Here is a 248,798-nt window from a genome sequence, read left to right on the forward strand (position 1 = left end):
TTAGTATTTTCTCTTCCTTGCTTTTTCTTCTCACCCCCACCTCTGAAACAAAATTTTCCTTGAAGAGCTTTAAGTAGGAGAGTGACACACATGATCTGATATAAACTGTTCAGAGCAGCAAGAGACATAAAAAAATAAAAGTTCATAGCAGCACTGTCAAGTTCAACACTGGAAATTAATAAAATATTCATCAGCAGTGGCACAGATAAATATGTTGTGGTACACTCATATAATGAAATACTACATAGCAGTGAAGCCAGACAAACCATGGCTATACACAACAAGGATGGATCTCAGAAATATAAAAGTACAGCAAAAGAAAAAAGGTATAACAGAATACATATTACATGGTTCTAGTCATTCAAAGTCCACAAATAACTAAATTTAAACTGTGTTGCTTAGAAAGGCATACACTGATGGTAAAACTAGAAAAATAAGGAAATGATTGTCACAAAAGGGAGGACAGCAGTGACCTCTGGGAAAATGGGGATTGTCTTCATCGGAGAGGAGCCCAGAGAAGGCTTAAGAGCTGGCAATGTTCTATTTCTTGATTCAGTGCTGGTTATACCCATATTTCCTTTACCTATTTACACACCATGTTTAGAAGGGAGGGGAATGAGATTAGGAAGGTATGTGCAGATGCAATTGTATTTGTAATAATGTGTTTCATAAGCTGGGAGGTGAGAACATGGGTTTTTATTATTATCTATAATTGTCTAAAATATTTAAAATCAAAATTAAAAGAAGCCATGTGGAAAAGAAGATGGGTGCTTTTGTTCCTGTGTTCACTTCTGTTATTATTGTTAAAATATTTATTCAATAAATGAAAATGGAGAGAGAAAATTCAGCATCTGAATCAGCACTTTGGAAATCTGTCAGCATTCAAAAATCCTTCCTTTGGGGAGGCATGGCAGAAAGCTATATAATCCAGTTGATGGATCTCAGAGCTTGATGCCTGTAGGTCTACTTGTTTGGTTGACTCTTGGAGAAGTAAATCCCAGTGCTGTAAATGCTTGTGTTCTCAGAGTAGTCCCCACCTCTACATGGGCCTGTATTGCAGATCTCTCCTTCAAAGGCTCACTACTCCTTCCCTGCAGCCCTCATATGAGCCGGCCTGGAATTCATTCCACTGGGGGATGGAGGTGGCTGCTGCCAGCAATTTGCTCTGCTCTCCCAGAAAGCCTGTTCCAACCCCTTCCTACTCACTCAGCAAGCACTCATTCCAGGCTGTTGACCTTGGATTTCCCCCCAGTGTGTAAATAAAACCAACTGGGAAATTCCATTCCTAAAGGAAATTCTATTGGAATAACTGTCTCCCTCATTGCCCCTTAGTTCAGTGGTTGGTTTCCTCTTATAGATTCCTGGGGAAGGAGAAGCTATCTGGCAAAGTGGGTGAATGGAAGGAAGCTGGTAAATGATGACCTTGTCAAGTTACTTAATGAGCCAACCCTGGATCTGCTCAGAATTATTTAAGATAATAAAATTCCCTTATTAAATGAAATACTTTTATTGCTGTTTCTGTTGCAGCTGAAACATCCTAATTGTCATAAGGATGGAAAGGAAGTTTTGTCATAGGTATTTTTGAGAAAGGCATGCGATCGTTTTTTTTAGATAAGGCCTTCAAGTGGCATTCTTTAGGGCAGCTAAAGTGTGGTTTAAGGACCTGCAGCATCAGATTCACCTGGGAGTTTGTTAGGAATGCAAATTCAAGGGCTTCACCCCAGACTTACTGAATCAGATTCTGTGGGGGCTGAGACTGGGAATCTGTGTTTTAACAAGCCCTCCCTTGGGTGATTTTGATGCACACTAAAGTTAGAGAAAGCACTGGCCTGGCAGACTCTTACAACTAGGAGTGTGAGTGGTCCAGCAGAGGAAATGCTATGCAACTAGCTCATTGCTGACCTCCCTGAAGCTGTCGAATCCTCTGGGCATCAGTTTCCTTTCCTATCAAATAATGTAAGAATCAGAAGAGGAACTGGGTGTGAAGATGGTTTGAAAGCTAATAACCTTGATGAGTTAATTCCCTAGGAGAGTCCTTGAGCTGACCCAGTCCAAGACACCTCTCTCCTACCAAAGGACAGAGCACCCAGAGGCTAGAGAAAGATGTGTTGGGTCAGGCTGGGCTCCGCTTCCACCAGTCTGTGAGCTGCTCAGGGCCTGCCTTCATCTGTGTCCATACGCCCGGTGGAGAGAGTGAACCCAACTGCTCCTATTGTGAGTTTTCTTTTCTGTTTCCCGTCCGAGTTCAAGCCTGACAACCGAGTAGGACTAGAAAACTTAGGTTTTGCCCTTGGAGCCTTAGGAGGGCCAGTTCCTCTCACAGTACTGTTCCTCCTGTCTTACAACCTCAGTGACCTCAGCCCTCCTCTCCACCACATCCTCCAAGAAAGGGTGTACAGGCCTTTCATTTAGGAAATCTGGCTCCCCCCAAATGTTCGTGTCCTTCGCCGCCCAAGAAGACACAGGACCGTCCAACGAGAAAGTCGTGAGCCCTTCTCTCAAGTTACAAGGTATCTATTCATCCCAATTGGGGAACCATCCCCAGAATCCACAAGGAGGCCCGCCTTAAAGGCGATGGCAGCGAGCACTCCACCCCAAAACCCCAGCGCCACCTGGCTGTTCAGAGGTGATTGTGCTAGTGGCCGACGGGGCTCGCCTGCTGGTAAGACGGCCAATCAGAGCAGGGCAGACAAGCAGGCCCGGCTCCCAGTGGCCACTCAGCTACAGGCTGACGCGCTGCCTGCTCTGGGACTGGGCAGGCTTCCTGCCAATCAGGGGGCGGAGCAAGCGAGGGCTCGGCCAATCAGGGTAGGTGGCCCGGTGGTTCGTGCACTCTACGAGCTGGTCCGCGCTGAGGAGAGGGGCCGCGGTCCGCCCCGCGCCCGCCGCGCTCTGCGCCCCGCGCGTCCCGCCCTTGCCGGTCGGCCCGCGCTGCGTCATGCCGAGTACTGCTCGGCGCTAGTGCCCGGGGCCGCCGCCAGCCCTGCCGTCCGCAGCCGCGCCCACCGCCCAGAGCCAGAGGGATGGTGGTAGTCACAGGGCGGGAGCCAGACAACCGTCCCTCAGACGGTGCCATGTCCAGCCCCGACGCGGAAGACGACTTTCTGGAGCCAGCCACCCCGACGGCCACGCAGGCAGGGCACGCGCTGCCCCTGCTGCCCCAGGAGGTATCTGGACCCGGAGGGCGGGGGGAGGGGAAGCAGGTGCCGGGCTGAGGGTGGAGCTAGGCTTCCCCGCCTCCGCCCCCGAGTGAAAGGCAACCAGGTCTGTGTTCCCTGGCCCCCCAAACCCCTCCTTCCAGAACTTATTGTTTGCGAGGTTGGTTTACTCCCATCCCTATGCCTTGCCCTTACCGAGAGGAGGAAGGGGGTACGCCTTGGAAAGGAGACCTTGGAGCCCCAAGAGATGATAATGTCTTCAGGAGAATCCAAGAGGAGGCCTTGGTGATGGCCCAAATCCAGCCTCCAGCTGCCCAGAGAGTGGGGCAAGAAGCTCCCTGCAGATAAGACGCAGGCCACTGAGTAGATGAGATGTGTCCACACTCGCCTGCTCACTTGACAACCCCTTTTCCTACATTGCCCTTGCTTACAGCTGGGCTGTGATACTCTATGGCTTCCATGGGTCTTAAAGTGTGTGATTCTATCGCATTAGTGCCTGAAATGACCCTCGAGAAAAGAGGAGGGAAGCTGGGCCGTTGCTGGGCACCAAAGATGGAGGTCAAGAAGTAGAGGCTAAGGTAGTGCTGGATGTGGGAGCATGTGAGGTGTGGAGTCCTGGGAGGAGGTTCGGGGCCCCAAAGAGGTTGGCTGGGCTGGGTGAGGCCTTTGGAGCTGATTATGTGGTCTTGGGGCTGGAAGCCCTGGGGACCCTGTGAAAATGAGCAACCTATAGAGGTACTCTAAGCAATTGCAAGAAAAGGCCCCTGGAGACACAGTGGTGCTATTCTTAACAAGGGCATGGGTGTGGTGGTGGGGGTGGTTAAGGGTCTTTTTGTGCATTGTCACTGGGGAAATGATATATATAGTTCAGGGGAAAGAAGACAGGACCCAGAGTCCATAGGCCAAGACTCTGGGGCCAGTCCCCATTATTACACTGTTCCATGTGCACTCTAAATCTCTGTATTGCTTTCTCTTCTCTGCCTCCATCTTCACTTATATGGGGCAAACACATGGATTGTGATGAGATATCTTTGGAGAAGGTTTAAAGGTCTCCCCAAATGTAAAATATTACTATGCCAAAACAATATTTGAGTTCTTGGTATGCACATAGAATGGTTTTAGGGGAACCATAGAATAGGCAGAAGGCATTTCCGTGTCCTCTGGGAGCAGAAGAGTGACAGCACTTCCATACGCACACAGAACTGAACATGTCTACTTCATTCACTAATTCAGTGAATATTTGGGTCTTTACTGTAAACCAAATACTTTCTGCAGCCCTGGGTAAGTTTTTGTATCTTACTTTATTTCACAAAGGACCAGGGAAAAGGGACTGTTCAGACTTTCACTGGAGCCAGAGAGATGTTGTAATATTGAAAGTATGCACTGGGATAAAGTTCGAGTTAATCTGGAAGAGGTTGGGGGAAAATTAGAGAACTGGCCTTATTTCTTTCAGATGCTGTTTGGTAGAAACTGCAGGTGGTAAAAGCCATCCAAAATTTTTTAAAGGCCTGAGTGTTTTAGGGGAAACCTCGAGTTTCCCAGGACAAATTTCTGCCATCATTTCCTTGTTCCTCACCCAGCTCTTGCCTCCAATGCTTAACTGGGCTGGGGACTAATCTTTTCACTCTGGAGATGAAGGAGAAAGGAGTGGTGAGGTATAGAAAATGAGTGGATGCCTGGAAGCACTCAGCAAATGTCTGCTGAGCCTTGCTGGGGTGGCCTGAGAATTGGTGCTGCACCTGCCCTCTGGCAGCTTGGGGTCTATTAGGGTGGATTAGCAGAAGAAAATAATTGCCAGTGTATTTCACTAGGTTCTGTAATAGAAGAGAGTATGGCATAGAGTGAAAGCAAAATGGAGGGAGTGTTTAGTTAACTTCTATCTTGTGGAAAGGTGAGGGAGGGTAGAGCAGAAATGTTCATAGAGGAGGAGAACTTGAATAATGAGTGGATGCTGCTAACTTGTGTGGTGCCTTGGTGTAGATTAGTAAAAGAGCACATAGCTGGGCTAGCAGCCCAGAGATGGTACATTCAGAAAGTGGAAAGAGGACAGTGAGAGCTTGAACTCTAGAGTGGAGGTAGTGGAATTGGGTAGAAAGACCTGATTTAAGAGCCATTAGGGGTAGAATGGGTAGGACTTGTCAATTAATATGTATGGAGAAGAGGAAGGAGGGAGAAGAAAGTGTTCAGAACGACCACTGGGTTTTGAGCTTTGGCATCTGAGTCAATGGAGTGGTTGTAGCCAGGCCTGAGAAGATGGAAGTTGAAGCAGCCCCGGCTCTCATTCTTGCTGTCTGAAAGAACCTGGTGTTTCCTTTCAGTTTCCTGAGGTTGTCCCCCTCAACATTGGAGGGGCCCACTTCACCACCCGCCTGTCCACCCTGCGGCGCTACGAAGACACCATGCTGGCAGCCATGTTCAGCGGGCGGCACTACATCCCCACCGACGCCGAGGGCCGATACTTCATCGACCGTGATGGCACACACTTCGGGTATGTCTCTCCTCTACAAGCAGCTCATAGTCCCAACGCATGAGTGGCCTGGGCTTGGATATGGGGCTTGGGCATCTTCCATGGTGTCTAGAAGAGGAGTTAACGTATCGGTCAAATTTATTAATTGTGCTTATTGAATTGGATCACAATTCTTAGTTTCTTTTTCGAAGATGAGAATGACAGCCGGAGAAATCCTAGGTAACACATACTGGCTATGTGCGCTGAAACTTTTTTTATTCTCTACAATTGAAGACCAGGAAATTGTCATCTGTGTGGAAAGGAATAGATGTGATGGCACCTTGAGGCAGCAGAGGTACAAAACAGCTTTTCAGAGAACACCCTGAGACCCAGGTTCCAGGGCTCGCCATTGCCATTAGGGAGGAGCACATGGTGTGAGGTGGTGGTCCTAGACTTTTTCAGCAATTTAAAACAAACAAAAATTGAGGGGAGGGCTGACCTATGGTTGTCATCCTTTACTTTTTTTTTTTTTTTTACTGCATTTGCAGCATTATTTGGAATTACAATGTATTGAAGCCACTCGAAAATGCCCAAATATAGGAAATCAGTTCAACAACTATGGTACAATCACCAGTCGCACAATGAAATATTATACAACTGCAAAAAAAGAGAGAAATATTTATATATGAGCTTGAAGTTTTTTCCGGGATATATATATATATAGAAATATATATATATATATATTTAAGCAAATTACCTTTTTGGTAAGAAAGAAGGGGTAATAAGAACACATAGTCAAGCTACTTATTTTTGCAAAAACAAACCCAGGAAGGATAAATAAAAAATGAGTTATTTTAGTTTCCAGGGGCTGCTATAGGAAAGTAACACACACTGGGTGGCTTAAAACAATAGAGATTTATTGTCTCACATTTCTGGAGGCTAGAAATCTGAATCAAAATGTCAGTGGGGCTGTCCTTCCCCTGAAGCCTGTAGGGTTCTGGTGGTAGCTCACCAGCAATCCATGGCCGAACTCAGTCTCTCCCTCTATCACAGAGCCTATTTCTTTCTGTCTCCTACTGACTGTGTTCAAATTTTCTCTCCTTACAAGGATACCAGCCATATTGGATTAGGACATGCCATAATCCAGTTAGACCTCATTTAACTAAAAGCAGTTTCAAAGATCCTCTCTTCCAAATAGGATCACATTCACAGAACCAGGAGTTAGGACTTGAACATGTCTTTTTGGAGGACACAATTCAATCCATAACACAATTCAATCCAGAAATTGGTTACCTACAAGAGGTGGATAAGAAGAGAGTGAAAGAGATAGATGAATGGAGTGTGACTTCTCTGAGCACACCATTTTGTCTAGTTTTTACTTTGGAATCATGCTAATGTTTTGCACATTAAAAACAAACCAACTAGGAAAAGTATGAATAACACAGGAGTGTTTGCTCAAGAGACTCTCATAACAGTACAAAGCTGGGGATTTGTGCTGGTTTGAATCTATAATGTACCCCACAAAAGCCATGTTCTTTTAATCCAATCTTGTGGCTTTATAAGAGCCCATCCATTTCTGGTATTTTGCATTCCAGCAGCTTTAGCAAACCAGAATGGGGTTGATGATATTTTAGCTATGATAAAAATCAAAATAGCACTAAAGAGACAAATCGTACATAGTTGGCATGGCAAAGTCTCTAAAGTCAGCTATATACCTTTTTGGGAGAAGGTACAGGAACTATTGGATATGCCAGCTGGAGAATCAAACCTAAGGCCCGCTAGTTGATTGACTAAAGGAAAAAGTCTCTGGAAGCAGTAAACTAGAAAGTAAGCAGGCTTAGAAAGAGGCTAGAAGCCTAAGAAATCCATGGGAAATAACATGACAGGGCAGAAGGATTACTGAAGTGAGCTTAAAGCAAATCACAGAAATATTAGGGGGCAGCAAGACACTGACTCAGGTGAATTTATGAGGCCGTGTCCTAAAGCTAGTTTGTGGACTCCATAAAGCCTGGCACTTCTGGGCAATGCTCCCTCAGTGGCCTGGAACAAGTGTGTGGAAGGGTGGGTAGTGAGAGTGATTCATGTGCCCAAATCAGAACTTGCACCAACAAGATGCTGTCCGTAGGAGATAGGGATCGGAGGGAGGCTCAGTGGGAAGCAGTACGCTTAGGAAATAATGTCATCCTTTACTTTTGTCAAGAAAAGTTTTAATTAAAAACCTTCGATTGTTACTGTCATTTTGACACTAAAACATGGAAAATCATAATCTCAAAAAAAAATAAAGCTCTTTCCAAGACATCTGACAAACTTATACATAAACAATTTAAAGACTTTAAATCTCAGTTTCCCTGTTCATGAAATGAGAATTAATTCTAGTTGCTTTGCAGGTTTGTCTGAGGGTTGAATAAAGAGCCCTGATATGACTCCTAGCCATGTCCCTTTTAAGGCATGTGGCTAAAATTTTTTGCCCTTTCATTCTGACTTTGGAGATGGCAAGTGAATTGACGTGGTCCTTGACCTTGAACCAAATGACCAGAGAGGCACAAACTCTCCAACCACTGTATCTCTGTGCTGGCCTCCAGGCAGGATTGTCCATTTGGGGAGAAGGGTCGTTTTTATCCTCAGAAAGGAGCCTTTGGCCAAATAATTTGCTCTGAAGCATCTGGGTTTCCCCAGTGGGCTGTCAGCTGCCTCCAATGCTGAGAAAACAAAAGTGTCACATCACTCTGCAGAGCTATAAAAAGATTTTTGTTTGCAGGCTGTTTGGGGGAGGAAAGTGCTGGCCCCAGCTGGCAGCTCCCACAGCACTCTTTGCTGCGTCTTCCCCCAGGGTTCTGTTTTTCAGAGCTCATGAAGGTTTGCTGAGGGTCCTACCAGACTAGTTTTGGAACGGTGTATAGGGAGGGGGAACAGGATTTGGCTCTAGGCTGATGTACCCATGCCCAGGTAGCCATAGCTGGAATGATGGAGGCAGCAAGGGCAAAGCAAGAAGCACATTATTGTGGCATTCCTGCTCAGGCTGCTAGACTCTCGGGTGCAGATGACGTTTTCGGAGACCCAGATTTATCCAACATGTTAGGTGTAACAGTAGATAAAATAGGGGTTCGGGGCATATGGGACATATGGGGGTGCATTTCTTTGCTGGTGCGGCTCAATACCCCAGTGCCCACCATGGAAACCTCCTGGGCCTCTGCCCAGGCAGTGTCACACTGGGATGCACTTTGGACCACTGTGGATGTGAACTTGGGATCAACCACATCTGGATCTGAGCCTCTGAGCAAGGGTGTTCCTTAACCTGTCTGAGCCCCAGTGTCCTCATTTATAAAATGAAGATAAGATAGCACCTACCACATCATGTTGTTGAAAGAATTAAATGGAATACATGTGAATAGTGGCTGGCACAGATTAATACTTAGTGAATGTTGGCTGGTGATGTGTTATGATCATAGACTAGTTATTGAGGTGACAGCTTAATCTTGTGTTTTACTCACATATCCTTCCAGAAAAATCCTTCCCATACCTACCAGTGATGGATCTGAATACTCATAGCATTCAAGAATCTGTGAAGAGTATTGGCAGAACTTGGTTTTAATTTTTTTAAAAAAGTAGTATGTGACTTCATTTAGCCCTAGAACCAGTTTGTTGAGACATTAGGGTTAGGCATTTTCACTTCTCCGTATATCCATAGAATAACAACTAATGGCAAGGACATGGAGCATATAGAGCTCTCCTACATTGCCGGTCAGGGTTGGGGATACAAAATGCTGTAACCACTTCATTAAACATACACTCACCCTATGACTGAGCAATTCTACTCCTAATATTCACCCAAGAGCAACTGGTGCATGTATCCACAAAAAGTCTTGTAAATGAATGTTTATTGCAGCTTTACTCATAATAGCCCAAAACTGAAAACAAGCTAAATGTCCAACCACAGGAGAATGGATAAATAAATAAATTATAGTAAATCCATGCATTGGTTTACTTCTTAGCAGTAAAAAGAAACAATCTACTGTTACACCTAACATGTTGGATAAATCTCAAAAACGTTGTATTGTGGGAAAGAAGCCAGGCACAAAAGCAAACATACTGTATGATTTATATGACTTTCAAGAAGAAGCAAAACTAATATTATGGTATAAGTAGAAGTCAAAATAGTGCTTCCCTCTGTAGAGATTGATTGGTAAGGGGCATGAAGGACCTTTAAGGAGATGGAAATGTTCTATATCTTGATTCTAGGTGATGGTTGTCTGGGCATATTCACATGTAAAATAAATATTGAACTTTATACCTAAGATTTGTGCATTTAGCATATGTAAATTGTGCCTCAAAAAATAATATTAAGGGACTAGATGCCATATCTTTCCATTATACCTGTTCCTAATAATGGTAATTGCAATGGTAATAATAATGATGCTGATAACAACAACTACTAACTTACTGAGGGCTTGCTCAGCCCCGGGTTATTTCCTAAGCACTTTTCATATATTAACTCATTTAATCCCCTCATAACATTATGAGGTTGGTCCATTATTTCCCCCCATTTTACAGATGAGGAAACTGAGGCACAGAGAAGTTAAGTTCACTTACCCAAGATTGCACAGCTGACAGTCTGGTTCCATGTTCTGTGCTCTAACCACTATGTGGCACCACCCAGCCCCATTAGCTTCTTCTCATCCGCCCTTTCTCTCTCCTGCTCTCAGAGACGTGCTGAATTTCCTGCGCTCAGGGGACCTGCCACCCCAGGAGCGTGTGCGGGCTGTGTACAGAGAAGCCCAGTATTATGCCATCGGGCCCCTCCTGGAGCAGCTGGAGAACATGCAGCCACTGAAGGGGGAGAAGGTGCGCCAGGCATTTCTGGGACTCATGCCTTATTACAAAGGTGAGGGGTCACCTGCTCAGGGCAGTTGGGGTGTGGGGGAGGAGGGCTGCAAAGCTTCTGTCAGCATCTAGGTCCCTTGCAGAACAGTGGGTCCAGGGGTCATCCAAATTACTGAAGATGAGATGGACTCCTGCTTCCTTCCCTGCCCTCCCCTCCTAGTCACTGGGAAAATTCAGGTTTAGGTGACAGTCATCAAATTGCATTCTGAAAGGACAACCCTCAACCCTTCAGCTTTATTTTTGCTGTAGAGAATCATGTGAGTTTGTGCCCCTCAAGGCCCAGAGTCTCTTCCTTAGGAATCTGTCTTTCCCCCTTTATCCTGCCATCCCTGGGACTTATTCCCTGCCTCCTCCCCTAGCCTGGCTCCCTCCTCTGCCCCATTGATGGGGGCTGTGTTCACCCCCTTAGACCATTTGGAGCGGATTGTGGAGATCGCCCGTCTGCGCGCGGTACAGCGGAAGGCCCCCTTTGCCAAGCTCAAGGTCTGTATCTTCAAGGAGGAGATGCCCATCACCCCCTACGAGTGTCCGCTCCTCAACTCTCTGCGCTTCGAGCGGAGTGAGAGTGACGGGCAGCTCTTTGAGCACCACTGTGAAGTAGATGTGTCTTTTGGTCCTTGGGAGGCCGTGGCCGATGTTTACGACCTGCTGCACTGCCTGGTCACGGACCTCTCGGCCCAGGGCCTCACTGTGGACCACCAGTGCATCGGGGTGTGTGACAAGCACCTCATCAACCACTACTACTGCAAGCGCCCCATCTATGAGTTCAAGATCACGTGGTGGTGAGTAGCCCTGGTAGGGAACAGAGTCCCATCAGGGAGGGTGCTCGTTCCCCTTGGTGGCTCTGGGAATAAGATCCCTGGAAGGGCTGCTGACATCGGCTCCAGAACCCGCCAAGGTGAGGACTGAGCCCTGAGGTGCAGCCCCAAGGGACAGAGGTGCAGCTTCTGTCTTCCTGGCCACACTTCAGAGTCAGGCTCAGGGCTTGTGGCCCGCGGAGACTCTGGGCCTGGCCCACCTGGCCCTTCCTCGCGGTGGCATCGTTGCCTGTGGCTGATGGGGTCTAGCTAGGGCTTGACCGGGAAGACCATAGAGGTTTGTCACCTTCTTGATTTTGCAGGAGATTTTCTACCCTTTTTAGAGCTGTGTTACCAGGGTAATGTAGACATAATCACTTCCTCAATCTGTTCAAGTGTCGCTTCCTTGTGCTCCGTATGTAGGTATGAGCATAGAATATGATGGGAGGTTTGCCCAAGCAGCCCCCCATAGCCCCTGGCTGAAGAAGAAAGACCTTCTGTCTTCCAGTGCAACCTCTCCCCCAAGAATAGTCCTGTGCATTGTCTTAAGACATGGAAAGAGTCCTTTTCCTGCTGCAGCATGTTCTTCACCACCTTTTGGAGATGTAACCATAGTTGCCAAAGCTGTGTACCAGGTTAGCCTTAGAACACCACAATGTTTACAGCCCTGTCCTGGGGCCTTGGCTTCTCCTACCTTCCACCAACCTTCCTTGCTTGCAGGGTTATTTTCTCACAAGGCTGGAATACAAATTTCAAAGGCTGCTGTCGAAGGTTCCCTAAGTCAGAGCAGGCAGTCTTCCTAGATCTTCTGTTTTCTTTCATATGTAATATTCTTCTTAGAGGCTCAGAATATTTCCTTGGCTTCTATTTCATTTGTTAGATTTGTGGTGAACCTCCTTGGATGGTATACTCCCTTTTAAACTGTGTTGTTTTATCCTGTTAACCATCTCCCTCTAGAAGGATGTCTATTCTGGGCAAGAAAAGGAAGAGCTGGATAGGAGGCCCAGCCATCCTAGGAACTGTAGGAAAAAAGCAGCAAACTTCAAGTTTGTTTTACTTCCCACATTCAGAGAGAGAGAAAAAATCCACTGGGATTGCCTCCCACTGCATTTTCTCCTTGCTCTGTCTGTAGCCTAGCCAGTCAGCGTACAGGCATGCATCTCCTAAAGAAGGAGCTCTGCAGCACCACTAGTCCGAGTGTAGCATCAAGGGCTTCTCTCTGTGATCATGACTGTACTTCCTCAGTGTTCTCTTACGGGCATTTTTCTATATGTAAATAATTGGTGAGGACACCCTCATTGGTCTCTGCAGGGCTGGACTGGTGAGGTGGGGAAGAAGGAGGTGAAGATGTCTGAGTTCTTCTGAGGGATTGAAGGCAAGACCTGGGGCCCAGATGAGTTCCCTCCTGGGACTGGAGAGCAATGGCCTCTGGGCCCCCATAAGGGCATGGGTTTGCTCTGCAGAGGAGGAGTCTGAGATCTAAGAGGAAAGATAGTAGTTCACATTCTCTGTTGTTCTTATCGTTCAATAGTTGGTCTCTCTTTTAGAGCTGATTTCTCTGCTTGGAGCTTAACCCAACAGCATGACTCTTGCCTTGTTCTCACAGAGAAGTCTTTCGTTTAAATTGCTCTGATTGGTGTTCCTGCCCAATATATGTTCATTTTATGACAGACACTGAGGTGCACTATTGAGGAGGAAATCAGTGTGGGTAGAGCTGATAAGTAAGCCCCATGCGTTCAATAATCCAGCCTTAGCCTCTTCTCCTTCTCACTCCCTTCACAGAACATCACAGGGCTTGGTCATTTAGAGGCACTACCTGTGAGACATGGAGCACCTGGTTGGCTCAGATGCAGGTTTGCTAAAAAACAGGCTGTGGAGACTTGCTTAGAGTTGCAGGCCCCTGTGGCTCTCAGGGTGTCCCTCTGTTTCTCTGTCCCCCTGTTCTTGGGTTGATGTGTTCCGTGCCAGCCTGGGGAGACATTCCCTGCCTCCTCCCCAGAGGAGAGCAGAGCAACAAAAAAGACCGAAACAAAGCCACAGTAAAACATATCATACCATCCCGGTAGAGGAACTCCTTTGTTAATGCTCTAAATAGAAGAAAAGAGTCATCCCAATCCTTATTCTACCTCTGGATGGTTCTCCAGGCTGCACAGGGCTTAACCATACAGACAGCAGCCAACCATACTCTGAAAAGTTTCTTTTCCTTTGTTCCTGGGACCTAGGATATTCTGAGAGTTGGCTAAGATATATCTGATCTGCCTTAGACTGAACAGATGATTTAATCTTCTTGTTTTGAGTTGCTCGCTGGAGGACTGGGAAACAGACATTTGCAGGACATGAAGTGTGGGGGTGAGCATCAGTGTATAATTTTGGTCTAAGCTGGATCCTAAAGAGGTTAAGAGAAATGACAACAAAACAGAAACTACTCATACTGAGCATTTGATCCCAGTAAAAATTTCAGATATTGTGCTTCCTTCTGCATACCTTCTGTCCATGTTTGATCCTGACATAAGTGATTCCCAGGCTTTCTTGGGCCCCATTTTGCTGGGGGTGTTGCATGAAGGTGGTGCCTGCCTCATGGTCCTTAAACAAAGAGGCTTTCCTCATTAGAAGCTGGAGTGTTGGGAACCAGGGTAGGAGAGGAACTTTTTGGAATTCTGGGGGAGAAAAAAAAAACATGTCTGTATATATGTGTTAAGTGGGGAAGGGGGGGTTGGCAGGGGATTGGGGGAGGTGGGTGTAGTAACAGGTGAACAGGCAAGCTCTCTGGAGTGTAGGAGGTCACCTGGGTCCATTGTCTTCCTTCTGTATGGTGTTGGGTTTGTGTCCATGCTTCCTTGTTCATTCATTCATGTACCTGTCGGTGAGCACTTTGGGGCATGGAGTCTCAGTCCCCTCAGATGGCATTAAAGTCAAGAATTAGAACCTGGTTGATGTGCCTTTCTTTTTTAAGGACTTGCTGTCATGCCTCCTCTGCCCCTTTTTTTGCCAGCAAATACATCTTGACTCCTGCTTAAAATGTAGTTATGTTTTGGGATGCCACACTAAGTAAAGCAGGCTGTTCCCTGAGATTAGCAGCCGAACCTGAAGTTAAAGGGAAATTGAACCCATTAAGGCCCTTCTGGAGTTATTCCAGCTTTGGCTCTGTTTCAGGTAGGAGTATACTTATCCCAGCCTGGGTAAATAGCTCTGTCCTCACTGTTGAGAGTTCTCAAGGGAAAGAAAATCCCACAACTGTGCAGTCACTTGAGTGGCTCACAGCCACGTCAGATAGTTTTGAAAGAAATCCTTCCTGTCATGTCACCCACTTCTTCCCAAGGGGCAGATAAGGGACTGCAAGCTTATGTGAGCCTCAGTGGTTCAGACTCTTCCTTCCTTCCTTTTAAAGCTGGGTTTGGCACCTTCCTGGCTAATGAGTGGCCCCATCAGAAGATGCCCCTTGGAGGCACTTCATAGAGTAACTCAGAAAATGCGAGTTCTAAAGTACTGGGTGGCTACACTACCGGCCATCTACTCCCTTAAGTCTCTGATTATTCTGACTTTTAAATGAAAGCACTGTATCATCTGTGCCAAATGTATTCCCTGACCTAATTACTGTGCACATAACCACATAGTAATAATATATTAATAATACCTTACAAGTTGGAAACTGAAGCTCGTAGAGGTGTAATTTCCCCAAGGGCACATAGCTAGTAATTGGCAGAGCCAGAATTCAAACCCAGGGCCTCTTTCCCAAATTCTCAGGGGGTGTTCAACAGCAAAGTACTCCCTTCCTCTTTGCAGTTCAGTATCCCACCTCTGAGGCTCACAGCTTTACTCTGCCTAACTTGTGAAGATATAAAAAGCAGATACACTGGGAAAGAAAATTAGAAAGGCCCCCTGAGACCTCTAGGCCTTAAGTAGCCCCTGAACATGAAGGAAATGGCCGGGGTCCCCAGTTTACTGCCCTTCCTCGAGAGCCACACATGTCCGTTAGATGGAGAAGTGCCCTGCCCATGGACAGTGGGTGGAGGTTGACCGAGAGGTGAGTAATGGCTTCTGGGCCGGACACTGGCTCTGACAAGGTGATCTGGGACAGGCCAAGTTCATCAGACTCCTGTAGCCCTACAGGTCTAACTGCACAGATGTTCTCTGGAGCCTGACCACATGGGAGGTGTGCCCAGGGCCGCAGTCCTCCTTGAGGGATCCCTGGCATCGAGAGAAGAACAGTTAAATGGGCAGCTGTTTGTTTTGGCTCAGAGGATGCTATGTGCCTGGCTTGGATCTCATGGCCCTTGGATTCTGGTTCTCTACACTGCCCAGGTATCCCGTCTCCTTCCTTTTGAAATTAACCTTTTAGTTGGCCTTTCTTTTAGTTTCAATTTGTTTAACTTATCTGTAGAGCATGTTTCTTGAGCTTTTTTTCCTTTATTAGAGAAGTTGTGGGTTTACAGAATAATCATGCATAAAATACAGAATTCCCATAGACCACCCAATTATTAACTCCTTGCGTTGATAGGGAATATTTGCTACAATTGATGGTAGCACAATTTTTAAAATAAATTGTAATATTAACTGTAGTCCATGGTTTAATTTGTGGTTCACTGTGTAGGATAGTTCCATGGATTTTTTTTTTAATTTTTATTCTGTTACCATATACACAATATAATGTTTCCCCTTTTAATCACATTCAGATATCTATTTCAGTGCTGTTAGTTATGTTCACAATGTTGTGGTATCATCACTACCATCCATTACCAAACATTTCCATCATTCCAAATAGGAACCCTGTACATTATAAGCCTGAGCTTCCCATTTCCTATCCCCACCCTGTCCCCTGGTAACTTATATTCTAGATTCTGACTGTTGAGTTTACTTGTTATAATTATTTCAAATCAGTGTGATCATACGATATTTGTCATTTTGTGTCTGGCTTATTTCATTCAACATCATGTCTTCATGGTTCATTCATGTTTCTTTAGCTTTCACCTTCAACTTTCTATCCTTTTTCCCTTACTGTTTTGTTTTTCCTATGACATACTTTAGCTTATTTTCTCTATTTTTTAACATAATTTTAAACCTCATTTCTAGCAAAACTTCTAAATAAATCACATATATGAAGAGGATGAGGGTTGTCCTTGTTCTGACCAAGTCAATTAAGTGCTTTTTCCTTCTCCATTCATTTCTCTGGTATTCATATTGGTTATGGACATTAGGTACATCCTTTCTTCCTTAGATGAATATCTGCTTCTAAAATCTAAATACAAGGGGAAATTGACTGTGTTATTATAAAATTCATAGATCTGGATTATTTGATAGAGCCAATGGCCAAAATTTCACCTCCCCCTCCAAAACATTATACACACACACAAACAGTAACAGTAGGTATAGCCTTAGGAACAGGGCAGTTGGATTCCTGAATTGCTAAGGATTCCTTCACTCACATACTTGCTTATTCTGAGGAATGACATGAACTAGAGATCTAGAATTCCACCTTCTCCAATCACCTGACACCAAGCAGAGACAGGACTGTTGTGCACTATGAGAAAATCCGAACAACTGTGGGAAAGACTTTGACTTGAACCATCCTGAACCACCAAGAAGCACTGCAACAGGGACCTGTAATCTGGTTATGATGCACTTTTCCTTCAGCCTTCTCTGACCTCAGTGTCAACCTGATTCATTCTTCAGCAAACCATGGCTTCTATAGGATTCTCCTAATGTATTACAGACTCTGACTTTCCTGTATCATGAGATCTTAGCAGATGGCCAGGACTGGAATTGGTAGCCATGCTTCTCTCAGTTATTACTGAAACCAAGTAAAAGAACCCCAAAGCCCCACCAAACTAGGAGCTTGATTCCCATTAAAATAAACTTGCAAGTTCAGAGGCCAGTTGAAGGAATCTACTTTATACCTTTGTTTTTTTTTCTTAAAGGGGTCAGGATAGTATTGTGAGTAGACTTAATTCTCTGGAATGTATTTTGACCTCTACAGATGCCGTTAGCATTGAATTTCTCAGTATCACATCACAAAGGCCAACTGCACACCAGCTGACTGCCCCAAGGGCTCCTCATCATGTGCACGAGGTGGGTGCTTACTGTCGCTGCTCTCACTGTATCATCCCCACCTCTCCCCTCTGCTCATGACTGTCTCCGTCTTGGGCATATTAAAGCTGGTTGGCCACTGGTGGCCAGCCATGGCAGTGATGCTGTGCCCTGGGTTGTCCCCATGTGCTCCTTGCACTGAAGTCCCTGACTTTCAATTTGGCTTTCACCTCTGGCCTGCTAGGATTTGGAGGGCATTGTCAGCCTCCCTCTCTAAGCTCTGTGTCACCTCTGTGGCAGGAGTAGAGGACACCTTCAGGACCCCTCACTCCACCCTCCAATCAGACAAGGTAGCTCCACCCTCTTCTTACCCAAGAAGGGAAAATCAAATATTTTGCCTGGAAACCAAGTTAACCAAGAGCTTCGTAACAAAAATATGGACGTATCTGGTGAGCTGACAACATCACTATTAGCTGAAATGAGGGTGACTGTATTCACTTCACACTTCCAGAAGTCCCCTATTGCCTAACTTTATTCTGCAGTGTGCAGTGTGAGATGGAAACTCATGTTGGTCTAGAGAGGTAGAGCAATGAGAAATCTTCTCAGCAGTTCCCTGCAGGAATATTCTACCATTACCATAGAAGGCCAGCCTTCAGCCCAGAGATTCTGCTGGGAAGGGGCTTATGACCTGACTTTGAACCCTTGTCAGCACCGTTCCTGCTGGGATGACAATCCTGACCTTTTTGTTGGCAGGATTGCCCCTGAGACAGCACTAAATTTGGGTATTGAGATCCAGAGATAAAAGACAATCCAAACAAAGTATTTGCATGAGGATGAGAACACAAGAGTAAGTTATGTTCCTCGAGTGGAAGGCTTTCCAGATACTCAGCAGGAATTCTGGAGTTTTCAGGCACTACTGGCCATTTGTTCATGACCCTCAGTTTCCTCCCTTGACCATTCTATCTTTTTAGGAAACTAGCCCATACTTAAGGACCCAGCATTCCAATAGCTGAAAACCTATGCGTATTTTCTCCTATCTTGGCCTTACATCTCCAGGATACACTTCAGTACCTTAGTAGGAGTCACAAAGAGGTGCATGCTTGGGCAGCCCCTCTCCCTCATTTCTCTGTCTCCATGATGCTGGTATTGGCTGAGGCTAGCAGCCCTTGCAATACATGTGAGAGTTGCAATATAATCAACAGGTTCAAGGTCTAAAGGCAACATTTGAAAGATCCCCTTTAGTGATGTCTGTCCACAGAAGCATGGAGTAGCATGGTGAACCTCAGAACGTGGACCACAACAGTCAGAGTGGGCCATGTTTTTTCAAACATTTTGGCTTTAGAAGACACCCCATTATGTATGCAAGACCTCAAGAGACCAGCAGAGAAATTCCAGCTCTGTTGTAGCTGACTGAGAGAAACCACTGCAAACTGTAAGTAAGTACCTGTGTATAGCAGAGACTGGTGAAAACTCAGAGCCTCCCAAACTGGACACCAGAAGGGACTGAGTTCTCTTAGGATGGATAACTGGGTGTTCCAGGAGAGGAAGACTGAACTCAGGTGCTGCTGCCCACCCCAATGCCATCCCATGTGACTTCACATCTCAGTCATCCAAAATGGAAAATGACATAAAGACTTCTTGGGACCTTACATCTGACCTCAGTCTACACTGTCTCCTTGGGTGATGTTGCCTGAATTGCATTTAGTATCATTTGTATCTGTCATGGTCTGATCAGGAGAGAGAAGCCACACAGTAATTTAAACATGGAAGGTTTACTACAAGTAACTGTTAGGGGATTTGAGTGATGAAAGATTGGATAATAAAGAGTAAAAAGGACGTAAGAATAGTAGATATAAGGAGCAGCCACTGTTTGCTCTAAGGTTGAGATAGAGGGCCCAAGGAAGAACTGCCCCCCATCCCAGGGATGAGATCCAGACCTTGTTGGACAGGGCATGACCGTGGCTCACTGACTGGCCCACAAGTCAGTGGAGTGCTGTGCTGGTAGAACTTGCTAGAGATCTACCCTCCAAAGTGTTGGGGGAAACTGTCCTTGGGCAAGTATTGCTGGAGGCATCCCACTACAGAACTTCCCAAGGCGGGTGCTGGGGAAAGCTGCTGGCCTGTTTGCTGCTGACACTATACAAGCCTGGTGCTGGAGAAACTATATGTACTGTGAGAAAGCACACGGGCCAGAAAGGAAAACACATTTTCACCTGTTCACATCACCATCATCTCTCACCCTGCATTATACAAAGACATCTTGGTTTAATTAGGCCCCTGATTACTCCCCCTTTAACCTATTTTCCAGAATGATCTCTCCTGCAATGTCTCACCAGAGCCCTCTACTGATAAAGCTTAACATCATGTCAGCTCGCAAAGGGAAAAATAATCAAAGGTTGCAGCTCCGTTTTTGCAGAGCAGGCAATGAGAGTGAATTTGGAGCTGAGAGGCAATAAATTGATATCTGGCATATCATTTATATGCCTATGACTCCCAAATTTATACTCTTTCCCCAGGACTCTTCCCTCAGCCTGGAGTTATACACCAAACCACATGCGAAGTATTGTTATTTAAATATCTATTGGCCATATCAAACTTAATATATCCAAAATGAAACTCTTGATTTCTCCTCCTCACCCTAAACATCTTCATTCCATTTTCCCTATCTTGGGAAATGGCACCACTATCCACCTAGTCAGCAAAAACCTGGGAATCATCTTTGACTCCTCTCCTCACCTCATCTTCCACAAACAATCCATTGTTAAGTGCTATTGATTCCATCTTCAAGATATATCTCAAATCCAGTCACATTTTTACCTGTTCAGATCACCATCATCTCTCACCCTGCATTATACAAAGACATCCTGGTTTAATTAGGCCCCTGATTACTCCCCCTTTAACCTATTTTCCCAAATGAGCTCTTAAAAGGGTTGATTAGTTCTTGGAATATCACTACTTTAAAGCCTTTGCTTTTAGAATAAAGTTGAAAAAAAAAATTGAATACACTTACCATGTTTGATCTGGTTTCTGCTCAGCTCTCTCCAGTCTCACTCCACCCAGCTCCTCACTTTCCATCCTCCAGTCACCCTGGGCTCTGTTTGGTCCTTTCCCTGAGTCTGTGATTGGCATTCCGTCTGATTGGAATGCCCTTTCCCCAGCCCTTTATAGCTGGCTCATTTTCATATTTTAGGTCAGAAAGGATCAGCTCAAATGTCACATCCTCAGTGATAAGTCACATCTATCATATCACCCTGTTTATTTCCTTTATAGCATTTATTACGAATTGGAATTATCTAATTTCTTTTGTCTCATTCCCTTTCAATTAATCCCCTTGTGGTCAGGGACTCTGCTTCTGTAGTTCACAGCCCTATCCTCAAAGCTTAGAACAGTGCCTGGCACAACAATATGATCAGTCAAGATCTGTTGCATGAATAAATACCTGTGATATGTGGGTCAATGGCAGGCCTAAAAAGTTCACATCAGCAGTATCCATTCTTCACTCGGGATGACTGCAGGGATAACCGTTTGACAGCTCTGATTACACATGTCATCAGCATACATCACTGCACTAGTCCCTGGTCTGTATCTGTCCCCACCAGAGACTGAAGAATGTAGACTCGTAAGTATTGACCTTTGCAAGGTCTTGGTGCATGGGGATGCCAACTGGAGGAGAGTTCATGGGAACTACCAGCATCTGAAGAGTGTAGGTGAACGCAGAGGGGCTTTCCATGGACTGGGCGTGGGAAATCCCAGTCATACTTCCTGGGGCCTAAGGTAGGGTCTGGGTGAGACTCTGGCCTGGCCACAGAGAAAGTTAAGGGCTTGCTGTGAGCTTATCTCTGGTAAGTAGGGTTTGCTGTCTCCTCTCAGGGTGTCCAGCTTTGACCTCTTTGCATTCTTGGTGATCAGTTCACTCTTCTCTGGCTCTCACTGGTTTGCTCTATGCTCTGTCCTCTGCCCTGAGCTCAGTGTTTTCAGCCACATTGGGTAAGGGATATCTTTGGTCACTCTTAGCCCATTATTCCTGAATCTTAGCCAGGATTCTCTCCCATCTTAAGTTTCATTCTCTGTGTATGTGTGTACATATATAAACACATATATTTATATATACATATGCATGTATACATACATACATGTTTATATGTATATACTGTTGGTATAAGCAGATACTGTCTTCAGAAATGGTCACAGTTGTTGGTTCTGGGAGTGAAACAATGTCTGAAAGACAAGCGTGGAAAGGAGACTTTCTGACCTGAACCATGTGAATGCATTAGCTTTTAAAAATTTTTTAGAATGGTACCCTCACCACCACCACCAATCCTGCTATTGAATCACTCTTTGTTTATGCAACATATATTTAGGTGTCTACCTTGGACTAAGCATTATGCAGCGTGATCCCAAGAAATTCTGAACCATTATGTATATTTTGACATATTATGTCCAGGCTTGTGTGTGTGTTAATGTGATTATACATACCACTTGGTAAACTGCCCTTTTCACTTAATACATTGTGATGCAAAACAAAACACATTTTTCCCAAATAATTTTGAAAATATTTATTTCACTAAATGATACAGGCATATATTTGTAAGAATCAAACAGTTCAAAACGGTAGATGGTGAAATGTAACTCTCTCTCCTATCCCTGTCTCCCAAGCCTTGGTTATCCTTTCCAGAAGCAATCACTATTACAGTTTCTTATAAATTCTCTTAGAGAGGCTGCTGCCCCCCTTCTCTTTTTAACAATTTGATAGTTTTCCATTGAAAGTATGTTTCAACAAAGAACTTTTTGTAAGATAAGAAAATAAGTTCCTCTTTTGGAGTCTAGTGTAAAAAAAAAGAGGAGGGGGACCATTTTAACCCCTTTTCTAATTTATATTATAATGGTTTGATATTAGGTTTTATGTGGGTCAGGAATTCAGGAAGGACTCAACTAGGGGGCTGGCTTGACTGGCTCAGGCTGGAAGGATCTTCTTGCTAGATGGCTTCTTCATGCACCTGTCTGTTGCCTTGGGGCTCCTTGGCCTCTCTCTTTCCACATGGCTTCTCATCCACCAGGGCCTTGCCACATATTGGGTTCTCCCAGTATGTTGGTGTCAGGGTAGTCACACTGATCCTAGTTTTTGATGAACTGAAACATATAGCAAGTAGAAAAGTAATTGTCCTGCTCCATGATACTGATATGATTTTATCACAAACCAGATAAATCTTGTCAAGAAAGATTTATTATTTTTATCTAATTGCTGCTAGAAATAATGGATCAATATTATGTAAAGTTAAAATTCCTGTCTCAGACACACATTATTAAAATTTAAGCGATGGCATAATTTGAGCATCAAAACAAATAACTATAGTAATGGGCTATAATTCATTACAAGAATTCATGAATTCATGCTGACACAAATAGTTACATAAAAGAGGGAGAAAGGAAGCTGTTAGAGTAAAATGCTAGTCAATAAAAGAAGGGATGATGAAGTTAGAAAATCACCATTTATAACCAATACAGACAGGACTCATCAGTGGATGCTAAAACTGATGAATGAAACTTTGAAGACAAGTAGGATATTTACATAGTCTCAAAGTATTTCCCCACAAATTACTTAATTACAAAGGAAGACATAGTAACTTCACAGTGGAGACACCTGGAAGGCCCCACTTGAATCATGTAACCAACTTTAACATCTGTCAAAATAGGACAGACTGACATCACGTGTGCCTCCTGTCACACTGCACAGAGGACACAACAATACTTATGTGATTTTTCTGCAAAAAAAACAACTTGCGTCTAATCACTAGGAAACATGAGACAAACCCAAATTGAGGCACAGTCTTCAAAAGGACTATCCTATGCTTTTTAAAAAAGTCAAGGTCATAAAAGACAAAGAAAGATGGAAGAATTGTTCTAGATTAAAGAAGAATAGAGACATGACAATTTAAGAGATCCTGGATTGGATTTGGGACCAGGAAAAAAAAGCTATAAAGGACATTATTGGGACAATTGATGAAATTCGAATAAGGACTATGGATTAAATAATAGCATTGAATCAATGTTAATTGTTCTCATTTTGATAATTACAATTTGTTTTGTAAGAGAATAACATCCTTATTCTTAGGAAATACACACTGAAATATATAGGAGTTGAGGAGCAGAATGTCTGCAACAGAGAGTGCGATTGAGTACATGATAAAATGGACAAAATTTAAACAATTTTTGAATCTGGGTAAAGGGTATATGGGAATTCTTTGTGTTATTCTTGCAACTTTTCTAGACGTTTGAAATTATATTGAAAGAAGTTACAAAAAATATAAACCATGAGTACTAAATAACTCCATTTAGTAGTTTTACTTGTGACAAATGATGGGAGGCTATGTAATATAGAATCATAGGGGCATGACAAATTTTTCTGTGTCCGAGGGGGGCAAATGAGACCAACAGTCTCTCCATGTCCAATATCGTGAGAGTCTGAAATCTCTGTTGAGGGACCAATCCAAAGATAGTGGTGAGATTATAATAATATCATACAGGAAAATACAAGGAAGAACATAACCATTATTAACTCTGGAGAGTGCTGTTCCAGATCTCTCTCCACTTAGGTAAACGCACAGATAGATAAATGGATAGACAAAGTGATTTGCTGACCAACAGCTCTTCCCGTTTTCCCTCTTCAGATCAGGTTTGAACTTTATGCTTCAGGGCATAGTGGGAGCTTGCCACTTCCCTGGGGAGAATCTTGATTACGTTTAGGCAAATAAGATGATAATTGCAGTGATAGGATTAGAAATGGCCATGCACACCTTTTGTTTAAAAAAAAAGGAAAAGGGAGAGGGATAAGATATGCTTGTATTTCCATAAAGAACCTCTGGAGAATACCCAAGAAAATAATATGATTATCTGTCTGGGGAAGTGGGAAACAGGGCAGATGATTGGGGAATGGGGAAGGGCAGAGGTAGGAGAGAGCCTTTTCATTATATACTTTAAATTAAAAAAAAAAAATCCCTCTTAAATGAAAGAATTGGGCATGTTATATAACGTGAGGGGGAAGTCTGTTGGAGAAGTCTGGAAACATTTTTCCTGTTTTTAAAAAGGTCACAGGATCCAGAATAGATAAGAACTCTTGTTATTCAGTAAGAAGACAGAAAACCCAATAAAAAGTGGGCAAAAGTTTTGAAAAGACACTTCAAATGACCAATAAGCACAGGAAAAGATGCTCAACATTATTAGTCATCTATGAACTAAAATATTAAAACCAAAATAAGAAACCAGTATACATCCATGAGAATGGCTAAAATTTTAAAAAGATGGACAATACCACTTGTTAGCAAGGCTGTGGAGCAACTGGAACTCTCAAACACTGATGGTAGAAATGCAAAATAGTACAACCACGTTGCAAAATTATTTGACAGGTTTTTATAAACATACACTACCTTACAACCAGCTATTCCACTCCTGTGTATTTACCTGAAAGAAATAGAAACATGTCAAACAAAGGCTAGTGTATAGAAGCAATTCAAAGAGATTATTCATGAATTCTAAAAATGGGGTGGGCCTTTCCTTCCTCTTGAATTACCTGACCAGTAACCTTTTGATATAATTCTTTCAGAAAGCTCCGTATCTTTTTCTCCCAAATGTTGTTTTAGAGTTTACTTCCCATAAAACTGATGTACAATAAATGGAACCCAATTTACAGTGCATAGTTTTGTTGGTCAATTTGATGAGCTTTTACATGTGTATATCCTGTTAAACCACGAAGATAATGAACATATCCATTATTCTCAGACTTTTTCTTCTGCAACAAAGGACATCAAGAAAGTGAAAAGACAATCTAGAGAATGGAAAAAAAAATAGGAAATCATGTATCTGATAAAGGTTTAATATCTAAAAAATATAAAGAAACCCTACAACTCAACAACAAAAAAAACAACAAAACAATTAGAAAATGGGCAAAGGACTTAAAAGGATATTTTCCCAAAGATATACAAATGGCTAATAAGAATATGAAAAGATGCTTAACATCACTGGCCATTAGGAAAATGCAACTCATGCTTCGCACCTACTAGGATGGCTGTTATTAAAACAATAGATAATAAACTGTTAGCAAGGATGTGGAAAAATTGGGACTCTTGTGCCTTACTGGTGGGAAAGCAAAATGTTGTGGCTGCTGTGGAAAACAGTTTGGCAGTTCCTCAAATAGAATTACCATAAGACCCAGCAGTTCTACTCCTAGGTATATATCCCAAATAACTGAAGGCAGGGACTGAAATAGATACTTAAACACCAATGTTCATAAGAACATTATTCACAATTGCCAAAAGGTGAATACAACCCAAGTGTTCATCAACAGATGAATGGATTAACAAAATGTATAACTATGCAATGGAATACTAACCACCCATAAAAGGAAATGTACTACTCCTAAACAATCAGTGGGTTAAAGAAGAAATAGCAAGAGAAATTGCTAAATATGTAGAGACAAATGAAAATGAGAACACAACATACCAAAACGTATGGGATGCAGCAAAAGCAGTGCTGAGGGGGAAGTTTATAGCACTAAATGCATATATTAAAAAGGAAGAAAGAGCCAAAATCAAAGAACTAATGGATCAACTGAAGAAGTTAGAAAATGAACAGCAAACCAATCCTAAACCAAGTACAAGAAAAGAAATAACAAGGATTAAAGCAGAAATAAATGACATAGAGAACAAAAAAACAATAGAGAGGATAACTATCACCAAAAGTTGGTTCTTTGAGAAGATCAACAAGATTGACAAGCCCCTAGCTAGACTGACAAAATCAAAAAGAGAGAAGACCCATATAAACAAAATAATGAATGAAAAAGGTGACATAACTGCAGATCCTGAAGAAATTAAAAAACTTATAAGAGGATACTATGAACAACTGTATGGCAACAAACTGGATAATGGAGAGGAAATGGACAATTTCCTGGAAACATATGAACAACCTAGACTGACCAGAGAAGAAATAGAAGACCTCAATCAACCCATCACAAGCAAAGAGATCCAATGAGTCATCAAAAATCTTCCCACAAATAAATGCCCAGGGCCAGATGGCTTCACAGGGGAATTCTACCAAACTTTCCAGAAAGAACTGATACCAATCTTACTCAAACTCTTTCAAAACATTGAAGAAAATGGAACACTACCTAACTCATTTTATGAAGCTAACATCAATCTAATACCAAAACCAGGCAAAGATGCTACAAAAAAGGAGAACTACCGGCCAATCTCCCTAATGAATATAGATGCAAAAATCCTCAGCAAAATACTTGCAAATCGAATCCAAAGACACATTAAAAAAATCATACACCATGACCAAGTGGGGTTCATTCCAGGCATGCAAGGATGGTTCAACATAAGAAAATCAATCAATGTATTACAACACATTAAAAATTCGAAAGGGAAAAATCAAATGATCATCTCAATAGATGCTGAAAAAGCATTTGACAAAATCCAACATCCGTTTTTGATAAAAACACTTCAAAAGGTAGGAATTGAAGGAAACTTCCTCAATATGATAAAGAGCATATATGAAAAACCCACAGCCAGCATAGTACTCAATGGTGAGAGACTGAAAGCCTTCCTTCTAAGATCAGGAACAAGACAAGGATGCCCACTGTCACCACTGTTATTCAACATTGTGCTGGAAGTGCTAGCCAGGGCAATCCGGCAAGACAAAGAAATAAAAGGCATCCAAATTGGAAAAGAAGAAGTAAAACTGTCATTTTTTGCAGATGATATGATCTTATATCTGGAAAACCCTGAGAAATCGATGATACAGCTACTAGAGCTAATAAACAAATTTAGCAAAGTAGCGGGATACAAGATTAAAGCACATAAGTCAGTAATGTTTGTATATGCTAGAAATGAACAAACTGAAGAGACACTCAAGAAAAAGATACCGTTTTCAATAGCAACTAAAAAAATCAAGTACCTAGGAATAAACTTAACCAAAGATGTAAAAGACCTATACAAAGAAAACTACGTAACTCTACTAAAAGAAATAGAAGGGGACCTTAAAAGATGGAAAAATATTCCATGTTCATGGATAGGAAGGCTAAATGTCATTAAGATGTCAATTCTACCCAAACTCATCTACAGATTCAATGCAATCCCAATCAAAATTCCAACAACCTACTTTGCAGACTTGGAAAAGCTTGTTATCAAATTTATTTTGAAAGGGAAGATGCCTCGAATTGCTAAAGACACTCTAAAAAAGAAAAACGAAGTGGGAGGACTTACACTCCCTGACTTTGAAGCTTATTATAAAGCCACAGTTGCCAAAACAGCATGGTACTGGCACAAAGATAGACATATAGATCAATGGAATCGAATTGAGAATTCAGAGATAGACCCTCAGATCTATGGCCGACTGATCTTTGATAAGGCCCCCAAAGTCACTGAACTGAGTCATAATGGTCTTTTCAACAAATGGGGCTGGGAGAGTTGGATATCCATATCCAAAAGAATGAAAGAGGACCCCTACCTCACCCCCTACACAAAAATTAACTCAAAATGGACCAAAGATCTCAATATAAAAGAAAGTACCATAAAACTCCTAGAAGATAATGTAGGAAAACATCTTCAAGACCTTGTATTAGGTGGCCACTTCCTAGACTTTACACCCAAAGCACAAGCAACAAAAGAGAAAACAGATAAATGGGAACTCCTCAAGCTTAGAAGTTTCTGCACCTCAAAGGAATTTCTCAAAAAGGTAAAGAGGCAGCCAACTCAATGGAAAAAAATTTTTGGAAACCATGTATCTGACAAAAGACTGATATCTTGCATATAGAAAGAAATCCTACAACTCAATGACAATAGTACAGACAGCCCAATTATAAAATGGGCAAAGGATATGAAAAGACAGTTCTCTGAAGAGGAAATACAAATGGCCAAGAAACACATGAAAAAAATGTTCAGCTTCACTAGCTATTAGAGAGATGCAAATTAAGACCACAATGAGATACCATCTAACACTGATTAGAGTGGCTGCCATTAAACAAACAGGAAACTACAAATGCTGGAGGGGATGTGGAGAAATTGGAACTCTTATTCATTGTTGGTGGGACTGTATAATGGTTCAGCCACTCTGGAAGTCGGTCTGGCAGTTCCTTAGAAAACAAGATATAGAGCTACCATTCAATCCAGCGATTGCACTTCTCGGTATATACCCGGAAGATCGGAAAGCAGTGACACGAACAGATATCTGCACGCCAATGTTCATAGCAGCATTATTCACAATTGCCAAGAGATGGAAACAACCCAAATGTCCTTCAACAGATGAGTGGATAAATAAAATGTGGTATATACACACGATGGAATATTACACGGCAGTAAGAAGGAACGATCTCGTGAAACATATGACAACATGGATGAACCTTGAAGACATAATGCTGAGCGAAATAAGCCAGGCACAGAAAGAGAAATATTATATGCTACCACTAATGTGAACTTTGAAAAATGTAAAACAAATGGTTTATAATGTCGAATGTAGGGGAACTAGCAATAGAGAGCAATTGAGGAAGGGGGAACAGTAATCCAAGAAGAACAGATATGCTATTTAACGTTCTGGGGATGCCCAGGAATGACTATGGTCTGTTAATTTCTGATGGATATGGTAGGAGCAAGTTCACAGAAATGTTGCTATATTATGTAACTTTCTTGGGGTAAAGTAGGAACAGGTTGGAAGTAAAGCAGTTATCTTAGGGTAGTTGTCTTTTTCTTACTCCCTGGTTACGGTCTCTTTGAAATGTTCTTTTATTGTATGTTTTTTTTTTTTTTTTTTTAAATTTTTTTTCCATACAGTTGATTTAAAAAGGAAAAAAAGATTTAAAAGAAAAGGAAAAAACAAGGAAAAAAATATGTAGTGCCCCCTTGAGGAGCCTGTGGAGAATGCAGGGGTATTGGCCTACTCCACCTCAATGGTTGCTAACATGACCACAGACATAGGGAACTGGTGGTTTGATGGGTTGAGCCCTCTACCGTAGGTTCTACCCTTGGGAAGAGGGTTGCTGCAAAGGAGAGGCTAGGCCTCCCTATAATTGTGCCTAAGAGCTTCCTCCCGAATGCCTCTTTGTTGCTCAGATGTGGCCCTCTCTCTCTAGCCACGGTGAAATCACTGCCCTCCCCCCTACATGGGATCAGACGCCCAGGGGAGTGAATCTCCCTGGCAACGTGGTATATGATTCCTGGGGAGGAATGTAGAGCTGGCATCGTGGGACGGAGAACATCTTCTTGACCAAAAGGGGGATGTGAAAGGAAATGAAATAAGCTTCAGTGGCAGAGAGATTCCAAAAGGAGCCGAGAGGTCACTCTGGTGGGCACTCTTACGCACAATTTAGACAACCGTCTTTAGGTTCTAAAGAATTGGGGTAGCTGGTGGATACCTGAAACTATCAAACTACAACCCAGAGCCCATGAATCTTGAAGACAATTGTATAAAAATGTAGCTTATGAGGGGTGACAATGGGATTGGGAAAACCATAAGGACCACACTCCCCTTTGTCTAGTTTATGGATGGATGAGTAGAAAAATAGGGGAAGGAAACAAACAAACAAACATACAAAGGTACCCAGTGTTCTTTTTTACTTCAATTGCTCTTTTTCACTTTAATTATTATTCTTATTATTTTTGTGTGTGTGCTAATGAAGGTGTCAGGGATTGATTTAGGTGATGAATGTACAACTATGTAATGGTACTGTGAACAATCAAATGTACGATTTGTTTTGTATGACTGCGTGGTATGTGAATATATCTCAATAAAATGAAGATTAAAAAAAAAAAAAAGGAAATGTACTGATACATGGTACAACATGCATGAACCTGGAAACATTATGCTAAGAAGCCAGAAACAAAAGGACATATGATTCCACTTATATGAAATAGCTATAATATTCAAATTCATAGAGACAGAAAGTAGATAGAGGTTACCAGGGGCTGGGAATAGAGGGGATAGAAAGTTAATTGCTTAGTGGGTTAAGAGTTTCTATTTTGGCTGATGTAAAAGTTTGGGTAATGGAAGGTAGTGATGGTAGCACAAGCACTCTAAAAAATTACTTATAAAAGTAATTTGTGCTACTGTATACTTAAAAGTAGTTAAAATGAAAATTTTATTATATGTATGTCAAAATAACTTTTAAAAACTTTTTTTGCCTCTTGATAATCCCTCTCCTTTCCCTCCCCACACCTTCCCTCAAGCATCCCCATGGAAAACCTGATCTGATTTCTATCACCATAGATTATTTTATATTTACTAGAATTTTACATAACTGAAAACATACAGCATACGCTTTTCTCATTTGGCATAATTATATTGACTTGTAAATGTTATTGCATGTATCAAGAATGTGATCATTTTTATTTGACAAATAGTATGTTATTGTATGAATGTATCACTACTTGTTTATTCTTTCATTCGTTGATGGCCATGTGGGTTGTTCCATTTGGGGCCATTATAAATAAAGCTGCTGTGAGCATTTGTGTAACTTTGTATGGACATTATGGTTTCATTATCTATCTCTTGGGTAAATACCTAGGAGTGGAATGTCTGGGTTGTATGGTAGGTCTATTGTTAACATTTTAAGACACTGCCAAAATATCCTCCAGAGTGCTGCATTTTCACCAGCAGCCTATGCGAGTTCCACTTGCTCCACATCTTTGCCAACACTTTGAATAGTCATTTTTAATTTTAGCCATTCTCATCTGTACATAGTGGCATCTCATTTTAATTTTAATTGCATTTTCCTCATGACTGTTGATGTTGAGCATCTTTTCATGTGCTTATTTACTACCTGTATACCTTTTTGCAGAGAAGCATCTGTTCAAATATTTTACCCCTTTAAAAAAAAAACAAATTTTTTCTTATCACTGATTTTTGAGAGGTCTTCATATATTCTAGATATATTTATTGGATATACTTTGTGCAAACATTTTCATTTTTGTGCATTTTTTTTCAAAGCAACTTTATTGGGGCATTATTTACATACCATAAAATTCATCCATTTTAAGTTTATATTTCAATCGTGTTTAGTAAGAGCTGTGCAACCATCACCATGTTCCCATTTTATAACATTTCCATCATCCCCAACAGATCCCTCATGTCCATTTGCAGTCATTCTCTGTTCTCACCCCCAGGCAACCACTAATCTACTCTGTCTCTGTAGATTTGTTTATCCCTGCTGAGTGACATTTTGGTTGATGGTTTCTGACTACTATGAACAATACTACTATGAACATTCAGATACAAGTATTTGTATGGGCATATGTTTTTATTTTTCTTGAGTAGACTCATCTAACCTTTCTGCAGATTTCACTCTGCTATTCAATCCTACCACTTCTCTCTATTCACAGCTTCCACATTTCTCCTCTTTTCTAATTTTCTTCTTGCTTCCCCCCTTTCCCCCTTCTTGTTGGCTCATTTTCTTTTGACTCACTCCAGGATCCATTCTCTTCTCTCTTTTGTATTCACTTTTCCCTAATGGAAGTGATTTTTACAAATTAATAGGCAAAAATAACACATAAATTGAAATAAAGAAAAATATAGTGAATACCTTACACCTATCATCCAGCTCAAGAATTAAAACATTGCCTCCTCAGTTAAATATACTTTGGGTACCCTGTTCCAGTTGCCCCTACCTTCCTTCCCCCAGAGGGAATGGGAATCATAAATTTAGTGATTATCATTCATATATAAATACACAAACATATTTTTACCTTTAGGTGATTTTATCCACTCATTGACCACTCATGAATACTAATGGTTCCCAAATCTATACCTTGAATCCAGTTATTTCCCCAGGGCTCAGACCCATAAATCAAGCTCCACTTGGGTGTCCCATAACCACCTCAATATATTCCAAACTAAACATATCTTTTCCTTAAAATTGTTTCCTATCTTAGTAAAAGTCAGGACCCTCCAACCAGGAGTAATCCTTGATTTTTTCCTTATCCCCCTATAGGCTTAGTCCTCAACCCTGCAAGCAGTTAAATCAGATCATGTCCCTTACTCAAAACTCTTTGATGGAGTCCTAACTCAGATTAAATGCCCAAGTCCTTACCTACAAGATCCTGTAAGATCTGGTGACCTTTTGTCCTCATCTCCTACTCTCTGCCCCTCATTCACTCTGCTAGTTAGTGTCTTAAGGGCCTTTGCACTTGCCCTGTGCCTAGAACATTCTTTTCCTATTTATTTAGCTGGCTCCCTCACCACCTTGTTCAAATGCCACTTCAGTGAGGCCCTCCCTGTCCACAAAACTACAGACTTCCTGCTGCAAATCCTACCCATGCTGCATTTTCTCAATACCAATTCTCACCATCTTACTGTAAGCAATATATTGTTTATTGGCTCCTCCACCTCTCCCTAGAATATAAAATCCTCAGCACGAGTACTGAGAATAAACATAAAGAAATTTGTCCTGCCCAAGATCACATGGGCTGCAATTAGCAACGCTGGAATTCCAACCCAAGTCTGTTTTCAAGAACACAGCATAGTATTCTTCTACTTCGGTTTTTTCTCCAGGGACTGCACTTTGTATCACACATGGAATCCAAGATACAGAGGCTGCCGGTATTTAGCTGCTGTTTCCCACGTTCCCGAAATGAGAATCACGAGAACCTGGTTCCACTTGTGACTCGACTATTAATGGTGTGACACCTCTAACCTACTTAACTTTTCTTGGTTTCAGTAATGCTCAGCTGTAAACAAGGCTTTGGGATCGACCGATCTCTTTAAAATTCTGTAGCTCGGAACACCTGTAAAATCCTAAGATCCGAGAAGAAATGGATTCATTCGTTTTTTAGACGGCCTCTTTATCTCCGAGCTAGGATCCGTTTCTTGTCCCAATGACTCCTCTCTCGCGCAGCGTTTCCAGCCACAATCCCACTTCCCACGCTTTTACAGGCGGCCCCGAGGGGTCGAGTCGCCCTCAGACTACCGCGAGTAGGGACCCGGAAGCAGAGACCGAAGACAAGACAGGAAATCACCGCCTTCTCCGCCTGCTCCCGAACGCCACGGGTCGGAGCCCCAGCGCTTGCCTCGAGACCGTCCCCTTCCCTTTGCCCCCCGGGGGTTGTCTGTGGGCTCCAGCACGCCAACCTCCCGGCCTCGCCCCACCCAGCACAGACCCTCGAAGCCGGCAGCGGCGCCCGCCACCAAATTCGCGGGACTTCGGAAGTGACGTACGTGCGCGTGCGTGCGTCACGTGCGTGCGTGCGCTCGCGGTCTAGGGGCGGGGCGTGAGAGCGGGTGGGGGGCGTGCGTGAGGGAGGGGAGTGGACTGGCCGAGTCGGAGCCCACTCGAGGGAGCTGCGCGGACAGAGCTGCGGTCCCGACGCCGGTGGCGCGGTGGAACAGGTACGGAGCGGACGGGCTGGGGCCGGGCGCGGTGCCGCTTTTCAGCTCCCGGCAGAGGGGCGGCGGCCTGGGCGGGTGGCTGCTGGGTCACCCGTCCGTGCCATCCCCCCGGCCCGGGCCGGTTCGCTTGGTTGCCTCCTGCCGCCCCTTGTCCCATCTCCGGGCCCCGGCTGCGCGGCCCTGCCAGACGCTTGGCCGTCGCCGGTTCCCTTAACCTTCTTAAGTGCTCAGCCTCCCCGTTTCGGGCAGTCGTCACCAAGTTCTTCCCGGCCCGGCCCGAGCCCCGACGGACGCTTATCATTTCCTGGCCGTTTCCGACGCCGGCCCACGCCTCCCGGGATGGCTTTCCTCTGCCCAGCTCCCTCCTCACCGTCCTGTCCGCCGAGTCCAGAGGGACACCTGTGGTAGCGGCCGGTCAGGTCGTGCCCCGGGCCCCTCCGGGACCCCTCCAGAACCCGTCTGGATTCGAGGCCCGGACCCGGATCGCAGCCTGGTCTTGGCAAGGGCGCGGGGGCTTCACGAACCCGCGTCGGTCTTGGGGAACCGAAACGTCCCGGAGCTGGCCGGGTACTGTCCTGCGTGGCGAGAAAATCCGAAGACTGTGGCCCTAACTTTATCCCGGTGGTTTGAGGGGAAAGTGGTGGGCCTGGGGTTAGGAGCAGAAGTTCCTGCTTCCGAACCGTCTTGGAGGAGAGCAGAGGTGATGCCCATCGCGGAAGTTTAATCGAGGGGAAGGGAAGGACTCAGCCGCCGTAGGGGCTGGGTCACAGACAGCTGGCGGTGTCTCAGCGCCGGTGACCAATCTCTGTGGTTGGGAAATGTGTCAGTGACGCTCGTGAGCTCATTTCGCCTTTGAGATCACTTGTGAAAAATTGACAGGACGAGTTTACAGGATCACCTAGGGAGTAGCTGTGTTTTTGGGGGGCGGGGGTCTGAAGAGATTTTTGAAGTTATAAAAAAAGTTGTACCAAGAAAGCTTGTCAGTGGTGCAAGAAGATTTGATTATTTTGCTAAATCCATTTAATGATAACAACTTTTAAAAGTTACTGGTTCTTAGATGGAAGATTAATAAGTGTTTGGGGATTTTAGTTTATACTGACCTTCTAAGCAATCATGTTTTGTACTCTAAAAGTTTGCCAGTTTAGGAGAGAGGGGCCTTAAAGATAATTTCAATACAGTGTAGGTGTATGTGCTAAGATAGTACGATAGAGCACTGGCGTGGGACACTTACGCTATCCTGTAGGATGTGAAGGATGGAAGGTGGGATCAGGGAATACTTTTCTTGAAGCTTCTTACATTCACACTGACAAGGTGGGGCTGGAATTGGAGTGGGGCAACCAAAGGCGGTGAGGCCAGTAACTACAAGCAGGTGGGAGTTGTTGAAGTGTGAAGTGCAGGGTTCAAGGTAGGGGGGATTGGGGCAGAGGTGCAGCGATAAATCCCAGGAACTTTGGCTTTTATCTGATGGTAACAGAACCAAGGAAGGATTTTAAGCAAGATCACTGTGTGGTTAAAATGGAATTTTATGTAGCTCTACAAACAGGCTGCTATGTGTGGATGAGGATTGTACCCAAATAGAGATTGTTTATGTGCTATCTTGCATTTTAATCTTTTCTGCTCATTATAGGCTTGAATTGAATGGTATATTCACTAATTGTTTTCTTTGTGTAACAGTGTCTTGGCAGCTAATTTTAAGATAAACAGGAATTTTGTTTTTATCTCTGCAGTCTCTATCAAATTTAGGCATTCATAAGTGTTGGGTGTGTACCTGGCTTAATAAGAATAATTTATTTCTTTGATTTCTGATGTTGGTTTTCAATGAAAAAAATTGATCAGTACTTACTCATTTTAATATCTACATATAGAACTAAGATCCTGTTTCATTTATTTGTGGCCTTCTTCGGTGAGAGACATGGAATCTCAGTCTTGACAGCGGGAGTTTGTTTTCTGGCACATATGTTTTTTATTAGTTGCAGAGTAACTATCTCTAGCCAAGATGACCCATCCTAAAATGTAGGATATACCTGTGTAACATGCTAGAAATAGAAATGCTACTAAATGGCTTCTTAACCCATCAATAAAGTTATCAGACTACAAATAGGTGTTTAACAGTAGAGGATGAGCATTTTGTAAGTCTTGCTAAAAGTTCACCTCTATTACCATACTGTAGAGATACATGTTTCACATGGCTAAAATGCCTTGAAATAACCTACAGCATTGTTAAATAAACACTTAGAGGAAACAACAGTTGATTGACATATCTCAATCTCACATAATACTATTTCACTCATATTTTATCTGTCTGATGTTTGAATAAAGCTCCTGAAATACTTCAAGAAAAGGTTGTATTTGTATGGTGCTGTTTTCAGGTTCCCTATGAAATTCCTGTTTTTGATGAAGTTACTGTCATTAGGGTAGAAAGTTTAATTTTTATTGTATAGTAAAACATTTTTACATGTCTCTGGTGGCATAGCTCACTTGTTTATGGTCACTCAAAGGGCCAAGAAACATAATTATGATTAATTAATTGGATAGATATGTAGTTAAAAGTCTGCAGTTATGATCAGAATGATAAGCATGTGTTTGTGAATGGGTAAAATATTACAAACTGAGGGAGTCTTAAGCTTTTTATTTTCCCTAAATGACAACAAGGAGATTGCTGAAATCCATGAAGCAGGAAGGTAACGGGCTTTTGTAACTCTAAATTCTGTATTGTCTCACCTTAAGGAATAGCATAGAGGTAGCATCCTCTATGCTAGCCACAGGGCTACTCAAAAAGGTGTTAGTTGTACAAAAAGCTTATAAACTCCTTCTATAGCTAGTCTGTTCAGTTCCTATTCAGAACAAATATTCAGTTGTAATTGCATTTTTGGTTACTTAGTCTATATTTAAAAATTTTTTAAATACCTTTTGGGGGATTTTTGCATAGGGATCTATTTATAATTTTCTGTGTGCTCCAGAGTTAAAGATACATAATGAAAGTATTTTATTTTTGTAGTTCCTCTGCTGTTAGACTTTTCTAATTTTAGACATAATGTTTGCTATAAAACACTTTCTTTTTTCTTTTAGGAGGCACTTTGAAGCATATAAAAGCAATAAAAGTGTTTATTGATGGAAGAAAATGTCTTCTTAATGTGCTATAAATGGTTTTGAAGTAGAGCGTATCTTTTCCTTATACCACATCTTTTTCCAGAAAGTATTCATAAGGGCTAACAAAGGTACATACAACATACCGTTGGTAACATGCAGTTAGAAATAGGGAGTGACAAATTCAGGGCTGAGGGAGGAAAATTAAATGGAAACAGGAATGAGATCTGTACACAAAGTACTTGGCCTAAAGTCTTAAGTATTTATTTGTTAGAGGGCCGCAGATTTGGCTTTGCTTTTAATAGTAGCTAGTTCAGAGAGAGATATAATCAGTTACATGGTTCGCTGACGGGTCATAAGAGAAAACACCAGTTTCTCAGGAGAAGAGCTGTTTCTGGTTCTTAGACCAGAGGGAAATTTTTCCGTTGGATTCCCAAGGGCCATTCCTCAACAACATCCTTAAGTAAATACAGTATGCATTTTAAAAGGCTGCTTATTTCGCCTTTTTTTCGTTCAGTAAAATACCTCATTGTCTCCTTGTGACAGCATCAAAATACAATTCGGTAAAAGCAGTTTTGGGGTGGGCAAAATAATGTGATCCAAGTACTCAGATCTCTAGATTGATTTAATTTAGGTATCTGTTTTAGATTATCTAAATAAGTCAATGGATTGCACATTCCTCAGGCACCTTCACCTTACATAAATATTTTGTTTCTCGGTGGAGCTTTTGTTATGAATTTATCAGCAGTAGGATTTGTGTTGTTGCTTCCTGACAAGTTCCTGGAGGACATCTGTTTTATGTTGTTGGTTAATTGCAGAGCCGTATGTTTTATTAGGCATGCTTTATCATGGAGGATATGAAAATAGAGGGGTCTGACAAGGACACTTATTTGAATGAAAGCCACCTCACCTCCACACACAGATAGGCAGAGAGAATACCAAACAGCAGACCTATGATTCGTTTCCAGAAGTAGATTTTGTGGTGTTAGCTCCAGCACAGAGAACAGTAGTTTGAAAAGCCCAGACATATAAGTTACTTTTAAGAAGAGAACAGATCCACCCATCTTCAATGGAAATGTCCAGTAAGTTGATATATCTGTATTTTGCTCAAACTAAAGAGTTGGCCTTTTAAATAATAATAGTTAAATTTATTGAATGTTAGCACGGGCCAGGCACTGTGCTAATAATAAGCTGTTTACTCAATGTTGCCTCCCCCATTTCATATATTTGTATAAAGAAATGTGGTTCAGAGCGGTAACTTGTTCCAGGTCACACGGCGGTGGTGGAGATTTTTTTTTTTAATTCAATTTTATTGAGATATATTCACACATCATGCAGTCATACAAAGCGTACACTCAGCTGTTCATAGTACCACCATACAGCTGTGTGCCCATCACCAAAATTAATGGTGGTGGAGATTCAAACTCAGATGGTCTGACTCAGTGATCTGCACCTATTACTTTATACTGCCTGAGAGTGGACCAGACTGTGGGCCCACCAGATGCAGCTGGACCTGAACAGTTCATAGAGGTAAAAACATTGGCAAGACTCAGAATCCACCATTACTAAAGGGTCTTGAACAATTCTGGATCTCCCTGGCCAGAAAATGAGCTGGGAGCTACAATTTCAGGGCATTTGGTCATAATTTGCAAAGCTAAGGGAGAAAAAAAAATCTCCTAGACATCCATCAGGAATAGAGAAATGGGAATATTTTATGTTTTTGTTTGCATCTGTTGATTCATGAATTTTTCCTTTCAGTTTATTATAAATTTATCTCCTATAAGAATTAGGAAAGCTGCAATGATATTTCTAGAATAATGTGCCATTCTAGAAAAAGAGGTTTGTATTTTAGAGTAAAATGTTAGCTGCTGATCTCACTAGTATGATTTGGGATGTAGTTAGGTTATACATTTGTAGTAGCATTGCTAGGTATATTTGTTCTTAAATCTCGTTTTATTAGGAATTGTACTGTGTTAAGAGTTGTACGGATAAGTAAGCCATTGTTTATTGTGAGTTTTCATACGACAGTATTCCAGGTAATTCCAGATCATTTTATTTTGAAGTACTATGATATAGTTCCTACAGTATATTTTAAATTGTGATCTAGCCTATGAAACTAGAGGATACAGAACACCCTTACTCATCTTTTTTCAGTAAACAGTGGGTGGAACTGTCCTTGCCTAAATATAGTTATGTAATGCTGTGGTTCCTTAATTGCATTTCCATAGAGCTTTTGACATTGTTCTTTAACTGTGTTCCTGAAAAATGTGTTGGGCTAGTAACCAAGGTTTTGAAAAGATATTACTGTATAAGAAGAATGCAAATAAAAAGTGTAAAAACAAAACAAAACCCCACAAAACTGTAGGCTAATGAAATAAATGTTGAAAATCCATCATAATTAGTGTTTCAGGAGGTAGTATGCTTGGTTCATACCTGGAAAATTGGATTACATTTTTATTTGTATGAATTTATTAGGCACTGCAGCTGGGGTTGTAGGGTGATGTGCTTAGATTTTATTTGTCTAGGATTTCAAATGTCATATAGTCACAAATGAACACATCTTAATACTTTTATGAGAAATAACGTGGTAGCAAAGTGTTTTCATACCCATATGCTAACTGCCAGTGCTTTCACAAAACATTATTATGTTGTCTTCCTCAGGAAATAGGATGTCTTATGACAGAGACAATATTGAAATTCGATATTTAAGTCCTTTAAATGTCAGCTATATTAAGTAGATACCACTTTCTCCCCAAAGCCTACTTTTGTTGGACATATTTGGGAACAAATTGCGGACATTTTTTGTTACCTATAAGAGCACTTGTAGGATTGTAGGCTGTTTCCTTAAAGAAGCATTTTTGACTTTTCAGTTCTTAGCGCTAGTAACTGAAAGGATTTTAAAAAATTATATGAGAAATAAATTGGGATTCTTTTAAAGTTAAGGTTCTTAGATTCTAACGGAGAAACTGATCAGGAAGTTGGATTCTAGGTCCAATTGACCCCAAGCCCAAATCCAACCAATAATGGTTATGATGGTGAGTCTGCCTTTTATGTCAGTTAAAAACAAAGATTTGAGTTCCATTCTGCAGTGATTGCTTTAGCAATATTTTGAGAAAATGAATCTGAATACTAGAAAATACTTTCAAAAGCTGCTGCTTTTCTTTTTCAAAGGTTTAATTTCAGGAAGTCTTCTTTTTATAGAAATGAATTTTGGTGACTACCAGGTCTGGTAAACACCATATCACTCCAGAATGTCTTCTGATCATTATTAATGTATGCTTTTGTTGTTTAAAAGTCTGTACTTTTATTCTGTTATTTGAAAAAAATTAATATTTTATATACACATTTCAGAACTCACCATAAGGTATATATGTGAGTTTCATACTATTTTAAAGAACTCCAATATTTATACTCCATGATACTGTGCAGTTTTATCTTTCTCTGATCTACCATGAGTTTTCTAAGCAGAATTGGTCGTAGTCAGTGTTTTATATTGAACTTCAAAGCCATTTGTAAGAAATACTCTTCTTAGCTACCAGCGATGGCTAATTTCTAACCACTTGGCTACCATTAGAATTTTTGTATCTTCCTGGTGGTGGATTGTTGCTGTTACTACTTAACAAACCCCTTTTTATCTGTAGTAGTGCTTTTTGCCTTAGAGTCTACTTTGTATAATATTAATATAGCTTTACTACTTTTTTTTTGTAATATTACATGCTATGCCTTTTCCCATCCTTATGCGTTCAAACTTGCTTTGTCCTAGAAAGCATCAAAAAGTTGGATTTAGTTTCTTTTTCTTTAGTCTGACAATGTTTCAGTCTTTAAATTGGAATTTTTAGTCCATTTCTAGTTAATGTAATTATTGATATATTTGGTATTTTATCTGCCATCTTATTAAAAGTTTTCTTTTGACTCACCTACTTCTTTGTTCCTTTTACTTTTTTTTGTCTGCCTTTTTCTGGGGAATTAATCAAATATTTTATTATTCCATGATTCCACTTTTTTCCCCTCAAGTAACTTCTTAGTTATACATTCTTTTACTATTCTTTTAGTGGTTATATTAGAGATTACATCATAACCTTGACTTACTACATTCTGATACAAATTATAACTTTTGCCACTTTCCTGATAATCCTAGAACATTAGATATTAACTCAATTTGGTTTTCATTCCCTTTTGTGTTACTGTTTCACTCATTTTAATTCTACCTATATTTTTAAACACATAAAAAGTTGTTTCTTTACAATCAATATTCATTTATATTTCTACATATTTACAACTTTGATTGCTCTTCTTTCCTTCCTTCACTTCTGTGTTTCTGTTTGGGAGAGGATAATTTTTCTTGTGCCTGAACAGCACCTGGTATTTCTTCCAGTGCATATCTGTTCATAAGGAATGTTTTTTGTTTGTCTGAAAATGTCTTTATTTTGCCTTCCTTTTTTTTTTTTTTTAAGGAAATAGTCACTGGTAACATTCTTGATGGTCATTTATTTTCTTTCAGCACTTTAGAGGTGTCATTCCATTGTTTTTCAGGCTTTTATTATTTCTGTTGAGAATTTGGCTGTCAGTCTTGTTGTTCCTTCTTAGAAAGGTGTCTTTTTTCCTCTGGTAACTTTTAAAAGAGTTTTTCTTTGTTTTTGATTAGCAGTAGTTTGATTATGGTGCACATATTGTGGATTGAATCATGTCCTCTACAAAGCCATGTTCAAGTCCTAATCCCCTGGTCCCATGGATGTGAACCCATTTGTAAATATGATCTTTGAAGTTGTTATTAGTTTAGGTGAGGCCAAATGGAATGTCCAGTCATGTCAATCCAATATGACTAGAGTCCTTATAAGCAGAGGAAATTTGGAGAGGAGGAAGAGGCAGATGGAGATAGATGAGACAGGAGGAGATAAATGGCTACAAGATGGGAGGTGGAGATTGAGTTATGCCAGCAAAACACCTCCAGAACACTACAGACTTCAGAGAAAGCATGATCCTGCCAACACCTTAATTTTAGACTTCTAGCCTCCAAAACCGAGAAAATAAATTCCTGTTGTTTAAACCACCTTAGTCTACAATACTTTGTTACAGAAGCCCTGGCAAACAAGACAATACCTTTGAGTGGTTATCTTTGCATTTATTCTGCTTGGGGTTCACAGAGCTTTTTGAATTTATGGGTTAATGTCTTTCATCAGTTCTGGAAAATTTATTCTTTCCTCTAAATATTGCTTCAACTGCATTCACTCTCTTCTCCTTTAGGGACTCCAGTTACACATCTGATAGACATTTCCACAGTGTCCCACATTCCCTTTACACTCTTTTCTGTATTTTCTGATAGCTTTCCTCTCAGTACTTCAGTTTGGTTATATTTTATTGACCTGTGTTCTGTGTCTGATGTCTTCTGGTAAAGCCATTATGGTGGCTTAGAATTATGTACCCCAGAAAAACATGTTCTTAATTTTAATTCTTTCCTGTGGGTGTGAACACTTTGTAAATAAGACCTTTTGATGAGGCTATTTTTAGATAAGCTGTGGCCAACTGAATCAAAATGGGTCTTAATTCTATTGCTAAAAGGCTAATAGAGAAGGCCACAGAGAAACAAGCCTTTGGGAGTAGCCAGAAGTCAGCGGAACCTAGAAGAGAAAGGAGATGTTGCCATGTGTATTGCCATGTGTATTGCCATGTGAGGGAAAAGCCAGAGAACCCGGTGATTGCCGGCCAGCCAGAAGCTACCAATTGTAAGAGGAAGCAAGCCTTCTAGCCTCTGAAGCCAAGAGCCAATAAATTCCTGTTATTAAGCCAACCCCTATTATATGGTATTTGTTTTAGCAGCTAGGAAGCTGAACCATCCACTCTTTGAGTTCCTAACTCTAGTTCTTATATTTTTCAGGTCTAGGATTTCAGTTTGATTGTTGTAGATTCTAATTATCTGGTGAAATTTCTCATCCTTCTGTATGTTCGCTCCCATTTTTCCCCCTCCTTTTTTTTTTTTATCTTCATTTTATTGAGATATATTCACATACCACTCAGTCATACAAAACAAATCATACATTCAGTTGTTCACAGTACCATTACATAGTTGTACATTCATCACCTAAATCAATCCCTGACACCTTCATTAGCACACACAAAAATAACAAGAATAATAATTAAAGTGAAAAAGAGCAATTGAAGTAAAAAAGAACACTGGGTACCTTTGTCTGTTTGTTTCCTTCCCCTATTTTTCTACTCATCCATCCATAAACTAGACAAAGTGGAGTGTGGTCCTTATGGCTTTCCCAATCCCATTGTCACCCCTCATAAGCTACATTTTTATACAATTGTCTTCGAGATTCATGGGTTCTGGGTTGTAGTTTGATAGTTTCAGGTATCCACCACCAGCTACCCCAATTCTTTAGAACCTAAAAAGGGTTGTCTAAAGTGTGCGTAAGAGTGCCCACCAGAGTGACCTCTCGGCTCCTTTTGGAATCTCTCTGCCACTGAAGCTTATTTCATTTCCTTTCACATCCCCCTTTTGGTCAAGAAGATGTTCTCCGTCCCACGATGCCAGGTCTACATTCCTCCCCGGGAGTCATATTCCACGTTGCCAGGGAGATTCACTCCCCTGGGTGTCTGATCCCACGTAGGGGGGAGGGCAGTGATTTCACCTTTCAAGTTGGCTTAGCTAGAGAGACAGGGCCACATCTGAGCAACAAAGAGGCATTCGGGAGGAGGCTCTTAGGCACAACCATAGGGAGGCCTAGCCTCTCCTTTGCAGCAACCGTCTTCCCAAGGGTAAAACCTATGGTAGAGGGCTCAACCCATCAAACCACCAGTCCCCTATGTCTGTGGTCATGTTAGCAACCATCGAAGTGGGGTAGGCAAATACCCCTGCATTCTCCACAGGCTCCTCAAGGGGGCACTACATCTTTTTTTCCTTGTTTTTCTTTTTCTTTTTTTTTTTTTTTAACTTTCCCTTCTTTTTTAAATCAACTGTATGAAAAAAAAATAAAAAAAAAAAACATACAATAAAAAAACATTTCAAAGAGACCATAACAAGGGAGTAAGAAAAAGACAACTAACCTAAGATAACTGCTTAACTTCCAACCTGTTCCTACTTTACCCCAAGAAAGTTACCTAATATAGCAACATTTCTGTGAACTTGTTCCTACTACATCCATCAGAAATTAACAGACCATAGTCATTCCTGGGCATCCCCAGAACATTAAATAGCTTATCTGATCTTCTTGGATTATTGTTCCCCCTTCCTTAATTGCTCTCTATTGCTAGTTCCCCTACATTCTACATTATAAACCATTTGTTTTACATTTTTGAAAGTTCACATTAGTGGTAGCATATAATATTTCTCTTTTTGTGCCTGGCTTATTTCGCTCAGCATTATGTCTTCAAGGTCCATCCATGTTGTCATATGTTTCACGACATCGTTCCTTCTTACTGCCGTGTAGTATTCCATTGTGTGTATATGCCACATTTTATTTATCCACTCATCTGTTGAAGGACATTTGAGTTGTTTCCATCTCTTAGCAATTGGGAATAATGCTGCTGTGAACATTGGCTTGCAGATATCTGTTCGTGTCACTGCTTTCCGATCTTCCGGGTATATACCGAGAAGTGCAATCGCTGGATCGAATGGTAACTATATTTCTAGTTTTCTAAGGAACTGCCAGACTGACTTCCAGAGTGGCTGAACCATTATACAGTCCCACCAACAATGAATAAGCGTTCCAATTTCTCCACATCCCCTCCAGCATTTGTAGTTTCCTGTTTGTTTAATGGCAGCCATTCTAACCGGTGTTAGATGGTATCTCATTGTGGTCTTAATTTGCATCTCTCTAATAGCTAGTGAAGCTGAACATTTTTTCATGTGTTTCTTGGCCATTTGTATTTCCTCTTCAGAGAACTGTCTTTTCATATCTTTTGCCCATTTTATAATTGGGCTGTCTGTACTATTGTCATTGAGTTGTAGGATTTCTTTCTATATGCAAGATATCAGTCTTTTGTCAGATATGTGGTTTCCAAAAATTTTTTTCCATTGAGTTGGCTGCCTCTTTACCTTTTTGAGAAATTCCTTTGAGGTGCAGAAACTTCTAAGCTTGAGGAGTTCCCATTTATCTGTTTTCTCTTTTGTTGCTTGTGCTTTGGGTGTAAAGTCTAGGAAGTGGCCACCTAATACAAGGTCTTGAAGATGTTTTCCTACATTATCTTCTAGGAGTTTTATGGTACTTTCTTTTATATTGAGATCTTTCGTCCATTTTGAGTTAATTTTTGTGTAGGGTGAGAGGTAGGGGTCCTCTTTCATTCTTTTGGATATGGATATCCAACTCTCCCAGCCCCATTTGTTGAAAAGACCATTATGACTCAGTTCAGTGACTTTGGGGGCCTTATCAAAGATCAGTCGGCCATAGATCTGAGGGTCTATCCCCGAATTCTCAATTCGATTCCATTGATCTATATGTCTATCTTTGTGCCAGTACCATGCTGTTTTGGCAACTGTGGCTTTATAATAAGCTTCAAAGTCAGGGAGTGTAAGTCCTCCCACTTCGTTTTTCTTTTTTAGAGTGTCTTTAGCAATTCGAGGCATCATCCCTTTCCAAATAAATTTGATAACTAGCTTTTCCAAGTCTGCAAAGTAGGCTGTTGGAATTTTGATTGGGATTGCATTGAATCTGTAGATGAGTTTGGGTAGAATTGACATCTTAATGACATTTAGCCTTCCTATCCATGAACACGGAATGTTTTTCCATCTTTTAAGGTCCCCTTCTATTTCTTTTAGTAGAGTTATGTAGTTTTCTTTGTACAGGTCTTTTACATCTTTGGTTAAGTTTATTCCTAGGTACTTGATTTTTTTAGTTGCTATTGAAAACGGTATCTTTTTCTTGAGTGTCTCTTCAGTTTGTTCATTTCTAGCATATAGAAACATTACTGACTTATGTGCATTAATCTTGTATCCCGCTACTTTGCTAAATTTGTTTATTAGCTCTAGTAGCTGTATCGTCGATTTCTCAGGGTTTTCTAGATATAAGATCATATCATCTGCAAACAATGACAGTTTTACTTCTTCTTTTCCAATTTGGATGCTTTTTATTTCTTTGTCTTGCCGGATTGCCCTGGCTAGCACTTCCAGCACAATGTTGAATAACAGTGGTGACAGCGGGCATCCTTGTCTTGTTCCTGGTCTTAGAAGGAAGGCTTTCAGTCTCTCACCATTGAGTACTATGCTGGCTGTGGGTTTTTCATATATGTTCTTTATCATATTGAGGAAGTTTCCTTCAATTTCTACCTTTTGAAGTGTTTTTATCAAAAACGGATGTTGGATTTTGTCAAATGCTTTTTCAGCATCTATTGAGATGATCATTTGATTTTTGCCTTTTGACTTGTTAATGTGTTGTAATACATTGATTGATTTTCTTATGTTGAACCATCCTTGCATGCCTGGAATGAACCCCACTTGGTCATGGTGTATGATTTTTTTAATGTGTCTTTGGATTCGATTTGCAAGTATTTTCTTGAGGATTTTTGCATCTATATTCATTAGGGAGATTGGCCGGTAGTTTTCCTTTTTTGTAGCATCCTTGCCTGGTTTTGGTATTAGATTGATGTTAGCTTCATAAAATGAGTTAGGTAGTGTTCCATTTTCTTCAATGTTTTGAAAGAGTTTGAGTAAGAGTGGTGTCAGTTCTTTCTGGAAAGTTTGGTAGAATTCCCCTGTGAAGCCATCTGGCCCTGGGCATTTATTTGTGGGAAGATTTTTGATGACTGATTGGATCTCTTTGCTTGTGATGGGTTGATTGAGGTCTTCTATTTCTTCTCTGGTCAGTCTAGGTTGTTCATATGTTTCCAGGAAATTGTCCATTTCCTCTACATTATCCAGTTTGTTGCCATACAGTTGTTCATAGTATCCTCTTATAATTTTTTTAATTTCTTCAGGATCTGCAGTTATGTCACCTTTTTCATTCATTATTTTGTTTATATGGGTCTTCTCTCTTTTTGATTTTGTCAGTCTAGCTAGGGGCTTGTCAATCTTGTTGATCTTCTCAAAGAACCAACTTTGGGTGATATTTATCCTCTCTGTTGTTTTTTTGTTCTCTGTGTCATTTATTTCTGCTTTAATCCTTGTTATTTCTTTTCTTGTACTTGGTTTAGGATTGGTTTGCTGTTCATTTTCTAACTTCTTCAGTTGATCCATTAGTTCTTTGATTTTGGCTCTTTCTTCCTTTTTAATATATGCATTTAGTGCTATAAATTTCCCCCTTAGCACTGCTTTTGCTGCATCCCATAGGTTTTGGTATGTTGTGTTCTCATTTTTATTCGCCTCTATATATTTAGCAATTTCTCTTGCTATTTCTTCTTTAACCCACTGATTGTTTAGGAGTGTGTTGTTTAACCTCCAGGTATTTGTGAATTTTCTAAGTCTCTGATGGTTATTGACTTCTAATTGTATTCCATTGTGGTCAGAGAATGTGCTTTGAATAATTTCAGTCTTTTTAAATTTATTGAGCCTTGTTTTATGTCCCAGCATATGACCTATTCTGGAGAATGTTCTGTGAGCACTAGAAAAGTATGTGTATCCTGGTGATTTGGGATGTAATGTCCTGTATATGTCTGTTAAATCTAATTCATTTATCAGATTGTTTAGGTTTTCAATTTCCTTATTGGTCTTCTGTCTGGTTGATCTATCTATAGGAGAGAGTGATGTGTCGAAGTCTCCCACAATTATTGTGGAAACATCAATTGCTTCCTTTAGTTTTGCCAGTGTTTCTCTCATGTATTTTGTGGCACCTTGATTGGGTGCATAGACATTTGCGATTGTTATTTCTTCTTGTTGAATTGCCCCTTTCACTAGTATGTAGTGGCCTTCTTTGTCTCTCAAAACATCCCTGCATTTAAAGTCTATTTTATCTGAGATTAATATTGCTACACCTGCTTTCTTTTGGCTGTAGCTTGCATGAAATATTTTTTTCCATCCTTTCACTTTCAATTTCTTTGTGTCCCTGTGTCTAAGATGAGTCTCTTGTATGCAACATATTGATGGTTCATTATTTTTTATCCATTCTGTGAATCTATATCTTTTAATTGGGGAGTTTAATCCATTTACATTCAACGTTATAACCGTGATGGCATTTCTTGAATCAGCCATCTTATCCTTTGGTTTATGTTTGTCATATTTTTCCCCTCTCTCTATTAATATCCTTTATTGTACCCATACGGAATCTCTTTAGTACTGAACCTTTCTCCAAGTCTCTCTGTCCTTTCTTTGTTTCTCTGTCTGTAGGGCTCCCTTGAGTATCTCCAGTAGGGCAGGTCTCTTGTTAGCAAATTCTCTCAGCATTTGTTTGTCTGTGAAAAATTTAAGATCTCCCTCAAATTTGAAGGAGAGCTTTGCTGGATAAAGTATTCTTGGTTGGAAATTTTTCTTTCTCAGAATTTTAAATATATCGTGCCAGTGCCGCCTTGCCTCCATGGTGGCTGCTGAGTAGTCACTACTTAGTCTTATGCTGTTTCCTTTGTATGTGGTGAATTGCTTTTCTATTGCTGCTTTCAGAACTTCCTCCTTCTCTTCCGTGTTTGACAGTGTGATCAGAATATGTCTCGGAGTGGGTTTATTTGGATTTATTCTATTTGGAGTTCGCTGAGCATTTATGATTTGTGTATTTATGTTGTTTAGAAGATTTGGGAAGTTTTCCCCAACAATTTCTTTGAATACTCTTCCTAGACCTTTACCCTTTTCTTCCCCTTCTGGAACACCGATGAGTCTTATGTTTGGACGTTTTATATTATCTATCATATCCCTGAGGTCCGTTTCGATTTTTTCAATTTTTTTCCCCATTCTTTCTTTTATGCTTTCATTTTCCATTCTGTCATCTTCCAGGTCACTGATTTGTTGTTCAGCTTCCTCTAGTCTTGTACTATGAGTGTCCAGAATCTTTTTAATTTGGTCAACAGTTTCTTTAATTTCCATAAGATCATCTTTTTTTTTTTATTTAGTCTTACAATGTCTTCTTTATGCTCTTCTAGGGTCTTCTTGATATCCTTTGTATCCCGTACTATGGTCTCATTGTTCATCTTTAGTTCTTTGAGTAGCTGCTCTAGGTGCTGTGTCTCTTCTGGTCTTTTGATTTGGGTGCTTGGGCTTGGGTTGTCCATATCGTCTGGTTTTTTCATATGCTTTATAATTTTCTGTTGTTTTTGGCCTCATGGCATTTGCTGAACTTGATAGGGTTCTTTTAGGATTTGTAGACCAATTGAAGTCCTTATCTCTAATTTATCAGATCTACAGCTTCGTGGAGTACACTTTCTCTAACTAACCAGCAGGTGGCGTCCACCAGCCATTTCTTCTCCACAAGCCAGTTCTCCCCTGCTTAGCCTTTTTGGTGAGTGGGGGAGTGAGTCTTGTGGGGTCCAATTGGTGTACCAAGCTTGCGTGTGTAGTTGGTGTTGCCCGCCCTGTATATGGGGCGTGTTTCTGGGCAGTCAGGGAGGAGGGGTGGCTCTAACAATCAAATCTCCCTGGTGATCTTAGAGTTTTAAAGCTGCTGCAATAGTCTAATCCTTCAGTTCAGTCCTGCCACAGTTTGTCTCTGCCAGTGACCCACAAGTCCTTGGTATTGGCGTATGGCTCCTGAGACTTGCAAGTCTGCCCCTCTTCCACGCCGTGCACCCCCTGGTCCTCTGTTGAGGGATGAGTGTGCTATGTCACAGGTGAGTGCCGTCCCCTCCAGGGTGGTTCTGGGCTGCTGGGCTGTGTAGGGAGGCTCCCAGTCTGCTCAAATGATGGCTGAATGGGGCTTTGTTAATTCACACTGCTCCACCTTCCCAACTCTGGGACAATCAGCTGAGGTTGCAGGGAAGGCTAATGTCCATGCCCAGTTTTGTGGTGTGTGCCTGTTATTTGAAGCACTTCCGTCACACTGGGTTGTCTGAGGCAGCTCTGGGCTATGGGGCTGGCGATGGGCAGGAGTGTTTCCTGTCCACCAGGATGATGGCTGTGAGCGGACACCCCCCTTTTCTTGGGAAGTTGTGGTGTTTAGTGAATTTTCTCAGCCACTGGATTATTGCCTTTTGTCTCAGAGCTCTCTTAGTTCTGCTCTTGTCTTGACCTGCCCAAATTGCAAGTCTTTGAAGCTTTCTGTATTGGGCTTAGATTTCCCTGATCTCAGCAGTTCCACGTTTTCATGAGTGTTGTATGAAGTATGCCCAAAGTCAGATTGCTCTGTGGTGTCCAGTCCACGCAGTTCCTGGCTTTCTACCTACTTTCCTGGAGGAGTAACTAAAACATACGGCTCACCAGTCCGCCATCTTGCCGGATAAAGCTCCCCCTACTTTTAAAAACATACTAATTATTATTTAAAAGTTTGTTAACTTTAATGCCTGGATCATCTGAGCATCTGTGTCTGTTGTTTTTCCCTTTCAGTTTTGTGTTATATGGGTCTTGGGCATTGTGAATAAAGTGGGGCTCCACATGATGCTTTCCTCTTTCAGAGAGGAAGCTGCCCTCCTTTTTGCAAGGCAGGTAGAGTGGAAGCTGATCACCCAATCTTAGGGACTGAGCTGAGGGTTGAGGTTGTGTTGTAGGTTTGATAAGGTTCTGTTCCCTTCTGGTTTGCTTTTACTCCTGGCTATCCAGGGCTTCCAACCGATAGACTGGTGAATTCACAGGGGTGGTTCCTTCTGGCGGGTTCTGTACTATAATACTTGTCTCCTGACAACAGCGAGATTGCTGAAAATTCCCCTCTGATTTCCAGAGGCTTTGGGTTTTTGTTTTGAAGCCCTCCTTGTGCAGCTGCAGAATTTGGCAGATGCCTTCAGGAAAGAACAATCTTGTGTCAGGCTTAGTTCTTTGGCTTTTTTTTCTCACCAGGATCTTGGTTCCTTTCAGTCTTCATCTTCATCTCTTCCAATAGCTGATTCCTCTGTCTGAACAAAAAGTCTGGATTCTCAGCTTTTTGCCCCAGAATCAGCAAATGCACTTGGGGGAAAAAATGGCTGCAGAATGTCGTCTCATTTCTCCACAGTTCTCTTTTTCTGAATCTAGGCCTTTCAAGTCCTGGTGCTTCAGCAGCTCTCTGATGCCTTTTAAACGTGGATTTTAAAAATGTATCCTGCTTTCCTAGTTGTTCTCCGCAGGAGTTTTGGTCTGCTACAAGTTACTCCCATCATATTCAGAAAAGGGAGTCTCCCGATAGAAGTGAAGTCATAAGAAAGGAATCTTTTCGTAGTTTTTGGCGTTTTCCTTATAGTAGTAGTTCTCAAAGTGTGATTCTCAGCAGCATTTCCTGGGATCTTACTAGAAAAGCAAATTCTCAGGCCCCACCCTAGGCCTGCTGAACCAGAAACTCTTGTGTGGTTTGACAAGTCCCCCAGGTGATTCTGATACATTCTCAAGTTTGAGAACCATTGCTTAAAAGTTACTTGTTGGCTATTTAATTTTTTATCCCTACCTCTTTCCTTGGGTTCTGGAGATTGTGTAAGGACAAAAGTGAAAAAGATACTTTTGGCTCAGCAGATCCTTTGTCAGTCTTCTTATTAAATCATTTAGTACTTTTATTTAGAAAGTATTTATTGAGTACCCACTCTGTGCCTGGCACTGTGCTGTTTACCTACGAACATGGAGTGGGCGTGTAAACAAGTAATTAATAGAATGCATCTTATAATAGCTGTATTTATAAAAGTCTACAGGAGTTGGAGAGACAGAATTATTACTTCTGTCAATGGGGGGAAGGAGAATCAAATGTTGGTATTATTTGAACAGGGTGTGATTTGAGGGTGAACAAACAGAAGGGTATTCTAGGCTTGCTCATAAATAGAATGACCAAGTAATTTATCATCCAAAGCAGGTACTTCGTACCGGGACAACAGACATAAGCCGGAACTGTTCCTCACTAACTGGGATATATGATTTCCTTCTTTGTAAAGAAGTGATGTTGTGAACTCACGGTTGTATGTCAAATTGTGGAAAACTTGTTTTTAAAAATTATTTATAGAATTTACAACAATTCTTATTGGAGGCGATGGTTTTAACAGCTTTTGAAAAATTTCTGCAGATTGAACAAGTTTTCTTTATTTTCTTTATAGCATTTAAGGAAAGTTCATTGTGTTGAAACTTAAGGTTCATATTCTGGTTTATCTCATCTTATGATCAGATGTAATATTCAGAAAAATATGTTTCTTTATTAAAACCAAAATTTCCATATGTTGTGAGGATTTTTTTTTTTTTTTTTAATTTTAGCTTTTACTGGTTTTGTTTGTATCATTTTTGTTTTGGCAACCTTCTAGCATTTTCAGATTTCACCTTCTCAAACCGTAGTTTTTTATGTGTAACAATTAGTAGCCGGAAATTGATGTGATGTAGTTAATATAGATTTTAAATTTGTTTTGGTATTGTGGCAGGCTTTTTTCAGTATGGTTAACAGTCCAACTCAGTTGAACATCATTTACCTATGTGTTTTATGTTTTAGACACAAGGCACTGCTCAAAAGCTTGAAACATAATAAAAAAATGTTTATTTGCTTGAGCCATTTTCCAAATTTGAATAAATACACTTTCAATCTAGGCAATTACCTTTTGTATTTCCCTTAACCCATAGGTAGGGGTGTGTGTGTGTGTGTGTGTGGCTTGTGTGTGTGTGTGTGTGGCTTGTGTGTGTGGGGGGGGGGGGCTTTGCCCAGCCATAGCAAAATGGGTGATGATGAAGTGGCTACAGCAAAGATTAAACTTTGAAAAAAATAGGTTGAAGCCATTGTATGTATTGCAATTTGTTGTTACTGTAGGTAGCTTTAAGAGAAATAATTTGCAGTCAGTTACATATTGAATAAGTTGACCATTTGGTAATCAGCTGTATCGTTGGAAGAGAGCATAGAGAATGGTAGGAAATAGACTGCAAAGGCCAGGGAATGGCATGCTCAGATCGGACTCCTAATTTCACTTAAATGAAGAGGGTGTGATTTAGTACAATAGAAGATTGTTGTCTAGAGCTCATTCCTTAAGAATGCTGCTCTGCTGGCTCTGCTCATTCCAGCAGTAATAAACTCTGCATTATGTTCTCTGGGTTTAAATACTTGGAGTTATTTGGGAGGCTAGTGTTTGGATACTTTGTGCTATTATGTTTAACATTGAAACTCTGCCTTTGATTCTCTGTGTGACATTCACATTCGTTTTGGAAGAAATATATTTTATGATAGGATAGTCGGTCAAACTTGGATACAGATTTGAAGTCCTAAGTCTTCAAATAAAACTGTGGTGTCTTCATAACATACAAAGTCAAGGACTAAAAAGATAATATAAAAAGAACACCTGTAAGTCAAAAGAAAAAAGACAAGTAACTTATAGAAAAATGAGAAAAGACCATGAACGGTTAATTTTCTCAAAGAAAATATACTGATGGCCAATAAATATGTATAAAGATGGTCAACCTTCCTAATCACGGAAGTGCTTATTAAAACACAAAAAAATATTTTTTTGCCCACCAGATTGGACAAAAATTAAAGATTAATATGCTGTGTCCATGAGGTTGTGGGAAAGTATATTCTCTCATACACTGTAGGTGTGGAAGTACATAGGGACAACCTTTCTGTGAGGCCAGTCTGGTGGTATATATCAAAATTTGATGTGCACATACCCTTTGGCATGGCATTTCTGTATATAGCAAGCTATTCCCCTTTGGCAAATGGTCCTTGTCCTCCAGAGCTATCTGAAATTTACAAATTGTTTTTATTATAATTTCTAAAAATGGTAAAATACTGCATTGTCCTATTTACATTAGGTATCTTTTTCTAGTCCTTATTTGCCTATTTTGACTATAGGTGGGGCTTTTTAAAAACTACCTGAAAGTTTCAATTTATGTATTCAAATCTCTTCATTTCCCTTATGATTTCACCTTTAGCCTGTAAGCTTAGATAACTGACACTTCTCTAGAAGTTTCATAAGTACTTAATTTTAGTTCCTTCTATTTTTTTCTGTTTGTCTTTTAAAAAAAATAACTCTTTAATATGCATGTCATTAATCTTGGGGTTATCAGATTGCTGAGCAATTATTACAACAATATCAGTTGAAAATTCTTCCCGTTCCTCCTTCCTCTAATATTAAATTATTTCATATATTAGGATTCAGTTTTGGAACTGTCTATTCTGTAGTGATTTTCCAGTTCTGTTGCTACATTCACAGTGTTTTAACTAGTTTGTTTGCATCCTTGCTGCTAATTTTTTTTCCAGAAACTTTAAAAAATATTCTTGCCTATTTATTATTGTTGATGGAATCATTTAGTCAAGTTCTAAAAAGTCTGGTGAGATTTTTCATCTAACTTTTTATTTTGAAATAATTTCAAACTTACAAGACAGTTGCAAAAATAATACAGTCCCCATGCAGAGAACTCTGTAACCTCCTACTCCCACCTCCAGATACCTGTATCTACCAGTTTTTAAATGTTGCCACATTTGCTGCATCATTCAGTCAGTCTATCCATCTATCCATCCATCCATCCATCCGTCCGTCTATCTATAATCAGTCAATTTTCTGAACACATGAGTTATAGGTTATATATGTCATGCTTCTTGAACTCTTAATACTCCAATGTTCATTTCCTAAAAACAAGGATATTCACTTATATCACTATCTTAAGTTCATTTATCAAGTCCAAGAAATTTAACATTGATATAAAGCTTATATTCCATTATTTTTTATATGTCTCAATGATGTCCCTGTGAGCCTTTTCTCCTGTCTGCTAGATTCCATCCAGGATCATGTATTGGCTTTAATTGCCATTATCTCTTTAGTTTTTCTTTCTTTTTTAGTGATGGTAACATATATACAACACAAATTTTCACATCTTAACCACTCCTAAGCATTACATTTATTGGGATTAATCACAGTCACAATATTGGGGTACTCTTACCACTTTCCATTACTAAAACCTTCCCTTCTCCCCAAACAGAAACCCTCCAACCATTATGCATTAACTCCCCATATTCCCTGTCCCATGTCCCTGGCAACATGTACTCTAAATTTCTATCTCTGTTAGCTTACATATTCTCCAATATTTTCTTTGTAGTTACCATGGAACTTAAACTTACCCTAAATCTGTAACAAGTTCATTTGCTTTGATACCACTGTAACTTCAATAGTATATGCAAACTATGTTCTTGTACCCTACTTTTATGTAGTTATTGTCAAAAGTTGCATGTTTATATATTATGAGTCCCAAACCACTGATTTCTCATTACATTTTATGCTTTGGCCTTTTAGATCCTATAGGAAGTAAAAAGTGAAGTTACAAATAAATGTAATAGTGCAGGCATTTTAATTTACCCATGCTGTTACCCTCACCAGAGAGCTGTATTTCTTTATGAGTTTCAATCTATTGTCTATTGTCCATTCCTTTTAACCTGCAGAACTCTGTGCCATTTTGGATGTATTGTGTCCCCCAAAACATGTTCTTTAATGCAGTCTTGTGGGGGCAGATGTATTTAGTGTTGATTAGGTTGGAATCCTTTGATGAGTGATTCCATGGGGATGTGACTCAATCAACAGTGAGCGAAATGTTTGATTGGATAATTTCCATGGAGGTATTACCCCACCCATTCAGGGTGGGTGTTAATTAAATCACTGAAGTCATATAAAAGAGATCACAAACAGAAGGACCTCAGAGCAGCTAAGAGTGACATTTTGGAGAGCAACTGAGAGTGACATTTTGGAGCTGCAGTCAAGAGAGACATTTTGAAGACAGCCATTGAAAGTAGACTTTTGCTACTCCAGAGTTTGCCTGAGAGAAACTAAGAGAATACCCCCAGATGCCTTGAGAGAAATGTCCTGGAGAAAGCCATTTTGAATTGCAACCTAGGAGCAAGCAGACGCCAGCCATGTGCCTTTCCAGCTGACAGGGGTTTTCCAGACGCCGTCAGTGTTCTTCATTGAAGGTGCCGTTGATGCCTTTGTTTGGACATTCTCATGGCTATAAGACTGTAACTTTGTAACCAAATAAACCCCCTTTGTAAAAGCCAATCTATTTCTGCATTTTGCATAAGGGCAGCATTAGCAAACCAGAACACTCTTTCTCATCTCTTGTAGGGCCAGTCTGGTGGTGATGAACTCCCTTTTGTTTTCCTGGGGATGTTTAAAAATCTCCCTCATTTTTGAAAGACAGTTTTGCTGGTTATAGAATTCTTGGTAGGCAATTTTTTGCTTTCAGTGCTTTTAAATATGTCATCCCACTTTTTTGCCTCCAGGGTTTCCAAAGAGAAATCAGCACTTAATTTTATTGAGGCTCCCTTGTATGTGGTATATTGCTTCTCTCTTGCAGCTTTCAGAACTCCCTCTTTATCTTTGGTATTTGGCAGTTCAATTAAAATATTCTGTGGTTTGGGTCTGTTTGGGTTTATCCTGTTTGGAATTCATCAAATGTTCATTCATGTCTTTTGTTAAATATGGGGAGTTTTCAGCCATTGTTTCTTTTAATAATCTCTCTGTCCCTTTTTCTTCTCTTTCTGAGACTCCCACAATGTGTATATTGGTACGCTTGATAGTGTCTCACAGGTTCCTCTTGCTCTGCTTGCTTTTCTTCATTCTTCTTTCTGCTTTCAGACTAAGTGATTTCAACTGTATTATCTTCAAGTTCTTTCTGATTCTTCTATCAGCTCCAATCTACTGTTGACCCCCTCTAGGGAATTTTTTTTTATTTCTGTTACTGTGGTCCTCAGCTCATTTGATCCCTTTTCATAATTTCCATCTCTAATGATATTCTCTGTGTTCATCTGCCGTCTTTCTGACTTCCTTTAGCTCTTTAAGCATATTTAGGACAATTTTTTAACAAGTCTTTGTCTAATATGTTCCAGGTGTGGTCATTGATGGTTTCTGATGCTTTAAAGTTCTCCTTTGCCTGGGCCATCATTTCTTGTTTCTTTGTATGAGTTTTGTAATCTTTTGTTGGTACCTGGTCATTTTGATATTTTAATGTGATCCCTAGAATTTAGACTCTGAGGCTTCTGTTCCTTAAGCTTGTTTCCAGCTAGTGTTATGACAGAGCTTTCCTTGATTACCAAGAGCAAACCAAAATGAATGAATGAATGAATGAATGAATAAAAAAACATCTTCCAGTCTTTACAGATTGACCTGTGTGAGTGCTCTCCCTCAGGGCTTATCTATCCAATGGTTTGGAGAATAGCATGAAGCCAAAGCCTTGGGGTCTCCCTGCCCCTTTCTCCACATGCATCTTGTCTTGACATACACATATGATCCCAGGAATTCCTCCTGTTGACATTGGTTCCAAATGTCCCATCTTTCCTAGGAAATTGTTTAGTCACAGTCCCAGATACTGCACTGTATGTCCTGCAATCAGCAATCCCTTGTCCCGGACAGCAGGACTTCACTACTCTCCCACAGTGTTTGTAGGAGAGCTTGGTGAGCCGCTTTCTACATACAGGGCAAGTTCTGAACATTGAGTTCCTCAGGCCATCACCAGACAGATTGGGCCTGACCCTGATATACATGCTCCCAGTATGTACACAAAGGTTCTCCCTAAAACTGGGACCAGGGATCAGCCCACTGGGATACTCCCATACTGTATTAGGTATATCTTACTGTTTCTTCAAGCCTTCTTTATATCTCAGTATTTTTATGTAGATCACATAATTTCCTCTTTAAAATATTTCCTAGATGTTTTTATTTTTTGATACTATTGTGAATGAGCTCTCTTTTACTTTTTCTCTAACTTGTTATTATTGGGCTATTGTGAGATCCATAGATATCATGTACATCTAGCTTGTTTCACATAAACATGAATTCTTATATGAAATGTAACATTTTTAAAATTAATTCCTCTGTATTAATGGTGTTTTAATGTCTTCTATCAAGCTCCCTAGATAAATAGTCATATATGCCATACTAGATAGTAATCTGCATGAGGACTTCTTTGTTGAATGAATGATTGATAGAGAAAAGACCACAAGAATATTTGCCAACATATCAACAATGGCTGTCTCTGATATATTTTCTTTATTTATTTATTTTCATTAGAGAAGATGTGGGTTTACAGAACAATCATGCATAAAATACGGGATTCCCAAATACCACCCCACCACCAACACTTGTATTATGGAACGTTTGTTACAGTTGATGATGGCACTTTATTGTAATTCTATTTTTTTTTAACAGTGGTTACATTTGTTGAAATTGATAAAAGATTATTAAAGTAGTACTATTAACTATTGTCCATAATTTACATAGGGGCATTTTCCCCCATATTCCCAACCTATTGTTTATTTTTTTTTGTGCTTATATTTATTTTATTACTCATCTGTCTACCCATTCACTGGATAAAGGGGTGTCAGTCACAAAGTTTTTACAATCACATAGTCAGTAGATAAAAGCTGTATAGTTATACAGTCATTATCAAAGTTCAAGGCTACTGGATTACAGTTCAGCAATTTCAGGTATTTCCTTCTGGCTAGTCCAATACATTAAAAACTAAAAAGAAATATGTATATAATAAGTCAGCAATCATACTTATTGTTAAATCTTAACTTCTCCATTACAACTCCTCCCTCTCCTTTGATCGTTCTCTCAATCTTCAGGGATATTTAGGCAATGACCATTTGACTTCTTTGTGCTGGAAAGGGGGTGTCGATGTTATGGGGTAGAGGAGTGAAATTGGTTGATGTTCTTGGACAGTTTTGCCAGATACAGGATTCTCAATTGGCAGTTTTTCTCTTTCAGTATCTTGAATATATCATACCACTGCCTTCTCGCCTCCATGTTTTCTACTGAGAAATCTGAATTAAGTCTTATCAAGCTTCCTTTGTATGTGATGGATTGGTTTTCTCTTGCTGCTTTCAGAATCTCTTTGTCTTTGACATTGGACAGTCTTATTAGTATGCGTTTTGGAGTCAGACTACTCAGATCAGTTCTGTGTGGGGTATGCTGCACTTCTTGGACCTGTCATTTTGTTTCATGAGAGTTAGGAAATTTTCATTACTTCCTCTATTATTCTTTCTGCCCCTTTTCCCTTCTCTTCTCCTTCTGGGACACCTATAACACGTATATTTGTGTGCTTCATGTTGTCCATCATTTCCCTGAGACCCTGCTCATGTTTTCCCATTGTTTACCCTATCCTTTTGTGTGTAGGATTTCAGATGTTCTGTCCTCTAGTTCAGAAATGCTTTCTTCTGCCTCTCCAAGTCTGCTGTTGCATGTCTCCAGTGTGTTTTCCATTGCTTCTATTGTGCCTTTCATTCCCATAAATTCTGCCATTTGTTTTTTCAAGCTTACAAATTCTTCTTTATATCCTTCATCTCTTTATCACATTTTCTTTCAACTTGTTGATTTGCTTTAGAAGATTTGTTTGAACATCTTTAATTAGTTGTTTCACTTCTTGAATCTCAGTTGAGATGTTAGTTTGTATCTTCATGTTTCCTGATGTGGTTTAAGATTTTTTGCTGTCTGGGCATCTGATTTTCTTGATTAGTTTATTCTGGAGGTTGTTTACTCTCTTTTGCCTTGGGTTTTCTTGTTGTTGTTGTTTTATCTCTTTATTTCTTTGTTTTTCTCACTGGCCAGTTGTCAAATTGTCTCTGCGCCTGAGTTTTCCCCCCAAATCAGGCACCCACTGTGGCCTGCCACAGGGATGGGAACTAGGCACTGAGCACCCCAGAAAATTCACTGTGTATGGTAATATACATTTGCTGGCTTCCATTGGTGCTCTGTTTCCCTTGCACTTTCTGGACTGTCCAGCAGATGGCATTGTTTGATAACTTAATTGTCCTCAGAGGCTGCTTTGCCTTTGAGCACAAGGTGCGTACAGGTTAGTTGAAACTAGGGGATTCCTATGCTCTCACTTTGCTGGCCACAGTCTGGCTGGATGTGGGGCTACACCTGTGTCTACTTCCTCAGATGACCCAGTACTCCAGTCATCCCCAAGGCACGGAAAATGGCTGTCGGTTGCTGCTTCCCTCAAGGGTGGAGGAAGGGTTTTCAGACCCAGGGCTGGAAGCACAGTCTCTGTCCACATTTTCTCAGTCTCTTTGGCCCTCACTAACGTGGGCCTTGAAATATCCTCCCCTGTCCCCTGGGTCTTCAAACAGTGGGGGTATGTCTCACTGCTGTGAGAGATTTTAATATCTGTGTCCCTGGTGGGAGAGTTTTCCCATCTGCTGCTTCTTTGCCTTTCCCACATGGAGACAAGTGAGGGGGAACGGAGAGGACCGGCTGCTCTGGGACAAAAGATTCCTACCTGATATTTGTTCTCTTTCTTCAGTTTGGCATCTGCAGGGTCCTTCTCCAGTCTATATCCTTCTCCAGAGTTTCAAACAATTCAGAATTGTCCGTTTGTTGTTGTTGTTGAATCTCTGGAGAGGAGTTTCAGTAGCTGTTGACATCACCATGTTGATGCCGTCACTCCAGTCCTAGTACAACAGTGAAATTTAGAAGCTGAAATTTGTACTATGTGTGTGTATAGTTCTGTGCCATTTTATCACACATGTGGATTCCTGAAACCACTACCACAGTTAAGGTACAGAATTATTCCACTATCACAAAGGTAATTTGCTAGAAAAAACTCAACACATACACTCCCAGCTATGGTTTATTACAGTGAAATGACACAAAGCAGCATGAAACAAGGAAAACAGCACATCAAGCAGAGTCTGGGGGAGAAGAAATGGACCACAGGATGATAATGGTGAGGTTAGCTCAGAGTGTCAAAATAGTTTGGAATACTAACCCAGGATTTAGTAGGTGTTGACTCTAGTGATGTCTCTGTCACTTACTAGCTTTTTGATTGAACAAATCATAACGTCTCAGTCTCCATGTCTTCATTTGTATTATAATAGGAAAAAGTAGATGGTCTTTAATGTTTCTTTTGTTTAATATTCTAGGACTGTCCTGGCCAGATTCAGTTATTTTTATTGTTGTTCACACCTCAACTCATATTTATAAATGGCAGGTGTGTTAGATCTAAATTCAGTCCTTGCAAAGTTTTACCCTGGTAGACACAGTAAAGGGTATTTGTATTTGCAAACTTAAGTTCTTCTTAATTAGATTTTCCCCTCCCTTCCATGTCTCTTTAGTTCTTAACTCTTACAGAGCCTCCCTCAAAGAGGGTCATCGTCCTTGCCCATTCATTCCCTCCATATTACCTCTATTATGATAACCTCTCAATGTAGTTGTCTCTTAATCAGTAGCCTTGTCTCCTGTTCTGCATTTCTCCCCAGACCAACCTACAAATTGCCTCTCAAGGATTTTTTTTACTCATATGATGAAATTTATGGGGGGTGTGTGTGTGTGTGTGTGTATAGATCTATGAATTTTAAAACATTTATAGATTTGTGAAACCTCCACAGTCAGGATATGGAACAGTTCCATTGCTCCAAAAAACTATCCCTGTATAGTCACACCTTCCCCCATCCCAATTCCTAACAAACATAGATCTTTTCTCCATCTCTTTAGTTTTCTTTTCAATGAGGCCATATAAATGGCATCATACCATATATAATTTTTTAAAACTGGCTTCTTTAACTCAGCATAAAGGCTTTGAGGTTAATCCAAGTCATTGCATGTATTAATAGTTCCTTTATCTTGCCAGGTAACATCCCATTGCATGGATGTACCACAGTTTGTTTATCCATTCACCCATAGAAGGATATTTGGATTGCTTCTAGTTTTTGGTGATGATGAATAATGCTGCTAAAAACATTGTGTACATGTTTTTGTGTGAAAATTAGTTTTTATTTCTCTAAAGGAAATAACCAGGAATGGGATTGCTGGATCATATGGTAAATGTATGTTAAATTTTTAAAGAAATTATCAAACTTTTCCAGAGTGGCTGTACCGTTTTATTTCACTAGGAATGTATGAGAGTTCTCGTTGCTCTGCATCCATGTCACCACTTGGTATTGTCAGTATCTTTGTTTTAGCCATTCTAATAGGTGAATAGTGATATTTCATGGTGGTTTTACTTTGCAAATCTCTCATAATTAATGATGTTGAACAAGTTTTCACATGCTTATTTGCCATCTGTGCTGTCAAGAACTGTGAAGGACCTGAGTTTTTACCCTACTTAACACTTAACAAGATAGCCTGCACAGTTTCATAGATGTTGGCAGAAAACACAAGACTCCTGGCTCAGAGACAATGGTCTCTATTACTTAGAGGACAGCAGCAGAACAAGTTTCATGTTCACATGGGCTACCCTTGCTCCCCAAGTCCCACGAGGGTGATACTATAGCCAAGAAATCTGAAAAATTCCTTTTTTGGGGAATCCAAGTCTTATATAATGAGCAGCAAGCAAACTTGCCTGACCTTTGACCCAGTGGGATACATTTTTAAAGGAAAGGCTTCTCATACAGAAATGCAAAAGACTCTTGCAGGAATTCTCTCCCAGCACATATATCTTATTAGGTGAAGTGCCTGTTTGAGTCTTTAGCTCATTTTTAAATTGAGTTGTTTGTTTTCTTACTATAGAGTTTTGAGAGGTTTTTATGTATTCTTGAAACAGTTCCTTTGTTAAATATGTGATTTGCAAATATTTTCCCCTAGGCTATATTCTTGTCTTTTAATTTTCTTAACAGTGTTATAAGGAGGGAAATTTTTTTTTTTTTATTTTGCCGCCAGGTTCAGGCTGCAAATTGTAGCCAACCTTCTATCAGCTGTGGTATCAATGTTAGTTCAGTTTTCAAAGCCTTTGCAGTGCTTTTTGATGTCTCTCACATGTGTGCCAGCCTGGGCCCTCTATGTTGTCTTTATTAGTTCAGTTTTCAGAGTCTAAATACATCAGAACCATGCCAGAGCTCCTAGGAGTGACCACAGGAGTTCACAAACAGTACTTGGAGGTTGCTTTCTTGAGTTCTTCTTAGCAGTTTCTCCAGTATTTTGTTGTTGTGCGTCATATTTTTGTTGTTGCTCATTGTTTATTTCCTCTGCCCAGGAAACTGTGGAGTTATTTACCCTACTCTGCCATGTACTTCTATGACTGACCCCACATCTGGGGCCAAGAGTTGGATAGGCAGAGAATGGGAAAAATCAACAGTTTTCCTTCCTTGGAGTTTGGCTCCTAGCAGTCTACTATTCCAGCCACTGCTGTGGACACCACATGATCATTTGGGCCATGTGGTGCAAGAGAATGGGAAAAACACAGTAAAATGGAGGGATTTCCGTATTTTGAGTGTTCCGTTTTTCATTCCTCAAACAAGAACTAGGTGATTTCTCTTGGAGCTATCTTTGTGTCCCGGTGCCTACTTCTGGGTTCCTTACTATGGGTTTGGTGATACTTTGAATTATGGTTTCCTTTCCCATTCTCCTACTTTTTACTTTTGAGAATCCTCAAATAGCTCAATGCACACTGTGTAGGTTTTATAGCTGGATTACATCTGTGAAATCTCTCCCCAACAGTGTGTGGCTGCTGGTGTTTGTGCTCAATTTTTTTTTTTTTTAAACCTGACTTCATTCCATGGGTCATCCTTGTGTATGTATACCTTAATGTTCAGGTGAACATTGTTTAGAAATTGTGCTCAAACACCTTTGTCAAGTAAGGCTTCCCCTCTTTGCTGAGTTGGCCAAGGAATGCATTCAAACTTGAGGCCCTCAGCTCTTACTTCCTGCTGGACACTCTTACGTCTTCTCTGTGTAGGCACAGGCTCTGCTGGCCAGGTATATGTTCGTATTTGTGTCTGCACAGCCTTTAGTCAACCCAGAATATATGTATCTCACTTTTCTGAATATCTCTGTCAAAGCCCTGGGTAGTTTGCTGGTCCAGTGCTTGCCCCACACAGGCTCTTAACCTCAGGCTACTAGGGCTGCTGGCCAACCTTCTTCACTTGCCAGAGAAATTGACACCAACTGACAAATCTTCAAACCAAGAAAGCCACCTCTGACAGCAACAGTGAAGCTCACTTGTCTCTGCCTGCCCTGCCCTGGTTGAACTTAATACTGAGCAAGGAGCGGGAATAATAGGAGCAGCCCCTGGCTAACATCTTACCTGATGTTCAGGCGTTTTCATGAACAGCTGCTTCTCAGTTTCTTATGTGCCTCTGGTTGATGTCCAGAATGCCTGAATGGCTGTTTTTGAAAGTTTTGTCCATCTTTATAGTTGCTTTTTGGGGAGAAGATTTACTGTTCTCCTTACTCTGTCATGCTGGAAGATGGAATTCTACCTCTCAAGTTTTATATCTTAAAGTAGCGCTCTTACCACATTTCACCCTTTTCAGGAGCTTTTGGTGATGCTTCAGTCCAGGTCTGTAGCCTGGAATTATAGAGAAACCATCATAATTTGATTTCACCCCTAACTTCAGTTCACTTCCTATTTATATCATACCAATTATGTTCTACATTTGCTCTCCCGTCTCGGATCTTTTTGTGAAAGAAGTTCTTCCTGTCCAGGATGTCCTCCCTCTTATGTTATCTTTCCAAAACCCTTTAAGGTTCAAATAAAGGCTCTGTAAGGTTTACACTCCCTGCCCAAGTGGTCTCTCCATCTCCCTAAGTCAGCATGACCTCGCTTTCTGTTCTTCACAGTTCCGCAGCACTTTCTCTTTTTCAGCATTTTTCACAGTCTGCCTTGTGTCATTGGTTATGAGGTTCCTAAGAACAAGGACGTATCCTATTAATCTTTGTGTTACCCATGCCATCTAGTTCAATTCTGTGAACATAGTAGGCACTTAGTAAATGTTTGAGTTGAATTAATGGTGGAATCCCCAAGGTATAGGGCTTAGTTTTGTCTAGACATTTGAGTTTCTCAAATTGACACTGTGGACTGCCACTTCTCTCTGTGTTAGTTTGGCAGTTTGTTTAGGTGAAAAAGAATGAGAACCATGTGATTTGAATTTTTTTTTTACTGTGTTCCTCACCTCATTTATTTTTTTTTAAATTCAGTTTTATTGAGATATATTCACATACCGTACAGACATCCATGGTGTACAATCAACTTCACAGTACCATCATGTAGTTGTGCATTCATCACCCCAATCTATTTTTGTAAATTCAGTTTTATTGAGATAGATTCACATACCATACGGTCATCCATGGTGTACAATCAGCTGTTCACAGTACCGTCATATGGCATATGATTTGAATTTGAATGGGAATTGTTGAGTAGCAATTTACCATGCAATCCTGAAACAATGAACAAATAATATATGATAGGGAAGAAAATAGACTTTGGAACTAGTTAGGAGTTGATTGCAAATTTTAGCTCTAACATATGTCTTCAAGCTTGGTTTCCTCAACTGTAAAATGGGAATACTAATTCCTTAGTTTTGATGAGTGGATAATTTTATGTTTTCTAAGTATTTGGCATAAGTTTTCTACAACTTGTTTTCTACAACTGTTTATCCCTCTTGGTTCAAACTGGTTTTATCTATTCCTGTATATCCTAGCAGAGGGAAAGAGCCCCTTTTTAGGAGCCCTTGAATGATTCTTCCTCATTCCCCTAACACCTAAAACATGGTAGCAGAAAAAAGAAAATAGGGATTGGCAAAATGAAGCCACCTAACAAGACTGACAGAATATACTTGATTGCTAAAGATGAAAATTGCTTTGACACATTTAGCTAGCCAAGTAAAGAATCCAGTTAGGGGATAGCTTTGCAGAAAATCCAAATTGTTTTGCTAAAGTCTGAAAAGGAAAGTCGTAGCTAAAAGTTTCTCTTGGTTTCATAATCATCCCAAGACCCACATGTTGATGGTTTTCTCCTTATCCAAACAACTTTTTATCTTTATGCCTTGCATTAGTCCTGAGCTTTGTAGCGCATCTTAAAGGCAAGCTTATTCACTGTTCAGATGAAGGCTCAATACAAAATACCCCAACAATCCAAAAACATATCTTAGTTCCATACTAAGTTATGTGGGGAGTATGAAGCAGCACCTCAAGATGCTTCTAGTCTAGGTAGGGGAAGACAGACACAGAACCAATTCTTCTGAACGAAGTGGAGTGAAGTAAGTGGTTCTGATATAAGCAGTGTTTTGAGAATGGAGGCTAAAAAGTAATTCTGGGCGGGAGGGAGCTCATGGAAAACTTCTCTGTAGATATGGCCCTTAGAATGAACCTTGGAGAGTGAATCATCTTTGAAAAAGTGGAAGAAAAGTATAGAGGGAAATTTTAGGCAGAGGCATGAAAAAATGTATGACTTGTCTGGGAAATGGTTATGTGGTTGAAATTTATTGTACCCAAGTTCATGAGTTTGGGCAGGTAAATTGGAGGCAACAAATGAGGTGCAAGGATTTTGGGATCTCACCTAGTTTTTAATCCTTTGCTGCTTGTTTATTAGTAGCGTTTCTACTCTTAAACATTTCTTTGAACCTCAGCTTTCCAACTAATGATGGTTTTGTGAGAATTAAACAATTATATTAAGTGTCTGTCACAATATTGGGCATGTAGTGACAGCTGGAAAATAGTAGATTCATATTAAGTTGTCCTAAGTTGCCGAAGACCTTGGTTGCCTTGCCAAGGAGTTTCAACTCTGTTCTGATGCGTTATGACACTCACTATCTTGGTTAATGTTAAAGTATTTCTGTCGATACAAAGTATTCATTTTGAAAATATTGAAATGTTGTCCTTTTGTGCCAAATAAGTATACCATACTAAGAAACAGTAGAGTATTAAAAGGGTATTATACTTTGTCCCTCAGATTAAAAATGTAAAGCTTTTTGTTTGCCACTAAGAAGGATCTATTGGTCCTTTCTTAAAATGTTCTTTATTATCAGGCAGAGAACAAGAAGTCATTTCTTAAGAATGACTATGTCAGGAATTAGCTGTATTTAACCTTTCTTTTTTCTTTTCTTCCTCTTTCTCCCTTCCTTTCTTTCTCTCTTTCTCACTCCCTTTTGTTTATTCATTCAGTCTTTCTCTCTCTCTCTTACTTATAGCTTGAAGATTATGGATGCACTCATTTTTTGGTTCTTAATTGTTATGTTGTAAGTTAGTAGAATGACAATAAATTCATTCCAACAGGACTTCCTTGTTTGTTCCTTGGTTAGCAGGAAGAAGATGAGCCTTAAGTCTGAACGCCGAGGAATTCATGTGGATCAGTCAGAGCTCCTGTGCAAGAAAGGATGCGGTTACTACGGCAACGTTGCTTGGCAGGGTTTCTGCTCCAAGTGCTGGAGGGAAGAGTACCACAAAGCCAGGCAGAAGCAGATTCAGGAGGATTGGGAACTGGCAGAGCGGTAAAAGGACTTAACTAGGAGTGGTTTAACAGTGGTATAACTGGGTACATAGTCCTGTCGTTGTCAAAATATATTTGTCTCTTCTGTTCTGAACTAACAGCAAGTCAAGTTAATATAATTGTCATTGTCAAAATACATTTTTCTCTTCTGAACTAACAGCAAGTCAGGTTAATATAACTGTTTTTTTTTTTCAATTTTATTGAGATTTATTCACATACCATGCAGTGGTTAATATTTAAAGAAAGAGAAGCTCTCTTTTTTTCCTCTTCTTCTCAATCAATATTTAATGAATGGTTCTCAGTGATCTCTTCATTTTGTTTTTATGTTAACTAATTATTTTGAGTTTGGGGTATATTAGTATTCTCTAATTTAGACAGTAAAGTCTTTGGAATAGAAGAATGGAGATAAGCATACTTCATGGTGAAGATTAAATGAGATAATATATATGATATACCTAGCATAGGGCTGGCATATGGCTCTCATCAAGCATTATTTCCTTCATTCTTTTAACATATCCAGCATGGCTTCTGGCAAAGTGATAAACACACCATAGATGCTTAGGAGATACCTAAGCATTATTGTCCCTGTCTTTAGTCTCTCTCCCTCATGTTGTTCACATAAAGCGCCAATCTGATAATGGTAACTTCTTGGATATAAAATCTTTCTTGGTTCCCACTACTGTAGGATAAATGCAGAGTAATAGTGGACTTGACAGTCAAGGTTCCTAACCACTCAGAGCCTTTCTGTGTATGGGGTATCATAGTTCACCACACCATCAATAGTCTGGCTTCCTTGAAGTGGTTCTGCAGCAAGCTACGTGCCTTCACACTTGTAGTTCCTTGTTCCTGGAATGCCCTTTCATGGTGGTGGAACCTTATTCATCCTTTAAGATCCAGTGCAAATGTCTCCACTGTAAAACCTCAGAGTCCTCCAGCAGATTTAGTTGCTCTCTCCTGTATTCTCAGAGCACTTGGTTTTACCCTCTACTATAGTAACTGTCACATTGTGTCTTACTCTTTTACTTATCTTTCTCTTCCTTCCATCTTTGAGCATGTTAGGGGAAAGGAGTGGGCCTTGTTTCATTCATGTTAACCATAGTTCAATTGCTGAATGAACATCATCCATGGAGAAGGTCCCTTTTGAAGTCTGTAGTAGCATGTAGGACAGTTTCTTGGTATACTGTCTGACAGTCTCTCTGACAGAGGCTGCAGACCTATTTGGCATATTTAGCCTCTAAATTCTAAAATTTTTAAGTCTTTCTCAGTTTGTTAAGTAATAACCTTTAGATACAAGGAAACTTGGAGAATAGCTAGGTCATTCTTAATCCTCTCTTGAATTACAGACTGCAGCGGGAAGAGGAGGAGGCCTTTGCCAGCAGTCAGAGCAGCCAAGGGGCCCAATCCCTCACATTTTCCAAGTTTGAAGAAAAGAAAACCAATGAGAAGACCCGCAAGGTTACCACTGTGAAGAAATTCTTCAGTGCTTCATCCAGGGTTGGCTCAAAGAAGGGTAATTTTCTGATACTTTTTTAAAATTGTGTATCTGAATGTGATATAGAATAGACCCATGAGGCATGTCAACTTAGCTTTCTTATTTCTGTAAGCCTTCAGAGAACACTGGGCCCAGATTTCAGACAGAAATTGGGTTTGAGCATCAGATGATATGTGAAACCCAAAATCTTTTTGGTTGGACGACACTGTGTTTTAGGGAAGCTTGTTTACTCTTTTTATAGGAGAGTAAAGAGAATTGAAATATGTAGTTTTGTTTATAAAATTCATTCCCATCCAGATGACTGTTTTTTGGGGCATTTTTGGATTTTTTTTTTTTTTTTGTGCACTTGTTTGTTAGATTCTGGTTTATTCTCTCCTGTGTCTGTAGTTTATCAGAAATGGCTGTTTCTAGACTTGGAGCATCTGAGAGAGGTTTTCTCTGTAAGAGCTTACTTGAGAGACAGCTTGTGTCTTGAGGAAGTGTACAGAGAATGTATAGCTAACGTCTCACTCGGGGCTCTTGGGAGGAAGGGATGAAAGTAATCCATGGTAGGTACTGCTAACATGGATTTGTATGTATATGACCTTACTCATCCTGTCTCTTTATATGCCGTGCCGTATAACCACTAAGAGAATTGTCACTTAAGTTACAAGTGTTCCATTGTATAATCCCACTGGTGAGCAGACAAGCTAGTTGAAAGAGCTTGGCATGAAGCAAGAAAAAGGTTCTCTGTTGTCAGGACTCAATCTCTGAACCTTTAGGTTCGCACTTCTCAGGGTTATGTCGTCAGTGTGAAATGGTGAGCCAACGGGGCGCAGTGCCCCTGCTCTCAGAAGAGCTGTTCCCTTGGAACTCTCCCTCCCACCCACCCTAGGGTATTGTGATGAGGTTTATCCTCTGCTTAAAAGGAACAAGAATGAATAATAATATCATCCCTTAAGATCCTTGCTGAGATGTTAATCATGGGGATGGTATAATAATATGAGAACTCTACGTGATTTTTTTGTAAACCTACAACTTCTCTAATTAAAAAAAAAACAGAACAGATCCTTGCTCATCTTTCCTTGCTTTTTTCATTTTTGTTTTATTCAAAGGGAAACTACTTATAAACAAAACACAGCACTTCTCTTTAAGAAATGCACACCGTTAAACAGTCTTTTCTTTGTTCACGTGATCAATTTGGAGTTGTTTCTTGGTTGGCTGCAAGTTGTAGTTATTTTCTCTGTGCTGTAATAAGGAGGAAATTAGGATGTAGTGTATGTAGCAGGGTTGTTGAAAGCATAGGCCTTGGTGTCACTCCTGGATTGAGTCCCACTTCTGCCTGTTACTGATTGTGTGACCTTGGACTAGCTGATCTCTCTAAGCCCCGTCTATACCGAGGGACAGCAATACCTATCATAGGCATGTGGTGATGCTTAAATGAATTGACAAGGCTAAAGAGCTCAGCACTGTGCCTGACATATTTAGTAAGTCTCCAGTCAGTGTTAGCTGTTTTTAAATACTGGTTGTTTTTATGATAGAATAATCTCTACTGGTAAGGAGCTCAAGGATATCGATCGAAGCCATTCATTCTTTTTGTTGCTGCTGCTGCTGTTTTTCATTTGCTTTTTTGTTCTTTTTTGTTCTTTTTTTTTTTTTTTGATGATTTTATTTGCACACCATACATTCCCTCCTAAGTAAACAATCAATGGTTACTGGTACAGTCACATAGTTATGCATTCACCACCAGGATCTATATGAGAACATTTCCATTTCTTCCACAAAGAAGGAGGAAAAGGAGAAAAAAGAAAACAAGTGAAGGCTAAAAATATTAAAATCAAATAAAATATAGTAAAAAGGTCAGACAGCTCCTCCAACACCAAGAATCCCATCTCCCACCCTTATATCCCACTTTTACAGACATTTAGCTTTGGTATATTGCCTTTGTTACGATTAGTGGAAGCATATTACAATGTTATGAACTAGACTCTAGTTTGCATTGATTGTATTTTTCCCCCAATACCATCCCACTTTCAACACCTTGCAAAGCTGACATTAATTTGTTCTCCCTCATATAGAAACATTCTTATATTGGTATGTTTAATCACAATCATTGACCACTCTAGGTTTCACTAAGTTATTCAGTCCCAGTCGTTATCTTCTATCTTTCCTTCTGGTGTCATACACACCCCTGATCTTCCTCTTTCAATTGTATTCACAGTCATCTTTGTTCAGTGTACATAAATTATTGTGCTACCATCACATAGTATTGTGCTATCCATTTCTGGATCTATACAATCAGTCCTCTTGAACATTCTGTACTCCTTCAGCATCAGATGCCCAATCTCTACCCTCTTTCTATCTCCTGGTATGTTCATTTCTACACTCTTCTCCAAACCTCTCTCTCATGTCTTTTCCTATCTTGTCTGTAGCATGGTTTCTGCTGAGAGATCCACACTTACTTAGTCTTATCGAGCATGCCTTGTATGTAATAGATTGCTTTGCTCTTGCTACTTTCAGAATTCTCTCCTTGTCTTTGACATTTGAAAATCTGATTAGTAAGTGTCTTGGAGTAGGTCTGTTTGGATCAGTTCTGTTTGGGGTACGCTATGCTTCTTGGGCCTGTAATTTTATGTCTTTCATAAGACTTGGGAAACTTTCATTGATTATTTCCTCTATTATTCTTTCTGCCCCTTTTCCCATCTCTTCTCGTTCTGGGACACCCCTAACAGGTATATTTGTGCGCTTCATGTTGTCATTCAGTTCCCTAAGACTCTGCTCATATTTTTCCGTTCTTTTCCTTATCTGTTCTTTTGTGTGTAGGTTTCAGGATTTCAGATGTCCTGTCCTCTAGTTTACTAATCCTTCCTTTTGCCTCTTCAAGTCTGCTGTTGTATGTCTCCACTGTATTTTTCATCTCTTCTATTGTGTCTTTTATTCCCATAAGTTCTGCCATTTGTTTTTTCAAGCTTGAAGATGTCTTCCTTATGGTCATCCAGTGTCTTCTTTATATACTTCATCTCTTTTGTCACATTTTCTTTCAACTCATTGATGTGATTTTAGAAGATTTGTTTGAACATCTTTAATTAGTTGTTTCTACTCCTGAATCCCAGTCCTTTGACTGGGCAATATCTTCATGTTTCCTGGTGTGGCTCGTGATTTTTTGCTGTCTAGGCATCTGATTTTCTTGATTAGTTTATTCTGGAGGTTGTTTTCTCTCTTTTGCCTTGGGTTTTCTTGTTGGTTATCTTTGAATTCTATCTTTTCTTTGTTTCTCTCACTGGCCAGTTATCAGATTAACTCTGCCCCCCAGTCTCCCTGCAAAAATCAGGTGCCCACCATGGCCTGCCACAGGGATGCTAGGTAGGCACTGGGCACCATAGCAGTTTCACTGTGTGTGGTAATATAGATCTGCTGGCTTCCAGTAGTGCTCTGTTTTCCACCAGCAAGCAAGACCTGGGTTTGTTTTAGAGCCCTGCTTTAACAGTTGCATCTTCCATATTTCTCAGCCAAAACAGGACCAGGTTTCCATACAGGGTATGTAGACCAGCTCCTGTGGTCCTAAGAAAGGGTCTGCAGCTTCTTTTTTTTTTTCCTTAAATGCAATTTTATTGAGATATATTGACATAACATACAATCCTTCAAAGTGTACAATCAGTTGCTCACAGTAGCATCATATAGTTGTGCATTCATCGCCACAATCTTTGAACGTTTTTGTTACTCCAAAAGGTAAAATAAAAGGTAAAATAAAAAAGAATATCCGAAACATTCCATTCCCCTCCTCCGCCATTGTTGATTTACCATTTTTTTAAATTAAATTCAGTTTTAATGAGATATATTCATATACCATACAATCATCTATGGTGTACAATCAACCATTCACAGTACCATCATATAGTTATGCCTTCATCACCCCAGTCTATTTTTGACCACTTTCCTTACACCAGAAAGAATCAGAATAAGAAATAAAAGTAAAAAAGAGCACCCAAATCATCCCCCCCATCCCACCCTATTTTTCATTCAGTCTTTGTCCCCATTCTTCTACTCATCTGCCATACACTGGATAAAGGGAGTACGATCCACAAGATTTTCACAATCACACTGTCACCCCTTGTAAGCTACACTGTTATACAATCATCTTCAAGAGTCAGGGTTCCTGGGTTGGAGTTTGATAATTTCAGGTATTTACTTCTAGCTATTCCAACACATTAAAACCTGAAAAGTGTTGTCTATATAGTGTGTAAGAGTGTCCACCAGAGTGACCTCTCGACTCCATTTGAAATCTCTCAGCCACTGAAGCTTTATTTTGTTTCATTTCACATCCCCTTTTTGGTCAAGAAGATGGAGCTTCTTTTTTAAAGTGTTTCAATTCGCTTGTACCTTATGGACTGTCCAGCAGATGGCAACTTAATCATCCTCAGAAGCTGCTTTGCCTCTGAGCTGAAACTGGGATTCCTATTCCCTCAAGTTGCTGGCCAAAATCTGTCTCTATATGGGGCTACTCCTGTGGCAAATACTCCCTCAGCTGACCCAGTACTCCAGCAGTCCCCAAGGCAAGGAAACAGCTGCTGGCTGCTGCTTCCCTCAAGGGTGGGGGAAGGGCTTTTAGACCCAGGGCCGGAAACACAGTGTCCACGTTTTCTCAGTCTCTTTGTCTCTCACTGATCTGGGCCTTGAAATATCCTCCCCTGTTCCCCAGATCTTCAAACAGTGGGGGTATGTCTCACTGCTGTGAGAGATTTTATAGACTGGTTTCCTGGTGGGAGGGTTCCCATCTGCTGAGTCTGTGCCTTTCCCTCACTGAAACCAAGTGAGGGGGAGGGGAGAGGACCGGCTGGTCTGGGATGAACATTCCTACCTGATATTTCTCCTCTTTTCTTCAGTTCGGCATCTGCAGGGTCCTTCTTCAGTCTGTATCCTCCTCCAGTGTTTCAAACAATTCAGAATTGCCCTTTTTTTCGTTTGATCTCTGGAGAGCAGTTTTCCATAGCTCTTTACATTGCCATGTTGATGACGTTACCCATTCATTCTTATTTAGCTTCAGCTCTGTTTCCTGCTATGGGAAAGTCTCATTAACCTTAGGAATTTATGATCTATGTAATGAAATGGTATATGTTGATGGCAGTGGATGAAATATTCAAGAAATTATTAGAGCTACCTGCTCTAACTGCCTCAGTTTTTTCTCATTATTTCTCTTTACCTCAAATATGTAATTAACTCAGAAATACAGTTTACACACATACATGTACATATACCCATTTAAATAGTAATAACAATTATATGTATATTAAATGATATTTGTATTACTTAAGTACATAATAGTTATGTGTGTTCTCTGACTTTCCTTGGTGGTTTTAAAAAATCATGTCCTAAGAGCTTCTGGAGGATATGTGAATTATATCATGGAAAGATTTATAATTCATCACAGAGCCTCTACTTTAAAGGAAACAACTCCAACTAATTTTTATTTTAAAAACTTTTCCATGGACTAGTTCATGGACTAGTTTTTACCTTTTTCTTTTCTTTTCTTTTTTTAAGGTAATGACAGGTTTGTGCTTGAGATTTTTTGTTCTTTGTTTTTTTTTTTTGTCTGTAGAAATCTTCTGGTGGTAAAGAGCTCAAAGTATTTGAAAAATTGATGTGTGTGTATTAGAAAAGAAGATGCTATTGGATCTTTGTTTCACAGATTGCTTATGTAACTTTGCCATATGAACTTTGCATTTTAACCTGGATTATTTGTTTGGCCATTGTATGTGGATAAGTTTAGCCTGTACTAAATGCAAATTTAATTTATTGGGTCGATTATAGAATAGATATTTTGTATTCTCTATTGTTTATTTTACTTATTTACACATAATCCTCTTGCTCTTCATATTTTGGTTGCTTCTATTAGTAGCACTAAAGAAAACTCCTGAGCTAGGGAAGCTTGGGAACAAACAAAATGCAGGTAACCCAAGGTTATCTAACATCCTATTAGAGTTGGGTACCCCATCAGAGAAGCTAAATAGAATAGCTTGGCTGTTTGTAAAGGCTCAGAAAGTTTACATGTAGATTTTTAAATTTCCAAAGGTTGAGTCAACTGTAGCTTATAGAGTCAATTACAGTGGGTTTGCAAATTGAAATAATTGCTCATACATTCCAAAATACCTTTTTCCTTTAGAGTTCAAATGTGCTTTAACCCTGAGTAGAACTTTTGTGTGCCTCTTTTAAAAACTGATCTGAATATAATGCTCCCAGGAGGAATCTCTTTTCTTCTTTTAGGATTAAAATACCTTTCTGTCTCAAAGACCTTAGATTCTAGACACTGTTCCTCTCCAAAATGAATTAGGAGAAATGACTGATTCTGGGGCTGGAGCAGGGAAGGAAGGGCCCCCTAAAAATGTTGGAGGCAGGTCAAAAAGACCCAGAAGCCAGTTTGAAGGGGTTCCCACTGGCCAAATCTGGGACAATTTGAGTATCAAAAGAAATAAGGACAGTAAATGGATTATAGCATTGAATAAAATTATAATTCATGAGTCCGTTCCACTAATAGAATAGATAAATAATTAGAGAAGGGAAAGCTCTTCTTTACCACAGAATACTGATTAGTAAATACAAAAGAAATGATGGAGTTAGAAGGTCACCATTTTTCAATCATCATAGTAAAAATTTATTCATGCACGTTTTATCAGTGGATGCTAAATCTGGGGTGAGGGGAGAAAGTTTCCTGAGAACAAATTATTAACAGGATCTCAAATTATTTCCCCACCATAATGTATTAAATACATGTAGAGAAATGAAAACTATAAAATGGTGGTGGGGATGGGAGCAGACATATGTGCCTCCAGATACGATACACCTAGAAGAACAAACATCACCTATGTAGTATTTGAGCTGAAAATTCATAACCTGAATCCAGTCTTAAAGAAATAGCAGAGAAACCCAAATGGAGGGGCATTCAAAATAACTGACACGTGTTCTTCAGAAAACAGAAAATCTGAGGAGTGTTTCTAGGTTAAAGAAGACTATAGATACATAAGCGCTACATGCAGTGTATGGCCCTGGGTTGGATTCTCTATCAGGAGAAATATTTATATTTATATATATGTATATATAAAGAACATTTGGAACAATTGACAAAATTGGAATATGGACTGTAAATTAGATAAAAATATTATATCATTGTAAATTTTCCTGAATTTGATAACTGTACTGTAGTTATATGAAAGCATATCCTTGTTATTAGGAAACGCTCATATTAAAGAGTAAAGAGCATGATACATGCAATCTACTCTGAAAAGGTTTAGAAAAAAAGGTGGCAAAATTAAAATTTTGTGAATCTGGGTAAAGAGTACAAAGGACTTCTTTGTAACAATCTTGCAATGTGTAAATTTGAAGTTATTTTAAAAGGAAATTTTAAAAAATCAAAATATAATCTTCTAGTATTCAGTGCTATTCTAAGACCTAAATTTCAGAAGTATAGTGTTAATTACATTGTTAGCAGGATCACTGATGAATCGCTGCTTTAATCACTGAGGGCCTCTTTGGCACTTAGATGAAACTGAAGTAACTGTTCCCAAGCTGAATTTGGAACCCGTGTTATAATCATGCCTGTTTTTTTTGACCTTTTTTTTTTTTTTAATTCAATTTTATTGAAATACATTCACACACCATACAATCATCCATGATATACAATTCACTGTCCACAGTATGATAACATAGTTATGCGTTCATCACCACAGTCTATCTCTGAACATCTTCCTTACATCAGAAAGAACCAGAACAAGAATAAAAAATAAAAGTGAAAAAAGAACACCCAAATCATCCCTCCATCCCACTCCATTTGTCCTTTAGTTTTTATCCCCATTCCGCCACTCATCCATACACTAGCTAAAGGGGGTGTGATCCACAAGGTCTTCACAATCACACTGTCACCCCTTGTAATCTACATTATTATATAATTGTCTTCAGGAGTCCAGACTGCTGGGTTGGAGTTTGGTAGTTTCAGGTATTTACTTCTAGCTATTCCAATACATTAAAGCCTAAGAGGTGTTATCTATATACTGCATAAGAATGTCCACCAGAGTGACCTCTCGACTCCATTTGGAATCTCTCAGCCACTGAAACTATTTCGTCTCATTTTGCATCCCCCTTTTGGTCAAGAAGATACTCTCAGTCCCACAATGCCGGGTCCACATTCATCCCCGGGAGTCATACTCTGCGTTGTCAGGGAGATTTACACCCCTGGGAGTCGGGTCCCACGTAGGGGGGAGGGCAGCGAATTCACCTGTCGAGATGGCTCAGTTAGAGAGAGGGCCACATCTGAGCAACAAAGAGGTACTCGGGGAGACTCTTAGGCACCGTTACATACAACTTTAGACTCTCCTTTGTGGTAATGAGCTTCATAAGGGCAAGTCCCGTGCTCGAGACATGCCTGTTTTTACAGTCATTTCTGAAGTACACCCTACTTGGTTACATTTTCTTGTGTAATCTAAAGACTTTTTCATGTAAAATCACCTTTTATAATGTATCAAAGAGAATGTATTTGAACATGGTCAATTTCTGACTGTCATTGTAAGGGCTAGCTGCTTTTTTTAGTCAATATTTTGTAACTATAGTTAAAACAACTGGTAAAGTCAGAAGAACCATAATATTCAACTAAGCTTCCCTCCTTTTCTTTAGATGATCTGAGAATTGTGTGTGGATTGTTTTGTAAATGTCTTAAATGTCTTGAAATATAAAATGTGTTTTTACTAGATTAGAAATGGTATTACTCATCTTTACTAATGATCATATTATTTTTGATATTGATATTTTCAGGTTGTCTTTCCTCTTTCACAACTATTCACATAAACTTGGTGAAGGTTTTGCTTTCATGGGCTTACTTTGTGTAGTAAAGGTTTATCTTGACTTGATCTGCCTTGCAGATAGCCTTAAGTAGGTGTTCAATTGATACTCGTTGATTGGTTTAAATAGGAATAAATAGATGCTGTAATAACAGGAGGACTTTGTGGTGTGGTTGTGAAGAACTTGGACACTGGGAATCAATCAGATCTAGGTTCACATTCCAGCTCTTCCTCTTACTAGCTTTGTGACTTGGGACACATAAGTGACTTAACCTCTCTAACCTCAGTTCATTCATTTGTAGAATGGAATTACTGCCACCTACCTAACAAAATTGATAAGGATTAATGAGATTGTTTAGTAAAGCACAGTATCTGAAATTTAGAAGTTTCTTACTGAATGATAGCAGTAAGTATTATTGTCACCATTATAGTTCAAGAGCATATGTTGTTCTGAGAGGAAAACATTGAACTGTTTAAGAAAGCTTAAGCATCACTGATTGGCTATTCTGGAAATACAGGCTTTGTTTCTTTATTAAGAATACAAGATGATTTTAAGTTGAAAAGCAAACATTTGCCATCTGGGCTATTGTAACTGTAAAGTAGGTGAAGTTGTTCCTCTCCATTTCTCATCTCACACACCTGAACTGTGTCTCCTTCACTTTCAGCCCTCTAATCCAAACTATATTCTCTTAGTAGGGTTGACTTTTTTTTTGTAAGATTGGTGTAAAACAGCTGAGTGCTGATTTTAATCAAAGAATCTGTCTTTGGAGAAAAGTTTTGGTGGGGTGAGGAACATGTGCAAATAAAGCAATACAGGGGATGGTTAGTATTTCCCTGCCCTCACGGGCTTGCAGACGTCAAGTCACAAGGTTGATGTTCCTTTGAACAATTTTCAGTCCTCTCTTTGGCACGTGGTGGCGTTAGAGCCTAGTGAAGAAGAGCTCAGGCATTGGAGTTAAGGTACCCAGCGCTGCGTTCAAATTATAGCCTTCGCTGGGCTGTCTAACATTGTTATTTCCTGCATTTTACTTCTACTTATGGAATAAAGCCTGCAATATATTATTGTTATTTTAGCTCTAAGCAGTTATCTTTTGAAGAAATTTTTTAAATGGGAAAAAAATTGTATTTGTATTTGCCATTTCTGATGCTCTTCATTCCTTGGTGAGGAACCATATTTCCATCTGTTATCATTTTCCTTCTGCCTGAAGGACTTCCTTTAACATTTCTTGTGGGGTTGGTCTGCTGGTGGTGAATTCTTTCAGCTTTTGCATATCTAGAAAAGTATTTTGCCTTCTGTTTAGAAAGAATCTTTTGCTAGATATAATTAATTCCAGTTTGACAGCTTTTTTTTTTTTTTCCTTTCAACACTTTAAAGTACTGTCTTCTGACGTGCATGGTTTCTGACAAAAAGTTTACTTTATTCTGTGTGTAACATGACTTCCTCTGGCTGCGTTCAGGATCTTCTCTTTATCACTTGTTTTCAGCAGTTTGTTTATGATGTATCTTGGTATTGTTTTCTCTGTATTTCCTCTGCTTAGAGTTTGTTGGAATTTTTGTATATGTGGATTTATACTTTTTCATCAAATTTGGAAATTTTTTCAGCCTTTGTTTCTTGTAATATTTTTTCTAGTTTGCCTCCCCTTCAGGGACTCCAGTTTTACCCATGTTAGACTGGTTATTATTGTTCCCACAAGTCACTGATGCTCTGTTCATTTTGTTTCTGTCTTTTTTCTCAATATACTTCATTTTGGATAGTTTCTTTTGCTATATCTGAAGTTCACTGATTTTTTTTTCTTGTGTTATTAATGTGTTATTAATCCCATGCAGTGTGTTTTTCATTTCAGATACTGTATTTTTTCATCTCTAGAAGTTTAATTTGGGTCTTTTTTTAAAAAAATCTTTTATTTCTCTTATCATGTTCTCTTTTCTCACCTTATGAACATATGAAGTGTATTTATAACAGCTGTTTTAACATTCTTGTCTGCTAATTCTATCATCTGTGCTATCTCTGGGTCTGTTTATATTGATCGATATATAAAATATGCAAATATATATGAAAATATATTTTCCACTAATTTGCATACTTGGTAATTTTTTATTAGATGCCACATGTTTTGAGTTTTTAAGTTTTGGGGCATTATTCTGCAACACAGTTAAGTTACTTGAAGTCAATTTTATTCCTCTGAGGCTTGCCCAGAGCTTTGTTGGAAAGGATCAGGGTGGCCTTTAGTGTAGGGCTAACATGACTCTACTACTAAGGCAGTATTCTGAGAACTCTACTTAATGTCTTGTATTAGGAGGTCTTTCCACTTTCACTGGTGGGAGAATGAACTATTCCTAGCCATGTGTGAGTTCTGGGGATTGTTCTGCCTGCTCCTTTTCCCAGTCTTGGGTAGATCTTTCCCCTGACTCGGGTGGTTTCCTCACATGCATGTGCAGCTCAGTATTTAACCAAAGATTCAGGCGGACCCCTCTGAGATATCTGGAGCTTTTCCTGTTCAGCCCCCTGCTCTTTGGGTATTTCATCCTACACATTCTAGCCTCCTTGGCTTTCCTGAACTCTGCATTCTGTTTCCTTATTCATCAAGTCTTCCACGCTCTGTTTGAGTTCTCTCTCCCTGTGCTACAGCCTGAAAACTCTCTCCAGACAGTGAGTTGGACACTCAGAGGACTCAACCAAGTTTGTTTCTCTTCTGTCAGGGGTCAGTCTCCTGGCTGCCTATTGTCCAACCATTATTTCATACATTTTGCCTAATTTTATAGTTGTAAGGCAGTAGGTAAATCTGATCCCTGTTATTCCATCATGACTAGAAATGAAATGATCAGATTGAGTGAAGGATTAACTTCCAAGTATCAAAGAATTTTTTTCTAATTGTACAGGATATGAAATACAATTTTTGGTTTTCTATTATGGTAAAAAAATATTTCAAAAACGATGTTCCTGTTTTCATTTGGAGTTAACTTATATTTTATTTAAAAAATAGTAGTGTATTCAAATGACTCAAAAATAAAAGTTGTACAAATGGTACCCCCTGTTTAACATACAATGATAGCACACTGTACTCACTGAGCGTTTTATACTTAGCAGTACATTTAAAAGTTCTTTCCTTATAAAGACACAAACAGCATACTTTTTTTCTTTTTTTACAGTGCCATAATATTGTATTTTATGAATTAAGCCGTAATTTATTTAGTCATCTAGTGGTCAATTTGTGTTGTTTCCAGTCTTTTGCTATTACAAATAGTGCTGCTTATGTTTCATTTTGTTCATGTGCAATTATATCAGTAGAAAATTTCTGAGAAATAGAGGTGTTTGGCAATAGGATAAATGCGTTTTTAATTTTGATTATTATTGCCAGATTGCCCTCCATTGAAGTTCGATCATTTTACATCGCTGCCTCTTTTGTATGAGAGTACCTACTTCCCCATAGCCTCAGTAACATCAAACATCAGATTTTTATTTGTCAATTTTTAAAATGGTATCTCATAGTAGTTTTAATTTGCATATTTTTATCATGCGTGAGGTTGAACATCTTTTCCTATGTTTAAGACCCACCTGTGTTTCCTCTCTTGTGCAGTGTCAGTATTCTTTACTCATTTTTCTATTTGACTGTTGGGTGTTTTTTCCTTCTCTATTTATAGGAGTCCCTGTGTCTTAGGGAGATAAGCTCTTTGTGATACAGCCTGCTGATATTTTTTCCGTTTGTTGTCTTGACTTTTGACTTTCAGTGTTTTTTGCCAAACATTTAATGTTTTTTGGTTGCTAGTTCCCTTTTCTTTCCTTCTTTTTTTTTTTTTCTTGTAACGTGATTGAATTTACCATTCTTTTCTTTTAAAAATGATTTTTAATCACTGTTAGGAAGATCCTAATAATTTGAAAGATTAGCAAATACTTGATTTGGAAGGATGCCCGTAAAATGAATTATACTCCTGCTAACTACTTACTATTAGTAGAATGTTTTGCTTTAATTTGTACATAAGTCAAACAACAAAATACAAAGTTAAGTTAATGACCAGTTATGTAACAATAAGCAAAAGGTAGAATTCTTAGTTTTCCAATTATTATATTCTTTTAGATAACCTACATATTTTGCTTACTTGATTAACCTCATAACTCTAATAGAAATATTGCTTTTATTATCTTAAAGCTTTAATGCAACTTCATCATTAAAAGGGATCTCTTGAATAAAATCAAGAAGTTGAGTTCTGAAGTTCAAAAAAATAAGATTTTAAGAAATTACTTAGATTGATTTTAATATCTTAAAAAGATATGTTATCTTCTTAATTGTCTTTTGAGTGTAAAAGGAAATTATAGGTCTTCCTTTTTGGCAAGTAAAATGGGATTTTCTAACTTATTTAGCGTTTTTGTGCTTCTTACTGATTGTTGTTTTACTTGACTGTTTTTGTAAACTCATGCGATCATTGAGAAAGTTGTTCAAGATAGTGGTACCATTTCAGTATTAATGATTACATATATAGATCGAAATGTGATGTATTTTAGCTAAGGAAATACTAATAGAGCAAGTTTTATTGAATAGCAATATCTTTTAGATCATTTAGCTTATCTTAGAAAAGTTGTCCAGCATCATAAAAATGACTTAAATCTAAGTTTAACTTTGATAAAGCATATTTAAGTAACATGAAGTTAGATATTTAAAGTAATTCCATGAATGGATCTCCTCTGTAATGAAATTTAATTATGTTTAATTTTCCCAGCAGAAATTCATGAAACAAAAGCTCCCAGTCCTTCCATAAACCGGCAAACCAGCATTGAAACGGATAGAGTATCTAAGGAGTTCCTAGAATTTCTCAAGACCTTCCACAAGACAGGCCAAGAAATCTATAAACAGACCAAGCTGTTTTTGGAGGCAATGCCTTACAAAAGGGTAGGTTGAGAATAATCACTTAGAAACATAGTACTGTGGTCTTAGGAAGGGTGTTAGAGATAAGCTAGTGCAACCTTGTCATTTTATATCTGAGAAACTAAAGACCCAGAAAAGGTTAAGTTACTTATCTACAAGTCTGATTAAAGTCATCGAGCCTGGTCAAAACCTGACTCCCAAGGTAATACTTTTCCACTGCAACTTAAAGGTGTCTGGATCATTTTTGCATGAAAAGTCTGACATCGAAGCCACTTGGATTATCTGCTTTAGTAATAGGCCTTCCTAACTTATAACCTTATAAGTAGTATAAACTGCCAAGAAAGCCATGGTGGATCTTTAAATAAGAAGTATAGGCCAGTAGCAATAATTTCAGGCTTTTTTTTTTTTCCTGCTGCCTACTCAGAGAAGGGAAAGATAGAATTTAGAAGTTGAAAGAGACCCTAGTAATTATCTGGCTTCAGTCCCTTTAATTTATAGATGGGGAAGTTGAGAGTCAGAGAGGATAAGTAACTTGTCCAAGGTTACACAGCTAGACTTTGCCAATGTTAGAACTAGAACTTGTAGCTTCCACACCTTTGTCTTTTTTAACACATAATTTCAATTTCAATAATTTGTAAGACACTATAATGGGACTCATTTTATAAATAGTGATCAATTCTGTTATAACAAACTATAGCCTTTAACTCAGAATTATCCCCCAAAGTCCCTTCCGTGATGTGAGGCAGTCTTAGGAAGGAAAAGGGAATTAGGAAAACAGCACGGTGATTAGTTCTTTAGCTATATTCCAGCTGTGGTCAGAGATCATTAGGCTAATAAGCAACAGGCTTCTGCCTAAACATTTTTCAATATTGAATTCAGTTAGTAAGACAGAAAAGAAGCTTCTTTCTTGCTCCTCTAGGAGTGTAATTCTACCAAGCATAATTAAGTAGCCTTTTTTTCTTCTAGGTATTTGTGAGCAAATGGTGACATTTAGAGTTAAAGCAAGCAAGCTATCATTGATTTTTTTAGTTGGAAGCAATGATAGACTATTCCTTGTTATGGAAAAATTCAGAGTTCATGTGACATACAAATGCAATCTCAAATTGAGGTTTTGTGGTTATTTATTCTTCAACCCATATGAAATATTCATAAGGTATGCTATATTATGTTAGCATTATACTATAGTACATATAGCATATATAGTATAAAATAATATATTTTAGAAAACTGCTTAGCTTGGATTTGTTTTTCTTTTGCTTAGAAGTATAAGTGCCCTTGTTCTATAATATTTTAGTTGACATTTAAATTAATATACTGAAGTAAAAAGATGATTAAGTGGTACAGTTACCACTCTACTGCTTTCAAGGCATCACTGATTGATATCAGATACCTAGATGTGACCTCAGATTCCTTCTAAGAGCCACTATGAAACCTGCTTTCCATTTCTACACTATAAAGTGTTTCATAGTCAAGTGGCCAAGTCTTATGCATGTACCTAATATACCTTCATCTTCTAACACAATGCCTAGCACACACCTGATTTTCAGCTGATGTTTGTTATGCTGAATATTCCCTAGGGAAGTCCTGGTTGCCTTGGACTGCAAGTTAATGTCCTTTCAACTAAATAAAATACTTTTTATACCTAAACTAACTTAATCCTAGTCTCAGGTTATGTAATCATATAAATTTCTTGAGACAGTGGATTGAGTACAACTTGTGGAAGTTTCCATGAAGTAGTAAAGTGTGTAATAGTATCCCCTCTGTATTCAGTCTACCAGAACTGCACAAACACAATATTATACTCACCAGCTATACTTTTGAGTCATTTTACTCAAAGGGCCCACCCAATATGAAAATTCATGCTTATTTGTTAAAACTGCCCTCTTGGCACTGCCATTAACTTATAGTTCTTTCCACAGACATTCTTCCACACATTTCCTTTGTGCTGAGGTCTGCTATAATGAACCACTCTTGCACACTTCTGTGCCCATTTCATTCCTATTTTCTCCAATCCTAGTACATGTATGCCTTGGTGGGCAACCTTTTCTGCTTATGGGCCAAGTCTATAAAAATAAATATTTTCAGAACTGTATTAAAAATGTATTTTAGCCATTATATCTTTATTTATCCAACTTAGAGGTTTTTCCCTCACCCCAAAAGGGTATCTCTTTTCGCTTAAATTTCAGCACCTGTGTAATTCACATCCACTGCAATATTGTACTATAATGCTTCACTGCTCAACAAATATTCTTTTGTCCCCGTCTTCCTTTTTTTTTATTAATCTTATTAGATATTAATGTTAAAATAGGTACTGATGAACAATAAATTGTTTTTTACTGATCTTATTAGATAGTTAATGTTAAAATATGTACTGCCTTATTGTAGAGTACTGCTTAGTATTCTTTAAGCAAAGGATATTACCGTTGCAAATGAGACAGGTAGCTACATCATTAATACAAAATGCATGTTATATTTAACATACAGTATTTGTTCCTACTTTTCTCTTCTTAGAAGTCACCATACAAGAATTTAAATTTTATTTAGGAAATGGAGGGGAGATGCAGAATAAGCAAAGCAGAATATACAAGGTTTAGTATATTTGTTAACTTCTTATCTTTACAAAATAACTCAAATTTAAGATAAGTGTGACCATGGATTCAGGAATATATATGGTCACCCATTAAATGAAAGATATATAGATTGCCTTTGTCATCTGGACAAAGCTTTATGTGCCCAGTAATTTTAAAGCATTATATAGACCCAACTAGATATAACACTTACCCATTATAACCAGAAAACATGAGGTCAATGGTTTGGCAAAAAAAACCAACGTTTTTTCATCGAATTTATTTGTGTGAAAACATTTTACAAAGCACAGTAATTAGACTGTACCTAAATCAAAGTAAATAAGGACAAAATATTTTGTTGTGAGAACTATTTGATTCCTGCCCTTGCTAAATGTTAAGAAATCCATCAGATACATTTTCCCTATCCTGAAAGTGTAGTCTGCCCTATTTTTAAAAGCAGTAACTCTCTACTTCTCCAAAGTACAGACCCTTTAATCTGTTGAATATTGCATTAAAACTTTTTAAAAAATCAATTTTCTGGGTTTCTCAATTCAGTTTTTGAAGCACAATCCCTTTGTTAGCAGTCATCTGATCAGCTCATTTTCCTTATTAAGAAAGAAGTAATCAAATCAAGCATCGTATAAGAGTGTTTGCTACTTTCATTGATCTTTTCCTGGCCATTCATCTCACAAAAATCTAGTATTTAATTATATTATATAAATGTAAAATTTTCTCTGGTATTAATGCTCCTAAAAAACCTGTTTTTCCATGCCTGATTGAAGAGAAAAACATTATGTCATTTAAGAAATGACTGTATCTTCACTCACCTTCTCTTCCTTAATTTTTACCTAAATTATTAGATTTAACATTTAGGTAAACTGAATATAGGTTCTCTTCCAGAGTAAATAGAAGGGCAAATGCCCTCCTAGCAAGGAGCATTTTCCCCTGGTATCTAATTACTGCCAGAAAAAACAGAAGCATCAAAAACAAAGAAAGTTTAAATCAACAAAATAGGCTTTAATTATGGTGAGAAAATCAGGAGGGTGGGAGTAACCCAGACCCAATTTTAAAATTAGAAGCAGCAAAGATGAAAAGTAAGGCAACAAGAACAGTGGAAACCTGAGCTGATGCAGTCTATGTCTTAAGGAAAAATAACAGATAGAAGATTGACTTGATAACTATATTGACAGGAATGGATGAATGAAAATAATCAAGAACATGTCATAGAAGAACGTGGTGATTTGTGAGTGAAAAACTTAAAACACTATTGAAGGCAGGAGAAATTAGCAATACAAAAAATATGGACATCAAAGCCAAAACCTAAATAGATAAAAAAGTTAACAACAATTCAAAAGAAACTTAACCCAGAAAATAGGTCATGGAGATCCAAATTCCTAATTGTGGAAGTTCCAGATGAAATACAAAGGAAGTATAATTAAGGAAATAATCAAATAGAGGTTTTCAAAACGTTGGAAGAGTGTGGATGAATTTAATCAATTAAGAAAGTATAGAGTACCTCTCAGTATTAATATTTAGAGGAAAACACCCATTTGTCAAATTTTTATACTACAAAGAAAAATTTTCTAGGGAAAAAAAAATGAAATGACTTTGGACTTGACTCAGACATTACAGAAAATGTACCCGTTTCTCTTGAAGGAGACACCGTCCCTGTCTTCCAAGGTTGTTTGCTATCCAAGTATCTTTGAAAAGATCGTGCAGAGCAAAGACATCAGTGCCTCTGCTCACAAGATGTGTAGACATGAGACACCTACAGAGAGTTGTCTGCTGACGTCTACAGTGCTGTCAAGGGAGGAATGTTATAAATGGCCATGTTTCTTCCTTCTTACATTCAACTACGTTGAGCACTAACCGTATGCCGGACTCTATAGACATCTATGGTATCTGGTGGTGAACAGTGCGAACAGACATTTTATTAGGGGAAATAGACAGACAGATCTCTAACATAACATAGTGGTTAAGTCCTACAAAAAATCTAAAGAAGGATAAGAGGACAGAGTGGCAAAGGACTTATTTTACATTATAAAGTAAGCACTATAATGAAAAATAAAGTGTGTATCTATGCAACATAAATAAAAACATAAAAAGGAGTTTTCTGGATTGTAACAAAATTACATTGATCGTGTAGAGCCTGGGGGAAAGAAGGTGATTGATTGCCACCAGTAAATCAGGCCATGTAGGGTGTTAGAAGAAGGTCACAAGTGTTCCTAGTTAGAAGGGAGTACTGGTAATTGTAAAAATGAATAGTTTGTTCTAAGTTAAGTGTTAAAATAGGGTTCAAATGAAAGGTAACAGTGTCTACCTACCTAAGTAGATAAGAAGAATATAGAGTCTATAGGGGAAAGTACATAAGCAAAAGGAATAACAAGTAAAATTATAACATCATAAAAGACAACTCAGAGATCATAGTTGAAATGTTAAGAAAGGTCCCCATATTGAAAAAAAAAAGATTCATAGGTCAAAGTAAAAAATGTCATCTCAGTATACCCCATGGTGGTAGTCTTTCTTTTGTTTACTTAAACCTATTCTGCTTATTAAAAGGACTTGAGTTTTACAAAAATGTTTAAAATAAGAATAGGAGAACAAGGTGATAACAATGATAAGTTTTATAAACATGTTCTTGTGAATGCGTTCTTGTGAACATGTTTTTCGTGTGCTGCTGCTTGTGATTACCCACATAAAAGTCCAGACATAAGAAATATTTCTAGTGGACCCAAAATTGTTTAGTCTGTGAATATATTTCTCTGGAGAAATAGTTTAGTATACAGGTAAAGCTTAGAAAATGTATAATATCAGTTTCTTTTATCAATTGACAAGAGCTAGAGGAGGCAAAGATTGAAGTCTTATGGGAAAATTGAAAATACAGGTATTAGGTTGTGGTAGTTGAGAGGAAAGCCATGTAGTTGACATATCAGGCCTGCTGAGGTAGAGACCCATCCCACCTCCACACAGAGGCAGCAGCAGGAGGACTGTGGGTAGGAGCAGGACTTTTCTCAAAGTAGTTGTAGATCTTCTTGGGCTCACACCTTTGAGCACAAAGGAGACAACGTTTCTCAAGAGCATCACTAAAAATATCTTATCACCACCGTCTCACACAGGATACTTACTGTCACTATCACCATACCTATTTAGAGATGATTGTTGAAGATGGATGGAATAAGAAAAAGAAATGAAAGATTTACTGTATTCCCCTGTAGCACTTTGTCCTCCTTGCTTATAAATACCATAGTCCTCCAAATTATGCTGAAAGCCCTCTGAACATTTTAGTAAATTTCATTGTCTAGTACAGTGGCTGACAATTCTACAATCATGTAATATGTGTTTTTAAAATGGATAAAAATATAATTTTCATGTGCAGCGAAGGAAATTATCCCAAAAGTGAAAAGACAACCTGCAGAATGGGAGAAAATAGTTTAAAACCATGTATCAGATGAGGGCTTAATATCCAGAAGATATAAAGAACTTTTACATTATAGCAACAAAAAGACAGACAATGCAGTTTCAAAATGGGCAAGCAACATGGATAGACATTTCTCAAAAAAAGATAAAACATCATGAAGAGATGTTCAACATCATTAGCCATTAGGAACATTCGAGTCAGAACCACAATGAGATACCACTTCATACCCACAAGGATGTCTGTTATTTTAAAAATGGATGACAAATGTTGGAGAGGATGCAGAGAAATTAGAGCCCTAGTCCATTGTTGGTGGGAATGTAAGATAGCTCAGCCACTGTGGAAAGCAGTAGGGCAGCTACACGAAAAGTCAAATACAGAATTACCGTGTGATCCAGCAATTCCACCTCTAGGTATATACTCATACACCAGTTTTATAGCAGCTTTATTTACAATAGCCAAAAGCTGAAAACCAATGCAAGTGTCTAAAATGAATGGATAAAGAAAAGATGGTACCTACTCAATGGAATATTATTTGGCCATAAGAAAGAATGAAGTTAGGAGACTCGATGCCATCACATGGAAGCACCTTGAAACATCGTGCTCAGTGAAATAAGCAAAGCACATGAGGACAAAAATTGTACGGTAAAATTTACAAGGAATGATTAGAAATAGCAAAGTTGCAGAGAGAGAAAGCAGATCAGAGATTGCCGAGGAGTGGGGTAGGGGGTAGGAGAAAAAAGCATTCATGAATTGAGTTAAATCTTGAAGAGGAGGCAATAAACCTAACATTCCATGCACTATGAGTAATTTCAAGTTCAGTTTTTTGACTGAAAATTTTCCTTCTGATTTGTAGCATCTGGTTACATAGATTTATTACTGTTTCTGATAGTTAGCTTTGGAACTAAAACAATATTACATTTAAGCCTTCTTTATGAAAGGACACAATGGAACAGCCAATCCTAATAAAATATACTATTATAGGGGAAAAAAGAAATATAATTTTCAGGTATCATTATCTTATCAGGAAAACTCAAGGGAAAATAAAATGCTAGTAGAAGTATAAATTTAGCTACATGACATATGCAAGATAAATCCACAAAATTCAGTTGCATTATAATATGCCAGTGATAAGCTCAAGAGCCTAGCACATTAAAAAAAGGCAATAAAGAATATTAAATATTAAGAACATTATCTTACATGGTAATTAAAAGTTCATTTAAAGAATTAAAGTTGGAGAAGTGTATCTTGAATCTAGCTGAGATAAAAAGGTAAATTTAACAATACTTTGCAGGTCAGTATATGAACACTTAAAATATCATTTTCATCATCAAGTTAACATTGCTTGTTCTAGAAAAACAAGAAGCAAATGTACCATATAAATTTTAAGTTTTTTGTGAGAGGGAATAAAAGCAGGAATTTGGGGAGGGGAGGTTTCTAAATCTAGCAAACTTCAAAATATATTCTAAAATGAAAGTCGGCACAACTGGATGAGATTTTGGTAAAACAAACATATATAATAATAAATATATATATATTATTTATATAATGTATATAAATATAATAAAACAAGCCAGAGAGTCCAGAAATAGATTAAGTTTCTCAGTAGCAAATTTTATGACAGCTGGGGAAATAAGAAGGAACTGAGTCTCTTTTTACTAATAGCTGCTGAAAAAGATAAATTTGCATACAGATTATTTTAGATCTGTGTTTTATACCATGCACCCTATATTCCAGCCAAAGAGTTAAAGATGAAAAACCTAGAAGAAAGTAGATTAGAATATTTATTTCAGCTGTGAAGAGGAGCTAAAACTGAACCACTGAAGAATTGTTTTTAATGTCCAGGTAAAGGCTTTACTGGGATTAACTTTTTAAAAATCCATGCAATGAAAAACCTGAGATAAAGGGGAAAGCAACAGTGTGAAATTATGGTGAATAAAAATAAGAGCTTAATATGACAAAATGTATAAAATTTGTTAAGGTTAGTTCCCAGGCCTTATTAGGGATCAGTTTGTTTTGTTTTGTTTTTTTAAATCTTCATTTTATTGAGATATATTCACATACCACGCAGTCATACAAAACAAATCGTACATTCAATTGTTCACAGTACCATTACATAGTTGTACATTCATCACCTAAATCAATCCCTGACACCTTCATTAGCACCCACACAAAAATAACAAGAATAATAATTAAAGTGAAAAAGAGCAATTAAAGTAAAAAAGAACACTGGGTACCTTTGTCTGTTTGTTTGTTTGTTTGTTTCCTCCCCCTATTTTTCTACTCATCCAACCATAAACTAGACAAAGGGGAGTGTGGTCCTTCTGGCTTCCCCAATCCCATTGTCACCCCTCATAAGCTACATTTTTATACAATTGTCTTCGAGATTCATGGGTTCTGGGTCGTAGTTTGATAGTTTCAGGTATCTACCACCAGCTACCCCAATTCTTTAGAACCTAAAAAGGGTTGTCTAAATTGTGCATAAGAGTGCCCACCAGAGTGACCTCTCAGCTCCTTTTGGAATCTCTCTGCCACTGAAGCTTATTTCATTTCCTTTCACATCCCCCTTTTGGTCAAGAAGATGTTCTCCATCCCACGATACCGGGTCTACATTCCTCCCCGGGAGTCATATTCCACGTTGCCAGGGAGATTCACTCCCCTGGGTGTCTGATCCCACGTAGGGGGGAGGGCAGTGATTTCACCTTTCAAGTTGGCTTAGCTAGAGAGAGAGGGCCACATCTGAGCAACAAAGACGCATTCAGGAGGAGGCTCTTAGGCGCAGTTATAGGGAGGCCTAGCCTCTCCTTTGCAGCAACAGTCTTCCCAAGGGTAAATCCTGTGGTAGAGGGCTCAACCCATCAAACCACCATCTGGGGATCAGTTTTAATGCAGTCAAATGTCATGTATATAAAGAACTAATTCAGTTAAGAGGGCTACAGTCAAGGTGGTCACAAAGTGCTGTAAGTGCTGTGACACCTACAGGGTAAATTTGGCTAAGGGAATGATGGAAAACTTCTTAGAGGAGCTAAGCTGTGAACTGAGCCTTTAAAGTGCATACTGTAGGGACTTCCTTGGAGAAATGTTGGAGGTATGGAGAGGAGTAAGTAATTTGGACAAAGATAATTTTATCAATGTCATAGAAGTGGGAAAACTAGAAGCGTATTCTCAGACCAACAGGTAAATATAAGTGGGGAGTCAAGTGGAGTAGATTGGACTGTTTGGACTGAGTGCCCTTAAGCATACATCTAATGGAAGACCCTGGAGGTTTGAAGCAGAGTGTGACCTGATCATAATCTAACATCAGCTTGAATGTACTACATGAAATGGATTGACTGTGAGAGAGATTAACTGGGCGGGGAGTAGCTGGACTCCAGGTGAGAGGTAATGAGAACCCAGACAAGGAAGGGATGAATGGGAGACACTGAAGGGTGATATGGCATGGTTGGGAGTCTGCCCTGACGCAAGAGCTCTGTCACCCATTCTGAAGTAAGCCCACAAGTCCAGCTGCCACATGCCTCAACGGGGCTTTATTGGCCCTTGGAGTGTGATGTCATTGGCCTGTGTAGAGGTCTGTGGGAAACAGCCCTGTGGAATTTGTCCTGGGCCTTTTTCATACCCTTTTACAGTGGCATCTTTATGAGAACAGTTGAGAGAAATTTCTGGTCTGGGTGTCAGAAATGGTTTTATTTCACCAGAACAATTAGTTCACTTTTATTTTTGGATGCTGAATTATGTAACTATTTTCATTTTAGCTTTGATGGCTAGAAAGTTTAGTTAGAAACAAATTTACAGGCTGACTCTTGACTAACTTATAGATCTCTTAAGGAATACATTTTTGTGTACTTATTCCTGGCTCTATTTTCTGTCTCATGAAGATGTTTTACTTTTCGTTTTTTATCAGCTTCTAATTTATTGTGTTAAAGTCTGTTCATCCTTTATATAGACCTTAAATCCTCTTTGGAAGTAAGTGGGAAATAAATACATATATTACACCTATAAAATCAGTAAAACCAAATAAAAATTATAAGGTCCAGTATCTTAGGGGCCAAGGAGAAATAAGTACCTATATATGGCTAATCACAGTGTATATTGGAGTTTCTGAGGATTGTGTCTAGCAATAGATACCTAGAGATAAAATAGATAAAGTTGTTCATGCTCATTGAACTGTTAATGCCACTTTTGGAGCTGTATCATGAAAATAACCCAAAAGTAAAGTCTTCACAAAATTGTTTCAAGCTGCAGTATATACTAGAGAAAAAAAGGGAAGCAACCCAAATACACATGGTAGAAGAATTGTTATAATAAGTCAGTTAATATAAGGGAATATTATGAAGACATCAAAAAAATGAATAAGTAAACTAGATAAATAGAATTGTACTTAAAATGTGTATTTTCTTAAAATATGCATTGTCTAATAAGGAACTTTTTAAAACATACATTATATCCATGTAAGAAGATGTATGTATATACAGTGAAAAGAATTAAAAGAGGACATAGGATGTGTTAAATAATATTAAAGTATAGGTTTTTCTCCCCATGCAAAGTTATTTATAATATTTAAGTACTCTTGGAATTAGCACTGGTATAAAGAGTCGGTTTTGGAAACTTCTTAAAATTTAGACCTGAACTCATGATCTTTCTCCAGCCACCAAGCAAGCCTCTTTGTCCCTTTATTTCAGGAATTAAGCATTGAAGAACAGTCAGAGTATACTCAGGATTTTTACCAGAATGTGGCTGAAAGAATGCAGACTCGTGGAAAAGGTAATACTTTGTTGGCCAGCCATTGACAGATTGCTAATAGTTGCCGAGGCTCGGTCTACTCAGTCTCTTAGCGATTTCTCTCTTTTCTCTGTTGGCCTGGTTGGCTTGCCCACTCCATCCTGTGAACTACTCCAATGGTATTCTGGTAGCTGGTATTAGCATTGCCTTTGAGTACCACCGTGTCTGTCTTTCCAAGATATTCAGAGCAATTGGATACTTTATCAAGCAATGTTTAATACACAGGGTAGGGGTGGAGGGGCTTAAAATCCCTTAGGAATCTTTTCTAAATGAATCTTCCATCTTGGAATCACCATCTGAGTAAGTCATTGTTTGTGACTCATGGAGTCACAGAAATCCTCATAGAGTTTGGGGCAGAAAAAAAATGAGAATCACTGGCCTAAAAGTTTTAGGTTTTTAGGGAATCTTCTTGAATTCTACCTCCACTAATGATGGACTTCAGAATGTACTCAGCACATGTGTATATCAGAGAGCTGCCCCCATATGTATACCGCAAGGAGATCTCTAAGGGTTTATGGTAAACCTCAGAGAAATGGAAATATGAGTCTTGTCAGTTTATATCAGTCTTGTACATTTCAAATGTTTTTCTAATGTAGCAAGAGGGAGGGACCCAGGCTGAGATCTGCCTGCTTGGCAGGCTTACATCTCTTAGGTCCTGCCAAAACTGTTTAAGCTAGAAGTGAGGATCCTGTAAAAGGCAATCCCAGAAGTTGAGGTAATTTTTTAAATGGTGTTTTTTAATGAACATCTTATATTTTTGTTTCTAGGTGTGTTTCATGTATTTCTAGTAAATTAGTTTTCTGCTGTTTAGAAAGTACTATGGAAACATATTCTTAATTTAAAATGTCCATCTGTCTCTTGAGCTTTTATATTCATTTGGGTATTTCAGTGCCTCCTGAAAGAGTTGAGAAGATAATGGATCAGATTGAAAAGTACATCATGACTCGTCTCTATAAATATGTGTTCTGTCCAGAAACTACTGATGATGAGAAGAAAGATCTTGCTATTCAAAAGAGGATCAGGTAGTTGTTCTGTTTTGTCATGTCTTGTTTAATTTACTACCTACTAATGGAAGAACACAGTGTGGAAAAACAAGGCCCTTGAGTTCAAATTTTGAGAGAAAGTAGCAGCTAAGGTGCCAACCATCCTTATCATATAAGCGTCTCTTTGGTGATGGAAAGAAAAGGAACATGATAAATAGATAGGAGTGAAAGGGCTCTTGAGTCACCATCTTATTTATACATCTGACTCCAGGCTGCCTTAGATGAGAACCATGATTCATGTTTGAGATTGTTTCAAATCTCCAAAATTTCCAAGGAACAGGAGGACTTTTTCTGGTTTCCTTGTACTGACTTGTCATGCAGGAAGCTGTGAATATCCATATCAAGACAATGGATGTTATCTTTCCCCATCCTTACCAGGGGTGCCCATTATTCAGCCATTGCTCCAGTCACATCTCTTCGTTAGCACTAGATTGTCTACATTTCCTAGAGCATCTGATCTTCCTTGACCAGTACAGTGATCCTCAGAGCTCTGTGTTGCAGTGACAGTGAAACACTTGGAAATAGACCAACTCTGTGTGGGGATGGGTCCAAGGCTGGGCATGAAGTGGTGTTTTCTGGAGGAGAAGGGCAAAGGAACCCCAGAAGGGGTTCCCAGGCAAGGGGGCTGGTTGAAGTTGTCACATCAGAAGTGAGTTGTTATTAGGAAGAGAGAAGACAGAGCCAAAGGTGAGGAGCTAGAAGGAACTAGATGGGCATCAGACAAGAAAAAGAAGTGAAGCAAGTGGTGAGCATCAGAATCTTTGGAGTAAAGTTAGGGTATGAACAGGAAACACAGTGATTCAGGCTGAGGTAACACTTAATTGTTACCCTCTTACACAGTTTCCAGGGTGCCCTAGGAAATGAGGGCAGAGTTTCAGAGGACATCAACGGTGTTGGACAATGAAGACAGGGAACAGTAGATTCTTTTCAAATCTTCATTCCTAAATATTGAGTGCTTTTTGGTCTTGATAGTATAATTTCATTTCAACCAGTAAATTTGTCTTTTGCTCTTCCTGTGATAAGTGCAGAAGAGAAGTCTCAGGTTAGGATTCTAGCTGCTTTGGCATGTCAGTTGAGCTCCTGACATGCAGGAGCAATGAACTCGGGCCTAGGAGGGCTGCTGATAAAATAAATGACTAAATCCATTCTTGGAACTCTTTTTTACTGCTTGTCTCTTTTTAAAGAGCCCTGCACTGGGTTACACCACAGATGCTCTGTGTCCCTGTTAATGAAGAAATTCCAGAAGTGTCTGACATGGTGGTGAAAGCAATTACAGGTCAGTGAAACTGTGAGCTTTTACATTTGGATGTTTTCCCCTTGAGGTTAACATTTTCCTGTGATATTAGGCCATATTTATTACAATGAACAAAAAGTCAGTAAAATATTTCTGAAGTGCAGACTGCCAAGAAGTGATTTGGAGTGTTAGTTTAATGAACTTCATGCATTCAGAATAGCAGGTAAACTCCCTTTCCTCTTCTCTCTGAGTGACTACGTGTCTTAATTCTTGGGCATTGAACTAAATTTGGTTCAGATTCAGCTAGGGTAAATTTCCAGTCTCAATTGCATTTATATGTATCAAAATAATTTTGGAAGGTGGAAGGGCATTGGTGTGGCAAGTTTAATCCCCAAGCTAGAGTAACTAGATCAAAATTTCCTTTGATTGTTAATCAGAGATGTGCTTTGAATTATTTTTCTGAACAAGTTTTTCTGACTTGTTCAGGAAGTAAATGTAATGCCCAAAATTGATGTGAGGTCTGCCATTTTGGACAAGCCCAGCCTCCTAATAAGGTTTTTGTTTCTTGTTTTTAATAACCAGCAGAAGTGCAAAAGAAAAGTTAAAAAAACTCCTACTAGAGGAGGCTTCCAACCTTGGCCAGCTTGTCCTTAATTAGGGAGAGGAGTTGGAAAGACCTGCTCATTTAGAGGTTTGAATGTAATTCTGCTGGGAAGGAAAGTGGGTCAGCTGATGTTAGCAGTGTTGAGGGCAGGCCATTAAGTAGTGAGCTCTTTGGTTATAAGAACCGGAGACTGACTCACACTACAGGAAGAAATGGGAGTTTGCTTAAAATATTCTTAGGGTTGTAAGGGAAGCAGGATGCTCACAGGAACTTAGAGCCAAGGCTCTTTTAGGGACTGGGCTATCTTCTTGCCCCTGCACCAGTGAGAGTGTCTTTTCTGCAAGCCTTCTACTGTTGATGTGCTTATTTTACTTTCCCAGTTCTGCTTCTCTTTGGATATCTTTGCATTTCAACTCCTATTATTAAGTGAATTATTCTCTGTAATTTCCAGAGCAAGTTCTGGTGGTAGAGTCTAATTGGCAAAAACTGTCATCTTTTATTGCGCAAAACTTTTCTGCTAGGCAATGTCATGGGTCCCACGAATTGACTCCTTTAGGTCAAGCCCCCCCCCATGCACACACATACACACACACCTTTTGCTCAGGGAACGTGGTAAGAGGTTGTGGTTGGGGTAGTTATCTTAGGTAGTAGTGGGCACAGTAAGGATTCCAAAAGCCTGGATATGGGCCTTCTACTTGCATTTTCCCAGAGACTCGTTACTAGAAAGTTCAGTGCCAGCTGGTTGATGTTTAGAGTAATCCACAGGAGTTTATGATGAGAGGACCCTTCTCCAAGCCAGAAACCAGACCTTGTGAACTGAGAAATTACAAGCACCAGACCACTGTTTACTTAGAAATAAGAAAATGATCTATGTTTGTTAATAGAATTTGTTCAGTTTGTTAATAGAATTTGAGAGGTGAAACTTTTCTCCCAAAGTATCTGAGATGGAATTCCAGAGCATCTTGTAGTAGAGAGGCAAACCCAGCCTTCTTGCCCTTTCTCATCTGAGCCCCCGCATCTTGCCTGCCCAAGTGTAGATGCATCCAGGCTGCTTTCTTCCAGAGGACACCATAATGCTGGTGTTAAACATGGGAGGTATCAGTCACATTTCTCCAAATCATCCTTGTGCTACTAATTAGCACTGTCAGTTTTTGTTTATAAATATACTGGATGAGGCATTTTCCATTTCAGTTGGCATTGCTCTGTAGAGAAATCCATGGGAAAAGTACTCCTCTTCACTTGTGGTTCCAAGAAGGGCCCCAATCCTAGAATTTGAGGTTTTCAAAGATGATCATATCTATTGTGGAAGACACACAATAGATTAAGATTTTGGGACATTTAACCTCACACAGAATGTGCTAGAGGCTTTGACTATATGGGATTATAGCAGATCACTTCTACAACTGCAGGGATGGAATCAGAGCCTGAAGAAATAAATTCCCATTGGAGGAGCCTAGGGGGCTTGATGAAGGGGGTCCCCTTAAGTTACAGAGAGTATTGGCCAGTTTTAGTTTCCTAAAGCTGCTGAAATGCGAATACCATAAAATGGGTTGACTTTTACAATGGGGATTTATTAACTTAAAAGGGAACAGTTCTGAGGCCATGAAAATGTCCGGTCAAGCCATGAACAGGCAGTGCTTTCTCCCCAAGGACTGGCTACTGACGATCTTGGACTCCTCTGTCACATGGCAAGACGCATGGTGGCATCTGCTGGTCTCTCCCTTCTCTACCAGATTTCTTTGCTTAAAGCTTCTGGCTGTTGTCCTTGCCTTTCTTTCTTAGCTTCTTTGTCTTTTTTTTTTTTTTCCTTCTCTCCTCTGTGTGTTTCTCTCTGTTTTTCATACTCTTATACAGGACTCCAGTAAGAGGATTAAGACCCACATGGGGCACACCTCAACTGAAATAACCTGATTAAAAGGTCCCACCCACAATAGGTCTACACCCACAGGAATGGATTAACTTTAAGATTTATGATTTTCTGGGGTGCATACAGCTTGAAACCATAGCACCAATGTACCCTTATACTTTTTCTCTGATGACCAAAGGAAAGAAAGTCTAAAACCTTGAGCGTAGGAAAATGTTTTTAAAATCTTAGCTCTGCAAACATGGTCTTGAAAACCCTGGAGAGATACTAGCACAACAAGGTTTGCCTTTTAGTCATATTCAATGAGGAAAATCTTATTCATTGAAAGATCCTTTCCAAGAAAGCTACCATATCTAAAAACCAACAAACTTGAGTCTGAGAAACCAGTTTCTTCCCAGCCAAGCTGGCCTTTTAGGCCAATTCTTGGTTGCAGGAGAGTCTTCAGACTTTCTGGACTCTCACTTGGTGGTGGCTCTGGGTGAGGTGGCTGCGTTCAGTGAAGTGAGAATGGAGAGGACATACATCCTCTCTAGTTGTGCAGTGCAGGTCAGGTACTTCTAGGGCAGGTTTTCTGGGCTGACAAGTAACAAATGTGAGGTCTTTTGAAAGAGAAGTGCATCAAGTTGGGAGAATCATCAAGGTCTCTGCCCTGAGGTTTAATTAGGACAGCCTTCAGTACCTCTCAGAATGACGAGTGTGTCAACCCTGGGAAGACAGAGAGGATCGGAGGAACCCATCAGCAGCTTCTCAACATCCAGTCTGGATGTGCAAGGAGAGTGTCAAGGCCCTGGTCAGTGGTGAAACTTTCCCCTTCTCATTTGGCTGTGCCTCTACAGCTTCTGTCTGGCTGTGGGAACCATCCACCCAGAGCAGTGCTTCTCACCTGAGGGCTAGTCGGCTTTTGGCATTTAACATTTAACATTTTTTAACGTTATACCTATGAGAAGGCCACCAGCACCTACTGGGTCAAGGCCAGGGGTACAGCTAAACATCCTACAATATACAGGACAGCCGTCTGCAACAGAGAATTATCCAGCCCAAACATTAATAGTGCCGAGGCGGAGAAACCGTGACCTAGAGAAATAGCGTGTTTTGTTTTCAAAATCCCAGTAAAGCTAAGGCTAGACATCTGGATCCAGCTAAACTAGAGTACACACACTCCACCCCATCTTTCCAGTGGATCACAAGTGAAAACCCTGGACAGAAGACGTAAAACAATTATCTGAGGACTCTGAAAAGTAAATTTTAGCAGCCGGATTGGAGAAGGAAATCATTATTCAAACAACTAATACAGCATTGAGTTTCCTTAGTGTTTTGTTTTGTTGTTTTTCCTTCCAAATTGCCTAGATTAGATCTTAGGGCAGTGCAATTGTGGGAGTGGGGTGGAGGGTGGGGGGTGATGTCTAAAAGGGTTGCAAAAGCACCCCTCTTTTAGGCCAGAAAACCAGGAAGGGGGCTGCTGCAGGATGAAGAGTGTGGAGAGAAATACCCAGCAAGTTTTTCTTCCTTTCTGCTCCTTCCTTTTCTTTTCCTCCTCTCCCTTTTTACACTCCCAGCCTAGCCCTGCCCTGAGGGGCAGTGGCAGCCAAGCAGGCATCCAGATAAAAAGTAATTTACTTTTAAATTCACTTTTAAAATGTAAAGAACAAAGATTAATAAGAAAGTGGTTAAAATTTTTAAAGAGAAGTAAAGTCAATAATAAAAGGCAGGAGGCTAAATGGGTAAATAAAAGTAGTGGAATATTTTTTGTAATGAGTTTTGTTTAAATAGAAAAAGGAATAGATTGAGACATAAAAACAATAATTTTAACCCAGAATTAAAAGCTCAAAGGAGCCAAACAATAAAATAATCAAAAATCTTGTAATTCACATAATAGACTTGTTAGTAGGGGGAATGAGAGTGCTAGTGAGTTAGAATAAGGCTGTGGCTCTCAGTCCTACAAGGGTTCCCCAGTAGCCAACCTCGGGGACAGGAGCTAAGAGCAGAACCCTTTGGCACACACCACCCTCCAGTCTGAGTCTGAAACTTTTATTCCTGCTGGGGGCAAGAATTTGCTGTCAAGTTAAGCTGCTTCAGCTCTTTTCTTTCACAGTGTTCCAGATTGCAGAAAGATAAGTATGTTCGAGGGCACACTCCCTTCCTCCTCTGGCGTTATTCTGGCAGTACTGACAGTTTATGCTTACCCATTCCTCACTCTCTCCTAGTCTTTTTGACCAAGGTTGTGCATTTATAAGAGCCCAGTGGTTGGACCTAGTAGTATCAAGGACAGTGAAATAATTTTTCTCTGAGAGAAATAAAATGTTATTGATGAGATTAAACTTGTGCCCTCGCTTCCTGCCCTCTGCCATCCAGCAGGTTATAAGTGTCATAAAGTTCTGTAAATGTTCATGGCAAGTGGCGATTTACATGCCCTGGGGCTTGGTCCCTGTAGAGGTAAGTGTGTTGGGTGTCAGCGGCTATATTCTTATACCCAATATAAAGATGCTTTTTATAGTAGTTGCTTTTCTAAAGAGAGTATGCAATTGATTCTTTCTAAACTGAGTTTTAAAATGTGTTAGAGAAACAGAAGTAGGAAAAAGACTTTTTTTAAAGCAACTTCTTACTTCTCCGTCGAGCTCAGAGGAGTTTAGCATTGTGGCTTTAGAACTGGACAGACTTGGCTTCAAATCCCGCTCTGACACTTGCCATTTGTATGATCTTGGACAAGTCATTAACCCTCTCTGAACCTCAATTCCTTCATCAATAAAATGGATAACAGTAGTATCCATTGCATGAGGTTTTCTGAGAATTACAAGAAATATACCTGCTAGAGCACACTGTGTAGTTCCTGGCTTGTGGTTGTGTGCCCTGAAAGTATGAGCTAGTATTTACTATTTTTCAGAGTCTCAGTTTTTCATACACTAAGTTTACTGGTAGGGAAGGGGTAGTGAGGGCACTTCTGTCACTTAGTAGGGAAAAACTGGTTATACTATTGTTTCATTTATGCAATTGTTTTCTCATCAAAAGCAGTGTCTTTTCTGCTTTATAGATATTATTGAAATGGATTCGAAGCGCGTGCCTCGAGATAAGTTGGCTTGCATCACCAAGTGCAGCAAGCACATCTTCAATGCCATTAAGATCACCAAGAACGAACCAGCTTCCGCAGATGACTTCTTACCCACTCTCATCTACATTGTTTTGAAGGGCAACCCCCCACGCCTTCAGTCCAATATCCAGTATATCACCCGCTTCTGTAACCCGAGCCGACTAATGACTGGAGAGGATGGTTACTATTTCACCAATCTGGTAAGTACTTGATTCCTTGGTGTTATGGAGAAGAACCACAAAGGTATTTATTTTAGGGGTGTGACAGGTCACACACAGGCCTGAGTGAGGAGTCAGCATGGCTGAGAGAGGGTGCTGGCTTCATGTCACGGAGTTCATGTGACCAGGCCGTGAAAACACACCACCACCCAATACCTGACCAGAGATTGTGTTATCTTCTGGAAAATGGATGACAGCCACACTGACACGTTTCTGCTACTGTTGGGCATCACTTCCCAGGGGTCTGGGTGTAGGAGCCATTCTTTTAGTTGGGCTATTTCAACCATGAATGAGTCAAATCTTGGCCTTTGATTCATTTTTTAAAGAGTTAAGATTAATTTTGTGTATTATTTATATAGGTTACCTCAAACTGAGTGCTGAGCTGTTTCAAGCAAGGGTCAGAATAGAGGATGTGAAATGATTTTCAGCTATCATTTTGTTATGGTGGTAATTGATTCTAGGCAAGATGGTATTAAATTATGTATATCCAAGTTATAAAGCCAAACACTTCCTTTTACTGACTGCTAAACTTCTGCTTATCTGCTTCAGACTAGATTTACTGTGACACTAATGAATTCAAGCCTCTTGGATTCCTTATTTGCTCGCTTTTCTGTGCTAAGCATTGTAGAGGGTGGTAGGTGGGGAGGAGAAGGCAGGCTGCAGTGAAGTAGTATTTCTAGTAAATTGCCTAAAAAGATCTCAAGATGGGTACTTGAATCTCCTAGGCCCCAGAAGTTGTGATTTCTTTTTACAATCTAAGTTTGTATTCTCTTTTGTACCTATTTGTGTATTTGTCATTTTTTTCTCTTTCTTAAACTGGGTTCCCCAAATTGTATAAGCTTCAGGTCCCTCAAAACCTGGACCTGCCCTGCCCATTATTGTGTTCAGCTGCTTGCTCCCCTTGTGCCTACATCTTGGGAGGATGGTTGCAGGGGAAGGGATTTCAGAGTCATCTTTTTTTTTTTTTTTTTTTTAAATTAAATTCAGTTTTATTGAAATACATTCACACACCATACAATCATCCATGATATACAATCCACTGTCCACAGTATGATAACATAGTTATGCGTTCATCACCACAGTCTATCTCTGAACATTTTCCTTACATCAGAAAGAACCAGAACAAGAATAAAAAATAAAAGTGAAAAAAGGACACCCAAATCATCCCCCCATCCCACCCCATTTGTCCTTTAGTTTTTATCCCCATTCCTCCACTCATCCATACATTAGATAAAGGTGGTGTGATCCACAAGGTCTTCACAATCACACTGTCACCCCTTGTAATCTACATTATTATGTAATTGTCTTCAGGATTCCAGACTGCTGGGTTGGAGTTTGGTAGTCTCAGGTATTTACTTCTAGCTATTCCAATACATTAAAGCCTAAGAGGTGTTATCTATATAGTGCATAAGAATGTCCACCAGAGTGACCTCTCGACTCCATTTGGAATCTCTCAGCCACTGAAACTATTTCATCTCATTTTGCATCCCCCTTTTGGTCAAGAAGATACTCTCAGTCCCACAATGCCGGGTCCACATTCATCCCCGGGAGTCATACTCTGCGTTGCCAGGGAGATTTACACCCCTGGGAGTTGGGTCCCACGTAGTGGGGAGGGCAGCGAGTTCACCTGTCGAGATGGCTCAGTTAGAGAGAGAGGGGGCCACATCTGAGCAACAAAGAGGTTCTCAGGGGGAGACTCTTAGGCACCATTACATACAACTTTAGACTCTCCTTTGTGGTAGTGAGCTTCATAAGGGCAAGTCCCATGCTCGAGGGCTCAGTACATCAAACTGCCAGTCCCAATGTTTGTGACAACATCAACACCAGTCCAGGTGAGGATGTCCAACACATCCGCACCTTCCCCCAGATCCTCGGGGCTGGGGAGGGGGAGGCTGTAAATATATTTTTTATTATCTGCCCAAATTACAGAGTTGTCTTTTTCAAAATGATGCTTGCTCTGTTATTTATAGAGTTTTTCATCCCTTCCAGGTACATGGTTGTTTTAACTGTGTTCCTCAGAAAAGTATAAGTAACCTGAATGGGATGAGACTAGACATACTCATATTTTGTAGCATAAATAGAACATGTACTTTTGACTGCTAGAGAAGAGCCTTTTGGTTTCAATTCTTTATCCAGAAAGTATCAGGAGATGTGGAAATCCCTGAGAAGGGTGGAGGTGGAGGCATGACCTGCAGCAGGAGAATTGAAGCAGGACCAGGAGGTGCTGGGGGCAGCCATAATTGTCGACAGTAGAGGCTGCTGGTTCACCCCCACTTAGCAGCTTACCAGCTCAACATACAGCCTTAACTGCATTTGTACCTTCTTTCTTCATCCTCTTCTTGCCTGAGTCAGAGTCTGGCTTCCACTCCCACTGCTCCAGTGAAACTACTCTAGCAAAAGGAAAAGATCTGCCAGTTACCAAATCCGATGGGAACTTGTCAGTCTTCATCTTACTTTACTTCTCTAACATTCTCGAATACACCTTTGTTTTGTAACTTTTGACCCTTGGCTTCCACAATCCCACTCCTTCTTCCTTGTCCCTTTGTAGGCTTTGTGAGCTCCACCTCCCCTGAATTGTGTTGTTCCCTGGGATTCTTTCCTCCATGATCTCTCTTCCTGGGCTGTCTCTGCTCACAGAGCTCTGCCTCCTTCCAGGACACAGGACTGTCACCTGTCCTGACTTCAGGCTGAGCTCCAGCCCCAGACATTCACTACACCTCAAATTCAGTTTGCTCAAAACTGGAACTGCTTCCCCATCAAATGTTTTTTTCTTTTCCTACATTCCCTGTTCCCATGCAATGCCACGTATCCATTCACCTGAGCCAGGAACTTTAGCTCAGTCTCTCCAGGTAACAGATGGGCTGCAGCAATTCCACACACACTGTGTGAGCTGGTGTGGAAGGATCAGGTGGGCATGTTCTTGAGTTACTTTCATCAGACTGATCACTTATAATAGATTTGTTAAATGTTCCTTATAGAGATGATTTGCCTTTTTGAGAATAATAACGAAGGATCCTGTTAATGGGTTTCTCAGAAGAAATCCTGACAGCTGACTGGTTTCCCCTGTTTATCTTGAGTGTCTTCTTATAAAAATACCCTTTTTTTAAAGTATGATAATGGCACATGCTCACTGTAGAAAAATTTGGTCAGTGTCTGAAAGTCGAACTATCAGATGTCTATTTAATTGGGCATTTGCCCTAGCAGTTCTGTACTAATAACTGTTGCATTTATTCATTGCTTACCACAGACCAGGCTCTGTGAGCTCAGCATGTTACATGTGTTGTGTTGTTTTATTCTCACCATAAATCCAGGCAGTATTTCCCCCATATTACAGATGTGGAAACCTCAGAAAGCTTAAGTAACTTCCCCATGGTCACACGTCTGTTGCTGTTAGTGACATGACATTAACTCAGGTCATCTGATTTCGAAGCTTTTTCTTTTAACCAGTATGTTAAAAGAATATGTTTGAATATTTGTAGCTTTCCTGCTACCACTGTAATAAATAACATTCTCTTCTTTTTGTAGTGCTGTGCTGTGGCTTTCATTGAGAAATTAGATGCTCAGTCTTTGAATTTAAGTCAGGAGGATTTTGATCGCTACATGTCTGGCCAAACCTCTCCCAGGAAGCAAGAATCTGAGAACTGGTCTCCAGATGCTTGCTTAGGTGTTAAGCAAATGTATAAGAACTTGGATCTCCTGTCTCAATTGAATGAACGACAGGAAAGGATCATGACTGAAGCCAAGAAACTTGAAAAAGACCTAATAGATTGGACAGATGGAATTGCAAAAGAGGTTCAAGACATTGTTGAGAAATATCCACTTGAAATTAAGCCCCCAAATCAATCTTTAGCAGCTATTGACTCTGAAAATGTTGAAAATGATAAACTTCCTCCACCATTGCAACCTCAAGTTTATGCAGGATGATGAAAATTTACATTGATAGTATTTATTTGAACCTAAATTGGAGCTAGCCCTTTACTACAGTCCACTGATTGGATCTAGGATATAACTTAATTGCTTATAAATACCAGAACATTTTTAAAGGTACAAGTTTGGGGGGCAGTTGTTTTGTTTGTTTGTTTTGTTTTGTTTTTCCAGCAGGGAAAGGTTAGTAAATAATAAAATACTATTTATTTGAGTTACTGAAATAGATTGATTTAAGTTTGAGTGAAAATTTTATCTAAATATGCTTTTTCTCCATGATTTCCTATGTGCTTCCTCCATGGCATGTACTGTGGTTTGGTTTTAGGTAAATAATTGCCTTTTAAAGGATAAAATGAATGCTACAAAGTATATGTTTAAGGGAATTCAATGGTACCACTGTTCCACAGTTTGAAATAATTTTGTAATTGTAAAGATAGAAGATATATTGATAAGTAAATATGTAAAATTGTAAATATGTTAAAAAAAAGAATAGTGTTTGTTGTGCATGGCTTTTCATGTATTTATTTTGTTGGTTTAAAATGGAATGAGAATACTGACTATTTGCCTTTCACACCATTTTATTTGGTTTGCCCCACTAAAATGAATCTAGAAGTGTTTAGAAAATACGCTCCTTAAAATGTTGGCTCCATTTTGAATAATATGTTAGCCCTAACTTTGGGATCGTGTGTAGTTAGAAACTATGACACCCTTGAGGTTCAGAGTAATTTTTACAATTCACTGTTGTCGTTGAAGATTTTGAGCCATGCTTCTTGCATCCTACCTCCCACCCCCCACCCCGCCCCATTCATTCAGCAAATATTTAATGAACTCTTTAACAGAGGAGCTGGCCCTGGGTCTGAAATGGAAGATGAAGGAGTGAATGGGACTCTGATGGTAAGAGCTGTTGGGGGATCCCTCCAAGTTGTAAAGAACAGGAGGTGCCTTTCGGCCTCCATAGTGTACTTTTGACTGTGGACAGCCCAGACACATGTCATGTAAACCTAGTTCAGGGTTCCTCAACCTCAGTACTGTTGACATTTGGGGCCTGAGAATTTTTTGTTGTGGGGTGTGTCCTGGGCATCATAAGATGTTTAGCTGCATCCCTGTCCTCTACCCACTAGATGCCCGTAGCATTGTCCTCCACCCCCAGTTGTGGATAATTGTCTTCAGACAGTGCCAGATGTCCCCTGGGGTGCAAAATTGCCCCCAGTTGAGAACCACTGATCTATATTATAAGCACAGAAGGGAGTTTTCCTCTTGGTGGTTAATTTGAAGTAACCAAAGAATATTGCATGAAATGCACACTATAATGTTAATTGATACCTAATTCAGTGAGGCTCTGTAGCCACCTGCTCTGTGGAATTTTTTCTATCCTCCTGGAACTTTTTTTATGCCATTTATGATTCTTCCGATCAGTGGTTTCTACAGATTATCAGTGGACCTGTGAAATTGTGAGTGATTCCCCAAGGCACCATTCTTGAACAATATCACCTCACACAAGCAGTTCAGAAAAGTTCTCTTGCTTTCTCAATACTTTCCTACCACAAATTTGTAGTGCAGTAAATTTGGAATAAAACTAGGATAAGTATAAAACTTTTTATCCTTTACCTAAATTTACTTGTAAAATCTACCAAGCTTGGCACATCTGTTGTCATAAAGCACTGAAGACACAGAGTAGTTAACCTGGTCAGCTGATTGCCAAGCTCACGTGGAGGGTCATGAGGAACTATCAGATGCCAGTGAGAACCTGCTGTTAGAATATCCTGGGCCCAAAAGGCTTTTGGTAGGAAGCTTCCCTTTCTTTTTTCCTGTGTTTTCTATGTACTTTCTAGGTGCTAATCCAGGTATACATAGTCTTAATTCTCTTGGAAATACACAGTTCTTTTAGTTGTACCTTGTATTTGTTAAATATCAGCCTCCCACAAAAACTGACTTCATTTGGTTCCTTGCGTATCTTGAAAGTAAGTTGTTGAATTTGTTTTTTTGTATTTATCTCATGTCAGTCAAATTGTTCATATACGGACTCTTGCCTTATGCAGAAGCTTTTATTTCTCTTAAGTCAGCATCAATTTTATGGCCAGAGATTCCGTTTTCCAAACACAACACTGTTGATATTTTGTGCGCCATTACATGTGATTGGAACAAACCTTTGGAACAGAAGTCCTTATCAATAAAGTTTCACGATTCATCCCTTTTTTCCAAATAGAATGATTTTTGGCTCTTTATCTTGGGAGAATATGCATTCTTAATATTCTCATATTACAAAGGTTTCCTTTTTAAGCTGCAGCTGTCATTTTCGTACTTAATAATGAAACACCAGAGACATTCCATTAAAATTAAGAACAAGACAAGAATAGCTATCACCACAATTACATTGTTCTTGAAGTTGTGCCCAAGGTACTGAGTCTTCAAAGAGAAGTAGAGGTAGAGAGAAAAGAGTTAATCTAATCAGTATAGAGATAAGCACATGAACTCTGGAGCTGGAAGGCTAAGATTTGAATTTGAATTTTGACTCTGCTACTTACCTGTTAGCTCTTTGGCCTTCGGCAAGTCTGTCATGTTTCAGACACCTAGGCTGTGAACTGGAGGTAATAATAGTGCCTCGTTCATGGGGTTGTTGTGAGGGTGAACTGATTTAGAACAGTGCCTACCTAGCAATGGTAAGTGGTCATGTTAGCTGTTATTTGTAGATGATTTGTACAATTGATATTAAACTAATGTTAAATTTCACAAAAATCGCAAGATATAAAATGATGCAAGAGATGAGGAGAGAGGCGGGGCAAGATGGCAGACTGGTGAGCTGTATGTTTTAGTTACTCCTCCAGGAAAGTAGGTAAAAAGCCAGGAACTGCGTGGACTGGACACCACAGAGCAATCTGTCTTTGGGCATACTTCATACAACACTCATGAAAACGTGGAACTGCTGAGATCAGCGAAATCTGTAAGTTTTTGCGGCCAGGGGACCCGCGCCCCTCCCTGCCAGGCTCAGTCCCGGGGGAGGAGGGGCTGTCAGCTCCAGGAAGGAGAAGGGAGAATTGCAGTGGCTGCTCTTACCGGAAACTCATTCTACTGATTCAAACTCCAACCATAGATAGACTGAGGCCAGACACCAGAGACTCTGAGAGCAGCCAGCCCAGCAGAGAGGAGACAGGCATAGAAAAAAAACAACACGAAAAACTCCAAAATAAAAGCAGAGGATTTTTGGAGTTCTGGTGAACACAGAAAGGGGAAGGGCGGAGATCAGGCCTTGAGGCGCATATGCAAATCCCGAAGCAAGGCTGATCTCTCTGCCCTGGGCACTTTTCCTTAATGGCCCTGGTTGCTTTGTCTATTAGCATTTCAATAACCCATTAGATCTCTGAGGAGGGCCGTTTTTTTTTTTGTTTTTTTTTGTTTTTTTTTTTAAATCCTTTTTGCTTTTTCTAAAACAATTACTCTAAGAAGCTCAATACAGAAAGCTTCAAAGAATTGAAATTTGGGCACGTCAAGTCAAGAGCAGAACTAAGAGAGCTCTGAGACAAAAGGCAATAATCCAGTGGCTGAGAAAATTCACTAAACAACACAACTTCCCAAGAAAAGGGGGGTGTCCGCTCACAGCCACCATCCTGGTGGACAGGAAACACTCCTGCCCATAGCCAGCCCCATAGCCCAGAGCTGCCCCAGACAACCCAGTGTGACGGAAGTGCTTCAAATAACAGGCACACACCACAAAACTGGGCGTGGACATTAGCCTTCCCTGCAACCTCAGCTGAATGTCCCAGAGCTGGGAAGGGGGAGCAGTGTGAATTAACAGAGCCCCATTCAGCCATCATTTGAGCAGACTGGGAGCCTCCCAACACAGCCCAGCAGCCCAGAACTGCCCTGGGGGGACGGCACTCACCTGCGACATAGCACAGTCATCCCTCAACAGAGGACCCGGGGTGCACAGCCTGGAAGAGGGGCCCACTTGCAGGTCTCAGGAGCCATACGCCAATACCAAAGACTTGTGGGTCAGTGGCAGAGCCAAACTGTGGCAGGACTGAACTGAAGGATTAGACTATTGCAGTAGCTTTAAAACTCTAGGATCATCAGGGAGATTTGATTGTTAGGGCCACCCCCCCTCCCCGACTGCCCAGAAACACGCCCCACATACAGGGCAGGCAACACCAACTACACACGCAAGCTTGGGACACCAATTGGGCCCCACAAGACTCACTCCCCCACTCACCAAAAAGGCTAAGCAGGGGAGAACTGGCTTGTGGAGAACAGGTGGCTCGTGGACGCCACCTGCTGGTTAGTTAGAGAAAGTGTACTCCACGAAGCTGTAGATCTGATAAATTAGAGATAAGGACTTCAACTGGTCTACAAACCCTAAAAGAACCCTATCAAGGTCAGCAAATGCCACGAGGCCAAAAACAACAGAAAATTATAAAGCATATGAAAAAACCAGACGATATGGATAACCCAAGCCCAAGCACCCAAATCAAAAGACCAGAAGAGACACACCTAGAGCAGCTACTCAAAGAACTAAAGATGAACAATGAGACCCTAGTACGGGATATGAAGGAAATCAAGAAGACCCTAGAAGAGCATAAAGAAGACATTGCAAGACTAAATAAAAAAATGGATGATCTTATGGAAATTAAAGAAACTGTTGACCAAATTAAAAAGATTCTGGACACTCATAGTACAAGACTAGAGGAAGTTGAACAACGAATCAGTGACCTGGAAGATGACAGAATGGAAAATGAAAACATAAAAGAAAGAATGGGGAAAAAAATTGAAAAACTCGAAATGGACCTCAGGGATATGATAGATAATATGAAACGTCCGAATATAAGACTCATTGGTGTCCCAGAAGGGGAAGAAAAGGGTAAAGGTCTAGGAAGAGTATTCAAAGAAATTGTTGGGGAAAACTTCCCAAATCTTCTAAACAACATAAATACACAAATCATAAATGCTCAGCGAACTCCAAATAGAATAAATCCAAAAAAACCCACTCCGAGACATATACTGATCACACTGTCAAACATAGAAGAGAAGGAGCAAGTTCTGAAAGCAGCAATAGAAAAGCAATTCACCACATACAAAGGAAACAGCATAAGACTAAGTAGTGACTACTCAGCAGCCACCATGGAGGCGAGAAGGCAGTGGCACGATATATTTAAAATTCTGAGTGAGAGGAATTTCCAGCCAAGAATACTTTATCCAGCAAAGCTCTCCTTCAAATTTGAGGGAGAGCTTAAATTTTTCACAGACAAAGAAATGCTGAGAGAATTTGCTAACAAGAGACCTGCCCTACTGGAGATACTAAAGGGAGCCCTACAGACAGAGAAACAAAGACAGGACAGAGAGACTTGGAGAAAGGTTCAGTACTAAAGAGATTCGGTATGGGTACAATAAAGGATATTAATAGAGAGAGGGAAAAATATGGCAAACATAATCCAAAGGATAAGAGGGCCGATTCAAGAAATGCCTTCACGGTTTTAACGTTGAATGTAAATGGATTAAACTCCCCAATTAAAAGATATAGATTCGCAGAATGGATCAAAAAAAATGAACCATCAATATGTTGCATACAAGAGACTCATCTTAGACACAGGGACACAAAGAAACTGAAAGTGAAAGGATGGAAAAAAATATTTCATGCAAGCTACAGCCAAAAGAAAGCAGGTGTAGCAATATTAATCTCAGATAAAATAGACTTCAAATGCAGGGATGTTTTGAGAGACAAAGAAGGCCACTACATACTAATAAAAGGGGCAATTCAGCAAGAAGAAATAACAATCGTAAATGTCTATGCACCCAATCAAGGTGCCACAAAATACATGAGAGAAACATTGGCAAAACTAAAGGAAGCAATTGATGTTTCCACAATAATTGTGGGAGACTTCAACACATCACTCTCTCCTATAGATAGATCAACCAGACAGAAGACCAATAAGGAAATTGAAAACCTAAACAATCCGATAAATGAATTAGATTTAACAGACATCTACAGGACATTACATCCCAAATCAACAGGATACACATACTTTTCTAGTGCTCACGGAACTTTCTCCAGAATAGATTATATGCTGGGACATAAAACAAGCCTCAATAAATTTAAAAAGATTGAAATTATTCAAAGCACATTCTCTGACCACAATGGAATACAATTAGAAGTCAATAACCATCAGAGACTTAGAAAATTCACAAATACCTGGAGGTTAAACAACACACTCCTAAACAATCAGTGGGTTAAAGAAGAAATAGCAAGAGAAATTGCTAAATATATAGAGACGAATGAAAATGAGAACACAACATACCAAAACCTATGGGATGCAGCAAAAGCAGTGCTAAGGGGAAAATTTATAGCACTAAACGCATATATTAAAAAGGAAGAAAGAGCCAAAATCAAAGAACTAATGGATCAACTGAAGAAGCTAGAAAATGAACAGCAAACCAATCCTAAACCAAGTACAAGAAAAGAAATAACAAGGATTAAAGCAGAAATAAATGACATAGAGAACAAAAAAACAATAGAAAGGATAAATATCACCAAAAGTTGGTTCTTTGAGAAGATCAACAAGATTGACAAGCCCCTAGCTAGACTGACAAAATCAAAAAGAGAGAAGACCCATATAAACAAAATAATGAATGAAAAAGGTGACATAACTGCAGATCCTGAAGAAATTAAAAAAATTATAAGAGGATATTATGAACAACTGTATGGCAACAAACTGGATAATGTAGAAGAAATGGACAATTTCCTGGAAACATATGAACAACCTAGACTGACCAGAGAAGAAATAGAAGACCTCAACCAACCCATCACAAGCAAAGAGATCCAATCAGTCATCAAAAATCTTCCCACAAATAAATGCCCAGGGCCAGATGGCTTCACAGGGGAATTCTACCAAACTTTCCAGAAAGAACTGACACCAATCTTACTCAAACTCTTTCAAAACATTGAAAAAAATGGAACACTACCTAATTCATTTTATGAAGCTAACATCAATCTAATACCAAAACCAGGCAAAGATGCTACAAAAAAGGAAAACTACCGGCCAATCTCCCTAATGAATATAGATGCAAAAATCCTCAACAAAATACTTGCAAATCGAATCCAAAGACACATTAAAAAAATCATACACCATGACCAAGTGGGGTTCATTCCAGGCATGCAAGGATGGTTCAACATAAGAAAAACAATCAATGTATTACAACACATTAAAAACTCGAAAGGGAAAAATCAATTGATCATCTCAATAGATGCTGAAAAAGCATTTGACAAAATCCAACATCCGTTTTTGATAAAAACACTTCAAAAGGTAGGAATTGAAGGAAACTTCCTCAACATGATAAAGAGCATATATGAAAAACCCACAGCCAGCATAGTACTCAATGGTGAGAGACTGAAAGCCTTCCCTCTAAGATCAGGAACAAGACAAGGATGCCCGCTGTCACCACTGTTATTCAACATTGTGCTGGAAGTGCTAGCCAGGGCAATCCGGCAAGACAAAGAAATAAAAGGCATCCAAATTGGAAAAGAAGAAGTAAAACTGTCATTGTTTGCAGATGATATGATCTTATATCTAGAAAACCCTGAGAAATCAACGATACACCTACTAGAGCTAATAAACAAATTTAGCAAAGTAGCGGGATACAAGATTAATGCACATAAGTCAGTAATGTTTCTATATGCTAGAAATGAACAAACTGAAGAGACACTCAAGAAAAAGATACCATTTTCAATAGCAACTAAAAAAATCAAGTACCTAGGAATAAACTTAACCAAAGATGTAAAAGACCTATACAAAGAAAACTACATAACTCTACTAAAAGAAATAGAAGGGGACCTTAAAAGATGGAAAAATATTCCATGTTCATGGATAGGAAGGCTAAATGTCATTAAGATGTCAATTCTACCCAAACTCATCTACAGATTCAATGCAATCCCAATCAAAATTCCAACAACCTACTTTGCAGACTTGGAAAAGCTAGTTATCAAATTTATTTGGAAAGGGAAGATGCCTCGAATTGCTAAAGACACTCTAAAAAAGAAAAACGAAATGGGAGGACTTACACTCCCTGACTTTGAAGCTTATTATAAAGCCACAGTTGCCAAAACAGCATGGTACTGGCACAAAGATAGACATATAGATCAATGGAATCGAATTGAGAATTCAGAGATAGACCCTCAGATCTATGGCCGACTGATCTTTGATAAGGCCCCCAAAGTCACCGAACTGAGCCATAATGGTCTTTTCAACAAATGGGGCTGGGAGAGTTGGATATCCATATCCAAAAGAATGAAAGAGGACCCCTACCTCACCCCCTACACAAAAATTAACTCAAAATGGACCAAAGATCTCAATATAAAAGAAAGTACCATTAAACTCCTAGAAGATAATGTAGGAAAACATCTTCAAGACCTTGTATTAGGAGGCCACTTCCTAGACTTTACACCCAAAGCACAAGCAACAAAAGAGAAAATAGATAAATGGGAACTCCTCAAGCTTAGAAGTTTCTGCACCTCAAAGGAATTTCTCAAAAAGGTAAAGAGGCAGCCAACTCAATGGGAAAAAATTTTTGGAAACCATGTATCTGACAAAAGACTGATATCTTGCATATATAAAGAAATCCTACAACTCAATGACAATAGTACAGACAGCCCAATTATAAAATGGGCAAAAGATATGAAAAGACAGTTCTCTGAAGAGGAAATACAAATGGCCAAGAAACACATGAAAAAATGTTCAGCTTCACTAGCTATTAGAGAGATGCAAATTAAGACCACAATGAGATACCATCTAACACCGGTTAGAATGGCTGCCATTAAACAAACAGGAAACTACAAATGCTGGAGGGGATGTGGAGAAATTGGAACGCTTATTCATTGTTGGTGGGACTGTATAATGGTTCAGCCACTCTGGAAGTCAGTCTGGCAGTTCCTTAGAAAACTAGAGATAGAGCTACCATTCGATCCAGCGATTGCACTTCTCGGTATATACCCGGAAGATCGGAAAGCAGTGACACGAACAGATATCTGCACGCCAATGTTCATAGCAGCATTATTCACAATTGCCAAGAGATGGAAACAACCCAAATGTCCATCAACAGATGAGTGGATAAATAAAATGTGGTATATACACACGATGGAATACTACGCGGCAGTAAGAAGGAACGATCTGGTGAAACATATGATAACATGGATGAACCTTGAAGACATAATGCTGAGCGAAATAAGCCAGGCACAAAAAGAGAAATATTATATGCTACCACTAATGTGAACTTTGAAAAATGTAAAACAAATGGTTTATAATGTAGAATGTAGGGGAACTAGCAGTAGAGAGCAATTAAGGAAGGGGGAACAATAATCCAAGAAGAACAGATAAGCTATTTAACGTTCTGGGGATGCCCAGAAATGACTATGGTCTGTTAATTTCTGATGGATGTAGTAGGAACAAGTTCACTGAAATGTTGCTATAGTATGTAACTTTCTTGGGGTAAAGTAGGAACATGTTGGAAGTTAAGCAGTTATCTTAGGTTAGTTGTCTTTTTCTTACTCCCTTGCTATGGTCTCTTTGAAATGTTCTTTTATTGTATGTTTGTTTTCTTTTTAACTTTTTTTTTCATACAGTTGATTTGAAAAAAGAAGGGAAAGTTAAAAAAAAAAAAAAAAAAAAGAAAAAAGACAAACAAGGAAAAAAAAAAAAAACGATGTAGTGCCCCCTTGAGGAGCCTGTGGAGAATGCAGGGGTATTCGCCTACCCCACCTCCATGGTTGCTAACATGACCACAGACATAGGGGACTGGTGGTTTGATGGGTTGAGCCCTCTACCATAAGTTTTACCCTTGGGAAGACGGTTGCGGCAAAGGAGAGGCTAGGCCTCCCTGTATTTGTGCCTAAGAGTCTCCTCCTGAATGCCTCTTTGTTGCTCAGATGTGGCCCTCTCTCTCTGGCTAAGCCAACTTGAAAGGTGAAATCACTGCCCTCCCCCCTACGTGGGATCAGACACCCAGGGAAGTGAATCTCCCTGGCAACGTGGAATATGACTCCCGGGGAGGAATGTAGACCCGGCATCGTGGGATGGAGAACATCTTCTTGACCAAAAGGGGGATGTGAAAGGAAATGAAATAAGCTTCAGTGGCAGAGAGATTCCAAAACGAGCCGAGAGATCACTCTGGTGGGCACTCTTACGCACACTTTAGACAACCTTTTTTAGGTTCTAAAGAATTGGGGTAGCTGGTGGTGGATACCTGAAACTATTAAACTACAACCCAGAACCCATGAATCTCGAAGACAGTTGTATAAAAATGTAGCTTATGAGGGGTGACAGTGGGATTGGGAATGCCATAAGGACCAAACTCCACTTTGTCTAGTTTATGGATCGATGTGTAGAAAAGTAGGGGAAGCAAACAAACAGACAAAGGTACCTAGTGTTCTTTTTTACTTCAATTGTTCTTTTTCACTCTAATTATTATTCTTGTTATTTTTGTGTGTGTGTTAATGAAGGTGTCAGGGATTGATTTAGGTGATGAATGTACAACTATGTAATGGTACTGTAAACAATCGAAAGTACAATTTGTTTTGTATGACTGCGTGGTATGTGAATATATCTCAATAAAATGATGATTAAAAAAAAATAATAATAATAAAAAAAAATAAAATGATGCAAGAGCCATGAAGAATAACTGTATCCAGAGCAAAGCTCTGCTTTCTTGAACCTTCTCTAAAAGCACCTAACTCAAGCCCAAATCCTATAAATCCTTTCTGATACCCTCATGCTGACATGCCTTACAGTTCCCCAAAGTGTGTATGTTCTCCTTTGTTGCAGTGGGTCAATATATACTCTTTGTTCAACTAAAAAAAATGACTGTACAAAATGACTTTCCTGTATCCCATTACTATTTATTAAATATAATGGGAAAGTTTGTTCACAATGAAAGCAAATACAAATCACCTAGAAATAAGAGCTTTGGGGACCTCTATGAAAAAATGAAAAAATCGAGGAACACAAAAGAAGAAAAGGAGAGATACACAGGCCTGTGCAGTTGCATAGGGCCCTGTGGCTCATAGGAGCCCTGGGCTTGGGGTTTAATGCTCTGTGGTTGCCATCTTGATGTTCTCAATAATTTTATCTTGGAATTTGTGTTTTGTAAGTGAAGTCTGATGGGACAATGAAGCAGGCACCACTGGGGCTTTGGAGCCTCAGCTCACACACAGTCCTGCTGCCTGCCACCTCACCAGGACAGGTTCTCAGCCTCCCTGCTCCTGCTTCATAGTCACTCAGGTAGGGGCCCGTGTGCTCAGAACAGTTAGAGTCAGGTGCACGTGCCCTGGCCTCCTCCCTGGGCTGGCAGCACTGTGGCCCGTCTGGTGGCAGCTGACAGAGCTTCGTCTTAGCTGGAGAGGTGAGCCTCTCACACACCCCCACCCCAATCCCAATTTGATATATATGATTAGGAATTGGATATTCGATGATATTAGGACATTATTGTCAATGTTTGTAGGTGTAATAATGGTCTTACGTTTTTTTATAGAAATGCTTTTATTTTTAGGACATATATGCTAAAGTATTTTGATGTCTGCAATTCAGCTTCAAATGATTCATAAAACACACACACACACACACACACACACACACACATCTATAGACACACAAACCAGTTATACCAAAATGTTAAGAATTGTTGATTCTAGATGCTTGGTATGAACATCATCATTGAACTATTCTTTCAGTTTTTCAGTATGTTTGGAAATTTTCTTTATTAGACATTGGAAGGAAAATTCCAACACTCACCCAGGCTTAGGGCTTTAAGCATAATATGTATCCTGATCACTTCTAAATTTATATTTCTAGTTCACGCCTCCCTCTGGATCTTATTTCTACTGCCCTCTCAACAGCTGCACTTGGATGTCTCCTGTACATCTCAAATTTCACATATCCAAAACTGAACTCCAGATCTCTGCCCCCCACCCCCAAAAAAGCTGCTGTTATTGCAACCTTCTCTCAGGCTAAAACCTTGGAGTCATCCCAGCTCCTATCTTTCTCTAGCACCCCACATTCCATTTATCTGGGAATCCTGCTGGCTCTGCCTGCAGAATATATCCAGAATCTGATGACTTCTCACCACCCCACTACCACCGCTCTGCTGCCACCACCATCCTCTCACGCCTGGGCCACTGCAGTCACCTCCCACTCTTCTGCCTTTTTCCTCTCTTGTCCCCCTGCTGTTTATCTCAACACAGGAGTCAGAGTAGTCTTTTAAAAGGAAAGCCAGAGCACATCATTTCTTTGCTTTAAACCCTACCATGGCTCCCCATTTCACTGTGAAAATAAAATGACCTAAAGACCTTAGGGCAAAATAAAAATTAAAATAAAAGTAACTAAAATAAGACCCTAGGGCATTTGGTCCTTGTGTTCTCCCTGTGGCCTCATCTTCTAGTACTCTCTGCTTCCCCACACTGGTCTTCTTGCTATTCTTCAAATTCCATGCACACCCCCACCTTAGGGCATTAATGCTAATGCTTAATAGCATTCGCTGTTCCCTCTGCCTGGAATTTTCTTCCCCCAGCTATCCACCTGTTTACCCCTTCACCTCCCTGAAGCCTTAGCTCAAATGGCACCTTCTCAATGAGGCGTACCCCAACCACTCCATCTAAAATTGTAACCCCCAAGCCTGGTGTCCTTCTCCTTTAATCTGTCCCACTTTCTTCTTCCTTCAAAATAATCACCACCTATTACATACTTACCACGTCACTTTTTGTTGTCCTTGTTTCCTCCACCTAGAGTATCAATCAGCCTCAGAGACAGAGGAATCGTTCTCTCCTTTGTTCACTGTTCTGTTTCAAGTGCCTCTGACACGCCTGGCAAGAGTTAGGCATTCAGTAAATATTTGTTGAATTTGAATGAAGTATATAAAGTAAAAAGTGAAATGCTCCACTGTTCACCTCCTGCACCCCTCAACTCCACTGCTCTCCCTAAAAGGTAGCCACTATCAACTTTGCATCTTTTGGACCTTTTCCCAAGGATATATACATATATACAAATACAGATCTTAAAAATTACATGTCATATCCTGATCTGCAAATTACAGATTTTTTTCCCCTCATTAATGTCTTGGACAGGTTTCCATGTCCGTAATATGGATGTATATCCTCCTTTATAATTGCCACATGCTATTCTATAGGAAGGATGCATTATCACACAGTGAAGCATTCTTCTATTGGTAGGCATTTGTTCTTTTTTCCCCTTCTAATTTATCACTGTTACAAACATTGGCACTATCAGCATGGGCAAACACTTCACTGCAATAGTTATATAGAAGACAGAGCCAAATGTGTGCTTCACATCTGACATATTGCCAAACTGTCGTCTAATGGCATATTTATGCTTCTGATGACAGTGGATGAGGGTAATAGTTATCTTTGGATCTTTATTGCACCTGAAGAGATGCCCCTTTATCATATGCTAAATTCTCACATATATGTTGGTCTGTTTTTGTTCTCTATTCTGTTACTCTAATTTATTTCTCTATTTATGCACACGGAGATGCAGCACTACCACTCTGTTTTAAAAACTATGCCACCATACTGTATTGTGATATGTGAAAACATAAGTCCTCTCATTTTTTCCCTCAAAATTTTCTTGCCTATTCTGTCTGCTCCTATTGAACATATAGAAAAGAGACAATAAACCAATAAATAAACATGAACTTAGCAGATAGTAAAAGTTTTAGAAGGAAAATAAAACAGCCATACCCATTCTATCATTCAGACTCTCTCTTGAATGTTTCATTTTGACAATCCTGTTTTTAATTTCCATGGTTGACTGAGGGTACTGCTCTTTTTCGTCTAGCACTATTATGGCTCTAATCTCGTGTGTTTGTGTGTGTTGTATTTCCTGTCATTTTAAGGAGGCAGGAAGGGAAGACCTTTACGCTGTTGGTAATCATCTTGGTCCATCCCTTTCAGTTATTTGTTAATTTTTTAAATCAGAAAATATATTTTAAAAAAGGGTTGACTCTTCTAGTTCCAAACAAAATAGAATAGACTCATTTCCCCTATTCCACCAAGTTGAGTACAGCTAAAAGCCTGGAACGTAACATATAAACCAAACATAAGAAAACTGAAAGGTGGAGAGAAGAAGGTGGACTAGCTAGGGGCCTCAACATCGTGGTGAATTCCCTGGGTTTTCATTTTGCCTCTTCTATATCCAAGACTGGGCATGAAAGAAGCCCAAACCCAGAAATGCCAATAGGAACAGAGAACAAAACAAAACGAACCCTAGAGAAAAGCCTGCTCTCTATCCAAAGGAAAGGGAAAGGGGCAGCCTAGCAAATCAGAAAGCTTTTGACAAAACTCTCCATACTCCAGCCGAATACCATGGGGAAAAAACCACTACAGCTCCATCAACAGAGGTCCACAACGTCCTGGTGGCAATGAGGCACTTCTCCCCACCCCGTGGTGTTAGGAAGCCAGAAGGGGGAGCCTGGAGCTCCACCTCTTTCTCAGTGGAAATGAGGGGCCCTTCTGTCTCCCTGTAGTGTCATCGGAGGCTGAGTGGGGAGTGTGAATTTCCATCCTGCTCAGCAGCAGCGAGGTTCTCCCCACCCCCCACCCCCGGGGGAGTATCAGTGGAGACCGAGTAGGGAGCCTAAGCTTATACCCCCACCTGCTGGTAATGGGGTAGCACCTCCCTTTACCCCACCATTGTGGTGTCAACAGAATTCTGCTAAATATCAAGAGTCTCATAACATCCAAAATGACCAGGATACAATTAAAAAAAAAAAAAAAATCCTTGTCATACCAGAACCAGGAGAAATACCAATTTGAATATCAACCAGGAGAGTTATCAACAGATGGCAACACCAAGATGACACGTATACTGGAATTATCTAACAAGGATTTTAAAGCCATCATAATAAGCAAAGATAAATATGTTTGAAACAAATGAAAAAATAGAGAGTCTCAGCCAAAGCAATCAAAGATGTAAAGAGGAACCAAATGGATATTTTAGAACTCAAAATATAAGTGAAATAAAAAAACAAAATCTGAATCTGAACAACAGAAAATAGACCAAAAACAAAACAAAACAAAATGAACCAGTGGGACAATAACAAGAGCTAACATTCATATCCATGGAGTTCCAAAAGAAGAGGAGAGAAAGCAAATGGCTAAAAATATATTCAAAGAAATAGTGGCTGAAAATTTCCCAAAGTTGGCCAGAGGTATACGCCTACAGATTCAAGAAGCTGAGCAAACTCCAAAAAGGATAAACCCAAAGAAATCCATGCAAAGACATGTCACAATCACACTTCTCAAAATTAAAGACAGCTGGGAGGCAAGATGGCGGCATAGAGAGGAGTGGAAGCTAAGCAGTCCCCCTGGAACAACTACAAAAAACCAGAAACAACTAGTAAATAATCCAGAATAACTGCGGGGGGACAAACGAGACCATCCACTCATCATACACCAACCTGAATTGGGAGGAATGCCCGAGAACACAGCATAAAATCTGTAAGTAAAACCTGTGGAACCAGGTCGTGAGACCCCCTCCCCCATAGCCCGAGCTGCGGAGCCTCGTGGTGCCACAGAGAAGCTCTCTCCCAGCAAGCGAATACAGCTCAGCTGAGCTCCAACTGGGGTTTTAAGTAGCGAGTGTGAACTGCTCACTACAGGTACCAATCCCCAAAAAACAGACAGAGGCTTTGGGTGACGACTGACCTGGGAGAGCCGGAGGGTCGCCTTGACTGGGTCTGAAGGGGACTATCTGTTTCTTTTTCGGCTCAGTGGAGAAAGCCCCAGTCATATTCAGTTTCCAGGGCTGTGACTCGGGGAAGGGCAGAGACAGCACAAGCAGAGAGCAAGACCACTGAAATGCTAATGACCTCCACCTGGGGGCTCTGTCTTCTCTAGGAGGAAAGGGGTGGGGCCCTTTCCATTCAGAACCAGACCCCAGAGCCTGGGGGAACACGGCCACACCTCCTCACACCAGTCAAGAATTATAGGCTAACAGGCGTCACCTGCTGGGCAGAAAAGCACAGTGACCCGAGGCATCAAAGGGTGGAGCAATTTTCTAAGACACACCCGCAGGGAAACCAGATACTGAATATTTCTTCCCTCTGTTCTGGTCTGGGAAAACCTGATTTGGATAAACAAGGAAACCATGACTAGACAACAGAAAATTACAACCTACACTAAGAAAAACAAAGTTATGGCCCAGTCAAAGGAACAAACGTACACCTCAACTGAGATACAGGAATTTAAACAACTAATGCTAAATCAATTCAAAAAGTTTAGAGAAGATATTGCAAAAGAGATAGAGGCTGTAAAGGAAGCACTGGACCTGTATACGGCAGAAATCAAAAGTTCAAAAAACCTACTGGTAGAATCTATGGAAATGAAAGGCACAACACAAGAGATGAAAGACACAATGGAAACATACAACAACAGATCTCAAGAGGCAGAAGAAAACACTCAGGAACTGGAGAACAAAACACCTGAAAGCCTACACACAAAGGAGCAGATGGAGAAAAGAATGAAAAAATATGAGCAACGTCTCCGGGAACTCAAAGATGAAACAAAGTACAATAATGTACGTATCATTGGTGTCCCAGAAGGAGAAGAGAGGGGAAAGGGGGCAGAAGCAATAATAGAGGAAATAATTCATGAAAATTTCCCATCTCTTAAGAAAGACATAAAATTACAGATCCAAGAAGCGCAGCGTACTCCAAACAGAAGAGATATGAATAGGCCTACGCCAAGACACTTAATAATCAGATTATCAAATGTCAAAGACAGAGAATCCTGAAAGCAGCAAGAGAAAAGCAATCCATTACATACAAAGGAAGCTTAATAAGACTATGTGCGGATCTCTCAGTAGAAACCATGGAGGCAAGAAGGAAGTGGTGTGATATGTTTAAGATACTGAAAGAGAAAAACCACCAACCAAGAATCCTGTATCCAGCAAAGCTGTCCTTCAAATATGAGGGAGAGCTCAAAATATTTTCTGACAAACAGACAATGAGAGACTTTGTGAACAAGATACCTGCCCTACAGGAAATACTAAAGGGGGCACTACAGGGTGATAGAAGACAGGAGTGTGTGGTTTGGAACACAATTTTGGGAGATGGTAGCACAACAATGTAAGTACACTGAACAAACGTAACTATGAATACGGTTGAGAGAGGAAGATGGGGAGCACGTGAGACACCACAAGAAAGGAGGAAAGATAATGACTGGGACTGTGTAACTTGGTGAAATCTACAGTATTCAACAATTATGATAAAATGTACAAATATGTTCTTTTACGAGGGAGAACAAGCAAATGTCAACCTTGCAAGGTGTTATAAATGGGGAGGCATTGGGGGAGGGATGCAATCAGCATAAACTAGAGACTGTAACTAATAGATTCATTGTATTATGCTTCCTTTAATGTAACAAAGGTGATATACTAAGGTAAATGCAGATAAGAGGGGGGGATAGGAGAGGCATGTTAGACACTTGACATTGGTGGTATTGTCTGATTTTTTATGGTGGGTAATGTCCATGATCAACTGTACAAATATTAGAAATCACTTCATGAACCAGAACAAATGTATGACAATACAATTAAAAGTTAATAATAGAGGGGCATATAGGAAAGAACTATATACCTATTACAAACTATATACTACAGTTAGTAGTATTTCAACATTTTTTCATAAACAGTAACAAACGTACTATATCAATACTAGGAGTCAACAATTGAGGGGGGTTGGTTAGGGATAGGGGAGGATTAGAGTTTCCTTTTCTTTTTTTCTTTTTTCATCTTTCACTTTATTTCTTGTCTGGAGTAATGAAAAGTTTCTAAAAATTGAACAAAAATTAAGTGTGATGGATGCACAGCTGTATGAGGGTACCCAGGGGCAAGTGATTGTACACTTTGGTTCTTTGGATAATTGTATGGTATCTGAACAATCTCAATAAAAATGAAAAAAAAAAAAAATTAAAGACAAAGAAAAAATCTTGAAAGCAACTAGACAAAAACAACACATTACCTACAAGGGAACAGTGATTTGAATGTCAGTGGATATCTCATCAGAAACCATGGAGGCCAGGAGGTGGAATACCATTTTTTTTTTTGCAGGAACTGGGAGAAAAAAAGAATTATCAGCAAAAGTGGCCTTTAAGAATAAATGTGAAATAGAGACATTCTCAGATGAAGGAAATACTGAGGGAACGTGTCACCAGCAGACCTATTCTAGAAGAATGTCTAAAGGAAATTCTTCTAACAGAAAGATAACAATTAGAGAAGGAAACTTGGACATTCAGAATGAAGAAAGAATAAGGCAAAGGATACAAATATGGTAAATATAATAGATTAACCTTCTCTCCAGTTTTTAGTTATGACAGATGAAGCAAAAATTACAGTGTTGATTGGCATGGCTCTCTAATAGGTAGAGCAGGATTTCTCAACCTCAACATTATTGACTATTGATATTGGGCCAGATAATCATTTGTTGGGGGGGATGGGGACTGTCCTGTGAATTGTAGGGTACTTCACAGCATCCCTGACTTCTACCAACTAGATGCCAGAAGCATCTCCTTCCCCCAATACTGAGAATATCTCTAGAAAAATGCTGTCAAGGATGTAGAGAAAGTGGATCACTCATGTAATTTGGGTGGGAATGTAAAGTGACACAGCCACTCTGGAAAATAGTTGGAGGTGTTTCTTATAAAACTAAACGTGCAACTACCATATGAATCAGCAGTTGTGTTCATGGGCATTTATCCCAGGGAAATGAAAACTTATGTCTGCATAAAAATATGTACACAAATGTTCATAGCACATTTATTCATAACGGTGAAAAACTGGAAGCAACCCAGATGTCTTCAGTGGGTGAGTGATTAAACAAACTATGGTTCAGTCATACAATTAAATAAAAAGGAATGAACTATTGATACCCACTCACAGCTTGAATGGATCTCAAAAAATCCAATCCCCAAAGGTATACACTGTATGATTCCATTTATATAATTTTCTTGAAATGACAAAATTAAAGAGATAGAGAACAGATTAGTGGTTTACGGGGTTAAAGATGGGGTGGGGGAGGGAGCTGGCTGTGATTATAAAAGGTCAGCACAATGGATCCTTCTGGGATGATAATATTGCATAGAGCTAAATAAACACAAATGATCACATGTAAAGAAAGTGAAGTCTGTATAAGATCAGTGTACTGTATCAATGTAAATTTCCTGGTTGTAATATTATACTGTCGTTGGGGGGAACTGGGTGAAGGAAACACAGGATCTCTGTGTATTGTTTCTTACTCCTGCATCTAAATCTACAGTTATCTCAGAATAAAAAGTTTAATTTACAAATATATTAAATCATGTGGAAACAACTCAAATGTCCATAAAGTGATGAATGGATAAACAAAATGTGGTATATCCATACAATGGAATATTATTCAGCCATAACAAGGAATGAAGTTCTGATATAGGATGTCCAGAATTGGTAAATCCAGAGAGAAAGTAGATTAACAGTTGCCAGGTGGTGGTGGGAGGAGGGAGATGGGAAGTGACTACTAATGAATAAGAGGTATCTTTTTTGGGGTGATGAAAATGTTCTGGAATTAGATAATGATGGTTGCATAACTTTTGTGATATGTGAATTATATCAATAAAACAGTTTTCTTTAAATCAGCATGGCAGCTTTGGACCTCATTTTTAGCTTCTAAAATTTTTCAGGCAAATCCTACAGAATGAACTGTGGCATTTACTTTTAAGCTTTTGTATTTTTTTTTTTTTCTTCAGTATACTATTATTTAAAGTTGATTTGCTTTAAGGACAATGCACTGTGCCTGATTTTAGCAGCTTTTGTTTTCTTAAAGCTATCTCTGGTGATTTTGCTATGATGAAATATAAGTATTTGGGGAAAAAAATGCACAGCAAAGAATGCAAAATTAATGAAAAGTAAATAGGCACTTTGTAATGAAGGATGCTAAACATTTGCTCCTGTTTTGTTTAAATCGAAATAAAGTTATGTAGGTAGAAAAAAAATCTATTGTATTTCTACAAACTAGCAGTGAACAAGTGAAAACCAAATATAAAACACATTATCATTGACAGATGCTCAAAAATGATCCAGCAATACATGTACAGGACTTTTATGTTAAAATCTTCAAAATGATGATATCAAATAAGATCTAAATATTTGGAATGAAAGACTCAATATGGCAAAGATGTCGATTCTCCCCAAACCAATCTGTAGGGTTACTGCAATTCTACTCAAAATTCCAGCAAGATTATTTATAGATGTAGATGAGCTTACCATAAAATTTTATAGAAAGGCAAAGGATAGAACAGCTAAAAATTTTTTTGAAAGAATAATATGAGAGGAATCACTATACCCTAAAACTATGAGATTTCCTGTATGGTTACAGTAATTAAGGCAGTGTGGTATTAGCAGAAGGATGTCCATGGAGAATAGAGAACCCAGAAAGAGACCCAGACCCATCCAAGTACAACCAACTGATTTTTGGGTTTTGTACAACTGATTTATTTTTATTTTTATTTTTTTAGAAAAGCTGAACTTTAATTATTCGGATTGTTTACAATGAAGGTAGGTACTCGAAGATGGTTTTAAATGTTCACGACTATAAAAAAGACAAATACAAAACCCCCAGTTGGGGGCTCACTCTTTGGAATTGTCAGATCCCCACCCGTCCCCAGAAGCGTGGGCGCCACTTTTGGTCCCCTGCACTTTAGGGGCCAGGGAGGGCGTCCCACTGGCAAGGACAAGCCCTCGGTCATGGACAGTGGAATTTCTTTAAAAAGAAAAATTTTAAAGGCTAACAGAGCTGTCACTAAAACTTACTTTTTTGCTTAACGTTAATTTTCAAAACTGTAGTATTGAATCCAAAAAAAAAAAGTGTCTTGAATCGCACAAAAATTACCCATACAACAATTTTTTAAATGAGTCCAAAACACCCCAGAGAAATGAATCTAAACCCTTCACTAGGCTGAGGCTCCGCCGCACATTGAGGAAGCCGGGGAGGCCGGGCAGGGGAGACTCGGCCCTGCCGGTTGTCCGTCTGTCCATTTGAATGGCTCAGCTAAGCTGGCACAGCTGCCATTCCCTGGGGCCCCTGGAGGAAAGCCGGGCAGCGAGGCGCAGCGCTGCGAAGGCTCTAGGAGCCAGTGGCCATGGACTTGGACTTCTAGAGGTGCGCATCGAAGTCCATGTCTATGAGAAACAAGCACTATTCCTAAAAAGGAATAAACGCTCACCCTATTGTGGAGAAGAAAAGAATTTATTTACAGTCTTGCAAGAACCACACCCAACCAAAATGAGGGGGTTGGAGCCCTGAACAATAGACTCAGCAGTATTTATTCTCTACCCCTAAACGCAAGTCCCTCCCCTGTTTCTCCATTGGCTGGATACTTTAGAGGTTACATTCTATTGGACAAGCCTAACTAGCCCCTGCAAATTTGAAACATGCAGCCCGCCCAAATTGGAAACATTTGAAATAGGTTTCCCGCTCAACAGTATTTATTCTCTACCCCTAAACGCAAGTCCCTCCCCTGTTTCTCCATTGGCTGGATACTTTAGAGGTTACATTCTATTGGACAAGCCTAACTAGCCCCTGCAAATTTGAAACATGCAGCCCGCCCAAATTGGAAACATTTGAAATAGGTTTCCCGCTCAAATTTGCAACATTAGGAAAGGTTGGAACAAATCTCCACCCCTGACTATAATGGTTATGCCCAGGCCTCTTTAGAGCCAGTCTGCGCTAGTTTGGTAACAGGTTATGAGGCTATTTGGGGAACTTCTATTCTAAGTTTCCACCTTGCAAGGATAGTAGTAGATAGTGGGCAGGGGAACTGACTGTGGATAGTGGGCGGATAAGCAGGAGAACTGATTATGGATTACAGTTTGTCTTTTTAACCTTCTGCCAATTCCTTAACTGCCCCACCCTCCAAGGCACACCTGTCCTGTGTGAAAGCTAAACTTAACCTCATTCTCACAGTGTCCAACCAGCAGGAGGCGCTGCCGGGGCCTCGGTGCGCTCGCTCGGCTCCACCTGGATCACTACGCGCTGCTGCCGGCCGGGTTCTCCACGAGCGCTGCAGCCCGGGAGCAGGGCCGTAGGCGCACCCAGAGTCTGCTCTTGCGTGCGGGGCAGGTTCTTCCCCGGCCGCTGCGGACGCAGGAGCCACGCAGCTACAGTTGAACGCTGGCGCTCTGGGCTGGGGGTGGCGGGCAGGTAGTGGGGCCTGCTGGCGTTCTGGGGCGACGGCGAAGCGGGATCTCGGAGCTGCGGGTGTAGGGGATGCGGGAACCCCGCGGTGCGTGGGTCGCTGGCCAGAGCTCTGCGCGTCTTAGCGAACCCCAGCCCGCCGCGTCCTCCGACGTGGCGCAGTCATGACCGTTTCCTCCCTGGCTTCTGCATCTAACCTGCATCTTTTTCTCTCTGCCTCTCGGCCAGCACCCACCAAGCGGCTCGCGATGCCTCTGGACTGGCTGGTGGCATCTTCCCGAGCAGTCCCCGGCCCTTGGCGTGGAAGGGCTCCCCGCGCCGAGCACTGGGGTTCTGCTCTTCAAGATCGAGTTTGAGCGACCCCTCATCGGGAAAGGACCGTGAAATATGGGCCACCACGAGGACCCGGGGGGCTGAGTCCAAGGTGGCGAGCCCGACAATCTGGATCAGGGCGCTTTTCATCTTGCCCCCGTACGGCGCGGGATGTGCAGCGCCCCCCGCAGCAGCTGGAGCTTCTACGCGGACCTGGAAGCCAAGGTGGTTGTTGCCGATGACCGTGGTCGTGAGCAGGGACGCGATGCTGGGCGGCGCCCACCGCTCGTCGGTATCCCCCAGGCTTGTTGTCCCAACTGATTTCTGACAACTGCAAAGGATAGACTTTCAATCAATGGTTCTGTAACGACTGGACATCCATAAACAGAAAATTGAACCTCCACCTAACTTTATAATTTCTATAACACTTTTAGAAGAAAACAGAGAAAAAAATATTGGGAACTGAGGGCATCACTCTGAAAGCATCATTCATGCAAGAAAAACTGATAAATTGGGCTCAATCAAAATTAAAACTTTGCTCCGTGAGAAACTCTGTAAATAAACAAGTCAGAGACTGTGGAAAAATAGTTGCGAATCACATATTAACAAAGGACTAGTAAGTATCTAGGATATATAAAGAACTCTCTGAATATAAAGAAAATCATATAGAAAAGGGACAAAAGACTTGAGAAAAATTCACCAAAGAGGATGTATGGAAGGCAAACAAAGCACATGAAAAAATGTTCAACCTCATTAGCCATGAGGGAACTGTAAATTAAAACCACTGATGAGCTACCACTCCACACCTATGAGAATGGCTGAAAATTTAAAATGCCAACAATATCAAGTGCTGCTGGTGATGCAAAGAAACTGGATCTGTCTTATTTTGCTGCTGAAAATGCAAAATGATCCTGCCATTCTGGAAAATAGTAAATAAAAAACATGTAAAACTGCACAAAGGACATGAACAAATAATCCACAAAATAAGATATACAAATGATTCACAGCAGATGAAAAATATTCAAATTCATCAGTAATGAAAGAAGTGGAAAATAATTCAATAACAAGATGCATTTTTCTCTTGTCAAACTGGCAAACATGAAAACATATGCTAGTATTTTATGGCTATAAATGTATGGAGAAATGTACATCATTGATAGAAGCACAATGTAGCTTTCCAGAGAGCAATTCAGTACAGTGTGTCCAGAGGTTTAAAAAAAAAAATCTTTTTACTTTTTGGAATAGTAATCCCATTTCTAGAAATCTAGCCAAAAAAAAAGGAATCAGAAACACAATAAAACACAATAAAAAAATTTATTGACTACCAAAGTAAAAAAAAAAAAGTCCAGTGTTTACATTTATAGGAGAATGTTTAAATCATACTACACCCATGAACATCATTCATATTTTAAAGTTTTCAAACAAACAGTGTGTCTTTAGCATTAAACATTTAATGACTACTGAACAAAAGCTTTCAATAATTATATAATAATGTTCAGCATGGTTCCAAATTTGTTCTAAAATTCCATACAATGCACAGAAAAAAAAAATACTGGAAGGAAATGCAACAAAATATTAACAGTAGTTACCAGTGGTTTGGGAGATTACACGAGCTTTCCATTTTCTTTTTTAATCTTTTCTAAAATTTCCCAACTTTATGCAGTACCATGGTTGTTTTATAATCAGAAGGTGGAAAACAATTATTCTAAGATCTTAAAAACAACGGCTATCCCAACGACGGCCCCACACAAGCTTAATAGCACACGTTAGCTCTTAAAGGGAGAGGTTTGTTTTAAAAGCAGCACAGCTGCCTTGGAACAGGGTTCCCCAGGCAACGTCTCCGTGGTTGCCAAGACAGAATGCTACTTATCGGAGTAGAATCGCCCTCTCTGAAGGTTCTGAGGTCTGCTCCTCTTTAAAAGAATGAGTCGTCCTCAGGGGTAGGTGTCAGGTTTAAATTCCCTGTACAGAACCACACAGCTGAATGGGGTCACTGTCAGGAGAAAGTTGCTCACTCCTCTGATGAAAAAGGCAATGAAGCTGAAAGAAATCTAGTTTCTTGGACCTGGGCTGCCCACTAGACGACTGGTAAGCCTTCTTCAATACAGACGAAACTCACCCAAGGGAGGGCTCGAGTGTCAGAAATGAACTTGAAATTCTGATGGCACCTGCTATGGGGGTGATAGATGGGGTCTGGTGACTCTCTCCTGATTTGGAAAGTCAGAGAGGGGTGGATGGACATGGGCGCTATTTAAGGTAGAAACATTCCCCTATTACTTAGTAAATAATGGTGACTTACTCTGCAAGTCCTGTCTTCTAGGATCTGATAACCTCATCAGCAGGGTGGGAGGTGGGCTGGACCAGGCCGATTTCCTTTCAAAACATATTAATTCTATGCCCTACATATATATTGAACCCAAACTACACATAAAACCCGGGCAGAATGGCTCCAGAGACCCCGTCTTAAGCACCATTTTATGTCCCCCTTCCCAAGCTCTCTGAGATGGGAGTGAGGAAAGAATGGTAGGCTTTGGAGCTGTAGACCTTGGGCTTCGGGGGAATAATGAAATTTTCAGAGTTATTATTAGAAGTTGAAAAGGGGGAGAGATATTTGAAGTGGGGTGCAGCTCTTGCATCCTCAGTTATTAGGAGATTAGGATGATAGCATTTCAAACCACAATGTTTGATTAATGTTTTAACAGAATTTATCAATTCCAAGCAGCCACGAATTTCCAGTCGACCACAGGAGGCAGCAGGATCTCCCTGGGTTTCCCATCACTTACAGGAGGGGTTGGGAAACCATGGCTTGCAGGCCAAATCTGGCCCAACCCTGCTTTTGTAAATAAAGTTTTATGGGAACACATCCACTCCCATTCATTATATAACATCTGTGGCTGCTTTCACTGATGTGGCAGAGTCCGATAGTTGCAACAGAGTCCATTCTGGCCCACAAAACCTAAAACATTTTTTGCAGAAAAGTTTGCTGGCCTAATGTATTATAGCAATTATTTTTTTCTCTTAAATTTCTATTTTGAAAAATGTCAAATCTACAGAAAAGTTGCAACAATAATACAATGAACACCCATTGAGCCTTCTGCTCGATTCAACACTTAACATTTTGTCACATTTTGCTTTCTCTCTCTTTCTCTTTTTTTCCCTCTTTCTCCACACACACACATAACACACACACAACACTTTTCTGGTTGCGGTATTTGACAGTTAAGTGCAAACATTATGACTCAATACCTCTAAATACGTCAGAATATGTCTGTGTCTTAAGAAAAAAGACATTTTTTATGTAGCCACAGGAATTTAACATTTGATAGAAAAACAGACCACATCCAGATTTTCCGAATTTTCCCAATAATTTTTGTTATGGATTTTTTTGCTTTTAATCCAGATTCCCAGGTAGGACTGCTCCTGGCATTTAGTGGCCACGTCTTTTTAGTCTCCTTAATCTAGAACAGGGGCCTAGCCTTATTGGCCTGTTTGTTTCTTGTTTGTCATTGTTATTTTTGAAGGGTGGGCTTGATGTTTTGCAGAATGTCCCTCATCCTGGATTTGTCTGATTGTTGCCTGATGACTAGATTCAGGTTTTAAGCATTTGGGGCAGGAATACCAAAGAAATGATGTGTTTTTCTTAATGAAACCCATCAGGAGACTCAGTGATAGTTTGTTAATAATAACTGTGCTGACAGTGATGGCTAAACAGGTTTCAATTGGTAAAAGACTCAAAATGGCAGGACTGAAAGTGACAGTGCTTATTGCAGGAAAAAGGTGTTCTGGTTTGCTAATGCTGCCTTATGCAAAATGGAAATGGACTGGCTTTTATAAAGGAGGTTTATTTGGTTATAAAGTTACAGTCTTAAGGCCATAAAATGTCCAAGGTAAGGCATCAGCAAAGGGTACTGTTCTAGTTTGCTAATGCTGCCAGAATGCAAAACACCAGAGATGGATTGGCTTTTATAATGGGGGTTTATCTGGTTACACAGTTACAGTTTTAAAGCCATAAAGTGTCCAAGGTAACACATCAACAATCGGGTACCTTCAGTGGAGGATGGCCAATGGTGTCCGGAAAACCTCTGTTAGCTGGAAAGGCATGTCTGGAGCTGGTGTCTGCTCCAAGTTCTGGTTTCAAAATGGCTTTCTCCCAGGACTCCTCTCTAGGCTGAAGCTCCTCTTCAAAATGTCACTCTCAGTTGCTCTTGGGATGTTTGTCCTCTCTTAGCTTCTCTGGATCAAGAGTCTGCTTTCATGGCTGTCTTCAAACTGTCTCTCATCTGCAGCCATTCTCTCAGCTTCTGTGCCTTCTTCAAAGTGTCCCTCTTGGCTGTAGCAAGCTCGCTCCTTCTGTCTGAGCTTATGTAGTGCTCTAGTGAACTAATCAAGGCCATGCTCAATGGTGGGGCCACACCTCCATGGAAACTATCCAATCAGAGTCATCACCCACAGCTGGGTGGGGCGCATCTCCATGGAAACACTTAAAGAATTATGATCTAATCAACACTGATATGTCTGCCCACACAAGATTACATCAAAGATAATGGTTTTGGGGAACATAGTACATTCAAACCAGCACAGGTACCTTCACTGGAGAAAGGCCATTGGTGTTCGGAAAACCTCTGTTTGCTGGGAAGGCACGTGGCTGGCATCTGCTTGCTCCCAGGTTGTGTTTCTAAATGGCATTCTCCAAAATGTCAGTGTCAGCTTCCAACGGCCGTCTTCAAAATGTGTCTCTCAGCTGCAGCTAGCTGTGAGCTCCTTCTGTCTGAGCTTTTATAGGCCTCCAGTGAACTAATCAAGGCCCACGCTGAATGGGCGGGGCCACACCTCCATGGAAATGATCTAATCAGAATAATCACCTACAGTTAGATGGGTCACATCTGCATGGACACAACCTAATCCAAAGGTTCCAACTTAATCAACACTAATACATCTGCCCACACAAGAATGCACTAAAGAATATGGCTTTTTTTCTGGGACATAATATATACAAGCCAACACAAAAGGTAAAAGAAGCAAGAGCATTAAAGGAAGGAAATTCATCACAGTCAAAGCTGTGTCACGGCCAGGGGCCTGGAAAAGCCAGTGGAAGCCCCCCTACAAGAGCCAATGCAGGATCAGGAACCACCCGCATGTGCTCAAAACACCACCGAAGAGGGAGCCCAAAATGGAGTCTCCATTGGGGTTTCTTAAAAATATATTTCTGGTCAGATGGGCATATTCCTGCTATTCAACCAGCCTCAATTGCCGTGTCTTCCAGAGGGTCTCAAGACCAAGTATAAGTCAATGTATTGGTTAGAGTTCTCCAGGGAAACAGAATCAACAAGAGCTATCTGTAAATATAAGATTTTATAAAAGTGTCTCATGCAACTGTGGAGAAGCACAAGTCCAAATTCTGTAGGGCAGGCAGCGAACTGGCAACTCCGACGAAAGTGTCTGATGAACTCTCCAGGAGATGCTGGTTAGCCGAAGAAGTGAGGGTTCTCTCTTTTTTCCTTAAAAGTCTTCAACTGATTGGATTAAATCCAGCTGATTGAATTCTCTCATTGGGAAGACAGGCCCTTCACTGATGTAATCAGCCACAGATGCAGTCAATTGACTGATGATTTAATAAACCAGCCTTCTGGTTTATTAACCATCCACAAATGTCCTTGCAGTAAGGGTTAGGCCAGTGCTTGTTTGACCAGACACCTGGACACCACCACCTGGCCAAGTTGATACGTGAACTTAACCATCACAGTCAATAAACAATACAGAGAAGTTAATACAAACTGTCTGGAAATTCCTTGAAACTGTGGCTACAAAGCAACACTATTGATCAGCATGTGCCATGCCTTGCCAGGGTCATTGCTGCGTGGAGACTTGAGCAAAACAGCTCAGGCCAATTCGGGGCTAACCCTGACAGTGCAGTATACCCTCGAGACCCACGGTGGAAGCCCTTTTACCAAAACACGATCACTCTTTGAGAGCAATTCCTTGTTTAACAACATCCTATATTAATTTAGAAAATCAAAATGCAGCCACAGATCTCCAACATTGGCACTAACCAGCGAGGGAGGGGGTGGTATGCATTTAAACAGAGAGCTGAACCATCCAAAAATAGCAGCACAAACCTATCCCTATTTCTGAACTAACTTTACAACTCTTTTGCCTCCCTGATCAAGGGTCAGCTGCACTTTACAGTATTCTTCTGCCAAGCAATTAAAAACCATATGAAATCTATCAATGATTATTTTGTCCCTCCCCCAACATTCTATCTTTTCTCATATACCATATATTTCATCTCATAGGAGAAGAGGTTGGAAACCTTGTCTTTGTTATCTCCAGATTCAGAAAGTCTTGGAGACATAGCCAAACTCCTTTTCTCAGGTTATATGGTTTGACAGATACCAGTTCCCAGAGAGAAGGAACAGGCCCTTCTATTCCCCCATAAGAAGCACTCTAGTCTTGTTTAAAATCTGTCCAATATCTGCGAGATGCACCTTAAGGGAAAGAATACTTAACACTTAGCCATGGTACCAAAGCTGCTAAAGAACATTTAAATAGGTTGCATCTTCCAGTAAAAAATTCCATGAAGTCAGTGGCCGGTAAGTCTCCCCTAAGTGACCCTGGGCTTCTGCTGAGAGGATCCCTGGCCACTGTGTCTGGGATGCCCCGGGCTCCATCTGAATTAAGGTTTCTCCTAATCCAGCTGTGTTGACATGTAAGCTCCTTCCCATGGCCGGGCGCCCCATGTTGTCTTAGTCCTGCTCGAATTGCAAGGCCCCTTTCTCAGTGCTGTTTTAGCTTGCCCTCCTTGTCTCTCAAGTACCCTGTGCGCTCCTTCCACTTCCCATCCCCTTATAAATGAAGTCTGTGCATCTTTTTCTCAGGCTTTTTGTCATAGTTCTACCAATTATGTATGTACCTCTAAACAATATGTTGATCAGATTTGCATGTTTTGGATCTTTATATAATGGAATTATGCCGCAACATATCGTTTTGTGATTTGGTTGTCCCCTAATAGTGTATCCTGAGATTGATTCCTTTTGTTGTGTGAGCTATAGTCAATCGTTTTCACTGCTGCTTTGTCTTTGATTATATATGAATATATCAAAATCTATTTTTACATTTGATTCTCTATGGGCATTTCCCGCCCCCCTCATTTTTAATGACTACAAAAAGTTTTGTTATAAACATCTTTTATTATGTCTACTTGTGTCCATGTGCAAGCGTTTCTACAGGGTATGCCTTGGAGTAAGGCTATTGGAATACATATTCTCAAGAGAGGATATCTATCTTCAAATTTTCTGGATATTATGCCCAGTTATTTCACTAAGTAGTGTATCAAATTATACTGTCATTAGCAGTGATTAAGATACGGGCACATAAACACAGCAGACACTCTTCGTATACACAAAGAGCATACATGTGCGCGCGCACCCGTACGCACACGATACACACATTTGCCTGCACACTCCATACACTCATCACAGGCACCACACAAACGCAGAAAACCCAAACAGGTCCACGTATACGCACCACGCACACACACTCACCACAGCCCCACTCTCACAACACCACACTCACACTCAGATATACAAACATACATCACTCACTCCACGCGCAAACGCACACGTCCCACATACACGCGTCGTACACGTCGACACGGACGTAAAAGCCAGGAGGCGTGGTTCTCGCCGGCAGTGGCTGAGGAATCTTGTCCCCGCCGGGCCTCCGTCGGACGCCAAAGGTCAGAGGTCACGGCAGCGTTGACGGTGGCGTTTTCTCACCCGGAAACCCCGGCTGCCGGAGCCTAAGCGGATCTTGAATTGCTGCGGCTCGAGCCGGGCTGGCCTCTGGTCCTCGCGTCGGCCCCTGGAACGCGAAGCTGCCCCCGCCGCGGCGTGGAGGATGGTGCCAAGCGGCCCCGGGCCCGCCGCGCGCCACCGCGAGTGAGCCCAGCGCGGCCGCGGGCGGCCGCCGAGTAGCTGGCCCGGCCGGGCCCGGGGCGCGCCGCTGCCCGCCGGGGCGGGGTGAGTCGGGGTCGGAGCCCAGTGGGGAGGGGGAGTCGCTGTGGTCGGGAGCGGCCTTTCCGCCCGGGTTTTTTCCTGGCCTCTCGGGTTGCAGCCCCCGGCCCCCAGTTGTTGGTTGGGGCGAGGGTTCCTGTCGTGTCAGTCGGGGTCCGGCCTGCAGTTGGCGGCCTCGGCCTGGTCACCTGCCACTGGGATTTGTCCATCCTCATCTTCGCGAGCAAGGGGCCCTTCCCGCCTTCCACATGGTCTCCATAGTTTAGACTTGGCACGGGGAGCATTTTGGTAGCTTGCCGTTTTTGACTCTGGATAGTGTTTGTGTTACTTTTGCATTTACAAATTAGTATATTCTAGAAAGAAGGTGGGAGATACTCAACGTAAGTGCGGAAACGTAAAACCGAGTACCTATGTTCTATGTGTCCAGCTTGGGAAACAGCTGGAGATGGCGTGGATTAGTGTCTTCACTCAGATTTTAATAAAATAAATTAAGGAGTAGTCTCAAGGTACTCTGGAGGCTTGTAGTTCCGGTTCCCTTATAGGCACCATTAGGAGTAAAACTAGGCCTGTTGTGCTGTTTTGAATTGCTTTCAAAATTGTGTACCAAGACCGTTAGACAGCTGGTGAGGAGGACTTGTTGAAGACTCAGATGTCTGTAGTTTAGTTCTTAACTAACAGACTATAGCTCTCATAGGGTGATGATTGGTGAGTTTCTTTGCAGCCTGCTTTGGCAGTGAGGATAGTGGCTCCCCCTCAATTGCTACTTTCTTGCCTCAAAGGTGAGCTGTGTTGATGTGCCTGCTGTGGTAGGTAGGGGGAGGAGAAACGCCAAGGCTGGGGATGAATATTTAATAAATTGGTTTGTGTCTATTGCACCCTTCTTAGTCCGCTTGGGATCTGAGCTTCTGTACCCCAGCTGCAGAGGTACATTCCATTAGTGCTTGAATGGTAAGTGTTTTTCTCCTTCATTTCATCTAACGATTTTGAAAGGAAATAGACCTGTTGTGGATCTAAGATATACTTCGTGACTCCAAGCATGTTTATTCTCTAGGAGTAAGGAGGTGGTATGTTGATTTCATGGAAAAAGGGCTGGAGGATCTATTGTGGCCTGCTTAGGTGGACTGGAATCAGGGCTGGCCCCCGAGATCTGGGTCCTGAGATCCCCAAACGCCAGTTGAGTGCACCATCTCTATTTAGGTTCTAGCTGCAGCTGCTGCAGGGAGGAGAGTGAGAGTTAAGTGCAGATATAGTTTCTGCTCACAAGGAACTTAGAGAAAATAGAGGCTATAAAACAGTAGGATTTCATTGCCGTGGGGAGATACATTATGATTAAGATCAGAAAAGGCTTCATCAAGGAAGTGATCTTTGAGGTGGACTTGGAAGAATCAGGAGGCTTTGGGCCATTCAAAATTAGCTGGGAAATGAAAAAGCTATGGCCAGTGGTGAAACAGTGACGAGATTAAGTAGCTGAGCAATAGGCGCCCAGGAGTATTGGCAGAGGCAGCTGGTTAAGGGTTAAATGCTTTTCTAAGAGAGAGAAGCAGAACATATGCTACTGGGTCAGGCTCCTGGTATATTTCTGCTTTTAAAGATTTATTTTCATTTTATGAGTTTGTTTTGTTTTATTAAACCAGTGGCATAAAGCAGTGCTTAACTTATGTTCAGAGCCATGAAAAAGATGCCTATTGCCACTCCTGTCTGGAATTAATAATCAGGAAATTAAATTTGGCATCTGTGAGTTGTTTCACAGTGCCTGTGTTTAGTTTGCATAGCTCTAATACTGGTCTCTGCAGCTCTGGCCATGACCAAGTGATAAATGGCAAGCTCTCCAGCCATCTCCTGAGTGTTTTTAATAACATCTAGTCCACTTCACAGAGATGCTGTTTGTTTCTCTTGCTGAATATTGTCGAAGATCCTTTGAAACCATTCAAACAGGTATGCCAAGTAATTGCTCTTGAGCATTATGCTAATCACAGGACCTTGCTGCTTTCCACCTTAACCTTTCTTTAAACTTGCTCAAGACTGCACCATCTTTACTTTTTTTTTTAATTTTTATTTTGAAATAAATTCAGTCTTACAGTAACAGTTGCAAAAATAATACAAACCCTATACACAGAACTCCAGCATACTCCAACCCCCCTCCACCAATACCCTGATATACCAACTTTAATATTTTGTCACTTTACCATTTCTTTCTTTCCCTCCCTCCCTCCCTGTCTATCATCCATCATCTATTGCTCTGTCTTCTGAATATATGAGAGCAGAGTTGCACACATCCTTGAGCAAATAATATAATTCACATATACATTTCCTGTGAACAAGAATATTCATTTATGTTATCACATTAAGTGTAGTTAAGTTCAAGAAATTTAACATTGATATAAAGCTTACATTCTATATTTCATTTTTTTCTTATATCCCAATTGTGTCCTTTTGAGCCTTTTCTCCTCTATTCTTAGAGCTCATCCAGGATCATCTATGGCATTTAATTGTCATTATCTGTTTAGACTGTCTTTTTTTCCAACTGTGGAAACATATATACAGCATAACTCTTCCCATTCCAACCCCTCCCAAGCATTCCATTTAGTGGGATTAATCACAATGTTGCGATGCCATCACCTTGCCACCATCCATTACTAGAAATTTCCCTTCACCCCAAACGGAAACCCTACACTCATTTCTTATTAACTCCCCATTGCCCCTTCCCCGACTCTCGTAACCCATACTCTACTTTTTCATCTCTATGATCATATTCTCTGATACTTTCTTTGTGTTTACTGTGGGGCTTAAATTTAACATCTTAAGTCTATAACAATCTTGTTTTCTTTGATACCAACTTAACTTCAATAGGACACATAAACTATGTTCTTATACTCCTCCATTCCCCCACCTTTATGTAGTTCTCATATTTTACATTGAGTCCAAAACCACTGATTTATCATTGCACTTTATGTATTTTAGATCCTGTAGGAAGTAAATAGTGGAGTTACAAATCAAAAATACAATAGTATTGGTATTTATATTTACCATGTGATCTTTACTGGAAATCTTTATTTCTTCATGTGGTTTTAGTTAATTGTTTTGTGTCCCTTCCTTTCAGCCTGCATAGTTCCCTTTAGCATTTCTTATAGGTCAGATCTACTGGTGATGATGTCCCTCAGCTTTTGATTATCCGGGAATGTTTTCATCTCCCCCTCATTTTTAACCTCCAGGTGTTTGTGAATTTTCTAAGTCTCTGACGGTTATTGACTTCTATTTGTATTCCATTGTGGTCAGAGAATGTGCTCTGAATAATTTCAATTTTTTTAAATTTATTGAGGCTTGTTTTATGTCCCAGCCTATGGTCTATTCTGGAGAAAGTTCCGTGATCACTAGAGAATAATGTGTATCCTGGTGATTTGGGATGTAATGTTCTATATGTGTCTGTTAAATTTCTCTCTCTCTCTCTCTCTCTCTCCTTTCTTTGTTTCTCTGTTGGTAGGGCTCCCTTTAGTATCTGAGGTAGGGCAGGTCTTTTATTATTAAAATCTCTCAGCATTTGTTTGTGAAAAATTTAAGCTCTCCCTCAAATTTGAAGGAGAGCTTTGCGGGGTAAAGTATTCTTGGTTGGAAATTTTTCTCTCTCAGAATTTAAAATATGTCATGCCACTGCCTTTTCACCTCCATGGTGGCTGCTGAGTAGTCACTACTTAGTCTTATGTTGTTTCCTTTGTATGTGGTGACTTGCTTTTCTCTTGCTGCTTTCAGACCTTGCTTCTTCTCTTCAGTATTCAACAGTCTGATCAGAATGTGTCTTGGAGTGGGTTTATTTGGATTTATTCTATTTGGAGTTCGCTGGGCATTTATGCTTTGTGTATGTATATTGTGTAGAAGGTTTGGGAAGTTTTCCCCAACAATTTTTTTGAATACTCTTTCTGGACCTTTACCCTTCTCTTCCCCTTCTGGGACACCAATGAGTCTTATATTTGGGTGTTTTATTTTATCTGTCATATCCCTGAGATCTATTTCGATTTTTTCGATTTTTTTCCCCATTCTTTCTTTTGTTCTTTCATTTTCCATTCTGTGGTTCTCAAGGTCGCTGAGTTGTTGTTCAGCTTCCTCTAGTCTTGTACTGTGAGTATCCAGAATCTTTTTAATTTGGTCAACAGTTTCTTTTATGTCCATAAGATAATCTGTTTTTTTATTTACTCTTGCAGTTTCTTCTATATGCTCTTCTAGGGTCTTCATATCCTTTATATCCTTTGCCATGCTCTTCTTCATGTCCTTTATATCTTGTGCCATGCTCTCTTTGTTTGTCTTTGGTTCTTTGCTTAATTGCTCCAAGTACTGCGTCTCTTCTGATCTTTTGATTTGGGTGTTTGGGTTTGGGTTATCCATATGTCTTGCTTTTTCATATACTTTAAAATTTTCTGTTGTTTTTGGCCTCTTGGCATTTGCTTTACTTGATAGGGTTCTTTTAGGGTATGAAGGATTATTCAGACACCAATCTCTAATTTTTCAGCTCTACAGCTTGGTGGCGTACAGTTTCTCTAACTAACCAGCAGATGGTGACCACGAGTCACCTATTCCCCTCAAGTCAGTTCTCCCCAACTTTGTCTTTGTGGTGTGTGCGGGTGTGAGTCTTGCGGGGTCCAGTTGGTGCACCAAGTTTGGGTGTGTTGTTGGTGCTGTCTTCCTGAATGTGGGGCATGTGTCTGAACGGTTAGGGAGGCAGGGCAGCTTTAATAATCAAACCTCCCAGGTGTTCCTGGAGATTTAAGGCTGTTGCAAGAGTCTAAACCTTCATTTCAGTCTCACCAGATTGTCTCTGCCGCTGACCCACAAGTCCTTGGTATTGGCATAGGGTCCCTGGGATTTCTGGGTGGGTTCCTCTTCCCAGCCATGCCCTTCCAGGGCCTCTGCTGAGGGAAGGCTGTCCGTCTTAACTTTTTAATGCTTCTTTTTGACGCTTTTTCCCTGTCTACCCTCTACTCTATCTCCTCCTTTTAACAGACAGGCATCTGAAATGGTAGTCGAAATAGGGGATGTGGCATAACATGTTACAGGGATGGCAGACCTATGGGATGCTTTTGTCAGTATTGGTATCTACAACAGAATTCCATTGCTGTGTAGGGGGGCTTTAAAACATTTTTGTTTTTTACTCCCACATTCCAATTAAAATGAAAAAGGAAATGGAGGAAAAATAGGGTTTTTAGCAAATTGGATTCCATTTAGGATTTATTTTGATGAACATGGAAATCCTTAAATTATCTTTTCCATATGCAAGCTCTCTTTCTGTATATAATTATATATCTAAGTGAAATCCTGGGGACTACACAGCACTCTTTGGTGATGATTGTATGTGAGGTGCTGTCATTTGCTGGTTGAACTTTTTTGCTGTTTGGTTGAAAGTGCTGGTTTCAAAATATCGTCCAGGCTTTCTATTGAGTTGGATGCTATAATATGATTTCACTTTGAGCTTTTGGCATTCATTGAATCCTGGCATCTCCTCCTGACTTGTTTTCTTAAATACCTTTTGGTTAAACCCTAAATCATTAAACTTTAATATGGGGGCACTTAATTTTAATTTGGTTTTTAAAAAGGTCAGCAATTTGAAAATAATCAAAGAAGGAACAGAAATTTTCAGTCTCCAGACTTTGGTGGATTTATTTTTTAAAAAAGAGAATTTCTTTTAAACTCTGGAAGTTACCACTGTTTTATATCATGATTTTGAAAATGGAACAATGCATTCATTCATTATGAGTGATTGGAAATGCAGTTAAAGTCTGAATTTTTGAAAATAAGTTTGGTAACGACATGTAATTATGTCAGATCATGTTGTTCCTTTTTGTCTTTATGAGACTACCAGTTTGCTCAAACTGTATGTTTAGCAGCTAAAACTTTCTGCTTTCTGTGTAATTTTACCTTTTGATCATTTTAAACTTGTTGAGGTATGTGAAAGAGTCTTCTGCACTAGAAATTATATCGAATTAAGAAGTAAGAAACCATTGGAAGAAGAAGATTCCATTTTTCTTTGGTTTACATTCTGACGAAAGAGCACTGAGATGAGAGTTGTCTTGATAAAGAGATGGAACATATGCTACATCTTAATCTTCAAAAAATAAAAAATCTTGATTTTTTTTTTTTTTTTAATTGACACAATGGCCAAAATACACTATAGATCTATGGCAGGTGAATGTGTTTTGTTTTTTTGTTTTTGTTTTAATTTGGCATTTGACTTGAAACCTACTTCAAAGACCTGGCATTATGACTGATGGTGCTTTTGGAGTCAGATGAATTAAGTCAGAGTAGTTTCTGCCATTTATTTGCAATGTTCCCTTCTACAGGTTAACCTCTTTTGACTCAGTTTCCTCTTCTGTATAATGGGAATAGTAATACCTACATACCAGTGTTATGAGGATTAAAAGATACCATGTATGACAAATTCAAACCACAGTGAGCTACCACTCCATACCCACTGGGATAACTGATACTTTAAAAAAATGGAAAATAAATGTTGGTAAGGAGGTGGAAAAATTGGACCTCTCATTCATTGCTGGTGGGAATGTAAAATGGGACAGTTTGATGACTCCTCAAAAAGTTAAACTTAGAATTACCATGTGATCTGGCAATCCCAATTCTAGGTATATATCCCCAAATAATTGAAATCAGGGACTCAGATATATACCTGTACACCAGTGTTCATAGCAGCATTAATCACAATAGTCAAAAGGTGGAAGGAACCTAAGTATCTATCAACAGATGAATGGATAAACAAAATGTGGTATATACATATGACGGAATATTATTCAGCCCTAAAAGGGAGTGAAGTTCTAGTACATGCTAAAACATGAATGAATCTTGAAGACATCATGTTGAGTGAAGTTAAGCTAGACACAAAGGACAGATATTGTATGATTTCACTTACATGAAATAACTTGTGTATGCAAATTAATAGAAACAAAATAGATTAGAGGCTACCAGGGGCTGGGGGAAGGGGGAATAGAGAGTTATTGCTTAATGGATATAAAAGTTTCTGTTTGGGGTGATGAAAATGTTCGAGTAATGGATGATAGTTATGGTAGCACAACATTGTGAACATGATCAATGCCACTGAATTGTACACTTAAAAATGGTTAAAATGGCCAGTTTTCTATTGTGTGTATGCTGCCACAATAATAGCAATACAAACAGAAAAGAAAATGATATGATATAAATTATGTACTTGGCCTGGTGCCTGGCACATGGCACTTGCTAAATGGTAGCTCTTCACAATGATACTCTAACAGAAGGTAGTTTAGAGGTTACCAGGGATTCAGAGGAGGGGGAAGAGGGAGTTTTTGTTTGGTAATTACAGAGTGTTTGTAAATAAAAATTATTGAAAAAAAAATTTGATTCTCATTGTTATTGATATCTTAATTGCAAAATTGTATGGATGCTTCTCAGTCTTACCTCATTTGATGGGATTGACTCAGACTTGCCACATGTATTGAGTGGCAGTAGAAAGTAGTGATTGATGCATGAGCGCTGGAGGCTGGCTGGATTGGAATCCAGGTTCACTTACTGCATGATTACAGACAAATTAGTTAACCTTTTTATGCCTGAACTTCCTCATCTGATGCTTACCCTTAGAGCAGTGCCTTTCTAGCAGAAAGTAAGCAGGAATGTTAGATACTGTTGTTAAGCACATTCTTGGTGCCAGGCACCTGAGGTAAGGGAAGTGCAGGAACAACCTCTTGGCCATGAAAGACAGCGTGAACTGCAGACACCTGGAATCCAGTTTGACTGCAGAAGGCAGTGTCCTGGGGATGGAGTGAGGGAGCTGCTTTTGAGAGACATCTCAGAACTGGAAGCAACAAGACTTGGTAACAGTGTGGTGGTAGGAAACAGAATCGGGAATGCCTGGCTGGGTCTTTCATTTTGAGGAGGTGCCATTGGGGTGACTGTGATTGCTGGGTTTTGGCCTTGCTGGTTTGAGGGGCCTGTGGGTCGTCTCAGTGGAGAGCTCCAGTAGGTGGACCTTCGAATCTGGAGATGAGCAGATGTGTAAAATTGGCATGAAGCTATGAATGAGCGTGTCCTCCTTGAGCAGAGGGTACCAGCCAGAGCTCAGGGCAACACCAACTTTTGAAGGAGAGTGAGAAGGGATGGCCCTGTAAGTGAAAGGAAAACCAGTAGAGTGGTGTCCTGGAAGGTGGAAGAGGGTGCAGTGCGAATGCCAGTGTCCAGGGCGGCAGGTGAGGTGAGTTGAGGACTGAAGCTCAGACTTCGGATTTAACATTTGGGAGGTTGCTCGAGACCTGGAAGTTTGCCCTTGTCTTCATTGCTTTTTGCTTGCCTCTCTGAGGGTCTGTTCTGTGTACACCTGCAGGTTCGTGGTAGGGGAGGGAGGATGGTTTCTACGCAGTCCTTGGGATAGCAGGGTGCTCGAGATCATGCAGAAAGTGCCCTCATCTCAACTAAGCCTTGGATTATTGGGTGTACCACATTGCTTTGTGTTCTTTATTAGGCTCAGGTTTCCAACTCCCATTGCTAAAGTCCTTGGAGTATCTCAGACCTTACAGGATATTTGAGAAATGGTACTTAAATTTCTGTATTCAAAATGGGCCTCTCCCATGTCAAGGTGAGTTCCTGCCATTCTCTCTTGGTACAAGACCAGTGTATTTCTGGTGAACATTCAGAGCATACTTCCCTTTCTCACCCTCTGCTCTCCACTCTCCCTTATTCTCCCTGTGCCCTCCTCCTCTCCGCAAGCTCTCCAAAATTGTAAAAAGGGCATGGTTTCATAGAGAGCTTTTAGGAATTTCCCATTTAGTCTGAGGTAGCAAATCTATATGAATGGTGGTTTTTTTGTATTACATATTCATGAAAGTGAACTTTTTGGTCTGGGTCACAGGTCGTGTTTTGATGTATCTTAGATGAAAATGTAAGGAATATGATAAAACTACTTAGGAAATATCAGCTAGAAAAATGGAATCTCTCTCTTATCCAGAGATGCTAGTTCTAAATTTGGACAAGAAGCTGTGTGATATAAAGTACATGGGCTTTGCAAAAATGGAGAAACTGCGAAAGAACTCAAGTGCCTGGAGTAATAATGAATGTTAATTTACTTCCTTTATAACAAATTATTATAATGAAGTTGTAAAATTACATATGTATTTTGCCTTCAGGAATATTAGGTTTGAATTTTCTATCTTCTGGTCCCTTGAGAGGCCGCCTTCTTTCACTAGCTCCTTTTCTGTGCTTACAAATGTGTTTGTATTTCTTCACTTAAAAATAAAAAAATCAGCTTCTCTTGACCCCACTGTCCCTTGTACCTTTTCTGTGAAGCAGTATTGTACACCTGTTGCATCAGTTTCCTCATCACCTGTTATCTTATTCCCTTCCCATTTGATTTCTTCCCTTTTCACCAAGTACAGTTTCAGGGGTCACCAGTGATGTTGCTAATGGATGATTATGCAGAGTTCAGTTTTCTCTGAATAGTTTATTTAAAGACCAGCGTGGTACAGGGTTTCTTTCTTTTCCTACTCTTAACACTTGTTTGCTCCTCTGAAACATTTGTCGTTATTTGAGACCTCTTCCTTCTTGAAACTTCTCCTCTGCCTTGCAAGATATTTTGCCTTCCTGGGCACCCTGTTGGCTTACAGTTATGCTTCCCCTCCTCTTGTCCACTGGTCTCTTGACCTCTGCCCTCATGGAGGGAGCCCCATGAGGAAAGCATTTGTGCACTGCCTGCCCGAGGAGCATGTAGTACCAGATTGTCTGGAGAGTCTAAACATGCTTTCTCATGTTATTCATGGGTGTTCTCACAGATCCCTCTGAGTACGTATCACTGTGGATTAAGGATTGGGCTTTCTTAGAGGGCCATCTTGCTTTCTAGTGTCTTTTTTTGGATTGGTTTTAAAAATGACTCGAGTTACAGTTTTTTTTTTTTTTCTATTTTTCACCTTTAGTAATGAAGAAAATGAATTAAATTAAAATTTAATAAAGTTTGAGTTTGCCCCTAGACCAGTAAGATCAGTTGAAGATTATATTTATAAATTTTACTAAGGTTATTTTTACAAAGTGTGCCAGTTTGGATGTATTATGTCCTCCAAAATGCCATGTTCTTTGATGTAGTCTTGTGGGGGCAAATGTATTAGTGCTGATTAGATTGGAATCCTTTGGTTAAGTGTTTCCATGCAGATATGACTCAGTCAACTGTGAGTGAAATGTTTGATTGGATAATTTCCATGGAGGTGTTACCCTGCCCATTCATGGTGGGTGTTAATTGGATCACGAGTCGTATAAAGGAGTTCACGGACAGAAGGACCTCAGAACAGCTAAGAGTGACACTTTGGAGAGAAGCTGCAGCCACAAGGGACACTTTGAAGACTGTACAAGAGCCGAAAGAGGAGCTGAAACACAACCTAGGAGCAAGCAGATGCCAGCCACATGCCTTCCCAGCTAACAGATTTTCCGGATGCCAATAGCATTTCTCCACTGAAGGTGCCCGATTGTTGATGCCTTACCTTGGACACTTTATGGCCTTCAGACTGCAACTTTGTAGCCCAAGAAACCCCTTTTATAAAAGCCAATCCATTTCTGGTATTTTGCATAATGGCATCATTAGCAAACCGGAACGCAAAGGAAATACATTTTCGTGATCGAAGTAAGAAAAATGAAAGCAAAGAAAAAATATATTAGATGTAATCACATCAGCTAGGAATAACCATGCTGTTTACAGCTGGGGGTATGTTATTTGTCCTTTTTCCCCATGTGGGTACTTGCCTGTGTGCGTGCACATACTCTCTTATACTTAAAAATCTGGAATTCTGTATGTTAATTTGGATCCTGTTTTTGATGGCTACATAGTGTTCCTATGGGGGATATATTGTGCTTTATTTAACGAGTCCACTGGTTATCTAGTTTTCCTTTTTTGCTATTTTAAACACTCCCACGTAGTTAGTAGTTAAGTCTTTGTTTTCACCATGGATGTTCCATGAGGATAAGATCCCAGAAGTAGAATTGCAGAGATAAAAGTATGCTGGCTTTTAGTACTATGATGTATTTCCAAATTGGTCTCCAGAAAGTTTGTAAAACAGCCTTCCTCCTCCCCCCTTTAATTAACTTGTGTTTTTTTTGCTGGATTGCTTGAGATAATTTGAAGGTAGTCTTGGGATTGACTTTTGCTTGCTTAAATCCCTACCTGATGTTTAATATTATCACTTAACTAGTATCAGAGCTCTGGGTACTGTGTTAATGGACTTCCACCACCTGCTTTCACATGTTTGTGAACTTGCCTTTGGCCTTAAGCACCTGGGCTCTGCAGAGAGGCAGCTTCTCAGCCCTGGTCCTTTCTCTCTGTCGATCCTGGTGAAAGTCTCTTAATTGGAGTTGGGATGATTTGGTGGGGGGTGGGCTGGGGGTGGGTGAGGGTGGGGGATGGGGTTGATTGTGTGCTTTCTCTCTCCTCTTTTCTTCCCAAACAGAGCTTAACTTATTCTTTAATTAAAAATCATGTTTACCATTACAAAGGTTACAGACATTTTCTTATAATTCTTTGTAGAGGAAATAACTTTGTTTAGCCTTTCATAATTTCATATTTGGAAATGTTTGTGAATGGTAGAAAAAAATTAATTTTCGTGTAATATTTGGACTCTTAATTTTATTCAAAAATCAAAAATGCTTATGCTATTTTAGTGACTACAATTGGCCTATGCTGGAAGTTTCCTTAAATTAGCTTTTGATGACAATGAATACTAATTTTTGGGTATGTTGACATATTTAAAGTGTTCAGCTTCTGGTATGACATGGATTTAGTGACTGATAGTTCTCTAGAATTGATACTTAATTCAGTTTCTTCTGTTGTTTTTCTAAGTATTTTGTACTTGTACTTCCAGGTGGTGAATGGATCCTACTTATTTTTATATACAATTCAGGTTTTGTCCTTTTTCCTAATGAATGGAACTCGGATTTACTGTTGATGTTTTTATTTCTGGATCCTATTAATCATAACTAGCATCATTTCCAGATAATATTTTAGTTGATGTTTTATGCCTGGATTCATTTGATTCATTCATTTAATGAACTTGCTGTTTTTAATTACCTATTTTGTGTCCAGATATTGGGTATGCCAAGACAAGTAAGGCATGGTCTATGTACTTAAGAGGCTTACAGGGAAGATAGACATATACACAGACAGCTGCAGTAAGGTGTTTCAGTCTCTGTGATAAAAATCTGCAGAGTAAAGTGGGGGTCTAAAAGTAGAAGAGGTCACTTCTTCCTGAGGGATTGGGGAAATAACAGGAAAAGTTTCTTGGAGAAGATAATCCTTGAACTGGGTCTTGAAAGAGGGGGTGAAGTAGTGGGATGTGGCTCATGAAGGTCAGCTAGAAGGACTAGAGGACTCAAAGGTTTGAAGCTATAATATTGTCTCATACATTCTGAGAATTTCAAGCAATTAGTCAAGCTTTAGGAAAGGGAATGCTGGAGCAATCCCATTGACAAGGAGATAACACCTAGCTCATGGTAGACTGCCATTCTAAGAAGTTTGAACTTTACCCTGTGGTCATTTAGAACTCTTAGGCAGTAACATGATTAGATTTGCATTTGGAAAAATCACTGTCAGCAATATGCAGGTTGGATTGTTTGGTAGCAGGAAGATCCAATTGAGACTCTGTGTCTTAGTCACAAAAAAGATGTTGAGGGTTGGAACTAAAGAAATAGAATCTTTAGCTCTTAGTAATTGTTTGAATGTGGGGGTAAGACAGAAGTGTTCTAGGATATTTCCCAAAGTTCTAGATTGAAATTGGGGAATAAAGGAGGAAAAGGAAAACAGGTGAGTTCAGTTTTGGACATGTGGAATGTATAGGCATGGTGATATCCATTGGGCACTTTGATAGAGAGAGCTCAAGGCTGTGGAGAGCTGTAGAGGGCTGATACACTTAAGTTATATTTTAAGAAGATGGAGTGGTGTGGATGGTCCCAGATGTATTTTGGAAAGAAAATTAACAGAACATGCTAATGGATCCGATTGGTGGTGGGTGAGGAAAAGGAATGCAACTAAAAGAGGAATATACTGAGGGAAATGTATATGTTAAAATGCTTAAATTAGAAGAGAAAGAATAAAAACCATAAGCTAAGATTCCATCCGAAGAAGTTAGAAAAACCCAACTGCAGAAACACGAAAGTAGATTGAGGAAAATAATAAAAATATGTGTAGAAATTACTAGAATAGAAGACAAAAGTGATCTAGGTGCAATCTACAAAAACAAATACTGGTTCTTTAAAAACATGAATACAGTAAAGTGCTGGCAAGGTTGATTAAAAAGAGAAGGCAGGCATACACAAATCATTCATAATGAAAAAGAATATGACTACAAGTAAAATTAGAATTGGACAAATTACAAAATAGTACTGTCATGTCCTAAGACAGCTTTTGTAGCCAAAGGACTAAAGAAAGCACTGGACACGTTCTGAGACATGAGCTTTTATTTTGGGAACTTACCTGCAGGGTGGGAAGTCGGTCATGTTGCCCTGAATTCAGGAGCTTCTCTGAATGGATTCAGGAGCTGCTCTGAATGGCAGCAGGTTCAAAGCTCAATGTGAAGATACTCTGCACTTTGTGGGGACTGAAGAAGCTTGTTATAAGGGCTTGACAAGCCAATGGGTATGAGAGCATAAGGCGGGAACGAGGGTCTTACAATGTAAGGAGGGATTGATTGTAATCACCAGGGAGGAGGGAAGGATTATAAATTATCTTGTAGATAACAGTATCTCAGGGAGTTTCAGGGAGAAGGTAGTTATAGGTTACATTTAGTACCAGAGGCCTGACATCATTAACTGTCCTGGGTCAAGCAAACTGCTGTGTGCAGTCTTCAAGGCACTTGGGGAAGAACCTGGGCCCGGGGCTCCCACAAGTACTGTGACAGAAATTTCAAAAACCAGTATAAAATGGACAGTTTCCTAGAATAATGTATCTTATCAAAGCTGACTCAGTAGAAATAGAAAACATAGACATAACCATTACAAAAAAACATAAGTAGTTAAGACAACCCACTAAAATACAAAATCAGACAAAAACTTGGCATACCCCGGATAGTTTTATGACCAAGGTCTGTCAAACTTACAAGAAATAGAAGCTCCTATCTTATACAAACTGTTCTAGAAAATGGATGAGTTAATAAATTCAGCTAATTTTATGAGTATGGCCTAGGTACTAAAACCAGTCAAGGAGAGTATTGTGCCAGTTTGGATGTGTTGTGTCCCTCCAAACGCCATTATCTTTGATGTAATCTTGTGTGGGTGGACCTATCAGTGTTAATTAGACTGTAATTCTGTGAGTGTTTCCATGGAGATGCGCCCCACCCAACTGTGGGTGATGATTCTGATTGGATAATTTCCATGGAGGTGTTGGCCTGCCCATTGGGTGGGTCTGAATTAAATTACTGGAGCACTATATAAGATCAGACAGAAGGAGCAAGCTGCTACAGCCAAGAGGGACACTTTGAAGAACGCACAGGAGCTGCAGATGAGAGAGTTTGAAGACAGCCATAGAAAGCAGACTCTTGCTCCAGGGAAGCTGAGAGAGGACCAATATCCCAAGTGCAACTAAGAGTGACATTTTTGAGGAACTGCAGCCTAGAGAGGAACATCCTGGGAGAAAGCCATTTTGAAACCAGAACTTTGGATCAGATGCCAGTCATGTGTCTTCCCAGCTAACAGAGGTTTTCCAGACACCATTGGCCATCCTCCAGTGAAGGTACCTGATTGCTGATGTGTTACCTTGGACACTATGGCTTTAAGACTGTAACTGTGTAGGCAAATAAACCCCCTTTTATAAAAAGCCAATCCATCTCTGGTGTTTTGCATTCCGGCAGCATTAGCAAACTACAACAAGTATGATAGTGGCTTATAATTTTATTTCATTTATGAATAGTTCTAGAAATCCAGAATAAAATTTAGTGAAAATAAACCAGCAATGTACTTTTTAAAAATCAGGGTCATATTAAGTTTATCTGTGGACTGCAAATGTAAGTCAACATGAAAAATCAATGAATATAGTTCATGTTGTAACAGTGACTTTTTAAATATAATCTTAACACTGTAAGCAAACAGGAAATTGTAAAGTAGCCCTAAAATGTAACCTTCAAAGCTGGAAGCAGGCTATAACGGAAGCTCTTATTCTCACAAAGGAGCAGTAAGTAAATGTAAAGACTGCACCCAGATTTGAACAAGCATTCATCTGTGGTTCTCAGACCTCCTGGGTATGAATAAAGCCCTTTCATCTATCTCCCTAGACCCCCCAGGGACACCTTTCACAGGTGTCACCTAGTTCCTAAAGGAAATAGGAAATAACTGAATTACTGAGGTTCTCCAAACCTCTGTTACATGTTAACTAAAATGATTAACTCTCTGTCTCTAATATGTTTTGCCAATTAAAGAATCACTTTGGGAGATTGCCCCAAACCTCCCAGGTATAGATTATCACTATTATTGTGTGTTAATTAAATATTAACTCTCTTTGTCTCATGGGTATGAAAACCACTTGAGGGAGGCTGATCTGGTTAACCCTCTTTTTCTCTTCTGCCTGGTTTTGGTGTCACTTTTATTGGCCTCCCCAACAAACCCATATTTGGGAAGTGCCCCTTCTACAATGTTAACAGATTAAAGGAGTAAAACTTGTTCAGAGGTTGCAGATAAAGCATTCATTAAAATGTAACACTTATTTATAATGAAAATTGCTTAAATTCTGAATAGAATGATACTCCCTTAATCTAGTGAGGGATTTCTGTCAGATATCTATACAAAATACCATATTTAATAGTGAAGATTAAGAAGATTTAAACATTTCCTTTAAGGCCAGGAATAGGCTTTACTTCATTTTTCTTGCACTTTGCAGATATTGTGTGTTTTGCAAACTGAAGGTTTGTTGCAACCCTGTGTTGAGCAAGTCTATTGGCACCATTTTTCCAACAGCATTTGCTCACTTTGTGTCTTTGTCACATTTTGGTAATTCTCACAATATTTCAAACTTTTCCATTATTATATCTGTTGTGAGCTGTGATCTTTGATGTTACTATTGTAATTGTTTTGGGGTGCACGAACCACACCCATCTAATACAGCAAACTTGAAACAATAAATGTTGTGTGTGTTTTGACTGCTCCACCAACTGGCCGTTCTTGGTCTCTCTCCCTCTCGTTGGTCCTCCCTGTTCCCTGAGACACGATATTGAAATTAGGCCAATTAATAACCCTACAGTGGTCTCCAAGGCCAATTAATAACCCTACAGTTGTCTCCAAATGTTCAAGTGGAAGTAAGAGGCACATGTTTCTCACTTGGAATAAAAAAAATAGAAATGATTGAGCTTAGTGAGGAAGACATGTCGAAAGCTGAGGTAGGCCAAATGCTAGGCTTCTTGCAGCCAGCAGTTAGCCAAGTTGTGAATGCAAAGGAAAAGTTCTTGAAGGAAATTAAATGTGCTACTTGAGTGAACCCATGAGTGATAAGAAAGTTAAACAACTTTGTTACTGATGTGGAGGAAGTCTTAGTAGTCTGGATAGAAGATCAAACCAGTCACAACATTCCCTTAAGCCAAAACCTAATCTAGATGCCCTGATTTGGACATTTTCACGGCTTCAGAACTGTAAGTGTGTAAGCTGATAAATTCCCGCAGTTAAAGCCAACACATTTTATGGTATCTGCTTTCAGCAGCTTAGCAAACTAAAACATATATATATGCCACGTTCTGTTTATCTTTTCATCATTTGATGGACATCCAACAGTTGAGTTGCTTCTGTCTTTTGTCTAATTGTGAATGATGCCGCTCTGAACATCGGCTGCAAATATCAAAAAAAAAAAAAAAAAAAAAACCTAATCTAGAGCAAGGCCCTAACTCTTTTCTGTTCTGTTAAGGCTGAGAGAGGTAAGGAAGCTGCAGAAGAACAGTTTGAAGCTAGCAGAGGTTAGTTGATGAGGTTTAAGGAAAGAAGCCATCTCCGTAACAGAGGTGCGAGGAGAAGCAGCAAATGCTAATATAGAAGGTGCAGCAAGTTATCCAGAAGGTCTGTTTAAGATAATGATGAATGTGGCTACACTAAACAGTAGATTTTGAATGTAGATGAAACATCCTTCTATGGGAAGAAGATGCCATCTAGGACTTTCATCCCTAGAGAGGAGAAGTCACTGCCTGACTTCGAAGCTTCAAAGGAGGGTCGAAGGCAGCTGGTGACTTTAAGTTGAAGCCAATGCTCATTTACCATTCTGAAAATCCTAGAGCCATTAAGAATGATGCTGTGCTCTATAAATGGAATAACAAAGCCCGGATGACAGCATGTCTGTTTACAACATGGTTTACTGAATATTTGAAGCCTACCGTTGAGACCTACTACTCAGAAAAAAAGATTCCTTTCAAACTATTACTGCTCATTGACAATGCATCTGGTCACCCAAGAGCTCTGATGGAGATGTACAATGAGATTAATATTGTTTTCATGCCTACTAACACAACATCTGTTCTGTAGCCCATGGATCAGGGAGTCATTTTCACTTTCAAGTCCTAGTCTTTAATAAATCATTTCAAAAGGCCATAGCTGAGTTTGCCGAGCCCGGTGGAGTTGGACACTGTGCCCTGTCTGCGTCTCCACCCTGCGAACCCCTGAGTACTCCGAGGACAGGATCCTGTGAGTGGAAGCTGCGTCCTTAGCGCCCTGAGTGAGCAGAAGTGCCCACATCCTAGCAGAGAACAGCTGGCAATTACCCAAGAACTATATGAAACAGTGTTTTCGGGGTCTCCAGTAACCAGTCACACATTGGACACAAGTTTGGAATTGGAGGAAAAGCTGAGATCACAGCGAACATTGTAAGTTCCCCGGACCGGGGGTCTGGCGCCCCTCCCCACCCAGACCTCACAGACTGTCTTGCTGCCGGCTCCCTGAAAGGGGGAAAAAAAAAAAACAAAAAACAGCAATCTGCTGAGGGCAAGAAGGAAGGCTCAACCCAGCCTCAACTGCAGAATTAATTAACAAATTAATTAACTAACTTTGGGAGCTGGGGTGCTAAAGAAGGGCTGGGCTCCGAGAAGTGGGGGCATGTAAAAGCGGGCACCCATTCCCAGACTCCAAAAAAGCCATTTTTTTTCCCCCTACATGTTGTCCCTTCTGGCTTCTCACTGATCCCTTATCTTTTTGCATTTCAGTAGCCCCTGGCAGGGGTAGAACTGAAGTGGTTGGAGAGTAATTATCAGACAATAGCCCAAAGCATATCTTTAAATGCTCTATTCTGACACTGACAAAACTTCCAGGCTGGGGAAAGACTTTTAAAAGAGACTCTTTTTTTTTTTTTTTTTTTTTTTCCTTTTTCCTTTTTCTTGATTTCTTTTCTACTTTTTTTTTTTTTTTAATCTAAAAGTAATATATGTGGTTATTTTCTATCGGAAAGCCCAGGTTGAGGGACTAGGCTGGGCTGGGGGGGAGACAGAGTGCCCACAGTGTCTTTGAGTTCCATATTCACTACTGAAGGCCTCCACCCCCGTCTTTAATTGGCAACTCAGGCTGACCAAGGTATCTACCTGGAGAGGCCCCAAAGAGGAGAGGTGAGAAGGGAATAGTGTCCCTGAGAGACAACTGGAATTCTTAGGATTGGGAGAGTGGAGGGAGGTCCAGCTCAACTGGCAGTCCTCCTTCTGGGAATTCAGACCCCAGGGGCTGGAATTCAGATTCCAGCTTCAGTCAGCCACGCCTCCAACAGGATCAGAGTCACCAGGAGAACTAAAGTCTCCACACCTCCTTACACTGGTGGGAGAGCTGCAGGCTGGCCAGCGCCACCTGCTGGACAGGAGAGGAAAAGCACCAATTCTAAAGGCCTCATAGGAGGGTCTCATTCTCAGGAAAACTCCATACCCTCCCAATGAGACCTGGGCCTCACTAGACTGGGAAAATCTGACTAGGGTCAACCATATCTGACGAGACCCACTCACAAAAAGGTTACATAGAGGCAGAGCAAGAAACAGAAAAAACAAGAGGGGAAAAATTCTGATCAACTAAATAGAACCTAAGTTAGAGGTCTAGAATAAGTTGAACTGAATAGCAGAGGCCAGAGAACAAAGCCAACCAACAAGAAAACCACTAGGTAAAAGACAGAAAACAAGCTCCAAAATAAACTAATCAAGAAACTCAGATGCCTAGACAACTTAAGATAACAAGCCATACCAGGAAACACGAAAACATGGACCAGCCAAAGGAACAAACTAATAGCTCAGCTGAGACACAGGAGTGGAGGCAACTAATGCTAAATAAATTTGATGAAATGAAGGAAGATATAGCAAAAGAGCTGAAGGATATAAAGAAGACACTGGCTGACCATAAAGAAGAATTCATAAACTTAAAAAAACAAATGGCAGAACTCATGGGAATGAAGGCCACAATGGAGGAGATGAAAAACACAATGGAGGGACACAACAGTAGATTTGAACAGGCAGAAGAAAGGATCAGTGAACTGGAAGACAGGTCATTCGAATTCATACACACAAAAGAACAGATGGTGAAAAAAATGGAAAAATATGAGCAGGGTCTTAGGGAGCTGAGTGACAACATGAAACGCACAAATATACATGTTATGGGTATCCCAGAAGGAGAAGAGAGGGGAAAGGGGGCAGAAAGAGTAATAGAAGACATATTCACTGAAAATTTCCCAACTCTTATAAAAGACAGAAAATTAGAGATTCAAGAAGTACAACGTACCCCAAATAGAATAGATCCCAGTAGACCTACTCCAAGACACTTACTGGTCAGATTGTCCAATGTCAAACACAAAGAGAGGATTCTGAAAGCAGCAAGAGAAAAGCAATCCATCACATACAAGGGAAGGTCAATAAGACTATGTACAGATTTCTCTGCAGAAACCATGGAGGCAAGAAGACAGTGGCATGATATATTTAAGATACTGAAAGAGAAAAACTGCCAACCAAGAATTCTATATCCAGCAAAACTTTCCTTCAAAAATGAGGGAGAGATTAAAACATTTTCAGACAAACAGACATTGAGAGAGTTTGTGAATAAGAGACCGGCACTACAAGAAATACTAAAGGGAGTGCTACAGGCTGATAGGAAAAGACAGGAGAGAGAGAGTTGGAGAAGAGTACAGAAATGAAGATTATCAGGAAAGGTAAAAGGAGAGGAAAAAATAAGATATGACATATAAATTCCAAAAGGCCATAGCTGCCATGGATGGATTTGGGCAAAATAAATTGAAAACCTTCTGGAAAGGATTCACCATTCTAGATGCCATTAAACATTAGTGACTCGTGGGAGGAGGCCAAAATATCAGCATTCACCAAAGATTGGAAGAAGTTGATTCCAACCCTCAATGGATGGTTTTGAGGGGTTTAAGACTTCAGTGGAGAAAGTAACTGCAGATGTGGTAAAAATAGCAAGAGAAGCAGTATTAGAAGTGGAGCCTGAAGATGGGACCAGTTGCTTCAATCTCATGATAGAACTTGAATGGATGAAGAATTGTTTTTTATGGATGAGCAAAGAAAGTGATTTCTTGAGATGGAATCTATTCCTGGTGAAGATGCTGTGAACATTGTTGAAATGACAACAGAGGATTTAGAATATTATTTATTTAGAATAAACTTAGCTGATGCTGCTGCAGCAGCAGGGTTTGAGAGGATTGACTCCAGTTTTGAAAGAAGTTCTGTGAGGCAAAATGTTATCAAACAGCATCGCATGCTACAGAGGAATCTTTCATGAAAGGAAGAGTCAATTGATGAAGCAAACTTCATTGTTGTCTTATTTTAAGAAATTGCCACAACCACCACAGCCTTCAACAACTACCACCCTGACCAGTCAGCAGCCACCCACATCGAGGCAAGACCCTCCACTAGTAAAAAGATTAGGACTTGCTGAAGTTTCAGGTGCAATTTTTAGCAATAAACTAACTTTTGATTAAGGCATGGACATTGTCTTTTTAGACATAATGCTATTGCATACTTAATAGATTACAGTATGATGTAAACATAACTTTCATACGCACTGGGAAAACCCAAAAATCTGTGAGTCACTTTATTGTGATACTTGCTTTATTATGGTGGTCTGGAACTGAACCTACAGTATCTCCAAGGTATGCCTGTATTGCCACTTTGATTCATCATTTCACTGAAGATTCTAGTGAAAGTAGTTGAAAGAAAAAAAAATGATATAAGGATTGGAAAGGAAGAACCATTGTTATTTGCAAACAGTGTGCCTGCATACACAGAACATGCAAGAGAAGCTGCAAACAATTAGAGTTTAAAAGATTTCAGCAAAGTACCTAGAATCAAAATTAATATATAAAAGCCAATTGCTTTTGTATAAATAATAAATGTAACTTTTAAAAGATACCATCAGTGGCAGCTGCATAAGTTAGCCTATTTGAATCTAACAAGAGGCATAATTATGACCTTTAAAGAGAAAGTATTTAAAAATTGTTGAAAAGCAAAAGTCAATCCAAATATATGGAGAGAGATGCCATGTTTATAGATTAGGAAAGTCAGTGTTGTAATGATGTCATTTCTTCTGCCAATTAATAAATAATATATTTAGTGCAATTCCAGTTTAAATCTCAAGAAGAGAACTTGACAATTGAAACCTAAAATGTGTATGAGAATAGCCAAGAGGGTTTTGAATAATAACAGTAAAGTGGTAAACTTCTTGTAGCAGATAGCAAGATTTAGTACAATGAAGTCTAGAAACAAACATCTATATCAAGGAGCTTAGTATATGTTAGAGATGGCATTACAAATCCATGGGTAATTGATGAGCTGTTTGATAAATGGTATTGAGCAATTGGGTACCTGTTTAGAAAAATATTAAACTAGAAACCTACCTGATTCTAGACTCCCAGATAAGTTCAAAGTAGAGGAAAGACCGACAGGTAAAAGGTAAAATATAAAACTTGCAGAAGAAAATAATGAAAAAAAAATTATTTATGACATATAAGGATAGGGAAGGGTTTCTTAAATAATACACATACAAACACACTGTGCTGGTTTGAATCTGTTATGTGTCCCATAAAAGACCATGTTCTCTTAATCTATCCGTGTGGAGTCAGACCTATTGTTGGGTGGGACCTTTTGATTAGGTTTCCAAGAGATGTGACCAAGCCCCTTATGATTTTACAATTCTGCAAATATACTAAAAATCACTGTATACTTCAATGGGTGAATTGTATGACGTGAATTATACCCTATATAAAGCTATTTTTTAAAAATCAAGAATCTCTATAGGCAGAAGACACCATAAACCAGAAAAAGAAAATCCAAAGACTTGGAGTAGTTATATGCAACATGTAAAATTGATAAAGGCTCAGTGTCCAGAAAATAAAGAGAACTACACGATAAGACATAGACAAGCATCCCGCTAGTAAAACACCAAAGGATTTAGGCAGTTCAGCTAGGGGGAAACCTAAATGGCTGATAAAGAAGTGAAAATATGCTTGGTTTAAGGGAAATGCAATTTAAACTAGTTTTGAGACACCTTTCACGTCTCCCTTGTCGGCTCAAAGCAGTATGCATCAAAGCATCAAGTGCTGGCAGAATGCTGGGAAATGGGGCACCTTCTGCATTGCTGGAGGAAATGTGTACTGTTACAGCTGCTTTGGACAGCAACCAGACAATACCAAGTCAAGTTGAAGATGGGCCTACCTTGTGACCTAGCTGTCCTAGAGCCGCTTTTGTACTTGCTGCACTGCCTTTGCAAGTGAAACAGAGGGAAGAACCCAGCTAAGGGTTCCTCAGGCTGGGATAACTCGACTGTAGTACAATTGTATACTATATTGTAGTTAAATTCAGTGGACTAGATCTACATAGAGCGACAGAGGTAAATCTCAGAAACAGAATGAGTGAAAACAGCAAGTCTCAAAAGCATATATGTGATATATCATTTCCCCCAAATTTTCGAGTGTGTTATTAGTAATTGTATCTTTTTATATGTATATGCATGTAGTAAAAGCACATTAAACATGCATGGAAAATAATATTTGCCAACTTCAGGACTGGGGTTGCCTCTGGAGAGAGTGAGAAGGAAATGATTTCCCGTTTCATAGGGTTCTTATAAGAACTAAATGAATATGCAGCCTGGCATATTGTAAATGGTTGCTGTTAGTTCTTGCCAGGGGCCTGTTGATGCAAATTTTCTCTCTGAAATTTAAAAGGTGGTACAGATTTTTTAATACTGCATTTTAAAATATTTCATTCAGTTCTTCTCATGTTTAAGCATTCATTGTGTGCCAGCTACTATTCTAGGGTTCAGGGATATAGCAAGACAGGCAAAATTTCTGCTCTCTTGGAGCTCACAAATGAGGGGTGACAGACAATAAACAAGTAAAAAAGTAATTGTAATCTTGACTGCCACTAAACAGTATGAAGGAAGTAAAGCAGGGTGTTGAGAGAGAAGGGCTGATGGTGGCCAGGGAAGGCCTCTCTAACAAGCTATTAGGCAGACACCTGCATTTTTTTAATTCAGTTTTATTGAGAAATATTCACATATCAAACAGTCATACATGGTGTACAATCAACCATTCACAGTACCATCTTATAGTTGTGCATTCATCACCCCAATCTATTTTTGAACATTTTCCTTACACCAGAAAGAATCAGAATCAGAATAAAAAATAAAAATAAAAAAAGAACACCCAGATCACTCCCCCCCATCCCACCCTATTTTTCATTTAGGTTTTGTCCCCATTTTTCTACTCATCCGTCTATACACTGGATAAAGGGAGTGTGATCCACAGGTTTTCACAATCACACTGTCACCCCTTGTCAGCTACATTGTTATAACATTGTCTTCAAGAGTCAGGGTTACTGGGTTGGAGTTTGGTAGTTTCAGGTATTCTAGCTATTCCAATATATTAAAACCTAAAAAGGGTTATCTATATAGTGTGCAAGAATGTCCACCAGAGTGACCTCTCGACTCTGTTTGAAATCTCTCAGCCACTGAAGGTTTATTGCTTTTCATTTTGCATCCCCCTTTTGGTCAAGAAGATGTTCTCAATCCCATGATGCTGGGTCCAGACTCATCCCCAGGAGTCATATCCTGCGTTGCCAGGGAGACCTACACTCCTGGGAGTCAGGTCCCATGTAAGGGGGAGGGCAGCAAGATCACCCGCCAAGGTGGCCCAGTTAGAGAGAGAGGGCCACATCTGAGCAACAAAGAGGCACTCGGGGAAACTCTTAGGCACAGTTATAAGCAGGGTTAGCCTCTCCTTGCAGCAACAAGCTTCGTGGGGGCTAGCCCCAAGACAGAGGACTTAGCACATCAAGCCGTCAGTCCCCAATGTTTGTGAGAACATCAGCAACAAACCAGGAGACACCTGCATTTTAAGAAGGCAAGCATGTGGAAATTTAGGAAAATCCCAGGCAGCGGTAAAGGTATTTAGGTAGGAACAAGATTGACTTGTTGAAAAAATTGCAAGAATAATATATTTAGGAATAAATTTAACAAAAGAAGTACAAACTTATACTTTGAAAACTACAAACTGTTGGTGAAAAAAATTAAAGAAGGGCATCCCATGTTCATGGATTGGAAGACTTAATATTGTTATGATTATAATATTGCCCAAACTGATCTACACATTTGGTACAATGCCTGTCAAAATCCCAGCTGATTTCTTTGCAGAAATTGATAAGCGGATCCTAAAAAATAGCAAGAAGTCCTCTGTGGCCAAAGCCCAGTGAATGGGAGAATAAGTTAATGGTGATGTGGTCAGAGAGGTTGGTAGGGCTTCTGGTTCATAAAACTGCGTGTCACATCCCAAAAGAATTTGGGCAGAGAGTAAAATATATATGCAGGGCCCCCCTGAGGAGCTGGGGGAAAATGTGGAAGTGTTGGACTTCCTCACTTGGATTGTTGCTGATGTTCCCACGAATATTGAGGACTGGAGGTTTGGTATACTGAGCCCTCTATCTTGGAACTTGCCCTTACGAAGCTCGTTACTGCAAAGGAGAGGCTAAACCTGCTTATAATCGTGCCTAAGAGTCTCCCCCTGAGTTCCTCTTTGTTGCTCAGATGTGGCCCTCTCTCTAGCTAACCCAACTCGGCAGGCGAGCTCACTGCCCTCCCCCACTACGTGGGACCTGACTCCCAGGGGTGTAAATCTCCCTGGCAATACAGGATATGACTCCCAAGGATGAATTTGGACCTAACATCATGGGGTTGAGAACATCTTGACCAAAAGGGGGGTGCAAGATGAAACAGTTTTAGTGGCTGAGAGATTCCAAATGGAGTCAAGAGATCACTATAGAGATAACCCTTTTTAGGTTTTAAGGTATTGGAATAGCTAGAAGCAAATACCTGAAACTATCAAACTGTAACCTTGACTCTTGAAGATGATTGTATAACAGTGCAGCTTACAAGGGGTGACAGTGTGATTGTGAAAGCCTTGTGGATCACACTCCCTTTATCCAGTGTGTGGTTAGATGAGTAGAAAAATGGGGACAAAAACTAAGTGAAAAATGGGAGGGATGGTTTGAGTGTTCTTTTTACTTTTATTTTTTCTTATTTTTACTTTTTCTGGTATAAGGAAAAATGTTCAAAAAAATAGATTGGGGTGATGAGTGCACAACTATATGATGGTACTGTGAACAGTTGATTGTATACCACGGATGATTGTATGATATGTGAATTTATCTCAATAAAACAATTAAAAAAACAAACTGTGTGTCAGCCATGACATGGAACTGTCACTGACTTCATCCTGTGTTCAGTGGGTAGCCTTAGGAGGGTTTTAAGCAGGAGAGTGATAAAATTCATTTGGTGTTTGTTGAATGCATGCTCTGTGCCAGGTGCTGGATTTGCATGAGTGTTACAGCAGTGACCAGAACTCATATGAATGCTGAATAAATAAAAGAATTCAGTTTTCAGTTTCTGCAATAGACAAGATGGAATTTAACAAAGTATTATGAAGACTGAATCTTTATATAATTTGCTTTTTCTTAGTTGCTGGGGTATTAGAATAACTAGAAGGAAAGAATTGAAATGGTGGAACTGTAACACATAGCATCCTTTGAAGTGTGTTCTATAGCAACTTGTTAAATTGTAATTTGAAAGCTATCACCTTTTTGTACATATGTTATATTTCACAATAAGGAAATAACTGAAACTGTGGAACTATAACCTAAAATAGTCTTTGAAATTTGTTCTCTAACTACTTGTTCATTTTTGTACATGTTGGCTGGCATGTGTTATGTCCTACTACTGACCTACTTAAACATTTTCTTAATAAAGAAGTAGCAGTGTTCATTATAGAATACAGAGAAGATTCAAACAGGAGAAACTGCATTTCTTTCAAGATCCTACCACTTTGAGATAGCCATAGTTAACATTCATTGTTGTATCCTTCTAGTCTTCTGAATGAATTTAGGATGAGTACATTTAAGTTCAATAATGAGAGACCTCTACCATTCCCCCTGCCCCCACTGCTAAAGGAGAGAAAAGTGAGAATCATAGCTTTTCTTTTGGCAAGTCAGTCCACATGTCTTTTTTTAAATGCAAAATTTATTGAGATATATTCACACACCATATAATCCATCCAAAGTATACAATCAGTGGTTCACAGTATCATCACATAGTTGTGAAATCATCACTACAGTCAATTTTAGAACGTTATCATTACTCAACAAAGAAAAATAAAAAATAGACATGAAAAAGAAAACCCAAAACACCCCATACCCCTTACCCCCCCTTATTGTTGACCCCTAGTATTAGTGTGGTACATTTGTTACTGTTATTGAAAGAATATTAAGATATTACTGTTAACTCTAGTCCCTGGTTTGCAGTAGGTACCTTTTTCCCCCATATACCACTCTATTGTTAACTCTTTCTAAAAGTGTTATACATTTGTTCTGGTTTATGAAAGAACTTATTTATATTTGTAGTGTTAATCACAGACATCGTCCACCACAAGGTTCGCTGTGTTATATGTTCCCATATTTTAACCTCTGGCTCTCCTTCTGGGGACGTGCATGACTGACTCTTAACAAACCTCTTTCAACCACATTCACAGACAATTCAGCACTATTACCTATATTTCCAATAATGTGCTACTGTCACCTCTATCCATTTCCAAATATTTAAGTTGAACCCAGTTTAAAATTCTGTATATATTAAGCAACTCCCCCCATTGTCTAGCTTCATTTTATCCCTTAGTAACCTATAATCTAGATTTTATGACTATGAGTTTACATATGCTAATTAGCTCATATTAGTGAAATTATTTAATATTTGTCCTTTAGTGTCTGACTTATTTCTCTCAGCATTATGTCCTCAGGATTCATCTATGTTGTCACATGCTTCAGGACTTTATTCCTTCTTACTGCTGAGTAATAGTCCATCATATGTATATACCACATTTTGTACGTTTGTTGTTGATGGACACTTGGATTGTTTCCATCTTTTGGCAATTGTGAATAATGCTGCTACAAACATCAATGTGTGTCTGTTCGGGTTCCTGCTTTCGCATCTGGGTATATATTGAGTTGCGGGATTGCCAGGTGGTAAGGCAACTCTGTCTTGAGTTCCTGAGGAACTTCCAGACTGTCTTCCACAGCAGCTGCACCATTTTGCATTTCCACCAGCAGGAAGTAAATGTTCCTATTTCTTCACATCCCCTCCAACGCTAGTGGTTTCCTATTTGATAGCAGCCATTCTTATGGGTGTGAGCTGATATCATTGTGATTTTGATTTGCATTTTCCTAATAGCTAATAGCATCTTTTCATGTACTTTTTAGCTGTTTCCACAAGTTTTTTGAAGTTAATTTTAATTCCTTTCAGGTGAAACTGATCAGAATAATGTTCAGCATCAACCCCCTGGAGAACCTGAAGGTGTACATCAGCAGTCGGCCTCCTTTGGTGGTTTTTATGATCAGTGTAAGCGCTATGGCAATAGCTTTCCTCACCCTGGGCTATTTCTTCAAAATCAAGGAGATTAAGTCACCGGAAATGACAGAGGTATAGTATTCTGAATTCTGCTATAAGGGACTGGTTGGATCTTGGAAATGGGGAAACAGCTTTGAGTCTTCATATACCTTTCTTTCTTTGGTGTGACTGTTTTCTCCCAGTGAGAAAGGTCCATATTTATTCAGGATTTCCTGTCTTCTATCTCCTTGTGACCTGCTTTGTTAGGAAATAATCTAGTTAGATAGTTATTGTTTAGTTTAAATAAATGAGAGTATTTTAGCAATGAAACATGCATTTTTGAAAGTATATTTGTACATTTTGTGTCAAGAAGCTAGAGAACCCATTTCTTTGATATTTATGTTAGTTAAGCTCACTGCAGATTTAGATAACTGAGCATTTGACATTTTAAAGCCACATAGCATGGAATGGTATGAGCTTGACTCATGATTTTCTTTGGAAAAGAAGGGATCCTAAAGAAGTTAGAAAACAGGATCTTATTTTCAAACAAATGTCTTTTTTAATCAAGGAAAACTTCAGTTATCTACAAACTTGCCTTCCAGATTTTTATATTTTGGTCAATTTAGATAAATTATTGGGGCATTGATATTTAATCTTTAAGTATATGATACTTTGAACATGTATAATATAGATTTTAAAAGATTTTTTTTAAAATATCAAAATTTACTAATTCTTGTTTGATAGAGATGAGTGACAATATACCCATTGATTAATTTCTTTTGTATATTAAAAATTATGCTGAATTAATGATACGGTGAATTTGCTGGTGGATTAGCTTTCTCTTAGGGACTAATTAGTTCCTGTCTTAATAGATCCCTAGAATGCTTTCTTTTACATTTTTTCTTCCTGGGGGTGGGGGTTGGGATTGTGTTGGCTGCATTGTGGGTGCTTTGTGATGGAGACAGAGTAATTGGGATCATGGCCTTTTCTTGTGCTTTGTGGCATTCTAGATCATAGGTGATCTGGTTGTAAGGACAGCCTTCACACTCTAACACAATACAACTAATGAGATTTTGCTATTTCTACCATGAAACCTTTTCAAAGGGTTTCTCACCAAAAGACATACTGGCTGGTTTAATTCTCCCTCTCCCTGAAGCTTTTTTTAATCCTAGGAAACAGGATACCACCCACATTAGGGCTAAAAATGAGCATTCTAGACCCATCCCTTCATAACCAAAGCTTTGCCACATCTTGGAATTGCTTTCCTGCAGAGCTCCATTTCATGTTGAACACTCAGGCAAGGCCTATGGTTAAGGTGTAGCCAGGATAATTAGCCCTTATAATAATCAAAATGGGGCCTGGCATTGGCCTTGGCTGAGTGTTCAGCATGAAATGGAGCACTGCAGGAAAGCAGTGCCAAGATGCCGCAGAATTTTGGTTATGATTGTTTGTGTGTTTTTGTTTTCAAATGAGGACCCTAGTGGTATATTGGGAAAACTTTTGGGCTATGAATCCGAAAACTGAGTCCTGATTCTGCTTTCAGTTATGGAACTGAAGAGCCGCTAATTTGCTCTAGGCCTCAGTTTTTTCATGTCTGGATTATGAAGCGGTAAGTCTAGATGTTCATCTTCAGTCCTAATGTTTTAGAATGGTTTGCTTAGTTTGTCAGTGTTAGGGAAAATATAATTTGATACATTCAGTTGTGGTCTTACTAAATGTCAGTTATACTGATGCTGTGTTAAAGGTAGGCTTGCTTGACTGCTTAGGGATTGATCTTTGGGAAAAAGACATTTAAAAAAACTTTTTTTAGCAGTATTGAGCAACACATTATCTCATAGTTTCTTCTGGTCAGGAATTTAGCTGGGTCTTGTGCTTCATGGTCTCTCACAAGGTTGCATTCAAGGTGTTGGCTGAGCTATGCTCTCTTACAAAGGTTTGAAAATGGAAAGATATTCTCTGAAGCTCATGTGGTTATTAGCAGGACTCAGTTTCTCAGAGGTTATGGGACAGAGAGCCTTAGTTCCTCCTTGGCTTTGGCTGGAGGCTGCCCTCAATTCTTTACCCTATGACCCTCTCCAGCATAGCAGCTTTTCTTCATCAGAGCATGCAAGTCAAGAAGGCAATAGTTGCTTGGCAAGATGGAAGTCACAGTCTTTTGTTAAATAAATTTTTTATTTTTAAATAATCTCTAACTTGTAGGACAGCTGCAAAAATAATACAAAGTCCATACAGAGAACTCCAACATACCCCCACCCAGATGCCTGGATCCACCTACTTTTAATGTATTGCCACATTTATGGTACTCTCCCTCCTTCCTTCCCATCCATCCATCCATCCATCCATCCATTGGACAAAAGGCATTTAATTAATACATTAGTATTAGAGTAATTGGATGTGTAACTTAGTGTGTCTTTACAACTTTTTGTAAACTAATGTTGCTTGAGAGAAAGAAGTTATATGTAACAGCTTAGTTAGGTTTGTTCTTGCTATTTCAGCTTGACTTTACTTTTGAGTTCTTGGTAAAATTAAAATAGACTCTTATGCTTTACTATGTTGGCATCAGTTTAACTATAACATAACAGGCTGTGTTTTAAAAACTCACTTATTGCCATATGGACCACACTCCCCTTTGTCTAGTTTATGGATGGATGAGTAGAAAAATGGGGGAAGGAAACAAACAAACAAACAGAGGCACCCAGTGTTCTTTTTTACTTTAATTGCTCTTTTTCACTTTAATTATTATTCTCGTTGTTTTTGTGTGTGTGGTAATGAAGGTGTCAAGGATTTATTTTGGTGATGAATGCACAACTATGTGGTGGTACTGTGAACAATTGAATGTAAGCTTTGTTTTGTATGACTGCATGGTATGTGAATATATCTCAATAAAATGAATTAAAAAATTATTTAAATCATCAAAACAGGTGGTAGGTATTAAGAGAAGCCTGAAAATATCTTTTGTCCTCCCTTTTGAAGTTGTTCCTCCTTTAAGGTAGAGTACAAAGTGGGGGGAAATACTGCTGTTTAGATTCTAAAGAGACAGCAAGGTGTTTAGAATTGACCCTTTTGAGGAAATATTTTAAGGCAGCCTTATTATTTTTTTTAAATAACTATAATAGTTACTGTTAAATGAGTTTAGATTAATGCTTTTAATGTTGTGCTACTTTTGTTTAAGCTTTCCATTAAAGTTTGATTCTGAGGCTAGGTCATTTTCTGTAAGTATAATATGCTATTTTTTTTTTTTTAACATATTTTTCTTGAGTAAGTTGATTTACTTTCATAGCTTATTTATGAAGAAGAGTTCCTAATTTAGATTATGACTGTGAAAGTGATTTGAAAGTCACTGTTGTGCCAGCGCAAGAGGATGGCGGCTGCATTGTCATTACTCTTTTAAAATGATTGAATTCTAGTTTTCCCATTATGGTGTGAAGCCACATTGAGGGTCATGGCTGTATTCCTGCAATGGGAGCACTTTGGGACTGCTCACACTTGTTTCTCTTTGTTCCGTTTCACTGAAGGATTGGAATACTTTTCTGCTGCGGTTTAATGATTTGGACTTGTGTGTATCAGAGAATGAAACATTAAAGCATCTCACAAACGACACCACAACTCTGGAAAGCACAATGACCAGCGGGCAGGCCAGGGCATCCACACAGTCTCCCCAGGCCCTGGAGGACTCGGGCCCAGTTAACATCTCAGTTGCAATCACTCTAACCCTGGACCCACTCAGACCCTTTGGAGGGTACTCTCGCAATGTCACCCATCTGTACTCGACCATTTTAGGGCATCAGATTGGACTTTCAGGTATGTGAGTGGTAGCCAGTTTCCTTTCATTCTTTTTCAGGCAACAGCTACTCCATGACAGAGAGTATTAGCAGTGTATGGTTTTACTCATTGTACTATTTTTTATTTTTGTGTGTTTCCTTTTGTTGAGTTTGAACTATACCAGGTCAAGAAGAAACCATTTTAACTATGTCTTCACTTAATAAAGTACTTGACATGTAGTAGGTTTTTGATAAAGCCTGCAAGTATAAGAAACTATAAAGAGGCCCTGTTTCTGGTCCTAATATTTACAAATACATAATTTTTATTCAGGTATATCCTGTTGCAGTTTGCAGTGCTTACTGCAGATATTACTATCAGTCTACGCATTTTTGAGTGCCTACCATGGTTCAGCACTGTGCTCACTGCTGGGAAGAACTAGAAAGAATATAAGACCTAATTGCCTTTGGAATTTTGGGATTATTGCAGAGTCAAGGATGATGTGCATTAATATTTGTCAAGCACTTAGAATAGTTCTTGCCACAAAGGAAATGCTATAGAAGTGTTTGTTAAATAAAAGTAAAAATAAACACCTGTAAAACTCTGAGCACTGCCCTTTGACCAATACTAAAACTGTGACGGATTGTAAGTGATTCAGGGGAGGGAAGAGGGAGCAGTGGAAGCTAGAATAGTCAGAAAAGGCTTCATGCAGGCGGGCTGGGTTTGGAAGAGTAACCTTTGGTTTTGGTTACGAAAAGCCTTTTAAAGCCCTTAAAGGAACTGGGTGGTGGCTGCCAGCCTCCTGTTGGCCATTACAGGTGAGCACTGTTCCTGTGGTAACCAAAGTATGGATGACTTCTGGGTTTTCCATGTGGCAAGCAGACCTTTTTCTTCTACTGGGAGTTAGAACACCTAAGTTTTAGTCTGAGCTTCTTCACTTCCCGTCCCCTGACCTTTCTTAAGTCTGTTGAATCCTCTGATCCTAAGTTTGCTCATATGCCAAAGGGGAACAGTAACACTTGTTTGATCATGTTCATGTATAGTGGTAAATTGTAGGTAAAATAATATCAAAGCAGTTTGAAAGTGGTAAGAGTGCTTGTTGTGCAAGAAGAGCGGTGATAATAATTCACCCCGCCCCAGCTCTCCAACCTGAATACTGCCTGGGCTCTGGCTTTAAAGCGGCCCCTCTCCATTTGCCACTTTTGGCTCTACCAGTTGAGCAGGCCTCATGGTCTGGATCGGGACTACTTTCCCATCTCCTAATGTATTTATTGTTCCTGAAACCCACAAAGACAGGTGTCTAGGTAAATTGGTGATTCCGGGTGGGTTTGGTTTCAAGCATTCAAATCCCAGAGAATAAGAAACAGGTGAATGCTTGCCTTTACTCACCAAAAAAACCCTGATTACTCTTTCATAGGCAGGGAAGCCCACGAGGAGATAAACATCACCTTTACCCTGCCTACAGCTTGGAGCTCGGATGATTGTGCCCTTCACGGTCACTGTGAGCAGGTGGTGTTCACAGCCTGCATGACCCTCACAGCCACCCTCGGTGTGTTTCCTGTCACTGTGTAAGTAGTTTCCTAAACCCAGTGGGTGTGTGAGAGAAACGCCATTTACCATGAACGTGACTGGGATGCTTCAGCAACATAGTGGCAGTTATCTCAAAGAAACCCGGTATTTCTCTTTTCCACACATGTTGCTGTTTTCAGCATTGGGCGGGTTCTGTGGAGAAGGCACAAGTGAATGCCTTGGGCCACTGAGCATGTGTTCCTTTCTCTTCCCTGCAGACAGCCACCACACTGTGTCCCTGACACATACAGCAACGCCACGCTATGGTACAAGATCTTCACAACTGCCAGAGATGCCAACACAAAATATGCTCAAGATTACAATCCTTTCTGGTGTTACAAGGGGGCCATTGGAAAAGTCTATCATGCTTTAAATCCCAAGCTTACAGTTATCATTCCTGATGTAAGTGAGAAAAGTTGTGTGTGTGTGTGTGTGTCTGAGAACTGTTAAAATAGGTCCTGTTTACTTCCTTGAGTTTGCTGTTCCAGATTTCCAGCTGGATTGGGAGATTTAACTGAAATGGTGGAGACTTGGAAAACATGCCACTCTTTTGGTTAAGAAAGATCTGGTTCCATTCTTTGTTTTCTCCTTTGCTCAGCAGCAGTCATTTGAGCAGCTGCTGTATGCCAGACCCATGGAGGTCACAGGAGATGCCTGTACAGTGCGTGTACAGACTGATACACACAAATCATTCATGGAGAAATATTTGGTTGGGGTCAATATGAGCAGTAGTGTTGTTTGGAGTTCAGAAAAGTAGACATAAGTAGCGGGAGGAGATGACCCATTGGCTACATACAGAGGGCTGTGTAGAATTTGAGTTAATGGAGAGGGGAGGAAGCCACTGTAACCTAGTCTAGTGAGCTGGGTGCTAGTTCCTGCTTATACCTGAGCCCAGTGGTAACAGATGGCACTGATACTCAGTAAATGCCATTACTTTCCTGTCAGTATATGTTAGGGTGGATTTCTTTTCTTTCAGCTTGGTCCTTTTCCCTTTTCTTATGTCTTATTTCTATCAAGTAGAAGTTGGTAGGGCAAGGCCCTGCAAGAGTGACCAGTGGAGATCAGATTGGATGGTGGTTCCAGAAGGCCCTTCCTTCCTGTCTGAGCCCTTCAGGCTCTGTCCTTGGGTTGGGGAGTCACTGCCCACTACCTTTGGGCTTAAGGGCTCTGTAAAGCAGGGCCTTACCTTAGGAAGACTGGTCTACCCACCTGATGTGTGTAGATAGGAGAGAGCCTGAGGTGGGGAGACCAGGCAGGAATGTTTCTCAGGATTCAAGGCTGATGGTGTGAGGACTGGCATCGTAATAAGGAGAAGGAATGTCAGAATGTCAGGGATCTAACAGCTCGCAGGGCCTGGGGAGTGATTGTGTGTGGGAGGTCAGAGTGATGAATCAAGGACAACCTCAGTGTTCTCAGCCAGGGCCTTCTAAAAGTGGGAGGGGCCAGAGGAAGGACACTGGCTGTGGGGAGAAGTACTGTGCTGAGGCCTTCCCAGGGGAGGAGCAGCCGGGAGTCAGGGACACAAGCTCGGGCTGTCAGCCAGCAGCTCAAGGGAGCAGAGGAAAAGGATGTATCCAGAGAAGAGTAGGGGTTAAAAATGGAGTTTCTGGGGCCTCTGTAGGGGAGGGAGCAGTGGAGAGGGTGTTGGGAATCAGGCAGAATGGGGTGCGGAGGCCAGCTCCAGGAAGGAGTGGGTGGCTTCCAGCAGGGCCCACTCAGGAACACCACATCTTTAATTAATAGAAATCAGGTTGGATAGTTTAGAAGACTCAAGGGGAAACTTCTTTTTTTTTTTTTTTTTAAAGATTATAAAATTGAATTTATTGAGTTTTACACAAGATGCACTTATAAAATTAGTACTGAATATCATTGTAACAGAAGAAATAAACATCATCCTGAACTCCCTACTGCACTTGCAAAAGAAATGAAAATCTTATGAAAATGACAGCACAACAATTCAAACTGAACTGAAGGATATACCCCAATCGTATTCTTGCTCTCCTCAGGGTTATGTTTGGCAAAGTTTTCACCAAACTGTTCCCATTCACCACAGATACTGATCCATTTGCTGATGAAAGAGAGGATGAATAAAACAATAATAATTCTCAAATGGGACTTCACTGAAACATACAAACAGCAATTAAAAGACTTCTCATTTTTAACTTAAAATACTTCCGGCTTTCACAAAAGCATTTCTGTACAATTTCCTCTTTTACCTTATATGAACATCAATCCTCAGGTTTCTTTAGTTAATGCAAAACATTAAAATTCACTTTTGTGTTTCAAATGAACAAGCCAAAGCATTAAAGCTTGTCTTATATTTCACTCATGAAATAGACAACCTAAAATTTACCTTATCATATGCGGTATGTTTCATATCATATGAAACATTTGCATAAGAATGACCTTCAAAATCAAAACATCAAAGGAAATAACACTTAACAGTTATATCTTCTGGACAGTTCTGAAAATTTCAGAAGTTGTAAAAATTTTATAAAAATTCAGAACGATTTCTCAAGATAAAATGTAATGGAAAACATCCTGTCCTGTGTTGCAGGCCACAAACCAGTAATTAGACTGACATGGTGTCTCGATTTCAAACAAAACCAAAAAGTGCATATTGGTTGCTGTCCCTCACATCCATACACAACTTTCCACACTCAGCGAATCACTTAACACACCCACTGATTTGCACACAAGGTACTCTCCCCACAGGGTCCTGACCCCACCCACAACAGACCTGCACCCCCAATGCAGATGTGCCACACAGAAAGATGTAATATGTTTTGTAAGACAAAGCAAGACAATGTTGCTCAATCTTCAAGGAGAAACTTCTTATTCCAGCTTAAGAATTAAAGTTGACACAAGTCTGGAGGTTGTGAGTCTTACCTTCAAAAACCCAGCTTGAAAATCTTTCAGTAACTCAGTGCATATGTTTTTGGGTTTTTCTCTTTTTTAGGACGATCGTTCATTAATAAATTTGCATCTAATGCACACCAGTTACTTCCTCTTTGTGATGGTCATAACAATGTTTTGCTATGCTGTCATCAAAGGCAGACCAAGCAAATTGCGGCAGAGCAATCCTGAATTTTGTCCTGAGAAGGTAAGCAGTGATGGGGTCTAAGAGGTATCTGTATACAGAAAGTCCATTAGTCCTTTTTCCATTTTTTGGGAGGCACCTTTTCTCCAGAGAAGTCAGTTCCTGTCTTTTTATCAGATATAGTCTTTACCCTCAGTCTAGATCATGGTGTGGATATTTAACCGTATACCCAGGACTTGGCTGTTCTCAGATCTCCCCTGGAGGGCAGCTGAGCCTGGATAGGCTTCCTGCCTGCATCCCCTCCACTTCCGTCAGCATCAGAAGTCATCTCCCAGAAGGCTGAGCAGGGTTAAAAACTGTTAACTCTATAACTCAACACAGTGATTCCACCAGACTTTTAGATTTCTTTCCATTCTTTCATGGATAATTTTTTTTCTTAAGGATTTAGTTCCTTCCCTGCATGATAGATACATGCAGTGAGGCTCTCTGGACTTTGGATAAGGACCACAGCCCATTAAGGGTGCCCGAGTGGGGGAGGGGAGTATGCTGGGGATTGGGTGGGGGTGGGGGTTGAGTTTACCTGGGCTTTCCTCTTTGGCTGGATTGTTGGTCTTACTCTCTTCCAGGTGGCTTTGGCTGAAGCCTAATCTTACATCTCCCCTTGTTCTGAGAGAGATTGAGAGAAGCATGATCATTGCCTGCTGAACCCAGCCTGGGCCTGGACACTCTGTGAATACATTATCTTGCAATGTTGGGTTATTCCAGCCAAAGACATTTCAAGTGCCTGTAACTGATTTGTACATATTTATAAAATCTGTTCAGAAATTGGTCCAATGATGCACTTGCTTTGCACTGGGTGCAGCCAGAACCTTTTCTCCCTCACCTGTGGACTTGGTGGGGTGTTTCTGCCTAGCGCCAGGAGGATTTGTGGGTCTCGCTGCACTGGAGCAGGTCCTGATGTCCTTACCAAGGTCATAGGGGCATTCCATTGCCAGTGGGGTTGAGGTTTCCTTTGGTTCTTGTTTCAGCCCAGTGTGTACAGAATGTTTGAAAACTTCTACACCTTTGATATGATATTGCATTTCCAAAGCCACCAATCCATTTTGTGGATTTAATGTGTCTGTGGCTTAATAATCATCGTAACAACAATTAAACCTTTTTTTCTCTTTTGCTTGCAAGGAATACACCTATCTTTCTAAGTGGTTTTTTTTTTTTTTTGTTTGGTTTGGTTTCTTTTTTGTTTGGTTTGGTATTTTTGAAGAAGAAGAAGAGAAAACAAAATAGTCACATTTTAATACTACTCTAGTTAGGACAGACTTGTGCTTTTATCTTGAGTAAAAGTTAAATATTTAAAAGATACCCACATGGTAAAGATCTAAGTTTCATTTTCCACATGGCTGGTAAGAAAGGTGGTCTTGATCAGGTTGGCACAGAATGTTCCACTGTCTTTTTCTCCTCTGTTGCCCTTTCCCTCCATTACAAAATTTAAAGCAGCTTCCTTGCTCAAAAGGGCTTAAAAATTAAGTAAAATGGTTCTAGAGAAGAGTAGAAATTAGTTCTATGTTCTGGAATGCAGATGACAGCATGGAAAGAGAGAATAATTGGGTCTAATAGTTCTGAAAGTATTTCTTGCCCTTTTCTTTTTTTAAGTGGGGATAGATTTTTCTGTTTTTTTTTTTTTTTGGTTTGTTTTTTAGCATTTATTTTTATACAAGTAGCATGTCTTCAGAAGGAAAATGACAACTCATAGATTCAATAACATTATAAAAATGATGCCTGTGGGATTTAAAGGAGAGCAATTCTGATTTGCCAATCATCAGAGAAAACCAAAAGAATTTTTCTTTTATGACATTTTTGATGATCTAGTTCCCCTATCCCTTCTTTCTAACCCATTTTCATTAAAAAAAAAAAACAAACAAACCACAAACCATGCATTACCTTTTCCAGTCCTTTTTTGTTACTTGTATTCTTGTTCCCTTCCATCCCTTTCTCTTTCCTTTTTTTAACTTTTTAGGAGTTGAATTATTTCAGGGTCTCCCCCACATATTTTAAATGCTGGCTGCCTTAATAACTCATTATCATTAATGACTGTTGTGTTCTCCCAGGCAGTTGTAAAGCAGAAAGGCAATTAAAACCTTGGACGTGACTGTCAGCATTTCTTTCCCCTAACTCTAGGTCTGTAGTTTGTTCTAAATTAGAATCATTTCCCACAGATTGAAATATATTGGCCTCAAACATTTTCTCCTAGGCATTCTTGAATGGAAAACAATTGTGGGCTTTTACTGAGGATTGTTACAACAATCACCGAGATAACTTGATGTGATGGTACTCCCTTTTTTCCCTTGAGTACATTTCCAGTGCGGTAATCATATCTTTCTCCCCAGTTTTTTTGTATGATATGAATTGTTTACCTGATGCATGGCTAACGTGTTAATGTAGTTTTCTCTTTCGAGACTTTGAGACCCTTATGAGACAAGATTGAGAAAGAGCCATTTGGCTTGGCTTCTAAAAACATCAGTATCACAAAGACCATCAGATTTTAGATTAGGCTGTTACTCCAATGAAGTAGAGTCACGGAAATAGATTTATAACTGGCAGAGTAATATAAAAGGAGAAAGACAAGTGAAAAAAGTCAATTTCACCAGTTTGTTCAATCCAGCTTGATGCTAATATTAATTACCCTTTTTTCAATTACAGGGAATGACTGGAATCTTTAGTCAGGGGAGAGGAGGAACTGTTAGGCATGAGGAAAGTAAGTGCCAAAATTGCCTGGACAGTATGACTTGTCATGCAACCAGGACGCTCATTTTAAAATCCAGAATTCACCCTCACTGGTAATTCTCAAAGGTCTTACAGAAACCCAGAGTCAATCAGATGTATAAAGGAATGTTGGGGAGAAGAGGCCGTGGGACCTGGGTGAAAAAAATTGGTAACTGAAGAGACTTCCATTGACTCTCAGGAAGTCCAGGGACCTGTTACGAGCTGGGCATTCCCAGACAGGGCCTGGTCTTCAGCTGTACCTTGCTGGCGGATCTCAGGAGGATTGGAAGAGTGTTGCAGATGGGGCCTGCTTGCTGTTTGGGCTGACCCCGCACTGGAGCACTGGCTCGTCCTCAGGCGTCTTGGACTAAAGGTCCAATAAAAGGTCAGCAACTTACTATTAAAATGGTTGTTTCAGATCATATTGATCTCTTTCCTTTTTCTTTTTTGTCCTTTCACTGTATGACTTGAATCAGTTTTGATTCTATTTGTAAGTTTTTCTCGTTATTAGGAACCTGCTATTTCTGTTGCATTTTCTTTGGCAGTATGTAGAGATTCAACATCCTGATTTTTCAACCCTCCTTAGGCACTGGGGGGGCTCCAAGGGCCAGCGGATCCATTTCACTTATCTTATTGCATGATGGTCAGCAGCTGATCTGTTATGACATTCACTCCCAGATTAATTTTCCGTGTTTGAAATATGTGCATATGTGCTTTACAGAATAAAACATCTGAATTTATTTGGTGTGTCTCTGTTTCCTCCTACCTGGTGGGTGCTTTCTAAGGGGAGAACATACTTAATAAGCAATTGAGGGTTTTTGGAAGGTGTCAGTTTCATCAGGATGAGGGGTTGGCAGTGTTTCCCACTCAGGTGGCCTCACCAAGCACAGGGATCTTTGTCCTAAGAGGGCAGAACCTCTTGTAGCTTTGTAAACCAACAAATGCTCATGAACCTGACCTCAATCCTGCCCTGAAGTAAGTGATGCAGAGTGGTTTGCGAATTGGAATAGGAGTTTAAAAAAATAAACAAGAGACATCCTTCTCAGTTACATAAACCCATTGTGTACTGTAACCTGAGTTATCAGAATCAGACTCCTAACTCTCTGTCTCTCTCTCCTTTTAATTTTTTTATTAGAGAAGTTGTGGGCTTACAGAACAATCCTGCATAAAATACAGGATTCCCATACTCCAACCCACTACCAACACCTTGCACTGTTGTGAAAATTTGTTACAGTTGTTGATAGTTTTTTCTAATTGTACTACTTTTTGTAATTTTACTATTTTTAACAGTAACATTTATTACAGTTGAAAGATTATTAAAATCATTAACTATTGTCCATAGTTTACATAGGTTTATTATTTTTTCCCATTTCCCTCCCTATTATTAATACCTTGCATTAGTGTCTTACATTCGTGATAGTTCATGAAAGAACATTCTTATACTAATAACTGTAGTCCTTTGTCTATATTAGTGTTCGCTATGTTGTACAGTCCTGTTTTATCCTTCAATTTTTATGCTAGTGACAGATGCATCCTAAAGTTTCCCCTTTTAACCATATTCACCTGTACAGTTGAGTGATGTTAACTACCCTCAAAATAATGTGCTACCATCACCACCATCCATTTCTAAACCTCTAGACATCAGCCTATATAGAAAATCTACAAGTTAAGCATCAACTCCCCATTCCCTAACCCTAATCTATCTCCTAGTAACCTATATTCTAGACTCTAACTCCATTAGTTTGCCAGTTATAATTAGTTCATAACAGTGAAATCATACAATATTTGTCTTTTTGTGTCTGGCTTATTTCACCCAACATAATGTCCTCAAGGTTCTTCCATGTTGTCATATGCATCCTAGGCTTCATTCCTTTTTACATTGGAATAATACTCTTGTATGTATATAGTGCATTTTGCTTATCATTCGTTGGTTGTTGGGTTGCTTCCATCTTTTGGCAATTGTGAATAATGCCTGTACGAACATCGGTGTGCAAATGTCTTTTTGTGTCCCTGCTTTCAGTTCTGGGTATATATCATGTAGTAGATTGCCTGGTTATATGATAATCTGTACTTGGCTTCCTGAGGAACTGCCAAACTCTCTTCCACAGCAGCTGCAGCTGCAGCATTTTACATTCCCACCAGCAATGAATGAGTGCTTCTATTTCTCCACATCCTCTCCAACACTTATAGTTTTCTTTTTTTTTTTTAATAGTGGCCACTCTAGTAGGTGTGAAGTGATATCTCATTGTGGTTTTCATTTGCATTTCCCTAATAGCTAATGATGTTGAGCATCTTTTCAGGTGCTTTTGAGCCATTTGTATTTCCTCTTTGGAAAAATGTCTATTCAAGTCTTTTGCCCATTTTTAATTGGGTTCTTTGTTTTTTTATTGTTGAGTTGTAGGATTTATTTAAAAATTCTGGATATTAAACCATTATCAGTTAAGTGGTTTCCAAATTATTTTCGCCCATTGAGTAGGTTGTCTTTTTACTTTCTTGACAAAGTCCTTCTATTCCTGTTTTTTAAGTGTTTTTATCAAGAGAAGATGCTGGAATTTTTCAAATGCCTTTTCTGCATCAATTGAGATGAACATGTGATTTTTCTCCTCGGTTTATTAATGTGGTTTATTACCTTAATTGATTTTCTTTTGTTAAACCATCCTTGCATACCTGGAATAAAAGCCACTTGATCATGGTGGGGTTCTTTTAATTAAAAGAATTCTTCTAATGTGCTGCTGGATTCTATTTGCAGATATTTTCTGGAGGATTTTGGCATCTACATTCATTAGAGAAATTGGTCTGTAATTTTCCTCTAGTGTGTTTATCTGATTTTCCGTATTAGGGTCATGTTGGCCTCATAGATTGAGTTAGGGAGTATTCCCTTCTCCTTGATTTTTTGGTAGAATTTGAGCAGAATTGATATTAATTCTTCTTGGAATGATTGGTAGAATTCACCTATGAAGCCAGTTGGTCCTTGGCTTTGTTGCATGGTTTTTGATTGCTGATTCAGTATCTTTCCTTGTGATTGGTCTGTTGATGTCTTCTATTCTAAAGTAAGGTTGTTTGTATGTTTCTAGAAAATTGTTCATTTCATCTAAGTTGTCTATTTTGTTGGTATACAGTTGTTCATAGTATCCTCTTATAATATTTTTTATTTCTGTAGGGTCAGTGGTAATGATCCCTTCCTCTCGTTTCTGATTTTATTTGCATCTTTTTCTTTGTCAGTCTAGTTAAAGGTTTGTCAGTTTTATTGATCTCAATGAACTTGGTCTTGTTAATTCTTTCTGTTGTTTTTTTATTATCAATTTCATTTATTTCTGCTATGATCTTTGTTATTTCTTTCCTTCTGCTTGCTCTGGGATTAGTTTGCTGTTCTTTTTCTAGTTGCTCCAGGTGTGCAGTTATTTCTTTGATTTTAGGTTTTTTTTTTTTTTTTGAGTAATATGCTTTTTTAATGCATTTTTTTAAATTAAATTCAGTTTTATTGAAATATATTCATATACCATACAGTCATCCATGGTGTACAATCAGCTGTTCACAGTACCATCATATAGTTATGCATTCATCACCACAGTCTATTTTCCTTACATCAGAAAGAATGAGAATAATGAAAAATAAAAGTAAAAAAGAACACGCAAACCATCCCTCCCCATCTCACCCTATTTTTCATTTAGTTTTTGTCCCCATTTTTCTACTCATCCATCCGTACACTAGATAAAGGGATTGTGATCCACAAGGTTTTCACAATCACACTGTTACCCCTTATAATCTACATTGTTATACAGTTTTCTACAGGAGTCCAGACTGCTGGGTTGGAGTTTGATAGTTTCAGGTATTTACTTCTGGCTATTACGATACATAAAAACCTAAAAGGCGTTATCTATATAGTGCATGAGAATGTCCACCAGCGTGACCTCTCGACAGTATTTGAAATCTCTCAACCACTGAAGCTTTATTTTGTTTCATTTTGTATCCCCCTTTTGGTCATGAAGATATTTTCAATCCTGTGATGCCGGGTCCAGGTTCATTCCTGGGAGTCATGTCCTGTGTTGCCAGGGAGATTTACACCCCTAGGAGTCGGGACCCATGTAGGAATGAGGGCAGTGAGTTCACCTGCCGAGGTGGCTCAGACGAGAGAGGGCCACATCTGAGCAACAAAGAGGTACTCAGGGGAGACTCTTAGGCACAATTATATGCAAGTTTAACCTCTCCTTTCCAGTCCCATGATAGAGGGCTCAGCAGAAACCAGCAGTCTTAATGTTTGTGACAACATCAGCATCAGTCCAGGTGAGGAAGACCAACACTTCCACACTTTCCCCCCAGCTCTTCAGAGGGCCTTATAAATATATTCTTATTCTTTGCCTAGATTACTTTGGGATGTGTCACTATTTCACTCCAACCTATACTAACCTACCGTATCTCACTTTCTATTCAAAGGTCCATGTAATTGTGGTGTTTGAACAAATCGACTGTAGAGTTATACTGTTTAGAAAATACAGCTCCTGCACCAAATAGACATCTCTTCCCTTGGTCTCACATGGAAGTCGAAGTTTTAAAACACAGTTAGTTTCGACCTTTACCCTTTGGCCCAGTTTGCCCTAGTCTTAACTAGATCTGCTTCATTCATATCACTAATTGAAGTCTGGGCTCTTTTTCAGCTTTTTTTTTTTTTTTTTTTTAACAGTTGCTGTATGCTCTAGTACTAACATTCATATCTGCTGAGCTCTAGCTCTGAGTTTCAGGTGTCACAGAGAAATACCCATTATTCCAGAGACCAATCAAGTTATACATTAAGGGAACAGCATCTCAAAGTTCGGAGATAGCCATTACAATTCAGGAATAGATTTGACTGCTGTAAGAGCTTACAGTCTAGGGACCATTACAATAATCGCTCCCCTCTTAGACTGTGTTCTAAGATTCAATTCTGAGTTTACACATTGTAGTTAGTCCATATTGGTGAGGCATTATAGTGTTTGCCTTTATTTCTGGTGTGCTTCGCTCAAAATGCTGTCTCAGGATCCATTCACCTCGTTGCATGTCTCACAGCTTCACTTCTACTTGTAGTTGCTCAATATTCCATTGTACGCGCATGCCACAGTTCACCATTCTGTTCCTCAGTCTGTGTACCCTTAGGCCACCTCCACCCATTGCAAATTATATCTCCATGAACACCAGTGTGCAAATGTCCACTCCTGTCTCTACTCTCAGAGCTTCTGATGACATACCCCATAAAGAGGTTGCAGGGCCTTATGGTCCCCAAATACTTAGCTTTTTGTGGAACCACCACACTGACCTTCAGAAAGGCTACACCATTTTGCCTGCTTATCAACAGTAGATAGGCACATCCCTCTCTCCGTGTTTTCTCCAACACTTTTACTCCTATATATATTTTTTCCTACAATTCTGTAGAGTTATAGTCACATACCATACATTTATCCACAGTGTACAGTCATTCATGGTATCATCAAGTTGTACATTTATCACCACAATCAGCACTTGAACATATTGATTACTAAAAAAATAGTTTTTTTTTTTTCTTTTAGCAGATAATAAAAAAGATGATGAAAAATAACATGTCATACAATACAATAGTAAGGACAGGAAGAAAACACCACTACCAAGAATCCCATATCCCTTCCCTATATCCCCTTCTCATACACACTTAGCATTGGTATATTGCCTTTGTTGCATTTAATGGAAACATATTATAATGTTACTGTTGACCATAGACTCCAGTTTGCTTTATGTTTTTTCCCAAATATCCCTTTTTCAACACTCTGCATGGTTAATATTCATTTGCTCTCCCACATGCAAAAATGTTTTTATATTTGTACATTTAGTAACAGTCATAGGCCACTCCAGTTTTTGCCGAGTTACACAGTCCCAGTCTTTATCATCTATCTTTACCTCTGGTGTCATACATTCTCCTATCCCACCTATTTCAGCTTTACTCAGAGACATCTTTGGTACATATTGATTACTAAAAAAATAGGGTGAATTGACCCTTTTGTTAATATGTAGTGTCCTTTGTCTCTCTTAATTGTTTTACTTTTGAAGTCTAATTTGTCTGATATTGATATAACTACTCCCGCTTTTTTTTCTGGTTGTTTTTGTGAAATATCTTTCCAACCTTTCACTTTCAGCCTATTTTTGTCCTTGTGTCTAAGGTGAGTTTCTTATAGACAGCATATAGATGGGTCCTGTTTTTTAATCCATTCTGCCAGTCTGTGTCTTTTTATTGGGGAGTTTGGTCCATTTACATTTAGTTTTATTACTGTAAGGGCAGTACTTTCTTCTACCATTTTGTCTTTTGGATTTCATATGTCATATCTTATTCTTTCCTCTCTCTCTTTTTACCTTTCCGGTAATCTTCATTTCTGCACTCTTCTCTAACTCTCTCTCTCTCTCCTGTCTTTTCCTGTCAGCCTGTAGCACTCCCTTTAGTATTTCTTGTGCTGGTATCTTATTCACAAACACTCTCAGTGTCTGTTTGTCTAAACATGTTTTAATCTCTCCCTCATTTTTGAAGGACAGTTTTGCCAGATATAGAATTCTTGGTTGGCAGTTTTTCTCTTTCAGTATCTTGAGTATATCATGCCACTGTCTTCTCGCCTCCATGGTTTCTGTGGAGAAATCTGTACATAGTCTTATTGAGCTTCCCTTGTATGTGATGGATTGCTTTTCTCTTGCTGCTTTCAGAATTCTCTGTCTTTGACATTGGACAATCTGACCAGTAAATGTCTTGGATTAGGTCTACTGGGATCTGTTCTGTTTGGGGTATGTTGTACTTCTTGAATCTCTTAATCTGCCTTTCATAAGAGTTGGGAAATTTCCAGCAAATATTTCTTCTATTATTCTTTCTGCCCCCTTTCCCCTCTCTTCATGTTGTCACTCAGCTCCCTAAGACTGTGCTTGTATTTTTCCATTTTTTTTCACCATCTGTTCTTTTGTGTGTATGAATTCAAACATCTTCTAGTTCACTGATTCTTCTGCCTGTTCAAATGTACTGTTGTGTCCCTCCCTTTATTGTGTTTTTCATCTTCTCCATTGTGGCTTTCATTCCCATGAGTACTGCCATTTGTTTTTTCAAGTTTATGAATTCTTTATGGTCATCCAGTGTCTTCTTTATATCCTTCATCTCTTTTGCTATATCTTCCTTCAGTTCATTGAATTGATTTAGCATGTTACCTCAACTCCTGCATCTTGGTTGATCTATTAATTTGTTTCTTTGGCTGGTCCACATTTTTGTGTTTCCTAGTATGGTTTGTTATCTTAAGTTGTCTAGGCATCTGATTTTCTTGATTAGTTTATTCTGGAGCTTGTTTTCTCTCTTTTACCTTGGGGTTTCTTGTTGGTTGGCTTTGTTTTCGGACCTCTATTGTTCAGTTCAACTTATTCTAGACCTCTAACTTAGGTTCTATTTAGCTGATCAGAATTTTTCACCTCTTGTTTTTCTGTTTCTTGCCCTGCCTCTATGTAGCCTTTTTTTTTTAAATTTAATAAATTTTATTTTGAAATAAATTCTTATCTTACAGGAACAGTTGAACAAACAGTACAAATCCCATACATAGAACTCCATCATACCCCGACCTCCCTCCCCTGATACCCCAATCCACCACCTTTAACATCCTGTCACACCGTTTCTTTCCCTCTCTCTCTCCTTCCCTCCCTCCCTCCCTATCATCCATCATCTATTGCTCTGTTCTCTGAACATATGAGAGCAAGCTGCACATGTCTTTGAACAAACAATATAATTCACATATACCTTTCCCATGGACAAGAACATTCTTTTATGCAGTCTCATTAAGTGCAGTTAAGAAGTTCAAGAAATTCAACATTGATATAAAGCTTACATTCTGTATTTCCTTTTTTTTTTTTTTTTTCTTGTGTCCCATCTGTGTCCCTTTGAGCCTCCTCTCCTCCATTCTCAGATCCCATCCAGTATCATCCTTGGCATTTGTCATCTATTTAGACTTTTTTTTTTTCAATTGTGGAAAGCATATATATAGCCTAAATCTTCCCATTCCACCCCTTCCCTAGCATTCCATTAGTGGGATTAATCACATTTAGACTGTTGCAATGCTATCACCTTCCCACCATCCATTTCTAGAAGTTTCCCTTCACCCCAAAGAGAAACCCTACTCTTATTTCTTAATTCCTCATTGCCCCTTCCCCCACTTCTCGGAACCCCACTCTACTTTTCATCTCTATGGTCATATTCTCTGATACTTTCTTTCTGTTTACTGTGGGGCTTAAATTTAACATCTTGAATCTATAACAATCTTGTTTTTCTTTGATACCAACTTAACTTCAATATGACACATAAACTATGTTCCTATACTCCATCATTCCCCCACCTTTATGTAGTTCTTGTCAAAAATTACATATTTTACATTGATTCCAAAACCACTGATTTATCATTACAGTTTATGTATTTTAGATCCTGTAGGAAGTAAGTAGTGGAGTTATAAATCACAAATACAGCAGTGGGAAACTAAGATGGCGGCTAGGTGAGACAGGGCAAAAAAACACCTCCATGAAAAACACTAGATTAAAAACCAGAAAGTGACCCAGAATACCAGTTACAGTGATGCGCCAGCTGGACAAGGTCTGCTAGTTCCACAGGGGCCATATACTTGGTGAAACGGGAGTCTGCATTCTGAAACGAGAGTAAGCTGGCTGGAAGACCTGCAGCTGCGCGGCGGTCTGGGGAAGCCAGGGCTTGGTGTTTGGAGACCGACTGGCTCTTTAAAAAAAAAAAGGAAAAACCCAGGAGGGGCTGCAGTTGCAATAGTGGGAACCATGCAGTAAAACAGCAAGAGGGGGCTGGGCCAGCCTCTTGGTGTCTGGCCTGGAAGATAGCCTGCTGCAGATACCCTCAGGGCTGGGGGAACAGAGGGGAGAGCCATAAACAGAAAGAAACCCCACAGCTAGCAGCTGGCTCCCCAGAGGGCTGGATAAACTCCTGCCTGGGGCGGTGCCCACAGCCCAGAGCCCCGCCAGTTGTCCGGGAGCTGGGAAGGAGAACTGTCTGAGGAGGGGGGTGTTGAGATGCCCCGTTCGGCCATCTTTGCGTCAGGCTGAGAGTGCCCCTGCACGGCCTGGTGGCCCCGGGGCTTCCCTTGAGGGACAGCGCGCACTGGTGACATAGCACAGCATTCCCTCGGCTGAGCTCCTGGAGGATTGCAGCTGGGCGGGGGGACCTGCTCAGAGAACCCAGGGACACTACACCAAGTCTGGTGGTTTGTGGGACAGCGAGAGAGAGGGTCTGGGGCTGAAATGAAATGAAGGCTTAGACTCTTGTGGCAGCCTTGAATCTCTGGGAACCTGGGGGATTTGAATATTAAAGCTGCCCTTCCTCCCTGGCCACCCGTACACATGCCCCACATTCAGGGTGGACGGGTCCAGCAACACCCAAACTGAGTTCTCCAACTGAACCCCACAAGAATCATTTCCCCACACACCGCAGGGACAAGGTGGAGAACTGACTTGAGGGGTATAGGTGACTCACAGACGCCACCTGCAGGTTAGTTAAAGTGTACGCCATGAAACTGTGTTTCTGAAAAATTAGATGGGTAGCTTTTTTTTACAACTTGAAAGAACCCTATGAAGCAAAGCAAATGCCAAGAGGTCAAAAACAACAGAAAATCTTAGTGCATTTGATAAAACCAGACAATATGAAGAATCCAACCAAACACACAAATCAAGATATCAGAAGAGACACAGTACCTGGCACAATTAATCAAAGAACTACAATTGAGGAACGAAAACATGGCAAAGGATTTAAAGGTCATCAAGAAGACCATGGCCCAGGATATAAGCGACATAAAGAAGACCCTAGAAGAGCATAAAGAAGACATTGCAAGAGTAAATTAAAAAATAGAAGATCTTATGGAAATAAAAGAAACTGTTGGCCAAATTAAAAAGACTCTGGATATTCATAATACAAGATTAGAGGAAGCTGAACAACGTCTCAGTCTCCTAGAAGTCCACAGAACAGAAAATGAAGGAACAAAAGAAAGAATGGGGAAAAAAATAAAAAAAATCTAAATGGATCTCAGGAATATGATAGATAAAATAAAACGTCCAAACTTAAGACTCATTGGGTGTCCCAGAAGGGGAAGAGAAGGGTAAAGGTCTAGAAAGAGTATTCAAAGAAATTATTGGGGAAAACTTCCCCAACCTTCTACACAATATAAATACACAAAGCATAAATGTCTAGCAAACTCCAAATAGAATAAATCCAAATAAACCCACTCCAAGACATATTCTGATCAGACTCTCAAATACTGAAGAGAAAGAGCAACTTCTGAAAGCAGCAAGAGAAAAGCAATTCACCACATACAAAGGAAACAACGTAAGACTTAAGTTATGACTACTCAGCAGCCACCATGGAGGTGAGAAGGCAGTGGCATGACATATTTAAAATTCTCAGAGAGAAAAATTTCCAACCAAGAATACTTTATCCAGCAAAACTCTGCTTCAAATTTGAGGGAGAGCTTAAATTTTTCACAGACAAACAAATGCTGAGAGACTGCTAATAAAAGACCTGCCCTACTTCAGATACTAAAGGGACCCCTACCAACAGAGAAACAAAGAAAGGAGAAAGAGATAGTGAATTTTAACAGACATATATAGTACCTTACATCCCAAATCACCAGGACACTCATTTTTCTCTAGTGATCACGGATGTTTCTCCAGAATGGACCATAAGCTGGGACATAAAAGAAACCGCAAGAAATTAAAAAAAATTTTTTTTTGAATATACTCAAAGCACATTCTTCAACCACAGTGGAATACAAATAGAAGTCAATAATTTTTGAATTGTAACTCCACTATTTACTTCCTACATGATATAAAATACACAAACTCTAATGACAAATCAGTGGTTTTGAATTCAACATAAACTATGTAATTTTAGACAACTATATAAAGGTGGGGGAATGGAGGAGTATAGGAACATAATTTATGTGTCCTATTGAAGTGAAGGTGGTATCAAAGAGAAACAAGATTGTTATCAATTTAAGAGGTTAATTTTAAGCCCCACAGTAAACACAAAGAAATTACCACAGAATATAACCATAGAGATGAAAAGTAGAGTATGGGTAAAGAGAAATGGGGGAAGGGGCAATGGGGAGTTAAGAAATGAGTGTAGGGTTGCTGTTTGAGGTGAAGGGAAATTTCTAGTAATGGATGGTGGGAAAGAGCATTACAACATTCTAAATGTGATTAATCCCACTAATGGAAGGCTAGGGAGGGGGTGGAATGGGAAGATTTAGGCTGTATATATGTTTCCACAACTGAAAAAAAAAAAAAAAAAAAGACAGTCTAAATAGATGACAATTGAATGCCCAGGATGAACTTGAATGGGATTGGAGGATGGAGGACAGGAGGCTCAAAGGGACACAGCTGAAACATAAGGAAAAGGAAATATAGAATGTAAGCTTTGTATCATTGTTGAATCTCTTGTACTTCTTAGCTGCACTTAATGGGATTGCATAAAACGATATTCTTGTTCATGGGAATTGTATACGTGAATTATAGTGTATGTTCAAGGATGTGTGCAGCTAGCTCTGATATGTTCAGAAGACAGAGCAATAAATGATGGATGATAGGGAGGGAGGGAGGGAGGGAAAGAAATAGCAGTGTGACAGCATGTTAAAGTTGGTGGATTGGGCTATCAGGGGAGGGGGGTCAGGGTATGATGGAATTCTGTGTATGGGGTTAGTATTGTTTTTGTAACTGTTCCTATAACTTTGAATTTATTTCAAAAAAAATTGTAAGTAGTGTTCAACATTCTCACTTTCTACTTTTTCTCCATATCTGCAGAAAGGCCTTATGTAGAAGTCAGGGGATTATTTAAAAAAAAAAAATACAGCAGTATTGGTATTTATATTTACCATGTGATCTTTACTGGAAATCTTTATTTTTTCATGTAGTTTCAGTCAATTGTTTAGTGTCCCTTCCTTTCAGCCTGCTTAACTCCCTTTAGCATTTCTTATAGGACTGATTACTGGTGATGAAATCCCTCAGCTTTTGATTATCCAGGAATGTTTTCACCTCCCCCTCATTTTTATCCTCCATGTGTTTGTGAATTCTCCAAGTCTCTGATGGTTGTTGACTTCCATTTGTATTCCATTTTGGTCAGAGAGTGTGCTTTGAACAAATTAATTTTTTTTTTATTGAGGTTTGTTTTTATGTCCCAGCATATGGTCCATTCTGGAGAAAGATCTGTGATCACTGGAGAAGAATGTGTGTCCCAGTGACCTGGGATGTAATATTCTATGTATGTCTGTTAAAATTCTCTATATCTCTCTCTCCTTTCTTTGTTTCTCTATCGGTAGGGCTCCCTTTAGTATCTGGAGTAGGACAGGTCTTTTATTGGCAAAATCTCTCAGCATTTGTTTGTCTGTGAAAAATTTAAGCTCTCCCTCAAATTTGTAGGAGAGTTTTGCTGGATAAAGTATTCTTGGTTGGAAATTTTTCTCTCTGAGAATTTTAAATATGTCATGCCACTGCTTTCTCACCTCCATGGTGCCACTGAGTAGTCACTACTTAGTCTTATGTCATTTCTTTTGTATGTGGTGAATTGCTTTTCTCTTGCTGCTTTCACAACTTGCTCCTTCTCTTCAGTATTTGACAGTCTGATCAGAATGTGTCTTGGAGTGGGTTTATTTGGATTTATTTTATTTGGAGTTCGCTGGGCATTTATGCTTTGTGTATCTATATTGTGTAGAAGGTTTGGTAAGTTTTCCCCAATAATTTCTTTGAATGCTCTTTCTAGACCTTTACCCTTCTCTTCCCCTTCTGAGACACCAATGAGACTTAAATTTGGATGTTTTATTTTATCTATCAAATTCCTGAGATCCATTTCAATTTTTTTATTTTTTCCCCACTCTTTCTTTTGTTCTTTCATTTTCTGTTCTGTGGTCCTCAAGGAGGCTGAGTTGTTGTTCACCTTCCTCTAATCTTGTATTATGAGTATCTAGAGTCTTTTTAATTTGGCCTACAGTTTCTTTAATTTCCATAAGATCTTCTATTTTTTTATTTACTCTTGCAATATCTTCTTTATGGTCTTCTAGGGTCTTCTTTATGTCTTTTATATCCTGTGCCATGCTCTTCATGTCCTATATATCCTGTGCCATGCTCTTCTTCATGTCCTTTATATCCTGTGCCATGCTCTCATTGCCTGTGTGTAGTTCTTTGATTAATTGTGCCAAGTAGTGTGTGTCTTCTGGTCTTTTGATTTGGGTGTTTAGGTTTGGGTTCTCCATATCATCTGGTTTTATTATAAGCTTTAAGATTTTCTGTTGTTTTTGGCCTCTTGGCATTTGCTTTATTTGATCTTTAATTTGTCAGAATTGCAGCTTGGTGGCATACACTCTCTCCAACCAACCAGCAGATGGCATCCGTGAGTCACCAATTCCCCTCAAATCAGCTCTCCCCAACCCTGTTTTTGTGGTGTGTGAGGATCTGACCCCCGTGGGGTCCATTTGGTGCACTTAATTTGGGTGTGCTGTCGGTGTCATCCACCCTGAATGAGGGGCGTGCATCTGAGCGGTTAGGGAGGAAGGGCAGCTTTAACAATCAGACCTCCCAGGTGTTCCCGGAGATTTAAGGCTGTTCTCTGCCACTGACCCAAAAGTCCTTGGTATTGGCATAGGTTCCCTGGGATTTCTGAGTGGTTCCCCCTTCCCTGCTGTGCTCTTCCAGGACCTCTGCTGAGGGAGGGAGGGCCATGCCACGTCACAAGTGTGCGTCGGCCTCCAGGGAAGCCCTGGGATGCCGGGCTGTGCAGGGGTGTTCCCAGCCCGCTTCAAAGATGGTTGAATGGGACATGTTAACTTCCCCCTTCCACACAGCTCCGCTCTCCCAGCTCCGGGACAATCAGCCATGGGTGTATTCAAGGCCACTGTCCACGGCCAATATTGTGGCATGTGAGCGGTGCTGCGGGAAAGACTCCCTGTCACACTGGGTTTCTTGGCACAGCTCTGTGCTGTGGGTTTGGCCCCAGGCAGGAGTGCCCCCACCTGCTGGGGAGATGGCTGCAAGTCGTATGTTTTTTTCTCCTTTTTAGCCTATAATTCTTGACTGGTGTGAGGATGTATGGCCGTGTTCCCCCAGGCTCTGGGGTCTGGTTCTGAATGGAAAGGGCCCCACCCCTTTCCTCTTGGAGAAGATAGACCCCCTAGGGGGAGGTCATTAGCATTTCAATGGTCTTTCTGCTTGTGCTCACTCCACCTTTCTCTGAGTCACAGCACTGGGAACTGAAAATGACTGGGGCTTTCTCCACTGAGCCAAAAAAGAAACAGATAGTCCCCTTCAAACCTAGTCCAAGGTGACCCTCCGGCTCTCCAAGGTCAGTCATCACCCAAAGCCTCTATTTTTGGGGGATTTGTACCTGTAGTGAGCAGTTCACACTCGCTACTTAAAACCCCAGTTGGAGCTCATCCGAGCTATATTTGCTTGCTGGGAGAGAGCTTCTCTCTGGCACCAGGAGGCTTTGCAGCTCGGGCTATGGGGGAGGGGGTCTCACGACTTGGATCCACAGGTTTTACTTACAGATTTTATGCTGTGCTCTCAGGCATTCCTCCCAATTCAGGTTGGTGTATGATGAGTGCACAGTCTCATTTGCCCCCCTGCAGTTATTCTGGATCCTTCACTAGTTGTTTCTGTTTTTTTTTTTTCAGTTGTTCCGGGGGACTATTTAGCTTCCACTCCTCTCTATGCTGCCATCTTCCTACCTTTTTTTTCTGCTTTTATTTTTTCATGACCAATGGAAATGCCATGAGGGGCAAGTAAAGGTTGACACAGAGGTGAGACTACAAAGACATGACATGCTAGTAAGAGGGATCCTGTAACACAGTTTATCCCCGCAGAGTCCTGTGAATGTTTCCTTTGGTGGTGGTTTCAGTTTGCTAAAGCTGCTAGAATGCAGTATACCAGAAATATTGAGTTTCATAATGGCAATTTATTAATTTAAAATTTACAGTTCTTAGGCTCTGGAAATGTCCCAATTAAGGCATCAAAAGGATGATACCTGGTCTCTGAAGGTAGGCTGCTGGCACCTGGGACCCCTCTGTCACCTGGGAAGGCCCATGGGCAGCATCTGCTAGTCCTTCGCTCCCAGGTTTCATTACTTTCAGTTTCTGGTTCCAGTGGCTTCCTCTGTGGATCTTCGCCTGTAGCCTTTTGTGAAAGGGTCTTCTCAGACACGGTCGACCCCAGTCAGATTTTTCCAGTCTAGAGAGGCCCAGGTCTCATGAGGAGGGTATGGAATTTTCCTGAGAATGAGACCCTCCTATGAGGCCTCTACAATCAGTGCTTTTCCTCTCCTGTCCAGCAGGTGGCACTTGCCAGCCCACAGCTCCCCCACCAGCATAAGAAGGTATGGAGCCTTTAGTTCTCTTGGTGATTCTGATCCTGTCAGGGGTGTGGCTGACTGAAGCCAGAATCTGAATCACAGCCCCTGGGGTCTGAGTTCCCAGAAGGAGGACTGCCAGTTGAGCTGGACCTCCCTCCACTCTCCCAATCCTCAGAACTCCAGTTGTCTCTCAGGGGCACTATTCCCGTCTCCCCTCTCCTCTTTGGGGCAACTCCAACTAAATTCCTTGGTCAGCCTGAGTTGCCAATTAAAGACGGGGGTGGAGACCTTCAGAAGTGAATCTGGAATTCAGTGATGTTCTGGGTACTCTGTCTCCCCCCAAACCTAGTCTAGTCCTTCAACTTAGGCTTTCTGATAGAAAATAACCACATATGTTACTTTTAGGTTAAAAAAATAGAAAAGAAAAAAAAGAAAAAAAAAGTCCGAGGCCCTAAAGGACAGCAAAAAAAAAGTTAAAAAGGGACTTTTTTTTAATTAATTCTGCAGTTGAGGCTGGGTTGAGCCCCACTTCTTGTCCTCAGCAGATTGGGTTTTTTTTTTTTCCTCCTTTCAGGGAGCCAACAGCAAGACAGTCCGTGGGGTCTGGGTGGGGAGGGGAGCCAGACCCCTGGTCGGGGGAACTTAAAATGTTCACTGCGATCTCAGCCTTTCTTCCAATTCCAAACTTGTGTCCAATGTGTGACTGGTTACTGGAGACCCCGAAAACACTGTTTCATATAGTTCTTGGGTAATCACCAGCTGCTGTAGAGGAGAGACGAAATTCTGTGCCTCAGCACTCCGCCATCTTGCCCCGCCTTCTTTAATGCATTTTTTATTGTGAACATTAACATATATATTGTGACCTTTATTGTGAACTTTAACACAACAGTGATAACTTCCAAAGTATGATTTAATAGGTAGAGAGAGCAGATTTCAAAGAATGTCATGGGTCACTGTTCCACAATTTCAGCTATTTCCATTATTGTAAAATATAACATACATACAGAAAGGTGTAACTTTCAATGTACAGCTCAACAAGCAGTTATACAGGTAATTTCAAAAATTGTTAGGGGTTACAGTTCCACAGTTTTAGTTCTTTCCTTATTATGAAATAATAGGATATATACAGAAAGGTGAAGATATTCAAAGCACAATTCAATGAGTAGCTATAGAGCAAATTTTAAAGAATGTTATAGGGTACAGCTCCACCATGTCATTCACATCCTTCCAGTTATTCCAACACCCCAGCATCTAATATATATTTACATAAAATTTCAGTATTCATAGACCTTTGTTAAATCTTGTTTGTTGCTAGCCCTTCCTCTCAATCTCTTTCTCCATCTTCAGGGGTTTCTAGGCAGTGAGCACCCTAACTTGTTCATATTGAAAGGGGGTATTGACAGCATGGGGAAGGGGGCTCCATCTGATTGTTGTTCTTAAAGAGGCTGTTGCCTCTGGGTTTAGGACTTGTCAGGCATAGGAACACTGGTGAATTTAAGGTTTCTGAGACATAAAACTTAGTGAGGGAATCTTTTATAGAATCTCAGGTAGGGACCTAGGTATTTGGGGACTTCTTTTGGTAAGGGCATTTGGGATGTCTACTGGAGCTTGCATAAGAGAAACCTCCAGGATAGCCTCTTGACTCTATTTGGGATCTCTCAGCCACTGTGACCTCAGCTTGTTACCTTTCTTTTTCCCCTTTTTGGTCAAGCAGGCATTTTCAACCCCTTGCTGCCAGTGCCAGGCTCATTCCTGGGAGTCAAGTCCCACATCACCAGGGAGACTCATTCCCCTGGGAGTCATTTCCCTCATGGGGGGTGGGGGGAGGGAGGTTAATGAATTTATTTGCCAAATTGGGCTTAGAGTAGCTCTTCTTTTTTAATGTTGGTGTTTACAGCTATAAATTTCTCTCTCAGCATTGTCTTCGCTGCATACCATAAGTTTTGATGGGTTCTGTTCTTGTTTTCATTCATCTTGAGATATTTACTGTTTGCTCTTGCAATTTCTTCTTTTACCCACTGATTTTGTTTAAGAATGCATTGTTTAAATTCCATGTACTGTTGAATTTTTCAGGTCTCCAGTTACTGATTTCCAGCTTCATTCCATTATGATCACAGAAAGTGCTTTGTATAATTTCAGTCTTTCTAAAATTTATTGATACTTGTTTTGTGACTCGGCATATAGTCTGTCTGAAGAATGACCCATACACACCTGTAAATCCTGCTCTTTTCAGGGTCAGTGTTCTGTATATCTCCATTAGGTCTTGTTTATTTATCGTATTATTCAAGCTCTTTGTTTCCTTGTTGGTCCTCTGTGTAGATGTTCTATCTATTGATGACAATGGTGTATTGAAATCTCCAACTATTATTGTAGAGAGGTCTATTACTCTTCAGTTTTGCCAGCGTTTGCCTCATGTATTTGGGGCACCATGACTAGGTGCATAAATATTTGACTGTTATTTCTTCTTGGATTGCCCCTTTTATTAATATATAGTGTCTTCTTTTGTCTTTTATAACAGTTTTGCATTTAAAGTTCAATATTAGTATAGCTAACCCAGCTATTTTTGGTTATTGTTTGCATGGAATATCTTTTTTCAACCTGTGACTTTAGGTGTAAGGTGAGTCTTATAAACAGCATATAGTTGGAATATATATATGTATAATCTATTCTGCCAACCTGTGTCTTTGGATTGGGGAGTTTAATCCATTAACATTCAATGTTATTACTGTAAAGGCACTACTTTAGCCTTTTTATACTTGTCTGTCTTTTTTTTTTTTAATGTCATATATTTAACTTATTTATTTTTGCATCTTTTTCTCCTTTTAGTTACCCTTACTGATAATCTTCATTTCTACACTCTCCTTTAAGCTTCTCTCTCTCCTGTCTTTTCTTTTCAGCCTGTAGAATTCCCTTTAGTATTTCTTATAGGGAAGGTCTCTTGTTGACGGACTCTTACAGTTTCTATTTATCTGTGAATATTTTAAACTCTCATTTTTGAATGACAGTTTTGCCAGATGAAGAATTTGGGGCTGGCAGTTTTTCGCTTTCACTTCCTTAAATATTTCATGCCAATGCCTTCTCACCTCCATAGGTTTCTGATGAGAAATTGAAACTTAGTCTTACTGGGCATCCTTTGTATATGAAAGTTCCCTTTTCTCTTGCTGCTTTCAGGATTCTCTCCATATTGTAGGCATCTGACAATCTGATTAGAATGTGTCTTGGAGTAGGCTTATTGCATTTTTTCTGTTTGGAGTACATTGCACTTCTTGAACATGAATGTCTTTCATAAAGTTGGGAATATTTCCTCAAATATTTCTGCCCCTTTTCCTGTCTCCTTCTGTGACACCCATAATGTGTAGGTTTGTGTGCTTTGTGCTGTCATTCAGATCCCTGTGATCCTGCTCATTTTTTTCCCATTCATTTCTCTATCTGTTTTCCTGTCTGGAAGATTTGAATTGTCCTGTATTCTAGCTTGGTGATTCTTTCTTCTGCCTGTTCAAATCTGCTGAAGACTGTAGTGTATTTTTAATTTCTTCTGTTGTGTCTTTCATTCCCATCATTTTTTTATGTTTGTTTTTATACTTTCAAATTATTCTTGATGCTCACTCAAGGTCTTTTTAAATATCCTTTATCTCTTTAGGAATAGTTTCTTTCCTTCATCTCCTTGAATATAGATTTGTTTGAATATCTTTGATTAGTTCCAAATTCTGTGTCTCCTCTGAAGTTCTGATTTGTTCCTTTGGGCCGTATCTTCCTGTTTCTTAGTATGGCTAGTAATTTTTTTGCTGATGTCTAGGCATCTGATTATCTTGATTTGAATGCTCTGGGGGTCAGTTCTTATTTCTTGCCTAGGGTTTTACTGTTGATTGGCTTTGTTTTAAGGCTCTCCTTTGACTGTTGGTTCAACTTATTTTAGACCTTTAGAATAGCCTGTGTTTAATGGATCAGAGTTTTTCAGTTCTTCTTCATCTGATTCTTGCCCTGTATATGCAGTACAGATTTTGAGATTGCACTGTTTGTGCAGTTGTTTTATCCCCAGGAGAAAGCTTTCGTTCCTTGGTTCCTTCTCCAGGAATGTTAATCTGTTGGGGTTTTTTGTTTGTTTTTAATTTGATTCTATAATAGGCTTTTTTTTTTTTTTAAGGATTACAGCAACCAAGAGGCATGCCTTTTATTTAAAACAAAAGACTAACATACCAAAAAAAATATCTGAAAGAATGCACACCCAAATGTTAATAGTGGTTATCTCTGAATGGTGGAATAGGTAACTTAAAAATCATTTCAGTGTATCTGTATTTTATAATTTTCTACAATGAATATGAATTACTTATGCAAACATATACATTTAAAACAAGTGACAAAGAACCAAGTATTAGTTGCTATTGAATAAACTACTACTATTTGAGGTGATGCACAATTTTAAATTAAATGGCTTGTACTTATGGTAAGAACAAAGAAGTAAACCTTACCAAGGAGTCTTCGTGCTAGTTCAGCTCAGGACACCAAAGATGGTTTAAAAAATAAAACTGACATAGTATTGAAAATATCACATTTGCACATTTCTGAGTATTCAACATATGTAACACTGGTTAAAGTATCTAGCACATAGAAGTTAATAAATGTTGGTTGATTCTCTAACTGAATGATTTTGCCAAATAAAAATGACAGATGCATCCATATGTAACTATTTTATTACAAACATGTAAATTATTTCATAAGTCTGTTGAATGAATAGCATTTCACCCTTCAGAAAAGAGTTTGAAAAGATTGCTCTCAGAATACTTTAAGGCACTGAGACAGATGCCAACATATCTTATTTTCAACACACTGAAACTATTAAAAAGCATACTAAATAAGTATGTAAAATAAATACAATTACTTTTTATAGCTGTTTATGCACAGTGATTTAATGAACAAATTAGAATCTCTACAATTAGAACTGCATTTCTATTAGCCCCAGCAACAACTTTCAGGAAACTGAATGTTGATAGTTTTGAAACAACTGCTTAGTTCAAATTGTTATCCCACCAATGATGCTTGCTTATTTTCAAGTTTTCCCTTTTTGGGTAAATTCAGTTTGTTTGCCAAAGTTGACCTGTTTTGAGTATTACAAACATTTAATTAACATATATATGTAAATATATATATATATATATTTACTAGGTTTATAACTTTTTAACTTTCAGACAAAGCACTTTAGTGGATGATTCTCATTCTAGAAAACCTCTGAGAAAATTATTCACAGTAATGAAAGTTTTTACAGTTACAAAAACTGAAGTTTATTGCTGATGACAGGTTTTTATAGGGACCCCTCCTTGGGGTCCCCTATAAAGAAACACACAAGAAAACCTCAAAATATATCTTCTGATTAAATATTTATAAACCAAAAAATTCACAAAAGAGGCTTTCATATATGCACATGTAGAACATTTCCAAAGAGAATATAGAAATATATGGAGTCATGTACTGATTACAATAATGCAAATGAAAATTATATAATGCTTCATGACAAGCCTCTGTGAAACATTTTCTTAGAGATTCCTGCACATAAATTAACAATCATGTTACTTTCCATATCTGAAGGATAAATTCATTGATTTTATCCTCCCCTTATTTTTTTTAAAGAACACAATTATTTTTATTTTACTATAGAGAGGGCTCCATGGCTGCCATAAATGTTACTGACAATAAATACTGATTTTAAAAGAAAGGACCCTCCTTTGTCCTCCTTCCCAATAAAAAGATGGACTTCTGCCATGCGGAGGGTTGGGAGCTAGAAAAGGAAGCATTTAAAAAATGGACTGAAAACAGAAGATACGCCCTGTAAGCCAGGTCATCTAGTTATGTGTTTATTTCCCTTTTGTTATCCCTGAGCCTTTAATAAAAACCTCATTTAAATATTCCAGCTTTGTCTCAGCTGTATTATAGGAGATAAAGCACAGGGTTATATCATGATTAATTCTTGGATAAGGGGAACCATCTCTCTAAGAGGAAAGCTTTTTTGCACATGGCCTATTGAATCAGATTTGAGGTGGCTTACTTGTTCTGTGTGCCAAGGAACTAAGTGGCCCAGGCCTGTGAACCAGTGTTCGTGGACATTGGGTATATGCACCAAAGCAGCAGTTCTCAAACTTTTGGTCCCAAGACCTTTTGTTCATGTTGTATATCCAGCAGTAATATATTAGAGATTAAAACAGTTTAAAATTTTTTTCATTAAAAATAATAAACACATTATGTGTTACCATAATAATATAATGAAAAATAACTTTTCCAAAGTACAAAAAGATTTATGGAGAAAAGTCACATTGCCTTCCATTTTTGGAAATAGCTTTCGTGTCTGTCAGTAGATAGATGAATTCTCAAATCTGCTTCTATAAAATCAGCTACAGTTTCACACATCATTATTCTCTGGAAAAAAACACCACTGCAAACTTGAGAGAGTGAAGAAAGCAAATAACATTTTAATGCGATGATGAAACTAGTTCTGACTTCAAAGACCCCCTACAAGGGTGTCAGGGACCTCCAAAGGTCCCCAGACCACACTTTTGAGAACCAGTGGGGAAGCTTTTCAAAAATGCCAATTCCTGCCATCTTCCACACTCATTCTGATTCATTAGATCTGAGGTGGGTTCCCGATCTCAGCATTTTTCATCTCAAGTGAATTTTAGGTATGTGGTCAAAGAACCATTCTTCAGGAAATGCCAAGCTTCCACCTTGGCAAATTAAAACCTGTGCTCTTTGCCATGGGCAGTGGAAGACTCCCCACTGAAATGGGGCTGCTAGACTTCCAAGTTTTGATCCTCACCCCCATAATGTCCTCTTAGAGAGATGGTTCCCCTTATCTGTGAACTAATCATGATATAGCTTTTTAACCCTTTTGTTGTTGTTGTTGTTGTTGTTGTTGTTGTTGTTGTTGTTGTTGTTGTTGTCTCTAGCCGCTTTTGCCTGAAGGGCAAATTCTGGCAGGAGAGTCACCCTTGAGAGGACTTTCCCAAATCCGTATTTCCCAGTCAGAACGGGGCCAGGGACCCACCAAAGGGTCCTGGGAGGACTCCAGGAAGGATGCCAAACATGTCTTTGACAGCTCCCCGAATCTGTGCTTTCAAGGCCTGCCCAGCAGATGGCACTCTTCTGCAAACTGTTCCCCACAGTCCTAAGGAGGTACTGTGCCTTTAGTCTCCACCAATTTCACCCCTGTTGGAGGTGTGTTTGAGACAGAGACTACCAGCCGCTTTTGTCGGGGGCAGGTTGAGAAATAGCTGCCTTCAGAGCAGGGACCCAGTGATCTGAATTCACTAATTAAAAGCCACAACTGATGACTGATCATGCTACCCACCCTCATTCTTGGGGAAGAGCTGCCCTTCAGCAAACTGTTCCCCACATCACTAAGAAGGCAGTGTCTTTAAATCACCCCTTGTTTCCATGGCGGGTTGAAACAGACTGCCAGCTGCTTTTGTCTGGGGCAGGTTGAGATAAAAGTGCCCTCAGAGACAGCACTCAGTGACCGAATTTGATAATCAAAAGCCATGATCAGTGATCAGCCGTGAACCTCAACTGTGTTCTTGGGGAAGAGGACTTTTATGTCCCTTTCTGACAGCAGAAGCCAGCCAAGGACTGGAGACCAAGGCAGCCTGCCACAGGAGTGAGTGAGGGGCACCAGCCACCACTGGGGTAGAGAGTACTACTCACAGTTCTTCACTGCAGTTTATCACTCTCTTCCTCTCACTCTTCCCTGTATGCTGACCAGTGTTCTTCTGGCCTCTGGAGCCCCAGAGCACTTTTTTCAGACAGTTCCTGGCTCTTTACTAGCTGCCCTGGAGGATGGATTGAGTCCCAGAGCTCCCCTTTCCACCATCTTTCCCAGAAGTTCTCCTGCCTCTTTTTCAGAGCTTCTGTGTGTCCCAGGCTTCTCTGGCCAGGGTAGGTCATCCTCTACAGTTTCTATAGCTAAAGGGTGATTGTATTCACTAATATGGAATTCATTTTGCCAATGGGCTGAAGCTCTGCCTGCCTTCCCTCACTCCACAGCCGGCGCCAGGTCATGGACGTCAGTCTTACGGCCCTTTGTGAAACAGGAACTTGGCTGCAGAACTGTAAGCCCTCAATGGGTTCTTTCTGTGTACCTCCTTCACCTCCTTCTGCCTTTGGAATGTTTGAATCTATAATACATAGAACAGTACACTTGCAATACTTTGAGCCATTCTCAAGTCACTCCTTGTACTCTCAGATTTTTGTGCATAGTATTTCCTCCCCATCACAGTACAGAATAAGCTCTAGGGGAATAAGAGCTCACATCTATGTAGCCTGTGTAAAGTCTGACACCTAGTGTGTTCACAAGGCAAGTTAAAGATTAGGCTCTAAAACCATTGCATTTTTCTGGTTGGTTCAGTGTGCTTTAAGGTTCCACACTCACAAACAAGGGTTACCAAAAACTGGGATGAATGCATGCACTGGAGGGGCACTGTGGGATAGTCACGCTCACCTGCTGTCCTGAAGAGAACTTCCTCTGCCCACTGGGAGAATCCTTCTTTCCCCCTTATACCCTGCTAATTGTTGGTTATTGAAAATTGCAAAGATAGGACTTCTGGGAAAATGCTGGGAATAGGAGAGCGCTTCAGGGCTCAATCCTTTCCTCAAAGCAGTGAGTAGACAGGCAGAAACTGTCTGAATCAAATGTTCTGGGGCTCCGGAGACTGGGGAATTTCTGTGCAGTATCCAGAGAGGTGCGGAATGATGTGACTGAGAAACTGTGGTCAGAGACTGTAATTCGTCCATGGCTCCTGGTGCCCACGCCCCACCCTTTAGGAAGGTGGTGGGCTGCTGCTGGCTGGGAGGGCCTCAGGAGCCCTCTGCTCCATGTGCAGATGGGGACACAGCCCAGTACTGATGGAGCTATTGGCTGGTGCATTTGACCACTGGAGCCCACTGACTACCCCATTCTGGTCAGGAGCCCATGCCATTGTTTCTACCACATCAGAGGCAGAACTGGTAAAGGGCTAAAAATAGCCTACCTTTCTAGGGCTGAGGGGACTGGGTTGCTGAAGAGTGCCATCAGCTGAGCAGGTCAGGAAAGCACATTTTTGGGGAAACTTTAAAAAGGTTCAGTGAGGTGCGCCATCTGCTAGGCTAGCCAGGAAAGTGCAGCTTTGGGAAGTTGAAGGAAAAAAAAAATAAAGATTGTAGAATCTTTCCTAACCCTCTCCCCAGGGGCGTTTGTATTGTCTGTGCCTCCTGCTTGGGTACTTGGCCCTGTTTGGCTGAGAAATGCAAGGTTGGTTCAACACAAGAAAATCAATGTAATATACCACATTAACAAATTGAAGGGGAAAAAACAAATGATCATCTCGACTGACACAAAAAAAAGCACTTGAGGGGGTCACATCATCAACATGGCAACATCAACAGCTACTGAAAATTCCTCTCCAGTGATTCAATGATAAAAGGGACAATTCTGAATTGTTTGAAACTCTGGAGGAGGATATCGACTGGAGAAGGACCCTGCAGGTGCTAAATTGAAGAAAGAAGAAAAATCAGTCATTTTTTTTTCTCTTTCTATTTTTTGGCCTCTACCTCTCTCTTTGTGGAAGAAATGGAATTGTTCTCATATGGATAGTGGTGGTGAATGCATAACTGTGTGAATATACAAGGAACCATTGATTGTTGATTTAGGAGGGAATGTATGGTGTGTGAATAAAACTGTCTAAAAAATAAACAGAGGGATACAATTGCTAGAGAAAATGTGGAGAGGGATGTACCTAACCACCATTTGTGAGGAAGTAGAATAGTGCAGCCCATTTGGAGGGCAGTGTGTGTGTCCCACAGACAGCTAATCATGGGGTTGCCATATGGTCCTGCAACCCTGTTATTGGGTATATAGTTGAAAGAACTGAAAAGAGGGACACAAGTGTACATTTGCACAGTGGGGCTTATGGTGGCAGTATTCATGATTCGCAAGGATGGAGGTGGCCTAAGGGTACATTGACCGATGAACAGAAACAGTGAACTGTGGTATACATAAACAACGGAATATTGAGCTGCTACAAAAAGGAATGAAGTCATGAGGTATGCAACTAGGTGAATGGACATTGAGGGCAGTATGTTGAGTGAAATAAACCAGAAATAAAAAGACAAACATTATAATGCCTCACTAATGGACTAAATTTAATGTGCAAACACTTGAGATTTGAATCTGAGGGCATGGGTTGTCAGGGAAGGCTTATTGAAAAGGTTCCTAGATTGTAAGCTCTTACAGAAGTTACACAGCATTACATGCCTGAGTTTTAAAGGCTGTTTCTAAATTTTGGGATGCTGAGCTCTTTGTGTATAACCTGGTTGGTTCCTGGAACTTTGGGTATCTGTGTGACACCTGAGATTCAGAGCCAGAGTCCAGCAGCTATCAATGTCAGCATTATCCCATACAGCAAATGTTAAGAAGTCTGAAAAAGGGATCAGACTTCAATTAAGAGATATGAATGAAATGGGCTTGGTTAGGACTAAGGTGAATCAGACTAAAGGGTAAAGGACGATATTGATGGTGTTTCTAAATCTTCAACTTCTGTGTGAGACAAAGGAAGAGATTTTATTAGATGCAAAATCTATAATTTTTGTAGCAAATGATATAATTTAACTTGTATGGTCAGTTTATTCAAACACCATAATTACATGGAACTTTGAATAGGGAGTGAAGTCTGGTTGGTTTGTACAGGTTAGTGTGAAGCCCCAATACATCCCAGAGTAATTTGGGCAGAGAATAAAAATATACTTGCAAAATCCCCTTGATGGACTGCAGGAAAATGTGGAAATATTAAACTTGCCCAGCTGGGGAATTAATGATATTGTCACTACCAATTTAGAAGGTCAAGCCCTTGATCTTTGGGCTTGCCCTTATGAAGCTTGTTACTGCAAATGAGAGGCTAAGCCTACTTAAAATTCTGCCTAAGAGTCACCCCCAGAGAACCTCTTTTGTTGCTCAGATGTGGCCTCCCTCTCTAAACCAACGCTGCAGGTAAACCCATTGACCCCTCCCCCCCCATGTGGGACACGACTCCCAGGGGTGTAACTCTCCCTGGCAAAATGGGACATGACTTGCGGAGATGAGCTTGGCCCTGGCATCATGGAATTGAGAAAGCCTTCTTAACCAATAGGGGGAAGAGAAATGAAACAATAAAGTTTCAGTGGCTGAGAGGTCTCAAATAGAGTCGAAAGGTCATTTTGGAAGTTATTCTTATGCATTATATAGATATTCCTTTTTAGTTTTTAGTGTATTAGAATAGCTAGAAGGAAATACCTAAAACTGTTGTACTGCAACCCAATAGCCTTGATTCTTGAAGACGATTGTATAACTATATATCTTACACTGTGTGACTGTGTGATTGTGAAAACTTTGTGGCTTCTACTCCCTTTATACAGTATATGGACAGATGAATAGAAAAATGAGGATAAAAAGTAAATGAATAATAGGGTGGGTGGGGAGTACAGGATGTTTGGGGTGTTTTTTTACTTTAACTTTTATTCTTATTCTTTTTTGTGTGTGGTAATGAAAATGTTCAAAATTGATTGTGGTGGTGAATGCATAACTACATAATGGTACTGTGAACAATTGATTATGCACAGTGGATGACTGCAGGGTATGTGAATATATCTCAATAAAATTGAATTTTTAAAAATGGGCAAAAGGAATGAATAGACATTTTTCCAAAGAGGAAATATGAATAGCTTAAAAGTACATGAGAAGATGCTTAACTTCACTAGCTATTAGGGAAATGCAAATCAAAAAAAACCACAATGAGATATCATCACATTTACTAGAGTGGCCACTATTAAACAGAAAACCACAAATATTGGAAATGATGTGGAGAAATAGGAACTCATTCACTGCTGGCTGGAATGTAAAATGTACAGCTGCTTTGGAAGGCAGTGTGGTGATTCCTCAGTTAAGTACAGAACTGCCATGTGATCCAGCAATCTCACTACTAGGTATATACACAGAAGAACTGAAAGCAGGGATGCAGACAGATATTTGCACACCAGTGTTCATAGTGGCATTATTTGTAATTGCCAAAAGATGAAAGCAACCCAAGTGTGCATTAACAGATGAATGAATATACAAAATATGGTAGATACAAATCATGGAATATTATTTTGCTGTAAGAAGGGATGAAGTCTTTGATGCATGCAACAACCTAGATGAACCCAGAGGACATTATGTTGAGTGAAATAAACCAGTCTCAAAAGGCAAATATTGTAAGATCTCACTAATATGAACTAAATATTATGAGAAAACTCATGGAGTTAATATCTAGAATATAGGTTACCAGAAGATGGCATGAGGGTAGAGAATAGGGAGTTGAGGCTTAATTTGTAAAGAAATTTTTAATAAGCACAATTGTAAATGTTTGAAAATGGATAGAGGTGATGGTAGCACATTGAGTATGTAAATAACAGCATTGAATCATGCATGTGATAGTGGTTGAAAGAGGGAAGTTTAGGGTCGTGTATATCACTAGAAGGAAAGCTAGAGGATGAAACAAGTGCCTGTGTAACACAGTGAACCCTGTTGTGTATGATGAAGGTGGTTAATAACACAAATACAAGAATGTTCTTCTATGAATTAGAACAAATATATGTCACAACTACAAGGCGTTATTAATGGAGCAATATAGGGGAAAAATGCACCTAATGCAGACTATGGACTATAGTTAACAGTACCACACTGATGCCAAGTGTCAATAATAGGGGGTGTTCCAGTTTGGAGGAGCTGCCATTATGAAAAATACCAGAAATGGATTGGCTTTTGTTCCAGTTTGCTAATGCTGCCACTATGCAAAATACCAGAAACGGACTTGCTTTTATAAAGGGGGTTTATTTGGTTACAAAGCTACAGTCTGAAGGCCATGAAAATGTCCAAATTAAGGTAGCAACACATGTATACCTTCACCAAAGGAAGGCCAACAGTGTCTGGACAACCTCTGTTAGCTGAGAAGGCATGTGGCTGGCATCTGCTGGTCCCAGGTTGTGTTCCAGCTTCTCTCTCAGCTTCTGTGTGTTGCTCTTGGGACATTTTGTCCTCTCTCAGCTTCTCTGGAGCAAACTCTGGGCTAGCATAAGTCCACTTTCAACAGCCATCTCCAAAATGTCTCTCTAAGCTGCAGCAGTGAGCTCCTTCTGTCTGAACTCTTATATAAGGACTCCACTGATTAAATCAAAGACCCACACTGAATGGGCAGGGCCACATCTCCATGGAAACATTCAATCAAGAGGTCACACCCTAATCAAAGTTGTCACAGTTGGGTGGGTCACATCTCCATGGCAACAATCAAAACTAATACATCTGCCCCCACAAGACTGCATCAAAGAACATGGTGTTTTGAGGGATATAATACAACCAAACTGGCACAGCTTTTATAAAGGAAGTTTATTTGGTTACAAATTTACAGTCCAAAGGCCATGAAAATGTCCAAATTAGGGCATCAACAAGAGGACACCTTCACTGAAGAATGGCCGATGGCACCCGGAGAATCTCTGTTAGCTGGGAAGGCATGTGGCAAGCGTCTGCTTTGCTTCCTGATTCTGGTTTCAAAATGGCTTTTGCCAAAATGTCTCTGGGCTAGCATCTCCAAATGTCTCCAAGCATCTCTAAGCGTCCACAAGTGTCTCTCCAAGTCTCTCTCAGCTGCTCTTGGGGCATTTTGTCCTCTCTTAGCATCTCTGGAGCAAACTCTGGCCTAGCAACTCAAAGCATCAGCATCTGGGCCTTGGCTTAATCATATCCTGGGGCGTTTTTCATCTCTGCTCTCTGTGCAAGCTCTTTGCAAATGACTCCAGTAAATTAAGACCTACCCTGATAGGCAGGGTCAAATCTCCATGGAAACATCCAATCAAGAGGTGACAACCTAATAAAAAATATTAATCAATCTGCCTCCCCAAGACTGCATTAAACAATATGGCTTTTTTTGGGGGATATAATACAAACTGGCACAGGGGGTATAAGAGGAATGGGGTTTTTCTTTCTGGAGCTATGAAAATGTTCTCAAATTGGTTGTGGTGATCAAATCACAGCTCTATGATTATACTGAGAGCCACTGATGGCGTACTTTGGATGGATTGTATGGTATGTGAATAAAACTTTTGGAAAAAGAAATTGCTAAGATAGATGGCAACTAAATTGTGCTATGTCCAATGGAAGGAAAGGGTTGAGTTTTGCTTTTGATAACATTCAGTTTTCTCTTCTTTCTCCAAACTCATTTGCTCATTCTTAGCAACAATTTGTTGGTTCCTTTTGTGTGTCAATCACTGTTCTAGGAGCTGGGGATACAGCAAAGCATAGACGAAAGGCTTACCCTCTTGGCACTTATCTTCTAGTTGGGGAGACGATCCATAAACACATAGACAGATAATCTAATGGCAGAGTGGTGAGAGGTGTGAGGAAAGATAAAGAAGGTTAGCAGGATAGAGAATTTTGGACATGGTATCTGAGTTGGGGTGGCTGGAGGAGGCAACTCAGAAGGGGTGCAATATGAAGGCCACACCAGTGGAGTCTGGACTGAGGCACTCCATGCATGGGAAGGGTATATGGCTCTGCTGCCCAGAGCTGTGTTTCAGATACCCTGTCTCGATGCTGGGTGAGATGGGAGTTCTGCAGGGGCTTGTCTCCTGACCTGAGGACAAGATTCCTCCAGCCTGCTGCCAGCACGACCCGTGGGCCAGAGGCTAGGCAGTAAGCTCCTCATCCAGTGACTGATAAGGAAAGGGGTTCTCAGAACTGAAGCATAGTATGGTGGGGATGAAGCCAGGTTCCAACTCCTATAAGCTGGGTAACTTTGGCCAAGTGATGTAACCAATCTGTTCCTCAGTTTCTTCATCTGTAAAATAAGGATGATCATTATACCCACTTTGATGCAGTGAGGACTCAGCAAGTAAACACAAGGTGTTTAGAACAGTGTGGCACTCAATAAATGTTAACCATTCAATGACATGGTGAGAGGAGGTGTCCAAGAGTGTGGGTAGATGAGAGAACTAAGAAAGCAAAGAGGATCCTTCCTAAGATACAGTTCCATGGATTCTTTTTTTTTTTTTTCATTTTTTTTTCATTTTTATTGAGATTGTTCAGATACCATACAATTATCCAAAGATCCAAAGTGTACAATCACTTGCCCCTGGGTACCCTCATACAGCTGTGCATCCATCACACTTAATTTTTGTTCAATTTTTAGAAACTTTTCATTACTCCAGACAAGAAATAAAGTGAAAGATGAAAAAAGAAAAACAGAAAAGGAGACTCTAAACCTCCCCTATCCCTAAGCAACCCCCCTCAGTTGTTGACTCCTAGTATTGATATAGTACGTTTGTTACTGTTTATGAAAAAATGTTGAAATACTACTAACTGTAGTATATAGTTTGTAATAGGTATATAGTTCTTCCCTATATGCCCCTCTATTATTAACTTCTAATTGTATTGTCATACATTTGTTCTGGTTCATGAAGTGATTTCTAGTATTTGTACAGTTGATCATGGCCATTGCCCACCATAGGATTCAGTTTTATACATTTCCATCTTTTGACCTCCAGCTTTCCTTCTGGTGACATATATGACTCTGAGCTTCCCCTTTCCACCTCATTCACACACCATTCGGTGCTGTTAGTTATTCTCACATCTTGCTACCAACACCCCTGTTCATTTCCAAACATTTAAGTTCATCCTAATTGAACATTCTGTTCATACTAAGCAAGAGCATCTACATTTCTTCCACAAGGCAGGAGGGAGAGTCAAAGAAGGTAGAGAGGCAAAAGAAAGAGGAAACAAAAAAATGACAGCTAGGAAGCAGCAAAAGGAAAAATAACCTTAAATCAAAGTAGAATAAAGAATCAGGCAATACCACCAATGTCAAGTGTCTAACATGTCTCCCCTATCCCCCCCCCATCTGCATTCACCTTGGTATATCACCTTTGTTACATTAAAGGAAGCATAATACAATGATTCTATTAGTTACAGTCCCTAGTTTATGCTGATTGCATCCCTCCCCCAATGCCTCCCCATTTTTAACACCTTGCAAGGTTGACATTTGCTTGTTCTCCCTCGTAAAAGAACATACTTGTACATTTTATCACAATTGTTGAATACTCTAGATTTCACCAAGTTACACAGTCCCAGTCATTATCTTTCCTCCTTTCTTGTGGTGTCTCACATGCTCCCCATCTTTCTCTCCCAACCGTGTTCATAGTTACCTTTGTTCAGTGTACTTACATTGTTGTGCTACCATCTCCCAAAATTGTGTTCCAAACCACGCACTCCTGTCTTCTATCACCCTGTAGTGCTCCCTTTAGTATTTCCTGTAGGGCAGGTGTCTTGTTCACAAAGTCTCTCATTGTCTGTTTGTCAGAAAATATTTTGAGCTCTCCCTCATTTTTGAAGGACAGCTTTGCTGGATACAGGATTCTTGGTTGGTGGTTTTTCTCTTTCAGTATCTTAAATATATCACACCACTTCCTTCTTGCCTCCATGGTTTCTGCTGAGAGATCCGCACATAGTCTTATTAAGCTTCCTTTGTATGTAATGGATTGCTTTTCTCTTGCTGCTTTCAGGATTCTCTCTTTGTCTTTGACATTTGATAATCTGATTATTAAGTGTCTTGGCGTAGGCCTATTCATATCTCTTCTGTTTGGAGTACGCTGCGCTTCTTGGATCTGTAATTTTATGTCTTTCATAAGAGATGGGAAATTTTCATTAATTATTTCCTCTATTATTGCTTCTGCCCCCTTTCCCTTCTCTTCTCCTTCTGGGACACCAATGATACGTACATTATTGTACTTTGTTTCATCCTTGAGTTCTCGGAGACGTTGCTCATATTTTTTCATTCTTTTCTCCATCTGCTCCTTTGCGTGTAGGCTTTCAGGTGTTTTGTTCTCCAGTTCCTGGGTGTTTTCTTCTGCCTCTTGAGATCTGCTGTTGTATGTTTCCATTGTGTCTTTCATCTCTTGTGTTGTGCCTTTCATTTCCATAGATTCTACTAGTAGGTTTTTTGAACTTTTGATTTCTGCCGTATACATGTCCAGTGCTTCCTTTACAGCCTCTATCTCTTTTGCAATATCTTCTCTAAACTTTTTGAATTGATTTAGCATTAGTTGTTTAAATTCCTGTGTCTCAGTTGAAGTGTACGTTTGTTCCTTTGACTGGGCCATAACTTTGTTTTTCTTAGTGTAGGTTGTGATTTTCTGTTGTCTAGGCATGGTTTCCTTGGTTATCCCAATCAGGTTTTCCCAGACCAGAACAGGCTCAGGTCCCAGAGGGAAGAAATATTCAGTATCTGGTTTCCCTGAGGGTGTGTCTTAGAAAATTGCTCCACCCTTTGATGCCTCAGGTCACTGTGCTTTTCTGCCCAGCAGGTGACGCCTGTTAGCCTATAATTCTTGCCTGGTGTGAGGAGGTATGGCCGTGTTCCCCCAGGCTCTGGGGTCTGGTTCTGAATGGAAAGGGCCCCACCCCTTTCCTCCTAGAGAAGACAGATCCCTCAGGTGGAGGTCATTAGCATTTCAATGGTCTTGCTCTCTGCTTGTGCTGTCTCCACCCTTCCCGGAGTCACAGCCCTGGAAACTGAATATGACTGGGGCTTTCTCCACTGAGCCGAAAAAGAAACAGATAGTCCCCTTCAGACCCAGTCAAGGCGACCCTCCGGCTCTCCCAGGTCAGTCGTCAACCAAAGCCTCTGTCTGTTTTTTGGGGATGCGTACCTGTAGTGAGCAGTTCACACTCGCTACTTAAAACCCCAGTTGGAGCTCAGCTGAGCTATATTTGCTTGCTAGGAGAGAGCGTCTCTCTGGCACCACGCGGCTCCGCAGCTCGGGCTATGGGGGAGGGGGTCTCCCGACCTGGTTCCGCAGGTTTCACTTACAGATTTTATGCTGTGTTCTTGGGCATTCCTCCCAATTCAGGTTGGTGTATGATGAGTGGATGGTCTCCTTTGTCCCCCTGCAGTTATTCTGGATTATTTACTAGTTGTTTCTGGTTTTTTGTAGTTGTTCCAGGGGGACTACTTAGCTTCCACTCCTCTCTATGCCGCCATCTTGCCCCTACTAGTCCAGTTCCATGGATTCTTATCCATTTAGTCCATGAGAACCAATATGAAAGGATGTGTATATAACTCAAATTTTGTGAAATCACCTCCCACACTACCTACAGACACCCACTAATATTTTTAAATTTTAGTCTCTTTTATTTAATTAAAACACTGGGCTTGACCAACTAAATTGATTGCATGCCCCCTAATGGGTCTACAGTTGCAAAAACATGGATCTAGATAATCTGTGAGATCCCTTTCAACTGAGAGATTTCTGAGTCTGAACACCAAGATTGTAGCTATCAAGAAGTAATTTTGTCCCTTCAGACAAGGTACAGTCTCCCAGGTCTCTGGACTTTGACCCTGATATCTTGAAATAACATTGACCATATCTTCATTTTAAAGATGAAGCAGCCATTAGTCTAAAAAAGCAAAAACAAAATGAAATGGCCCAAGGCGGGACTAAGATGGCTGATTAGCAGTGACACAGCAAAATTCTCCTCTGTGAAAAATACTAGATAAAGGACAGAAAATGCTCCAGAATAGTGGCCCCAGGGTTCCACTGACTGGGCAGGAAATTCTATATCCATAGTGCTGTGTACTTGGAGAAACCAAGACACCGTGTTTGGAGACAGATGTGTGTTTGGCCTGGAAAGCAGCTGAGGAACCAGCAGACAGAGCTTCAGTCAAGCATGGTGAGGAGTACCTTCCATGCCCCGGGAACCCATCTCAGTTTCTGGCATGGGTGATAACCCTTCGCAGACCTGCACCCAAGAGCCACCGTGCCAGGGATTGGCCATTGCAGCAGGCAGGCAATTGCTGAAGGGAGTAGCTTTCCATGTCCCATGCAGCCATCTTTGCAGCTCACTAGGGGACCCCTTTACAGCACTGTGGCTGTAAGCTTACTTGAGGGAAATGGGATTCAGCGGGCTTATGACGGTGCCTACTCTTCCTCTGCAGAAGCCCATGGTGTGCACAGCCTAGAGGCAGGGGTGCTGCAAGGAAGTTCCAGGAGCCCTCCCCGAATACCAGGGACTTGTGGGCCCATGGCAGACAGGAACTATGGGGAATCTGAGTTGAAGGGTTAGATGCATTCTGCAGCCCCAGGATACTCCACCCAAAGCCCCAGAAATGGCTGGGATGACTGTGTCCTGTAGCAAACTCCCTGCAAAACTGCATAGGGCCTTCCTTCCTGCTTCCCCACACGTTTCACACTATGGAACAGTCTCCAGTCCACCAGTAGCACTTGAGGAGCCAGGAAGCCACCGCCCGCGATGGAAGAGGACCAGGAGCTGGAGAGGAAAGCAATAGAAGAACTGCTTAAGGAGGTGAAACGTGGAAAAACCAGAGCAGAAACGATGGGACCTATGGGGTGGATGAAGTGTCCTCTTGCTGGTACAAATAAAAGATTTCTAACGAACACAATTAAGAACACATTGCCCCCACATAAAGAGCAAGACCATGAACAAAAAGAGAGCAATAAGGAACCTGTGAATAACCAGAACCAGAAAGAAGAAAACCCAAAGAAGCACCGAACCCATCCATACAAGCCCAGCTTCCGAGCACGAAGTAGAGGCAGTTATTCTCCGCCACGGAAGCGGAACACCAAGGAGAAGTATGGAAAGCATTCAAACAAGCGATGAGGCACGATGGAGGAACAGCACGACTGTGACAAGCAACAAATGCCATCACACTTGGGACTGGGGGACGTGTGGCTTTCTTTAAGCAGAGGAGTTATTGAGTACTGGTTTTTAGCTGGCAGAGAAAATGCCCAAGAATGATTTTTTTTTTTTTTAACCTCCAATTTTTTTTTTAATCTTCATTTTATTGAGATATATTCACATACCACGCAGTCATACAAAACAAATCGTACTTTCGATTGTTTACAGTACCATTACATAGTGGTACATTCATCACCCAAATCAATCCCTGACACCTTCATTAGCACACACACAAAAATAACAAGAATAATAATTAGAGTGAAAAAGAGCAATTGAAGTAAAAAGAACACTGGGTGCCTTTGTCTGTTTGTTTCCTTCCCCTATTTTTCTACTCATCCATCCATAAACTAGACAAAGTGGAGTGTGGTCCTTATAGCTTTCCCAATCCCATTGTCACCCCTCATAAGCTACATTTTTATACAACTGTCTTTGAGATTCATAGGTTCTGGGTTGTAGTTTGATAGTTTCAGGTATCCACCACCAGCTACCCCAATTCTTTAGAACCTAAAAAGGGTTGTCTAAAGTGTGCATAAGAGTGCCCACCAGAGTGACCTCTCGGCTCCTTTTGGAATCTCTCTGCCACTGAAGCTTATTTCATTTCCTTTCACATCCCCCTTTTGGTCAAGAAGATGTTCTCCGTCTCATGATGCCAGGTCTACATTCCTCCCCGGGAGTCATATTCCACGTTGCCAGGGAGATTCACTCCCTTGGGTGTCTGATCCCACGTAGTGGGGAGGGCAGTGATTTCACCTTTCAAGTTGGCTTAGCCAGAGAGAGAGGGCTACATCTGAGCAACAAAGAGGCACCAAGAATGATTTTTACAGTAGATCTTTTGTTGTTTTTAAAGAGGCTGCTGGTGACCAGCAAAATGACCTAGCGATTCTTCAAAGAAATTAGTACAAAGGGACTGGTCTGAAGATGTCTGGGCAAGTTTAAGCTCCTTCTGCAATACAGATGTATTGTTTTTATTCTATCTTGTTTAGAAACTCACTTCAAAGTAAGCAAAGCTAGAATTTAAATTAAAAATTTTCAGAGATTGAAGAAAAAAAAAACTGCATAGGGCACATCACCAACCCCCACCCACAGGGTTGGAAGTCCCCACTGCACATGGAAAATTGGTGCACTGATTGGGCCGCCACATGGTTGGGCCCCCACTCAGTGCATAGACAAAGTTGGGGAGAACTGGCTTGAGGGTAAGAGGTGGCTTGGGGCCACCTTCTGCTGGTAGGTCAGGAAAAGTGCATTCCACCAAGCTGTAGCTCTTTCAAATTATACATAATTGTTTAAATAAGCCTTCATATCCTAAAAGGACCCTATCAAGATAAGCAAATGCCAAGAAGCAAAAAACAACAGAAAATTATAAAGCATATGAAGAAACCAGAAGCTATGGCTAACCCAAATGCCCAAATTATAAAACCAGAGGGGACACATAACTTAGAGTCAAAGAAATACTCACAAAAAGCAATATCATGGCTCAGGATATAAAGGACATGAAGAAGACCCTAGAACAGCATAAAGAAAAATTTGCAAGAGTAAATAAAAAATAGGTGAGCTTATAAAAATAAAAGAAACTGTTGATCAAATTGAAAATATCTTGGAAACACATAGCAGCAGATTAGATGAAATTTAAGAATGAGTAGGCAAATGTCAAGAAAACGTTCTGGAGAGTGAAAGTACAAAAGAACGAATGGAGAAAAAAATTGGAAACTTTGAAATGGATCTCAGGGATATGATGGACAACATGAAGCACACAAATATAAGAATAATTGGTGTTCCAGAAGGAGAAGAGAAGGATAAAGGTCTAGGAAGAGTATTCAAAGAAATTGTTGGGGAAAACTTCCCAGCCCTTCTAAATGACAGAAATACACAAATCACAGATGCCTAATGAACTCCAAACAGAATAAATCCAAATAAACCCACTCCAAGACATATTCTGATCAGATTGTCAAATGCTGAAGAGAAGGAGCAACTTCCGAAAGCAGCAAGAGAGAAGCAATTCACCACGTACAAGGGAAACAACATAAAGACTAAATAGTGACTATTCAGCAGCCACCATGGAGGTGAGAAGGCAGCGTATGACATATTTAAAATTCTGAAAGAGAAAACTTGCCAAACAAGAACCCTTTATGCAGCAAAGCTCTCCTTCAAAATTGAGAGACAGCTTAAAATGTTCACAGACAAACAAATCCTGAGATAATTTGCTAACAAGAGACCTGCCCTTCAAGAAATACTAAAGGGAGCTCTACCAGCTGAGAAAAATAGAAAGGAGACAGAGGTCTGGAAAAGGGCACAGAATTGCAGAGCTTTAGTAAGGATACTTTAAAGGAAATAGAGAGAGGGGGAAATATACATCTGACAAATAAAAACCTAAGGATAAGATGACTGATTCAAGAATAAAATTGAATGTGAATGGATTAAACTCCCCAATTAAAAGATACAGTTTGGGAGAATGGATTTAAAAATATGAACCATCAATATGTTGTTTACAAGAGATTCATCTTAGACCCAGTGACACAAAGAAATTGAAAGTGAAAGCATGGAAAAAATATTCCAAGCAAGCTACAGCCAATAGAAAGCAGGGGTAGCGATACTAATTTCAGATAAAAAGGACTTTAAATGCAAGAATGTCATAAGAGACAAAGAAGGACATTATATTCTAATAAAAGGGACAATTCACCAAGAAGAAATGACAATCAAAAATGTTATGCACCCAATCAAGGTGCTTCAAAGTACCTGAGACAAACATTAGCAAAACTAAAGGGAGCAATAGATGCTTCTACAATATTTGTGGGAGACTTCAATACATCACTGTCTCCTATAGATAGATCAACCAGATAGAGGACCAATAAGGAAACTGAGAACCTAAACAATGTGATAAATGAATTAGTCTTAACAGACATATATAGAACATTACATCCCAAATCACCAGGATATACATTCCTCTCTAGTGCTCATGGACTTTCTCCAGGATAGATCATATGCTGGGCCATTAAACAAGCCTCAATAAATTTAAAAAGATTGAAATTATTCAAAGCACATTCTCTGATCACAGTGGAATACAACTAGAAGTCAATATCCATCAAAGATCTAGAATATTCATGAATATCTGGAGATTAAGCAACACACTTCTAAACAATCAGTGGGTCAAAGAAGAAATTGCAAGAGAAATTGCTAAATATCTAGAGACAAATAAAAATGAGAACACAACATATCAAAACATATGGGATGCAGGAAAGGTGGTATTGAGGGGGAAATAAATTCATACATTAAAAAGGAAGAAAGAGCTAAAACCAAAGAGCTAATGGAACAACTGTAGAAGCCAGAAGATGAACAGCAAACTAATCCTAAAGCAAGTAGGAGAAAAGAAATAACAAGGATTAAAGCATACATAAATGATATGGAGAACAAAAAATAAAAAGATAAAATAAAACCAAAAGTGGTTCTTTGAGAAGATCAAAGAACGTAGCTAGATCAGTCTAGCTAGGGGATTGACAAGACCCTAGCTAAAATGAGAAAATCAAAAAGAAAGAAGACTCAAATAACAAAATAGTAAATGAGAGAGGGGACATTACTGTGGATCCCGAAGAAATTAAAAAATCGTAAGATGATACTATAAACAACTGTATGCCAACAAACTAGAGAATTTAGAGGAAATGGATAATTTCCTGGAAACACATGAACAACCTAGACAGACCAGGGAAGAAATAGAAAACCACAACAAACTAACCACAAGCAAAGAGATCCAATCAGTCATCAAAAAGTTTCTCAAAAAGAAAAGTCCAGGGCCAGATGGCTTTACAGGGGAATTCTACCAAACTTTCCAAAAAGAATTGACACCAATCCTACCTAAACTCTTCCAAAAAATTGAAGAAAATGGGACACTACCTGTTCTAGTTTGCTAATGCTGCTGGAATGCAAAACACCAGAAACGGATTGCCTTTTATAAAACGGGTTTATTTGGTTACACAGTCACAGTCTGAAGGCCAGAAAGTGTCCAAGGTAATGCATCAACAATCGGGTTCCTTCACTGGAGGATGGCCAATGGTGTCTGGAAAACCTCTGTTAGCTGGGAAGGCACGTGGCTGGCATCTGTTCCAGAGTTCTGGTTTCAAAATGGCTTTCTCCCAGGACGTTCCTCTCTAGGCTGCAGTTCCTCAAAAATGTCACTCTTAGTTGCTCTTGGAGCATTTTTCCTCTCTTGGCTTCTCCGGAGCAAAAGTCTGCTTTCAATGGCCATCTTCAAACTGTCTCAGCTGCAGCCACTCTCTCAGCTCCTGTGCATTCTTCAAAGTGTCTCTCTTGGCTGTAGTCAGCCTGCTCCTTCTGTCTGAGTTTATATAGTGCTCCACAAAGCCCATGCTGAATGGGCGGGGCCACATGTTCATGGAAATTATCCAATCAGAGTTATCACCCACAGTTGGGTGTGGCACATTTCCATGGACACAACCTAATCCAAATGTTCCAACTTAATCCCCACTAATATGTATGCCCCCACAACATTTCACCAAAGAACATGGCTTTTTCTGGGGGACATAATATATACAAACTGGTACACTACCTAACTCATTTTATGAAGCCAACATCACTCTAATACCAAAACCAGATAAAGATGCCATGAGAAAGGAAATCTACAGGCCAATCTCCCTCATGAATATAGATGCAAACATTCTCAACAAAATACCTGCAAATCAAATCCAAGGACACATTTAAAAAATACACCATGACCACATGGGGCTCATTCCAGGCATGCAAGACTGGTTCAACATAAGAAAAATCAATCAATGTATTACCGCACAATAACAAATCAAAGGGAAAAATCAAATGATCATCTCAATAGATGCTGAAAAAGCATTCAGCAATATCCAGCATCCTTTTTTGATAAAAATATTTCAAAAGGTAGGAATTGAAGGAAACTTCCTCAATATGATGAAGGGCATATATGAAAAACCCACAGCCAGAATACTACTCAACGGCAAGAGACTGAAAGCCTACCCTCAAAGATCAGGAATGAGACAAGGGTGCCCACTGACACTTCAACATTGTGATAGAAGTTCTAGCCAGAACAATATGGCAAGACAAAGAAATAAAAGGCATCCAAATTGGAAAGCAAGAAGTAAAACTGTCATTATTTGCAGGTGATATGATCTTATATTTGGAAAACCCTGAGAAACTGACAACACACCTACTTGAGCTAATAAACAAATTTAGCAGAGTGGCAGGATATAAGATTAATGCACAAAAATACACTAGAAATGACTTAACAGAAGAGTGACTCAAGAAAAAGATTCCATTCTCAATAGCAACCAAAAAAAGCAAGTACCTAGGAATAAACTTAACCAACCATGTAAAAGACCTCTATACAGAAAATTACACAACTTTACTAAAAGAAATAGAAGGGGACCTAAAGTGATGGAAAAATATCCTGTTTTCCTGGATAGGAAGGCTAAATGTCATTAAGATGTTAATCCTACCCAAACTGATTTACAGATTCAATGCAATTCCAATCAAAATTCCAACAAACTGCCCTGCAGAATTGGATAAGCTAGTTATCAAATTTATTTGGAAGGCAAGGATGCCTCAAATTGCTAAAAACATTCTAAAAAAAAAACAAAAAACAAAAAATAAAAAAAACGAATAGGGAGGACTTACACTTCCTGACTTTGAAAGTTACTATAAAGCCACAGTAGTCAAAACAATATAGTATTGGCACAAAGACAGACATATTGATCAATGGAATCAGATTGAGAATTTGGAAATAGACCCTCAGATCTACAGTTGACTGATTTTTTGACAAGGTCCCCAAATCCACTGAACTGGGACAGAACAGTCTCTTCAACAAATGGGGCTGGAAGAACTGGGTATCCATATCCAAAAGAATGAAAGAGGACCCCTACCTCACACCCTACACAAAAATTTACCCAAAGTAGATCAAAGACCTCGATGTAAGAGACAGTACCATAAAACTCCTAGAAGATAATGTAGGGAAACATCTTCAAGACCTAGTAATAGGAGGTTGCTTCTTAGACCTTATACCCAAAGCACAAGAGACAAAAGAAAAAATAGACAAATGGGAACTCCTCAAACTTTAAAGATTCTGTACCTCCAAGGAATTTGTCAAAAAGGTAAAGAGGCAGTCAACACAATGGAAGAAAATATTTGGAAATCATGTATCTGATAAGAGACTGATATCTTGCATATATAAAGAAATCCTACAACTCAATGACAACCGTACAAACAGTCTAATTATAAAATAGGCAAAAGATATAAAAAGACATTTCTCTGAAGAGGAAATACAAATGGCTAAAAAACATGAAAAAATGTTCATCTTCACTAGCTATTAGGGAGATACAGATCAAGACCACAATGAGATATCATCTCACATGGATTAGAATGGCTGCCTTTAAACAAACAGGAAACTACAAATGCTGGAGAGGATGTGGAGAAATTGAAACATTTTTCATTGCTGGTGGGACTGTATAATGATACATTCTGGAGGAGAGTTTGGCAGTTCCTCAGAAAACTAGATATCGAGTTACCCTATAATCCAGCAATCTCACTTCTTGGTATATACCCAGAAGATCTGATAGCAGTGGTACAAACAAATATTTGCACACTGATTGTGCCAGTGTGAATATATCGTGTCCCCCAAATGCCATTATCTTTGATGTAATCTTGTGTAGGCAGACATCATCAGTGTTGATTAGATTGTAATTCTTTGAGTGTTTTTTTGGAATGTGCCCCACCCAGCTGTGGGTGTCGACTCTAATTGGATAATTTCCATGGAGTGTTGGCCCGCCCACTGGGTGGGCCTTGATCAGTGGAGCCATATAAATGAGCCTATGGGCAGAAGGAACTCAGTGCAGCTGTGAGTGATGTTTTGAAGAGGAGCTACAGCAAGAGGGACACTTTGAAGAAAGCACAGGAGCAGCAGATGACAGACAGTTTGAAGACGGCCATTGAAACCAGATTCTTTCTCCAGAGAAAGTGAGAGAGGACAAATATCCCAAATGCAACTAACAGGGACATTTCTGAGGAACTGCAGCCTAGAGAGGAACGTCCTGGGAGAAAGCCATTTTGAAGCCAGAACTTTGGAGCAGACGTGAGCCATGTGCCTTCCCAGCTAATGGAGGTTTTCTGGACCCCATTGGTCATCCTCCAGTGAAGGTATCCAGTTGCTTGGACACTTTATGGCCTTAAGACTGTAACTGTGTAACCAAATAAATCCCCTTTTATAAAAGCCAATCCATCTCTGGTGTTTTGCATTCCAGCATTAGCAAACTAGAACACCGATGTTCATAGTGGCATTGTTCACAATTGCCAAGAGATGGAAACAATCCAAATGTCCTTCAACAGATGAGTGGATAAACAAAATGTGGTATATACATACGATGGAATACCATGGGCAGTAAGAAGGAATGAGGTTGTGAAACATATGACAACATGGATGAACCTTGAAGACATAATGCCGAGTAGAATAAGCCAGACACAAAAGGAGAGATATTGTATGTTACCACTAATGTGAACTCTGTGAGAAATGTAAAACTGTGTCTTAAAAAGTAGAGTATGGGAGAGAACTGAGATTGTGTAACTGTAACCCATAACAATTTTTGAAATCACCTACATGACTGCTTGTTGAGCTGTCCATCGAGCAATGACACTTTTCTGTATGTTATATTTTACAATTATGCAATTGGCTGAAGTTGTGGAACTGTGACTCATGACATTCATTGAGATTTGCTCTCTAACTACTTGTGAATTCATAAATTGAATGTTATCACTGTTATGTATATATGTTAAACTTCACAGTAAAAAAAAATAAACAAACAACAAAACAGCCCACAGAAGGCACTGGGAAATATACTGCTAGTTAAAACCTAATGCTGCAGAATGCAAAACACCAGAGATGGATTGGCTTTTATAAAAAGGGGGTTTATCTGGCTACACAGTTACAGTCTTAAGGCCATAAAGTGTCCAAGGTAACACATCGGTAATCGGGTACCTTCACTGGAGGATGGCCAATGGCATCTGGAAAACCTCTGTTAGCTGGCAAGGCACGTGGCTGGCGTCTGCTCCAAAGTTCTGGTTTCAAAATGGCTTTCTCCCAAGACGTTCCGCTCTAGCAAGCTTGCTCCTCTTCAAAACATCACTCATAGCTGCACTGAGTTCCTTCTCTTTGAGTCAGCTCATTTATATGGCTCCACTGATCAAGGCCCACCCTGAATGGGTGGGGCCATGCCTCCATGGGAATATCTCATCAGAGTCATCACCCACAGCTGGGTGTGGCACATTCCAAGCAAATCTAATCAGCACCAAAATGTCTGCCCCACAAGACTACATAAAAGATAATGGTTGTTTGGGGGACACAATACATTCAAACTGGCACAAACACCATTTAAAATCACTAAAAAATACTTAGGTATAGGTCTAATGAAACATGTACAGTTTGGTGGCACCCTCAAAAAGTTACGCATAAAGTTGCCATATGACCTCGCAGTTCCACTCCAAGGTATATGCCCCAAAGAAGTGAAGGCAGGTACTCAAATAGATACTTGTGCACCAGTGTTCGCAGCAGCATTATTTACAGCAACCAGAAGGTGGATAAACGAAAGCCAGTAAGGCTTTCACCCTTTGCCAGTGGTTGGGGGGTGGGGTGGGGGTGGAAAGGGATATTATTCAGCCATAAAACAGAATGAAGGGCTGATACATGAAACAACATGGATGAACCTTGAAAACTATGTTAAGTAAAATATGCCAGACACAAAAGTAGAAATAATGTATGATTCCACTTACATGAAATATCTAGAATAAGCAAATTCATAGAGACAGAACGTAGATTAGAGGTTACTACAGACTAGGGAGAGGGCATAAAGGGAGTTATTGCTTAACAGGTACCAAGTTTCTGTTTTGGGTGATGAAAGGTTTTAATAACGGAAGGTTGTAATGGTAGCACAATGTTGTAAATGTAATTAATGGCACTGAATTTTACACTTAAAATTATTAAAATGGCAAATTTTATGTTTTTTAAAATATGTATCAAAAATAAAAATTTTAAAAATGTTCCAAACTTGTATACTGAAAACAACAAAATGGTGAAGAAAGAAAGCAAAGACCTAACTAAATGAAGAGACATACACTGTTTATGGGCTGGAAGACTGTTCTAGTTTGCTAATGCTGTCGGAATGCAAAATACCAAAAATGGATTGGCTTTTATAAAAGGGGGTTTATTTGGTTGCACAGTTAACAGTCTTAAGGCCATAAAGTATCCATCAACAAAGGGTACCTTCACTGGAAGATGGCCAATGGCATCTGGAAAACCTCTGTTAGCTGGAAGGCATGTGGCTGGCGTCTGCTTGCTCCCAGGTTGCATTTCAAAATGGCGTTCTCCAAAATGTCTGCATCAGCTTCCAACAGCCATTTTCAAAATGTCTGTCTCAGCTCCAGCTAACTATGAGTACCTTCTGTCTGAGCTTATATAGGGCTCCAGTAAACTAAACAAGGCCCACGCTGAATGGGCGGGGCCACACCTCCATGGAAATTATCCAATCAGAGTTATCACCTACAGTTGGGTGGGTCACATCTCCATGGACACTGAACCAATAGGTTCCAACCCAATCCACACTAATACGTCTGCCCCCACAAGAATGCAATAAAGAATATGGCTTTTTCTGGGGGACATAAATATACAAACCGGCAAAAAGACTCAAAACAGTAAAGATGTCAATTCTTGCTAAATTGATTTATAAATTTGATGCAATTCCTATCAAAATCCTAGCAAGAATTTTTTTTTAATTGAGATTGTTCACACACCATACAATTATCCAAAGATCCAAAGTGTACAATCAATTGCCCACGGGACAATCAAACAGCTGTGCATTCATCACCACAATTTTTTTTCTTCAATTTTTAGAACACTTTCATTACTCCAGAAAAGAAATAAAGACAAAAAAAAAAAGGAAACTCAAATTCTTCCATACCCCTAACCATGCTCCCCCTCCATTACTGACTTATAGTATTGGTGTGCCAGTTTGAAGGTATTGTGTCCCCCAAATGCCATTATCTTTGATGTAATCTTGTGTGGGCAGACGTTATCAGTTTTGATTAGATTTCTTTGACTGTTTCTTTGGAGCTGCGCCCCACCCATCTGTGGGTGATGACACTGATTGGATATTTCCATGGAGGCATGGCCCCACCCATTTAGGGTGGGCCTTGATCAGTGGAGTCATATAAATGAGCTGACAGGCAGAGGGAACTCAGTGCAGCTGTGAGTGACATTTTGAAGAGGAGCTACAGCCAAGAGGGACACTTTGAAGAAAGCACAGGAGCTACAGATGAGAGACATTTTGAAGATGGCTGTTGGAAGCAGACTTGCTCTGGATAAGCTAAGAGAGGACAGATACCCCAAGTGCAACTAAGAGTGACATTTTTGAGGAACTGCAGCCTAGAGAGGAACATCCTGGGAGAAAGCCATTTTGGAACCAGAACTTTGGAGCAGACGCCAGCCACATGCCTTCCCAGCTAACAGAGGTTTTCCGGACACTATTGGCCATCCTCCAGTGAAGGTACCCGATTGCTGATGTGTTACCTTGGACACTTTATGGCCTTAAGGCTGTAACTGTGTAAACAAATAAACCCCCTTTATAAAAGCCAATCCATTTCTGGTGTTTTGCATTCCGGCAGCATCAGCAAACTAAAACAAGTGGTATAGTACATTTGTTACTGTTGATGAAAGAATGTTAAAATACTACCAACTGTAGTATATAGCTTGCAATAGGTATATTTTTTCCCTATATACCCCTCTATTATTAACTTCTAGTTATAGTGTTATACATTTGTTCTAGTTCATGAAAGAGATTTCTAATATTTGTACAGTTAATCAAGGACATTGACCACCACAAGATTCACTGTTTTAACATTCCCATCTTTTAACCTCCAACTTTCCTTCTGGTGGCAAACGTGACTCTGAGCTTACCCTCACAATGTACTACCATCACCTCTTTCCATTTCTGAACATTTAAGTTCAACCTAATTGAACATGCTGCTCATAATAAGCAACTGCTCTCCATTCTTTAGCCTTGTTCTATATCCTGGTAGCTTGTATTTCATGTCTGAGTTTATGTATTATAATTAGCTCATATCAGTGAGACCCTGCAATATTTGTCCTTATGTGTCTAACTTATTTCATGCAATACAGTGCCCTGAAGGTTTCTTTATCAACCCATTTTTAAAGAGTTTTGTTCACACACCATACATTCCATCCTAAGTAAACAATTGATGGTTCTCTGTATATTCACGTATACCCCTCCCTTCTGTCCCTCTCTTATATGCATTTAGCTTTGGTATATTGCCTTTGTTACATTAAAGGAAGCATAATACAATGTTACTGTTAATTACAGTTTCTAATTTGCATTGATTGTATTTTTTCCCCAACACCAACCTATTTTTAACACCTTGCAAGGTTGACATTCATTTGTTCCCCCTCATGTAAAAACATATTCGTACCTTTTATCACAGTTGTTGAGCACCCTAGGTTTCACTGAGTTATATGGTCCCAGTCTTTATCTTTCCTCTTTCCTTCTGGTGTCCTACATGCTCCAAACCTTCCTCTTTCAACCATACTGACAGTCATCTTTGTTCAGTGTACTTACATTGCTGTGGTACCATCAACCAAAATTGTGTTCCAAACCTCTCACTCCTGTCTTTTCCTTTCTGTCTGTAGTGCTCCCGTTAGTGTTTCCTGTAGAGCAGGTATCTTGTTCACAAACTCTGTCACTGTCTGTTTGTCAGAGAATATTTTAAGCTCTCCCTCATATTTGAAGGACAGTTTTTCTGGATATAGGATTCTTGGTTGGTGGTTTTTCTCTTTCAGTATCTTATATATATCACCCCACTTCCTTCTTGCCTCCATGGTTTCTATTGAGAAATCCGCAAATAGTCTTATCAAGTTTCCTTTGTATGTGATGGATCACTTTTCTCTTGCTGCTTTCAGGATTCTGTCTTTATCTTTGATGTTTGATAATCTGATTAAGTGTCTTGGCATAGGTCTATTCAGATCTATTCTGTTTGGGGTGTGCTGTGCTTCTTGGATCTGTAATTTTATGTCTTTCATAAGAGATGGGAAATTTTCATTGATTATTTCCTCTATTATTGCTTCTGCCCCTTTTCCCTTCTCTTCTTCTTCTGGGACAACCATGACACATACATTTATATGTTTCATGTTGTCACTCAATTCCCTGAGACACTGCTCATATTTTTCCATTATTTCTCCTATCTCTTTTGTGTGTAGGATTTCAGGTGCCTTGTTCTCCAGTTCCTGAGTGTTTTCTTCTGCCTCTTGAGATCTGCTGTTGTATGTCTCCATTGTGTCTTTCATCTGTGTTGTGCCTTTCATTTCCATAGATGCTGCCAGTTGTTTTTTTGAACTTTCGATCTCTACCTTATGTTTGCCCATTGTTTTCATTATACGCGTCATCTCTTTTGCCGTATCTTCCCTAAACTTTTTGAATTGATTTAGCATTAGTTGTTTCAATTCCTGTATTTCAGTTGAAGTGTAAGTTTGTTCTTTTGACTGGGCCATAACTGTTCTTCTTAGGGTAGGTTGTAATTTTCTGTAGTCTAGGCATCTGGTTTCCTTGATGACCACAATCATGTTTTCCCAGACCAGAATGTCTCAGGTCTCAGAAGAGGGCAATATTCAGTATCGGGTTTCCCTGAGGGTGTGTCTTAGAAGATTGACACATCTTAGGAGGCCTCTAGCCACTGTGCTTTCCCCAACCTGCCCAGCAGGTGGTGCCTGTCAGCCTGTCACTCCTGACTGGTGTAAAGAGGTGTGGCCCACTTACTTTCTGTTTTGGCTGTTTTCCCCCAGGCTCTGGGGTCTGGTTCTGAATGGAAGTCTGGTAATAGAGCTGGGCACCACCTCCTTCCTCTTAGGGAAGATATAACCCCTAGGGAGTTATCATCTGAATTTAAATAAGTTCTTTGTCTCTCTGACTCTACTATCTCCACCCTTGTGTGGGTCAGAGCACTGTGAATTGAAAACGGCTGAGGTTTTCTCCACTGAGCCATTTGGGTTGAGAGAGAGAAAAAGGGACAGAAAGCCCCCTTTCAAGGCCAGTCCATGCCCCCCACCCCACCGTTTCACCTGTCGGCCAGAGATGGCACCTGATCCTTTGGGCTCCCCCTCTCAGGACAGAGAAGTCTTCTGTCTCTTTAAGGTCAGCCATCACTAAAATCCTCTGTCTGCTTGTTGGGGATTTCTAGTTTGCATTGAGCTGTCCACATTTGTTAATTAAAACCCCAGTTGGAGCTGGAATGAGGTATACTCGCTTGTTCAGAGAGTGCTGCTTTCTACTACAGTGAGGTTTTGCAGTTTGGGCTGCTGTGTGGGAAGGGGACTCCCAGCTTGGGTCTGCAGTTTTTACTTACAGATTTTATGCTGCGATCTTGGGCATTCCTCCCAATCCAGGTTGGTGTACGATGTGTGGACAGTCACAGTTGTCCCCCAGCAGTTATTCCAGATTATTTACCACTTTTTCCTGGTTGTTAATTAGTTGTTTCAGGGGGTCTAACTAACTTCCACTCCTCTCTATGCTGCCATCTTCTTCCCCTCCAGCAAGGATTTGTAGGCATAAACAAACTTACTCTAAAACTTATAAGGAAAGGCACAGGCCCTCGAATAACTAAAACAATCTTGAAAATGATATTAAGGCTTACTAAATAGCTAAGTAATCAAAACAGTGTGGTACTGGTGGAATGATAGACACCTAGAATAGAGAACCCAGAAAGAGACCCACACAAATATGCCCATCTGAATTTTGATAAAGGTACAAAAGCAGTCAGTGGAGGAAGGATGGTCCCCACCCTTGAGGGAAGCAGCAGCTGGTGGCAGTGTCCTTGCCATGGGGATGGCTGAACTACTGGGTCAGGTGAGGGAATACTCTGCCACAGATACAGCCCCACATTGAGCCAGATTTTGGCTGGCAAAGTGAGGGCACAGGAATCCCACAGTTTCAGCTCAACTTCAGCAGCCTCTGATGACAGTTAAGTTACTAAACAGTGCCATCTGCTGGACATTCTGGAAAGTACAAGGGAATACTGACAACTGGCCAGTGAGAGAAACAAAGAAATACAGAAATCAAAGAAGACCAACACGAAAACCCAAGGCAAAAGACAGAAAACAACCTCCAGAATAAACTAATCAAGAAAATCAGATGCCCAGACAGCAAAACATCATGCGCCACACCAGGAAACATGAAGATATGGCCCAGTCAAACGAACAAACTAACACCTCAATTGCAATTCAAGAATTGAAACAACTAATTAAAGATGTTCAAACAAATCTTCTAAATCAAATCAATGAGTTGAAAGAGTGACAAAAGAGATGAAGGATGACCATAAGGAGGAGTTGTAAGCTTGAAAAAACAAATGACAGAACTTATGGGACTGAAAGTCACAATAGAAGAGATGAAATACACAGTGGAGACATACAACAGCAGAGTTGGAGATGCAGAAGGAAGGATAAGTGAACTAGAGGAAAGGACATCTGAAATCCTATACACACAAGAACAGATAGGGAGAAGGATGGAAAAATATGAGCAGGGACTCAGGGAACTGAATGACAACATGAAGCACAAAAATATACATGTTATAGGTGTCCCAGAAGGAGAGAAGGGAAAGGGGCAGAAAGAATAATAGAGGAAATAGTCAATGAAAATTTCCCAACTCTTATGAAAGACAGAAAATTACAGGTTCAAGAAGCACAGTGTACCCTAAACAGAAATTGATCCAAATAGACCTACTCCAAGACACTTAGCCAGAAATGGATTGGCTTTTATAAAGGGGGTTTATTTGGTTACAGAGTTATAGTCTTAAAGCTATAGTGTCCAAGTGTTGATATGCATCAACAATAGGGTACCTTCACTGGAAAAAGGCCATTGGCATCCAGAAAACCTCTGTCAGCTGGGAAGGCATGTGGCCAGCTTCTGCTTTCTCCCAGGTTGTGTTTTAAAATGATATCCTCCAAAGTGTCAGCTTTCAACAGCCATCTTCAAAATGTCTGTCTAAGCTGCAGCTCCTCTCCAAAATGTCACTCTCAGTTGCTCTGAGTTCCCTCTGTTTGTGAGCTCTTTATATAGGACTCCAGTGAACTAATCAAGACCCACCCTGAATGGGTGGGGCCACATTTCCATGGAAACCTTCAATCAAGAGGTCACATCCTAGTCAAAGGTGTCACTCACAGTTGGGTGGATCACATCCCCATGGAGGCACTCAATCAAAAGGTTCCAACCTAATCAACACTAATATGTCTGCCCCCACAAGATTGCATTAAAGATAATGGCATTTTGGGGGCCATAATACATCGAAACTGGCACATTTACTAATCAGATTGTCAAATGTTAAAGACAAAGAGAATTCTGAAAGCAGCCAGAGAAAAGTGATCCATCACATACAAGCGAAGCTCAATAAGACTAAGTGTGTATTTCTCAATAGAAACCATGGAGGTGAGAAGGCAGTGGTTTGATAGATTCAAGATACTGAAAGAGAAAAACTGCCAACTGAGAATCCTTTATCAGGCAAAACTGTCCTTCAAAAATGAGGGAGAGTTAAAAATATTTACAGATAGACAGACACTGAGAGAGTTCATGAACAGGAAACCTCCTCTATAAGAAATACTATAGGAAGTACTATAGACAGATAGGAAAAGACAGGAGAGAGAGTTTTGGAGAAGAGTGTAGAAATGAAGATATCAGGAGATAGAAAGAGGGTAAAGATTGGGTATTGGATGCTGAAGGAATACAGAAGGTTTAACAGGATTGATTGTATAGATCCAGAAATGGATAGCACAATATTGGGTGATGGTAGCACAAAACTGTAAGTATACTGAACAAAGATGACTGCGGGTACGGTTGAGAGAGGTGGGTAGGGGGCATGTGGGACACCAGAGGGAAAGATAGAAGATAAAGATTGGACAGTATAACTTACTGAAACCTAGAGCGGTCAATAATTGTGATTAAGTATACAAATATAAAAATGTTTTTACATAAGGGACAACAAATGGACGTCAGCTTTGCAAGGTGTTAAAAATGGGACAGCACTGGAGGAAAAATACAATCAGTGCAAACTAGAGTCTATAGTTAAGAGTAGCATTATAATATGCTTCCATTAATTGTAACAAAGGTAACATACCAAAGCTAAATGTCTAAAAGGGGGGGGGATATAAGGGAGAGGTATGTGATTCCTTGAGTTGGTTTTGTTGTCTGACTTTTTTATTGTATTTTAATTTTTGTTGTTGTTTTTCTTTCTTTCTCTTTTCTTTTTTTTTACCTTTTCCTCTTTGTGGAAGGAATGGAAATGTCCTCATATAGATAGCGGTAGTAAATGCATAACTATGTGATTATACATGGAATCATTGATTGTTTACTTAGGATGGAATGTATGGTGTGTGAATAAAACTGTATAAAAATAAACAGAGGGATACAAGTTCTGGAGAAAATGTGGAGAAAGGGATGTACCTAATCACCATTGGTGGGAAGTAGAATGATGCAACCCATGTGGAGGGCAGTGTGGTGGTTCCACAGGAAGATAAGCTTGGGGTTGCCATATGGCCTGCAACTTGGTTACTGGGTATACACTTGGAAGAACTGAAAAGAGGGACACAAATGGACACTTTCACAGTGGGGTTTATGGTGGCAGAATTCACAATTCACAGTAGATGGAGGTGGCCTAAGGGTACATCAACTGTTGAACGGAATGGTGAACTATGGTGTATACTGTTCTAAAGGTGCTAGAGTATATTATCTTAAATGTCCAGTTTTCAACTAATAATTATGAGACAAACAGGAAAGTGTGAGCCATATTCAGGGATAAAATAGTCAAAAGAAGCCATATCACAGTGGATCCAGATGTTGGATTTAGTAGACAAAGACTTCAAAGCAGCTATTATAAAACTGTTCAAATGAAATGACTAAGGAATTGAAGTAAAATATAATTATAGATAGAATCCAAGATGGCCAGCTAGGGAGAGGCTAGGCTCACTTTACTCCCAGAAAAACAACTAGGGGTCAGGCAGAAACTGTTGCGACAAAGGATCTGGGGCTCTGGAGATGGGGGTAGTGCTCTACAACACCCAGGGAAGTGTGAGAGGAAGAGACAGTGAAGCTGTGGTGAGAGAGCGTGAGTAACCCTCCTCAGCCCCAGATCCTGGCACCCATCCCCACCACTCTGGGGGCAGAAAGCAGTCTCTGGTGGACAGGCAGCACCAGACTGAAAGGGAAGCAGAGGTCTACTCTCCCAAGAACAGCATGGGACATAATCTAGCACTGTTACAGCTTATGGCCTGCAAATTTGGACTGCAGGGAACTGGTTATTTCAACCCACCCCACCCAGCTCTGCAATGCCATTGCCTTGTGATAGCAGCTAAAAATAGCTTGCTTGCTGAGGGCTGAGAAGAATAGGTTGCTGAAGACTGCCATCTGATGCCAGGCAGGAAAGCATACCTTTTGGAAGACATCTAAAAGGATTTTGGGTGAAGAGGTCCACATGCTGGTAGGCCAGGAAAGCACAAACTTGGGGAGTGGAATTAAAGGCTTTTTGGTGTCTTTACCTGACCCCCCTGTGGTCCTGTGGAACTAGTGTGTGCCCTCTTCTTGGTTTCCTGGCCCATTACTGGTTGTGTAACACTGGCGAATCAAGTGTCAAAGAAGAGCATTAACCAAATCAACAACATAAGCTGTGACAAGGAGGGAATATGTCCTTCAGAGCAAACTCATCAAGATAATCAGATGCCCAGAATCTGCAAAAAATAACAAGGCATATTAAGAAACAGGAAGATAAGGCCCAGTCAAAGGATCAAATAAAAAAAGTCAGGGAATATACAGAATCTAAAACAACTAATCAAAGATGTTCAAACAAAGCTCTTAATTCAAGGCAATGGTTAAAGAGACATAGGATATTAAGGAGATATTGGGTGAGCATAAAGAAGAATCTGAAAGCATGCAAAGAAAAATAACAAATTTTATGGGAACGAAAGCACAATAGATGAAATTTAAAATGCACTAGAGGTACACAATAGCAGGTCTGAAGAGGTAGAAGTAAGGATAAGTGATGTAGAAGATAGAGCATCCAAATTCAAACAGACAATCGAACAGATAGAGAAAAGAAGGGAAAATTTGAGCGGGGTCTCTGGGAATTGATCAACAACATGAAGAGCACAAACATTTATGTCATAGGTGTCATAGAAGAAGAGAAGGGAGAGGGTCAGAAGGAATATTTGAGGAAATAATGGCCAAGAACTTCCCAACTCTTAAAAAAGACATTAATATCCAGGTCCAAGAAGTGTAACATTCCCCAAACCAAATAAATCTGAGTAGATCTACCTCCACACACATACAAATCAGAAAGTCAAATGCCAAGAATAGAGAGAGAATTCTGAAAGCACCAAGAAAAAAGTGATTTGTTATAAACAAGCAATGCCCAATAAGAATAAGTGCTGATATCTCATAAAAAGCCATGGAGGTGAGAAAACTGCAGTATGCTATATTCAAGATACTGAAAGAGAAAAATTGCAGGCAAGAATTCTCCATCTGACAAAGCTGCCCTTCAGAAATAAGGGAAAGTTTAAGATAGTTACAGATAAGCAAAAGCTAAGAGAGTTGTTGACAGCAGACTTGCCCTACAAGAAGTACTAAAGGACATCCTGCAGGCTGAAAAGAAAAAGAGAGAGACTTGTAGGAGAGTGTAGAAAGGGAGAGTATTGGTAAAGGTAACTAAGAGGGTATAAAGAGAGACAAAAATAAGATATAACATAAAAAATCCAAAGGATAAAGTAGTTGAAGTAAGCACTGCTATTATAGTAATAACATTGAATGCTAATGGATTAAACTCCTTAAAAGACATAGACTGACAGAATGGATTAAAAAATATGAGCCATCTATATATTGTCTACAAGAGTTTAACTTCAGATCCAAGGACACAAATAGGTTGAAGGTGAAAGGCTGCAAAAAGATATTTTATGCACGTGGTAACAAAAAAGAGCAGGAGTTGCTATACTAATATCAGACAAAAGAGACTTAAATGCAAACCTGTTATAAGAGACAAAGAAGGACACTATATATTAATAGATGGACCATCTGCCAAGAAAAAATAACAATCATAAATATCTATGCATTTAACCAGGGTGACCCAAAATACGAGGCAAACACAAACAAAACTGACAGGAGAAACAGATGTTTCAAAAATAATAGTTGGAGGCTTCAGTTCATCACTCACATCAATAGATACATCTAGACAAAAGATCAATAAGGAAATAGAGAACTTGAATAATATGATAGATGAACTAGACCTAACAGACATATACAGAACAATGCACCCCAAGAGAGCAGGATATACATTCTTCCCAAGTGCTCATAGATCATTCTCCAGGTGAGATCATATGCTGTGTAACAAAACAGGTCTTAATAAATTTCAGAAGGTGGAAATTATACAAAGTACTTTCTGTGATAATAACAGAATGAAGCTGGAGAACTGGAAATTTCAAAAATACATGGTGGTTAAACAAATTGGTCTTAATCAAAGGGTCAAAGAAGAAACTGCAAGAGAAATCAGCAAATATCTCGAGATGAATGAAAATGAGAACACAAGATATCAAAACTTAAGGGATGCAATTACCAAACCTTATCAAACTCTTCAAAAATGTTGAAGAGATGGGAAAGCTACCTAACTCATTCTATGAAACCAACATCACCTTAATACCAAAGCCAGACAAAGATACTACCAGAAAAGAAAATTACAGACCAATCTCTTTAATGCATATAGATGCAAAAATCTTCAACAATATACTTCCAAATCGAATTCAGTGGCACATTAAAAGAATTATACACCATGACCAAATGGGTTTTATGCAAGGTATGCAAGGGTGGTTCAACAAAAGAAAATCAATTAACACAATAAACCACATCAACAAATTAAAGAGGAAAAATCACAAGATCATACAGATTGATGCAGAAAAGGCATTTAACAAAATTCAGCATCCTTTCTTGATTAAATACTTCAAGAATAGCAAATGTTGAGGAAAGTTCCTCAACATGGTAAAAGGAATATATGAAAAAAACCCACAGCTAACATCATATTCAATGGGGAAAGACTGAAACTTTCCCTCTAAGATCAGGAACAAGACAAAGATGCCCACTGTCACCATTGTTATTAAACCTTATGCTGGAAACTCTAGCTAGAGCAATTAGGCAAGAAAAAGGAATAAAAGGCAAAGTAGTAAAACTTTCACTGTTTGCAAAAGGCATGATCCTATACGCAGAAAACCCAGAAAAATCTATAGTAAAGCTACTAGAGCTGATAAACAATACAGCAAAGGGGCAGGATAAAAGATGCATGTGCAAAAATCAGTAGTGTTTCTATACACTAGTAAGGAGCAACGTGAGGAGGAAATTGAGAAAAAAATTCCATTTACAATAGCAAATAAAAGAATCAAATATTTAGGAATAAATTTAACCAAGGAAATAAAAGACCTATACTCAGAAAACTACAAAAAATTTGCTAAAAGAAATCAAGGAAGACCTAAATAAATGGAAGGACATACTGTGTTCATGGATTGGAAGACAAAACATAGTTAAGATGTCAAGTCTACCCAAATTGATTCATAGGTTCAATGCAATACCAATTAAAATACTAACAACTTACTTTGCAGATATATTTTAAAAAAAAACCAACAATCAAATTTATATGGAAGGGCAAGGTGTGCTGAAAAGCTAAAAATATATTGAGAAAGAAAAATGAAGTGGGAGGTCTCACACTACCTGGCTTTAAAGCATATTACAAAGCCACAGTAGTCCAAACAGCATGGTACTAGCATAAAGATAGGTATACTGACTAAAGGAATTGAATTCAGTGTCTGGCTTTGTCCTCTGATTTATGGACAATTGATCTTTGAAAAGGTGGTTAGTCAACCCAACTGGGACAGAGCAGCCTCTTCAACAAATGGTGCTTGGAGAACTGGATATCTGTATCCAGAAGAATGAAAGAGGACCCCCCTTATACAAATATTAACTCAAAATGGAGAGGCTTTTCAGCTGAGTCATCAATTGCCCTTGCTCTTGCAGTGTGCGCTCCTTTCACTAGTGGCTCCACCTGCCCTTGTAGGCCAATATTCCAATATGGAGCATGTTTTTACCCCAATGGAACCCCTGCTTCCCACTGGGAATTTGAAGTACTGCCTTTTGATTCTGAACCAGACTTTGGATGACTGCTTTCATCATCTTTGGAGCAAGGCTCTCTCTTTTTTTAAAATACAGTTTTATTGAAATATGTTCACATACCCTACAGTCATCCACAGTGTACAACCAACCATTTGCAGTATCATCATACAGTTGTGCATTCATCACCAGAATCAATTTTTGAACATTTTTCTTACTCCAAAAAAATAAATAAAAATAAAAATAAAAGTAAAAAAGAACACCCAAAACATTCCACTACCCCCATCCCACCCTAGTTTTCATTTCGTTTTTGTCTCCATTTTCCTACTCATCTGTCCATATACTGGACAAAGGGAGTGTGAACCACAAGGTTTTCACAATCACACCATCACACCATGTAAGCTATGTAGTTATGCAATTGTCTTCAAGAATCAAGGCTACTAGATTACAGTTTGATAGTTTCAGGTATTTACTTCTAGCTATTCCAATACACTAAAAACTAAAAAGGGATATCTATGTAGGACATAAGAATGCCCTCCAGAGGCATTTGAAACCTTAACTCCATTTAAAATCTCTCAGCCACTGAAACTTTGTTTTGTTTCATTTCACTTCCCCTTTTTGGTCAAGATTTTCTCAATCCCACAATGCCATGTCCAGGCTCATCCCTGGGAGTCATGTCCCATGTTTCAGGGAGATTTACATCCCTGGGAGTCAAGTCCCATGTAGGGGGGAGGGCAGTGAATTCACCTGCTACATGGGCTTAAAGAGAGAGACAGGGCTACCCCTGAGCAACAAAGAGGTTCTCTGGGAGTAGCAGATTTACAATGTAAACTAAAATCTCAACCTCATAGGGTGTCTGCTGTTAAAGGCATTGATTGGAAAAGAATGGGATCCTGAAACTTGGGATGGAGACATATGGATTGATAATAATGGCAGTGAGGACACTGGAACCCTGGATTCTGCTGAGTCTTTGCTAGATATACCTGTAATGATCTGCCCTGAGGAAACTGTATCCCCCCCCCACCCACACCTCCAGACTGCCCTTAGGAGACAGCTACCCAACCTCCAGCCTGCTTTGAGGAAACAGCTTCTGACCTCCAGTGTGCCCTGAGGAGCCTGCCATCCAACCTCCACCTAATGAGATTAACCCTTCAGTGTCTGCTAAACCAGTCATCACCTCCCCTGAGGAAGCTGCCCTCACTCCTGTCTAGAAAAATTAATCCTGTTTCATGAGATAAAACTGCAATGGAATGCCCTGAGATAATTGGCTTGAGGAATACTTCTAATTATTTTCATGACCTACACCCACCACCACTCTTTTCTTGAATTAGACTAAAGTTCCAACAGGTCCCAAAGGTGAGGTACCAAGTGTGGCCCATGAGGAAGTACACTCTATTCCAGAAGAACTCCATGAGTTTTCCAATTTATATAGACAGAAATTGGGGAGAATATGTGTGGAAATGGATATTAAGGGTGTGGGATAATGGTGGAAGGAATATAAAGTTGGATCAGGCTGAATTTATTGATATAGGTCCACTAACCACAGATTCTGCATTCAGTGTTGTAGCTCAAGAGGTTAGAAATGGCATTAATTTGTTTGGGTGGTTGGCTGAAACATGGACCAAAAGGTGGCTGATATTACCTGAGGTCTAAATGCCAGCACTGCACTACTATAATACAGAGGAGGGGATTCAAAGGCTTAGAGAGATTGGAATATTAGAGTGGATTTATCATGGAAGACCTGCTTGCATACCCCTGGAATATCCAGAGGACACACCTTTTACAGGACTGTGAGGAATAAATTTATGACACTAGCTCCATCATCCCTGAAGAGGTCTATACTTGCCCTTCTCTGTAGGTCAGAAATTACTGTGGCAATTGCTGTCACTGAGCTGGAATCCTTAAACACAATGGGGATAATCTGGTCCCGAAATGGCAGAAGCCACATGGCAACAGTTAATCACCAAACACAAGGTGGGCATGGCTACCAAAATGGAAAACAGGCTCAAAGCAGCAGGCAAAATAATCTGACTTGCAAAGACTTATGGAATTGGCTAGTAGATCATGGAGTACCTAGAAGTAAAATAGATGGGCAGCCTACTAAATTCTTATTTGATCTGTATAAGCAGAAGAATTCTAGGTCAAGTGAACAAAAGTCTAACTTGAATTACAAAAACAGAGAGTCACATCCCCTTAATCAATTCCCAGACTTGAGACAGTTTACAGATCCAGAGCCCCATGAAGGAGGAGAAGGCCAGGGGCCCTTGGGGAAGGACCCTGTCACACTGCCAAAAATTTTTACTGTTAATCTTCCTCCCAGCCTTTCCCAGTGGCACCTATGGCTTTTTAACATGATAACTGTGCATTGGGGAAAAGGAAATGATCAGATATCTTGGGGATTATTAGACACTGGCTCAGAAGTAACATTAATTCCAGGAGACCCAAAACGTCACTCTGGTCCATCAGTCAGAGTAGGGGATTATGGAAGTCAGGTGATTGATGGAGTTTTAGCTCAGGTCCATCTCACAGTGAGTCAAGTTGGTCTGCAGACCCACTCTGTGGTTATTTCCCCAGTTCCAGAATGCAAAATTGGCATAGACATACTCAGCAACTGGCAGAAACCCCACATTGGTTCCCTGTCTCATGGAATGGGGGCTATTATGGTAGGAAAGGCCAAGTGGAAGCCACTAGAACTGCCTCTGCCTAGCAAAATAGTAAACTAGAAGCAATACTGGATTCCTGGAGGTATTGCAGAGACTAATGTCACTCTTAAGGACTTAAAGAACGAAGGGCTGGTGATTTCCACCACATCCCCATTAAACTCTCCTATTTGGCCTGTGCAGAATACAGATAGGTCTTGGAGGACGATAGTGGATTATCATAAGCTTAACCAGGTGGTGACTCCAATTGCAGCTGTTGTCCCAGATGTGGTATCATTGCTTGAGCAAATCAATACATCCCCTGGTACCTCGTATGCAGCTACTGAGCTGACAAGTGCTTTTTTCTCAATAGCTTTTAGTAAGGACCACCAGAAACAGTATGCATTCAGCTGGCAAGGCCAGCAGCATACCTTCACTGTGCTACCTTGGGGGTATACCAACTCTCCAGCCCTATGTCATAATATTGTCTGCAGGACCTTGATCATTTCTCCCTCCCACAAGACACCACACTGGTCCATTATATTGATGATATCATGTTGATTGGACCTAGAGAGCAAGAAGTAGCAACTACTCTAGATTTGTTGATAAGGCATTCATGTGTAAGAGGATGGGAGATAAATCCAACAAAAAATGCAGGGGTCTTCCACCTCAGTAAAATTTCTAGGTGTCCAGTGGTACAGGGCATGCTGAGATACCCGTTCTAAGGTGAAGGGTAAGCTGTTACATCTGGCCCCTTCTATGAACAAAATAGAGGCATAACTCCCAGTTGGCCTCTTTGGATTTTGGAGACAACATATTCCTCATTTGGTTGTGCTACTCTGGCACATTTACTGAGTGACCAGGAAAGCTTCTAGCTTTGAGAACAAGATGAAGCTTGTGACAGGTCCAGGCTGCTGTGCAAGCTGCTCTGTAATTTGGACCATATGATCCAGCTGATCCAATGGTGCTGGAAGTGTCAGTGGCAAACAGAAATGCTGTTTGGAGCCTTTGGCAGGCTTCTGTAGGAGAATCACAATGCAGACCCTTAGGATTTTGGAGTAAAGCCTTACCATCCTCTGCAGATAACTACTCTCCTTTTGAGAAGCAGCTTTTGGCCTGCTAGTGGGCCTTAGTAGAGACAGAACTCTTAACCATGGGCCACCAAGTTACCATAAGACCCAAGTTAACTATCATGAGCTTGTCTGACCTGCCAATCCATAAAGTTGGACAGCAGCACTCCCTCATAAAATGGAAATGGTATACACAAGATAGGGCTCAAACGGGTCCTGAAGGCACCAGTTAGGTACATGAGGAAGTGGCCCAAATGCCCAAGGCCCCCCATTCCTGCCACATTACCTTCTCTTTCCTAGCCCACAGCTATGGCATCTTGGGGAGTTCCTTACAATCAGTTGACTGAGGAAGAGAAAAACTCGGGCCTGGTTTACAGATGGTTCTGCATGATATGCAAGCACCACCCAAAAGTGGACAGCTGCAGCACTGCAGCCCCTTTCTGGGATGTCCCTGAAGGACAGTGGTGAGGGGAAATCCTCCCAGTGGGCAGAACTTCGAGCAGTGCACCTAGTTATTTTGTTTGGAAGGAGAGCTGGCCAGAGGTGTGTTTATATACTGATTCATGGGCTGTTGCTAATGGTTTGGCTGGATGGTCAGGGACTTGGAAGGAACATGATTGGAAAACTGGTGACAAAGAAGTCTGGGGAAGAAGTATGTGGATAGAACTTTCTGAGTGGGCAAAAACCATGAAGAGATTTGTGTCCCATGTGGATGCTCACCAGAGGGTGACTTCAGAAGATTTTAATAATCAAGTGGATAAAATGACCTATTTAGTAGATACCAGTCAGCCTCTTTCCCCAGCTACTCCTGTCATTGCCCAATGGGCTCATGAACAAAGTGTTCATGGTGGTAGGCATGGAGGTTATGCATGGGCTCAGCAACATGGACTTCCATTCACCAAGGCTGACCTGGCCACAGCCACTGCCGAGTGCCAGCAGCAGAGATCCACACTCAGTCCCCGATATGGCACCATTCCCTGAGGTGATCAGCCTGCTACCTGGTGGCAGGGTGATTACACTGGACCACTTCCATCATGGAAGGGGCAGTGATTTGTTCTTCCTGGAATAGACATATACTCTGGATACGGGTTTGCCTTCCCTGCATGAAATTCTTCTGCCCAAGCTACCATCCGTGGACTTACAGAATGTCTTATCCACTGTCATGGTATTCCTCACAGCATTGCTTCTGACCAAGGAACCCCCTTCACACCAAATGAAGTGAGGGACTAGGAACATGCTCATGGAATTCTCTGGTCTTTCCATGTTCCTCATCATTCAGAGGCAGCTGAGTTGATAGAACAGTGGAATGGCCTTTTGAAGACTCAAGTACAGTGCCAACTTTGTGGCAATACCTTGCAGGGCTTGGCAGTGTTCTCCAGGAGGCTGTGTATGCTCTGAATCAGCATCCACTCTATGGTGCTGTTTCTCCCCTAATCAGGATTCACGGTCTAGGAATCAATGGTGGAAAAAGAACAGCACCACTCACTATTACTCTTAGTGATCCACTAGGAAAATTTTTGCTCCTGTCCCTGCAACCTTAAGCTCTGCTGCTCTACAAGTCTTGATTCCAAAAGGAGTGACTCTACCAGGAAACACAACAATAATTCCATAATGGAAGTTAAGACTGCCACTTGGCCACTTTGGCTTCTCCTGCCTCTGAATCAACATGCAAGGAAGATTACTGTACTGGCTGGAGTGACTGATCCTATCAAGGGGAAATAGCACTACAACTACACAATGGAAGCAAAGAAGAGTTTTCCTGGAATACAGGAGATCCCTTAGGGCATCTCTTAGTACTACAATGCCCTGTGATTAAAGTCAATGGAAAACTGTAACAACTCAATCCAGGCAGGACTACCAATGGCCCAGAAACTTCAGGAATGAAGGTTTGGGTCACCCCACCAAGCAAAGAACCATGGCCAGCTGAAGTGCTTGCTGAGGGTAAAGGGAACATGGAATGGGTAGCAGAAGGTAGTGATAAAAAGTGAACTATGACCAAGTGTTCAGTTACAGAAAAGAGGACTATGATGGCATGCATATTTCCTCCTTGTTTCGTTATGTTTGTATTTGTCTGTAAAGCAAATATCTTTGTTTTCTATCTTATCCCCTTATCATATGACATAAGCTGTATTGTTCATTTCACAGTTTTTAAGTTATAGGAAACCAAGTTTAAGAGTCAATTTTACCCAAGGACTTGCAACCTATTCTGGAGAGATTTAGTGCACTTCTGATTGTACATAGGATGGCTGAGTATTGTTAGTTGAAATATATGTCTGTAATTGTTCTCTACTTAGAGATAACCTATGGTTTAATGTGATGTGTATAACTGCCAAGTTGACAAGGGGTGGACTCTGATGGTTAGGTTCATGTGTCAACTTGGCCAGGTGATGGTGCCAGGCGTCTGGTCAAGCAAACACTGGCCTAACCATTACTGCAAGGACGTTTGTGGCTGGTTTATTAAATCATCAGCCAACTGGCTGCAGCTGTGACTGATTACATCAACGAAGGGCTTGTCTTCTGCAATGAGAGAATCCAATCAGCTGGATTTAATCCAATCAGCTGAAGTCTTTTAAGTGAAAAGATAGAGGACCTTCACTTCTTCTTCGGCTAGCCAGCAAAGCATTTCCTGAGGAGTTCATTGAACACCTTCATCAGTGTTGCCAGTTCGCTGCCTGCCCTATGGACTTTGGACTCCTGCATCCTTCCATATGGAATTTGGACTTCTGCATTCCCATATTTGCATGAGACACTTTTATAAAATCTTATATTTATAGATATCTCTTGTTGGTCTTGTTTCCCTAGAGATCCCTAATACAGAAAGTCACGTGAATCACTCCATTATAAAATTCAATACTGATTATTCCTTATTGTGTTACTAACCATTCTTTTTATCTTGGAAAATTGTTTTTAATTTTGAAGCTGATAAAACTCCTTGGAGTCTAGCATATCACTTGCCCCTGCTGGCCATCCTTAAATGCTTTTAAAAACAAGGGCTACTTCTGAATGTTTTAAAATATTATTTCTCCACATAATTTATATTACCTTTTACTGGAAAAAAATTTTCTTCCTGATTGGGACGTTAAGACTACACTATTTTATTCTGGCCTATGACTGTATCTGGTATTGTCTTTTAAAAATTAAATCAAGTCATTGACCTAACTATTAAATTTGAGAATAGGTAATTATGTAAGTTATAGGTGAAGAGAGAGATGGCATGGAAGATAAATAATTCTTGAAGCTCATCTCCCTCACATATTAATCCCAAAACTCAAGTGGAAGTAAATGCCCTAAACTTTAGTGGAACGACAGATCAAAATTGCCCCCGTCGTAATTCAAACCTAGACTGAAAAAGTTGTGCAGCAGAAACTTAAGCATAAAAGTTCATTTTTTCTGTCACTTCAGACTGAAAAAAATTTGGCTCATGGAACACAATTTTATTCAAATACAGTTTGACAGTCTACAGGGATAACTGAACATACGTAACGAAGAGCCTAGTGCTGAGAGCCTGTGTTTTTTGTCCCAGTCCTGCTATTCACCTATGTTCCCTGAACCCCCTTCCTCATCTGTAAAAAGGAAGGGAAGGGGTTGGACTGATGTATCACTCAAATTGTAAGTTCTGGCACTTTGCAGTTGTAAGGCTGATAATGCACCTGGTTACTGACACAGCCAGCTTAAACAGCCTGGCCCATTGAATATATTCAAGTTTCTTTTATAATGGGACCCTCTTCATTAAGTATATTTAATAAACCAAATGTTGCCATAGAAACATGAACCTGCCCAACATATTTTATGTACATACAACCCTTTTGTAAGGAAAGGGGCAGCGGCTGTTTTCTAACAACTTTGATTATGAAAGGACAGCGTGAGACTTAGATTGTAAATAGAAAACGAAAAGAGGATCAGTGGAACGAACATGCAATTCTGAGCAGTTACTCATTAGAAAAAATTAATTTTATACAAATACATGTGAGATAGAAATCTGTATGTCAAATAAAAATATTTAACTATCAAAAAAATTAACTCAAAATGGATCAAAGACCTAAACATTACAGCTAGGACCATAAAACTTTTAGAAAGTGTAGTGAAATATCTTAAAGATCTTGTGATAGGAAGTGTTTCCTACACCTTACACCCAAAGTGTGAGCAATGAAAAAATAGATAAATGGGATCTCCTCAAAACTGAAAACTTTTGCTCATCAAAGGACTTTATCAGAAAAGTAAAAAGGCATCCTATGCAATGGGAGACAATATTTGGAAACCACATGTCAGATAAGGGTTTAACTTCCAAAATACATAAAGAAATCCTACAACTCAACAACAAAAAAGACAACTCATTTTTAAAATGGGAAAAAAAGACTTTTTGGGCTGGGGGAAGGTGTGGAAGCGTTGGACTTCCTCACCTGGACTGATGCCAATGTCGTCACAAACATTAGAACTGGTAGTTTGGTGTGCTGAGCACTCTATCATGGGACTTGCCCTTATGAGTCTCGTTGCTGCAGAGGAGAGGCTAAGCTTACATATAGTTGTGCCTATGAGTCTCCCCCTGAGTGCCACTTTGTTGCTCAGATGTGGCCCTCTCTCTCTCTCTAACTGGGCCACCTCAGCGGGTAGACTCACTGCCTTCCCCACTACATGGAACCCGACTCCCAGAGGTGTAAATCTCCCTGGCATCGCAGGATATGACCCCTGGGGATGAATCTGGACCCAGCATCGTGGGAATGAGAGTATCTTCTTGACCAAAAGGGGGATGTGAAATGAGACGAAATAGTTACAGTGGTGAGAGATTTCAAATGGAGTCAAGAGGTCACTCTGGTGGACATTCTTATGCACTATATAGATAACACCTCTTAGGCTTTAATGTACTGGAATAGCTAGAAGTAAATACCTGAAACTATCAAACTCCAACCCAGCAGTCTGGACTCCTGAAGATGACTGTATAACAATGGAGATTACAAGCGGTGACAGTGTGATTGTAAAGACCTGTGGATCACACTCCCTTTATCTAGGGTATGGATGGATGAGTAGAAAAATGGGGACAAAGACTAAGTGAAAAGATGGGGTGGGATGGGAGGGATGATTTAGGTGTTCTTTTTTGCCTTTGTTTTTATTCTTATTCTGGTTCTTTCTGATGTAGAAAAAATGTTTGGAAGTGGATTGTGGTGATGAATGCATAGCTGTAGGATCATACTGTGAGCGGTTGATTGTACACTGGGGATGACTGTATGGTGTGTGAGTATATTTCAATAAAACTCAATTTAATAAAAAAAAGATAGGCTTTTCAGAAGAGGAAATACAAATGGCTCAAAAACATATGTAAAGATGCTCAACTTCACTAGCTAGTAGGAAAATCCAAATCAAAACCACAAGCGGGATATCATCTCACACATACTAGAATGGCCATTATTAAAAATACAGAAACTACAAGTGTTGGAGAGGATGTAGAGAAAAAGGTACATTTATTTACTGTTGGTGGGAATGTAGAATGGTGCAACTGCTCTGGAAGGCAGTTTGGCAATTCCTCAGGAAGCTGAGTATAGAACTGCTATACGATCCAGCAATCCAATTAGTAGGTTTATATTCAGAGGAGCTGAAGGCTAGGACACGATCGGACATTTGTAAACAGACATTTATAGCAGCATTATTCACGATTGCCAAGAGATGGAAACAGTTCAAACGTCCATCAACACATGAGTCTATAAACTGTGGTATATGCATATGATGGATTATTACACAGCTGTTAAACAGAATAAAGTCAGGACACATGCAACAATGTAGAAGAATTTTGAGGATAGTATGTGGAGTGAAATTAGCCAGAAGCAAAATGACAAATACTGTATGGTCTTACTAATATGAACTAACGATAATAAGCAAACTCTGAGAGCTCAAGTTCAGAATACAGGCTATCAGGAAGTAGAAAGAGGGTAGAAATTGGGCATTTGAGGCTGAAGGAGTACAGAATTTTCAACAGGATTGATTATCAGGATCCAGAAATGGATAGCACGATACTATGATATGTGATGGTAACATGATATTGTAAGCATAATGAACAAAGCTGAGTGTCAGTATGGTTGAAAGAGGAAGGCTATAGGCATGTATGATGCCAGAAGGAAAGACAGAGAATAAAAACTAGGACTGTATAACTTACCAAAAACTAGAGTGGACAATGATGGTGATTAAATGTATAAATATAAGAAAGTTTTTACATGTGGGAGAACAAGTCAATGTCAGCATTGCAAGGTGTTGAAAATGTGATTGTATAAGAGAAAAAATACAATCAATGCAAACTAGGGTCTATAGTTAACAGTAACACTGTAATATTCTCCCATTAATTTTAACAAAGGCAATATACCAAAGCTAAATGTCAACAGAGGGGATATAAGCAAGGGGTATGGGATTCTTGTTGTTTCTCCTTGTTAATTTATTTTAATTTTTTTTCTTTATTCTTTTTTCTTCTTCTTCCTCTTTTTTTTGTGTGGAAGAAATGGAAATGTTCTCATACAGATTGTGGTGGTAAAAGCGTAACACTGTGATTATACCAGGAACTATTGATTGTTCACTTATGATGGACTATGTGGTATGTATATAAAACTGTTTGAAAAATAAACAGAAAGATAAAAGTGCTGGGAAAGATGTGGAGAGAGAGATATATATCTATTCACTGTTATAGGGAAATAGAATGGTGCAGCCCCTCTGGAGGGCAGTGTGGTGGTTCCACAGGAGGCTATGGATCAGATCAGGCATATGGTCCTGAAACCCTGTTATCTGGTATATATTTGGAAGAATTGAAAGCAGGGCATTTGCTTTTTTGCAAACTGTTGTTTTTGGCAGCATTATTCACGATTTGCAATAATGGAGGTGGCCTAAGAGTACATGACAGGTGAATAGAAGGGTGAACTGTGGTGTATACATACAATGAAATATGGAACAGTTGCAAGAACGAATGAAGTTGTGAGGCATGCAACTAAGTTTATGAACCTTGGTGACATTATGTTGAGTGAAATAAGCCAGAAACAAAAGGAAAAATATTGTATGCCTTCCTAATAAAAACTATAATGAACAAATGCTGAGAATTAAATTCGAAAGCATAGGTTATCAGGGGATAGAACAGGAACAGAGATAGGACAATCAATGATGCAGAAGTACAGAATGTTCAATAGGCTTATTGAAAAGGTTAGTAGATTGTAAGCTTTTACATCAGTCATGTCTATTCCTGAATTTTAACTGTTATTTAAGAGATGTTTATTTGGTACAAAATTTATACTGTCTGTAACACACTTACAGTATGGTCAGTTTATTTAAACAATAACCTAGAACAGGGAATGAGATCTTGTTATTCTGCACAGGTTAATGTAATACCCTGACACACCCCAAAGTATTTGGGGCAGAAAATTAAAAAGTATTTGCAAAGTCCCCTTGACAGACTGGGAGAAAATGTGGAAATATTAAACTTCCTCACCTGGAGAACTTCTGATATTCTTGCAAGTATTAGGGACTCCCAATTTAATAAGCTAAGCCCTTGATCTTTAGGCTTGCCCTTATAAACTTATTCCTGCAAAGGAGAAGCTAAACCTACTAATAATTATACCTAAGAGTCACCCCTCTTTTGTTGCTCTGATGTGGCCTCTCTAAGCCAACTCTGCAAGTAAACTCACTACCCACCCCCCTATGTGGGACATGACTCCCAGGGGTGTAAGTGCCTTGGGATTGACAATGCCTTCTTGACCAAAAGGGGGAAAAGAAACGTAACAAAATATGGCTGCAGCAGCTATTCTGGAGGTTACTCTTATGCAAGCTTCAGCTAGATATTGCAAATTGCCATGGTATACCAAGTCCCAACCATCAGTATTCCTGAAAACCCTAAAGAATACCCAGGGCTCCGAGACTCTATAAAAGTTTCACTCTCTAAGTTTATTTTTCAGAAGCTTAAAACCTCCAGATTGTTCCCATGCCAGATAAGACCCGAAATCCAGAGGTACCAGTCTCTCCAAGAACACTGACAGGTTGCATCCCCCTACCCCATAATGTTGACACCCCTCTTCAACATGAAGTTAGAATAGTCATTTCCCAAATATCTCTGAAGTTTGAGAGAATGATCAAATGAGAGGGAGGAGTTGTAAAAGAGAATATAGGATTTAATAAATTATTATGACTACTGAATCATTATACATTAGTCTCTGTGCTGGTTTGTATATATTATGTCCCCCAGAAAAAGCCATGTTCTTTAATGCAATCTTGTGGGTTCAGTCATATTAGTGTTGATTAGGTTGGAAACTTTCGATAAGGTTGTTCCCATGGAGATGTGACCCACCCGACTGTAGGTAGTAATTCTGATCAGATAATTTCCATGGAGGTGTGGCCCCGCCCATTTAGTGTGGGCCTTGATTAGTTCACTGGAGCCCTATAAAAGCTCAGACAGAAGGAGCTCACTGCAAGCTGCAGCCGAGACACATTTTGAAGGTGGCCATTGGAAGCTGACACTAACATTTTGGAGAACACCATTTTGAAACATAACCTGGGAGCAAACAGATGACAGCCACATGCCTTCCCAGCTAACAGAGGTTTTTGGACACCATTGGCCATCCTTCAGTGAAGGTACCTTGTTGTTGATGCCTTACGTTGGACACTTTATGGCCTTAAGACTGTAACTGTGTAACCAAATAACCCCCTTTATAAAAGCCAATCCATTTCTGGTGTTTTACAAAACAGCAGCATTAGCAAACCGGAACAGTCTCTAATGTATTGGAACAGCTAGAAGGAATACATGAAATTGTGGAATTATACCCCATACCATACTCTGAAATTTCCTCTATAAATACTTGTTTATCTATACTGTGAAATTTATCAGTTTTCTGCATGTATGTTATATTTCACAATAAAAAATGTTATAAAAAACAGTGAAAAAAACCCCACAAATTACCAGTATCAGGATTAAAAAGGGAATGTCACTTCAGCACTTACAGACATTAAAAGGGTAATAAGAACACATTATAAATATTTTATGCCAATAAACCACAGCTTAGTTGAAATGGAGAAATTCCTTGAAAAACACAATGTACAAAAACTGACACAAGAAACATAAGAAAAAAAATTGCATTGCTCTAAATCTGTTTAAGAAATTATATTTATAATTACAAACCTTCCCACAAAGAAAATTCCAGATGCAGATGACTTCTCTGAATTTTTTCAAAATTTAAGTAAGAAATCATACCAATTTTCACAAACTTTTAGAAAACAGAGGTGGAGGGAACATATCTTAGCTCATTCTATGAGGCCAGCATTACTCAGCTATAAAAAACAAACAAGATATTACAAGAAAAGAAAATTACAGAATAATGTCTCTTATAAATATAGATGCAAATTCCTTAACAAAACATTAGCAAGTCAAACCCAACAATATATAAAAGGACAAGGATATATTATGACCAAGTGGGGTTTATCCCAGGAATGCATTAGCATTTAAAAAATCAATATAATTCACATTAACAAATAAAGAAGTAATGTCCTCAATAAGTGGAAAAAATAATTTGACAATAAAAATTCCCAGCAAGCTAGCATGAGAAGGGAACTTCAATCAATATACCAAAATCAACTGCATTTTTATATTCTAGCCACAACTGGAAAATTAAACTTAAAAGCATTCCACTCACATTTAGCATAAAAACACAAAATACTTAGTAATACATTTAACAATTGATGTGCAAGACTTCTTCACTAAAATTACACAACATTGCTGAGAGAAATGAGAGAAGACCTAAAAAATGAAGAGATATATGCCGTTCCATGGATTGATACATTTAAAATTGTTAAAATACCAATTCTTTCTTTGAAATACAGAGCATATGCAATTTCTGGTCAAAATCCCAGCAGGCTTCCCAAAATTTGCATGGAAATGCAAAGGACCTAGAAGAGCCAAATAATCTTCGAAAATAAGAACAAAACTGAAGGACTTACATTATCTGATTTTAAGACCCAGTATTAAGTTATCGTTATCAAGATGGTGCGGTCCTGGTATAAGGATAGAAAATCAGATCAACTGAATGGAATAGAGCGACCAGAAAACAACAACAACAACATATTATTCCATACCAAATTACCCCCAAACTTAGCAGCTTAAAACAACATTTATTATCTCACGGTTTTTGCGCATGAGGGATCTGGGTGTGACTTAGCTGGGTCCTCCATTCTGCAATCAGGGCTGGGGCTGCGTAATGTCAGGGCTGGACCCGGCAGAGCTCCACTTCCAACTCGCTCATGGGCTGTTGGCTGGCATCAAGTCCTTGCGGCTTGTTGACTGGCAGCATCTTCTCCTTGCCATGTGGGCCTACCCACAGGACTACCCACAATGCAGCAGCCGGCTTCCCTCAGAGTCAGCGAGGAGGGTGGGAGAGCAGGAGAGGGCAAGCAGAATTGTAACCTCACCTCAGCAGTGGCACCCCATCACATTTGCTTATCCTACTTGTTAGATGAGAGTCACCAGACTGGCTCCCACTCAAAGGGATGGGATTCCACAAGGAGGCAGGAATCACACCAGCCTTTTCCAGGCTGCCCACCCCAATGTATACAGTTCCACTTGAGTTTTCAATGACACCAAGATGATCCAGTGAGGAAATGAAAGACTTTTCAACAAATGGTTACTGGTGCTGCAACAAATGGATAACATGGGAAAAATGAAATTTGATCCCTGCCTCATACCTTACACAAAGTTTAATTTGAGATGATTCATAAAGCTAAATACAAGCACTAAAATTATAAAGTTTGGGAGATACAGAATATTTTTCTGACTTTGAGGTAGGCAAAGATTTCTTGGAGATGAATCAAAGTGAAAACAGGAAAAAAAAAAAAAAAGGAAAAATTTGACTTCAGTAAAATTTAAAACTTCATTCGCCAAAAGCTCTGTTAAGAAAATGAAAAGGTAAGCCATAGGCTGGTAGAATATATCCACAATGTACATATGTGACCAGTGTAATAGACCTTGACCCATTTTTCATGACCCCCAATGCCAAAAGAGCTCCCTCCCTAACTAGTTGCAAAAGATTCCATTTCTCTTTTCTCCGAAATTCCTTATTACACAGGCCATAGATAAATGCTTGTTTTTAACAGCTGCAGCCAGATCAGCCTTAATTAGCTTTAACCACAAAGATATGCAGTTAAGACAAAGTTAACCTCGGAGAAAACTGCCTAATTATAATAGTAAAATCACAATCACTGGAGCTACTGCACACTAACCCATTAGAAATGTCCCTCCTTCACTAACTTGTTAAAACTTTCATTGCTCTCTTTTAAAGAATAAGGAGGGACTTATCTAACTCCAGGACAAGTTTCTGCTTTCTTCTTTCCCCACAGAACTAATTGAAACCAGCAGAAAATGCATTGAAAAGAATGGCCCTGAACTAAAGATGCACCCGGGAGATAAAATATCCTGCAAGTGAAATTAACGTGGGCAGAAGCGACAGGTAAGAGGACTATCTGACCTGAAACAAAGCAAGAAGTCTCACCATCATAAACTCCACCAACATCACAAGCCCACTCAAGATAACAGAACCCATCAACCAATGATGATAACCAGCTTGCAACCCCTAATTTCAATGTGGACACAGCCAATGATAATAACCAACTTGCAATCAATTTGAATGTTTTCTAACCAATCCCAATGTGCCAATCACCCTAATATCCCTAACCCCACCTCCCTTTGTTTAATCCAATTACTATCTCTCACTTTTCCAGCTAGGTAAGACTGATCTGATAAAAACACTCTTCTCCTGTCTTTGCAAGGCAAGTCTTGGCTAAATAAACCTTTCCTCTTCTCAAAATTCCAGTGTCAAATGATTGGATCTATGCGCATCAGGCAAGGACTCACTTTTGAACAGCAACACCAAGGACTTTTATCCAGAATATATAAAGAATTCCTACGAGTCCATATTAAACTGTCAATTAATTGCCTTTTTTTTTTTTTTTTTGGCTTTGACACTGTAGGATTTTTTATTTATTTGCTTTTAATGCGGGTGTGTGTGATAATAACTAGAGACTATTAATATTTTTAATCACAGCATTTCACAATTGCTTGATTATTTTAACAAACAAGTAAAAAAAATACCTAAAATAGTAATGAAATTATTTCCTTATTTTTCATAGTGAGAAATTTGATGAAGAAAAATAGATTAAAAAAAACTCTCATTTAGAAATAGGAAGATAATCTGAAGATTCTGAAAAAGTTAACAGTGGCTGCCCCCAAGTACATAAAAAGGAATCAAGTACATAAAAAGGAATGTGATACAAACCCCAACATGGACGACCCCCCAAAAACACCATGTTCAGTGAAAGAGGTCAGGCACAAAGAACCACACTGCATGATTCCATTTATATGAAACGTCCAGAATAAGCAAATCCATAGACACAGAAGGAGGTGAGAGGTCACCGGGGCAGGGGGAAGGGTACAGGGTTTCTCCTTGGCGTGATAAAAAAAAATGTTCCAGAATTAGGCAGTAGCAGTGGTTACATAATTATGTGACTACACTGAGTTGTACATTTTAATAAAAGGGTGAACTTTATGTTAAGAAAATTAGATCTCAATAAAAAGTGTTTTTGTTTTTTTAAGTGTCTGCCTCTGGGGAGGTCGGGGGTTGGGGGGGAGGGGAGATGATAGCGCTCCCGCATCAATGTCACTGTTTCCCACCAACCCCCTAGGGACCCATTCCCTCGGATCTTGCCCCCTTTCCCAGACTATGCTGGGGACTAAAGCCTGAAACACCCGTGTGCTTCCCCCAGGCCCTGTTTCCCCCCACTCCCTGCCAGGGAGATCTTTCCAGCCACATTCTGGACACCTGTGCCTCCTTCGCCCAAGCCTTCTGAGGCTCCTCCTAATCACAAAGATGGAGCCCCGGCTCTGTAGCAGGCATCCGGGGTCCAGCTGGGTTCCTCCTGGTCTCTGCAGCCCCAAATCTAGCTGGCTTCATTCTTTGCCAAGGCACTGGTAACGCAGTGCACCCCTCTCCCTCAACACACCCGCAGTGCTGCAGGAGGCGAAACCCTTGCTCACCACGATGCCCATCAGGTTGAACTTCCCCATCACCTCGTGGCTCAGGTATGTTAGGTCTCCTAGGCAGTCTCCCCAGCATCAGTGAAATGACCCCACCTGCTCTGTGCCCCTGATGATCTGTGCAGACTCCACCCCAGCTCCCAAGTCATGAGATGGACCGAGCCCCTCCAGGGCCCTGAACCTCTGTTACTGGTCTGAGGCTTCGTGTCCAGTGCGGCTGGTGGCATTACACAGGCCGTGAGGCTTCATCCGCTGAATGAGCCACCCTGCAAGGGGCCTGGGGAATCCTCAGGACAGGGGTCCACGCCTGCCCTTGCTGCCCTCCCAGCACCGACCTCACTGCAGCGTCGGCCCCAATCACTAAATGTGATTGAAGGTGGGAGGAGGACAGGGGAGGGGGCACCCAGCCAAGGGGGGGCTGACCTTGTCCCCCAGACACAACCCAAAGCACAGTTGGGGCTCAGGACTGTGGGCAGGCCCGGCTGATAGAAAGGCCCCGCGTCATAAAAAACGATGCCAGGAGTCCCCCGAGTTCTCACTACCTGAACTCGAGAAGCAGACAGATTCTGCCACACCCTTGGCTAATTCTCTCTGGACTGCAACTCTAGCTGCCACAACTAAGGAACCACGGCCACTAGGTGGGGCGGGGACACCTGGACACCCACCCTTTAGGAACAGGGGCAGCCTCTATGGAAAAGACGGAAGCCCCATCTCACTCGGACGCGCCTCCCCTCCTCGACGGTTCCCTCTGCGGGCCGGGCAGGGTCCTGAGGACAAAAAGCCCAGGAGGCCCCGGGGGTCGACGGCTGCCCTCCCTCAATACTGATGGACGAGGCTCCAGGAGGCGCGGACGCAGGTGAGCTTGAAAGAGCAGCTGCGATACCCACCCGGCCTGCGGCCGACGACCCCTTGCCGGCGGCCTCCAGGACCCCTGGGCCAGCACCCCGGCTCCTCCTCGCGGGAGGCCTCGCCAGCCCGGGCCGCTCCGCCGGGGCGTCTGGCTTGTTTCCGGCGCCGAGGCCCGGCCCCGCCGTGTGCTCCGGTTCCCCGCGCGCGGCCTCAGGAGAGAGGCGCGAAGGGTCGACGAGCGCACACCGGGCCAGGCCGGGCGCATGGGGCCCAGCGAGGCCGCGCGTCCAGGGCAGGGTCTGGGGGGGGCGCGGCGGGAGGGCCTCAGGGCCCGAGGGAAACCCGGGCGCAAAGCCAGCGCGGAAGGGGCCGGCGCGGGCAACGTGAGACCCGCCCTAGCGCCGCGCGGCGGCCCGACCACGCCCGCAGGCGGCCGCCTCTCCCCGCCGTTCTCCAGACCTCCGGCGGCTCCCAGGCCTCACTGCCCCCGGGCCTCACCTGGGCCGCCAATTAATCTCATTTTTAAAATGAGCAACGGACTTGAGGGAAAGAAAGCCTTCAATAAAATATA

At 40.1% G+C, this 248,798-nt stretch overlaps 4 protein-coding genes and 1 long non-coding RNA gene across 16 annotated transcripts; 3 read left to right on the forward strand and 2 right to left on the reverse strand.

The window, feature by feature from the left end:
- The first annotated feature begins 2,849 nt into the window (after positions 1–2,849).
- RABGEF1 (RAB guanine nucleotide exchange factor 1) lies at positions 2,850–124,380 on the forward strand. 10 transcript variants are annotated; one of them, XM_037815341.1, is made up of 12 exons: positions 2,850–3,167; positions 5,477–5,646; positions 10,308–10,486; positions 10,895–11,267; positions 66,698–66,883; positions 68,226–68,392; positions 81,895–82,064; positions 92,702–92,783; positions 93,691–93,823; positions 95,029–95,120; positions 100,575–100,831; positions 122,872–124,380. In XM_037815341.1, the coding sequence occupies exons 1-12, from the start codon at positions 3,024–3,026 to the stop codon at positions 122,929–122,931; spliced, it is 2,013 nt and encodes a 670-aa protein (XP_037671269.1). In that variant the 5' UTR covers positions 2,850–3,023; the 3' UTR covers positions 122,932–124,380. The 10 variants fall into 10 exon arrangements, 8 of the variants coding, with proteins under 8 accessions (XP_037671269.1, XP_037671267.1, XP_037671268.1 ...); XM_037815339.1 differs by lacking the exon at positions 122,872–124,380 and adding an exon at positions 104,375–106,981; XM_037815340.1 differs by lacking the exon at positions 122,872–124,380 and adding an exon at positions 104,375–106,981 and having other exon boundaries at positions 81,898–82,064.
- Positions 21,848–34,473, reverse strand: LOC119518252. The gene is made up of 3 exons (XR_005213693.1): positions 34,042–34,473; positions 24,731–24,764; positions 21,848–22,436 (listed from the first exon to the last, which is right to left on the reverse strand). It is a non-coding gene; the product is annotated as an uncharacterized LOC119518252 (long non-coding RNA).
- Positions 124,381–125,665: 1,285 nt separating the features above from the next.
- LOC119518155 (negative elongation factor A-like) lies at positions 125,666–128,988 on the reverse strand. The gene is made up of 2 exons (XM_037815208.1): positions 128,890–128,988; positions 125,666–127,631 (listed from the first exon to the last, which is right to left on the reverse strand). Exons 1-2 carry the CDS (start codon positions 128,919–128,921, stop codon positions 127,181–127,183), a joined length of 483 nt encoding a protein of 160 aa, XP_037671136.1. The 5' UTR covers positions 128,922–128,988; the 3' UTR covers positions 125,666–127,180.
- Positions 128,989–129,257: 269 nt separating this feature from the next.
- Positions 129,258–175,035, forward strand: TMEM248 (transmembrane protein 248). 3 transcript variants are annotated; one of them, XM_037814645.1, is made up of 7 exons: positions 129,258–129,388; positions 163,084–163,260; positions 166,683–166,968; positions 168,344–168,494; positions 168,714–168,897; positions 171,455–171,598; positions 172,162–175,035. In XM_037814645.1, the coding sequence occupies exons 2-7, from the start codon at positions 163,102–163,104 to the stop codon at positions 172,180–172,182; spliced, it is 945 nt and encodes a 314-aa protein (XP_037670573.1). In that variant the 5' UTR covers positions 129,258–129,388; positions 163,084–163,101; the 3' UTR covers positions 172,183–175,035. The 3 variants fall into 3 exon arrangements, with proteins under 3 accessions (XP_037670573.1, XP_037670572.1, XP_037670571.1); XM_037814644.1 differs by lacking the exon at positions 129,258–129,388 and adding an exon at positions 135,054–135,318; XM_037814643.1 differs by lacking the exon at positions 129,258–129,388 and adding an exon at positions 136,242–136,260.
- Positions 175,036–208,983: 33,948 nt separating this feature from the next.
- Positions 208,984–209,352, forward strand: LOC119517036 (protein POLR1D-like). Its single transcript, XM_037813503.1, has one exon. The coding sequence runs from the start codon at positions 208,984–208,986 to the stop codon at positions 209,350–209,352; it is 369 nt and encodes a 122-aa protein (XP_037669431.1).
- Positions 209,353–248,798: the final 39,446 nt, after the last annotated feature.

Source organism: Choloepus didactylus, chromosome 21 (genome assembly GCF_015220235.1).
Source record: "Choloepus didactylus isolate mChoDid1 chromosome 21, mChoDid1.pri, whole genome shotgun sequence".
NCBI classification, from domain to species: Eukaryota; Metazoa; Chordata; class Mammalia; order Pilosa; family Megalonychidae; genus Choloepus; species Choloepus didactylus.

Excerpts from the sequence above, each read along its gene's own strand:
- RABGEF1 (XM_037815339.1), top strand. The coding sequence starts at position 3,024 with ATGGTGGTAGTCACAGGGCGGGAGCCAGACAACCGTCCCTCAGACGGT. Across the intron at positions 3,168-5,476 it reads TGCCCCTGCTGCCCCAGGAG|TTTCCTGAGGTTGTCCCCCT; the intron begins GTATCTGGACCC and ends GTTTCCTTTCAG. Across the intron at positions 66,884-68,225 it reads GATTGGGAACTGGCAGAGCG|ACTGCAGCGGGAAGAGGAGG; the intron begins GTAAAAGGACTT and ends CTTGAATTACAG.
- LOC119518155 (XM_037815208.1), bottom strand. The coding sequence starts at position 128,921 with ATGGAAAGCTCGTGTAATCTCCCAAACCACTG. Across the intron at positions 127,632-128,889 it reads TGTAATCTCCCAAACCACTG|TTGTCAGAAATCAGTTGGGA; the intron begins GTAACTACTGTT and ends TATCCTTTGCAG.
- TMEM248 (XM_037814643.1), top strand. Across the intron at positions 166,969-168,343 it reads GCATCAGATTGGACTTTCAG|GCAGGGAAGCCCACGAGGAG; the intron begins GTATGTGAGTGG and ends ACTCTTTCATAG. Across the intron at positions 168,495-168,713 it reads GGTGTGTTTCCTGTCACTGT|ACAGCCACCACACTGTGTCC; the intron begins GTAAGTAGTTTC and ends TCTTCCCTGCAG.
- LOC119517036 (XM_037813503.1), top strand. The coding sequence starts at position 208,984 with ATGGAAGAGGACCAGGAGCTGGAGAGGAAAGCAATAGAAGAACTGCTT.